Genomic DNA, 288,358 nt, shown 5'->3' on the forward strand with positions numbered 1-288,358 from the left:
GCAAATCTGTCAATAAAATGGCCCAGCACTTCGTTATTAGAATTATATGGATATCTGAACTCACTGAAATTGAAAGCACCAATATAGCTGATCCTTTGTGAAAACGAAATGGTAGTTATACCTATGGCCCCTATGACTCGATTCGCAGAAGCTGATACAGTAAGGGTTATTTACTGTTTAGGTCATTACAATGAGCCCATTGGTCGCCTAAGTGTTGGGATGGAATGAAACTTCTCGCCCCAGCCTATTAAACCTAACCTAACTCTACTATTAACCAGATAGGGAAACCCGTCTTGAAGAATTCAGTATGCCAACAAATGAAATCAGATGCTCTCCGTTACGCGGAAAACGGTTGAACTGGGGGGTATTTAAAATTGTACTTGAACAAATCTCAGCAAAAGTGGAAGAGCACCACGGGTTGTGCAACTTCAAGAGCTACTACATGGCCAGACTACAACGAAAGGAGGACAAAGAGCCTACTAAATAGATCTCAAGTCGACACTTATATGTTTATAGTGGCTTCCACCGTCCATTGGGTGCAATAGGTAGTTAGTTTGCATAATGGCCTGTGCAGAAGTGGTAGAAACGTAACTACAAACGAGGCTGTTGAGCATTTTTTTGTACCCATAATTGAAAAGACACTGTCATTGTTCATGCTTCTGCAACATATGTATATGAGGACGGATATGATAAGTGACTGATAGATCATGGTTTTAGTTTGCCGAGAGAGGACTTTACCTTTCAGTGTCCTACTTAGCACAAAGTAGCACTAATTGGCAAGAGTTAATCTTCACTAAATTTGGGATATTTATCACACTATAATTATGCAAAAAATTTTGTTTCTGATAAATATATACATATTTTGCCTTTAGTTTAGGACGAAACTGTAAAAATTTGATTGAGCCATGTCCGTCCGTCCGTCCGTCCGTCTGTCCGTCCCACAGTCTACCCGTTAACGCTATAACTTGAGTAAATATTGAGATATCTTCACCAAATTTGGTACACGAGCTTATCTGGGCCCAGAATAGATTGGCATCGAAAATGAGCGAAATCGCCCACTTTTTATATATATAACATTTTGGAAAACATAAAAAATTTGATTATTTAGTAAATAATACACCTAGAATGTTGAGATTTGAGGTGTGGATTGATATTGAGAGCTGCACATTTCTGCCATGGTACTGCAGGCACGACAGTAATTTTGAGTTCATTACTAAGTTCCTTCTTGTCGGGTCTTATTAAACCCCACCCACTAATTCTAATATTTGTGCCCGGTGTTAATTTAGCAGCGCAAAAAGCTATTTTTTTTTACTTTAGGACACGAGTTAAAAGGTGCAAGCACTTAAATTGCACCCACACCCATATTGAATTGCATGGAATTGACTTTTTGGAAGAACATGGATAAAATACACGCTGTGCATTGCGACGTTGTTCTCTTTCATTGAAATTGGTTACACCAGCTAACAGATGCCCTTTACATCAAATTTTGACATGCATTGCACAAATGTAACCACGATTTGCATAGTGACCAATGGACCAACGCAATTATAGCCGCCTTTAACATATATTACTACCTTGGAGGTTAGGTTAGATTGAATTGGTCGGTCATTAAAGACCTCACATAGACTGAATGTGTCCATAGTGTTACCAGAATTGGTTTGATGACCAAACCGAAGAACCCCAATCAGGTCCTAGGACATGTGTTATAGAATAACTCCGTCGTCTTGGAAAATACTAGCAGTTTTCCAGGACCCAGTTAAATTGCTGCCTCAATATATGGCAACTCTGCCGCCCCTAATAGCTGGAGCCTTGACCTGGCGAGTGCAGGATATGAACACAGAACGCGCTCAACCGTTACTTCCTGCAGCTCACACTTCCTGCACTTGCCGTTACTGACAAAGCCTAACTTGTAAGCATGTGACGCCAGAAGGCAGTGTCCAGTCAGTATGCCCATTGTGAGCCTTAAGTATTCTCTCTTCAGAGATATGAGCCACTTTGTGAGTCTAATACCGTAGGCTTTGCACATGATCTTAGAAATTTTGCAGCCCCTCGCTTTTGTCCACGCCTGTCCTGCTTGATGGTTCATATGCAACTCCTCTCTCCTTTTGATTTCTCCTAAACGGATTGCACAAAATATGGGCTATCCTCTAAATTATTTTTAATTTAAAACTTTTTGACGCTTCTTGTGCATAAAATAAAGCAAAATAAATTTTGTGGGCGCCATTCATATGTACATAGTAGGTTCGTGTAAATAAAAAACAAAATTTCAAATATAATGAAAATAAAACAAATAGCTTTCGCTTTATCAAAATAACAAATTTAAGGTATTTATGCATATTCCAACGAAATGAAACGAGCCCTACTTTGGCAAAACAATTGGCAACTAATTTTCAAAAGGAAATTTCCATATAATTGTTTGTTTATATGTGCATACATTTGCACGGTTGTATTGTGTTATTAAGTTGAGAAAGACTATGTGATATGTGTACACATGTGCCGTATATTTTATGCTTAAATACGGAAAAGTACACAGAGTTCGCTTGTTTAGTTTTTTTGCCAACTGATAATATATTCTAACGTATACTGTCGCAAAGATGACGCTCCGGCCAAGAAAGTGTTTCTATCGGAACCCGTCTATGGACGGAAGTATAGGCCGCCCCCACTCCGTTGGAAGAACCAGGTGGAAAACAACTCCCTTGGTGTGACATGGCGCCGGTTGGCAGAGAAGGAGCGACGGGTGCGCTTTGTTGGACGGCCATAACTGTTTAACCGGTTAAGCACCAATTAAGTAAGTAAGTATACTGCCGCAAAACCAGAGTTGGGGGCAGTGCACTCAATTTTGAACGAAATTGCTTTAAGTTGAGTATGTTGATGGGATCTTAATTTGTCCCTTATTTTTTTTTATTTATATATCTTTCTCGTATTCGTAAAATTGAATGGAATTCAGGCGGCTTCTATAGCTGAGATGGGGTAGTGCATTAATGCACCAGCCTGCACTCACATTTGAATGGTAATGCAAAATATATCAGTCTCACTCATTTACTACCAGCTTTTAAATTTAAGTGAAATAATAGTTGTATTTTTTCTTTTTACATATATATACATATGCACTTAAACTTTATATGGACTGCTAAGTGTAAAACTTTATCTACACTCTTGAAATTGGTGCTCTGAAAATTAGTGCTGCTAAATTTCAGTAAGTATTATACTCAATTTCTACTGAAATGTGTCTCTACATTTTGTCTGGACACTATTCTACACTTCTATGACCGAAAAAATTGTGTGTCCACTATTCATCGCAACCGATGCAGCTGTAGGTTGTATATTATGATCAACACGCACTATTCAATACAACCCTTTTTGTTAGTGCCGTGAGTCTTCATTAATTGCCGCTAGATGGGTCTCCTAAACAAGATCTAAGTGATGATGTATTCACATGCAAATGTAAGTGTATTCACATGTAAAAAACACGACTAATTTTCAGCTTCAGCTTAGTGCACAAAAGTTTTCTTCACTCATTTGAGTTTGTATTCACTGCGAAATTTAGAAGCAAATTATGAATATTGCAACTCCTGTGAACCGCAATTCCTAACATATAAGGGAATTCTATCACTTCATTGAAGGACAGTAAACCTGAACGCTTTTATGAAATGTTTGGTATTTTAACGAATTTACTGCAAATCCTCTTATTTGCAACCTTCTCCTAAGTTCGAATCACTAAACTGTTGCATAAATAACTCCAATATTTAATAATGCAAAATGGCCTTTATTAAAGTACTTCACAATAAATACCTCTACTATTGCTCGACAGATAGCGTGTTTAGTCAAAACTGATTCTCGCCCCTCTACTGTTGTCGCCTTTTATACTGTTTAGTTTACCCGTTGATATTTCTAGGCGGTTCTGTTCTAGAAAATACTAGTTGGTTATCTGCTATAAGTTTCTTAGCTATAACTACAGATGCACAATTTTTATAGCTTCTCTCACAGCTCATGCACGCGTGTTTGTGAGCGACACTTCCACAATTATAATTGCATATCTCAGATAAGGTATCTGCATGTGTTTGTGCGTTGCTTCTCCGCTGCGTGTACGTACTTATGTGTAGACATAATGATTGAATCGTTTATGTAGATACATAATGATTGATTTATGGATGTGCATACAATTAGAGATGATAGTATCCCTTAGCGTTGCTAATATTCGTCACAGTATTATATAGAGGTGACTGTGAATATGAGTGACTTCGCGGCAAAATCTCACGGCGTCATACATAATCTAGCCCTTAATTAAATAACGATAAATAATTACCATTGCTGCAATTATGGACTAAGTTATGAAAATGATTATGCGCGAGGTGGACTCACTCGATGCCATGCTTAATAAAAAGTGCACAATAGTCCCCCTAGGGGGGACTAAAAAAAAACTGTGTTAGAAGCGCATCCGCCGCCATTAACTCTTGCACGAAAATTTTTCTGAAAATAGTCTAAGCCTGTAACTAGAATAAATGTATGTGAATGTAAGTAAACTGGAGTAAATTTCCATGAATAAACATTGCTTTGTATAACCACTGCATCAATTTTTCTATATAAAACATAAGACGCGATAAACCTCCGTAGAGATTTTCGGTTGAGCTTCTGTTCCGATTTCCGTTATGCTCCTTTTAGTTTTTCCTACGAATTGGAGGGACTGGTCCTTCATGTCTTACGCCGACTCCCAACGAAATTTGCAAGAGACACTTTCCATGGCAGAAATACTCCATATCACTGCTGAGATCAATTATTACGTGAAAAAACTCATAGAATTAGATTAAGAAGAAAAAAATATAAATAAGTAGATTGAGTCTGAGATTTCGCAAATTTTTCGACTTTCAAAAAAAAAAAAGCCGTTTTCGTACTACTGAAAAAATATAAGGAACTGCGAAAACGGTTTCCACCTTTTAAAGATCTTCTTTCGCCCTAACATTACTCTATATAATGTTTTTCGATCAGATTAACAATTTATGAGCTTTTGCTAGACTTATGCGAGAAATAGAGAACAATTAAGAATCGCATGCTAATATCTAGCAAAATACATCAATAAAGAACATATTCTCATCAAAGTGATGTGAGCCAGAAAAAGAAAAGTTAAAGCAAATATAGAGAATATCGGCACTGTATAATACACGAAAGCGGAAAATTGATTTCTTAAACAGTCCACAGCAAACATTTAGAGTCATGAAAGAATCAAAACAGTGTCCTAAATCAGAGCGTTTTTGCCTGTTAAGAGTTCATTTAAGAACCAGATATTAAAGAAACTCCTTTCTTGTGATGGTCGCTCGATATGAGCCTAATTTCGTGTATCATATGAGCCTGGATATAATGCATATAAGATACACATTGCCCTCATAAACGGCTCATTTTCGGCATATATTGAACTCTGAACGGACTCCGTTTGAAATTTTTTGGAGCTATTTATGCGTCTTAAAGATCTTGTACATATATTGTAGGATTTTTTTAATTACATCTTTTTGGATAAGGATATTAAAGGATTCTAAAATAGGGAAGCTTATTCCAAACATTTTTTTGGAAATGATCGAAGCATATAGTTTGGATAAAATTTTTGAAATAAAAAGGGGAAAATGGCAATATGAACTGCAAACCGAGGAGATAATAATGTTGTGAAAATACAACAGAAAATGTATTGAGTACCATGGTGAAGCCACCAGGGAAGTAAACAGAAAAGACAGAAAATTTACACTATTTCAAATAGTACGGGTGTATTTTCAACGGTTAAAAGAGGGTACAATTTTTGACTGCTTTGAAAAAATAGGACTAGAGAAATAAAGAAAATTTCTACGGAAGCCATTACAGTAACTTTTTTTCAGCTTAACAGTGCCTAGCGACAATGCAAAAAGAGATAGTAAGGCATTGAACAAAAGTAAAATAAAACAAGTAAGAAAGGCTAAGTTCGGGTGTAACCGAACATTACATACTCAGCTGCCGAATTACAGCTTGCAAAACTTTTAAATTACATTCTTTTAAAAGTGGGCGGTGCCACGCCAATTGTCCAAAATTTTACTAATTTCCTATTTTGCCTTATAAGGTCAACGCACCTACCAAGTTTCATCGCTTTATCCGTCTTTGGTAATGAATTATCGCACTTTTTCGGTTTCTCGAAATTTTAGATATCAAAAAAGTGGGCGTGGTTATAGTCCGATTTCGTTCATTTTAAATATCGATCTGAGATAAGTGCTCAAGAACTTACATACCAAGTTTCATTAAGCTACCTCAAAATTTACTGAAGTCATCGTGTTCACGGACAGTCGGACGGACGAACGGACATGGCTAAATAAATTTTTTTTTCGCCCAGATTATTTTGATATATAGAAGTCTATGTATATCTCGAATATTTTTGCCATTATGGGGCACCTTTATGCGAACGAAATTAATATACTCTGTGAGCTCTGCCCAGCTGACTATAAAAAATATTTGGCTCAACTTCAACTGCCGTTGAATATTTCATTTCATATAGTACGCATGAATTTCAGTTATTTAGTTGAACCTTCTGCCTTTAAGCTGGGAGGATCTAGAAAACTTCTAGTATTTGCCAAGGTGACTAAGTTATTCAATAACATAAGCCCAGGTAGTTAAGTGGAGGTTTCCTGCCTGGCTGTCAAAGAAATTCTGGTAACATTATGGACACATTCAAACTAGTTGAGGTCTTCGTTATGTATAGGTGCTTATGCTATGGAAATATAGCTCAGAAGTTCAAAGTTACTACAGATAGGTCAAAACGTTGCAGGAAATGCGGTCAGACTGTGAACTGCTCAAACGTACCGAAATCTGCGTTATGTGGGGAACAATATTTGGCAGGCAGTTTTAGATGCCCACAACTGGAAGCAAGCAACCAGATTGCCCTATAAGTTTGTTGCTATTCGATTTAAAACACTCACGATTTAAACCACAACAATGTTTGAAGGAGGTTTTGAAAGCGAACTCTATTGAAGTGGTTCTCTCCTCCGCCTCTGCACCTCCGATCATGGCTAGCACAGGGTTTGAGAACTTTGATTATTGATATGACCATAGAAGCGCAGGGTAAACACCCGCTTATAAAATTTGGAGACATCAATGCATGGTCAGCCGTATGGGGTAGTAGTAGAACTAACGATAGAGCTAGAGTTCTTCTCAAAAGCCGTACACCCCTGAGGCTAGAACTTCGGTCAGTGACCTTATTTTCCTTTATACGAGCTGCACATTTCTGCCATGGTACTATAGGCACGACAGTAATTTTGAGTTCATTACAGAGTTCCTTCTTGTCGGGCCTTATTAAACCCCATCCACTAATCCTAATTTTTGTGCCCGGTGTTAATTTAGCAGCGCAAAAAGCTATTTTTTTTTACTTTAGGACCCGAGGTAAAGGGTGCAAGCACTTAAATTGCTCCTACACCCATATTGAATTGCATTGAATTGAATTTTTTGGAAGTTGAAGCACATGGATAAAATACAAGCTGTGCATTGCGACTTTGTTCTCTTTCGTTGAAATTGGTTACACCAGCTAACACACTGATGCCCTTTACATTAAATTTTCAAATGCATTGCACAAATGTAACCACGATTTGGATAGTGACCAATGAACCAATGCAATTATAGCCGCCTTTAACTTATATTGCTACCTTGGAGGTTAGGTTAGATTGAACTTGTCGGTCAATAAAGACCTCACATAGACTGAATGTCTCCATAGTGTTACCAGAATTGGTTTTACGACCAAACCGAAGAACCCCAATCAGATCCCATGACATATGTTATAGAATAACTGTGTCCTCTTTTAAAATACTAGCAGTTTTCCAGGACCCAGCTTAATTGCTTCCTCAAGATCTAGCAACTCTGCCGCCCCTAGTAGCTGGACTCTTGGCCTGGCGAGCGCAGGTCATGAACACAGAACGTGCTCAGCCGTTTCTTCCTGCAGCTCACACTTCCTATACTTGCTGTTACTGACAAGGCCTAACTTGTAAGCATGTGACTCCAGAAGGCAGTGTCCAGTCAGTATGCCCATCGTGAACCTTAAGTCTTCTCTCTTCAGAGATATGAGCCATTTTGTAAGTCTAATACCGTAGGCTTTGCACATGATCTTAGAAATTTTGCAGCCCCTCGATTTTGTCCACGCCTGTCCTGATTGATGGATCATATGCAACTACTGTCTCCTTCTGATTTCTCCCAAACGGATTGCTACCAAATACGGGATATCCTCTATTTTCGAAAATGTCCCATTTATAATGCGAAACTGCGCATTCGTATAAGTCAAACGACAGTTGAGCACGACAAACGGGATAGTGAAATTATTGCGTAAATTAATTTTAGTTTAAAACTTTTTCGACGCTTGTTGTGTATAAAATAAAGCAAAATAAATTTTGTGGGCGCCATTCATATGTACATAGTAGGTTCGTGTAAATAAAAAACAAAATTTCAAATATAATGAAAATTAAAGAAATAGCCTTCGCTTTATCAAAATAACTAATTTAAGGTATTTATGCATATTCCACCGAAATGAAATGAGCCCTTGGTACGTAGGTAGGTGAAATGGCTGCGACCCTAAGCGCCCAAGTAGCTATTTAAAGCCGTCTTGATGCCATGTAACTCGTCTAAAACCTACGGAATGTTACGGTCAATGTACTACAACCAGCCAGAGTTGTTGATAAAATTAAGAATTTTCGGGACTGCTATCACAGATAACCCTCTAAGGTCTTTTAGAAACGCGGCTCTAGCTAGAGCCGGGCATTTACACATAAAGTGTTCTACTGTCTCCTTGGCACTTGGAACTTTGCACCTTCTGCATTAGTCGTTATACGGAATGCCCATCTTTTCCGCATGCGTACCTACTGCCCAATGACCGGTGCAGGTGCTATCAGTTTGCGTTTGTTAGCCCTGGATTTGTTCAGAAGACTTCTCGTCCTCTTTCCATCTTAGTTTGGCCAAATGGATTTTGATATTGCACAGGTGGTGATGTTATTTCACTTTGTTTGTGCTTTCTTCAAGTAGAAGCTTTGGATATTCCCCTTGGCTACTGCTAAGGGTATGCCTACTTTGACACTGGTTATTTCCTCGTTAATCTCCGATGAGCCCCTGCGTGCTAGCTAGTCGGCCTTCTCGTTACCTTCAATCCCCCTATGACCCGGGACCCAGATAACGCGTATTTCTAGATTGGTGGATAACTGGGATATGAGTCGCTTACAAGCCCACACTAATTTTGAGTTAATGTGTGGCGAGGAAAGCGCTTTTATCGCTGCTTGGCTATCCGACAGGTTGCAAACTTTACCAGCTACATTCAAGCCCTCCAGTGATTTGCAGGCTTGCCAAATCGCGAGGATTTCTGCTTGAAACACGCTGCAGTGCGATGGGAGTCTGAATGCTGCAGACAAATCTAGGGACTCAGAGAAGACTCAGGCCCCACTCCCGATTCCATCTTGGAGTCGTCAGTGTAGATTTGGATGTCGTCGACCCTTATGTCCGGGTTTCTCTTCCACTCGTTCGATCGTGGAATGGCGGTATTACAACCGTACTCAAACTTCAGTTTGCGAGGGTAGTAATCTGTATCGGTACTACATATGCCATCCGGAAGTTTCTTTAGGAGACTACTATGCCCTTGCTGAGTATCCTTCCAACGCCCAGACTCCCTGAGTCTCAGTGCAGTTTGTGACTATGTATAAAGTATATGCAAGTCGATCGGAAGCAGGTGCAAAATGGGGTCTAAAGCAGCTGTGGGGCAAGTGCCTCCGGCCCCTATGGCACCAACGCACGCAGTACGGTGGACTTTTTGCAGGCTGGTGAGATTTTAGCTCTTACTTAGAGCTTCCCACCAGACTATGGAACCATAGGTAAGCACCGGTCGCACCACCGCCTCGTAAATCCGAAGTACCACGCTTGGCTTGACTCCCATTTCTTACCAAACATGGATTTGTAGGCATTGACGGCGATGCAGGCCTTCCGTACCCGCTCTTCGATGCACGCTTTCAAATTCAACTGTAGCCAATTGTTAGTCCCAGATAGAGGTTTAGTTGCTGGCCGTTTAGGAATGGTAGTCTGAAGGCAGGTCGCTTGTACTTCCCCGTGAAGAGAAGCAGGTCCGTCTTGTCGGAATTTAACCTAAGGCCACATCCCTTAGCCCACCTGCTGAGTTTAGCCAAGGCCCTTTCCATGATTTTGCTAATTACGGAGGGGAAAGGACCAGAGACCAAGATCGCCACGTCGTCGGCATACGCCACGATCTTAACCCTCCCTGCGTTAAGTTTTCCTAGGATTTCATTTATGGTGATAAACCAAAGCAGAGGTGAAAGCACACCTCCCCCCCACCCCCTCTGTTGTGCCTCTGCATACCTGCTTCTCTGCTGTTATTTCGCGGTTGCTAAGCAGGGTTAAAATCCAAAGACGTAGTGGTTCTTCAACCCCTGCCCTACCGAGGGCAGCCTCAATTGCTTCAGATATTACATTGTTAAACTCGCCTTCCACATCAAAAACGCAGCCAGAGTGAACTGCTTGTTATGAGGGGACTTTTCCACCGTTCGAACTACCTCATGTAGCGTGGTTTCTGTGGATTTTCGTCTCAGGTACGCGAGTTACGTACCCTTCGAGCCGTACCTGTAATCATTATCAGTCGTAGCACAGAAACAGCCATATGTAAACATCTATGTATAATAAGAGACTCTCAAAACTGGTTCGTCTTGGTACATATATACATTAGAAAATGCTCGTTACATATACCTTTTATAAATGACCTAACGGTGCCTAGACAAAAATCATACCTTTAGCAAGTAAGAAATTGAATTGTAAAATTATTATTAAACTGGTCATTGACAAATAAAGTAATAAATTCACTCTTAAAAGGTGTGTTTTTTCAATGATCTAACTGGCGCAGTCTACATCGAACCAAGCACGGCTTACTGTAAACTGAAGTTTAACTGCAGAAGTACTAAAGTACAGTAATTATAGACATTTGCTGAAGAAAGTGAATAATTTATAGTGATAAATTTTATAAAAATTTCTGTGCTATATGCCAAACACAACACATCGATTTGACAAAAACCGAGAACATCATATAACAAAAATTCTAATGGAAGATTTGCAACAAAGGATCGCCGAGTTGGAGCAGGTTATTGAAGCTCAAAATCAGCAAATATTACACAATGGTGCAGTGGTGCAGAATTTGCAACAACAGGCTGCACAGCGACAGGAACAAATCCCAGTTCAACAAAACCAAAACGACAGAATAGACATGAGCATAAGTAAAATATTGGATCAGTTTCGACATCTGCGATCATTTTCGGACAATGAGTCGTTCAGTCTTATATCTTTCATTAAGGCAGTTGAATGTACAATGGCGCTTTGCAATGGAAATCAAGCAGCACTAAACTTTGGACTGCAAATCATAGTGAATGAGAAGATAACAGGTAAAGCTGCTGGAAGTATTAGAGCTATCGAAGACAATCCAACATGGATCCGAATTAAAGGCACACTTATGGAAAACTTCCGTCCAATTACAACATATGGTGAGGTATTTAATAAAGCTAGAATGATTAAAGTTAGCTGTTTAAAAGAACTTTTCACTAAATTTATTGATTTCAAACACTAAATAAATGAAATATATCTCTTTGATGATAACAAACCTAATATGTACCGCCCAGAAAATGTTGACAGGGACCTTGTAGAAATAATTTTAGAAAAAATAAATGGTCAAGTGAGAATACATATGGAAGAAAACGAAACCCTAGAGTCATTGTATAGGAAATATGGTAGGCTTAAGCTCCTTTATGATCAAAAGTGCATTGAGTTTAATCATAAAAGAAACAAAAATGCAACTGATATTGTAAGAAAATGTAATTCAGATGAGCAAATACAAATGAGTGATAAAAATGTTGTAGATTCAAATACTAACATAAATAGTTTTCGAAACAATAACCGATTCTCTAATTCGAGGAATAGCAGTAACAACGTGAGTACTTCACGCCAAAATATTTCAAAAACAAATCAATCAGGGCAGACTAGGTTGTCTAGAATGAGTGTAGATACTCAACAAGTTAGCAATCATCCAATGGTATTGAAAATATAGAAGAAAAAGAGGAAAGTGAAGACGAGGAAATAAATTTTTTAATGCTGCCTCGTACTGTAAACTACCAATAATAATAATTACTATCGGATGCCAGAACATCAGGTGCCTCGTAAATCGAGCGTTCTTTTAGAAGATTATCAAAAGCAAATAATTGGAAAACCTTTATGGTATCGAACTATCTTAGGTACTGACCGCATTAGATATAAAATCACAACACCAAACCCTAAGCAATTTTTAGCAAAAGGAGCTCTGACTTGGAAGGTAGTTGAGTTTAAAAACAAGAACTACGACGCAATCATAGGCCACAATTTCCTCATAGGCCTTAAGGCAAAAATTAATAATGAAGAACGGTTTATAAATATTTTTGGAAATAATATATTCTTCGAACGCCAAGCCTGTCCATATATCTTTGACGACATTACTAATATAGAATGTAGTACAAAACAGACTATTATTGACAACATTGACCTCTCTCATTTAAATGAGGAGGAAAGAATTAAAATAACCAACGTTTTAAGCGAGTTTAAGGATCTTTTTTACAAAGAAGGAGACGAGCTCTCGGTCACAACAAATGTTTGTCATGAAATCGTGACAACAACAGACAAACCCTTGTACTCGAAAACCTACAGATATCCCTTAATTCACGAAGAAGAAATTCGAACCCAAATAACCCAAATGCTTTCCCAGGGTATAATTAGAGAAAGTAACTCACCATTCAACAGTCCACTTTGGATTGTACCAAAGAAACTCGACAACTCTGGTGAAAAAAAATGGCGCTTAGTCGTGGACTACAGAAAGCTCAACGAATACACTGTTGACGACAAATTTCCACTACCCAATCTATCGGGAATTCTCGACAAACTAGGGAATGCCCATTATTTTACTACGATAGACTTGGCTAAAGGATTTCACCAAATCCTACTTAAAGAAGAGGATAAGAAAAAAACAGCCTTTTCGCCTCCACAGGGCCATTACGAGTTCAATCGTATGCCTTTTGGGCTAAAGAATGCCCCATCCACTTTTTATTATTATTAGATTATGCAAAAATTGCACTAAATATTTAAAAAAAGACCAGGTCGTAAATCCAAACGACCCTAGTTTCATATTGGCTTTCCAGCAACTTAAAAACATAGTCACAAATCCACCGATATTAAGATATCCTAATTTCCAAAAAAAGTTTAAAATAACAACAGACGCTAGTAATATTGCTATTGGCGCCGTCTTATCACAAGACGACCACCCAATCGCATTTGCATCTCGAACACTAAATAAACACGAAGTTAACTATGCAACAATGGAAAAAGAATTGTTGGCAATAGTTTGGGGCGTTAAATATTTTAGGCCATACATATTTGGTAGGGAATTCGAGCTAGAAAGTGATCATCAACCACTTAAATGGCTGATGGTAAAGTACACCGGCAAGGACATTAGCCCCCGTCTCCAAAGGTGGTTAATTGAACTAGGTGAATACAATTTTAAAATACAGCATACAAAAGGAAAATGCAATCACATAGCAGATTTTCTCAGCAGAATAAATGCAGAGACTAGCCAAATAAATGCTGCCGAATCGGTTGATTTAGAAAATGATTAGACGCCGAACGATGATATCGATTCTTTAGGAGCACAGACTTGCCATTCTCAGGAAGAAGATCAAAATGATCACTTCGGAATCCTGGAGACGGTGGTTAATCGCTTCAAAACCCAAATAGTCCTTGTACACGATAAAAGTCTTGAAAACCAGTCTGCATTTGGAAACAAAAGGATATTTATAGACCAAAATGATATAAACCAGGGACTCGTAGCAGACATTGTTCGCAAACACATCAAAACAGGAAAAGTCGGTATTTATTCAGAAATATCCGATCAAGAATATAACAAATTGCAACAGCTCCTGATAGGTTTATTCGAATCAAGTTCAACTGTAAAGTTCGTAAAGTGTTCCTATTTTGCTCGCGACATCGAAGACGAAGACGAGCTGAAAACCCAGATTTCACACTTTCATAAATTCGAAACGGGACACTCTGGTATTTCAACAACATACGAGGGACTGAAATATAAAATTTACAACCCAAAAATAAAAATATTCATTCACAAAATCATTAATAATTGCCATATCTGCTCGTCAGCAAAATATGATAGAAATCCTATCAAAGCTAAATTCAATAATACCGAAACACCGTCAAATATTAACGAAATCGTACATGTCGATACATATACCAATAGCAAAAATTATTTCATTATTTTTATTGACAAGTTGTCTAAGCACGCCATATGTTTTCATTTACCTGACAAAAATAGCCAGACAATCAAACTCAAAATTCAAGAATTCATTTCTATTAAGGGAAAAGCAAAAAAATTCGTTTTCGATAATGAGTTCAAATCAAGTAATATTATAAATTTTTTGAACCAGGAAGGAATCGAGTTTCACACTACAAAGCCAAATAGTCATACAGGTAACTCTGACATTGAAAGGTTAAACAATACATTAACTGAAAAAATTAGAGTTCTGAACTTGGACGAAAAAGCACCTATTACTGAGCAGATGGTAAAAGTAATAACATTTTATAATAATAGTTTCCATACTACTATAAAGTGCACACCTTTTGAAGCCCAATATGGCAAAGTAGATCTTCACCAAATTAAGCAGAGAATTGAAAAACTAAAACAAAGAGTTTTGCTAAAACGAAACAAAAATAGGGAGGGATACAATGAAAGCCGAGCTATAGGATACATAAAAAATTACAAAAGGCTTCGGCACAAGGAACAGCCAAAGTTTAGGAAAGAAAAGCTGAAAAATGTCCACCCCGCTAATATAAAAAGACCATCAAAACCAACCGAAAATTATCAAGTTTCAACATTTATTACATAGTTTTTCGCAAAAATACATATACACATATTTACACAATTATAAAAAAAAAAGAAAATGTTTTGTAAAATTTTTTGAATTATTGTATTATAAATTTTTTTTTTTGTATAAAGTAAAATAATAATAACAAAGAAGACGTCAGGAGAGTTCTTCATCTAGGGCGGAGGAGTTACGTACCCTTCGAGCCGTACCTGTAATCATTATCAGTCGTAGCACAGAAACAGCCATATGTAAACATCTATATATAATAAGAGACTCTCAAAACTGGTTCGTCTTGGTACATATGTACATTAGAAAATGCTCGTTACATATACCTTTTATAAATGACCTAACGGTGCCTAGACAAAAATTATACCTTTAGCAAGTAAGAAATTGAATTGTAAAATTATTATTAAACTGGTCATTGACAAATAAAGTAATAAATTCACTATTAAAAGGTGTGTTTTTTCAATGATCTAACTCGCGTGCTTGGCCGTGGAAAGTGGGGCCTCCCCTAGAAGCTCCCGTATATGTATATCTAGTAGCCTTTCGAACGTTTTCAGAACAAAGGACGTGAGATTTATGGGCGAAGGTCTTTGGCTACTTCATGCTCCCTTCTGCCGGCCTTATGGAAGAAAACCACCCTTGTTTTCGTCCACGAGACCGGATTGAAACGAATGCATGCCCCGAAGATCTCCTTTAGTTCCTTAACCAAAGATTTCTGAGTCTTCTGTAGCATAATAGGTAGATATCATCCACGCCCGGTGATTTATATGGAGAGAAGCTCTCTATTGCCTATGCAATTTTCTTCTCCGCTAAAAGGTGGTCTATGAGGCCAACAGGTACTTCCTGTGTGCCGTCTCTGTATCGCGTACTCCCTCCCCGATCCATCCGGGAAGTGAGTATGTACAAGGATGTTTAGAGTCCCAGCCGCCGATCCTGCCTATATTACTAAAGGTGGAAGAGCTGCCCTTGTTACATACCTAAAGGTTGTGCTACCATTTGTGCTACCTCCTCTGGAGGAGCGGGCCGATCGTGGGCCATATAAGCCGAGGCGACCGTCATGCTTCGGCCACTTCTTGACTCGACCTTGACCACGGCAACGTCGTAACTACGGAAATTAGGTAAAAAGAAAGCATTAATAGTATTCCTAACGAGGATACAAGCCCTCGGTTTACCTTCTCCATGTGTGTGTAAAAAAGGTTATAGTTCGTGTCTTTAGGCACATAACCTGTGACCGCAAGACCCATGGTTCCTGCACTAGGCAGACATCAATGTCTTTCTGAGGAGGACCAGCAGGTTATCCGAGGCGACTTTTGAGTGCTGCACGCTAATTTGAGCCACCCTGATCATTGGGTTAAGACTCGCCTGCTCGCCTTCCGGGGATTGACGACCCATCCTCACCCAACTCCGCCAGGTTGAGCTCCCCAGGAGCTTGTTTGCGTCGCCAGAAGATCGTCTTGAGAGAGCGTTCCCAGAACGCTCCCTTTCTCCACCTCCTTTTTATTATTTTTATTTGCCCGGGCATCGGAGGGGACCGTTCGCTGTAGGATATATGGGGCTTTCCTCTTAGTTCGGCTCATGTTGGGACCCCTCCGCAGAGGAGATTCCAACATGATACTTAAGCCCTTTCTCCACGACAAGGTAGCCAACATTGAAGGGGGAAATGAGCCCTACTTAGTTGCCCTACTTTGGCAAAACAATTTTAAAATACACGCTGTGCATTGCGACATTGTCCTTCTTCGTTGAAATTGGTTACACCAGCTAACACAGTGATGCCCTTTACATTAAATTTCGACACGCATTGCACAAATGTAACCACGATTTGCATATTGACCAATGAACCAATGCAACTATAGCCACCTTTAACATATATTTCGACCTTGGAGGTTAGGTTAGATTGAACTTGTCGGTCAATAAAGACCTCACATAGACTGAATGTGTCCATAGTGTTGCCAGAATTGGTTTTACGACCAAACAGAAGAACCCCAATCAGGTCCCAAGACATATGTTATAGAATAACTCCGTCCTCTTGGAAAATACTAGCAATTTTCCAGGACCCAGCTTAATTGCTTCCTCAATATCTAGCAACTCTGCTGCCCCTAATAGCTGGAGTCTTGACATGGCGAGCGCAGGACATGTACACAGAACGTGCTCAGCCGTTTCTTTCTGCAGCTCACACTTCCTACACTTGCCGTTACTGACAAGGCCTAACTTGTAATCATGAGACGCCAGAAGGCAGTGTTCAGTCAGTATGCCCATCGTCAGCCTTAAGTCTTCTCTCTTCAGAGATATGAGCCACTTTGTGAGTCTAATAATGTAGGCTTTGCACATGATCTTAGAAATTTTGCAGCCCCTCGCTTTTGTCCACGCCTGTCCTGATTGATGGATCATATGCAACTCCTTTCTCCTTTTGATTTCTCCCAAACGGATTGCTACCAAATATGGGCTATCCTCTATTTTCGAAAATGTGCCATTTATAATGCGAAATTGCGCATTCGTGTAAGTCAAACGAGAGCTTAGCACGACGAACGGGATCGTGAAATTATTGCGTAAATTAATTTTAGTTTAAAACTTTTTCGACGCTTGTTGTGTATAAAATAAAGCAAGATAAATTTTGTAGGCGCCATTCATATGTACATAGTAGGTTCGTGTAAATAAAAAACAAAATTTCAAATATAATGAAAATAAAACAAATAGCTTTCGCTTTATCAAAATAACAAATTTAAGGTATTTATGCATATTCCAACGAAATGAAATGAGCCCTACTTTAGCCAAACAATTGGCAACTAATTTTCAAAATGAAATTTCCATATAATTGTTTGTTTATATGCGCATATATTTGCTCGGTTGTATTGTGTTATTAAGTTGAGAAAGACTATGTGATATGTGTACACATGTGCCGTATATTTTATGCTTAAATACGGAAAAGTACACAGAGTTCGCTTGTTAATTTTTTTTGCCAACTGATAATATATTCTAACGTATACTGTCGCTAAGATGACACTCCGGCCAAGAAAGTGTTTCTATCGGAACCCGTCTATGGACGGAAGTACAGGGCGGCCCCCACTCCGTTGGAAGGACCAGGTGGAAAACAACTCCCTTGGTGTGACATGGCGCCGGTTGGCAGAGAAGGAGCGACTAGTGCGCTTTGTTGGACCGCCATAACCGATTGAACGGTTAAGCGCCAATTAAGTTTTTTTTTAGCATCCAATATATTTTGCCAACTGTATACATAAAAAAAAACCTCTAACACTTTTATTAAGAATATCAGCACTGACCGATTTTGGCTACTAACCAATTTTCATGTCTTAAAAAAGGTACGAAAAATACTTCAAATTTGCTTTAGCTTGTAAAATGGGCATCTCTAGCTTGATAATTACAAAATTGAAGAAGATGGTGTAGATGTGAGGTATTTTTCGTACCTTTTTTATGATATGAAAATTGGTTCGTAGCCAAAATCGATCAGTACAATATGGCTGTATGTTCAAGCTTTAAACAAATACAGCATAAAGACACACATTTTTCCCATAATTATTTCCCAACAATCGCCCAGGTTTTTTGAAAAACTCTTCTAGTACTTCGTTTACAGAAAGTGGTGTATCAACATGGATATTCAATATGGATTTCAAGGAACATTTCACAACAATTTCATAAAATTCATGCAGTTTATTGCATTTTTCAGCGTTGTATTCATTTTTGGGCAACAAAACACCGAAATTTTGGAAAATTACTTGGTGTTTCATATAACTGCTCTTGATATGAGTTATGAATACATCAAGGAATGGAATATAGAATGCAATGCTATAATAATCTTCGACGCTCTCAGTACCAACGTTGCATCTATTTAATTGATGTTTACTGATGCGTAGTTTCTTGTGTAGCGCAACTCTCTCAAGGGGTGGCCAGCGCATTATATAGCTTATCCAACCCAATTGTCAACCTTACCTACCCGTGGCGAATCCTGTTTCATTAACAGCCGAGGCTCTAGCGGCCCGAACTTCTGATAGATCAAGGGGGTGGGAGGGCGGTATGGTCTAGAAGGTTTCATTTGGTCATAACAAATCGTTTCCCGAGATGGTCGGGCTATTACTTTTATTGTGCTTGTTACCGGAACGTACGGGATCTGCATCCGGCAAAGGACGAACAACATCGATAACACTCCCAAGGCCTTCGGGGCTATTATCGCTATTATCGCTACAACAACAACAGCAACGTTTGGAATTGCACGCTAGAAAAAGCAGCTTGAAACTGAGAAGCTTGCGCTGAAGTTTTGTCGTTTGTGCCTTCTGCTATCTCTTCAAAGGCTTCGAATATTACTGGCTGAAGTTCAATGTAAGTGGATACCGCTTCATGACATTGGCCCATCTTGTTGGGTAGACGCTTTGCAATGTTTGTCTTCGACTTTCTTTTTATACCCAGCTGTACTTGTACACAGGGTATTATATCTTTGATTGGAAAACGGTTGGTTGTACAGGTATAAAGGAATCGAGGTAGATATAGACTTCCATATATCAAAATCATCAGTATTGAAAAAAAATTTGATTGAGCCATGTCCTCCCGTCTGTCCTTCCGTCCTTCTGTCCGTCTGTCCGTTAACACGATAACTTGAGTAAATATTGAGATATCTTCACCAAATTTGGTACACGAGCTTATCTGGTCCCAGAATAGATTGGTATTGAAAATGACCGAAAATGGATGATAACCACGCCCACTTTTTATATATATAACATTTTGGAAAACATAGAGACCTGCACCACCCACTTGTGATAAAATCAATTTTACAAATATTATTAATTCGCAGAGAGGTTGCCTTTACTATAGGGCATGCTTTGAACAAAAATTAACGAAATCGGTTAAGGACCACGCCCACTTTTATATAAAACATAAAAGGGTCGTGGACGAATGAAATAAGCTATATCTTTGCAAAAATTAGCTTTATATCAATGGTATATCATTTCCCAAGTGGATTTATAACATTAAATAGGAAAAATTTCAAATTAGAAAAATGGCCGTGGCACCGCCCCGTTTATGACTAAGCAATTGTTTATGTTTCGGTAGCCATAACTCGAAGAAAAATTAACGGATTGTAATAAAATTGGGTACACAATTTTTCCCTATAGTAGAAAATAAATAAAAATGGACCGGATCAGTTAAAGACCACGACAACTTAGATATAAAACAAGTTTAAAAGAGTCGTAGAGTAGAATAATAAGCTATAACTTAGCAAAAAATAGTTTTGGATCAATGATATTTCACTTATCAAGTTTTGTTGAAAGAGGAAAGACATTTTTTTTAAACGGGCGGTGCCACGTGTTATGTAGAAAAGAAATTTATCTGAAATGGAATGTGCAATTGAAGCTCACGCTGCGTATATAATGTTCGGTTACACCCGAACTTAGACACCTTGTTTGAAAATATTATTAATCGTAGACGCATTTCTAGTTGAGTTTATATACACACTGCGTACTCGCAGAAGGAATTGCACGAAGGTATGTGGAAGTATGGAGCGTAAATAAAGGCACCCTGAAAGCAAGTTTTCTCTCTCCTCTACTTTGGATGGTGATAGTTAACCGACTACTATAGCTCATGGAAGTGGAGGCAATAAGGTGATTGCCTAAGCGGACGATATTTTTGTTATTTTGCGGGCAAAATTCACTCAATCTCTCTGCAATCTTATGGATACTGCGTTATTACCAATACGTACGTAGGTAAGAAGCTCGGGATCAGGGTCAGTCCGAAAAAAACGGATGTGGTCCTTTTTACAAGAAGGTACAAAACGCCGGATCTTATACCAGCCAGGATTGGCGGCGAAGGCCTGATTTACAGAGATAAATGCAAGTATCTGGGAGTGTAGGAAATAGGATACCGCTCAGGATTGAGAAGATAACGGATCGGTTAAAGACAGCAACAACTGCGTCATTATCATGTAACAGAGCAACTGGTGTCTCGCGGGGTTTACACCATAAGTAGTTGATTTGATTTATGGTGTTCTGGTTTGTTGGCTGACGCTTACAAAGACCACGAACCTTATATGCTTCTTTAAGTCCCTCCAACTTGGGAGCTCTGTATGAGCGGGGTTCTTTTTTCGACTCCGACAGAGCCACTTAAAACTATCCTGCACCTACCCCCAATTGATTTGGTAGCCAAGGAAATAGCCACTACCGGAGCTCAACAAATAAGAGTAATGGCAGTTTAGGGAAGAATAGGGGAAGTGGCCATTCCATTATCTTGAGGACTAAAACCCTTGTTTCAGTACCAGTATTTACTAATTATTGCACTCTTTGCAACATTTTTTACTAAGAATTGCACAGTGTGCATTCCCACACCACAATAATGGGGTGTGGCTCCAAGGTTGACGGGAAGGCGGAAAGGAAAATTTTAAAGGACCTGTGAATAGAGATCTCCTTCGGGCTTCCCGACTATTATGGCGTTTATCAAGTGGAAATATTACCACCAGTAGTGCTGTAAATCAATTGGCACCTGTGTCTAAAAATGGGAAAAGGGTTATATTTTTCTCGGACAGCCAGGCCGCGCTTAATAGCTTGGACTAACGTGTCAACTACACAAAGTGGATCACTGAATGCCTGCAAATCTGTCAATAAAATGGCCCAGCACTTCGTTATTAGAATTATATGGATATCTGAACTCACTGAAATTGAAAGCACCAATATAGCTGATCCTTTGTGAAAACGAAATGGTAGTTATACCTATGGCCCCTATGACTCGATTCGCAGAAGCTGATACAGTAAGGATTATTTACTGTTTAGGTCATTACAATGAGCCCATTGGTCGCCTAAGTGTTGGGTTGGAATGAAACTTCTCGCCCCAGCCTTTTAAACCTAACCTAACTCTACTATTAACCAGATAGGGAAACCCGTCTTGAAGAATTCAGTATGCCAACAAATGAAATCAGATGCTCTCCGTTACGCGGAAAACGGCTGAACTGGGGGGTATTTAAAATTGTACTTGAACAAAGCTCAGCAAAAGTGGAAGAGCACCACGGGTTGTGCAACTTCAAGAGCTACTACATGGCCAGACTACAACGAAAGGAGGACAAAGAGCCTACTAAATAGATCTCAAGTCGACACTTATATGCTTATAGTGGCTTCCACCGTCCATTGGGTGCAATAGGTAGTTAGTTTGCATAATGGCCTGTGCAGAAGTGGTAGAAACGTAACTACAAACGAGGCTGTTGAGCATTTTTTGTACCCATAATTGAAAAGACACTGTCATTGTTCATGCTTCTGCAACATATGTATATGAGGACGGATATGATAAGTGACTGATAGATCATGGTTTTAGTTTGCCGAGAGAGGACTTTACCTTTCAGTGTCCTACTTAGCACAAAGTAGCACTAATTGGCAAGAGTTAATCTTCACTAAATTTGGGATATTTATCACACTATAATTATGCAAAAAATTTTGTTTCTGATAAATATATACATATTTTGCCTTTAGTTTAGGACGAAACTGTAAAAATTTGATTGAGCCATGTCCGTCCGTCCGTCCGTCCGTCTGTCCGTCCCACAGTCTACCCGTTAACGCTATAACTTGAGTAAATATTGAGATATCTTCACCAAATTTGGTACACGAGCTTATCTGGGCCCAGAATAGATTGGCATCGAAAATGAGCGAAATCGCCCACTTTTTATATATATAACATTTTGGAAAACATAAAAAATTTGATTATTTAGTAAATAATACACCTAGAATGTTGAGATTTGAGGTGTGGATTGATATTGAGAGCTGCACATTTCTGCCATGGTTCTATAGGCACGACAGTAATTTTGAGTTCATTACTAAGTTCCTTCTTGTCGGGTCTTATTAAACCCCACCCACTAATTCTAATATTTGTGCCCGGTGTTAATTTAGCAGCGCAAAAAGCTATTTTTTTTTACTTTAGGACACGAGTTAAAAGGTGCAAGCACTTAAATTGCTCCCACACCCATATTGAATTGCATGGAATTGACTTTTTGGAAGAACATGGATAAAATACACGCTGTGCATTGCGACGTTGTTCTCTTTCATTGAAATTGGTTACACCAGCTAACAGATGCCCTTTACATCAAATTTTGACATGCATTGCACAAATGTAACCACGATTTGCATAGTGACCAATGGACCAACGCAATTATAGCCGCCTTTAACATATATTACTACCTTGGAGGTTAGGTTAGATTGAATTGGTCGGTCATTAAAGACCTCACATAGACTGAATGTGTCCATAGTGTTACCAGAATTGGTTTGATGACCAAACCGAAGAACCCCAATCAGGTCCTAGGACATGTGTTATAGAATAACTCCGTCGTCTTGGAAAATACTAGCAGTTTTCCAGGACCCAGTTAAATTGCTGCCTCAATATATGGCAACTCTGCCGCCCCTAATAGCTGGAGCCTTGACCTGGCGAGTGCAGGATATGAACACAGAACGCGCTCAACCGTTACTTCCTGCAGCTCACACTTCCTGCACTTGCCGTTACTGACAAAGCCTAACTTGTAAGCATGTGACGCCAGAAGGCAGTGTCCAGTCAGTATGCCCATTGTGAGCCTTAAGTATTCTCTCTTCAGAGATATGAGCCACTTTGTGAGTCTAATACCGTAGGCTTTGCACATGATCTTAGAAATTTTGCAGCCCCTCGCTTTTGTCCACGCCTGTCCTGCTTGATGGTTCATATGCAACTCCTCTCTCCTTTTGATTTCTCCTAAACGGATTGCTACAAAATATGGGCTATCCTCTAAATTATTTTTAATTTAAAACTTTTTGACGCTTGTTGTGTATAAAATAAAGCAAAATAAATTTTGTGGGCGCCACTCATATGTACATAGTAGGTTCGTGTAAATAAAAAACAAAATTTCAAATATAATGAAAATAAAACAAATAGCTTTCGCTTTATCAAAATAACAAATTTAAGGTATTTATGCATATTCCAACGAAATGAAATGAGCCCTACTTTAGCCAAACAATTGGCAACTAATTTTCAAAAGGAAATTTCCATATAATTGTTTGTTTATATGTGCATACATTTGCACGGTTGTATTGTGTTATTAAGTTGAGAAAGACTATGTGATATGTGTACACATGTGCCGTATATTTTATGCTTAAATACGGAAAAGTACACAGAGTTCGCTTGTTTAGTTTTTTTGCCAACTGATAATATATTCTAACGTATACTGTCGCAAAGATGACGCTCCGGCCAAGAAAGTGTTTCTATCGGAACCCGTCTATGGACGGAAGTACAGGCCGCCCCCACTCCGTTGGAAGAACCAGGTGGAAAACAACTCCCTTGGTGTGACATGGCGCCGGTTGGCAGAGAAGGAGCGACGGGTGCGCTTTGTTGGACGGCCATAACTGTTTAACCGGTTAAGCACCAATTAAGTAAGTAAGTATACTGCCGCAAAACCAGAGTTGGGGGCAGTGCACTCAATTTTGAACGAAATTGCTTTAAGTTGAGTAGGTTGATGGGATCTTAATTTGTCCCTTATTTAAACGTCTATATATCTTTCTCGTATTCGTAAAATTGAATGGAATTCAGGCGGCTTCTATAGCTGAGATGGGGTAGTGCATTAATGCACCAGCCTGCACTCACATTTGAATGGTAATGCAAAATATATCAGTCTCACCCATTTACTACCAGCTTTTAAATTTAAGTGAAATAATAGTTGTATTTTTTCTTTTTACATATATATACATATGCACTTAAACTTTATATGGACTGCTAAGTGTAAAACTTTATCTACACTCTTGAAATTGGTGCTCTGAAAATTAGTGCTGCTAAATTTCAGTAAGTATTATACTCAATTTCTACTGAAATGTGTCTCTACATTTTGTCTGGACACTATTCTACACTTCTATGACCGAAAAAGGTGTGTGTCCACTATTCATCGCAACCGATGCAGCTGTAGGTTGTATATTATTATCAACACGCACTATTCAATACAACCCTTTTTGTTAGTGCCGTGAGTCTTCATTAATTGCCGCTAGACGGGTCTCCTAAACAAGATCTAAGTGATGATGTATTCACATGCAAATGTAAGTGTATTCACATGTAAAAAACATGACTAATTTTCAGCTTCAGCTTAGTGCAGAAAAGTTTTCTTCACTCATTTGAGTTTGTATTCACTGCGAAATTTAGAAGCAAATTATGAATATTGCAACTCCTGTGAACCGCAATTCCTAACATATAAGGGAATTCTATCACTTCATTGAAGGACAGTAAACCTGAACGCTTTTATGAAATGTTTGGTATTTTAACGAATTTACTGCAAATCCTCTTATTTGCAACCTTCTCCTAAGTTCGAATCACTAAACTGTTGCATAAATAACTCCAATATTTAATAATGCAAAATGGCCTTTATTAAAGTACTTCACAATAAATACTTCTACTATTGCTCGACAGATAGCGTGTTTAGTCAAAACTGATTCTCGCCCCTCTACTGTTGTCGCCTTTTATACTGTTTAGTTTACCCGTTGATATTTCTAGGCGGTTCTGTTCTAGAAAATACTAGTTGGTTATCTGCTATAAGTTTCTTAGCTATAACTACAGATGCACAATTTTTATAGCTTCTCTCACAGCTCATGCACGCGTGTTTGTGAGCGACACTTCCACAATTATAATTGCATATCTCAGATAAGGTATCTGCATGTGTTTATGCGTTGCTTCTCCGCTGCGTGTACATACTTATGTGTAGACATAACGATTGATTCCCTTATGTAGATACATAATGATTGATTTATGGATGTGCATACAATTAGAGATGATAGTATCCCTTAGCGTTGATAATATTCGTCACAGTATTATATAGAGGTGACTGTGAATATGAGTGACTTCGCGGCAAAATCTCACGGCGTCATACATAATCTAGCCCTTAATTAAATAACGATAAATAATTACCATTGCTGCAATTATGGACTAAGTTATGAAAATGATTATGCGCGAGGTGGACTCACTCGATGCCATGCTTAATAAAAAGTGCACAATAGTCCCCCTAGGGGGGACTAAAAAAAAAACTGTGTTAGAAGCGCATCCGCCGCCATTAACTCTTGCACGAAAATTTTTCTGAAAATAGTCTAAGCCTGTAACTAGAATAAATGTATGTGAATGTAAGTAAACTGGAGTAAATTTCCATGAATAAACATTGCTTTGTATAACCACTGCATCAATTTTTCTATATAAAACATAAGACGCGATAAACCTCCGTAGAGATTTTCGGTTGAGCTTCTGTTCCGATTTCCGTTATGCTCCTTTTAGTTTTTCCTACGAATTGGAGGGACTGGTCCTTCATGTCTTACGCCGACTCCCAACGACATTTGCAAGAGACACTTTCCATGGCAGAAGTACTCCATATCACTGCTGAGATCAGTTATTACGTGAAAAAACTCATAGAATTAGATTAAGAAGAAAAAAATATAAATAAGTAGATTGAGTCTGAGATTTCGCAAATTTTTCGACTTTCAAAAAAAAAAGCCGTTTTCGTACTACTGAAAAAATATAAGGAACTGCGAAAACGGTTTCCACCTTTTAAAGATCTTCTTTCGCCCTAACATTACGCTACATAATGTTTTTCGATCAGATTAACAATTTATGAGCTTTTGCTAGACTTATGCGAGAAATAGAGAACAATTAAGAATCGCATGATAATATCTAGCAAAATACATCAATAAAGAACATATTCTCATCAAAGTGATGTGAGCCAGAAAAAGAAAAGTTAAAGCAAATATAGAGAATATCGGCACTGTATAATACACGAAAGCGGAAAATTGATTTCTTGAACAGTCCACAGCAAACATTTAGAGTCATGAAAGAATCAAAACAGTGTCCTAAATCAGACCGTTTATGCCTATTAAGAGTTCATTTAAGAGTCAGATATCAAAGAAACTCCTTTCTTGTGATGGTCGCCCGATATGAGCCTAATTTCGTGTATCATATGAGCCTGGATATAATGCATATAAGATACACATTGCCCTCATAAACGGCTCATTTTCGGCATATATTGAACTCTGAACGGACTCCGTTTGAAATTTTTTGGAGCTATTTATGCGTCTTAAAGATCTTGTACATATATTGTAGGATTTTTTTAATTACATCTTTTTGGATAAGGATATTAAAGGATTCTAAAATAGGGAAGCTTATTCCAAACATTTTTTTGGAAATGATCGAAGCATATAGTTTGTATAAAATTTTTGAAATAAAAAGGGGAAAATGGCAATATGAACTGCAAACCGAGGAGATAATAATGTTGTGAAAATACAACAGAAAATGTATTGAGTACCATGGTGAAGCCACCAGGGAAGTAAACAGAAAAGACAGAAAATTTACACTATTTCAAATAGTACGGGTGTATTTTCAACGGTTAAAAGAGGGTACAATTTTTGACTGCTTTGAAAAAATAGGACTAGAGAAATAAAGAAAATTTCTACGGAAGCCATTACAGTAACTTTTTTTCAGCTTAACAGTGCCTAGCGACAATGCAAAAAGAGATAGTAAGGCATTGAACAAAAGTAAAATAAAACAAGTAAGAAAGGCTAAGTTCGGGTGTAACCGAACATTACATACTCAGCTGCCGAATTACAGCTTGCAAAACTTTTAAATTACATTCTTTTAAAAGTGGGTGGCGCCACGCCAATTGTCCAAAATTTTACTAATTTCCTATTTTGCCTTATAAGGGCAACGCACCTACCAAGTTTCATCGCTTTATCCGTCTTTGGTAATGAATTATCGCACTTTTTCGGTTTCTCGAAATTTTAGATATCAAAAAAGTGGGCGTGGTTATAGTCCGATTTCGTTCATTTTAAATATCGATCTGAGATAAGTGCTCAAGAACTTACATACCAAGTTTCATTAAGCTACCTCAAAATTTACTGAAGTCATCGTGTTCACGGACAGTCGGACGGACGAACGGACATGGCTAAATTAATTTTTTTTTCGCCCAGATTATTTTGATATATAGAAGTCTATATATATCTCGAATATTTTTGCCATTATGGGGCACCTTTATGCGAACGAAATTAATATACTCTGTGAGCTCGGCCCAGCTGACTATACAAAATATTTGGCTCAACTTCAACTGCCGTTGAATGTTTCATTTCATATAGTACGCATGAATTTCAGTTATTTAGTTGAACCTTCTGCCTTTAAGCTGGGAGGATCTAGAAAACTTCTAGTATTTGCCAAGGTGACTAAGTTATTCAATAACATAAGCCCAGGTAGTTAAGTGGAGGTTTCCTGCCTGGCTGTCAAACAAATTCTGGTAACATTATGGACACATTCAAACTAGTTGATGTCTTCGTTATGTATAGGTGCTTATGCTATGGAAATATAGCTCAGAAGTTCAAAGTTACTACAGATAGGTCAAAACGTTGCAGGAAATGCGGTCAGACTGTGAACTGCTCAAACGTACCGAAATCTGCGTTATGTGGGGAACAATATTTGGCAGGCAGTTTTAGATGCCCACAACTGGAAGCAAGCAACCAGATTGCCCTATAAGTTTGTTGCTATTCGATTTAAAACACTCACGATTTAAACCACAACAATGTTTGAAGGAGGTTTTGAAAGCGAACTCTATTGAAGTGGTTCTCTCCTCCGCCTCTGCACCTCCGATCATGGCTAGCACAGGGTTTGAGAACTTTGATTATTGATATGACCATAGAAGCGCAGGGTAAACACCCGCTTATAAAATTTGGAGACATCAATGCATGGTCAGCCGTATGGGGTAGTAGTAGAACTAACGATAGAGCTAGAGTTCTTCTCAAAAGCCGTACACCCCTGAGGCTAGAACTTCGGTCAGTGACCTTATTTTCCTTTATACGAGCTGCACATTTCTGCCATGGTACTATAGGCACGACAGTAATTTTGAGTTCATTACAGAGTTCCTTCTTGTCGGGCCTTATTAAACCCCATCCACTAATCCTAATTTTTGTGCCCGGTGTTAATTTAGCAGCGCAAAAAGCTATTTTTTTTTACTTTAGGACCCGAGGTAAAGGGTGCAAGCACTTAAATTGCTCCTACACCCATATTGAATTGCATTGAATTGAATTTTTTGGAAGTTGAAGCACATGGATAAAATACAAGCTGTGCATTGCGACTTTGTTCTCTTTCGTTGAAATTGGTTACACCAGCTAACACACTGATGCCCTTTACATTAAATTTTCAAATGCATTGCACAAATGTAACCACGATTTGGATAGTGACCAATGAACCAATGCAATTATAGCCGCCTTTAACTTATATTGCTACCTTGGAGGTTAGGTTAGATTGAACTTGTCGGTCAATAAAGACCTCACATAGACTGAATGTCTCCATAGTGTTACCAGAATTGGTTTTACGACCAAACCGAAGAACCCCAATCAGATCCCATGACATATGTTATAGAATAACTGTGTCCTCTTTTAAAATACTAGCAGTTTTCCAGGACCCAGCTTAATTGCTTCCTCAAGATCTAGCCACTCTGCCGCCCCTAGTAGCTGGACTCTTGGCCTGGCGAGCGCAGGTCATGAACACAGAACGTGCTCAGCCGTTTCTTCCTGCAGCTCACACTTCCTATACTTGCTGTTACTGACAAGGCCTAACTTGTAAGCATGTGACTCCAGAAGGCAGTGTCCAGTCAGTATGCCCATCGTGAACCTTAAGTCTTCTCTCTTCAGAGATATGAGCCATTTTGTAAGTCTAATACCGTAGGCTTTGCACATGATCTTAGAAATTTTGCAGCCCCTCGATTTTGTCCACGCCTGTCCTGATTGATGGATCATATGCAACTACTGTCTCCTTCTGATTTCTCCCAAACGGATTGCTACCAAATTCGGGATATCCTCTATTTTCGAAAATGTCCCATTTATAATGCGAAACTGCGCATTCGTATAAGTCAAACGACAGTTGAGCACGACAAACGGGATAGTGAAATTATTGCGTAAATTAATTTTAGTTTAAAACTTTTTCGACGCTTGTTGTGTATAAAATAAAGCAAAATAAATTTTGTGGGCGCCATTCATATGTACATAGTAGGTTCGTGTAAATAAAAAACAAAATTTCAAATATAATGAAAATTAAAGAAATAGCCTTCGCTTTATCAAAATAACTAATTTAAGGTATTTATGCATATTCCACCGAAATGAAATGAGCCCTTGGTACGTAGGTAGGTGAAATGGCTGCGACCCTAAGCGCCCAAGTAGCTATTTAAAGCCGTCTTGATGCCATGTAACTCGTCTAAAACCTACGGAATGTTACGGTCAATGTACTACAACCAGCCAGAGTTGTTGATAAAATTAAGAATTTTCGGGACTGCTATCACAGATAACCCTCTAAGGTCTTTTAGAAACGCGGCTCTAGCTAGAGCCGGGCATTTACACATAAAGTGTTCTACTGTCTCCTTGGCACTTGGAACTTTGCACCTTCTGCATTAGTCGTTATACGGAATGCCCATCTTTTCCGCATGCGTACCTACTGCCCAATGACCGGTGCAGGTGCTATCAGTTTGCGTTTGTTAGCCCTGGATTTGTTCAGAAGACTTCTCGTCCTCTTTCCATCTTAGTTTGGCCAAATGGATTTTGATATTGCACAGGTGGTGATGTTATTTCACTTTGTTTGTGCTTTCTTCAAGTAGAAGCTTTGGATATTCCCCTTGGCTACTGCTAAGGGTATGCCTACTTTGACACTGGTTATTTCCTCGTTAATCTCCGATGAGCCCCTGCGTGCTAGCTAGTCGGCCTTCTCGTTACCTTCAATCCCCCTATGACCCGGGACCCAGATAACGCGTATTTCTAGATTGGTGGATAACTGGGATATGAGTCGCTTACAAGCCCACACTAATTTTGAGTTAATGTGTGGAGAGGAAAGCGCTTTTATCGCTGCTTGGCTATCCGACAGGTTGCAAACTTTACCAGCTACATTCAAGCCCTCCAGTGATTTGCAGGCTTGCCAAATCGCGAGGATTTCTGCTTGAAACACGCTGCAGTGCGATGGGAGTCTGAATGCTGCAGACAAATCTAGGGACTCAGAGAAGACTCAGGCCCCACTCCCGATTCCATCTTGGAGCCGTCAGTGTAGATTTGGATGTCGTCGACCCTTATGTCCGGGTTTCTCTTCCACTCGTTCGATCGTGGAATGGCGGTATTACAACCGTACTCAAACTTCAGTTTGCGAGGGTAGTAATCTGTATCGGTACTACATATGCCATCCGGAAGTTTCTTTAGGAGACTACTATGCCCTTGCTGAGTATCCTTCCAACGCCCAGACTCCCTGAGTCTCAGTGCAGTTTGTGACTATGTATAAAGTATATGCAAGTCGATCGGAAGCAGGTGCAAAATGGGGTCTAAAGCAGCTGTGGGGCAAGTGCCTCCGGCCCCTATGGCACCAACGCACGCAGTACGGTGGACTTTTTGCAGGCTGGTGAGATTTTAGCTCTTACTTAGAGCTTCCCACCAGACTATGGAACCATAGGTAAGCACCGGTCGCACCACCGCCTCGTAAATCCGAAGTACCACGCTTGGCTTGACTCCCATTTCTTACCAAACATGGATTTGTAGGCATTGAAGGCGATGCAGGCCTTCCGTACCCGCTCTTCGATGCACGCTTTCAAATTCAACTGTAGCCAATTGTTAGTCCCAGATAGAGGTTTAGTTGCTGGCCGTTTAGGAATGGTAGTCTGAAGGCAGGTCGCTTGTACTTCCCCGTGAAGAGAAGCAGGTCCGTCTTGTCGGAATTTAACCTAAGGCCACATCCCTTAGCCCACCTGCTGAGTTTAGCCAAGGCCCTTTCCATGATTTTGCTAATTACGGAGGGGAAAGGACCAGAGACCAAGATCGCCACGTCGTCGGCATACGCCACGATCTTAACCCTCCCTGCGTTAAGTTTTCCTAGGATTTCATTTATGGTGATAAACCAAAGCAGAGGTGAAAGCACACCTCCCCCCCCCCCTCTGTTGTGCCTCTGCATACCTGCTTCTCTGCTGTTATTTCGCGGTTGCTAAGCAGGGTTAAAATCCAAAGACGTAGTGGTTCTTCAACCCCTGCCCTACCGAGGGCAGCCTCAATTGCTTCAGATATTACATTCTTAAACTCGCCTTCCACATCAAAAAACGCAGCCAGAGTGAACTGCTTGTTATGAGGGGACTTTTCCACCGTTCGAACTACCTCATGTAGCGTGGTTTCTGTGGATTTTCGTCTCAGGTACGCGAGTTACGTACCCTTCGAGCCGTACCTGTAATCATTATCAGTCGTAGCACAGAAACAGCCATATGTAAACATCTATGTATAATAAGAGACTCTCAAAACTGGTTCGTCTTGGTACATATATACATTAGAAAATGCTCGTTACATATACCTTTTATAAATGACCTAACGGTGCCTAGACAAAAATCATACCTTTAGCAAGTAAGAAATTGAATTGTAAAATTATTATTAAACTGGTCATTGACAAATAAAGTAATAAATTCACTCTTAAAAGGTACGTTTTTTCAATGATCTAACTGGCGCAGTCTACATCGAACCAAGCACGGCTTACTGTAAACTGAAGTTTAACTGCAGAAGTACTAAAGTACAGTAATTATAGACATTTTCTGAAGAAAGTGAATAATTTATAGTGATAAATTTTATAAAAATTTCTGTGCTATATGCCAAACACAACACATCGATTTGACAAAAACCGAGAACATCATATAACAAAAATTCTAATGGAAGATTTGCAACAAAGGATCGCCGAGTTGGAGCAGGTTATTGAAGCTCAAAATCAGCAAATATTACACAATGGTGCAGTGGTGCAGAATTTGCAACAACAGGCTGCACAGCGACAGGAACAAATCCCAGTTCAACAAAACCAAAACGACAGAATAGACATGAGCATAAGTAAAATATTGGATCAGTTTCGACATCTGCGATCATTTTCGGACAATGAGTCGTTCAGTCTTATATCTTTCATTAAGGCAGTTGAATGTACAATGGCGCTTTGCAATGGAAATCAAGCAGCACTAAACTTTGGACTGCAAATCATAGTGAATGAGAAGATAACAGGTAAAGCTGCTGGAAGTATTAGAGCTATCGAAGACAATCCAACATGGATCCGAATTAAAGGCACACTTATGGAAAACTTCCGTCCAATTACAACATATGGTGAGGTATTTAATAAAGCTAGAATGATTAAAGTTAGCTGTTTAAAAGAACTTTTCACTAAATTTATTGATTTCAAACACTAAATAAATGAAATATATCTCTTTGATGATAACAAACCTAATATGTACCGCCCAGAAAATGTTGACAGGGACCTTGTAGAAATAATTTTAGAAAAAATAAATGGTCAAGTGAGAATACATATGGAAGAAAACGAAACCCTAGAGTCATTGTATAGGAAATATGGTAGGCTTAAGCTCCTTTATGATCAAAAGTGCATTGAGTTTAATCACAAAAGAAACAAAAATGCAACTGATATTGTAAGAAAATGTAATTCAGATGAGCAAATACAAATGAGTGATAAAAATGTTGTAGATTCAAATACTAACATAAATAGTTTTCGAAACAATAACCGATTCTCTAATTCGAGGAATAGCAGTAACAACGTGAGTACTTCACGCCAAAATATTTCAAAAACAAATCAATCAGGGCAGACTAGGTTGTCTAGAATGAGTGTAGATACTCAACAAGTTAGCAATCATCCAATGGTATTGAAAATATAGAAGAAAAAGAGGAAAGTGAAGACGAGGAAATACATTTTTTAATGCTGCCTCGTACTGTAAATTACCAATAATAATAATTACTATCGGATGCCAGAACATCAGGTGCCTCGTAAATCGAGCGTTCTTTTAGAAGATTATCAAAAGCAAATAATTGGAAAACCTTTATGGTATCGAACTATCTTAGGTACTGACCGCATTAGATATAAAATCACAACACCAATCCCTAAGCAATTTTTAGCAAAAGGAACTCTGACTTGGAAGGTAGTTGAGTTTAAAAACAAGAACTACGACGCAATCACAGGCCAAAATTTCCTCATAGCCCTTAAGGCAAAAATTAATAATGAAGAACGGTTTATAAATATTTTTGGAAATAATATATTCTTCGAACGCCAAGCCTGTCCATATATCTTTGACGACATTACTAATATAGAATGTAGTACAAAACAGACTATTATTGACAACATTGACCTCTCTCATTTAAATGAGGAGGAAAGAATTAAAATAACCAACGTTTTACGCGAGTTTAAGGATCTTTTTTACAAAGAAGGAGACGAGCTCTCGGTCACAACAAATGTTTGTCATGAAATCGTGACACCAACAGACAAACCCTTGTACTCGAAAACCTACAGATATCCTTTAATTCACGAAGAAGAAATTCGAACCCAAATAACCCAAATGCTTTCCCAGGGTATAATTAGAGAAAGTAACTCACCATTCAACAGTCCACTTTGGATTGTACCAAAGAAACTCGACAACTCCGGTGAAAAAAAATGGCGCTTAGTCGTGGACTACAGAAAGCTCAACGAATACACTGTTGACGACAAATTTCCACTACCCAATCTATCGAGAATTCTCGACAAACTAAGGAATGCCCATTATTTTACTACGATAGACTTGGCTAAAGGATTTCACCAAATCCTACTTAAAGAAGAGGATAAGAAAAAAACAGCCTTTTCGACTCCACAGGGCCATTACGAGTTCAATCGTATGCCTTTTGGGCTAAAGAATGCCCCATCCACTTTTCGAAGGCTGATGAACTCTGTCCATCGCGACTTTATAAATAAAATATGCGTGGTCTACATGGACGACATACTCGTGTTTAGTACATCCCTGGTAGAGCATATTAATAGCTTAGTTTCTATATTTAAAACCTTGCGAAAGGCCAAGTTAAAAATCCAGATAAATAAATGCAATTTTATGCAAAAAGAAACGCAGTTCTTGGGGCACGTACTCACAATGAGCGGAGTTAAGCCAAACCCTTCAAAGGTTGCGATTATCCAAAATCTCAAACTACCAAATACTCAGACAAAAATTAAAGCTTTTTTAGGTATGACGGGATTTTACCGAAAATTTATAAAAGATTATGCAAAAATTGCACTAAATATTTAAAAAAAGACCAGGTCGTAAATCCAAACGACCCTAGTTTCATATTGGCTTTCCAGCAACTTAAAAACATAGTCACAAATCCACCGATATTAAGATATCCTAATTTCCAAAAAAAGTTTAAAATAACAACAGACGCTAGTAATATTGCTATTGGCGCCGTCTTATCACAAGACGACCACCCAATCGCATTTGCATCTCGAACACTAAATAAACACGAAGTTAACTATGCAACAATGGAAAAAGAATTGTTGGCAATAGTTTGGGGCGTTAAATATTTTAGGCCATACATATTTGGTAGGGAATTCGAGCTAGAAAGTGATCATCAACCACTTAAATGGCTGATGGTAAAGTACACCGGCAAGGACATTAGCCCCCGTCTCCAAAGGTGGTTAATTGAACTAGGTGAATACAATTTTAAAATACAGCATACAAAAGGAAAATGCAATCACACAGCAGATTTTCTCAGCAGAATAAATGCAGAGACTAGCCAAATAAATGCTGCCGAATCGGTTGATTTAGAAAATGATTAGACGCCGAACGATGATATCGATTCTTTAGGAGCACAGACTTGCCATTCTCAGGAAGAAGATCAAAATGATCACTTCGGAATCCTGGAGACGGTGGTTAATCGCTTCAAAACCCAAATAGTCCTTGTACACGATAAAAGTCTTGAAAACCAGTCTGCATTTGGAAACAAAAGGATATTTATAGACCAAAATGATATAAACCAGGGACTCGTAGCAGACATTGTTCGCAAACACATCAAAACAGGAAAAGTCGGTATTTATTCAGAAATATCCGATCAAGAATATAACAAATTGCAACAGCTCCTGATAGGTTTATTCGAATCAAGTTCAACTGTAAAGTTCGTAAAGTGTTCCTATTTTGCTCGCGACATCGAAGACGAAGACGAGCTGAAAACCCAGATTTCACACTTTCATAAATTCGAAACGGGACACTCTGGTATTTCAGCAACATACGAGGGACTGAAATATAAAATTTATAACCCAAAAATAAAAATATTCATTCACAAAATCATTAATAATTGCCATATCTGCTCGTCAGCAAAATATGATAGAAATCCTATCAAAGCTAAATTCAATAATACCGAAACACCGTCAAATATTAACGAAATCGTACATGTCGATACATATACCAATAGCAAAAATTATTTCATTATTTTTATTGACAAGTTGTCTAAGCACGCCATATGTTTTCATTTACCTGACAAAAATAGCCAGACAATCAAACTCAAAATTCAAGAATTCATTTCTATTAAGGGAAAAGCAAAAAAATTCGTTTTCGATAATGAGTTCAAATCAAGTAATATTATAAATTTTTTGAACCAGGAAGGAATCGAGTTTCACAATACAAAGCCAAATAGTCATACAGGTAACTCTGACATTGAAAGGTTAAACAATACATTAACTGAAAAAATTAGAGTTCTGAACTTGGACGAAAAAGCACTTATTACTGAGCGGATGGTAAAAGCAATAACATTTTATAATAATAGTTTCCATACTACTATAAAGTGCACACCTTTTGAAGCCCAATATGGCAAAGTAGATCTTCACCAAATTAAGCAGAGAATTGAAAAACTAAAACAAAGAGAAGAATTGCACGCTAGAAAAAGCAGCTTGAAACTGAGAAGCCTGTGCTGAAGTTTTGTCGTTTGTGCCTTCTGCTATCTCTTCAAAGGCTTCGAATATTACTGGCTGAAGTTCAATGTAAGTGGATACCGCTTCATGACATTGGCCCATCTTGTTGGGCAGACGCTTTGCAATTTTTGTCTTCGACTTTCTTTTGATACCCAGCTGTACTTGTACACAGGGTATTATATCTTTGATTGGAAAACGGTTAGTTGTACAGGTATAAAGGAATCGAGGTAGATATAGACTTCCATATATCAAAATCATCAGTATTGAAAAAAAATTTGATTGAGCCATGTCCTTCCGTCTGTCCTTCCGTCCTTCTGTCCGTCTGTCCGTTAACACGATAACTTGAGTAAATATTGAGATATCTTCACCAAATTTGGTACACGAGCTTATCTGGTCCCAGAATAGATTGGTATTGAAAATGACCGAAAATGGATGATAACCACGCCCACTTTTTATATATATAACATTTTCGAAAACATAGAGACCTGCACCACCCACTTGTGATAAAATCAATTTTACAAATATTATTAATTCGCAGAGAGGTTGCCTTTACTATAGGGCATGCTTTGAACAAAAATTAACGAAATCGGTTAAGGACCACGCCCACTTTTATATAAAACATAAAAGGGTCGTGGACGAATGAAATAAGCTATATCTTTGCAAAAATGAGCTTTATATCAATGGTATATCATTTCCCAAGTGGATTTATAACATTAAATAGGAAAAATTTCAAATTAGAAAAATGGGCGTGGCACCGCCCCGTTTATGACTAAGCAATTGTTTATGTTTCGGTAGCCATAACTCGAAGAAAAATTAACGGATTGTAATAAAATTGGGTACACAATTTTTCCCTATAGTAGAAAATAAATAAAAATGGACGGGATCAGTTAAAGACCACGGCAGCTTAGATATAAAACAAGTTTAAAAGAGTCGTAGACTAGAATAATAAGCTATAACTTAGCAAAAAATAGTTTTGGATCAATGATATTTCACTTATCAAGTTTTGTTGAAAGAGGAAAGACATTTTTTTTAAACGGGCGGTGCCACGTGTTATGTAGAAAAGAAATTTATCTGAAATGGAATGTGCAATTGAAGCTCACGCTGCGTATATAATGTTCGGTTACACCCGAACTTAGACACCTTGTTTGAAAATATTATTAATCGTAGACGCATTTCTAGTTGAGTTTATATACACACTGCGTACTCGCAGAAGGAATTGCACGAAGGTATGTGGAAGTATGGAGCGTAAATAAAGGCACCCTGAAAGCAAGTTTTCTCTCTCCTCTACTTTGGATGGTGATAGTAAACCGACTACTATAGCTCATGGAAGTGGAGGCAATAAGGTGATTGCCTAAGCGGACGATATTTTTGTTATTTTGCGGGCAAAATTCACTCAATCTCTCTGCAATCTTATGGATACTGCGTTATTACCAATACGTACGTAGGTAAGAAGCTCGGGATCAGGGTCAGTCCGAAAAAAACGGACGTGGTCCTTTTTACAAGAAGGTACAAAACGCCGGATCTTATACCAGCCAGGATTGGCGGCGAAGGCCTGATTTACAGAGATAAATGCAAGTATCTGGGAGTGTAGGAAATAGGATACCGCTCAGGATTGAGAAGATAACGGATCGGTTAAAGACAGCAAACCCTGCGTCATTATCATGTAACAGAGCAACTGGTGTCTCGCGGGGTTTACACCATAAGTAGTTGATTTGATTTATGGTGTTCTGGTTTGTTGGCTGACGCTTAAAAAGACCACGAACCTTATATGCTTCTTTAAGTCCCTCCGACTTGGGAGCTCTGTATGAGCGGCGCTCTTTTCTCGACTCCGACAGAGCCACTTAAAAATATCCTGCACCCACCCCCAACTGATTTGGTAGTCAAGAAAATAGCCACTATCGGAGTTCAACAAATAAGAGTAATGGCAGTTTGGGGAAGAATAGGAGAAGTGGCCATTCCATTATCTTTAGGACCAAAACCCCTGTTTCTATACCAGTATTCACTAATTATTGCGCTCCTTGCAACATGGGGGTGGCTCCAAAGTTGACGGGAAGGAGGAAAGGAAAATTTTAACGGACCTATGAATAGAGATCTCCTTCGGGCTTCCCGACTATTATGGCGTTTATCAAGTGGAAATGGTAGTACTAGTAGTGCTGTAAATCAATTGGCACCTGTGTCTAAAGATGGGAAAAGGGTTATAATTTTCTCGGACAGCCAGGCCGCGCTTAATAGCTTGGACTAACGTGTCAACTACACAAAGTGGATCACTGAATGCCTGCAAATCTGTCAATAAAATGGCCCAGCACTTCGTTATTAGAATTATATGGATATCTGAACTCACTGATATTGAAAGCACCAATATAGCTGATCCTTTGTGAAAACGAAATGGTAGTTATACCAATGGCCCCTATGACTCGATTCGCAGAAGCTGATACAGTAAGGGTAAGTGTTGGGTTGGAATGAAACTTCTCGCCCCAGCCTTTTAAACCTAACCTAACTCTACTATTAACCAGATAGGGAAACCCGTCTTGAAGAATTCAGTATGCCAACAAAGGAAATCAGATGCTCTCCATCAGCGGAAAACGGTTGAACTGGGGGGTATTTAAAATTGTACTTGAACAAAGCTCAGCAAAAGTGGAAGAGCACAACGGGTTGTGCAACTTCAAGAGCTACTACATGGCCAGACTAAAACGAAAGGAGGACAAAGATCCTACTAAATAGATCTCAAGTCGACGCTTATATGCTTATAGTGGCTTCCACCGTCCATTGGGTGCAATAGGTAGTTAGTTTGCATAATGGCCTGTGCAGAAGTGGTAGGAACGTAACTACAAACGAGGCTGTTGAGCATTTTTTTGTACCCATAATTGAAAAGACGCTGTCATTGTTCATGCTACTGTAACATATGTATATGAGGACGGATATGATAAGTGACTGACAGATCATGGTTTTAGTTTGCCGAGAGAGGACTTAGCCTTTCAGTGTCCTACTTAGCACTAATTGGCAAGAGTTAATCTTCACTAAATTTGGGATATTTATCACACAATAATTATGCCCAAAGAAAATTTGATTGAGGCATGTCCGTCCGTCTGTCCGACCGTCTGCCCGTTAACACGATAACTTGAGTAAATATTGAGATATCTTCACCAAATTTGGGACACTAGCTTATCTGGGCCCAGAATAGATTGGTTTTGAAAATGAGCGAAATCGGATGATAACCACACCCACTTTTTATATATATAACATTTTGGAAAACATAAAAAATTTGATTATTTAGTAAATAATACACCTAGAATGTTGAAATTTGAGGTGTGGACTGATATTGAGACTTTTGATAAAAATTTGAGGCTAGAACTTCTGACAGTGATTTTTTCTCCTTTACACGAGCTGCACATTTCTGCCATGGTACTATAGGCACGACAGTAATTTTGAGTTCATTACTAAGTTCCTTCTTGTCGGGCCTTATTAAACCCCATCCACTAATCCTAATTTTTGTGCCCGGTGTTAATTTAGCAGTGCAAAAAGCTATTTTTTTTACTTTAGGACCCGAGGTAAAGGGTGCAAGCACTTAAATTGCTCTTACACCCATATTGAATTGCATTGAATTGAATTTTTTGGAAGTTGAAGCACATGGATAAAATACAAGCTGTGCATTGCGACGTTGTTCTCTTTCGTTGAAATTGGTTACACCAACTAACACCCTTTACATCAAATTTTGACATGCGTTTCACAAATGTAACCACGATTTGGATAGTGACCAATGAACCAATGCAATTATAGCCGCCTTTAACATATATTGCTACCTTGGAGGTTAGGTGGATTGAACTGGTCGGTCATTAAAGACCTCACATAGACTGAATATGTCCATAGTGTTACCAGAATTTGTTTGACGACCAAACCGAGGAACCCTAATCAGGCCCTAGGACATATAATATATAAAACATATACATATAAAACATATATATATAAAACTCCGCCCTCTTGGCAAATACTAGCAGTTTTCCAGGACCCAGCTTAATTGCTGCCTCAAGATCTGGCTACTCTTCTACCCCTAATAGCTGGAGCCTTGACCTGGCGAGCGCAGGACATGAACACAGAACGCGCTCAACCGTTACTTCCTGCAGCTCACACTTCCTGCACTTGCCGTTACTGACAAAGCCTAAGTTGTAAGCATGTGACGCCAGAAGGCAGTGTTCAGTCAGTATGCCCATCGTGAGCCTTAAGTCTTTTCTCTTCAGAGATATGAGCCACTTTGTGAGTCTAATACCGTAGGCTTTGCACATGACCTTAGAAATTTTGCAGCACCTCGCTTTTGTCCACGCCTGTCCTGCTTGATGGTTCATATGCAACTCCTCACTCCTTTTGATTTCTCCCAAACGGATTGCTACCAAATATGGGCTATCCTTTATTTTCAAAAATGTGCCATTTATAATGTGAAATTGCGCATTCGTATAAGTCAAACGACAGTTTAGCACGACAAACGGGATCATGAAATTATTGCGTAAATTAATTTTAGTTTAAAACTTTTTCGACGCTTGTTATGTATAAAATAAAGCAAAATAAATTTTGTGGGCGCCATTCATATGTACATAGTAGGTTCGTGTAAATAAAAAACAAAATTTCAAATATAATGAAAATAAAACAAATAGCTTTCGCTTTATCAAAATAACAAATTTAAGGTATTTATGCATATTCCAACTAAATGAAATGAGCCCTACTTTGGCAAAACAATTGACAATTGTGTTATTAAGTTGAGAAAGACTATGTGATATGTGTACACATGTGCCGTATATTTTATGCTTAAATACGGAAAAGTACACAGAGTTCGCTTGTTTAGTTTTTTTGCCAACTGATAATATATTCTAACGTATACTGTCGCAAAGATGACGCTCCGGCCAAAAAAGTGTTTCTATCGGAACCCGTCTATGGACGGAAGTACAGGCCGCCCCACTCCGTTGGAAGGACCAGGTGGGAAACAACTCCCTTGGTGTGACATGGCGCCGGTTGGCAGAGAAGGAGCGACTGGTGCGCTTTGTTGGACGGCCATAACTGTTTAACGGTTAAGCACCAATTAAGTAAGTAAGTAAGTATACTGCCGCAAAACCAGAGTTGGGGGTAGTGCACTCTATTTTGAACGAAATTGCTTTAAGTTGAGTAGGTTGATGGGATCTTAATTTGTCCCTTATTTAAACGTCTATATATCTTTCTCGTATTCGTAAAATTGAATGGAATTTAGCCGGCTTCTATAGCTGAGATGGGGTAGTGCATTAATGCACCAGCCTGCACTCACATTTGAATGGTAATGCAAAATATATCAGTCTCACTCATTTACTACCAGCTTTAAAATTTAAGTGAAATTATAGTTGTATTTTCTCTTTTTACATGTATATACATATGCACTTAAACTTTATATGGACTGCTAAGTGTGAAACTTTATCTACACTCATGAAATTGGTGCTCTGAAAATTAGTGCTGCTAAATTTCAATAAGTATTTTACTCAATTGCTACTGAAATTTGGCTCTACGTTTTGTTTATACACTATTCTACACTTCTATGACCGAAAAAGGTGTGTGTCCACTATTCATCGCAACCGATGCAGCTGTAGGTTGTATATTATTATCAACACGCACTATTCAATACAACCCTTTTTGTTAGTGCCGTGAGTTTTCATTAATTGCCGCTAGATGGGTCTCCTAAACAAGATCTAAGTGATGATGTATTCACATGCAAATGTAGGTGTATTCACATATAAAAAACACGACTAATTTTCAGTTTCAGCTTAGTGGACGAAAGTTTTCTTCACTCATTTGAGTTTGTATTCACTGCGAAATTTAGAAGCAAATTATGTATATTGCAACTCCTGTGAACCGCAATTCCTAACATATAAGGGCATTATCTCGCTTCATTGAATGACAGTAAACATGAATGCTTTTATGAAATGTTTGGTATTTTAACGAATTTACTGCAAATCCTCTTATTTGCAACCTTCTGCTAAGTTCGAATCACTAAACTGTTGACTAAATAACTCCAATATTTAAAAATGCAAAATGGCCTTTATTAAAGTACTTCACAATAAATAACTCTACTATTGCTCGACAGATAGCGTGGTTAATCAAAACTGATTCTCGCGCTTCTACTGTTGTCGGTTTTTATACTGTTCGGTTTACTCGTTGCATTTCTAGGCGGTTCTGTTCTAGAACCTACTAGTTGGTAAGCTGCTATAAGTTTCTCAGCTATAACTGCAGATGCACAATTTTTATTGCTTCTCTCACAGCTCATGCGCATGTGTTTGTGAGCGACACTTCCACAATTATAATTGCATATCTCAGATAAGATATCTGCATGTGTTTGTGCGTTGCTTCTCCGCTGCGTGTACATACTTATGTGTAGACATAATGATTGAATCGTTTATGTAGATACATAATGATTGATTTATGTATGTGCATACAAATCACTCTTAGCATTGGCTTAGAGAATATAGTATCCCTTAGTGTTGCTAATATTCGTCACACTGCCCTCCATCTAAGTCTGATCTTCCCGATCAGACAAATTCTCGATCTAAACGCGGCCAGCCTCTCAAATGAACCACTTCCATTTTGTTCGTGGTTTGACAGTGGTTTGTATGCGGTACACTACATCGTTGATCCGTTTTACAACTTTGTATGGGCCTTGCCAATTACACTGCAATTTCGGGGCAAACCTTTTTTTCGTTGTGGGTTGTATAATAGTACCAAATCTCCTTCCAAGAAACCTTCCGAATTATTGTTCTCATTGTACCTGCGTTTCATCTTACTACTCATTATCCTTGACCGTTCCCTCGCACTCTGTTGTTTGGCCAATGAACTACTTTGTAGAGCTTTCTCTTGACGGATTGGCTTCACATACTCAGTATCGTTCCGACGGTTCCCAACAGAAGTGCCCTCTGGCTTGAAGCCCCCTTGCATTCTTTCTGGAAAATTCTTTCAGTCGTTTTAGTGCGTCCATTAGGTTTTGTCAATGCCAGTGTTTTTCTCGCAGGTACTTTTGATTTCGCTTTATTTGGCCCATTCGATCCATCAATCTGTACCTTCGACTTTCGTGGTCTTTGTCAAGTTTTCTCCACCAGTACTTGATAACTGCTGAACCCTTTCTCCAAACTGAAGTTAATTGGTATATCCTGGTTCTCATAACGCACCACCCTTCTCTTCATATCAATCTTGATGTCATGGTAAACCAAAATATCCACTGCCAAATTAACTTCGTCAACAATCTCCGCCACAACGAATTTGTGTAAAACCATGACCTTCCCAATCAAGACTTCACATGCCACTTCTCCCTGGACTTGGTTATACTCGCCAGTGACCGTACGCAACCTTGCTCCAGGTAATGACTCCTGTAGACCAAATCAGATCGAATCAGGGAATGAGATGCGCCCGTATCAACAGTCAGTACACATTCTCTCTGAAGGTAAGACTGCTCGATTTTCTACCAATTTGCGACACAGATATCACAGGGCATTCAATAGCTGGATCTAGCTCTCGATCTCTACATCTTACTCGCTCTTGCTCATCTCCTCCAGCTTTGTTATTAAGACCACTCCTGCTGTTGCAACCACTAGGATCAATATCGCAATGACGTGCAATGTGACCGGGCTTCCCGCATTTGAAGCATTTGATAACTCCCTCACTCCGCTTTTGCGATCCTTTCAGCGCCTCCAATATTGCGTCTACCCACTCTACTTCCATACGGCGAGCTTTGAAAACAGGCTTTCACAGAAGCGCCGCTGTTTCCTGAATCAGAGCTTGTGAAACCGTTTCTGCGAATGTTGGTTTTGGGTTTGCGTATTTAGCTCACTTTGTTTCGACGTCCCGTATGCCATTTATAAAGCTCTGAATCTTTACCCTTTCAGTGTATTCCACGGGTGCGTCCGCATTCGCTAAATATGCCAGCCTTTCAACATCCGACCCAAACTCTTACAATGTTTCACCAGGCCTATGGACGCGGTTCAGTAAATCCGTTTGGTATATCTGTCTCCTATGCCCAGTTCCATATCGTCTCTCTAGAGCACCTATTAATGCTTCATAACTGTTACGTTCGTACTCTGGTATGGTCTGTAATATCTCAGCAGCTGGTCCTTTTAAAGCAACGAACAATGCAGCAACTTTTTTTTTTTTTGATTTGGTTCCAACTCCTGTATACGATCTTTCAAAGCATCAATCTCGGCCTCAATTTTATCTTGTCGTTCATTAAAAGCCTCCAGACTTTTGTTTCCTGTGCCTCAAGCTTCGTTGAGATACGCTCTTCCTGTGCTTCGAGTTGTAATGTTATGCGTGCCTCTTGCTCTTTTAATTGTTCTGCAATTTGTGACGCCATGTATGTTTTCTGTTCATTCAATTGTGCTTCAATATTCGATGTGATGCGTGTCTCCTGCACATTTGTGACGATATTTCTGAAATTTGCGACGACATTGATGTTACTGTCGATGTTTGCGCAGATATTGCAGCCAAAATCATGTTCAAGTCTGTGCTCAACTGGCTGCGATGATTCGCTTTTCTCTTCAATTTTTGTTGTTGTCTCGTTCCCATCAGGATAAAAGACATACTCGTTCACATCAATTCCTTGCGACTCCATTACCTCTCGTAGCCGTGCTTGAAGTGCGATTTTATTGCCGGTTGTATTCACTCCACGGTTCTCCAATTCCTTTTTCAGTTGCTGGATCCTCAATTCACTCAACTTTGCCATGTCCAAGTTAGCGTTTCTAATATTCGTCACAGTATTATATAGAAGTGACTGTGAATATGAGTGACCTCGCGGCAAAATCTCACGGCGTCATACATAATCTAGCCCTTAATTAAATAACGATAAATAATTACCATTGTTGCAATTATGGACTAAGTTATGAAAATGTTTATGCGCGAGGTGGACTCAGTCGATGCCATGCTTAATAAAAAGTACACAATAGTCCCCCTAGGGGGGACTAAAAAAAAACTGTGTTAGAAGCGAATCCGCCGCCATTAACTCTTGCACGAACTTTTCTGTGGACATTATAGCTAGAGCAGTTCTGCAAAGCAGATTTTGCAGTGAGATTAGTCCCTTGGATAAGCGGATATTGTGCAGGCTTTATATAATGGCAATGGATAATGACATTCTACCCCTTAATTGTCCCTATCGACATCCACATTTAGCAGCATCTTTATGAAAGTATATTTGAAAAAATGTTCTCTCCCTTTTGTAGAAAACTTATTCCCATAGGATGCCACAAAATTTTAACTCGCTTCTATTTGTAGATTATTTAAAAATTGCTTTTGAATATGCAAAAGGTACCCGGGTACCCATCTATGCACAGGACGGTTAATGAAATAATTTTTTAAAATTCCTTTGCAACCATTTTTTTATAGTAATTAGCTGAATTCCTTAATAGTAATTAGCTGAAAAAATGCCGAATGTCATTTTCTGAAAATAGTCTAAGCCTGTAACTAGAATAAATGTATGTGAATGTAAGTAAACTGGAGTAAATTTCCATGAATAAACATTGCTTTGTATAACCACTGCATCAATTTTTCTATATAAAACATAAGACGCGATAAACCTCCGTAGAGATTTTCGGTTGAGCTTCTGTTCCGATTTCCGTCATGCTCCTTTTAGTTTTTCCTACGAATTGGAGGGACTGGTCCTTCATGTCTTACGCCGACTCCCAACGAAATTTGCAAGAGACACTTTCCATGGCAGAAATACTCCATATCACTGCTGAGATCAATTATTACGTGAAAAAACTCATAGAATTAGATTAAGAAGAAAAAAATATAAATAAGTAGATTGAGTCTGAGATTTCGCAAATTTTTCGACTTTCAAAAAAAAAAAAGCCGTTTTCGTACTACTGAAAAAATATAAGGAACTGCGAAAACGGTTTCCACCTTTTAAAGATCTTCTTTCGCCCTAACATTACTCTATATAATGTTTTTCGATCAGATTAACAATTTATGAGCTTTTGCTAGACTTATGCGAGAAATAGAGAACAATTAAGAATCGCATGCTAATATCTAGCAAAATACATCAATAAAGAACATATTCTCATCAAAGTGATGTGAGCCAGAAAAAGAAAAGTTAAAGCAAATATAGAGAATATCGGCACTGTATAATACACGAAAGCGGAAAATTGATTTCTTAAACAGTCCACAGCAAACATTTAGAGTCATGAAAGAATCAAAACAGTGTCCTAAATCAGAGCGTTTTTGCCTGTTAAGAGTTCATTTAAGAACCAGATATTAAAGAAACTCCTTTCTTGTGATGGTCGCTCGATATGAGCCTAATTTCGTATATCAAATGAGCCTGGATATAATTCAAATAAGATACACATTGCCCTAATAAACGGCTCATTTTCGGCATATATGAACTCCGAACGGGCTCCGTTTGAAATTTTTTGGAGCTATTTATGCGTCTTAAAGATCTTGTACCTACATATATTGTAGGATTTTTTTAATTACATCTTTTTGGATAAGGATATTAAAGGATTCTAAAATAGGGAAGCTTATTCCAAACATTTTTTGGGAAATTATCTAAGCATATAGTTTGGATAAAATTTTTGAAATAAAAATGGGGAAAGTGCCAATATGAACTGCAAACCGAGGAGATAATAATGTTGTGAAGATACAACAGAAAATGTATAGAGTACCATGGTGAAGCCACCAGGGAAGTAAACAGAAAAGACAGAAAATTTACACTATTTCAAATAGTACGGGTGTATTTTCAACGGTTAAAAGAGGGTACAATTTTTGGCTGCTTTGAAAAAATAGGACTAGAGAAATAAAGAAAATTTCTACGGAAGCCATTACAGTAACTTTTTTTCAGCTTAACAGTGCCTAGCGACAATGCAAAAAGAGATAGTAAGGCCTTGAACAAAAGTAAAATAAAACAAGTAAGAAAGGCTAAGTTCGGGTGTAACCGAACATTACATACTCAGCTGCCGAATTACAGCTTGCAAAACTTTTAAATTACATTCTTTTAAAAGTGGGCGGTGCCACGCCAATTGTCCAAAATTTTACTAATTTCCTATTTTGCCTTATAAGGTCAACGCACCTACCAAGTTTCATCGCTTTATCCGTCTTTGGTAATGAATTATCGCACTTTTTCGGTTTCTCGAAATTTTAGATATCAAAAAAGTGGGCGTGGTTATAGTCCGATTTCGTTCATTTTAAATATCGATCTGAGATAAGTGCTCAAGAACTTACATACCAAGTTTCATTAAGCTACCTCAAAATTTACTGAAGTCATCGTGTTCACGGACAGTGGGACGGACGAACGGATATGGCTAAATTAATTTTTTTTTCGCCCAGATTATTTTGATATATAGAAGTCTATATATATCTCGAATATTTTTGCCATTATGGGATACCTTTGTGCGAACAAAATTAATATACTGTGTGAGCTCGGCCCAGCTGACTATAAAAAATATTTGGCTCAACTTCAACTGCCGTTAAATATTTCATTTCATATAGTACGCATGAATTTCAGTTATTTAGTTGAACCTTCTGCCTTTAAGCTGGGAGGATCTAGAAAACTTCTAGTATTTGCCAAGGTGACTAAGTTATTCAATAACATAAGCCCAGGTAGTTAAGTGGAGGTTTCCTGCCTGGCTGTCAAACAAATTCTGGTAACATTATGGACACATTCAAACTAGTTGAGGTCTTCGTTATGTATAGGTGCTTCGGCTAAGGAAATATAGCTCAGAAGTTCAAAGTTACTACAGATAGGTCAAAACGTTGCAGGAAATGCGGTCAGACTGCGAACTGCTCAAACGTACCGAAATGTGCGTTATGTGGAGAACAATATTTGGCAGGCAGTTTTAGATGCCCACAACTGGAAGCAAGCAACCAGATTGCCCTATAAGTTTGTTGATATTCGATTTAAAACACTCACGATTTAAACCACAACAATGTTTGAAGGAGGTTTTGAAAGCGAACTCTCTTGAAGTGGTTCTCTCCTCCGCCTCTGCACCTCCGAACATGGCTAGCACAGGGTTTGAGAACTTTGATTATTGATATGACCATAGAAGCGCAGGGTAAACACCCGCTTATAAAATTTGGAGACCTCAATGCATGGTCAGCCGTATGGGGTAGTAGTAGAACTAACGATAGAGCTAGAGTTCTTCTCAAAAGCCGTACACCCCTGAGGCTAGAACTTCGGACAGTGACCTTATTTTCCTTTAGACGAGCTGCACATTTCTGCCATGGTACTATAGGCATGACAGTAATTTTGAGTTCATTACAGAGTTCCTTCTTGTCGGCCCTTATTAAACCCCATCCACTAATCCTAATTTTTGTGCCCGGTGTTAATTTAGCAGTGCAAAAAGCTATTTTTTTTTTTACTTTAGGACCCGAGGTAAAGGGTGCAAGCACTTAAATTGCTCCTACACCCATATTGAATTGCATTGAATTGAATTTTTTGGAAGTTGAAGCACATGGATAAAATACAAGCTGTGCATTGCGACTTTGTTCTCTTTCGTTGAAATTGGTTACACCAACTAACACCCTTTACATTAAATTTTCAAATGCATTGCACAAATGTAACCACGATTTGGATAGTGACCAATGAACCAATGCAATTATAGCCGCCTTTAACATATATTGCTACCTTGGAGGTTAGGTTAGATTGAACTTGTCGGTCAATAAAGACCTCACATAGACTGAATGTCTCCATAGTGTTACCAGAATTGGTTTTACGACCAAACCGAAGAACCCCAATCAGATCCCATGACATATGTTATAGAATAACTGTGTCCTCTTTTAAAATGCTAGCAGTTTTCCAGGACCCAGCTTAATTGCTTCCTTAAGATCTAGCAACTCTGCCGCCCCTAGTAGCTGGACTCTTGGCCTGGCGAGCGCAGGTCATGAACACAGAACGTGCTCAGCCGTTTCTTCCTGCAGCTCACACTTCCTGTACTTTCTGTTACTGACAAGGCCTAACTTGTAAGCATGTGACTCCAGAAGGCAGTGTCCAGTCAGTATGCCCATCGTGAACCTTAAGTCTTCTCTCTTCAGAGATATGAGCCATTTTGTAAGTCTAATACCGTAGGCTTTGCACATGATCTTAGAAATTTTGCAGCCCCTCGATTTTGTCCACGCCTGTCCTGATTGATGGATCATATGCAACTACTGTCTCCTTCTGATTTCTCCCAAACGGATTGCTACCAAATACGGGATATCCTCTATTTTCGAAAATGTCCCATTTATAATGCGAAACTGCGCATTCGTATAAGTCAAACGACAGTTGAGCACGACAAACGGGATAGTGAAATTATTGCGTAAATTAATTTTAGTTTAAAACTTTTTCGACGCTTGTTGTGTATAAAATAAAGCAAGATAAATTTTGTGGGCGCCATTCATATGTACATAGTAGGTTCGTGTAAATAAAAAACAAAATTTCAAATATAATGAAAATTAAAGAAATAGCCTTCGCTTTATCAAAATAACTAATTTAAGGTATTTATGCATATTCCAGCGAAATGAAATGAGCCCTTGGTACGTAGGTAGGTGAAACGGCTGCGACACTAAGCGCCCAAGTAGCTATTTAAAGCCGTCTTGATACCATGTAACTCATCTAAAACCTACGGAATGTTACGGTCAATGTACTACAACCAGCCAGAGTTGTTGATAAAATTAAGAATATTCGGGACTGCTATCACAGTATGAGGTGGGTTTTGTCTAAGGCTGGGGTAACACTCAGTCAATCCAGAGTCGAGTAAAGGTCCCACAAACCCCTACTGAATAAATACACGATATTTATGTGTTACGAACGCACGCACACACGGCTGGGGATATTAGGCGGACAGCAGCTTTCCGTGCAAAGATGGAGGCGGTGGCTAATAGGCGTAGTAGTAGCGGAGGGGTCGGTACGGTGGTTTAGCGGCGGTGCAGTAGCGGGCGGGATGGTACGGTTGTCCGGGAGCAGCAGCGGGATCAGCGCGGCGGCCGGACGGCGGACAGTATTAGCGGACGGATTGGTACAGTAGTATGAGCGCAGTGGCTGGACGGCGGACAGTATTAGCGGACGGATGGGTGTAGCGGTATAGACGAAGTGACGGCACCAGCGAACTGGATGGACGGTGATGCAGCGGCTTAACGGCGGTAGGATGGCGAGCGGCCAACGGTCGTTGTAGCAGCGACGTGACGGGTGCAGCGGCTTAACGGCGGTAGGATGGCGTGCGGCCAGCGGTCGTCGTAGCAGCGGCGTGACGGATGCAGCGGTTCAACGGCGGTAGGATGGCGAACGGCCAACGGTCGTCGTAGCAGCGGCGGGACGGATACAGCGGCTCAACGGCGGTAGGATGGCGAACGGCCAACGATCGTCGTAGCAGCGGCGGGACGGATACAGCGGCTCATCGGCGGTAGGATGGCGAACGGCCAACGGTCGTCGTAGCAGCGGCGGGACGGATACAGCGGCTCAACGGCGGTAGGATGGCGAACGGCCAACGGTCGTCGTAGCAGCGGCGGGACGGATACAGCGGCTCAACGGCGGTAGGATAGCGAACGGCCAACGGTCGTCGTAGCAGCGGCGGGACGGATACAGCGGCTCAACGGCGGTAGGATGGCGAACAGCCAACGGTCGTCGTAGCAGCGGCGTGACGGATGCAGCGGCTTAACGGCGGTAGGATAGCGAACGGCCAACGGTCGTCGTAGCAGCGGCGGGACGGATACAGCGGCTTAACGGCGGTAGGATGGCGAACGGCCAACGGTCGTCGTAGCAGCGGTGGCACCAGAGGGGCGACGGTGCGACGGCAGCGGCGGTGGGCTACGGAGCGCGTACCAGGGCAGAGAGAGAGAGAGAAAATAGGCCGGCGACGGGGTTTACCTGGACAGCGGCTGCGTGTTCCGGGCGGGGTCGGATAGGCGTACCAACGGGCTGGTATTGGTCGGTCGGCTGCAACGGGATCTCTAGTCGCTCTTCTTCGGCAGCTGTGGTAGTCGCGGGGTCAGTCACCTGCGGAAGAGACTGCGAGGACTCGTTAGTGCTGGTTTCACCGCTGGACACCCCCGCCTCCCTACTTGCACACTAGTAGAAGGTGCGTAAGGGGGGCGGGGTTGTATCAGCCGATACACCGTGGGTCGACCCGTGGGTGGAGGGGAAGTGCACCTTACGGCACAGCGGTAGCCCCTGTGCGCACGCATCGGCTCACGGCCGAAACCAGAGCTGAGGGGAAGGGGTGAAATGTCATGAAGGCATCGGGCCGCTCAACACCTAGGAGGGCGCGGGGGGCAAAGTAGCACAAGGCATCCTCCCCGTCGTCCTTACCTAAGTGAAGGGTGACCCGCGCCATGACGGCGCCCCTACCACTCAGCCAGCCAAAGCTAGGACTGAGGGGGAGGGGTTGTATGGTCATTAAGGCATCGGGCCACACAATACCTAGGAGGGCGCGGGGGGCAAAGTAGCACAAGGCATCCTCCCCGTCGTCCTTGCCTAAGTGAAGGGTGACCCGCGCCATGACAGCGCCCCTTCCACTCAGCCAGCCTAAGCTAGAACTGAGGGGGAGGGGTTAAATGGCCATGAGGGCGTCGGGCCACTCAACACCTAGGAGGGCGCGGGGGGCAAAGTAGCACAAGGCATCCTCCCCGTCGTCCTTACCTAAGTGAAGGGTGACTCGCGCCATGACGGCGCCCCTTCCACTCAGCCAGCTAGCAGGAGGGAAAAATATGTCTTTAAAAAGACATCCACTCCCGCTGGCTCACCTGCGAGGACTGAATTGCGAAAATGCAAATTCAGTGTTTATATGGGTGGTGACGCAAACTGGTTGAGAATTCAACGCACCATTATTGTGATTTTCATTGGTTCGCAATTTAGTTGGTTGTTGAATATGCTATAAAAGAAGTGGTTGTTGGCTATGCTATAGCAAAATAAGTACAGGGAGGTTCAGGTTTAGGTGAATAAGGAAATACAGGGGGAGTTACGTTATTGTAACGTTACGTTACAGTCCCCCTCCCACTTCGGTTGACGGAAAGCTGCGGTGGGGGAAAGGTGGATCTCCAGGCATGGCCTAGGTATTATGCCGGTGTGCGTGTGGGCGAAGCACTTTATTTAAAAAAAAATATTTTTTCCAAAAATATACAGAGTCATTCTACTTAAGTCTAACAGAGTTAATGTTACTATTTCAGGTTCAGTTGCAAAAAACATCATTCTAATTAATTAAAAAAAAATTTTTTTTTTTTTTTTTTTTTTTATGTAATTTGAAAAATAATTCACATTTCATTTTCTCTTAAAATTAACAGAGGGTGCATATATATATAAAAATAGAAAATTTTGATTGGTCTCGTCTTCCTTCTTCAGTGCCTTATTTGATTGGTACGATTCGTTTCGTTCCCATGAGTGACACCTTTGCGTGTTTGTCATTTATCACTTCTACCCTCACCCGCTGTGCTTTCCACCGGAATGTCCAGGTTTTCTTGGATTGGTTGGCCGGGCGTTTTAGCCTTAGTTCTCTAAAAAATTCCTCGGGATCCGGTAATTTTTTTTGCGCTGTTTTTGTTGTTTCGTTGGTTTCGGGGGCGCGCCGTTCTTGCGGCTCTGTCGCCGACTCCTTCTCCCGGATGGCCATTAGGTGGTTTATTGGCGGCCCATGAAAAATTTGTATGCGTTGTATCCTTGGTTTGTTTGCCGGCCATAATGTTGCCTCAAACGGTGTGTGCCACGGCCGTATTGGTTTTGGTGAGTCCGGTGGTATGGGTTGCCGGTGTTTTTGACTCATGTTGGATGGTCTGGTTCCTGGAATGGAGAGATAAACGGGTTGTTTATGATTCGTACGGCTTTAAGTCTTGCAAGTGTGCGTGTGCGTGTTGCCGCTTTGGTTGCTCCGGGTGGCCTAATTTTACCGTGTTCGTCGAAACGTATTCCATCACCAAGTACGGGCCGGAAAATTTTTGTGCTAACTTCTGGGCGAATTTGTATGCCGCGGATGAGAGTGGGTGGTCCCTTTTCATCACCTGCTCACCAATACGTGGCTTCCATTGCCGTCTGCGTAAGTCGTAGTGTTTTTTCTGTTGCTTTGAAGCTTTGGCTAGATGCCCTTTTATCTCGTCCCACAACTTGGTGATGGACGGTGGTACGGTTGGTGGCTCTGCTGGTACTGCTCCCTCCGTGCGCACTTGCTGCGGTGCTGTAAGGTCTCTACCGAAGTTGATTTCTGCTGCTGATGCTGTTGTAGATTCGTGGCTGGCCGTGTTTATCGCGAATGCTATTTGCGGTATCTCCTGGTCCCAGGTGCGGTGGTCGTCCTTGCATCGCTGAGCCATCATGGTTTTCACGACTCGGTTGGTTCGCTCGGTGGGGTTTTCGTGCGGGGCGTAGGCTGCCGTAAACTTGTGATCGATGCGGTGGTCGTTCAAAAACGTTGCTAATGCCTTCCCGACGAATTGTTTGCCATTGTCTGTGAGGAGGGTTTTCGGGCAGCCAAATCTGTATATGACTCTTTCTTGGAGTGCTTTGATTACGCTTGCCGTTGTCGCTTGGCGCACTGGGATCAACTCCACCCACTTGGAGAATTTGTCCACCATTACGAGGAGGCAAGTATTTCCTTGCTTGGAACGGGGTAGTGGCCCTACGAAGTCAGCGGTTACTATTTCCCACGGTCGTGATGATTGCATGGTTGCCATCAATCCTGCTGGGCGTCTTTGCTCGACTTTGTATTCTGCGCATCTGATACACTTCCGTACGTGTTTGAGGACATCGCGGAACATCCCGGGCCAGTAATAGTTCTGTTGTGCTCTCTTAAGCGTCTTCTTCACCCCGAGATGTCCGGCGGCGGCGGCGTCTTGGACTTCCTGTAGTACGTCCTTTCGTCGGTCGGCTGGGATGCACAGCTTCCATTGCGGTGACCGCGAAAGTTGATTTCTCGGGGAAATGTGGCGGAAGAGTCGGTTATCGACGATCTGGTAATCTGGATGTGCTTGGGGTTTTTCCCGCACCTGTCTTGCTTTCCTCTCGTGCCAGTCGTTTGTTCCGTTGGTTATGGTGTACAAAATGTCGTCATCGGCGTGTCGTAGCGGGCAGCGGGAGAGTGCGTCGGCTACCACGTTCTGTGCTCCTTTTCGGTATTCTATCTCGAAATTATATTGTTGCAATTCCAGTGCCCATCTTGCCAGACGTCCAGAGGGGTTTTGGAGTGAGTGCAGCCATTTTAGTGAGTGGTGGTCGGTGATGACGGTGAAGTGATACCCCTCCAGGTACGGTCTCATCTTACGGATACCCCATAGCACGGCGAGGCATTCTTGTTCGGTGGCCGAGTATCGCTTTTCCAGCTGGGTTAGGCTTCGGCTGGCGTAGGCTACTACATTCTCGTGGTTGGAATGGCGTTGATAGAGCACGACGCCCAGGCCCTCTCCGCTCGCGTCGGTCTGGAGAAAAAACGGTCGAGAGAAGTCCGGACAACAAAGTATTGGCGCGCTGGAGAGCTTATCCTTGAGTGCTTTGAAAGCGTGATTTTGTTGCGCCTCCCATTTCCAGACTTGTCCCTTTTTCAGCAGTTGGTTAAGCGGCGCGGCGAGCGTAGAGAAGTCTGCCCCGAAGCGGCGGTACCATGACGCGAGTCCAAGAAAACGGCGGAGCTCTTTGAGCGTTTTCGGTGCGGGCATCTCCTGTACAGCGGATACTTTTGCTGGATCGGTGTGAATTCCTTTCGAACTGACGATATGTCCTAGGTAATGGAGTTGTTGCTGGACGAAGCTGCATTTTTCGAAGTTTACTTGCATCCTGTGTCTTTGTAGGCGCTCAAACACTTCCCCCAAGATCGCCAAGTGTTCTGCGAAGGTATCTCCCAATACGATGATATCGTCCAGGTAGGCGAAAACTTTTGGTTGGAGTTCGGGTCCAAGTATCGAATCCAGAGCGCGTTGAAAGGTAGCCGGAGCAGAGTGTAGGCCAAATGGCATGACTTTCCACTGGAACAACCCTCTGCCAGGAACTGTAAATGCGGTGTATGGTCGGGATGCTCTGGCGAGCGGGATTTGCCAGTAGCCGTTCTTCAAGTCAATGGTCGAGATGAATTTCGCCTCTTTCAGCTGGTCGAGAATGGCTCCAATTTGCGGCAACGGGTAAGCGTCTGGTTCGCTGGCGGCGTTGAGTTGACGGTAATCGATGCATATCCTCCACGTGCCCTGTTTTTTGCGGACTAGCACGATTGGCGAGCTGTACGCGCTTCGCGATGGTTCTATCCTTCCTCCTGCTAATAGCTCGTCTACCTCTTCGTTGATGACTTGTTGCATGGCCGGGTTGCGGGGGTAGTATCGTTGCTTCAGCGGTCGGTTGTGTTTGAGACGAATCGTATGCTCGGCTGCAGTGCTTGGTCCGATGATTTCTCCAAACCGCTTTTGGTGATGCGCCAGGAAGTTTCCCAGTTCTGTGTTTTGTTCGTCGCTCAGGTGTTCTCGGCTCGTCAATGCACATAGCGTATCCAGTTCGGGTGCTCTCTTGGTCACGGTGGCCTCTAGCGGCTGACCATCCAGCGTGAGGATGATTCCCCTCTGTCTTAGGAAGTCCATTCCGAGGATTACCTGTTCGGCCAAGTTTGGGATAACGGATAGCATCGCGTCTGTGGTTCGTCCTTGATACACAATCCTTGCCGGGTAGGAGTTCGAGGTAAAGACACACGTTTGGTCTGCCAGCTGGATGCTTCGCTTGTTGGGGCGCGCCTTGATGTTGTTCTTTTCTAGGTGTTTCCGTACGGTGTCATCTACATAGGATATGGTGGCGCCGGTGTCCACTAGTGCGCGCACGCTCATGTCCTCGATGAGCACTGGTATATAGAATCGGCCATCTACTTGTGTTTTTGCGGTCGATTTGCTGGCGGGTGGTTCCTTCGGCTTCTCTGGTCGGACGTACGGTGCTTGGCGGCTTCCTTTAATAGCGTTGGACGGCGTTCGGGGTGCGTTCTCGGTAGTTGGGCTAGTCGGAGGGCATGGGCAGTCCCTGGAGGGGATGTTGTCTTGGCCACACCGGGAGCAGAACTTCCTCCAGGGGCCCTTACATTGGAAGCGGTGGTGTCCGCGTTCCTTGCAGCGCCAACAGCACTCTTTGCTGTCGTATTCCATGGGTAGGTGGTATAGGCTGTGGGCCACCATTTTTCCCTGTTTCGCTTCCTCGCCTCTTAACAGCTCATACTCTTCCGTTAGCTCCAGGAGCTCCTCGATCGTCCTAAACTCGCTGCGTTTGACAAAAAGGCGGTATTCCACGCGTAGACCATCATAGATCCGTTCGAAGTGATTCTCTTCGCACATCGTCGGGTGTTGGCGGATCAGCGTTTCCAGTGCGAGGATGTAGTCCTTGGCCTTCTCTCGGCCTTGCTGTTTGCGTTGTCGGATGGCCTCTTCCAAATGTCGTATGTGTCGCTTAGGTAGAAAAAAATTTTGCACCTCCATCCGCAGATCGCTCCAGCGGTGTATGTGTTGCTTACGGACGCGGTACCATTGCAGTGCTTTCCCACGTAGAAGCTCCGGCAGTGTTGGGAGGAGTCGGTCGACGGGGATGCGGTAGCATTCGGCAAGCTCCTCTATCCTCTCAAGAAATTCGTGCAGTGACTCCTCCCCCGAAAAGTGCAAGTCCCAGCGGCGAACGGTATTCATAAGTTCACCGTCGCTCATTTCGTCTCGTTTTGGTAATGCGTTCTCTCCCTTTCCTCCGTGCGGCTGTGGGCTGTGGATCTGGATTGAAGGGATCGGCTTTGTTGTTGGCTGGGGTAGCGTAGCGAACTTCCCCTCTTCCTCGTTCACTTCTCGTTCCAGCTCTTTCAACAGGTCTTCACTGGATTTCCTGGCGCGTTTCGCTCACACGTAAGTACTCAGTGCGCGGCGCAGCTCGGCTACGGTTTGGCCTTCCACGTCGATTCGGTGTTCCTTGCACTCCTCGATCAGCTTCTCCTTCCTAAGTAGGTAGATCCAATTGAGCGAGTCGGTGTTCAGCAGCGTGCCTTCCGGAGCCTGTGTGTGTGTTGTTTCTAGCGGTGCGTTCGTCGAACCCGCCCCGGCAGTGTTGGTGGTGGTTGTAGTTGTTTTCCCACGGTCATCTGCGGAGGAGGGTCCCTGCTCGGGCGCCATTTATGAGGTGGGTTTTGTCTAAGGCTGGGGTAACACTCAGTCAATCCAGAGTCGAGTAAAGGTCCCACAAACCCCTACTGAATTAATACACGATATTTATGTGTTACGAACGCACGCACACACGGCTGGGGATATTAGGCGTACAGCAGCTTTCCGTGCAAAGATGGAGGCGGTGGCTAATAGGCGTAGTAGTAGCGGAGGGGTCGGTACGGTGGTTTAGCGGCGGTGCAGTAGCGGGCGGGATGGTACGGTTGTCCGGGAGCAGCGGCGGGATCAGCGCGGCGGCCGGACGGCGGACAGTATTAGCGGACGGATTGGTACAGTAGTATGAGCGCAGTGGCTGGACGGCGGACAGTATTATCGGACGGATGGGTGTAGCGGTATAGACGAAGTGACGGCACCAGCGAACTGGATGGACGGTGATGCAGCGGCTTAACGGCGGTAGGATGGCGAGCGGCCAACGGTCGTTGTAGCAGCGACGTGACGGGTGCAGCGGCTTAACGGCGGTAGGATGGCGTGCGGCCAGCGGTCTTCGTAGCAGCGGCGTGACGGATGCAGCGGCTCAACGGCGGTAGGATGGCGAACGGCCAACGGTCGTCGTAGCAGCGGCGGGACGGATACAGCGGCTCAACGGCGGTAGGATGGCGAACGGCCAACGGTCGTCGTAGCAGCGGCGGGACGGATACAGCGGCTCAACGGCGGTAGGATGGCGAACGGCCAACGGTCGTCGTAGCAGCGGCGGGACGGATACAGCGGCTCAACGGCGGTAGGATGGCGAACGGCCAACGGTCGTCGTAGCAGCGGCGGGACGGATACAGCGGCTCAACGGCGGTAGGATGGCGAACGGCCAACGGTCGTCGTAGCAGCGGCGGGACGGATACAGCGGCTTAACGGCGGTAGGATGGCGAACGGCCAACGGTCGTCGTAGCAGCGGTGGCACCAGAGGGGCGACGGTGTGACGGCAGCGGCGGTGGGCTACGGAGCGCGTACCAGGGCAGAGAGAGAGAGAGAAAATAGGCCGGCGACGGGGTTTACCTGGACAGCGGCTGCGTGTTCCGGGCGGGGTCGGATAGGCGTACCAACGGGCTGGTATTGGTCGGTCGGCTGCAACGGGATCTCTAGTCGCTCTTCTTCGGCAGCTGTGGTAGTCGCGGGGTCAGTCACCTGCGGAAGAGACTGCGTGGACTCGTTAGTGCTGGTTTCACCGCTGGACACCCCCGCCTCCCTACTTGCACACTAGTAGAAGGTGCGTAAGGGGGGCGGGGTTGTACCAGCCGATACACCGTGGGTCGACCCGTGGGCGGAGGGGAAGTGCACCTTACGGCACAGCGGTAGCCCCTGTGCGCACGCATCGGCTCACGGCCGAAACCAGAGCTGAGGGGAAGGGGTGAAATGTCATGACGGCATCGGGCCGCTCAACACCTAGGAGGGCGCGGGGGGCAAAGTAGCACAAGGCATCCTCCCCGTCGTCCTTACCTAAGTGAAGGGTGACCCGCGCCATGACAGCGCCCCTTCCACTCAGCCAGCCTAAGCTAGAACTGAGGGGGAGGGGTTAAATGGCCATGAGGGCGTCGGGCCACTCAACACCTAGGAGGGCGCGGGGGGCAAAGTAGCACAAGGCATCCTCCCCGTCGTCCTTACCTAAGTGAAGGGTGACTCGCGCCATGACGGCGCCCCTTCCACTCAGCCAGCTAGCAGGAGGGAAAAATATGTCTTTAAAAAGACATCCACTCCCGCTGGCTCACCTGCGAGGACTGAATTGCGAAAATGCAAATTCAGTGTTTATATGGGTGGTGACGCAAACTGGTTGAGAATTCAACGCACCATTATTGTGATTTTCATTGGTTCGCAATTTAGTTGGTTGTTGAATATGCTATAAAAGAAGTGGTTGTTGGCTATGCTATAGCAAAATAAGTACAGGGAGGTTCAGGTTTAGGTGAATAAGGAAATACAGGGGGAGTTACGTTATTGTAACGTTACGTTACAACAGATAACCCTCTAAGGTCTTCTAGAAACGGGGCTCCAAGGAACCTTAGCCGGGCTCTAGCTAGAGCCGGGCATTTACACATAAAGTGTTCTACTGTCTCCTTGGCACTTGGAACTTTGCAGCTTCTACAGTAGTCGTTATACGGAATGCCCATCTTTTCCGCATGCGTACCTACTGCCCAATGACCGGTGCAGGTGCTATCAGTTTGCGTTTGTTAGCCCTGGATTTGTTCAGAAGACTTCTCGTCCTCTTTCCATCATAGTTTGGCCAAATGTATTTTGATATTGCACAGGTGGTGATGTTATTTCACTTTGTTTGTGCTTTCTTCAAGTAGAAGCTTTGGATATTCCCCTTGGCTACTGCTAAGGGTATGCCTACTTCGACACTGGTTATTTCCTCGTTAATCTCCGATGAGCCCCTGCGTGCTAGCTAGTCGGCCTTCTCGTTACCTTCAATCCCCCTATGACCCGGGACCCAGATAACGCGTATTTCTAGATTGGTGGATAACTGGGATATGAGTCGCTTACAAGCCCACACTAATTTTGAGTTAATGTGTGGCGAGGAAAGCGCTTTTATCGCTGCTTGGCTATCCGACAGGCTGCAAACTTTACCAGCTACATTCAAGCCCTCCAGTGATATGCAGGCTTGCCAAATCGCGAGGATTTCTGCTTGAAACATGCTGCAGTGCGATGGGAGTCTGAATGCTGCAGACAAATCTAGGGACTCAGAGAAGGCTCAGGCCCCCACTCCCGATTCCATCTTGGAGCCGTCAGTGTAGATTTGGATGTCGTAGACCCTTATGTCCGGGTTTCTCTTCCACTCGTTCGATCGTGGAATGGCGGTATTATAACCGTACTCAAACTTCAGTTTGCGAGGGTAGTAATCTGTATCGGTACTACATATGCCATCCGGAAGTTTCTTTAGGAGACTACTATGCCCTTGCTGAGTATCCTTCCAACGCCCAGACTCCCTGAGTCTCAGTGCAGTTTGTGACTATGTATAAAGTATATGCAAGTCGATCGGAAGCAGGTGCAAAATGGGGTCTAAAGCAGCTGTGGGGCAAGTGCCTCGGGCCCCTATGGCACCAACGCACGCAGTACGGTGGACTTTTTGCAGGCTGGTGAGATTGTAGCTCTTAATTAGAGCTTCCCAACAGACTATGGAACCATAGGTAAGCACCGGTCGCACCACCGCCTCGTAAATCCGAAGTACCATGCTTGGCTTGACTCCCATTTCTTACCAAAAATGGATTTGTAGGCATTGAAGGCGATGCAGGCCTTCCGTACCCGCTCTTCGATGCACGCTTTCAAATTCAACTGTAGCCAATTGTTAGTCCCAGATACAGGTTTAGTTGCTGGCCGTTTAGGAACGCTAGTCTGAAGGCAGGTGGCTTGTACTTCCTCGTGAAGAGAAGCATGTCCGTCTTGTCGGAATTTAACCTAAGGCCACATCCCTGTGCCCACCCACTGAGTTTAGCCAAGGCCCTTTCCATGATTTTGCTAATTACGGAGGGGAAAGGACCAGAGACCAAGATCGCCACGGCGTCGGCATACGACGCGATCTTAACCCTCACTGCGTTAAGTTTTCCTAGGATTTCATTTATGGTGATAAACCAAAGCAGAGGTGAAAGCACCCCCCCCTCTGTTGTGCCTCTGCATACCTGCTTCTCTGCTGTTATTTCGCGGTTGCTAAGCAGGGTTAAAATCCAAAGTCGTAGTGGTTCTCCAACCCCTGCCCTACCGAGGGCAGCCTCAATTGCTTCAGATATTACATTGTTAAACTCGCCTTCCACATCAAAAAACGCAGCCAGAGTGAACTGCTTGTTATGAGGGGACTTTTCCACCGTTCGAACTACCTCATGTAGCGTGGTTTCTGTGGATTTCCGTCTCAGGTACGCGTGCTGTGCCGTGGAAAGTGGAGCCTCCCCTAGAAGCTCCCGTATATGTATATCTAGTAGCCTTTCGAACGTTTTCAGAACAAAGGACGTGAAACTTATTGGCCGAAGGTCTTTGGCTACTTCATGCCTCCTTCTGCCGGCCTTATGGAAGAAAACCACCCTTGTTTTCGTCCACGAGACCGAATGCATGCCTCGAAGATCTCCTTTGGTTCCTTAACCAAAGATTTCTGAGTCTTCTGCAGCATAATAGGTAGATATCATCCACGCCCGGTGATTTATATGGAGAGAAGCTCTCTATTGCCTATGCAATTTTCTTCTCCGCTAAAAGGTGGTCTATGAGGCCAAGAGGTACTTCCTGTGTGCCGTCTCTGTATCGCGTACTCCCTCCCCGATCCATCCGGGAAGTTAGTATGCACAAGGATGTTTAGAGTCCCAGCCGCCGATCCTGCCTATATTACTAAAGGTGGAAGAGCTGCCCTTGTTACATACCTAAAGGTTGTGCTACCATTTGTGCTCCCTCCTCTGGAGAGCGGGCCGATCGTGGGCCATATAAGCCGAGGCGACCGTCATGCTTCGGCCACTTCTTGACTCGACCTTGACCACGGCAAGGTCGTAACTATGGAAATTAGGTAAAAAGAAAGCATTAATAGTATTCCTAACGAGGATACAAGCCCTCGGTTTACCTTCTCCATGTGTGTGTAAAAAAGGTTATAGTTCGTGTCTTTAGGCACATAACCTGTGACCGCAAGACCCATGGTTCCTGCACTAGGCAGACATCAATGTCTTTCTACCTGAGGAGGACCAGCAGGTTATCCGAGGCGACTTTTGAGTGCTGCAGGCTAATTTGAGCCACCCTGATCATTGGGTTAAGACTCGCCTGCTCGCCTTCCGGGGATTGACGACCCATCCTCACCCAACTCCGCCAGGTTGAGCTCCCCAGGAGCTTGTTTGCGTCGCCAGAAGATCGTCTTCAGAGAGCGTTCCCAGAACGCTCCCTTTCTCCACCTCCTTTTTATTATTTTTATTTGCCCGGGCATCGGAGGGGACCGCTCGCGATCAGCCTTTCAATATACACCCGCTGACCACACAGCACGGGTACCGCAACACCTTGGCTTGGGTGTTGTTAGTGCGCCAATCCTCACATCGCCTGCAGCGAAAAGCTATGCGTTCTTCTGAACACGACATCGACGCTGTAGGATATATGGGGCTTTCCTCTTAGTTCGGCTCATGTTGGGACCCCTCCGCAGAGGAGATTCCAACATGATACTTAAGCCCTTTCTCCACGACAAGGTAACCAACATTGAAGGGGGAAATGAGCCCTACTTTGGCAAAACAGTTGCCCTACTTTGGCAAAACAATTTTAAAATACACGCTGTGCATTGCGACATTGTTCTTCTTCGTTGAAATTGGTTACACCAGCTAACACAGTGATGCCCTTTACATTAAATTTCGACACGCATTGCACAAATGTAACCACGATTTGCATATTGACCAATGAACCAATGCAACTATAGCCACCTTTAACATATATTTCGACCTTGGAGGTTAGGTTAGATTGAACTTGTCGGTCAATAAAGACCTCACATAGACTGAATGTGTCCATAGTGTTGCCAGAATTGGTTTTACGACCAAACAGAAGAACCCCAATCAGGTCCCAGGACATATGTTATAGAATAACTCCGTCCTCTTGGAAAATACTAGCAATTTTCCAGGACCCAGCTTAATTGCTTCCTCAATATCTAGCAACTCTGCTGCCCCTAATAGCTGGAGCCTTGTCATGGCGAGCGCAGGACATGAACACAGAACGTGCTCAGCCGTTTCTTTCTGCAGCTCACACTTCCTACACTTGCCGTTACTGACAAGGCCTAACTTGTAAGCATGAGACGCCAGAAGGCAGTGTTCAGTTAGTATGCCCATCGTCAGCCTTAAGTCTTCTCTCTTCAGAGATATGAGCCACTTTGTGGGTCTAATACTGTGGGCTTTGCACATGATCTTAGAAATTTTGCAGCCCCTCGCTTTTGTCCACGCCTGTCCTGATTGATGGATCATATGCAACTCCTTTCTCCTCTTGATTTCTCCCAAACGGATTGCTACCAAATATGGGCTATCCTCTATTTTCGAAAATGTGCCATTTATAATGCGAAATTGCGCATTCGTATAAGCCAAACGACAGCTTAGCACGACAAACGGGATCGTGAAATTAGTGCGTAAATTAATTTTAGGTTAAAACTTTTTCGACGCTTGTTGTGTATAAAATAAAGCAAAATAAATGTTGTGTGCGCCATTCATATGTACATAGTAGGTTCGTGTAAATAAAAAACAAAATTACAAATATAATGTAAATTAAACAAATAGATTTCGCTTTATCAAAATAACAAATTTAAGGTATTTATGCATATTCCAACGAAATTAAATGAGCCCTACTTTGGCCAAACAATTTTCAACTAATTTTCAAAATGAAATTTCCATATAATTGTTTGTTTATATGTGCATATATTTGCACGGTTGTATTGTGTTATTAAGTTGAGAAAGACTATGTGATATGTGTACACATGTGCCGTATAAAATAAAAAAATAAATGTAAGGCGCGATAACCTCCGAAGAGATCTAAGGCCGAGCTTCTCTTCCAATTTGCGTCGTGCTCCTCTTGATTTTTCCCTACAAATTGGCCGGACGGGACCTACATGTTTTATGCCGACTTCGAACGGCATCTGCAAGGCAGATGAGTTTTCACTGAGAGCTTTTCATGGCAGAAATACAATCGGAGCGCTTGCCAGACACTGCCGAGGGGCGACCCCGCTTAGAAAAATTTTCTTCTAATTGAAAAATCTTATTTCTAAAATTTTGATGTTGCTTTGCCCGGGAGTTGAACCCAGGGCATATGGTGTGATAGGCGGAGCACGCTACCATCACACCACGGTGGCCGTATTTTTTATGCTTAAATACGGAAAAGTACACAGAGTTCGCTTGTTAATTTTTTTTGCCAACTGATAATATATTCTAACGTATACTGTCGCTAAGATGACACTCCGGCCAAGAAAGTGTATCTATCGGAACCCGTCTATGGACGGAAGTACAGGCCGGCACCCACTCCGTTGGAAGGACCAGGTGGAAAACAACTCCCTTGGTGTGACATGGCGCCGGTTGGCAGAGAAGGAGCGACTAGTGCGCCTTGTTGGACCGCCATAACCGATTGAACGGTTAAGCGCCAATTAAGTTTTTTTTTAGCATCCAATATATTTTGCCAACTGTATACATAAAAAACAAGTAAGGAAGGCTAAGTTCGGGTGTAACCGAACATTACATACTCAGTTGAGAGCTATGGAGACAAAATAAGGAAAATCACCATGTAGGAAAATGAACCTAGGGTAACCTTGGAATGTGGTTGTATGACATGTGTATCAAATGGAAGGTATTAAAGAGTATTTTAAGAGAGAGTAGGCCATAGTTCTATGGATGGACGCCATTTAGGAATATCGCCATAAAGGTGGACCAGGGCTGACTCTAGAATTTGTTTGTACGATATGGGTATCAAATGAAAGGTGTTACTGAGCATTTTAAGAGGGAGTGGGCCTTAGGTCTATCGGTGGACGCCCTTTCGAGATATCGCCATTAAGGTGGACCAGGGGTGACTCTAGAATGTGTTTGTAGGATATGGGTATCAAATGAAAGGTGGTAATGAGTATTTTAAAAGGGAATGGGCTTTAGTTCTATAGGTGAACGCCTTTTCGAGAAATCGCCATAAAGGTGGACCAGGGGTGACTCTAGAATATGTTTGTACGATATGGGTATCAAAGGAAAGCTGTTAATGAGTATTTTGAAAAGGAGTGATCCTTAGTCCATAGGTGGCCGCCGTTTCGAGATATCGCCATAAAGGTGGACCAGGGGTGTCTCTAGAATGTGTTTGTACGATATGGGAATCAAATGAAAGGTGTTACTGAGCATTTTAAGAGGGAGTGGGCATTAGGTCTATAGGTGGACGCCTTTTCGAGATATTGCCATTAGGGTGGGCCAGGGGTGACTCTAGAATGTTTGTACGATATGGGTATAAAACGAAAAGTGTTACTGAGCATTTTAAGAGGGAGTGGGCAATAGGTCTATAGGTGGACGCCTTTTCGAAATGTCGCCATTAGGGTGGGCCAGGGGTGACTCTAGAATGTGTTTGTATGATATGGGTATCAAATGAAAGATGGTAATGAGTATCTTAAAAGGGAGTAATCCTTAGTTCTATAGGTGGACGCCTTTTCGATATATCGCCATAAAGGTGGACCAAGGATGACTCTAGAATGTTTGTACGATATGGGTATCAAACGAAAGGTGTTACTGAGCATTTTAAGAGGGAGTGGGCATTAGGTCTATAAGTGGACGCCTTTTCGAGATATCGTCATTAGGGTGGGCCAGGGGTGACTCTAGAATGTGTTTGTACGATATGGGTATCAAACGAAAGGTGTTACTGAGCATTTTAAGAGGGAGTGGGCATTAGGTCTATAGGTGGACGTCTTTTCGAGATATCGCCATTAGTGTGGGCCAGGGGTGACTCTATAATGTTTGTGCGATATGGGTATCAAACGAAAGGTGTTACTGAGCATTTTAAGAGGGAGTGGGCATTAGGTCTATAGGTGGACGCCTTTTCGAGATATCGCCATTAGGGTGGGCCAGGGGTGACTCTAGAATGTGTTTGTACGATATGGGTATCAAATGAAAGGTGGTAATGAGTATTTTAAAAGGGAGTAATCCTTAGTTCTATATGTGGACGCCTTTTCGAGATATCGCCATAAAGGTGGACCAAGGGTGACTCTAGAATGTTTGTACGATATGGGTATCAAACGAAAGGTGTTACTGAGCATTTTAAGAGGGAGTGGGCATTAGGTCTATAGGTGGACGCCTTTTCGAGATATCGCCATAAAGGTGGACCAAGGGTGACTCTATAATGTTTGTACGATATGGGTATCAAACGAAAGGTGTGACTGAGCATTTTAAGAGGGAGTGGGCATTAGGTCTATAGGTGGACGCCTTTTCGAGATATCGCCATTAGGGTGGGCCAGGGGGACTCTAGAATGTTTGTACGATATGGGTATCAAACGAAATGTGTTACTGAGCATTTTAAGAGGGAGTGGGCATTAGGTCTATAGGTGGCCTTTTCGAGACATCGCCAATAGGGTGGGCCAGGGGTGACTCTAGAATGTTTGTACGATATGGGTATCAAACGAAAGGTGTTACTGAGCATTTTAAGAGGGAGTGGACATTAGGTCTATAGGTGGACGCCTTTTCGAGATATCGCCATTAGGGTGGGCCAGAGGTGACTCTAGAATGTTTGTACGATATGGGTATCAAACGAAAGGTGTTACTGAGCATTTTAAGAGGGAGTGGGCATTAGGTCTATAGGTGGACGCCTTTTTGAGATATCGCCATTAGGGTGGGCCAGGGGTGACTCTAGAATGTGTTTGTACGATATGGATATCAAATTAAAGGTATTAATGAGGGTTTTAAAAGCGAGTGGCCCTTAGATGTATATGTGAAGGTGTTCTCGCGATATCGACCAAAATGTGGACCAGCTGATCCAGAAAATCATCTGTCGGGTACTGCTAATTTATTTATATATGCAATACCACTAACAGTATTCCTGCCAAGATTCCAAGGGCTGTTGATTTTGCCTTGTAGAACTTTTTCATTTTCTTCTACTTAATATGGTAGGTGTCACACCCATTTTACAAAATTTTTTCCAAAGTTATATTTTGCGTCAATAAACCAATCCAGTTACCATGTTTCATCCCTTTTTTCGTATTTGGTATAGAATTATGGCATTTTTTTCATTTTTCGTAATTTTCGATATCGATAAAGTGGGCGTGGTTATGGTCGGATTTCGGCTATTTTTTATACCGAGATAAAGTGAGTTCAGATAAGTAGGTGGGCTAAGTTTAGTAAAGATATATCGGTTTTTGCTCAAGTTATTGTGTTAACAGCCGAGCGGAAGGACAGACGGTGGACTGTGTATAAAAACTGGGCGTGGCTTCCACCGATTTCGGCCATTTTCACAGAGAACAGTTACCGTCATAGAATCTATGTACCTACCAAATTTGAGAAGGATTGGTAAATTTTTGTTCGACTTATGGCATTAAAAGTATTCTAGACATACTAAATGAAAATGGGCGGAGCCACGCCCATTTTGAAATTTTCTTTTATTTTTGTATTTTGTTGCATCATATCATTACAGGAGTTGAATTTTGACTTAATTTACTTATATACAGTAAAGATATTAAATTTTTTGTTAAAACTTGAATTAAAAAAATTTTTTTTTTAAAAAGTGGGCGTGTTCTTCATCCAATTTTGCTAATTTTTATTTAGCACATATATAGTAATAGTAGCAGCGTTCCTGCCAAATTTCATCATGATATCTTCAACGACTGCCAAATTACAGCTTGCAAAACTTTTAAATTACCTTCTTGTAAAAGTGGGCGGTGCCACGCCCATTGTCCAAAATCTTACTAATTTTCTATTCTGCGTCATAACGTCAACCCATCTGCCAAGTTTCATCGCTTTAATTGCCTTTGGCAATGAATTATCGCATTTTTTCGGTTTTTCGAAATTTTCGATATCGAAAAAGTGGGCGTGGTTATAGTCCGATATCGTTCATTTTAAATAGCGATCTGAGATGAGTGCCCAGGAATCTACATACCAAATTTCATCAAGATAGCTCAAAATTTACTCAAGTTATCGTGTTAACGGACGGACGGACGGACGGACGGACGGACGGACGGACGGACGGACGGACGGACGGACATGGCTCAATCAAATTTTTTTTCGATCCTGATTATTTTGATATATGGAAGTCTATATCTATCTCGATTCCTTTATATATGTACAACCAACCGTTATCCAATCAAACTTAATATACTCTGTGAGCTCTGCTCAACTGAGTATAAAAAAACCTCTAACACTTTTATTAAGAATATCAGCACTGATCGATTTTGGCTACTAACCAATTTTCATGTCTTAAAAAAGGTACGAAAAATACTTCAAATTTGCTTTAGCTTGTAAAATGGGCATCTCTAGCTTGATAATTACAAAATTGAAGAAGATGGTGTAGATGTGAGGTATTTTTCGTACCTTTTTTATGATATGAAAATTGGTTCGTAGCCAAAATCGATCAGTACAATATGGCTGTATGTTCAAGCTTTAAACAAATACAGCATAAAGACACACATTTTTCCCATAATTATTTCCCAACAATCGCCCAGGTTTTTTGAAAAATTTTTCTAGTACTTCGTTTACAAAAAGTGGTGTATCAATATGGATATTCAATATGGATTTCAAGGAACAATTCACAACAATTTCATAAAATGCATGCAGTTTATTACATTTTTCAGCGTTGTATTCATTTTTGGGCAACAAAACACCGAAATTTTGGAAAATTACTTGGTGTTTCATATAACGGCTCTTGATATGAGTTATGAATGCATCAAGGAATGGAATATAGAATGCAATTCTATAATAATCTTCGACGCTCTCAGTATGAACGTTGCATCCATTTAATTGATGTTTACTGATGCGTGGTTTCTTGTGAAGCGCACCTCTCTCAACGGGTTGCCGGAGCATTATATAGCTTATCCAACCCAATTTTCAACCTTACCTACCCCTTCAGAAACCCTGTTTCATTAACAGCCGGGCTCTAGCGACCCCGAACTTCTGATAGATCAAGGGGGTGGGAGGGCGGTATGGTCTAGAAGGTTTCATTTGGTCATAACAAATCGTTTCACGAGATGGTCGAGCTATTACTTTTATTGTGCTTGTTACCGGAACGTACGGGATCTGCATCCGGCAAAGGACCATCAACATCGATAACACTCCCAAGGCCTTCGGGGCTATTATAGCTACAACAACAACAGCCACGTTTGGAATTGCACACTAGAAAAAGCAGCTTGAAACTGAGAAGCTTGTGCTGAAGTTTTGTCGTTTGTGCCTTCTGCTATCTCTTCAAAGGCTTCGAATATTACTGGCTTAAGTTCAATGTAAGTGGATACTGCTTCATGACATTGGCCCATCTTGTTGGGTAGACGCTTTGCAATTTTTGTCTTCGACTTTCTTTTTATACCCAGCTGTACTTGTACACAGGGTATTATAACTTTGATTGGATAACGGTTGGTTGTACAGCTATAAACGAATCGAGATAGATATAGACTTCCATATTTCAAAATCATCAATATAGAAAAAAAAAATTGATTGAGCCATGTCCGTCCGTCCATCTGTCTGTCCGTTAACACGTAACTTGAGTAAATATTGAGATATCTTCACCAAATGTGATACACGAGCTTATCTGGACCCAGAATAGATTGGTAATGAAAATGAGCCCACTTTTTAGATATATAACATTTTGCAAAACACAAAAAACCTGATTAATTAGTAAATAATACACCTAGAATGCGGAAATTTGGGGTGTGGACTGATATTGAGACTTTTGATAAAAATTAAAAAAATTAAAATAAAAATGAAAATGGGCGTGGCACCGCCCACTTGTGATAAAATCAATTTTACAAATATTATTAATCATAAATCCAAAATCGTTAAACCTATCGTAACAAAATTCGGCAGGGAGGTTGCCTTTACTATAGGGCATGCTTTGAACAAAAATTAACGAAATCGGTTAAGGACCACGCCCACTTTTATATAAAACATAAAAGGGTCGTGGACGAATGAATGAATGAATGCAAAAATGAGCTTTATATCAATGGTATTTCATTTCCCAAGTGGATTTATAACAGTAAATAGGAAAAACTTCAAATTTAAAAAATGGGCGTGGCACGGCCCCTTTTATGACTAAGAAATTGTCTATGTTTCGGGAGCCATAACTCGAAGAAAAATTAACGGATCGTAATAAAATTGGGTACACAATTTTTCCCTATAGTAGAAAATAAATAAAAATGGACGGGATCGGTTAAAGACCACGGCAACGTAGATATAAAACAAGTTTAAAAGGGTCATAGACTAGAATAATAAGCTATAACTTAGCAAAAAATTGTTTCGAATCAATGATACTTCACTTATCAAGTTTTATTGTAAGAGGAAAAGGGGAGACATTTTTTTTAAACGGGCGGTTCCACGTGTTATGTAGAAAAAAAATTTATCTGAAATGGAATGTGCAATTGAAGCTCACGCTGCGTATATAATGTTCGGTTACACCCGAACTTAGACACCTTCTTTGAAAATATTATTAATCGTAGACGCATTTCTAGTTGAGTTTATATACACACTGCATACTCGCAGAAGGAATTGCACGGAGGTATGTGGAAGTATGGAGCGTAAATAAAGGCACCCTGAAAGCAAGTTTTATCTCTCCTCTACTTTGGATGGTGATAGTTAACCGACTACTATAGCTCATGGCAGTGGAGGCAATAAGGTGATTGCCTAAGCGGACGATATTTTTGTTATTTTGCGGGCAAAATTCACTCAATCTCTCTGCAATCTTATGGATACTGCGTTATTACCAATATGTACGTAGGTAAGAAGCTCGGGATCAGGGTCAGTCCGAAAAAAACGGATTTGGTCCTTTTTGCAAGAAGGTACAAAACGCCGGATCTTATACCAGCCAGGATTGGCGGCGAAAGCCTGATTTACAGAGATAAATGCAAGTACCTGGGAGTGTAGGAAATAGGATACCGCTCAGGATTGAGAAAAAACGGATCGGGTAAAGACAGCAACAACTGCGTCATTCTCATGTAACAGAGCAACTGGTGTCTCGCGGGGTTTACTTCATAAAGACTTGATTTGATTTATGGTGTTCTGGTTTGTTGGCTGACGCTTACAAAGACCACGAACCTTATACGCCTCTTTAAGTCCCTCCGACTTGGGAGCTCTGTATGAGCGGGATTCTTTTCTCGACTCCGACAGAGCCACTTAAACTATCCTGCAACTACCCTCAATTGATTTGGTAGCCAAGGAAATAGCCACTACCGGAGCTCAACAAATAAGAGTAATGGCAGTTTGGGGAAGAATAGGGGAAGTGGCCATGCCATTATCTTGAGGACCAAAACGCCTGTTTCAATACCAGTATTCACTAATTATTGCACTCCTTGCAACATTTTTTACTAAGAATTGCACAGAGTACATTCCCACACCACAAGAATGGGGGGGTGGCTCCAAGGTTGACGGGAAGGCGGAAAGGAAAATTTTAAAGGACCTGTGAATAGAGATCTCCTTCGGGCTTCCCGACTATTATGGCGTTTATCAAGTGGAAATATTACCACCAGTAGTGCTGTAAATCAATTGGCACCTGTGTCTAAAGATGGGAAAAGGGTTATAATTTTCTCGGACAGCCAGGCCGCGCTTAATAGCTTGGACTAACGTGTCAACTACACAAAGTGGATCACGGAATGCCTGCAAATCTGTCAATAAAATGGCCCAGCACCTCATTATTAGAATTATATGGATATCTGAACTCACTGATATTGAAAGCACCAGTATAGCTGATCCTTCGTGAAAACGAAACGGAAGTTATACCTATGGCTCCTGCGCTACTCAAGGCAGTCGGTTCTATGTACCGGAGCGACTCGGGATTTTTCCCGACCAAGGACTGTCATTTCAGTGTGACCCCATTTAATTTGTTGCGTCCCTACCACAATTTGTCATCCTCCCAGCAGCTCCTTGCAGCAGGACTGCTCCATACTCTCTTACTCCGGGAAGGCATCGAATCCAATCCGGGACCGTCTCCTGACCCCGGTCCTGAGAAATGGTTTTGCTGAATCTGCCGGAAAAGAATCTTTTTAGGGCGGTCATACTCTGTTCAGTATGTCTCGTGCAAGGGATGGTTGCATCGGACAGGTTGTTCTGGGATTGATCCCAAAAACCCGACGTCCACGTAACTTTTATAAATCTTTTGTGACTCCTTGCTGTTCACGCCCAAGGGCGTCCCGTAGTCTACGCCTAAGCGCCTCCCCACTACCTTCCAGCAGCCCCGCTGCTCAGCAAGCCACAACAAGTACCCGCTGTTGCTCGCGCCCCACGGCGCCAACAACTCAAACAGCTGATATCACTCATAACTACTACCTTCGTAGTAGAGTTGGTAGCAATGCTGAGCATCACCCCTGCCCCCGTCTTCTCCCCCCCCACCCCCCCCCCCCCCCCATCTTTTCCGGCAGCAGTCGTGCAGGTCAGGGAAACAGACTCTTAATCCCTACCTCCGTTTGCACCGTCTGCCAGCACAGAATATATAGGTTTGCGACATCCGCCCAATGCAGCTCCTGCCTTGGGTGGTGCCACTTTCCTAGATGTTCTGGTCTCCGTGACGGCAACCCTCCGACGGGTTTCATCGCGCCATGTTGCCAGGTCGCAAACCCAAATCATCCGGGTATCCCAATGCTTGCCCAAGGACGCCCAGTACCAGGGACACAACAGCAATTGCGTCCTGGCCTTCCACAACCCAGGCGTAGTCACCCGTCACTTACCCCCAGAGTGGCGGCGTCTCCCCTTATGCATTTTAGAATTCTGCAGTTAAACTGTAATGGACTAACTGGGAAGATTACGGAGATAGTCGATTTCATGAAGCGGCACAACATCCGCATTGCTGCGATTCAAGAGACTAAACTCACAGCAAGATCTGCTTTGCAGACCTGTTCTGGGTATAATGTCCATGGAGGCAGCTTCGCGTTTATCATACATCACACTGTGCAATACCATATATTTGATCCCGACATCGACCGCAGGGACAGTGTCTTAGAACGTCAAGGCCTACCTGTCCGGTCAGGCGATGCAAACCTAGAAATCATTAACATCTACATCCCCCCTGCCACCTGTTGCTCCAGTGGATACCGCCCTAATATCAGGGCCCTACTCACTGGCAACAATCGCATTATCTTATCCCATCATGATCTATGGCATTCAAACTTGCGGGCGGACAGTAGGGGTGAGATGTTGGCACAACGACGTTCTGCACAATAAACGGAGACGCCCCCGCACGTATGGTAGGAAGCTGTCACAGCTCGTCAGATATCGCAATCGTGAGCGCAGAACTCGTAAACTGCGTCAACTGGCAGCCGATGGTAACATTGGCATCAGACCACCTGCCCATACTTATTTCGCTCGAGCGTACCGCCGAAAGTGGGAAGAATATAAATCCTTTACAGACAACCGTTTTGCTGCCCTCCCTATCCCGACTGATGCCCGCCAAGGGGAGCGTGCCTTCCGTAAGGTCATTGATTCCGCCTCGGCACGTTTCATTCCCGCCGGGAGAATTCCCGAAATCCGGCCCCACTTCCCGGCGGAGGCCGCAAACTTAGCGAGAGAACGTGACCTTATAAGACAGCCTGATCCAGGCAACCCCCAAATAAGGGATATAAACCAACGCATCAGATTGCTTGTGGATGAACACAAGCGGGCGAAATGGGAGGAGCACCTAAGAGGTTGTAACCTCTCTACCGGTGTGGGTATTCTTTGGTCCACCGTAAAGTCCCTATCGAATCCGACTAAGCAAAAAGACAAAGTTTCCATCGCCTTTGGCGACAAAGTGCTGTCGGATGCGAAACAATGCGCGAGCGCTTTCTGCCGACAATATATAATTAATCCTACGGTCGACAAAGATAGACGGAGAGCCAATAGACACGCACATAAACACAAATTCAGCGCGTCACAATCACCATCACCGCTAAAGAGGTTGAGGACGCCATTCGTCGCGCTAAACCATCCAAAGCAGTGGGCCCAGACGGCATAGCCATGCTGATGCTTAAATCCCTAGGGAAAGAGGGTTTCAAATATTTGGCGCATGTCTTCAACCTGTCTCTTTCCACCTTTGTCATACCCGAGAAATGGAAAATGGCCAAGGAGGTCACGCTACTAAAGCCTGGGAAACCAGCTAACATAGGAGAGTCGTATCGTCCGATATCTCTCCTACTGCCAGTGGAAAAGACGCTTGAAGCCATTTTGCTCCCTTATTTCCAAGCAAATTTGCAGCTAGCCCCTCATCAGCATGGCCTCAGAAAACTCCAAAGCACTACCACCGCGCTAAATGCTATTAGCACCCAGATAAATTGCGGTTTAAATCAATACCCCACCAGAGAACAGTACTCGTAGCGCTAGACATATCAAAAGCTTTTGATATGGTCAATCATGGCTTGTTACTGCAAGACCTGGAAGGGTCTACCCTTCCCCATGTCTTAAAAGGTGGACCGCAAATTATCTGGGTGGTCGGCAGGAATCGGTGCAATTTAGAAACGAAACATCAAAACCAAGGAAAATTAAACAAAGGGTGCCACAGGGTGGTGTCCTATCCCCACTTTTGTTTAATTTCTACATATCTAAGCTACCTTCACCACCGGAAGGAGTCACAATCGTTTCCTACGCCGATGACTACACAATAATGGCCACAGGCCCAGGCCCAAAGATAGATGCGCTATGCAATAAAATAAACGGCTACTTCCCTGATCTCTCCAGTTGTTTCGCCTCGCGAAACCTGGCGTTATCACCGACTAAATCTTCCGCTACCTTATTTACAACATGGACGTCCCAAATGTCGGCCATTTTGAACATCCACGTCGATGGCACTACGCTACCGACTGTCCTACACCCCAAAATCTTGGGTGTGACGTTTGATCAGGATCTACATTTTGGTGAGCACGCAGCCGCAATTGTTCCGAGAAATCAGAGCCATAACAAAATCCTCAAATCCCTCGCTGGCAGTACCTGGAGAAAAGATAAAGAAACGCTCATGACTACATACAAAGCAATTAGCCAGCCGATTACGTGCTACGCGTCACCCATATGGTCGCCAAGCCTAAAAATTACCTACTGGAAGAAACTACAGGCCTGCCAAAATACTGCTCTCAGAATCGCCACGGGCTGTCTTCTTATGTCCCCAGAACACCGTCTGCATAATGAGGCGAGAATACTCCCCATCAGGGAGAGAAATGAGATGCTGACCAAACAGTTCCTGTTGAATACCCAGAAACCTGGGCATCCCAACAGACATCTGATTGATGAACCAGCACCGCCTAGGGGCTTAAGGAGTCATCTCCGTAAGCATTTTGAGGAAACACGGCACCTGAGAACCCAGCCGTATGAAGCGAAAAAACACAAGCAGGTCCTTGGTGAACTCCATAAACAGGCGTCGGACCTTTTTGCCGGGAATTGCCCGGTGAACCCAGTTCTTAAAGAAAAGTATCCAAAACTCGCGGAAGAGAAACGCATACTCGCCAGGGAAACGCGTGTACTGTAACAGGTTAAACTCTTACCTATCCAGAATCAACCCCGACATACAAAATGTATGCCCCGCTTGCAATGTGTCCCCACATGACACCAACCATCTCTTTAATTGTAATGTGGAACCAACGCCTCTAACACCCCTTTCCTTATGGTCCACCCCTGTTGAAACGGCAAGTTGTGATCGGTCGCGGCTATTAGGTGGGGCGAGTATTGCTACAACAACAACAACATGGCTCCTATGACTCGATTCGCAGAAGCTGGTAGAATAAGGATTATTTACTGTTTAGGTCATTACAATGAGCCCATTGGTGGCCGAAGTGTTGGGTTGGAATGCAAATTCTCACCCCAGCCCTTTAAACCTAACCTAACTCTACAATTAACCAGATAGGGAAACCCGTCTTGAAGAATTCAGTATGCCAACAAAGGTAATCAGATCCTCCCCATCAGCGGAAAACAGTTGAACTGGGGGTGGGGGGTATTTAAAATTGTACTTGAACAAAGCTCAGCAAAAGTGGAAGAGCACCACGGGTTGTGCAACTTCAAGAGCTACTACATGGCCAGACTACAACGAAAGGAGGACAAAGAGCCTACTAAATAGATCTCAAGTCGACACTTATATGCTTATAGTGGCTTCCACCGTCCATTGGGTGCAATAGGTAGTTAGTTTGCATAATGGCCTGTGCAGGAGTTGTAGAAACGTAACTACAAACGAGGCTGTTGAGCATTTTTTTGATTGAAAAGACGCTGTCATTGTTCATGCTTCTGCAACATATGTATATGAGGACGGATATGATAAGTGACTGATAGATCATGGTTTTAGTTTGCCGAGAGAGGACTTTACCTTTCAGTTGCCTACTTAGGACAAAGTATCACTAATTGGCAAGAGTGAATCTTCACTAAATTTGGGATATTTATCACACAATAATTATGCAAAAAGATTTTTTTCTGATAAATATATACATATTTTGCCTTTAATTTAGGACGAAACTGTAAATATTTGATTTAGCCATGTCCGTCCGTCTGTCCGTCCTACAGTCTGCCCGGTAACACTATAACTTGAGTAAATATTGAGATATCTTCACCAAATTTGGTACACTAGCTTATCTGGTCCCAGAATAGATTGGTATTGAAAATGAGCGAAATCGGATGATAACCACGCCCACTTTTTATATATATAACATTTTGGAAAACATAAAAAATTTGATTATTTAGTAAATAATACACCTAGAATGTTGAAATTTGAGGTGTGGGTTGATATTGAGACTTTTGATAAAAATTTGAGGCTAGAAGTTCGGACAGTGATTTTTATTCCTTTACACGAGCTGTACATTTCTGCCATGGTACTATAGGCACGACAGTAATTTTGAGTTCGTTACTAAGTTCCTTCTTGTCGGGTCTTATTAAACCCCACCCACTAATTCTAATATTTGTGCCCGGTGTTAATTTAGCAGCGCAAAAAGCTATTTTTTTTTACTTTAGGACCCGAGGTAAAAGGTGCAAGCACTTAAATTGCTCCCACACCCATATTGAATTGCATTGAATTGAATTTTTTGGAAGTTGAAGCACATGGATAAAATACACGCTGTGCATTGCGACGTTGTTCTCTTTCGTTGAAATTGGTTACACCAGCTAACACAGTGATGCCCTTTACATTAAATTTTGACATGCATTGCACAAATGTGACCACGATTTGCATAGTGACCAATGAACCAATGCAATTATAGCCGCCTTTAACATATATTTCGACCTTGGAGGTTAGGTCAGATTGAATTGGTCGGTCAATAAAGACCTCACATAGACTGTATATGTCCATAGTGTTACCAGAATTTGTTTGACGACCAAACCGAGGAACCCCAATCAGGTCCTAGGACATATAATATATAATAACTCCGCCCTCTTGGCAAATACTAGCAGTTTTCCAGGACCCAGCTTAATTGCTGTCTCAAGATCTGGCAACTCTTCTGCCCCTAATAGCTGGAGCCTTGACCTGGCGAGCGCAGGACATGAACACAGAACGCGCTCAACCGTTATTTCCTGCAGCTCACTCATCCTGCACTTGCCGTTACTGACAAAGCCTAACTTGTAAGCATGTGACGCCAGAAGGCAGTGTTCAGTCAGTATGCCCATCGTGGGCCTTAAGTCTTCTCTCTTCAGAGATATGAGCCACTTTGTGAGCCTAATATCGTAGGCTTTGTTCATGATGCAAACAGCTCGCCTTCATTAATTCATTGTTTTAAATTAATAAAGAAAGATGCTGACTCGAGTTTGCTATCAAGATGTAGTTTTAAACTTGGAGTCTCGCCTTCTATATATAATAAGCTTCTTGAGTCTTCGCTATGGCCATCGGACGTCAAAATTAAACCATCCCGTTTTTTTCAAAAAGCACAGGGCTCAACTGCAAAACCTTAGCTATATGCGGTAATATTAAAAAAAGTATAAATATCTATTATCAGAATATATCTGGGTTGAGAACGAAATCTAAAGATATATTTTTAGCCATTTCACGGTGCGACTATGATGTCTACGTCATTGTTGAGACTTGGCTCAATAACGACTTCTCTGACTCAGAATTTTTTGATCAAAGTCTGTTTCAAACTTATCGAAAGGATAGAGACCCTATCAAAACAGGGCGTCTCAGAGGCGGTGGGGTGTTAATTGCTGTAAGGCGTTCTCTTCTCTCTTCTTTTGTGCCGCTTTCTAACGATGACTCTCTCTTGGACCAGCTTTGTGTCTGTATTACTGGGCCTTCTGGCAATTTATTTATCTGCGTTTCTTACATTCCGCCTTGCAGCACAGATTTGCTGTACTTTGCTCATGTTAATAATATATTTGACCTATATGAATATAATGTTGATAGTAATTTTTGCGTCCTGGGAGTTTTTAATCTCAGCAAGGTTGTTTGGTCGAAATTACTAGAAGATGATATCTTAACACCTACTAATGTTCATCATCCCCATGAGGTTAATTTCTTAGACACACTTTTTAGTGCCAATTTAATTCAGATTAACAGTTTCGTGAACCAGTTAAACAATATCTTGGACCTAATTTTTGTCGATGAGAACCTCATAACTCACTTGACTGAATGTGTGTTTCCTATATATAAATCAGATATGCATCATGTAGCCCTATATTTATCTATTGAATTCTTCGACCTAGTGCCGAAAAACAATATAAATAATAATGAGCGCGCCTATAACTTTAAGGATGCAAATTACGAATCCTTAAACTCTCTCATATCTGAAATAGACTGGACATCTATTTTCTTTGCTAAAAATGCAACTGAATGTTTCGACATTTTTCTGCTAAAGATGGCTGACATATTCAGTAGGAATCTTTCTCTCCTACCAGTTAAAGTTCACAAACTACCCTGGTACAATACAAGGTTGAAAAAGTTGAAAAATAAAAGAAATAAGTACTTTAAATTATACAAGGATACCAGCGATACTATTTTTAAAGATCAGTATACTTCCTACATGACGCAGTTCAATGTTCTTGATAAGTTTTTGTACAACAAATACGTTTCTAGAGTTGAAGATGAGTTGAAAGTTAATCCTAAATCTTTTTGGAACTATGTTCGTTTAAAGAACGGTTGTTCTAATATACCTACCTGTGTCAAATTTAATGACATTTGCTCCAACAGTTTGGTCGATTCGGCAAATCTTTTTGCTGATTTTTTCAAATCTACGTTTGTTGTTGAGGCCGATAACCTTGATAACAGGTATCTTACTGATAGCCCCAAACCTTTAGACTTTGGGTCTCTGTCCTTGTCTGAGACCGATATTATCTTGGGTATATCCTCCTTACAGACCTCAATCAAAAATGATATTGATGGATTGTCCTCTTTTTTATTTAAGAAGTGTAGTATTTCTCTTTGTGTGCCACTGTGCCACATTTTCAATATTTCGCTACCGTCTGGAGTTTTTGTTGATCGCTGGAAGCTGGTGTCTATCACTCCTATCTTCAAGTCAGGCAATAAAAATGAAGTAAAGAATTATAGGCCAATATCCAAACTGTCAACATGTTCAAAACTTTTTGAAAAGGTAGTTAAAAACACTGTATCATTCGCTTTAAATAAAATAGTCGATCCATGTCAGCATGGTTTCATTGCGGGACGTTCGACTGCTACAAATCTGGCTGTTTTCTCCAAGTTTTGTGTCTTTGCGTTTAAGGATGGATATCAAGTTGACACCATATATACGGATTTTTCCAAGGCTTTTGACACAGTTTCGCACAAATTACTTCTGTGGAAACTTGAAAACATGGGCGTTCACTCAAGCTTTCTGTCGTGGCTGAAGTCCTATTTGGAAAATAGAATATCTCTTGTTGAAATCGAGAGACCTAAGTCTTATGAATTCTCAGCAACTTCGGGTGTACCACAAGGTAGCATCCTTGGTCCTATTTTGTTCTTAATGTTTATTAATGATTTTGGCTCATGCATAAACTATTCGAATTATTTGCTTTATGGTGACGACTTAAAACTCTTTCGGAGAATTTCCTGTACTTCTGATGCATTGCGTCTGCAAGAAGATCTGAATGCTATAAATAATTGGGCCTGTTAAAATAATCTGCGAGTCAATATTAGTAAATGCTGCCACATGACGTATACTAAGTCTACGAATGTGGTTTCATTCGCGTACTCGATTTCAAATGTAACTCTTGCGTCAATTAATGAGTTTCGCGATCTTGGCGTAATTTTTGACTCATCTTTTACTTTTTGTAATCATGTAAAATTTCTCATACCAAAGGCTTATACCAACTTAGCTTTCTTGCGACGATATGCCAAGGATTTCAAGGACCCATATACCAGGAAAATCTTATACAATGCCTTAGTGCGTTCCAAGTTAGAGTATGCATCAGTCATCTGGAATCCCATATACTCCTCACACTCTTTAAGAATTGAAAGAATTCAGCGCAAGTTCATACGATTTGCTCTTCAACCTCTGCACTTTGTTAATCCCCTGCCACCCTACAATGCAAGATGCATGCTTATCAATGTCTTGCCACTTGAAGTTAGACGTCTTGTTCAAAACGTAATGTTTATTTTTGACATAATATCCGGTGCCATTGACTGCTCAGAACTACTTGGGCAGTTGAATTTCAATGTCCCTAACAGAGCTCTCCGCTTTCACAGTACATTCCACGTTGAAGTGCTGCGTTCGAATTACTTCAGTTTCGCACCTCCTATAAGAGGTCTTGTAGAATTTAATCGCCTATCCAGAAGCCTTGACCTGGACTTTGCCATGCCAAGGTCTCTGTTTAAGGCATGCATTGAGTCCTATTACTTATCTCAGTAAATCTTACTTTAAAATTGTTAAACTAGTACTAAGTTAACCTGTAATCTAGTCAGTAAGGTGTTACCATTTGACTTAATAAAGATATGAAATGAAATGATCTTAGAAATTTTGCAGCCCCTCGCTTTTGTCCACGCCTGTCCTGATTGATGGTTCATATGCAACTCCTCTCTCCTTTTGATTTCTCCCAAACGGATTGCTACCAAATATGGGCTATCCTCTATTTTCAAAAATGTGCCATTTATAAAGTGAAATTGCGCATTCGTATAAGTCAAACGACAGTTTAGCACGACAAACGGGATCATGAAATTATTGCGTAAATTAATTTTAGTTTAAAACTTTTTCGGAGCTTGTTGTGTATAAAATAAAGCAAAATAAATTTTGTGGGCGCCATTCATATGTACATAGTAGGTTCGTGTAAATAAAAAACAAAATTTCAAATATAATGAAAATTAAACAAATAGCCTTCGCTTTATCAAAATAACTAATTCCAGGTATTTATGCATATTCCAACGAAATTAAATAAGCCCTACTTTGGCAAGACAATTTGCAACTAATTTTCAAAAGAAAATTTCCATATAATTGTTTGTTTATATGTGCATATATTTGCACGGTTGTATTGTGTTATTAAGTTGAGAAAGACTATGTGATATGTGTACACATGTGCCGTATATTTTATGCCTAAATACGGAAAAGTACACAGAGTTCGCTTGTTTAGTTTTTTTGCCAACTGATAATATATTCTAACGTATACTGTCGCTAAGATGACGCTCCGGCCAAGAAAGTGTTTCTATCGGAACCCGTCTATGGACGGAAGTACAGGCCGACCCACTCCGTTCGAAGGACCAGGTAGGGAAACAACTCCCTTGGTGTGACATGGCGCCGGTTGGCAGAGAAGGAGCGACTGGTGCGCTTTGTTGGACGGCCATAACTGTTTAACGGTTAAGCACCAATTAAGTAAGTAAGTAAGTATACTGCCGCAAAACCAGAGTTGGGGGCAGTGCACTGAACTTTGAGCGAAATTGCTTTAAGTTGAGTAGGTTGATGGGATCTTAATTTGTCCCTTATTTAAACGTCTATATATCTTTCTCGTATTCGTAAAATTGAATGGAATTCAGGCGGCTTCTATAGCTGAGATGGGGTAGTTCATTAATGCACCAGCCTGCACTCACATTTGAATGGTAATGCAAAATATATCAGTCTCAATCATTTACTACCAGCTTTTTAAATTTAAGTGAAATAATAGTTGTGTTTTTTCTTTTTACATGTATATACATATGCACTTAAACTTTATATGGACTGCTAAGTGTGAAACTTTATCTACGCTCATGAAATTGGTGCTTTGAAAATTAGTGTTAATGTGTCTCTACATTCTACCTGTACACTATTCTACACTTCTATGACCGAAAAAGGTATGTGTCCACTATTCATCGCAACCGATGCAGCTGTAGGTTGCATATTATGATCAACACGCATTATTCAATACAACCCTTTTTGTAGCGAGTTACTAACTAGTGCCGTGAGTCTTCATTAATTGCCACTAGATGGGCTAATGTAGATGTATTCACATGTAAAAAACACGACTAATTTTCAGCTTCAGCCTTAGTGCACAAAAGTTTTCTTCACTCATTTGAGTTTGTATTCACTGCGAAATTTAGAAGCAAATTATGCAACTCCTGTGAACCGCAATTCCTAACATATAAGGGAATTCTCTCACTTCATTGAAGGACAGTAAACCTGAATGCTTTTATGAAATTTTTAGTATTATATAGTGGTGACTGTGAATATGAGTGACTTGGAGGCACAATGTCACGGCGTCATACATAATCTGGCCCTTAATTAAATAACGACAAATAATTACCAATGGTGCAATTATGGACTAACAACTAATGACAATGTTTAAGCGCGAGGTGGGCTCACTCGATGCCATGCTTAATAAAAAGTGCAAAATAGTCCCCCGAAGCTCAGTATATGATGATAGGGACTAAAACAAAAAATTGTGTTAGATAGAAGCGAGTCTACCGCCATTAACTCTTGCACGAACTTTTCTGTGGCCATTATAGCTAGAGCAGTTCTGCAAAGCAGATTTGACAGTGAGATTAGTCCCCTGGATAAGCGGATATTGTGCAGGCTCGATATAATGGCAATGGAAAATGACATTCTGCCCCGTAATTGTCGCTGTCGACATCCACATTTAGCATCATCTTTATGAAAGTATATTTGAAAAAATTTTCTCTCCTTTTGTAGAAAACTTATTCCCATAAGATGCCACAAAATTTTAACTCGCTTCTATTTGTAGATTATTTAAAAATGGCTTTTGAATATGCAAAAGGTGCCCGGGTACCCATCTATGCACAGGACGGTTAATGAAATAATTTTTTTAAAATTCGTTTGCAACCATTTTTTATAGTAATTAGCTGAATTCCTTAATAGTAATTAGCTGAAAAAATGAAGAATGGCATTTTCTGAAAATAGTCGAAGCCTGTACCTAGAATAAATGTATGTGAATGTAAGTAAACTGGAGTAAATTTCCATGAATAAACATTGCTTTGTATAACCACTGCATCAGTTTTTCTATATAAAACATAAGACGCGATAAACCTCCGTAGAGATTTTCGGTTGAGCTTCTGTTCCGATTTCCGTCATGCTCCTTTTAGTTTTTCCTACGAATTGGAGGGACTGGTCCTTCATGTCTTACGCCGACTCCCAACGAAATTTGCAAGAGACACTTTCCATGGCAGAAATACTCCATATCACTGCTGAGATCAGTTATTACGTGAAAAAAATCATAGAATTAGATTAAGAAGAAAAACTATAAATAAGTATATTGAGTCTGAGATTTGGCAAATTTGTCGATTTTCAAACAAAAAAAAAAAAAAAAAAAATGCCCGTTTTCGTACTACTAAAAAAATCCTCAGTTTTTTTATATGGAACTGCGAAAACGGTTTCCACCTTTTAAAGATCTTCTTTCGCCCTAAAATTACGCTATATAATGTTTTTCGATCAGATTAACAATTTATGACCTTTTGCTAGACTTATGCGAGAAATAGAGAACAATTAAGAATCGCATGCTAATATCTAGCAAAATCTATCTAATATCTAATATATATTATAAATGGGAAAGTTTGGATGTTAAGATGTTTGGATGTTTAGATGTTTGGATGTTTGGATGTTTGGATGTTTGGATGTTTGGATGTTTGTCCAGACGTTTGTCTTTGTGACTCAATAACGCAAGAACGGCTGGACCGATTTGGATGAAATTTTGCACACATATAGCCAATAGTCTAGAAGGATCTACTAGCTATATATTTTTCAAAAGGGGCGTGGTCCCCGCCCCCTAGGAACAGTTGTAATGTAATTATTATATTTTTTCGTCTTTGCGACTGAATCACGCCAGAATGGCTACACGGATTTTGATGAAATTTGGGACACAGACAGTAGTCTACTAGCGAAATTTTTTTCGAACATGGAAAGAGGGGTGGGGGTCCCACGACCCTTCGAGAAATTATTTTCCATAATTTTTACACATTATAACTTTACGTATACTGGCCTTCACCAATATCACAGACTCAAGGGGTCAAATAAGTCGAGGGCTTACAAAGTAAGCAGTGACACCCTCCGCCCGCCCCCCTTTATCTCCCCCTCTGGTGTAAAATCCATAAATTGTTATAACTCAATCTAAATTTTCTCCTAAATCAATAGTTTTTGGTATCTGGTACATACAGAACGAGATCTAGACAATTTTGGAGGAACGATGAGTGGTCCTCTCCTCTACTCTCGCCATCCGCCCTCCATCAATTGTTTTTATTAGCACGCTTTTATTAGCTTTACCTGTATGTTTCTATCTAACTTTTTATTCGCTCCAATGCGCCTGCTGCCTTATTAACATGGTTTTATAATTAGCTTCACTTTATTTGTAATCCCGTAAGGGTCATATCGAGACCCTTCCGGGATCATTTCTGGATGGTTTTCGGGATCGGTCCGGGATTACGCCGGGGTAATTTCGGGACTATTTCGGGATCATTTTGGGACCCTTCCGGGATCATTTCTGTATAGTTTACGGGATCCGTCCGGGATCCCGTCGGGGTTATTTTGGAACATTTTCGGGACTATTCCGGAATCATTTCGGGACTATTTCGCGATCATTTGGGGACCCTTCCGGCATCATTTCTGGATGGTTTTCGGGATCCGTGCGGAATCTCGTCGGTGTCATATGGGGACTTTTTCGGGATCATTTGAGGGCTCTTCCGGCATCATTTCTGGATGGTTTTCGGGATCCCTCCGGGATATCGTCGGGGTCATTTGGGGACTTTTTCGGGATCATTTGGGGGCTCTTCCGGCATCATTTCTGGATGGTTTTCGGGATCCGTCCGGGATCTCGTAGGGGTCATTTGGGGACTTTTTCGGGATCATTTTGGGGCTCATCCGGCATCATTTCTGGATGGTTTTCGGGATCCGTCCGGGATCCCGTCGGGGTCATTTCGGGACTTTTTCGCGACTAATACGGGATCATTTGGGAACCCTTTCGGCATCATTTCTGGATGGTTTTCGGGATCTGTCCGGGATCCCATTAGGGTAATTTCGGGACTATTAGGGGATCATTTGGGAATCTTTCCGGCATCATTTCTGGATAATTTTCGGGATCCGTCCGGGATGCCGACGAGGTCATTTCGGGACTATTTCGGGATCATTTGGGATACCTACCGGCATCATTTCTGGATGGTTTTTGGGATTCGTCCGGGATCCCGTCGTGGTCCTTTCGGGACTTTTTTTCGACTAATACGGGATCATTTGCGGACCCTTTCGGCATCATTTCTGGATAGTTGTCGGGATCCCGTCACGGTCATTTCGGGACTATTAGGGGATCATTTGAGGACCTTTCCGGCATCATTTCTGTATTGTTTTCGGAATCCTTTCGGGATCCCGTCAGGGTCATTTTGGGACTTTTTTGGGGCTAATACGGGATCATTTGGGGATCCTCTAGGGGTCGTTTCGTGACTTTTTCTGTTTTATTTCGGGATCATTTGGGGACCCTTCCGGCATAATTTCTTGATGGTTTGCCGGATCCATCAGGGTCATTTCGGGACCATTTTGGGATCATTTGGGGACCCTTCCGAGATCATTTCTGGATCCGTCCGGGATGCCGTAGGAGCCATTTCGGGATTTTTTGTTACTTTTCCGGGATAGTTTTTGGACCCTTCCGGGATCATTTCTGGATCTGTGCGGGATCCTATCTGGGTCATTTCCGGACTATTTCGGGATCATTTTGGGATCCTTCCGGAATCATTTCTGTATGGTTTTCGCGATCCGTCTTTGATTCCCTCGGAGCCATTTCGGAACCTTTTCTGGAGTATGTCGGGGTAATTTGGGGACTTTTTCGGGATCATTTGGGGCTCTTCCGGCATCATTTCTGGATGGTTTTCGGGATCCGTGCGGGATCTCGTCGGGGTCATTTGGGGACTTTTTCGGGATCATTTGGGGGCTCTTCCGGCATCATTTCTGGATGGTTTTCGGGATCCGTCCGGGATATCGTCGGGGTCATTTGGGGACTTTTTCGGGATCATTTGGGGGCTCTTCCGGCATCATTTCTGGATGGTTTTCGGGATCAGTCCGGGATCCCATCAGGGTAATTTCGGGACTATTAGGGGATCATTTGTGGACTTTTCCGGCATCATTACTGGATAATTTTCGGTATCCGTCCGGGATGCCGACGAGGTCATTTCGGGATTATTTCGGGATCATTTGGGATACCTACCGGCATCATTTCTGGATGGTTTTTGGGATTCGTCCGGGATCCCGTCGGGGTCATTTCGGGACTTTTGCTCGACTAATACGGGATCATTTGCGGACCCTTTCGGCATAATTTCTGGATAGTTGTCGGGATCCGTTCGGGATCCCCTCACGGTCATTTCGGAACTATTAGGGGATCATTTGAGGACCTTTCCGGCATCATTTCTGGATAGTTTTTGGAATCCTTTCGGGATCCCGTCAGGGTCATTTCGGGGCTTTTTCGGGATCATTTAAGGATGGCTTTCAGGATTCGTCCGGGAACCCGTCAGGGTAATTTCTGGACTTTTCCGAGACTATTTCGGTATCATTTTGGGACCTTCCCAAGATCATTTCTGGATGGATTTCGGGATTTGTCCGGGATGCCCTCAGGGTCATTTTGGGACTATTAGGTGAGCATTTGAGGACCGTTCCGGCATCACTTCTGGATGGTTTTCGGTATCCGTTCAGATTCCCGTCGGAATAATTGCGGGACTTTTTCGGGATCATTGGGGTCCCTTCCAAAATCATTTCTGGATGGTTTTTGGGATTCGTCCGGCATCCCGTCGGGGTCATTTCGGGACTTTTTCTCGACTAATACGGTATCATTTGCGGGCCCTTTCGGTATCATTTCTGGATAGTTGTCGGGATCCGTTCGGGATCCCGTCAGGGTCTTTTCGGAACTATTGGGAGATCATTTGAGGACCTTTCCGGCATCATTTCTGGTTAGTTTTCGGGATCCTTTCCGGGTCCCATCAGGGTCATTTCGGGACTATTTCGGGATAATTTGGGGTACCTGCCGGCATCATTTCTGGATGGTTTTCGGTATCCGTCCGGGATCCCGTCGGTGTCATTTCGGGACCATTTGGGGTCAATTCCAGCATCATTTCTGGATGGTTTTCGGGATCCGTCCGGGATCCTGTCGGGGTCATTTTGGGACTTTTGCGGGATCATTTGGGGTCTCTTCCGGCATCATTTCTGGATGGTTTTCGTGATCCGTCCGGGATCCTGTCGGGGTCATTTTGGGACTTTTGCGGGATCATTTGGGGTCTCTTCCGGCATCATTTCTGGATGGTTTACAGGATCCGTCCGGGATCCTGTCGGGGTCATTTTGAGACTTTTGCGGGATCATTTGGGGTCTCTTCCGGCATCATTTCTGTATGGTTTTCGGGATCCTTCCGGGATCCTGTCGGGGTCATTTTGGGACATTTGCGGGATCATTTGGGGTCTCTTCCGGCATCATTTCTGGATGGTTTACGGGATCCGTCCGGGATCCTGTCGGGGTCATTTTGGGCCTTTTACGGGATCATTTGGGTTCTCTTCCGGCATCATTTCTGGATGGTTTACGGGATCCGTCCGGGATCCTGTCGGGGTCATTTTGGGACTTTTGCGGGATCATTTGGGGTCTCTCCCGGCATCATTTCTGGATGGTTTTCAGGATCCGTCCGGGATCCTGTCGGGGTCATTTTGGGACTTTTGCGGGATCATTTGGGGTCTCTTCCGGCATCATTTCTGGATGGTTTACGAGATCCGTCCGGGATCCTGTCGGGGTCATTTTGGGACTTTTGCGAGATCATTTGGGGTCTCTTCCGGCATCATTTCTAGATGGTTTACGGGATCCGTCCGGGATCCTGTCGGGGTCATTTTGGGACCTTTGCGGGATCATTTGGGGTCTCTTCCGGCATCATTTCTGGATGGTTTACGGGATCCGTCCGGGACCCTGTCGGGGTCATTTTGGGACTTTAGCGGGATCATTTGGGGTCTCCTCCGGCATCATTTCTTGATGGTTTACGGGATCCGCCCGGGATCCTGTCGGAGTCATTTTGGGACTTTTGCGGGATCATTTGGGGTCTCTTCCAGCATCATTTCTGGATGGTTTTCGGGATCCGTCCGGGATCCTGTCGGGGTCATTTTGAGACTTTTGCGGGATCATTTGGGGTCTCTTCCGGCATCATTTCTGGATGGTTTACGGGATCCGTCCGGGATCCTGTCGGGGTCATTTTGGGACTTTTGCGGGATCATTTGGGGTCTCTTCCGGCATCATTTCTGGATGGTTTACGGGATCCGTCCGGGACCCTGTCGGGTCATTTTGGGACTTTAGCGGGATCATTTGGGGTCTCCTCCGGCATCATTTATGGATGGTTTACGGGATCCGTCCGGGATCCTGTCGGGGTCATTTTGGGACTTTTGCGGGATCATTTGGGGTCTCTTTCGGCATCATTTCTGGATGCTTTACGGGATCCGTCCGGGATCCTGTCAGAGTCATTTTGGGACTTTTGCGGGATCATTTGGGGTCTCTCCCGGCATCATTTCTGGATGGTTTTCGGGATCCGTTCGGGATCCTGTCGGGGTCATTTTGGGAATTTTGCGGGATCATTTGGGGTCTCTTCCGACATCATTTCTGGATGGTTTACGGGATCCGTCCGGGATCCTGTTGGGGTCATTTTGGGACTTTTGCGGGATCATTTGGGGTCTCTTCCGGCATCATTTCTGGATGGTTTACGGGATCCGTCCGGGACCCTGTCGGGGTCATTTTGGGTCTTTAGCGGGATCATTTGGGGTCTCCTCCGGCATCATTTCTGGATGGTTTTCGGGATCCGTCCGGGATCCCGTCGATGTCATTTCGGGACTATTTCGGCATCATTTGGGGTACCTTCCGGTATCAATTCTAGATGGTTTTCGGGATCCGTCCGGGATCCCGTCGGAGTCATTTCGGAATTTTTTCTCGACTAATACAGGATCATTTGGGGACCTTATCGGCATCATTTCTGGATGGTTTTCGGAATCCGTCCGCGGTCCCGTCAGGGTCATTTCGGGACTATTTCGGGATAATTTGGGGTACCTGCCGGCATCATTTCTGGATGGTTTTCGGTATCCGTCCGGGATCCCGTCGGTGTCATTTCGGGACAATTTGGGGTCAATTCCGGCATCATTTCTGGATGGTTTTCGGGATCCGTCCGGGATCCTGTCGGGGTCATTTTGGGACTTTTGCGGGATCATTTGGGGTCTCTTCCGGCATCATTTCTGGATGGTTTTCGGGATCCGTCCGGGATCCTGTCGGGGTCATTTTGGGACTTTTGCGGGATCATTTGGGGTCTCTTCCGGCATCATTTCTGGATGGTTTACAGGATCCGTCCGGGATCCTGTCGGAGTCATTTTGAGACTTTTGCGGGATCATTTGGGGTCTCTTCCGGCATAATTTCTGTATGGTTTTCGGGATCCGTCCGGGATCCTGTCGGGGTCATTTTAGGACATTTGCGGGATCATTTGGGGTCTCTTCCGGCATCATTTCTGTATGGTTTACGGGATCCGTCCGGGATCCTGTCGGGGTCATTTTGGGCCTTTTGCGGGATCATTTGGGTTCTCTTCCGGCATCATTTCTGGATGGTTTACGGGATCCGTCCGGGATCCTGTCGGGGTCATTTTGGGACTTTTGCGGGATCATTTGGGGTCTCTCCCGGCATCATTTCTGGATGGTTTTCAGGATCCGTCCGGGATCCTGTCGGGGTCATTTTGGGACTTTTGCGGGATCATTTGGGGTCTCTTCCGGCATCATTTCTGGGTGGTTCACGAGATCCGTCCGGGATCCTGTCGGGGTCATTTTGGGACTTTTGCGAGATCATTTGGGGTCTCTTCCGGCATCATTTCTGGATGGTTTACGGGATCCGTCCGGGACCCTGTCGGGGTCATTTTGGGACTTTAGCGGGATCATTTGGGGTCTCTCCCGGCATCATTTCTGGATGGTTTTCAGGATCCGTCCGGGATCCTGTCGGGGTCATTTTGGGACTTTTGCGGGATCATTTGGGGTCTCTTCCGGCATCATTTCTGGATGGTTCACGAGATCCGTCCGGGATCCTGTCGGGGTCATTTTGGGACTTTTGCGAGATCATTTGGGGTCTCTTCCGGCATCATTTCTGGATGGTTTTCGGGATCCGTCCGGGATCCTGTCGGGGTCATTTTGGGACCTTTGCGGGATCATTTGGGGTCTCTTCCGGCATCATTTCTAGATGGTTTTCGGGATCCATCCGGGATCCCGTCGGAGTCATTTCGGAACTTTTTCTCGACTAATACAGGATCATTTGGGGACCCTTTCGGCATCCTTTCTGGATAGTTTTAGGGATCCGTTCGGGATCCCGACGGGGTCATATCGGGACCATTTGGGGTACCTACCGGCATCATTTCTGGATGGTTTACGGGATCCGTCCGGGATCCTGTCGGGGTCATTTTGGGCCTTTTGCGGGATCATTTGGGTTCTCTTCCGGCATCATTTCTGGATGGTTTACGGGATCCGTCCGGGATCCTGTCGGGGGTCATTTTGGGACTTTTGCGGGATCATTTGGGGTCTCTCCCGGCATCATTTCTGGATGGTTTTCGGGATCCGTCCGGGATCCTGTCGGGGTCATTTTGGGACTTTTTCGGGATCATTTGGGGTCTCTTCCGGCATCATTTCTGGATGGTTTACGAGATCCGTCCGGGATCCTGTCGGGGTCATTTTGGGACTTTTGCGAGATCATTTGGGGCCTCTTCCGGCATCATTTCTGGATGGTTTACGCGATCCGTCCGGGACCCTGTCGGGGTCATTTTGGGACTTTAGCGGGATCATTTGGGGTCTCCTCCGGCATCATTTCTGGATGCTTTTCGGGATCCGTCCGGGATCCTGTCGGGGTCATTTTGGGACCTTTGCGGGATCATTTGGGGTCTCTTCCGGCATCATTTCTAGATGGTTTTCGGGATCCATCCGGGATCCCGTCGGAGTCATTTCGGAACTTTTTCTCGACTAATACAGGATCATTTGGGGACCCTTTCGGCATCATTTCTGGATAGTTTTAGGGACCCGTTCGGGATCCCGACGGGGTCATATCGGGACGATTTGGGGTACCTACCGGCATCATTTCTGGATGGTTTACGGGATCCGTCCGGGACCCTGTCGGGGTCATTTTGGGACTTTAGCGGGATCATTTGGGGTCTCCTCCGGCATCATTTCTGGATGGTTTCCGGATCCGTCCGGGATTCCGTCGGCGTAATTTCGGGACTATTATGGGGGTTAGTTGGGGACCTTTCCGGCATCATTTCTGGATAGTTTTAGGGATCCGTGCGGGATCCCGACGGGGTCATATCGGGACCATTTGGGGTACCTACCGGCATCATTTCTGGTTGGTTTTCGGGATCCGTCCGGGATCCCGTCGGGATCATTTCGGGACTATTTCGGGATCATTTGGGTACCTACCTTCATCATTTCTGGATGATTTTCGGGATCCGTACGGGATCCCGTCGGGGTCATTTCAGGACTTTTTCGGGATCCGCCCGTGATCCCGGCGGGGTCATTTCGGGACTATTTCGGGATCATTTGGGTTACCTAGATGGATAGTTTTCGGGATTCGTCCGGGATCCCGTCTGGATCATTTCAGGACTTTTTCGGGATCATTTGGGGTATCTTCCGGCCACTTTTCTAGATGGTTTTCGGTATCCGTCCGGGATACCGTCAGGGTAATTTCGGACCTATTTGGGGATAACTTGGGAACCTTTCCGGCATCATTTCTGGATAGTTTCCGGGATCCTTCGGGGATCCCGTCAGGGTCATTTCGGAACCCGCGACTAATGCGGGATCATTTGGGGACCCTTTCGCCATCACTTCCGGATGGTTTTCGTGATCCGTCCGGGATACCGCCAGGGTAATTTCGGGACTATTTGGGGATAACTTGGGAACCTTTCCGGCATCATTTCTGGATAGTTTCCGGGATCCGTCGGGAATCCCGTCAGGATCATTTCGGAACTATAAGGGGATCATTTCATTTTTCATCTTTTGAGGACCTTTCCGGCATCATTTCTGGTTAGTTTTCGGGATCCTTTCCGGGTCCCATCAGGGTCATTTCGGGACTTTTTCGGCATCATTTAAGATTGGTTTTCAGGATTCGTCCGGTATCCGTCAGGGTAATTTCTGGACTTTTCCCAGACTATTTCGGGATAATTTTGGGACCCTCCCAAGATCATTTCTGGATAGATTTCGGGATCTGTCCGGGATGCCGTCAGGGTCATTTTGGGACTATTAGGTTATCATTTGAGGACCTTTTCGGCATCACTTCTGGATGGTTTTCGGTATCCGCTCAGGATCCCGTCGGAATTATTGCGGGACTTTTTCGGGATCATTTGGTGTCCCTTCCGGCATCATTTCTGGCTGGTTTTTGGGATTCGTCCGGCATCCCGTCGGGGTCATTTCGGGACTTTTTCTCGACTAATACGGTATCATTTGCGGGCCCTTTCGGTATCATTTCTGGATAGTTGTCGGGATCCGTTCGGGATCCCGTCAGGGTCTTTTCGGAACTATTGGGAGATCATTTGAGGACCTTTCCGGCATCATTTCTGGTTAGTTTTCGGGATCCTTTCCGGGTCCCATCAGGGTCATTTCGGGACTTTTTCGGCATCATTTAAGATTGGTTTTAAGGATTCGTCCGGTATCCGTCAGGGTAATTTCTGAACTTTTCCGAGACTATTTCGGGATAATTTTGGGACCTTCCCAAGATCATTTCTGGATGGATTTTGGGATCAGTCCGGGATGCCGTCAGGGTCATTTTGGTATTAGGTGATCATTGGAAGACCTTTCCGGCATCACTTCTGGATGGTTATCGGTATCCGATCAGGATCCCCTCGGAATCATTGCGGGACTTTTTCGGGATCATTTGGGGTCCCTCCCAAGATCATTTCTGGATGGATTTCGGGATCTGTCCGGGATCCCGTCAGGGTCATTTAGGGGTGCGTTTGAGATCCCGTCAGGGTCATTTCGGGACTTCTTCGGGAATATATCGGGATCATTTCTGGATGGTTTATGGGATCCGTCCATTACCCCTTAAGGGTCATTTCGGGACTATTAGGTGATCATTTGAGGACCTTTCCGGCATCACTTCTGGATGATTTTCGGTATCCGTTCGGGATCCCGTCGGAATCAATGCGGGACTTTTACGGAATCATTTGGGATTCCTTCCGGCATCATTTCTGGATGGTTTTCGGGATTTGTCCGGGATCCCGTCGGGGTTATTTCGGGACCTTTTCGGGGCTAATACGGGATCATTTGGGGATCCTCTAGGGGTCGTTTCTTGACTTTTTCTGTATTATTTCGGGATCATTTTGGGACCCTTTCGGCATAATTTCTTGATGGTTTGCCGGATCCATCAGGGTCATTTCGGGACCATTTTGGGATCATTTGGGGACCCTTCCGAGATCATTTCTGGATCCGTCCGGGATGCCGTAGGAGCCATTTCGGGATTTTTTGTTACTTTTCCGGGATAGTTTTTGCACCCTTCCGGGATCATTTCTGGATCTGTGCGGGATCCCATCTGGGTCAATTCCGGACTATTTTGGGATCATTTTGGAATCCTTCCGGAATCATTTCTGTATGGTTTTCGCGATCCATCGTGGATCCCCTCGGAGCCATTTCGGAACTTTTTCTGGAGTTAGTCGGGATAATTTAGGGACCCTTCCTGGATATTTTCTGGATGGTTTTTGAGATCCGCCCGGTAGCCCGTCAGGGTCATTTCGGAACCTTTTCGGGATCATTTTGGAATACCTTCAGGGATCATTTCTGTGTGGTTCTCTACATACGTCTAGGATCGTGTCGCTCTCATTTCGGGTTTTTTTGGGACTATTCGGGAGAGACCCTTTGGAGACCCTTTCGGGGCATTTCTGGATGGTTTTCGGGATCCGTCCGCGATAGCGTTGGGGTCATTTCGTAGCTTTTTCTGGATAATTTCGGGATCATTTGGGATCCTATCAGGTTATCAGCTCATTTAGTTCTTTTTTTTTACTCAATTACAAAAATAAAATGCATTAGACAGAAAACAAAATTTTAAACAGATAATAAGCAGGCTAACGCGAATAGCCCATATATTTAAAATTTTCCTTGCGGACGGGGCCGCGGGTAAAGGCTAGTCTAATATATATTATAAATGGGAAAGTTTGGACGTTAAGATGTTTGGATGTTTGGATGTTTAGATGTTTGCATGTTTGGATGTTTGGATGTTTGGATGTTTGGATGTTTGGATGTTTGTCCAGACGTTTGTCTTTGTGACTCAATAACGCAAGAACGGCTGGACCGATTTGGATGAAATTTTGCACACATATAGCCAATAGTCTAGAAGGATCTACTAGCTATATATTTTTCAAAAGGGGCGTGGTCCCCGCCCCCTAGGAACAGTTGTAATGTAATTATTATATTTTTTCGTCTTTGCGACTGAATCACGCCAGAATGGCTACACGGATTTTGATGAAATTTGGGACACAGACAGTAGTCTACTAGCGAAATTTTTTTCGAACATGGAAAGAGGGGTGGGGGTCCCACGACCCTTCGAGAAATTATTTTTCATAATTTTTACACATTATAACTTTACGTATACTGGCCTTCACCAATATCACAGACTCAAGGGGTCAAATAAGTCAAGGGCTTACAAAGTAAGCAGTGACACCCTCCGCCCGCCCCCTTTATCTCCCCCTCTGGTGTAAAATCCATAAATTGTTATAACTCAATCTAAATTTTCTCCTAAATCAATAGTTTTTGGTATCTGGTACATACAGAACGAGATCTAGACAATTTTGGAGGAACGATCAGTGGTCCTCTCCTCTACTCCCGCCATCCGCCCTCCATCAATTGTTTTTATTAGCACGCTTTTATTAGCTTTACCTGTATGTTTCTATCTAACTTTTTATTCGCTCCAATGCGCCTGCTGCCTTATTAACATGGTTTTATAATTAGCTTCACATTATTTGTAATCCCGTAAGGGTCATATCGAGACCCTCCGGGATCATTTCTGGATGGTTTTCGGGATCGGTCCGGGATTACGCCGGGGTAATTTCGGGACTTTTTCGGGACTATTTCGGGATCATTTTGGGACCCTTCCAAAATCATTTCTGTGTAGTTTTCGGGATCCGTCCGGGATCCCGTCGGGGTTATTTTGGGACATTTTCGGGACTATTCCGGAATCATTTCGGGACTATTTCGCGATCATTTGGGGACCCTTCCGGCATCATTTCTGGACGGTTTTCGGGATCCGTCCGGGATCCCGTCGGGGTACTTTCGGGATCATTTGCGTACCTTCGAGAGATAAATTCTTGATGGTTTCCGGGATCATTACGGGACTTTTTCGGGGTCAGTTTGGGTCCTTTCCGTAATCATTCCTGGATGGTTTTAGGGATCCGTCCGGGATCCCGTCGGCGTCATTTTGGGACTTTTGCGGGATCATTTGGGGTCTCTTCCGGCATCATTTCTGGATGGTTTACGGGATCCGTCCGGGACCCTGTCGGGTCATTTTGGGACTTTAGCGGGATCATTTGGGGTCTCCTCCGGCTGGTTTACGGGATCCGTCCGGGATCCTGTCGGGGTCATTTTGGGACTTTTGCGGGATCATTTGGGGGCTCTTCCGGCATCATTTCTGGATGCTTTAGGGGATCCGTCCGGGATCCTGTCAGAGTCATTTTGGGACTTTTGCGGGATCATTTGGGGTCTCTCCCGGCATCATTTCTGGATGGTTTTCGGGATCCGTCCGGGATCCTGTCGGGGTCATTTTGGGACTTTTGCGGGATCATTTGGGGTCTCTTCCGACATCATTTCTGGATGGTTTACGGGATCCGTCCGGGATCCTGTCGGGGTCATTTTGGACTTTTGCGGGATCATTTGGGGTCTCTTCCGGCATCATTTCTGGATGGTTTACGGGATCCGTCCGGGACCCTGTCGGGGTCATTTTGGGTCTTTAGCGGGATCATTTGGGGTCTCCTCCGGCATCATTTCTGGATGGTTTTCGGGATCCGTCCGGGATCCCGTCGATGTCATTTCGGGACTATTTCGGCATCATTTGGGGTACCTTCCGGTATCAATTCTAGATGGTTTTCGGGATCCGTCCGGGATCCCGTCGGAGTCATTTCGGAATTTTTTCTCGACTATTACAGGATCATTTGGGGACCTTATCGGCATCATTTCTGGATGGTTTTCGGAATCCGTCCGCGATCCCGTCAGGGTCATTTCGGGACTATTTCGGGATAATTTGGGGTACCTGCCGGCATCATTTCTGGATGGTTTTCGGTATCCGTCCGGGATCCCGTCGGTGTCATTTCGGGACCATTTGGGGTCAATTCCAGCATCATTTCTGGATGGTTTTCGGGATCCGTCCGGGATCCTGTCGGGGTCATTTTGGGACTTTTGCGGGATCATTTGGGGTCTCTTCCGGCATCATTTCTGGATGGTTTTCGTGATCCGTCCGGGATCCTGTCGGGGTCATTTTGGGACTTTTGCGGGATCATTTGGGGTCTCTTCCGGCATCATTTCTGGATGGTTTACAGGATCCGTCCGGGATCCTGTCGGGGTCATTTTGAGACTTTTGCGGGATCATTTGGGGTCTCTTCCGGCATCATTTCTGTATGGTTTTCGGGATCCGTCCGGGATCCTGTCGGGGTCATTTTGGGACATTTGCGGGATCATTTGGGGTCTCTTCCGGCATCATTTCTGGATGGTTTACGGGATCCGTCCGGGATCCTGTCGGGGTCATTTTGGGCCTTTTACGGGATCATTTGGGTTCTCTTCCGGCATCATTTCTGGATGGTTTACGGGATCCGTCCGGGATCCTGTCGGGGTCATTTTGGGACTTTTGCGGGATCATTTGGGGTCTCTCCCGGCATCATTTCTGGATGGTTTTCAGGATCCGTCCGGGATCCTGTCGGGGTCATTTTGGGACTTTTGCGGGATCATTTGGGGTCTCTTCCGGCATCATTTCTGGATGGTTTACGAGATCCGTCCGGGATCCTGTCGGGGTCATTTTGGGACTTTTGCGAGATCATTTGGGGTCTCTTCCGGCATCATTTCTAGATGGTTTACGGGATCCGTCCGGGATCCTGTCGGGGTCATTTTGGGACCTTTGCGGGATCATTTGGGGTCTCTTCCGGCATCATTTCTGGATGGTTTACGGGATCCGTCCGGGACCCTGTCGGGGTCATTTTGGGACTTTAGCGGGATCATTTGGGGTCTCCTCCGGCATCATTTCTGGATGGTTTACGGGATCCGCCCGGGATCCTGTCGGGGTCATTTTGGGACTTTTGCGGGATCATTTGGGGTCTCTTCCAGCATCATTTCTGGATGGTTTTCGGGATCCGTCCGGGATCCTGTCGGGGTCATTTTGAGACTTTTGCGGGATCATTTGGGGTCTCTTCCGGCATCATTTCTGGATGGTTTACGGGATCCGTCCGGGATCCTGTCGGGGTCATTTTGGGACTTTTGCGGGATCATTTGGGGTCTCTTCCGGCATCATTTCTGGATGGTTTACGGGATCCGTCCGGGACCCTGTCGGGTCATTTTGGGACTTTAGCGGGATCATTTGGGGTCTCCTCCGGCATCATTTATGGATGGTTTACGGGATCCGTCCGGGATCCTGTCGGGGTCATTTTGGGACTTTTGCGGGATCATTTGGGGTCTCTTTCGGCATCATTTCTGGATGCTTTACGGGATCCGTCCGGGATCCTGTCAGAGTCATTTTGGGACTTTTGCGGGATCATTTGGGGTCTCTCCCGGCATCATTTCTGGATGGTTTTCGGGATCCGTTCGGGATCCTGTCGGGGTCATTTTGGGAATTTTGCGGGATCATTTGGGGTCTCTTCCGACATCATTTCTGGATGGTTTACGGGATCCGTCCGGGATCCTGTTGGGGTCATTTTGGGACTTTTGCGGGATCATTTGGGGTCTCTTCCGGCATCATTTCTGGATGGTTTACGGGATCCGTCCGGGACCCTGTCGGGGTCATTTTGGGTCTTTAGCGGGATCATTTGGGGTCTCCTCCGGCATCATTTCTGGATGGTTTTCGGGATCCGTCCGGGATCCCGTCGATGTCATTTCGGGACTATTTCGGCATCATTTGGGGTACCTTCCGGTATCAATTCTAGATGGTTTTCGGGATCCGTCCGGGATCCCGTCGGAGTCATTTCGGAATTTTTTCTCGACTAATACAGGATCATTTGGGGACCTTATCGGCATCATTTCTGGATGGTTTTCGGAATCCGTCCGCGGTCCCGTCAGGGTCATTTCGGGACTATTTCGGGATAATTTGGGGTACCTGCCGGCATCATTTCTGGATGGTTTTCGGTATCCGTCCGGGATCCCGTCGGTGTCATTTCGGGACAATTTGGGGTCAATTCCGGCATCATTTCTGGATGGTTTTCGGGATCCGTCCGGGATCCTGTCGGGGTCATTTTGGGACTTTTGCGGGATCATTTGGGGTCTCTTCCGGCATCATTTCTGGATGGTTTTCGGGATCCGTCCGGGATCCTGTCGGGGTCATTTTGGGACTTTTGCGGGATCATTTGGGGTCTCTTCCGGCATCATTTCTGGATGGTTTACAGGATCCGTCCGGGATCCTGTCGGAGTCATTTTGAGACTTTTGCGGGATCATTTGGGGTCTCTTCCGGCATAATTTCTGTATGGTTTTCGGGATCCGTCCGGGATCCTGTCGGGGTCATTTTAGGACATTTGCGGGATCATTTGGGGTCTCTTCCGGCATCATTTCTGGATGGTTTACGGGATCCGTCCGGGATCCTGTCGGGGTCATTTTGGGCCTTTTGCGGGATCATTTGGGTTCTCTTCCGGCATCATTTCTGGATGGTTTACGGGATCCGTCCGGGATCCTGTCGGGGTCATTTTGGGACTTTTGCGGGATCATTTGGGGTCTCTCCCGGCATCATTTCTGGATGGTTTTCAGGATCCGTCCGGGATCCTGTCGGGGTCATTTTGGGACTTTTGCGGGATCATTTGGGGTCTCTTCCGGCATCATTTCTGGATGGTTCACGAGATCCGTCCGGGATGCTGTCGGGGTCATTTTGGGACTTTTGCGAGATCATTTGGGGTCTCTTCCGGCATCATTTCTGGATGGTTTACGGGATCCGTCCGGGACCCTGTCGGGGTCATTTTGGGACTTTAGCGGGATCATTTGGGGTCTCTCCCGGCATCATTTCTGGATGGTTTTCAGGATCCGTCCGGGATCCTGTCGGGGTCATTTTGGGACTTTTGCGGGATCATTTGGGGTCTCTTCCGGCATCATTTCTGGATGGTTCACGAGATCCGTCCGGGATCCCGTCGGGGTCATTTTGGGACTTTTGCGAGATCATTTGGGGTCTCTTCCGGCATCATTTCTGGATGGTTTTCGGGATCCGTCCGGGATCCTGTCGGGGTCATTTTGGGACCTTTGCGGGATCATTTGGGGTCTCTTCCGGCATCATTTCTAGATGGTTTTCGGGATCCATCCGGGATCCCGTCGGAGTCATTTCGGAACTTTTTCTCGACTAATACAGGATCATTTGGGGACCCTTTCGGCATCATTTCTGGATAGTTTTAGGGATCCGTTCGGGATCCCGACGGGGTCATATCGGGACCATTTGGGGTACCTACCGGCATCATTTCTGGATGGTTTACGGGATCCGTCCGGGATCCTGTCGGGGTCATTTTGGGCCTTTTGCGGGATCATTTGGGTTCTCTTCCGGCATCATTTCTGGATGGTTTACGGGATCCGTCCGGGGTCATTTTGGGACTTTTGCGGGATCATTTGGGGTCTCTCCCGGCATCATTTCTGGATGGTTTTCGGGATCCGTCCGGGATCCTGTGGGGGTCATTTTGGGACTTTTTCGGGATCATTTGGGGTCTCTTCCGGCATCATTTCTGGATGGTTTACGAGATCCGTCCGGGATCCTGTCGGGGTCATTTTGGGACTTTTGCGAGATCATTTGGGGCCTCTTCCGGCATCATTTCTGGATGGTTTACGCGATCCGTCCGGGACCCTGTCGGGGTCATTTTGGGACTTTAGCGGGATCATTTGGGGTCTCCTCCGGCATCATTTCTGGATGCTTTTCGGGATCCGTCCGGGATCCTGTCGGGGTCATTTTGGGACCTTTGCGGGATCATTTGGGGTCTCTTCCGGCATCATTTCTAGATGGTTTTCGGGATCCATCCGGGATCCCGTCGGAGTCATTTCGGAACTTTTTCTCGACTAATACAGGATCATTTGGGGACCCTTTCGGCATCATTTCTGGATAGTTTTAGGGACCCGTTCGGGATCCCGACGGGGTCATATCGGGACGATTTGGGGTACCTACCGGCATCATTTCTGGATGGTTTACGGGATCCGTCCGGGACCCTGTCGGGGTCATTTTGGGACTTTAGCGGGATCATTTGGGGTCTCCTCCGGCATCATTTCTGGATGGTTTCCGGATCCGTCCGGGATTCCGTCGGCGTAATTTCGGGACTATTATGGGGGTTAGTTGGGGACCTTTCCGGCATCATTTCTGGATAGTTTTAGGGATCCGTGCGGGATCCCGACGGGGTCATATCGGGACCATTTGGGGTACCTACCGGCATCATTTCTGGTTGGTTTTCGGGATCCGTCCGGGATCCCGTCGGGATCATTTCGGGACTATTTCGGGATCATTTGGGTACCTACCTTCATCATTTCTGGATGATTTTCGGGATCCGTACGGGATCCCGTCGGGGTCATTTCAGGACTTTTTCGGGATCCGCCCGTGATCCCGGCGGGGTCATTTCGGGACTATTTCGGGATCATTTGGGTTACCTAGATGGATAGTTTTCGGGATTCGTCCGGGATCCCGTCTGGATCATTTCAGGACTTTTTCGGGATCATTTGGGGTATCTTCCGGCCACTTTTCTAGATGGTTTTCGGTATCCGTCCGGGATACCGTCAGGGTAATTTCGGGACTATTTGGGGATAACTTGGGAACCTTTCCGGCATCATTTCTGGATAGTTTCCGGGATCCTTCGGGGATCCCGTCAGGGTCATTTCGGAACCCGCGACTAATGCGGGATCATTTGGGGACCCTTTCGCCATCACTTCCGGATGGTTTTCGTGATCCGTCCGGGATACCGTCAGGGTAATTTCGGGACTATTTGGGGATAACTTGGGAACCTTTCCGGCATCATTTCTGGATAGTTTCCGGGATCCGTCGGGAATCCCGTCAGGATCATTTCGGAACTATAAGGGGATCATTTCATTTTTCATCTTTCTTTAAGGGGATCATTTCACCTTCCAGCATCATTTCTGTATACTTTTGGGGATCCGTCCGGGATCCCGACGGGGTCATTTCTGGCCTATTTCGGGATCATTTTGGGGTACCAACCGGCATCATTTCTGGATGGTCCGGGATCCGTCCGGGATCCCATCGGGGGAATTTCGGGAATTTTTCGGGATCATTTGGGGTCCCTTCCGGCATCATTTCTGGATCGTTTTCGGGATCCGTCCGAGATCCCGTCGGGTTTATTTTTTTACTTTTTCGGGAAAATGTCAGGGAATTTCGAGACTGTTCTTGGATCATTTGGGGATCCTTCAGGTATAATTTCTGGATAGTTTTCGGGATCCCGTCGGGGTAATTTCGGGACTTTTTCACGACTATTTCGGGGTCAGTTGCCCTTAAATATCATTTCTGGGTGGTTTTCGGGATCCGTCCGGGATCCCGTCAGGGTTATTTCGCGCCTTTTCGGGACTATTTCGGGATCATTTTGGGACCCTTCCGGGATAATTTCTCTATGATTTTCGGGATCTGTTCGGGAGCCCTTCGTAGTTTTTTCGCGACTTTATCTGGGATAAATTGCGGACCCTTTAGAGATCAATTCTGGATGGTTTTCGGTATCGGTCTGGGATCCCCTCAAGGTCATTTCGGGACTTTTTCGGGACTATTTCGGAATCATTTTGGGACCCCTCCGGCATAATTTCTGGGTGATTTTCGGGATCTGTCCGGGATCCCGACGGAGTTTTTTCGGGACTTTTTCCGGACTATTTCTGGATTATTTGCGGACGTTTCAGAGCTCAGTTCTGGATGATTTTCGGGATTTGTCCGGGATCCCGTCGGAGTTATTTCGGGGTAATTTTGGGACCCTTCCAGGATAATTTCTTCATGATTTTCGGGATGGGTCTGAGTTTTTCGTGACTTTCGGGACTATTTCGGGATCATTTGCGGAACCTTCAGAGATCAATTCTGGATGGTTTGTGGACTTTTCCGGGATCATTTGGGGATCCCTCCAGAGTCATTTCTGGATGGTTTTCGGGATCCCGTCAGGGTCATTTCGGGCCTTTTTCGTGACTACTATTTCGGAATCATTTTGGGACTCCTCCGGGATAATTTCTGGGCGATTTTCGGGATTTGTCCGGGATCCCGTCAGAGTTTTTTCGGACTATATCGGGATCATTTGCGGACCGTTCAGGAATCAAATCTGGATGGTTTTCGGGATCCGTCCGGGATCCCGTCAGGGTCATTTCGGGACTTTTCGTGACTACTTCGGGATTATTTTGGGACCCTTCCGGCATCATTTCTGGATAGTTTTCGAGATTTGTCCAGGATCCCGTCGGCATCATTTCGTGACTATTTGGTGTCATTTAGGGACACTTCCGGGATCATTTTAGGTCTCTTCGAAACCGGTAATTCAGCACACATGGCCGTGGATTTACGGCAAATTATTCGTAATTAAAATTCGGTATGTTTTATCTTTAATATATCACAGCTTTTTCGTTCTATTTTTAAATGAATCCTGTAACGAACTATTACAACTATAATTAAAATTTTTGTAATATTTTAACCAACTAAATACCCGAAAAAGCAACACCACTTTCATTTAAAAACTTCTTTTTGGTTTTAGCTAATTGTAGTTTCACTCCTTTGTTCTATGAGTAGTAATTCTTTCACCCCTGTCATATCAATTAATTTAACTTAGAAACAAAATGTATTTTTTTTAATTCGAAAAAAGTGTATTGTACTATTCATGTAAGCGTGCCCATCAGCTCAGTTAGTTCTTTTTTTTTACTGTATTAAAAAAAAAATACATTGACAGAAAAAATTTTTAAACAGACAACTTGATAAACAGGCTAACGTGAATAGCACATATATTTTATTTTCTCCTTGCGGACGGGGCCGCGGGTAAAGGCTAGTATATTATAAATGGGAAAGTTTGGATGTGAAGATGTTTGGATGTTTGGATGTTTGGATGTTTGGATGTTTGTCCAGACGTTTGTCTTTGTGACTCAATCACGCAAGAACGGCTGGACCGATTTGGATGAAATTTTGCACACATATAGCCAATAGTCTAGAAGGATCTACTAACTATATATTTGTGAAAAGGGGCGTGGTCCCCGCCACCTAGGAACAGTTATAATTTAATTATTATATTTTTTCGTCTTTGCGACTGAATCACGCCAGAATGGCTACACGGATTTTGATGAAATTTGGGACACAGACAGTAGTCTACTAGCGAAATTTTTTTCGAACATGGAAAGAGGGGTGGGGGTCCCACGACCCCTTCGAGAAATTATTTTTCAATAATTTTTACACATTATAACTTTACGTATACTGGCCTTCACCAATATCACAGACTCAAGGGGTCAAATAAGTCGAGGGCTTACAAAGTAAGCAGTGACACCCTCCGCCCGCCCACCCCCCTTTATCTCCCCCTCTGGTGTAAAATCTATAAATTGTTATAACTCAATATAAATTTTCTCCTAAATCAATAGTTTTTGGTATCTGGTACATACAGAACGAGATCTAGACAATTTTGGAGGAACGATCAGTGGTCCTCTCCTCTACTCCCGCCATCCGCCCTCCATCAATTGTTTTTATTAGCACGCTTTTATTAGCTTTACCTGTATGTTTCTATGTAACTTTTTATTCGCTCCAATGCGCCTGCTGCCTTATTAACATGGTTTTATAATTAGCTTCACCTTATTTGTAATCCCGTAAGGGTCATATCGAGACCCTCCGGGATCATTTCTGGATGGTTTTCGGGATCGGTCCGGGATTACGCCGGGGTAATTTCGGGACTTTTTCGGGACTATTTCGGGATCATTTTGGGACCCTTCCGGGATCATTTCTGTATAGTTTTCGGGATCCGTCCGGGATCCCGTCGGGGTTATTTTGGGACATTTTCGGGACTATTCCGGAATCATTTCGGGACTATTTCGCGATCATTTGGGGACCCTTCCGGCATCATTTCTGGATGGTTTTCGGGATCCGTCCGGGATCCCGTCGGGGTACTTTCGGGATCATTTGCGTACCTTCGAGAGATAAATTCTTGATGGTTTCCGGGATCATTACGGGACTTTTTCGGGGTCAGTTTGGGTCCTTTTCGTAATCATTCCTGGATGGTTTTAGGGATCCGTCCGGGATCCCGTCGGCGTCATTTTGGGACTTTTGCGGGATCATTTGGGGTCTCTTCCGGCATCATTTCTGGATGGTTTACGGGATCCGTCCGGGATCCCGTCGGCGTCATTTTGGGACTTTTGCGGGATCATTTGGGGTCTCTTCCGGCATCATTTCTGGATGGTTTACGGGATCCGTCCGGGATCCTGTCGGGGTCATTTTGGGACTTTTTCGGGATCATTTGGGGTCTCTTCCGGCATCATTTCTGGATGGTTTACGGGATCCGTCCGGGATCCTGTCGGGGTCATTTTGGGACTTTTGCGGGATCATTTGGGGTCTCTTCCGGCATCATTTCTGGATGGTTTACGGGATCCGTCCGGGATCCCGTCGGCGTCATTTTGGGACTTTTGCGGGATCATTTGGGGTCTCTTCCGGCATAATTTCTGGATGGTTTACGGGATCCGTCCGGGATCCTGTCGGGGTCATTTTGGGACTTTTGCGGGATCATTTGGGGTCTCCTCCGGCATCATTTCTGGATGGTTTACGGGATCCGTCCGGGATCCCGTCGGCGTCATTTTGGGACTTTTGCGGGATCATTTGGGGTCTCTTCCGGCATAATTTCTGGATGGTTTACGGGATCCGTCCGGGATCCTGTCGGGGTCATTTTGGGACTTTTGCGGGATCATTTGGGGTCTCCTCCGGCATCATTTCTGGATGGTTTACGGGATCCGTCCGGGATCCTGTCGGGGTCATTTTGAGACTTTTGCGGGATCATTTGGGGTCTCTTCCGGCATCATTTCTGGATGTTTTACGGGATCCGTCCGGGATCCTGTCGCGGTCATTTTGGGACTTTTGCGGGATCATTTGGGGTCTCTTCCGGCATCATTTCTGGATGGTTTACGGGATCCGTCCGGGATCCTGTCGGGGTCATTTTGGGACTTTTGCGGGATCATTTGGGGTCTCTTCCGGCATCATTTCTGGATGGTTTACGGGATCCGTCCGGGATCCTGTCGGGGTCATTTTGGGACTTTTGCGGGATCATTTGGGGTCTCTTCCGGCATCATTTCTGGATGGTTTACGGGATCCGTCCGGGACCCTGTCGGGGTCATTTTGGGACTTTTGCGGGATCATTTGGGGTCTCTTCCGGCATCTTTTCTGGATGCTTTACGGGATCCGACCGGGATCCTGTCGGGGTCATTTTGGGACTTTTGCGGGATCATTTGGGGTCTCTCCCGGCATCATTTCTGGATGGTTTTCGGGATCCGTCCGGGATCCTGTCGGGGTCATTTTGGGACTTTTGCGGGATCATTTGGGGTCTCTTCCGACATCATTTCTGGATGGTTTACGGGATCCGTCCGGGATCCTGTCGGGGTCATTTTGGGACTTTTGCGAGATCATTTGGGGTCTCTTCCGGCATCATTTCTGGATGGTTTACGGGATCCGTCCGGGACCATGTCGGGGTCATTTTAGGTCTTTAGCGGGATCATTTGGGGTCTCCTCCGACATCATTTCTGGATGGTTTTCGGGATCCGTCCGGGATCCCGTCGATGTCATTTCGGGACTATTTCGGCATCATTTGGGGTACCTTCCGGTATCAATTCTAGATGGTTTTCGGGATCCGTCCGGGATCCCGTCGGAGTCATTTCGGAATTTTTTCTCGACTAATACAGGATCGTTTGGGGACCTTATCGGCATCATTTCTGGATGGTTTTCGGAATCCGTCCGCGATCCCGTCAGGGTCATTTCGGGACTATTTCGGGATAATTTGGGGTACCTGCCGGCATCATTTCTGGATGGTTTTCGGTATCCGTCCGGGATCCCGTCGGTGTCATTTCGGGACCATTTGGGGTCCATTCCGGCATCATTTCTGGATGGTTTTCGGGATCCGTCCGGGATCCTGTCGGGGTCATTTTGGGACTTTTGCGGGATCATTTGGGGTCTCTTCCGGCATCATTTCTGGATGGTTTTCGGGATCCGTCCGGGATCCTGTCGTGGTCATTTTGGGACTTTTGCGGGATCATTGGGGTCTCTTCCGGCATCATTTCTGGATGGTTTACAGGATCCGTCCGGGATCCTGTCGGGGTCATTTTGAGACTTTTGCGGGATCATTTGGGGTCTCTTCCGGCATCATTTCTGTATGGTTTTCGGGATCCGTTCGGGATCCTGTCGGGGTCATTTTGGGACTTTTGCGGGATCATTTGGGGTCTCTTCCGGCATCATTTCTGGATGGTTTACGGGATCCGTCCGGGATCCTGTCGGGGTCATTTTGGGCCTTTTGCGGGATCATTTGGGTTCTCTTCCGGCATCATTTCTGGATGGTTTACGGGATCCGTCCGGGATCCTGTCGGGGTCATTTTGGGACTTTTGCGGGATCATTTGGGGTCTCTCCCGGCATCATTTCTGGATGGTTTTCGGGATCCGTCCGGGATCCTGTCGGGGTCATTTTGGGACTTTTTCGGGATCATTTGGGGTCTCTTCCGGCATCATTTCTGGATGGTTTACGAGATCCGTCCGGGATCCTGTCGGGATCATTTTGGGACTTTTGCGAGATCATTTGGGGCCTCTTCCGGCATCATTTCTGGATGGTTTACGCGATCCGTCCGGGACCCTGTCGGGGTCATTTTGGGACTTTAGCGGGATCATTTGGGGTCTCCTCCGGCATCATTTCTGGATGCTTTTCGGGATCCGTCCGGGATCCTGTCGGGGTCATTTTGGGAGCTTTGCGGGATCATTTGGGGTCTCTTCCGGCATCATTTCTAGATGGTTTTCGGGATCCATCCGGGATCCCGTCGGAGTCATTTCGGAACTTTTTCTCGACTAATACAGGATCATTTGGGGACCCTTTCGGCATCATTTCTGGATAGTTTTAGGGACCCGTTCGGGATCCCGACGGGGTCATATCGGGACGATTTGGGGTACCTACCGGCATCATTTCTGGATGGTTTACGGGATCCGTCCGGGACCCTGTCGGGGTCATTTTGGGACTTTAGCGGGATCATTTGGGGTCTCCTCCGGCATCATTTCTGGATGGTTTCCGGATCCGTCCGGGATTCCGTCGGCGTAATTTCGGGACTATTATGGGGGTTAGTTGGGGACCTTTCCGGCATCATTTCTGGATAGTTTTAGGGATCCGTGCGGGATCCCGACGGGGTCATATCGGGACCATTTGGGGTACCTACCGGCATCATTTCTGGTTGGTTTTCGGGATCCGTCCGGGATCCCGTCGGGATCATTTCGGGACTATTTCGGGATCATTTGGGTACCTACCTTCATCATTTCTGGATGATTTTCGGGATCCGTACGGGATCCCGTCGGGGTCATTTCAGGACTTTTTCGGGATCCGCCCGTGATCCCGGCGGGGTCATTTCGGGACTATTTCGGGATCATTTGGGTTACCTAGATGGATAGTTTTCGGGATTCGTCCGGGATCCCGTCTGGATCATTTCAGGACTTTTTCGGGATCATTTGGGGTATCTTCCGGCCACTTTTCTAGATGGTTTTCGGTATCCGTCCGGGATACCGTCAGGGTAATTTCGGGACTATTTGGGGATAACTTGGGAACCTTTCCGGCATAATTTCTGGATAGTTTCCGGGATCCTTCGGGGATCCCGTCAGGGTCATTTCGGAACCCGCGACTAATGCGGGATCATTTGGGGACCCTTTCGCCATCATTTCCGGATGGTTTTCGTGATCCGTCCGGGATACCGTCAGGGTAATTTCGGGACTATTTGGGGATAACTTGGGAACCTTTCCGGCATCATTTCTGGATAGTTTCCGGGATCCGTCGGGAATCCCGTCAGGATCATTTCGGAACTATAAGGGGATCATTTCATTTTTCATCTTTCTTTAAGGGGATCATTTCACCTTCCAGCATCATTTCTGTATACTTTTTGGATCCGCCCGGGATCCCGACGGGGTCATTTCTGGCCTATTTCGGGATCAATTTGGGGTACCAACCGGCATCATTTCTGGATGGTCCGGCATCCGTCCGGGATCCCATCGGGGGAATTTCGGGAATTTTTCGGGATCATTTGGGGTCCCTTCCGGCATCATTTCTGGATCGTTTTCGGGATCCGTCCGAGATCCCGTCGGGTTTATTTTTTTACTTTTTCGGGAAAATGTCAGGGAATTTCGAGACTGTTCTTGGATCATTTGGGGATCCTTCAGGGATAATTTCTGGATGGTTTTCAGGATCCCGTCGGGGTAATTTCGGGACTTTTTCACGACTATTTCGGGGTCAGTTGCCCTTAAAGATCATTTCTGGGTGGTTTTCGGGATCCGTCCGGGATCCCATCAGGGTTATTTCGCGCCTTTTCGGGACTATTTTGGGACCCTTCCGGGATAATTTCTCTATGATTTTCGGGATCTGTTCGGGATCCCTTCGTAGTTTTTTCGCGACTTTATCTGGGATAAATTGCGGACCCTTTAGAGATCAATTCTGGATGGTTTTCGGTATCGGTCTGGGATCCCCTCAAGGTCATTTCGGGACTTTTTCGGGACTATTTCGGAATCATTTTGGGACCCCTCCGGCATAATTTCTGGGTGATTTTCGGGATCTGTCCGGGATCCCGACGGAGTTTTTTCGGGACTTTTTCCGGACTATTTCTGGATTATTTGCGGACGTTTCAGAGCTCAGTTCTGGATGATTTTCGGGATCTGTCCGGGATCCCGTCGGAGTTATTTCGGGGTAATTTTGGGACCCTTCCAGGATAATTTCTTCATGATTTTCGGGATGGGTCTGAGTTTTTCGTGACTTTCGGGACTATTTCGGGATCATTTGCGGAACCTTCAGAGATCAATTCTGGATGGTTTGTGGACTTTTCCGGGATCATTTGGGGATCCCTCCAGAGTCATTTCTGGATGGTTTTCGGGATCCCGTCAGGGTTATTTCGGGCCTTTTTCGTGACTACTATTTCGGAATCATTTTGGGACTCCTCCGGGATAATTTCTGGGCGATTTTCGGGATTTGTCCGGGATCCCGTCAGAGTTTTTTCGGACTATATCGGGATCATTTGCGGACCGTTCAGGAATCAAATCTGTATGGTTTTCGGGATCCGTCCGGGATCCCGTCAGGGTCATTTCGGGACTTTTCGTGACTACTTCGGGATTATTTTGGGACCCTTCCGGCATCATTTCTGGATAGTTTTCGAGATTTGTCCAGGATCCCGTCGGCATCATTTCGTGACTATTTGGTGTCATTTAGGGACACTTCCGGGATCATTTTAGGTCTCTTCGAAACCGGTAATTCAGCACACATGGCCGTGGATTTACGGCAAATTATTCGTAATTAAAATTCGGTATGTTTTATCTTTAATATATCACAGCTTTTTCGTTCTATTTTTAAATGAATCCTGTAACGAACTATTACAACTATAATTAAAATTTTTGTAATATTTTAACCAACTAAATACCCGAAAAAGCAACACTGCTTTCATTTAAAAACTTCTTTTTGGTTTTAGCTAATTGTAGTTTCACTCCTTTGTTCTATGAGTAGTAATTCTTTCACCCCTGTCATATCAATTAATTTAACTTAGAAACAAAATGTATTTTTTTTAATTCGAAAAAAGTGTATTGTACTATTCATGTAAGCGTGCCCATCAGCTCAGTTAGTTCTTTTTTTTTTACTGTATTAAAAAATAAAATACATTGACAGAAAAAATTTTTAAACAGACAACTTGATAAGCAGGCTAACGTGAATAGCACATATATTTTATTTTCTCCTTGCGGACGGGGCCGCGGGTAAAGGCTAGTATATATATAAAATTCAAATTATGTATGTATGTAGGTAAAAATGGAGTTGCGTCCTAAACGGGTCGACCGATCACAACCAAATTTGCACAACCCACTAAAAACTTCCAAGGATTGTCATAGGCTAAAAATAATATCGATATATAAAAGGGGCGTGGCACCTCCCATGCAAAATGAATATTTGATACTACATAACTCTGAAGGTGCTCATGCTAGAATATTAAAATTCTGTGAGGAGTTATATGAGATCAATCCCTAATACCCCCAAGAAAATGTGGGGTGGGGGAGAAGGGGCCGTGGCACCTCCCATATAACTGGAATTTATCATACTGCATGTCTCTGGATGTAGTAATGGTAGGATAATGAAAATTGGTAGGGAGCTATATGAGGTTAAGTCGTAACACCTCCAGCAAAATGTGGAATTGGGGGAAAGGGGGTGTGGCAACTTCCCCACAAATGAGATTTTTCAGAACTATGGCTGCCGTACAAACTTAAGTTATTTTAACACCTAAAGTTTGACTGCATTGTTGAGTCTGGCCGTTATGCTTTTTGGACGTTTAGTAATCTGCCGCAGTTAAAAAATTTTTTTGTTTCAGTCTATCTACATCTTCTATAAAAATCAAATTCTGTGTGTGCGTTCCCTATGAAAACGTGTTTCCCATACTTCAATCATCACCAAATTTTGGCTGTAGGTTCCTTCGATCAAGACGAAACTTTTTCATATTACATATTTCAGAATTAAGAATTTTAAATTGAAATGTTTTTGTTTTTTGGCTATGCGAACGAACTATCTTAGCTCCTAAAAATGATCATGTTAACAAAATCAATGATCACATTCAAAACCAATTTCCTGGTGAAGTGACGAAATATAAATCTATCGACACAGTTACAGATGAAGATAGAGTTGTGAATTATCCAATTAAATTTCCAAACTCCTTAGAACCAAAAGGAATGCCTGCGCATACATATATTAACTTCGAAAATTCCAATCATGCTTCTGCGGAATTTAAACCCACCAACATTGTGCAATGGAACAAGACCTTGCGTTTAGAAATTAATTTCGAATGTAATCGAAGCAACAATCATCAGCGGTAAAAGCAAAGGTGAAGATTTGCTCATAGCACGGATTCCAATGATTCCTACAGATTTGCCATTCAATTTTAAGCGCTTACGGTTTCCTGTACGCCTTGCCTTTGCAATTATAAACAACAAAGCACAAGGACAATCGTTTACTGTTGCAGGCTTAAATTTAGATAGTCCGTGCTTTTCCCATGGCCAACTATATGTTGCTTGCTCTAAAGTTGGAACACCAAAAAATTTGTTTACCTTTGCACCGAACGAATAAACCAAAACTATTGTATACCCTCATGCATTACAATAAGATACAAGAATAAAATCTTTTAACAGAAAATTTCAACAAATATGCGTACAAAATTCAATTCAATTTACAGAACAATAAATTAAATTATTAACAAACAAAACAGAAAAAATAACGCAACATTCATTCGATTTCGGGCGTTACAACGTACGCCGGGTAAACCTAGTACATCAATAAAGAACATATTCTCATCAAAGTGATTTGAGCCAGAAATGGAAAAGTTAAAGCAAATATAGAGTACTAGCAGACCAGGCAGACGTTGTGCTGCCCTAAATTTCGTCTATCTGCATACACTTTAATAAGCTTTTTCCGTCTAACTCTGTCCTTCCCCCTCTATCCTTTTTCCTAATCCTTTTATTCACTCCGCCCTCCGTTTTTTGCGCTTCATTCATCTCCATCTTCGTCTCAATCTATCTCTTTCTCTGTCTCTTCTCCTCCTCTCTTTTCTCTTCTGTAAAGTTCTTCTCATTCTTCTTCATCCCTTATTGCTAGTCCCAGAGGGTGGTATGTATTTTGTTCCAGTCCCATGGCGAGTCTCAGTCCGTCTCTGGTCTACTTCTCGGAAAAAAGGATCTTAAATACTAATATAGGCAAATTTATATACCAAATGGAGTGACAATGAAAATGTACACTTCTTTTTATTTTTTTTCAAACTTGAATTTTTTCCAAAAAAAAAATCATAACTCAAGAATTGCTAAACCGATTTGGGATTTCAAAATCAACTAACCCTCACCTCTCCTTCCTGTATCTTTCCTAAAAATTTCATGGCAATCTTTCTATCCGTTCTAGAGTTAAGGAGTGACAATCAAAATGTACACTTCTTTTTATATATATAGATATAATAATAGGAGTTACGTTCCTGCCCAATTTCATCATGATATCTTCAACAACTGCCAAATTACAGCTGCCAACACTTTTAAATTACCTTCTTTTAAAAGTGGGCGGTGCCACGCCCATTGTCCAAAATTTTACTAATTTTCTATTCTGCGTCATAAGGTCAACCCACCTACCAAGTTTCTTCGCTTTATCCGTCTTTGGTAATGAATTATCGGTTTTTCGAAATTTTCGATATCGAAAAAGTGGACGTGGTTATGGTCCGATTTCGTTCATTTTAAACAACAATCTGACATAAGTGCTCAAGAACTTACATACCTAATTTCATTAATCTACCTCAAAATTTACTCAAGTCATCGTGTTCACGGACAGTCGGGTGGACGGACGGACATGGCTAAATTAATTTTTTTTTCGCCAAGATTATTTTGATATTTAGAAGTCTATATATATTTCGAATAATTTATGCCGTTACGGGATACCTTTGTGCGAACAAAACTAATATACCCTGTGAGTTCGGCACAGCTGACTATAAAAAATATTAGGCTCGACCTCAACTGCCGTTGAAAATTTCACTTCATATAATAGGCATGAACCTCAGTTATTTAGTTGAGCCTTTTGCCTTTAAGCTAGTAGGATCTAGAAAATTTCTAATATTTGCCAAGATGACTAAGTTACTCAATAACATAAGTCCAGGTAGTTAAGTGGAGGTTTCCTGTTTGTCTATGAAACAAATTCTGGTAACACTATGAACACATTCAAGCTAGTTGAGGTCTTCGTTATGTATAGGTGCTTCGGCTAAGGAAATATAGCTCAGAAGTTCAAAGATACTAGAGATAGGTCAAAACGTTGCAGGAAATGCGGTCAGACAGCGAACTGCTCAAACGTACCGAAATATGCGTTATGTGGGGAACAATATTTGGCAGGCAGGTTTAGATGCCCACAACTGGAAGGAAGCAACCAGATTGCCCTATAAGATTGTTGCAACTCAATTTAAACCACTGTGAAGCGGCTCAAGACCTGTTATCCTAAACAATGTTTGAAGGAGGATTTGAAACCATACTCTCTTGAAGCGGTACTCTCTGTGCCGTACAGAAATAAGCAGGAGCAAGGCTGGATCACGGACTCGGCTGGGAAATCCTCAATTTGGATACCAGAAATATAAATTTTTAGTTGTTATGCACCACCGAGCATGGATAGCACAGAGTTTGATATGACCATAGAAGCGCAGGATAAATACCCGATTATAAAATGTGGAGACTTCAGTTCATGGTCAACTGTATGGGGTAGTAGTAGAACTAACGATGGAGGTTGAGTTCTTCTCAAAAGCCGTACACCCCTGAAGCTAGAACTTCGGACAATGATCTTTTTCTCCTTTACACGAGCTTGGTACTATAGGCACGACAGTAATTTTGAGTTCATTACTAAGTTCCTTCTTGTCGGGCCTTATTAAACTCCATCCACTAATCCTAATTTTTGTGTCCGGTGTTAATTTAGCAGTGTAAAAAGCAATTTTTTTTTACTATAGGACACGAGGTAAAGGGTGCAAGCACTTAAATTGCTCCCACACCCATGTTGAATTGCATGGAATTGAATTTTTTGGAAGTTGAAGCACATGGATAAAATATAAGCTGTGCATTGCGACGTTGTTCTCTTTCGTTCAAATTGGTTACACCAGCTAACACAGTGATGCCCTTTACATTAAATTTTGACATGCATTGCACAAATGTAACCACGATTTGGATAGTGACCAATGAGCCAATGCAATTATAGCCGCCTTTAACATATATTTCGACCTTGGAGGTTAGGTTAGATTGAACTGGTCGGTCAATAAAGACCTCACATAGACTGAATGTGTCCATAGTGTTACCAGAATTTGTTTCATAGACAAACAGGAAACCTCCACTTAACTATATGGGCTTATGTTATTGAATAACTGGGTCATCTTGGCAAATACTAGCAGTTTCCCAGGACCCAGCTTAATTGCTGCCTCAAGATCTAGCAACTCCGCTGCCCCTAATAGCTGGAGCCTTGACCTGGCGAGCGCAGGACATGAACATAGAACGTGCTCAACCGTATCTTCCTGCAGCTCACACTTCCTACACTTGCCGTTACTGACAAGGCATAACTTGTAACCATGTGACGCCAGAAGGCAGTGCCCAGTCAGCATGCCCATCGTGAGCTTTAAGTCTTCTCTCTTCAGAGATATGAGCCACTTTGTGAGTCTAATAACGTAGGCTTTGCACATGATCTTAGAAATTTTGCAGCCACTCGCTTTTGTCCACACCTGTCCTGATTGATGGATCATATGCAACTACTGTCTCCTTCTGATTTCTCCCAAACGGATTTCTACCAAATATGTGCCATTTATAATGTGAAATTGTGCATTCGTATAAGTCAAACGACAGCTTAGCACGACAAACGGGATCGTGAAATTAGTGCGTAAATTAATTTTAGTTTAAAACTTTTTCGACGCTTGTTGTGTATAAAATAAAACAAAATAAATTTTGTGTGCGCCATTCATATGAACATAGTAGGTTCGTGTAAATAAAAAACAAAATTTCAAATATAATGAAAATTAAACAAATAGCCTTCGCTTTATTAAAATAACTAATTTAAGGTATTTATGCATATTCCAACGAAATGAAATGAGCCCTACATTGGCCAAACAATTGTCAACTAATTTTCAAAAGGAAATTTCCATATAATTGTTTGTTTATACGTGCATATATTTGCACGGTTGCATTGTGTTATTAAGTTGAGAAAGACTATGTGATATGTGTACACATGTGCCGTATATTTTATGCCTAAATACGGAAAAGTACACAGAGTTCGCTTGTTTAGTTTTTTTGCCAACTGATAATATATTCTAACGTATACTGTCGCAAGGCTGACGCTCCGGCCAAGAAAGTGTTTCTATGATTAATTAGGTTATGTGCATACAAGTCACAGTTGAGTATCGGTTTAGAGATGATAGTATCCCATAGTGTTGCTAATATTCGTCACACTGCCCTCCACCTAAGTCTGATCGTCCCGATAAATTTCATGATCTAAACGCCGCTGGCATCTCCAAATGAATCAATCTTCTATTTCGTGATTTCTCCATTGTTTGTATGCGGTAGATGGCATCACTTGTCCTCTTCACAACTCTGCATGGGCCTTCCCAACTGCACCAAAATTTGGATGGAACACCTTTCCGCCTGTGAGGGTTCGTTCCCACGTTTCACAACAATAGTGCGCGCTTGCTTGAAACCACCCTTGCATTCTTTCTGGAAAATCCTTTCAGCCGTTTTAGTGCGTCCATTAGGGTTTGTCAATGCCAGTGTTTTTCTCGCAGATACCTTCGGTTTTGATTTGTTTGGCCCATTCATTCCATCAACCTTTGCCCGCTTTACTTTCTTCGACTTTTGTGGTATCTGTTGAATCTCCTCCACCAGCACTCGCTTACTGCTGAACCCTTGCTCAAAACTGAAGTTAAGTGGCAAGTCCTTGTTCTTATACTGAATAATCCTTCTCTGCATATCGATCTTGATGTCATAGTCAACTAAGAAATCCACTGCCAATATGACTTCATCAACGATCTCTGCCAGAACGGACTTGAGTAGGACCATGACCTCCCCAATTATGACTTCGCATAACGATTCTCCATGGACTTGGTTATACTCGTCAGTAATGGTACGCAATCTTGCTCCAGGTAATGGATTTACTGTCCTGTTGACCAAATCAGATCGAATTAAAGAATGAGATGCGCCCGTATCTACAGTCAGTACACGCTCCTTGCCATCCACATTTCCTTTGACGGTAAGACTGCTCGATTTCCTTCCAGTTTGCGAGATAGGTATCACGACATTCAAAAGCTGAGACAAGTTCTCGATCTTTACATCTGGATCGGTCTTGTTTATCTCCTCCAGCTTTGTGTTTACGACCAGCCAAGTTGGAACTACCATGACCGGTGCTGCAATGACGTGCAACGTGACTTGGGTTACCGCACTTGAAACACTTCATAACTCCGACATTTTTCTGTTGTAATCCCTTCAGTGCTTCCAAAATTGTGTCTACCTAATCAGGCCTTTCCACTTCCACGCGATGAGCTTTGTGTGCGGGCTTACTCAAAAGTGACGCTGTTTCCTGGGTCAGTGCATGGGATACCGTTTCAGCAAATGTTGGCTTTGGGTTCGCATATGTAGCTCGTTTCGTTTCGACATCCCGTATTCCATTTATAAGGCTCTCAATTTTAACCCTCTCGGTGTATTCCACGGGTGCGTCTGCATTAGCGGGATGAGCCAATCTCTCAACATCCGACGCAAACTCCTGCAAAGTCTCCTTCGCTTTTTGGTAACGGTTTTGGAATTCAATTGGTATATCTATTTTTTTTGCTCGCTTCGATAACATCTCTCGATAGCGGCCATCAATGCTTCATAACTGTTTCGTTCGTACTCTGGAATAGTCTGTAAGATTTCAGCTACAGGACCTTTCAATGCCACGAACAGTGCAGCAACCTTATCTTCCGGGATTTATTGCCAGTAGTAGCCAATCCACGGACTTCCAACTCCTCCTTCAGTTGCTGGATCGTCAATTCACTCAACTTTGCCATGTCCAAGTTGTATTCCCAATCTTCGGAATGTATTCAACAATTCCTCTTCTGATACCAATTGTATCGAATTTAGTGAAACTCCTCTTATTTGCAACCTTTTACTAACGTTCGAATCACTAAGCTGTTGAATAAATAACTCCACTATTCAATAATGCAAAATGGCCTTTATTAAAGTACTTCACAAATAACACTTATACTTCGCAACTGATAGTTTGCTTAAATCAAACTGACTGTCGTGCTATTCTATTTTTAGAATCTACTACTTATTTATCAGATATAAACTTATCAGCTATAACTACAGGTGCACGATTTTATAGCTTCTCGCATGGCCGATGCGCGTGTATATGTGGGTGATACTTGCACAAATGATTGCATACTTTCAGGAGTATCTCAGATATATGCATGTGTTTGTGCGTCTCTCTCCTCTGCGTGTACGTACGTATGTGAAGACATAATGATTGATTCGTTTATGTAGATACAAGTGACTGCCTGCTTTATTGTTGTTGTGGTTTCATTTACTTAGCATTAGACTAGTGATGTGAGTATCACGTAGTGTCACTAATATTCGTCACAATATTTTGCCTTTAGTTTAGGACGAAACTGTAAAAATTTTATTGAGCAATGTCCATCCGTATCTCCGTCCGACCGTCTGTTCGTCCGACCTTCTGCCCATTAACACGATAACTTGAGTAAATATTGAGATATCTTCACCAAATTTGGTACACTAGCTTACCTCGGCCCAGAATATATTGGTATTGAAAATGAGCGAAATCGGATGATAACCAAAAAAAATTTGATTATTTAGTAAATAATATACCTAGAATGTTGAAATTTGAGGTGTGCACTGATTGAAATTGAGACTTTTGATAAAAATTTGAAAAAAAAATAAAATAAAAATGAAAATGGGCGTGGCAACACCCACTTGTGATAAAATCAATTTTACAAATACTATTAATCATAAATCAAAAATCATTTTTGTTTTACTATTCCAAAAACAAAATACAATTTTTCAAATTTAGAAAAATTAAAAAATAACAATAATTATCATTAGAAAAAAATTATTGTTCTGGCCTTGAGCTCGATTCGAACCTTGAATGATAAATCAAAAATCGTTAAACATATCGTAACAAAATTCGGCAGAGAGGTTGCCTTTACTATAAGGAATGCTTTGAAGAAAAATTAACGAAATCTGTTAAGGACCACGCCCACTTTTATATAAAAGATTTTTGAAAGGGTCGTGGACGAATATAATAAGCTAAATCTTTGCAAAAAAGAGCTTTATATCAATGGTATTTCATTTCCCAAGTGGATTTATAACAATAAATAGGAAAAATTTCAAATTTTAAAAAATGGGGTTGGCACAGTCCCTATAATGACTAAGCAATTTTCGATGTTTCGGGAGCCATAACTCGAAGAAAAATTTGTTCAGAATAGAACCGTATGTATGTGTATTATTGTGCAGCCTTGTAACACTATTAAGCACACAAAACAAACAACAACAGCATTTCAAGTGTACAGCTGGGTATGTAATGTTCGGTTACACCAGAACTTAGAATTCCTTACCTGTTGCATAATCGACATTTTTTTCTGGAGAACGTTTTGCCCTTTTGGTCATCGGTAAAAATTAAAATAAATGCACCCTGCCTACATCATGTTACAATCAAATATACGACATAAAATAATTGATTCATAAGCCAATACAGATTTCTTAGTTTGATACCAAGGGCTTTTCTTTTGTTGAATATGTGGGTCCTCCAGGTTAATTTTCTGTCGAGGTGCATGCCAAGGTACTTTGTTTCGTCGCTTTGTGGCATATTAATATTGTTGAGTTTAACGGGCGGGCAAGTGTTACGTCTGGTAGTAAACGTCACTTGAACGGATTTTGATTCATTGTGTTTGATCCTCCATTCTTTCAGCCAACGGGTAATTTTATTTAAACTTCCTTGGAGCTTGAATTAAGCCACGCTAGGGTTAGGGTCAACGGCCAGCACCGCAGTATCATCGGCAAACGTGCCTATAGTGACGCCTTCTGCTATTGGGAGGTCATACGTGTAAAGTAGATAGAGTATTGGGCCCATTTCACTGCTTTGCGGGACGCCTGCTAAGAACTCATAAAGGGCAGTCTGCTCCACACCTTGTTTTATGAAGAAATAACGATCTTTTAGATATGATTGTATAAATAAAAGTAGTTTATAGGGAGGGTGTATTTTAATTTATAGAGTAGTCCGTCATGCCGTACGCGATCAAAAGCTTGTGAAATATCTAGAAAAGCAGCTGTGCAGTATGTTTTCTTCTCAAAAGCATCGTATATTTGCTCGGTGAGTCTGTGGACCTGCTCAATTGTTCCGTGCCGGGTATGATTTTACGCTCTTCTACTATGGGCAAGAGTCGTTTAAGAAAGAGAACTTCCATGACTTTTGAGACGATAGGCAGCAGACTAATAGCTCTGTAAGATGCAACTTTATCACCTGGCTTTCCGGGTTTCAGAATCACTTTCATCTGCGAAACTTTCCACTGTGGGGTATGGAATGAGTTTTTAGTACTGCATTAAACAATTGTGTCAAGAATTGCATGCCTTCGTGGGGTCAATTTTTTAGAATAGTGCCATTGATAAGGTCGTGGCCCGGAGCTTTTTTGGCTTGAGTTTTGCAATTACGGTTTTTACTTCCGATATTGAGAATATTTTATGGGTGTTTCCATTTGATATGGATGACTTAAGGTAGCTTCCACTTACTTAGTTATTCTTATTGGGGGTTCAATATCATGCGGAGTGAATAATAGTTTTAGGTGGAGTGCGAAAGTATATACTTTTTCAATATCACTTTTTGCCCATTCGTTGTTCTCCATTTGAATAGGTGCATTTTAGATAATTGACGTCTTTAGGTTGCTAGTCGCTTTCCAAAAGGAGTAATCAGTTGCAGTTGTTGCATAAATATTACTGAGGTATTGTTGAATTTCTCTGTTGCGCTCCATATTAAGGATAGATTTATGTTCGTTAGTTAATGCATTCAAGCGTGTTTTGTCATCGGGATGCCCGGTGGGTCTCAGATATGAGAATTATGTCTATATTGTGGATCTGGATTAATGTCCTTACTTCAAGTAAATGCTTGGAATGGCCATTGGCATTCCAGATAATGATCTTTATGGGGTCGGGGGTGAATAGTTTTAGTAGTGAGGCTGACAAGGAGTGTCATCATTGTTGTGATTTGCTGCATAACTTGTTTCAATAGTCATTTCTCGCATTTCGCTACCAATTTGGGTTGGGTTAGATGCGTCTGTGTTATTTGGGTTAGCATTGCTATGGTTTTAGTTGGGTTGGGCCCTTCTAAGGCTTGAGTATACGAAATAGTATTGCTAGTTGGGTTGACTTGGCATGAGGATGCACCTTGTTGATTGGATTTCTCTTTTCCATGTAAGACAACAGTACTTGGGTGAGTTTTTTCCTCAGTGATGGGTATTTTACGTTTTGTAAGTTTTTATAAACCGCGCATCCTTTGTAATTGACTGGGTGATTACCTTCGCATAAAGCGCATTTGACATCATTAGATTTGGATTTTCGACTTCCAGCACGCTACCGTTTTCAACGGCAGTAAGATTTCGTATGACCATATTGCTGGCAGTTAGCACACTGGGGTATTTCCCGCTTGGCGTGTGGGGGCTCAAATACAATTTTTGAATGTAACAGACTTTTAATTTTGTAAATCTCTTTATTGTTGAAATCGGGTTTGAGCTCAATTATGAACATGGGTAGCGGCTTTTTAGTGATTCTGTGCTTCCTGTTCCATACGTTAGTAACAGAGTGGCCAAAATTTTTGAGTGCGTCTACGATTTCTTTGGTATCTATCGAGAAGTGCATATTTTTAAGGACTACTTTAATTGAACGTTCTTATTTTGATTTATATATAAAGAACTATGTGTTCTTTAGTAATAATTGGGTCATGATAGTTTTGTAGACATCGAGAGAAGATGCTTGGACTTTGACTTGTTCATTACCTACTAGCTTTAGGTGAAACGAGTTTGGGGCAATTTCTTGTAATAAACTCATCAGTGGAGATATATTACTGACTTTGTCGACGAAAATTGGGGGAGGCTTCAATTCTTTCTCCTTGGGTTGGCTTGCTTCTTCGACTTCAAGGATGGAAAATCTATTTTCAATATCTGGGGCATTTACTTGGCGCCTACCAAGCCAATATTTTTCGAGCTTAGCCTATTTTTTTGACTCTGTACTCTTACCTGGTCTTTCGCGTTGGCGTTTAGAGGGTGGTACGTGCTTCCATTCGTTGGCAGCTGGAGTTGGGCTAGTGACTTTTTGGGTGGGTGGGACTTGGTGCTGACTATAGAGTAGTTGCAATTGTTGCTGGAGGAACTCTATCTGCTGCTCAACACTTCCGGCGCTCCCAGCAGGGTTTGTGGGAGTTTTTTGTAGCTCCGAGTTTTGTTGCTGTTGTGTTATTGAGGTGAGCGGTTGGGATTGGGTCGGTTGGGTCAGCGGTAGCTTTTGTTGCTGTTGGCTGATTTGATCGGTTGGGATTTACTAAGATAGCAGGGGTCCTCCTCCCTTAGGAGAAGTGCGGTTAAGTGGCATTTTACCCGCTATTCACTTATTTTATATTGGCTTATTTTTATATTATTATTATTATTATGTTACTATTATTATTATTTATCTATTTATTATTTTGTATTATAACCGTGGTGTTGTTGCCGAGTACGAACGTGTTTGCTTGTGCTGTGTGGGGTGCGCGCTGAGTTTTCATGTTTAATAATTAACCTTGTTTGCGATCGTAAAAACAAAGGATATCGATAAAATGCTCAGTGAGCTCAATAACTACAACAAGTCCATTAAGTTCACAATAGAGGTGGAAAAAAGAAGGACAAATACCGTACTTGGATACGTTAGTAAATAGAAAAAACAATAAAATATCCATAGATTGGTACAGAAAGCCCACATCTTCCGGTATACTGGTGAACTTCAACTCGAAACATCAAAGAAAAACAATAATAAACACGGCTAAAAACTTTATATATAGAGTCCTAACAATTAGCGATAAAATATATCACAAAAAAAACATTAAGATTATTCAAAAAACTTTAGGGCAGAATGAGTTCCCTCATAAATTAATTAATAAACTGGTCCGGGATTTCTATGCAAAACCATCAAATGATAAAATATACAAAACAATCACATATTACAGGAAATAGCGGAGAGGATTAAGAGCTCGAATTTATATGACAATGAGAAGTACCAAATAGCTTTTACATATCAAAATAAATTGAGGCAGATTTATAGCAACGCGAAGGATAGAATCTTAAAGTACGGGAAATCTGACGTGGTTTACCGAATACCATGCAACGGCGACGGATCCAACGTATGCGAGAAGGTATATGTAGGGACAACTAAATTAAAATTAAAGACAAGGATTTCCGCTCATAAATCAAATATTAAACTTAGAAACAGTAATTCTGAAAATAAGACGGCCTTAACAGCCCATTGTAAGTATACAGGGCACTGACCAGATTTTGAAAATGTCGTTATACTGGACAAAGAAAAAAATTACCATAAAAGATATTTTTTGGAAATGTGACATATTACGAACACCCCTAATGACAAGAAAATGAATTTCAAAAATGATACAGATTTATGTGCTCATGTTTATAGGAATTTGGTTCTCAAACAACAACAAGAACGCTCATCGAAATCAGCAGCACCCAACAATGTTCCCGCTAATAGCTAATAAGCAATGAATATACATACACACTTACATATGTATACAAATATTTCTGTTCTTATTGTCAGTTGTTCCTTACATTGTTGTTAGTACATATTTTTGCTTACAATTGCGGTATTTTAAATTGTTTACTTTTACTTGTTTAAGCTCACTTATTATTTTGTTTTCGAACATATGATCAGTCGATCAAACATAGTCATATGTGTAAGTTGTGTTTAGTGTTAAATTTATATACCTATATGTAAGAAATATTTTGATAACCAATTGTACCTGTTTTTCTGTTTTCTTCTGTTTTGTGTTTCCTAGTCCTGTCGATGGTTTTAGAATATAACCGAAATATCGACGAATATATGTAAAATACAATAGAAAAACATTGTGTTTTATTTTTTCAATAGGCCTTGAGCTCATTAAAGACTTCAAGAATAGTAACGAATTTACTGCAAATCCTCTTATTTGCAATCCTCTACCAAGTTTCGAATCGCTAAACTGTTGAATGAATAACTCCAATATTGAATAATGGAAAAATGGCCTTTATTAAAGTACTTCACAATAACAACTAGCCTGCTTAATAACCAAACTGATTGATAGCTCAAATGAAACTGACTTTCAAAATAATACTGCTATTGCTCGCTAGATAGCGTCTTAATCGAAACTGCTTGTAGCGCCTCTACCGCTGGTGCTTTTATACTCTGTGATTTCCTCGTGGTATCTTCTAGGCGCTTCCAGAATTTACTTAGTCACCGCCATATAATTATAACTACAGATGCACGTATATAGTTTTTCATATGCTTTTATTTGTGAGCGACACTTCCCCAATTACAATTGCATACTTTTGGGAGCATCTCAGATATATGCATGTGTTTGTGCATCTCTTCTCTGCTGCGTGTACGTACATATGTGTAGACATAATGATTTATTCGTTTATGTTGATACAAGTGACTGTCTGCTTTAGTGTTGTTGTGACTTCATTTACTTAGCATCAGACTAGGGATGTGAGTATCACTTAGTGTCACTCATATTCGTCACACTGCCCTCCACCTAAGTCTGATCGTCCCGATCAGACAAATCTCTCGATCTAAAAGCTGCTAGCATCACCAAATGTACCACTCTTCTATTTCGTGGTTTCCCAATTGCTTGTATGCGGAAAATGACATCACTGATCGTCTTCACAACTCTGTAAGGGCCTTCCCAACTGCACCGATATTTGGATGGAACACCTTTCCGCCGGTGAGGTTTGCATAGCAGTACCAAGTCTCCCTGCCGTAAACCTTCCGAATAATTTTCCTTGTCGTACCTGTGTTTCATCTTACTACTGATTATCCTGGATCGTTCCCTCGCACTCTGTTGTTTGGGCAATGAAGTACTTCGTGGAGCTTGCGCTTGGCGGATTGGCTTCGCATAATCAGTATCGTTTCCACATTTCACAATAGTAGTGCGCCCCGACTTGAAACTACCCTCGCATTCTTTCTGCGAAATTCGTTCCTTCGTTTTTTGTGTCTTTTAGGGTTTGTCAATGCCAGTGTTTCTCTCGCAGGTACTTTTGATTTCGGTTTATTTGGCCCATTCGATCCATCAACCTTTACCTTTGACTTTCGTGGTCTATGTCGAGTCTACTCCACCAGTACCCGATTACTGCTGAACCCTTTCTCCAAACTAAAGTTAAGTGGTATATCTTGGTTCTTATAGCGCATAATCTTTCTCCGTATATCGATCCTGATGTCATGGTCAACTAAGAAGTTCACTCCCAATATGACTTAATCAACAATCTCCGCCACAATGAATTTGTGTAGAACCATGACCTTTCCAATTAATACCTCACATACCACTTCTCCTTGGACTTGGTTATACTCGCCAGTGACCGTACGCAACCTTGCTCCAGGTAACGGTTTTACTTTCCTATTGACCAAGTCAGATCGGATTAAGGAATGAGATGCGCCCCTATCTACAGTCAGTACACGCTCCTTGCCATCCAGCTTTCCTTCGACGGCAAGACTGCTCGATTTTCTTCCAATTTGCGACACAGATATCACAGGACATTCAGTAGCTGGGGCAAGTTTTCATTCTTTACATCTCACACGCTCTTGCTCATCTCCTCCAACTTTGCGTTGACGGCCACCCACATTGTTGGAACTATTACGATCAAGATCGCAATGACGTGCAATGTGACCGGGCTTCCCGCATTTGAAGCATTTGATAACTTCTTCACTCCGCTTTTGCGATCCTTTCAGCGCCTCCAATATTGCGTATACCCACTCTGGCCTTTCTACTTCCACACGGCGTGCTTTGAAAACTGGCTTACACAGAACCGACGCTGTTTCCTGAATCAGAGCTTGTGACACCGTTTCTGCGAATGTTGTCTTTGGATTCGCATATGTAGCCCGCTTCGTTTCCACATCTCATATGCCATTTATGAAGCTCTGGATTTTTACCCTTTCAGTGTATTCCACGGGTGCGTCCGCATTTGCAAGATGAGACAATCTTTCAATATCTGAAGCAAACCCCTGCAATGTCTCTTTTTGCTTTTTGGTAGCGGTTTTGTAACTCAATTTGGAATATCTGTTTTCTATGCTCGCTTCCATAACTTCGTTCTACAGCAGCCATCAATGCTTCATAATTGTTCCGCTCTCCTTCGGGAATCGTCTGTAGGATTTCGGTTGCTGGCCCCTTCAATGCCACGAACAGTGCAGCAACTTTATCTTCCGCATTCCAGTTGTTCAATCCTGCGGTCTTCTCAAACTGTAGCTTGAAGACCTGGAAAGAAACAGAACCGTCAAAGGATGGTGTTTTTACCTTCGAATTGCTTGCTGAAATAACTGGGCGATTTAGTTGCTTTTAAAGCATCTACCTCAGCCTCGATTTTGTTCTCAAACTGCATTGTTTTTTCGTCCATACGGGCTTCTAGTTGTCCCGACATTTCGGATATACGTGCTTCCTGTGCTTCAATCCTGCATGCTATTTGTGACGACATTTCGGATATACGTACCTTCTGTGTTTCAATCCTGGATGTTATTTGTGACGACATTTCGGATATACGTGTCTCCTGTGATTCCATTTGGGATACCATATATGTCTTCTGTTCTGCCAGTTGAGATGTTATATTTGTCTTTTGTTCTTCCAGTTGATTTTCCATCTTTGATGTAATACGTGTCTCCGGTGATTCCAGTTGGGATGCCATATATGTTTTCTGTTCTTCCAGTTGAGATGACACTGTCGATATTTGAGCAGATATTGCAGCCAAATTCATGTTCAAGTCTGTGCTCGTAACTGTCTGCGATGTTACTTCCATTTTTGTTGTTTCCTCGCCATCAAGATGAAAGTCATACTCTTCCACGTCAATTCCTTCTAATTCCATTGCCTGTGGTAGTCGTTCCTGAAGTTCTTATTTAATGCCGCTTGTATTCAATCTACGGCCCCCCAACTGCTTCTTCAGTTGCTGGATCTTCATTTCACTTAACTTTGGCTTGCCCAAGTTGTATTCGAAGTCTTCGGAATTTATTTATTAAATTACTTCACAATAACAACTAGCTTGCTTAATAACCAAACTGATTGATAGCTCAAATGAAACTGACTTTCAAAAAAAATTGCTCGCTAGATAGCGTCTTAATCGAAACTGCTTATAGCGCCTCTACCGCTGGTGCTTTTATACTCTGTGATTTCCTCGTGCCATCTTCTAGGCGCTTCCAGAATTTACTTAGTCACCGCCATATAATTATAACTACAGATGCACGTATATTGGAGCACTCTAAATGGGTCAAAGTAGGATTTTTCAAAATTTGCCCCTACCCAAAAGTTCGACCCAAATTGGGGGACACCAGAATTCGTTTTAGAGGTATGGTTCCTTCGTCAAAGTTTCTTATTTTGATCCCTAGAATACGATTTTCACAGAGCGGTGAGCGATTTTTAAATCGACCCGCCCTAATATACAACCTATAGTTATCCGACATATAGCATAACTCCTAAAAATTTTACGCTCACGCTTAGGCTTACTCTTACATCTTGCATTCAGGATTTCTCTATACCATGAGCAAAGTATTTTACACATCAAACAATTTATAAGTTCATATTGAGTAACTCAAATCACCCAAACGTATACATATTAACAACTTTAGGAGCAAATTATTTATAAAGCAATGCGTCACATTTTCTTGTTTAAACCAAATTTCCAATCATAACAAGTAAAGAAGGCTAAGTTCGGGTGTAGCCGAACATTACATACTCAGCTGCCAAATTACAGCTTACAAAACTTTTAAATTTTAGCGGGCGGCGCCATGCCCATTGTCCAAAATTTTACTAATTTTCTATTCTGCGTCATAAAGTCAACCCACTTACCAAGTTTCATCGCTCTATCCGTCTTTGGTAATTAATTATCGCACTTTTACGGATTTTTGAAATTTTCGATATCGAAAAAGTGGGCGTGGTTTTAGCCTGATTTCGTTCATTTTAAATAGCGATCTGAGATGACTGCCCAGCAACTTACATACCAAATTTCATTAAGATACCTCAAAATTTACTCAAGTTATCGTGTTTACGGACGGACGGGATGACATGGCAAAATGAATTTCCCTTTTCGCAGAAATCATTTTGATACTGTAACGAATTTAGTGCAATTCCTCTTATTTGCAACCTTCTACTAACGTTGGTATCGATAAACTGTTGAATAAATAACTCCAATATTCAATGATGCAAAATGGTCTTTATTAGAGTACTTCACAATAACAACTTCACAATAACACCTCTACTTCTGGACAGATAGCGTGCTTAAATCAAACTGATTCGTCGTGCCTCAGCTGGTGCTGCTTTTATACTTTTTTGTTGCCTCGTTGACATATTTCTAGGCATTTCTATATCTAGAATTTCCTAGTTGTTTACCAGCTATATAATTACCACCTTAACTACAGATGCACATTATACTTCTCATATGCGCGTGTTTATGTGAGTTATATTTCCACCAATGATTGGGAGTATCTTAGATATATGTATGTGTTTGTGCTCTCCGCTGTATGGGCATATGTATAGACATAATGATTGACTTGTTGATGTGCATACAAGTCACTGCTTAGTATTGGCTTAAAGATGATAGTATCCCATAGCGTTGCTAATATTCGTCACAATATATAGAAGTCTATATTTATCTCGATTAGTTTATGCCCTTATGTGAGCTCTGCTCAGCTGATTATAAAAAGGCTTTCATTCACTTCAGTGATTGACATTAAACCTGAATACCTTTATGAAATAGTTGGTATTAGTTACGTATATAGTATCATGGCGTCATTTCCTTTGCTGTCTCAATATATCTCACAAACGTCCTTTATTTTCTATTTTGCAGAGAACGATTTACACGTCCTACATATGGTTAAGCAAATAAAGATAAACGCATGATTGTGGTTGTGTCAGAGTGTCATTCAAAGTGAAAAAGAAAAAAAATTAATCAAGTGGGTATAAATTATAGAATTGAAAATGCATTAGAGTATAGATTTACAATTGGAATGATATGAATAACTCACACATACGACAAGTTCATATGCACTCAAAGTAATAAATCACTTTCGAGCATAAAAAAATTTCAACAAATTAAAATATGAGTGACATTTATATGTGGCACATAGAAAGGGGCCAAAGAGTGAAAGCGAGGAGAAGAAAACAGCACTATTTAAATGGTTTATAATAGCACTAAATAACAATCAAAACAAAAGCAACAAGGATACAAACATCCATCTCAACATCGAAAGTAAGAGTTGAACTGATTGCAATGAAAAATTTACTTTTTTGCTGTATGCGTATGATTAAATTTTAAAACAAACTATGTATACCAACAAAAAAAAACTTTATAATTAATTTTAAGTGTAGTAGTAAGAGAATAGAAGAGACAGATGTCAAAAAGACGAAAAGAACGTTCTGACCAATTATAGTAGACAGCCATATTTGAAAGGCTATTACTATGGAGGACTTAAAGATTGAAGAGGAGAATGGTGTACGAAGCAAAGTGCTGCCACAAGATGGTACGAAATTAGGGAGCAATCAAGAAGGTCGGGAACAGCAATTTACTGAAATGGATGATAATGTAGTAATTGCGCTACAAACAGTCGGAACCAAAGAAGAAAAACCACCTGACGAATATAGCGTAGTGGGTACCACAGAGATGCACGGCGGATTCACAGAGTACATAGTAGAAGAGAAGTTGGATATGATGCGTGACGCTAAAGACATCACCGCACCGCGCGCGTTAGTGAAAGTTGACAAATCAGTGGGCACCAATGATACGTTGGAAGATTTACAGCGTGCGCTCACCTATGAGATCATCTTCAGTACACTGCTCGAAAAGAAAGTACTTGCCATTAAGAGAGAATGCGAAGAGCGTAAACGTGCCAAACGAATGGAACGTAAGTCCATTGGACGTATACTTTTTAGTCGTAAACTCTTTGGTGGCTCACATAAATCACGTGGTGATAGCGAACCAGATGTGTTCATGCGTGGCGAACTTGGCGCTGTATTAACTTCTCCACCAGCGCCGCTGCGTACCACAAAAGCAGCAAAGAAAGCGACAAGCAGTCGCGACGAACGACATATTGGCGACGAAATCGAAATTGTATCGTGTTCCGCCTCAAATGGTAGTCAGCGCTCCCAAATAAAGCAAGCAACGCGAGCGCAGAAAGTACATGATGGCGCGGCTGCTGGCTCAGCTGCAGATGACAGCATAACTAGTACGCTAAGCAATTCTTCGGATAAAAATGGCATAGGCGCTGTTGTAGCAGAGAGTGGCGGTGCGTTGCCTTTGAGAAAGCATAGTTTATTGGTGCGCGCACAAACACACACACCCGCTGAAGTGATGACATCAAGCTCGGGTTCGGGTGATTCACGTGCGCACGCGCATAGACGCTCAATGTCGGGGACCAACGGTAATGGCAATGGTGCCATGGGTGGTTTACCCATCTCGCTGCTAGAACGCACCTACGACACTACTTCATTGGCTAGTGGTTACGATAATGGCACTTGCGCGCGCTTGCATACCTCAACAATGGCCGATGATAGTCTCACTTCGTTGCGTGATAGTATTGAAGGTTTATCATTTGCTAGCTCACATTGTGCTGTGAGTTTTGGTGGTGCTGAAATTATACCCGAAGAGGCCGCATCTTTATTGTATGAGCGTGCACGCATAGCAAAACGTTTACGTATTTTAGAAGCGAAATCGATTAGCGCGCAATGTAGTCCCATACTGCCAAGGCATTTAATCAATGCAATAGCAGCACCACCTCCGGAGCTTGTCTCACCTTTAGCAAAATTGGCACCCAGTAACGAAACCTCACTGGCAGCTACTGCATCTGCTGCTAGGCATATAAACACACCCACCACTGCTGTTCCTTATAGTGTATCCGCGTCCAAAGTTGCTACCGCCATTTCCACGACCAGCGGTAGCGTTATACAACAAACAGTCCCTGTGACCACCAGTAATAAAATCACACAAACAAAGCAGCATATCTTTCGTCATCAAGTGTCTTATACGGATAGCACTTATGGTGGTGCTGGCGACTTTGGTGATGCATCCGCTTATTCGCGTTATATTTCACGTCAGAATACTTCAGAGGATAGCGCAAATTTGACTGTTAGCACATTTTTGAATCAAAGCGATTCGTTGTCGTTACACGCACCCATCTACTCACCAACTGGTTCAGCCACTGGCGGCGATAGTGGTGGTGTTGCAATTGGCGCCTTTATGTTGGGCGCTCGTTTCAAATCGAAGAGCACAAGTCTGTTAGTGGTTAGAGGTAATGGACGTAGTTGTGCATCACCGCAAACACAAATACTGCGCGCACCTTTAGCAGAACCAATGCGTTTGACTGATGGCACAACTACGATCGGCACCTGTGTTAGCGGGATAATGCCAAGCAATATTATACATAATGAGCAATTAGTAGATAGTTTAAATACAAAAACATTCGCTTCTGCTGGCAATGCACCGCCAAATCGTATAATATCGCAATCCAAGACTACAACTACAGCTGCAGGAAACGTAATTTTTACTCAGCCATATCCCTCATCTACTCACGCTGCAATATATGAGAGCATTCCCAGTGATAGTCAAACTACTACAGCTGTTATCGCATTGAACGGCTCAGGATTTCGTAATGGTAATGTGAGTGGTGTTATTGTGAGCAGTTCTGCGGTGCCAGGTGATACATCTAAATTGAATCGCATGACTTCTACATCGACTGGTTCCAGTGTAGCACCGACGGGTTGTTGCACCACAACGAAGTCTTCATCGCGCGATCGTGGAGAAGAGAAGCAGCGTTTTATACCCAATTGGCCGTCACGGCAGAGCGGCAGTGATGATGAGTATAGAAAGCGTAAACGAAAATATAGTAAGAAGCTCAAAATAATGCTTTACATATTTAAAAAAAAATACTAAGCTTCTTTGTTCTCTTTTATATTTTTTGTTATTTAGAACGTCACCATAGATGTTCAGATCCTGTTTTGGTATATCCAACACCGAACGGACTACAACACTGCATACTTAGTATGCCATCCAATGAGCCTCTGTAAGTGGAACTGATGAGATGATATTTGGTTTTAATTTGACTTTAGGTAAGACCTTCGCGGAAATTCATTGTCCAAGTCGCCAACTAATCCAATTTTTGAAGCTCATAGATTAAACTTACCTTGTTGAAACCTTGAACTTGCCGAGTACCGGGCAACGTTACTTTATGCTACTCAGTGAAAGCTTATAGCTTCTTGGTATCCTACAGTTTTCTTGGTAATGGTGTCCGCCTGTTCATTCCATGCGTTCCAGTAAACCATCCAAAATAAATCTTGGACTTGGTACCGAAAGACTGTAATGCATGTATCAACTAACTTCGTGGTAATAGTTGCGTAGGACTGCAATGCACGTAAGGCTATCTGAACAAATTGCGATCGATTTTTTTAAGTTGGGTTCATACTAGTTCCCGGTTCACCATCATTAAACTTTGTTAATATTAGGTCGAGGGGGTGTGCTCGCTCTCGTTCGGTTATGATTTTACTTAACAGTGGCCATCCCAATGGTGATCGTAGAGAGTTTTCCGCCTCGTCTGTTTGTTTCGAAACTTTTCCTGGCCATCTTTTTCTACAATGACTCTCTCAAAGCTCTCTGAGATTCTGACCGTAGGAGCTATGAATTATTTATGAATTTTTTTAAATCTTTTTATGTGCTGGTGAGTGGTTGTCGTTATTTGAGTACTCCTAGGAAACCGGGATAATGAAGAGTAGGCGATTAGCTGCATCGAAAATATGTTAAACTATAATGGAATATAGCTCTATTATTTAGGGTTCCTACTCGGATACCATCATAAAAAGTTTTAGTACAGACCACTTTCTCGTGCACCAGTTCGGTCTTATAAGGTTACCACAAGCTAAGAGATTGCTCTTCTTGGCGTAGAGTAAAGAGACCAGGATAAGAAAGCATAGGCGAGAATTTTATTCCCACCTGTATTCAATGACCAGGAACTCAGTTTGGAAGACATCTCCATTAGTTAGCCGTATGGTAGCTTTAAGATGAGCATTCCATGTAAAAGTTCTATCCAGTGTCCCTACTCGGAAGCCACAAAAACTTATTATAACATGGATAGGGCGAAAATATTTCTAGTTCAGTATTTTCGAGTATTGTCATCTCATTCTGATCTGCAGATTAATAAGTCAGCATAAACTTGTGTGTAAAGCTTATAAATTTTCAATTGATAACGGAGACTAGTATGCATATAGTCAAGAAGAAATATAAGATACACCGACAATCTATCTCCTGTGCATGGGGCATATGTGTACGCGAAGATCAACTTTTGTTGTAGCTGTGGTCGTAGCCATGCTATGCGCACTCTAATAGGTCCGACCACTCACAAATTGTCATCAATATCCTATAGCAGGAGTCCGACGTCTGGGTTGATGCTGGACAAGAAAGATTTTAACTTATTATAGTATCAATATCCAAGTTAATCTAGAGGAACGCACGTCTCCCTGGGGAAGCTGCTTTCCGCAACTTTGAGCTAAGTGCATTTGTCTTAAAGAACGGGGTTCGCTGGGAAATCTCTTGCATACAAAAACTTTTTGTGTGTCTCTACTTTCATCTTCCTTGTCTTCATACGACTCGGTTTTTAAGTACCGGATTTCCTTATAGTGCTCACGGTGATGATTTCTTAAGTCTCTGTGAGGCTGAGCCTCTTCTATCAGATGTCTGTTGGGATACTCAGGTTTTCGGGTATTCAGCAGAATGTATTTGTTCAGCCATTTGTGTCTCTCACTTTATGGGGAGTATTCTCGTCTTGCTGTTGATGATGTCCCAGAGACATATGGCAGTTCTGAACACGGTGCATTTACAGACCTGCAGTTTCCTCCAGTGTGCTTTATTTAAGACTCGGCAGCCAATTGTTATAAGCTCTTCTTTGTTTTTGCTCCAAGTGCTGCCGGCAAGGGACCTGAGAATTCTGGTACGGCTATGGAGTTTAGGTAGAATTACGGATGCATCCTAGCGAAAATGTAGGTCCTGATCGGACGTCACACCCAGTATTTTGGATAGAAGACAGTCCGTGGCGTAATGCCATCGACGTGGATGTCTAATATGGTGGACGCTTGCTTTGTGTACGTAGTAAATAAGATCGCAGAGGATTTGGGAGCTGACAGCATCAGATTCGCGAAGTGAAAAAACTGTGTAAAAATGAGAGATATGCGTTGATTTTATAGCATCAATGGATGGGCAGCGACCTGCTGCCATTATCGTGCAGTCTTCAGCATAGGACGTGGTGAGCAAGGGAGCTTCAATATGTAAAATTTAAACAAAAATGGGGATAGGACACCACTCAGTGGATTGTGATGTTAGGTTCGTGTAATGCACCGATGGATGCCGACCACACAGATAATTTGCAGTACACCTATACCCAGAGGTATGGCGAACCATTCCAAGTCTTACAGTAACATGCTGTGATTAACTGTTCACAGATTAGCTATTCTGCTTTTATTGTAGATTAGTAATTTGTACAAAATGATTTTAGCGTTCCAAAAAATACTCCACGGCTTACTTTATGTTAGAAACTGACTCGGGCGCTACACAAAATTGGCTTTGTCCGGAATAGTTAGCTTGCGCTCCAAAACAGGTTTTTGGAATGAACAAATTATTGTTTTTCAGCAGCGGCAGAAGGTCTGGTATGACTGGGGTACGGTAGAAAGATATAATACACATCCTTGATGACATCGAAATTGATCTTCCTTCTGTACAGTTCTGAAAAGCACCATTTAAGGCTCTTAACAATAGCGATTCGTTTATAGATGAAGCTTCTTAAGGGAATATTGGTTCAAATGTACATCAGTTACCGTTTTGTCAAGAAGAAATATAAGATCTTTAGAACAGAAAATGCCACTGGAGATTTCACAACGCCAAAATGGGTTTGAATTTAGTTAAAGGAAAAAACTTTCCACGAGTCCCGTTTGAGTGGCTTCCCTAAAGTGAGTAAACCCTTATCCCTTTATTGATACCAGTTTATTTTTTAATTCTTAGTTTTAAAATAATTTGAATAAAGCTCAAGAATTTCAATTTATTTTCACAGTCAACTTCAGTACAATGATGATTTTGCTTACGATTTGCAAATTGAGATGGATTCTGATAAAACCGACGACCTTGAAGAAATAGTTCCAAGCAACCATCATCGGCATCGAAGACACCGGTAAGTGGGACATGAATATATACAAATAAAATAGGAGGATTAATATCTATAGATATTAAGACTACAATGGAGGTTGAATGTGATAAATGGTTTCTATGACTGAGGTAGAAAGGCCGGCTGAGCTGGGGAAGCTAGTAAAGTCGATTGAGAGCTCAGCATAAATGGAAAAAAAGAAAAAAATGTATTAATTGAATGTGAAGCATTTTGCAACAGACAGATTAAGGAAAAAATACAAGAAATAAAATATTTAACAAAATGATAGGAAGAGGCCGTATGCATAGCTAAGGGATAAAGTGCACTACAGGGGGAAATACCTCCGCACTCCTGGGATAGTCAGTAAATGCGGACAGGCACTGAATGAAATAGCTACGGACAGTATGTCAAAACGCAGTAGTAAAAGTATTGGGATCCACCAAGTATTCTTTGAAAATCTGCAGCGGAATATTAAGCTGATATAAAAAGAAACCTACCAGAGATCAGTTAACAGACTTTAGGCATAGACTCTGATTTGTTGATACACAAAAATTTAATTAAAGAGCTTAGAATATTCGTAAGAGGTGGCTAAAACCCAAAACCCGGCACTCGGCCCACTACCAGAAGGTGTAAGCACTGGAGGGTATAGAAGTCAAATCCGGCAAAATACTGCCCACATCCGCAACACTCTCCTAACTTTCGGGAGTGGTTTGTGCCTAAAACATTAGAAACAGCATGATCACAACACGACAAACCCTTCCTAAACTAAAGTTTCATCCGTGAAATTCGATGACATACTACCCTATACCAAATACCCAGCAAACACAGTTTCTAACGTTAGAGAAATATTGTAGTTTTACATTAGAAATTTAATGTAGTCCTCAAATGCATTTCGAATCGAAAACTAGGTCAGAGAACTATGTTAGAATTCGACGTTGAATGATTATTGTCACAGTTATCGGTTATTTGCACGACCTGATCAGTCATCATTAGTGTTATACAAACAAAATTAAAATAGTGAAAAGTTGTGTGGAAATATTATAAGCTGCGAAAGAAGTTTATTTTATTTATAATAATAAATACTAGTAAGTGAAAATGGATCAAAAAAAGTTAAAAAGGGAAAGGGAGCAGATTATTGAAGTGCTATTTGAATGGCATGAAGAAAACGTTTCCTCATCCGTATCTCAAACGGCGAGCTCAATCCTGAGGAAATAAGTGGAAGCGAACATTTTAACACAATAACTAGTACTGAGAACTGAAAAACACACGATGGGATTTTGAATTATTTTTATTTTATTATAATTTATAAGCTTATAACCAAATAAAAGTATTTGATATAATGAAACAATGATTTTATATAACTGAATTTAATTGCGCATCACTTCAAAATTCTCATTAGAAACCCATTAGCAATTGGCGTTAGAATTCGATTAGAATTCTAACCCTTTTCTCGATATCGAGAACGAGGTTCCCTTTTTTGTCGAGAATGCTATAATTCGCGACAGTTTCGCAAATCGTCCTCTAGCCTTCTACCTTAGAGAAATACATTAGAACTCGATCCGTCTTCCAATCGTTTTCTAACCTAAATGTTTGCTGGGTAAAGATATTTTTATACTCAGCTTGCTTTGCACACAGAGTATATTAACTTTGATTGGATAAAGATTGGTTGTACAGGTATAAAGGAATCGAGATAGATATAGACTTCCATATATCAAAATCATCAGTGTCGAAAAAAATTTGATTGAGCCATGTCCGTCCGTCCGTCCCCCCGTTAACACGATAACTTGAGTAAACATTGAGATATCTTCACCAAATTTGGTACACGAGCTTATCTGGACCTAGAATAGATTTGTATTGAAAATGAGAGACATCGGATGATAACCACGCCCACGTTTTATATATATAACATTTTGGAAAACACAACATACCTGATTGTTTAGTAAACAATACACCTAGAATGTTGAAATTTGACATTTGGACTGATATTGGGCGTGGCACCGCCCACTTGTGATAAAACCTATTTTACACATATTATTAATCATAAATCAAAAAATCGTTAAACGTATAGTAACAAAATTCGGCAGAGAGATTGCCTTCACTATAAGGAATGCTTTAAAGAAAAATTAACGAAATCGGTTAAGGACCACGACCACTTTTATATAACAGATTTTTAAAAGGGTCGTCAACGAATAAAATAACCTATATCTTTGCAAAAAAGAGCTTTATATCAATGGTATTTCATTTCCCAAGTGGATTTATAACAATAAATAGGAAAACTTCAAATTTAAAAAAATGGGCGTGGCACCGCCCCTTTTATGAATTAACAATTTTCTATATTTCGGGAGCCATAACTCTAAGAAAAAGTTATGTATCGTAATAAAATTGGGTCCTAAATTTTCCCTATAGGAAGAAATATTTCTAGAAAAAATGGACGAGATCGGTTAAAGGCCACGCCCACTTCTATATAAACGATAACGGCAACTTAGATATGAAACAAGTTTAAAAGGGTCGTAGACTAGAGTAATAAGCTACAACTTAGCAAAAAATAGTTTTGAATCAATGATATTTCACTTATCAAGTTTTATTGTAAGAGGAAATGGGGAGACATTTTTCTTTTAAACGGGCGGTGCCACGTGTTATATAGAAAAGTAATTTATCTGAAATGAAATGTACAATTAAAGTTCACGCAGAATATATAATGTTCGGTTACACCCGAACGTAGACACCTTTACTTGTTATACTCAGCTGAGCAGAGCTCACAGAGTATATTAGCTTTGTTCGCATAACGGTAATCCGTAACGGCATAAACTAATCGAGATGGATATAGACTTCTGTATATCAAAATGATCTGGGTTAAACAATAAATTCATTTAGCTATGTCCGTCCGTCCGTCTGTAAACACGATAACTTGAGTAAGTTTTGAAGTATCTTGATGAAATTTGGTATGTATGTTCCTGGGCGCTCATCTCAGATCGCTATTTAAAATGAACGAATTTGGACTACAACCACGCCCACTTTTTCGATATCGAAAATTTCGAAAAACCGAAAAAGTGCGATAATTCATTACCAAAGACGAATAAAGCGATGAAACTTGGTAGGTGCGTTGACCTTATGACGCAAAATAGAAAATTAGTAAATACTTGGACAATGGGAGTGGCGCCGGCCACTTTTAAAAGAAGGTAATTTAAAAGCTTTGTAAGCTGTAATTTGCCAGTCGTTGAAGATATGATGAAAAATTTGACACGCAAGTTACTCCTATTACTGTAAGTGTGCTAAATAAAAATTAGCAAAATCGGATGACGTACACGCCCACTTTTAAAAAAAATTTTTTTTAATCAAATTTTAACAAAAAATTAAAAATCTTCACAGTATATAAGTAAATGATGCCAACATTCAACTCCAGTAATGGTATGGTGCAACAAAATACAAAAATAAAAAAAATTTCAAAATGGGGGTGGCTCCGCCCTTTTTAATTTAATTGTTCTAGAATACTTTTGATGCCATAAGTCTCCAAAGCTCTCAGCTGAGTATGTAACGTTCGGTTACACCCGAACTTAGCCTTCCTTACTTGTTTCTAATTTATTATTTAAATTTGTTGTTAAAATTTTTTAATTTTATTTAAGTTTCAAAAAGTTTTAAAAGTGCGATATTTTGTTAGAAAAGACCGATAGTGATAATACTTGATAGTTCAAAGTCAACATACAGAAGATATACATTAGGAAAACTTTTCAAAGATGGGCATGGCACCGCCTACAGTAAACCAGAGACCATTAGTACCACTTTGTAAATTTGCAGAATTATGGTTCTTAGAATTATACCTTAGGAAAATTCATTAACAGTCACGTACACTTTTTTTTTAAAGTTGCCTATAGTTTTGGTGATGGTTAAAAATAACCAATATATTTATGGCACGTAACTACATAAACGTTATAGATATGTTTGTGAAAAGTACAAAGTCTCAATATTCTTATTACCAAAGTCGAACAAAAGGATACCAACTTTTCCAAAATTTGGTAAGAACATTATTTCTTCGGCAGTAATTGTTCTTCTTTCCGAATGGGATTTTGCATATGTATGGGTAATATGTGTTAATGTGCGTAATATTTTCTCTAAAAATATATCCTTTTTAAACACACAGCTTGGTATATAGTGTTCGGTATCGTCCGATCTTAGACTCGCTTACTTACAGTCCTCCTCATCTTGTGGGGCGGCCCATTCCACTGAGCTATATAAACATACGAACTAAATTTTTTTGCTTACGGCCATGTAATACCTTATCACAACTGGGTATATTATATACATACTAGCAGACCCGGCAGACGTTGTTCTGCCCTAAACTTGGCCTATCTGCATATATTTTAATACGCTTTTTCGTCTAACTCTGCCCTACCTCTCTACACTTTTTCCTAATCTTTTTATTCACTCCTGCCTCCATCATCTCCATTTTCGTCTCATTCTATCTATTTTTCAGTCTCCTTCTCTCTTTTCTTTTCTCTCAAATTTTTCTCCTTCTTCTTCATCTCTTATTGCCAGTCCCAGAGGGTGGTATGTATTTTGTTCCAGTCCCACCCCGAGTCTCAGTCCCAATCCGTCTCTGGTCCACTTCCCGGAAAAAAGCATCGTAAATACTAATATAGGCAAATTTATAAACGAAATTTCAGGCAAATCGAATAGAACGAATGTAAATATGTATGTGGGTATTATTAATTCTTGTCTTTATTTCGACTTCGCATGCATATTTATTAGTTTTGCCTCGTTGATGCGACTAAATTGAATATCACGATGAACTTTAGAGCTCTCAGCAACAGCTATCATTTGATATTCATAATACATACACATTCTAGGGGTATTTGATATCCATATTGTTTTGGTCTATATCTCGAGACCCTAGTCACTCAGCGGCGTAAAACTTACTCTGTATTATAACACACATCAACAGCTTCAATTTGATACCCATAATATAAAAACACATTCTAGGTGTATCCGGGTCCATGTTTTAGCCTATATCTCGAGACCGTAGTCACCCAGCGGTGTAAAACTTACTGTGTACTAAAGCATACATCAACAGCTTCAATTTGATACCCATAATATAAAAACACATTCTAGGTGTATCCGTGTCCACGTTTTGGGCTATATCTCGAGACCCTAGCCTCCCAGTTGTATAAAAATTATCCTGTACTATAGCACTCATCAACAGCTTTCATTTGATATCCATATTGTATAAACACATTCTAGGGGTACCCGGGTCCACCTTTTGGGCTATATCTCGAGACCCTAGCCTCCCAGTTGTATGAAAATTATCCTGTACTATAGCACTCATCAACAGCTTTCATTTGATATCCATACTGTATAAACACATTCTAGGGGTACCCGGGTCCACGTTTTGGGCTATATCTGTAGACCCTAGCCTCCCAGTTGTATGGAAATTATCGTGTACAATAGCACTCATCAACAGCTTTCCTTTGATATCCATATTGTATAAACACATTCTAGGGGTACCCGGGTCCACTTTGTGGCCTATATCTCGAGACCCTAGTCACCCAGGGGTATGAAAATTATCTTGTACTATAGCACTCATCAACAGCTTTAATTTGATATCCATATTGTATAAACATATTCTAGGGGTACCCGGGTCCACGTTTTGATCTCAAGACACTAGGCACGCAGCGAAAAAAAAGGTAGACGTTGGCCGATTCTCAGACGTAACCAATATGTTCACAAAATTTCATGAGAATCGGTTCAGCCGTTTCGGAGGAGTTCAGCCTCTAAAACCGTGACAGAAGAATTGTATATATTAGAAGATATAGTTTCAAATGCACTTACTCTCTTTCATATCGTTTTACTTTCGACTCATCTTAAGGGCCAATTATACTTGCATAGCATATCAGGGCACAGCAACATGGCTCTCACAAACAATATCTGTTCATTGTCATTTACGTGTACTTGATTGTCTAACTCTTGGTGCTGTTAACATTGTTATTGCAAAGAGTGGAAAAATGACCATCACTCTCAGAGTAGCACAGATTGCTTGCTTGTGTTTCTGTATATTTTACATACAAACTTTATTTGTGTGTACGTTTGCCCTTGTTAGCGGTAGTCTATGTACGCTACGTAAAGTATAATCAGCTCTATTTTTCAAATGCTATGTACTGCTTTTTCATGCAATGCACTGTAAATATAAATAGACTTTGAAGTTTCGCCATGCTACAAATAAACAACAAATAACTTTTCGTTACCATTCAACAGCTGGCTACCGGCCTACGAATGTTCACTCACTTAACCCTCCGATGAGTGACAGTTCTGAACTTCACGGCCGTTTGAAAAGGTCCCTACGGACCTTTTTTTGTAAGTCATGTTTTTTTCATATACAAAATTTTTTTTTGATTATTTTTTTCTTTTTATTGTTTATAACTAAATTCTACATACAAAAATAGTTTTTCAATTTTTTAATGTTTTTTTTTTTTTTGCTTGAATTTTCTTAAGACTATTATAAAAAAGTTTAAAAATTATGGTCGTTGAGCGTGTACTTCTTGTCCCCCGCCCTGTGCGCAAGTGTTCCAGCGATGTAAAAGTGTGATATGTTCTCCGCAAACAGCGTTGCCGAAGCCGAAGCAGTATGCCCGCGTTTTCCGCTGCCGTCCGTACTCAGAACGGCAAAGGCGACATGACGGTCTACTTGACCTAGCCGCAAACGACGGTGCATTGCTTTCCATCGGTCTTGGTAATACCTGAAATGAAAAGAAAAATAAAAAACAAATAAATATATATTACATTCTTGAATTTGAAGATGTTTTTCTTACCCTGACATCGAATGCTTCCATCCCATTGCGTATCCTTGGATATGAGGTTATATGGTTCTTCAGGGCACGTTCTTCTATATTTGGTGTGGCCAATTGTTTCGTTAGCAGTAATAAGAACGACCGCCTTCTGTCACTCCTTTTTATAGGCTTCATTTCGTTGTAAATCGTAAAAGCAGCCAATACAGCGACGCACAGTGGCGCCTCTGCCGTTAAAACATGGCAAAAATCAAAGAAATGATGAGAGCGTTCGCTAAATCTAATACATGTTTCTAATAGAGAATTTTCCAGGGATCAAGAATATACAACTTTTTTTTCACAACAAATTATAGTTTACCAGGTAGAGCCGCTCAAAGTTGACCAATCTTCAACATTGGGAAAAATTAGAAATTTTTCTTCTTATATTTAAAATGGTTTTGTGAGTAAATAAGGCTGTCGGTTGTTGTTTTCTTATATAGCAATTAAAGACAGTTTAATTTAGGATTGAAACAAAAAAAAAAATGTTTTTTTTTTTGTTAAAAGTTGGCGGATATACCTGTTTTTCGAAATGCCTATTTTTAGGCCCTTTTTAAAACTTTGATGAAAAAAAAAATGTTAAAATATGTGCTCCGTCAAATTAACAGTAGTTATTTGTGAAATATTCAGTTACCTAAATTCATAAAGTCTACCTGCGTCCAGCTGCAACTTCACTTTTTACATCAAATAAAGTTAAACAGCCTTGGGCATAAATACGCGCCTGAGCAGGTATATATAATTCAGTACGGCCGTGAGGTCGTTTTTATTATTGGAACTTGTTAACAACATACATTTTTTTTAGTTACGAATTGTATACCTGAAAATCATTTTAATAATTTGAGTAGGTATATAAAGCTATCCATCATACAATGCACATTATCAATCGTATTTTGGAGATTAAGGAACTAATTACTCTGGTTTCTTAAATAAAGTGAATAGTATTTTTAAATATAGTTCACAGTTAAATATTTAGTCAGATACACTCGAAGCTAATTCTAATATGGATCTAGAAAACTCGAAACTATTTGCGGTGTTTAAATCTACAAAGTCAAGACGAGACTTCGTTGAGGCTATTGTGAGAGAATTAGCGAGTGAAACAAGCATTAAAGAAAAGGAAGGCCTGGAAGAAAAAATTGATTTACAATACATTATGATAGAAAGAAAATGGAAGGACGTCTATCGTAACAATTCAAAATTTCTAAGTAAGCATGAAAAGTTGCTAGCTGACAAAACTTTTTTGGACGAAGAAACGCCTAGCACGTCAACCAATGCAACTAGAGGGAGACCAACAAAACCCATAGAAGAGTGTTCTACCTACACAAGGAAAAAGAAGCTGTCTGATACCACAAAGGCTATAGCCACGACTTCTCTTTCAGAAGCACTGGCTATTAAATATAAAAAAGACGAAGAAAACGTGAAGTCTCATATAACAGAAGCAGTTGCGGTAGCAAGTCCAGAGCGACTGATGAGGATCAAAAACAGCATTCCCACACCACCAAATGCGCTACCTAGGAAATACGCTCCCGAATAAGCTTTGGCGCTGTTTATAGATCTCGGTTTAACGAAGAGAAAATATATTATATTGCGTAAGTCATTATTGCAATGTAATGCCGCTATTTTACCTGGATACAAAAAAATTACTCAAGCCAAGAAAGAAGCAGTTCCTCTAGGTCCCAAAATAACCGAAGTATCAGCTGGAATTGAGCTACAAAACCTAATGGATCATACGTCTACACGACTCCTTCAAAGTTTTACTGAAGAAAAGTTGAAAACACTGCCAAAGGAGTTAGCATTGATAACTAAGTGGGGCTGTGATGGATCATCAGGACAAAGCGCATATAAACAATGAATAAATGTAGACGATGAAACAATTACAGATGGCTTCTATTGTTCCATTACGACTAAAAGATGAAGCTTCAGAATATTGGAAAAATCCACGTCCGTCATCAACTATATTGTGCCGCCCGATATTATTTAAATACGAGAAGGAGTCTTCGGAACTCATAAAAGTTACAGTGAGTGATATAAAAAATTAAATTGCCAAATTGGAACCAACAATAAAAAAGCATGATTTTCTTCTAACAATGGTCGATGGAAAAGTTTTGAACTTAATAACAAATACGACATCTACAATGAAATGTCCAATTTGTAAGAAGAGCCAAAAGGACTTTGAAAATCTTGATGATTCAATAACTGACGAACTAAATTATGAGTATGGAATATCTCCATTGCATGCTAGGATAAGATATATTGAATTTGTTTTGAAGCTGGCTTATACACTACCACAACAAGGAGAAGTTTTCGACGACAATACAACATGTAAGGAGAAACAAAACAGGAGACAAAAAATATTTCAGGATGCATTCTATAAAGAGATTGGCCTTAGAGTTGACTGTCCAAAGTATGGATACGGAAATACAAATGATGGTAACTCCATAAGAAAATTTTTTGAAAACGATGAAGTGACTGCTCGCATAACAGGAGTTGATAGAGATATTGTGAAAAGATTGGGAGTAATTTTAAATATTTTAGTGGCCTAAGTAGGAGTAATTTCCGTTTGAAAAGGCAAAAAGGTCCCTAGGGACCTTCTCACTCATCGGAGGGTTAAGCAGCCTTTCCATGCTCCTCTTCACGTACACTTTATAAACTTTAAGCGCTCTTTTCATTTGCATTGCCGTTAATTGCTGTTGAAGCTGCCAGCCAGCATGTTTTGTGCTTTAATTATGCTTCATCTGAAATTTAGGTCACGGTGCCACAAGAAGTTCACTGTAGTGAATGGAATGAAGCGGCTACAGCTGGCACTGTGTAATTTGGAAAATAGGGGTGCGAAAGAAGACAAAAGCAAAAAAGTTGCCGATTAACAGTGGTCGGTGGGTAATGAATTGTTGGTTGCTCGCGTTTCGTCGCTTGCTGCTTCTGCATCAAAATCGAATTCAACTTTTGCTGTTTTGTTTGTTGGCAATGGGCGCTTCCAGCTAACACAACTTTTTTGCTTCATTGCAAACATTTTTCCGTAAGTTGAATGATAGAAATTTTGTTTTATGAACGGCAAGTTGAGTCAACTGTCAAATGAAATAGTTATACTTAAATATTAAGAAAAATAGCTTCTTAAATTATTTTTCACACTTTACCATAGTATTAAGAAAAATTCTAATTATAATAAAGACTTCGAAATGTCAAAGAAGTGCCAGGCAGCTGAATAAACACGTTGATTGCATGTATCAAAAAAATATCTACTCAATAATTTGACGTAAAATTCCAACGGTTCAGTGGATCAAAAATACTCAACGGATCGGTCAGAAAACTATGACCCGACGACTGATCAACAGTTGTATTTGTTGAAAGCGCCCAATGTATTGGCACTGATTTTCAATTGTTTTATCTTCTTACTATTTTTCGCTTGCACATGCTGAGCTCTACAAAAAACTATCACAGTTACTTATCGCAGGAATCGGGGTTTTGTATGCTAAAACAGTTTTACTAAACTGTTATAGGATATTGGGTGTGCAGGGCTTAATTTTAGATATGGATATAAGGGCGAAATCTGATAAACAATTTTATTCATTCTCAATCACATCTAAATTTCTATTGCGTGAGGGGACGGTTCAGAGGCTGAAAATTTCCCGTTTTCCAGGAAGAAGTCATCTCCGTTAGCATCATGAAGAAATCGACAATTAAGAATTCAGCCGTATTGAAAAAAATGAGCTCGAAAAACATTCAGCGACATCCACCAAAAAGGTGTTGGACTACTATGAAAGGGATTTCCCGATGAGCCCCGTTCTCCAAGACAAATATCGTAAACTTGCAGTTGAGGAAAGCAACCACCCCAGGGAGACACATGTCTCTCTAGCTTAACTTTGATCCGTATACTGTAAAAGGTTAAACTTTTACATATCCAGAATAAACCACGGCAAACGAATGTATGTATGTCTCGCCTATAATGTGTCCCCAACGCCTCTAACACCCTCGTATCTCTGGTCCAACCCTGCTGAAACTGCAAGTTTCCTCGAAATTCCTTTAGAGGTTATTGATGACAACTGGTGAAAGGCCGCATATATTGGATGGGGCGAAGCAGTGCTACAAAAACAAGAACAACAACGACTCCGAGGTGTTCCCAGTGGTCAAAGCTGTAATGACTATATAGAGGCCCAGTAAATAAGTTAAAATCTAAAGTTAAGCCACTATGCAGCACCCCTTAACCATTTCATATGCGGACTAAAACTGGTATGTGAAATTATTAATAAGGAAAATTGCATATTGCTTTAATGAATGGGTAATTTGTTGGATGCTGCTCTTAAACTGATCAGTATTTCTGGGGCACAGTTAAAAGAGCTCACTTTGACAATTTATTGGTGACTGGATAAATCCGCGTTAATATTCATATGGCAAACACAACTAGAGCTTCCACAATACAAAGCAGCATCACAAGGAATTCGCGCTTTGCCAATGTCCCAAAAAACTCCGACTACAATTGATACATTAACTGTTATAAACCTTTATAGCTCCGCCGATCGCTTGGTCTCAACAACTGGTCAGTAAGATCTCTATACTTGGAAAGGGGGGGGGGGGGGGGGTGTTAGCTCAGCGCTTGTTTACGCGTGTATCATTCCCCCTACCTCTCCTTAAATAGAGTTTTCCTAGCCCAATTTTTTTGGATGCATGGGTCATATAGATCGACATCTAAGAAATTTTGAAAAAAAAAACAGCTTCAACCGTCTTCCACCGAAACAACGTTAGTTGTTTTTGTTTGGGCTTGGGCAGTACAGAAGTTATTGGATCACTCACGTCCTGTTGGGGTTCACTTTCTGACTGTTTTAAGATCGTTTGGAGGGCACATTGGGATAATCTCGGGATTCACTTTGGACTACTTCAATATTATCTTCGAAAAATTTCAGGATTGTTTACATGATATTTTTGCGATTATTTCTGGAAAATTTCGGAACCATTTCGGAATAATTTATAAATTATCTTCAGATCGGTTCGAAATAAATTTGCAGATAGTTTTGTGATCGATTCAATACTAGGTTAGGTTAGGTGAGGTTGCTGTCCGGTTAAGGAACACTTTAGCACTTTTTTTGCCATGTTGTGATACCAGATACTCTAATTTCGCAAGCGGGTTCCGGTTATTTAGGGAATCGCTTCATGGCAATGATGTTGCTGCGAATATGGCACACATCGATCTTTATAATTTCCTCCGGAGAACCAAATACGCACCGCTATATACGACAAGAGGTGGTGTCGGCACAGCATTTGCTTAGCTGACTCCAGGCCCAGCTGTTCACAATCAGAGAGCTAGTTAACAGCGGAATCTCAAAGTTTACACTGGGAGATACGTTCAGTTCATCAGTGTCTGCTCTGGCAGTTCCCAATAATATTCCTATGCCCTGGAACCTAGATGCTAGATAATTACAAATCAAAAAGTAATAATATGCAACCGTAGGTGAGGTGAAGCAGCCTCTACAAACCCTCAATTCCACGGTGACACAGCTTAGCGCTTTGATAGCCACCTGGCTGTCTGAGAATATGTCAATCCCCCTAACAGTAATATTTGAGAAAAGAATTCCATAACCCAAGCCTAGGCAGTCGATTCATTTGCATTTGTAATTGCAATGATTTTACGTCATCCTTTGTGACATATAGTTTGGAGACAAAATTTTGTCGACGTTGCATAATTTTTGGTGCCATTTTTATTTTTGGCAGGCTGCGTAAATGATAATTGAAAGATCTCAAAAGTTGTGCAGGATTTATGCCAATAGACCCTGACACTTTTAGAACACGTCATAGTTAATGATCCATATAAGTGGGATTTGCTCAGGGGAAATGGATGGCACCCCACCTAAGTCGGAAAACGCCGGCAGCGAAGGCCATTGTTGTGATATAGAGGAAGTTAGTCTCCATTACAAACCGAAGGATCTAGCAGGACCAAAAAAATAAACTCATCTGGACAGAAAATATCTACACTTTACTCCATAAAAGATACTCAAATTATTAAAAAAAAAGAGAAAATAACCTCGAAAAAAAAAACAATAAATAGTATTACACATAAAATAATTTGCGTTTATGTACTACTGTTACAAATCTTACTTACTTACTTAATTGGAGCTTAACCGTCTAAAAGGTTATGGCCGCCAACAAGGCGCGCCAGTCGCTCGTTCGCTCCGCCAACCGGCGCCAATTGGTCACACCAAGGGAGTTTAAATCGTTTTCCACCTGGTCCTTCCAACGGAGTGGGGGCCGCCCTCTACCTCTGCTTCCATAGGCGGGTTCCGATAGAAACACTTTCTTGGCCGGACCATCATCTTCCATTCGCATAACATGGCCTAGCCAGCGCAGCCGCTGCATTTTAATTCGCTAGACTAAGTTGATGTCTGCGTATAGCTCGTACAGCTCATCATTAAATCTTCTTCGGTACTTGCCATCACCAACGCGTAGAGGTCCATAAATCTTTCGAAGAACTTTTCTCACTCCCAAAGCCGCTTAATCTGCTGTTGTCATGGTACGATAAGTGACTTGTAGAGTATGAGAGTGATAGTATCTTAAACTCCAGCAACCAACCCCACTTTAGTGAAGTGAACAGTTCGCTACCCACCAAAAATGAAATTATAACTGCGATCAAGTCTCTGAAGAAAGGTGCGGACGAGGACGTTACATCCCGCATAAATAAAGCAAGAGCGGCTTTCGGCCAACTGACAGAAGTATGGAGGTCCAGTCATATATCACTGAAAACTAAGCTGCGACTATTTAATTCAAATGTTAAATCAGTGCTCTTTTATGCTTGTGAGACGTGGAAAAGTTCAAGCGTAATTGAGAAGCGCCTGCAAGTTTTTATTAATAAATGCCTACGCCGAATCTTGAAAATTCGATGTCCCGAAACAATAACAAACGACGAATTGTGGTGAAGGACAAGCCAAACAAAGGCAGCCACAGAAATTGCAAAACGCAAGTGGTCGTGCATTGGACACTCGATTAGGAGGCCTTCAGACAATATAGCAAGGCAAGCACTGCGGTGGAACCCGCAGGGAAGCAGAAGACCCGGGGTGCCAGCGAAAACCTGGCGTAGAACTGTCGATAAGGAATTGGAAGATGCAGGTTACACGTGGAATGATGTCACGAGGATAGCACCAAATAGAATAAGATTCAAAGCGGTTGTCGAGGACCCATGCTCCATTAGGAGTTAAGGAAGGAAAGAAGAAGAGTATGATTTTCGTTCGCCGAGAGAAGACTTTACTTTTCCTTTGCCTACCTAGTCCAAAGTAGCATTTATTGGCAAGATTGATTCTTCGCTGGATTTCAGTGCTGATGTTGTTGCTAGTGTTGATGCTGGTTCCCAAATAAACGAAGTCTTTTACTATTTCGAAATTATGGCTGCCAACAGTAGCGTGGTTGCCAAGGCGCGTATGCGCTGACTCTTTGCTCGATGACAGCAGGTACTTCGCTTTGTCCTCATTCACCATCAAACCCATCTTTACCGCTCCTTTTTCCAGTTTGGAGTAAGCAGAACTAACAGCGCGGGTGTTTAGGCCGATGATATCAATGTCATCAGTATATGCCAGTAATTGCACGCTTTTATAGTATATTGTTCCACTGCGGTTAAGTTCTGCAGCTAGTATAATTTTCTCCAGCATCAAATTAAAGAAATCGCACGATAGGGGGTACCCTGTTTGAAACCTCGTTTAGTTTCGAACGGCTCGGAGAGGTCCTTCCCAATTCTGACTGAGCTGATGGTGTTGCTCAAGTCATTTTGCACAGCCGTTAAAGTTTTGCGGGGAAACCAAATTCAGACAAAGCGGCATATAGGCAGCTCCTTTTCGTGCTGTCGAAGGCGGCTTTAAAGTCGACGAAGAGGTGATATGTGTCGATTCTCTTTTCACGGTTTTTTCCAAGATTTGGCGCATTGTGAAAATCTGGTCGATGGTAGATTTACCAGGTCTGAAGCCGCACTGATAAGGTCCAATCAGCCGGTTCACGGTGGGCTTCAATCTTTCGCACAATACACTTGCAAGGACCTTATATCCGATATTAAGAAGGCTGATTCCACGATAGTTGGTGCATTTCGCAGTACCCCCTTCTTGTGGACTGTGCAAAGAACACTTAGATTCCAACCGTCGGGGATGCACTCGTCCGCCCATATTTTGCTAAGAAGTTGCTGCATGCGCCTTACCAACTCCTCGCCGCCGTACTTGAATAGCTCCGCAGGCAATCCATCAGCGCCCACGGCCTTGTTGTTTTTCAATCCTAAAGGATAAAACAACAACGAAATTATTTAACTTATAAAATTGCTGTGCGTAGTACATATACATATACAGTACAGTCGGAAAGTATTAGAACAAGATGAAAAAAGTTGTTTTTGTCAGTTTATCGTATCATTTATTAAAATTTTATTCACATATTCTCAGCATTTTTCTACATTCAACATAGTTCAATGATCCGCAGACATTTTTAATGAATTTTACTGAAAGTTCCATTAAAATTTATAAGAAAACAGTGAGGCCACCTTTTGCTTTGATGACTGCAGCGCACAATTTCGACATTCTTGCGATGAGTTTTTGAAGTGTTTGATGTGGAATATAATTCCAAGCATCGTTCAAACAATCCCAGAGGTCAGGAAAGCTTGTTGGCTTTAGATCTCTCACATGTCGATCCAATTCTACCCACCATAGCTCGACGGGATTTAAATCGGGGTATTTTGGTGGCCACTCCAATGTATCAATGTCACCTGAGACTTTTTTTTGTTCTAAATAAGAAGTATACAGTTTTTGTGTATGTTTCGGATCGGTCTCTTATTGACCAACGCCAGCGTAGCTGGAACAGCCGAAAACCATCACTGAGCCACACCCCCATGTTTCACAGTTGGCACAATGCAATCTACTTTGAATTGTTCATTGCGGTTTCTGCGAACATATTGATGCCTATGGCTCCCGCAAAGTTCGAATTTTGTTTCGTCTGACCATAAAAATGGTTTCCACTGATCAAACGTTCAGTCAACATGTTCTTGAGCGAACTTTTTCTGTTTATTTACGGGCCGTAGAATTGACTATCGTTAGCGATATTGGTGAACCCAAGTCCTCATTGATTTTGATTGGCCTTACTTATTGCATATATTTTGCTGTCGATACTTTGATTTTTCTTTCTGGTTTTCTGTTAGGTTTTTGCAAAGCAATGATTTAGGCTCGTATTTCGACGAATGTTCCCTTTCGCTTGACCATATCTGGAAAAATACAATTCTGAGGCTATTTAAATATCAACATCTTTTTCATCTTGTTCTAATACTTTCCGACTGTAATGTACATATACACTTAAACTTTATATGTAGGTCCTACTCAATCCATTATACTCAGAGAAAAACGCTATTCTAAAATCTAGCACCATCGGGCTCAATTCAAACTTTTCATGTTCTTACTTTTTTGTTCTTGAAAAACGAACGACCTGTTCTTAAAACAACAACCTTGTTCTTGAACTGACACCATTTTCTTAAAAAGAGAACGGCTGGTCTTAAAATATGAACAAATGTTCTATTAATGAGAACGATGTTTTTAAATTAAGCCCAAGAAAAAAGAAACGGTACAATTCGTGCGCACTACAATGTTAAATACAACATTTGGCACGAGCTACCAAGCAGTTATAGTGGCCCAGCGTCTATGATTTTGCGCTTGCGATCGTGTGGCGCGAGTTCGATCAGCGTCAAACTCTAAATTTTTTTAAAACAATTTTTTATGTTCAATTTTTTTTACTCCTATTTTTCATTCAGTGCCTTTCACATATGCAAAGCTAATTCTCAAACTTGTTATGAAATGTTTTAAGTGTATATGCAGATTACATTTTCAATAAGAATAATTTCTAAATAAGAGAAATGTATGAGAAAATACTTATTATGTATTTTTCTTAAACTTTTGAATTTTAATAACAATTTTTTTGTTATAAATATTTTTTATTTATAACAAAAAAATAATTTTTAATAAAAAATAAATATATATATTTAAAAAGATACTTTCCCCTCCCACCAAAGATCAAGCACGAACTGTTCTTGAATTGAGACCGAAAAATGTTAAATCGACCCCAAATCGTTCTCGAAGCGTGAGAACGAAAAATCTTAAATCAAGCCTAAGTAGTGCTTGAAATGAACACAGAAGGTTCACACATCAATACAAACTGGTCATAAAATACGAACGGTATGCTTGGAAAAACTGTTCTTTAAACAAGCCCATCGGTCACAAGTTAAGAAAAAACATACTTAACAGACTTTTGTCAACAAATGTTCTAAATTTTGAACTTGTTTCGTTCGTTTTAGAACGATTTTTTCTCTGAGTGTACTTTATCCACACTTATGAAAGTTTTTGCGCAAAAAATTGCAGCTACTAAATTTCAGTATGCATTATACTTAGTTGCAACTGAAACGTGCCTCTTCATTTTATCTCTACACCATTCTCTGACCGAAAAGTGTATGCGTCCACTATTCATCGCAACCGAATCAGCTATAGTTATATACTATGACCATAGAGATGCGCGTCTCCGCTATCAAGGACAACCTGTTTTGTAGCGAGTTATTTAACCACTGCCACCAGTCTTCAATTATTGCTGCTAGAAGGGTCTCAATTACCTAAGTGATGATAAACGTTTTTTTTTACCTGCAAATATAGTTGTATATATACTTTCAAAAAACAAACACGGATAATATTAACACCCAACTTATTTTGTTTTCTTTTCTTTCCTTCATTCAGTCACAATCGTCACAAAAAGCGACATCGTCACAAAAACCCAAAGATTCTTGTGCAGGATTTGGAAACGCGCGTAGTTAAGGTATTTATTAGTTTATTAGGATGTTTTAAGAAACCAAATCTAAATTTTTCCATTGTTTTCTTTACATCTTCTACCGCAAAACAACTGGAATAAATTTGATTCTTCATACAAAAGGTTGTTGACCCCGATGACCTATCGCAGCGGGCGCGCTGGACAATTATTGTTACGGCTTGCCTGCTGCTTATTATGTGCCTCATGTTAGTGGGCATTACATTACGCATGGCACCACTAATCGATGATATGGGTAAGTGATAAGTTTTAGTATAAACATTTTGAAATTGTCTAAAAAAAATCTTTGTTTACGATAAAGATTCTTTGACTATTTTGTATATTTTATAGGTGTATACGTAAGCCTTCTTTTCGATTGCTACCCCTGTGTTGGCTTTTGTTGTACTTTCTCAAATTAGAAATATGATATTCATTTATTAATAAAAATTATATTGATTTAAACATAATTAATCTTACGCATTCGAGCCTTAGCAAGTACTTAAAAATCATGATACTTGGAAAATAATAATCAATTAGTTAAAAATTGATATATATACCTATCGAACATGTGTTTTTTCGAGGAACGTATATTTTATAAGTATAGTTTATAAACTTAGCTTTTGGTGAAGCTCTGCGATCACCTTAGCTTTGATTCCGACCATTGAGTGTTACCATGTATGTAAATATACCTAACCTGTTTGCCAATTGCTTACATGAGTGTAAGATTTTGTGATGTACACTTTCGTTCGGGAACTTCATTAGGCTCTTTTACTAAATATCTATTAACAATTTTTTGCAACAACATCATAAAACAAAATAGCTATAGTTATTGATGTTAGAGAAAAATTACAATGTTTGCAAACGGCGATGGTTACTAGGACATGTTTTTGAATTTCACTTCTTTATCAGCTCGCTTTTCGTGAGCTGAGTACTGAACTCGAAATGTCAAAAATTCATACTTTATACTAGCGTAAAGACACATGCCTTTATCCACTCAGTCATCTGAAAATCCCCGTGGCTCGCTTTGCAACTGAGCTCTAAGTATTACCTTTTTGTTGATATTCCTTTAAGCACGTTTAGGTACATACTAATTCTAGATGTTTGTAATCCCAATTGTGTGGAATACTTATAGGCGCGTTATTGAACGCTTAGTAACATTGTTATGCATTGCATCTCCGCCGCGTGTACGTACATATGTGTAGACATAGTGATTAATTTGGTTATGTGCATACAAGTCACTGCTTATCATCGGCTTAGAGATGACAGTACCCCTTAGTGTTGCTAATATTCGTAACAATACTAATATTTGTATTTAATTAGCGATTAATTCGAGTTCAATACTCAGCTCCCGAAAAGCTAGCTGATAAAGAAGTGAAAGTCAGAAAAATGTCCTAGTAAAAAATGCCGTTTGTAAACTTTGTAATTTTTTGCCTAACATCTATAACAACAAGTAAGGAAGGTTAAGTTCGGGTGTAACCGAACATTACATACTCAGTTGAGAGCTATGGTGACAACATAAGGGAAAATAACCATGTAGGAAAATGAACCGAGGGAAACCCTGGAATGTGTTTGCATGACATGTGTATCAAATGAAAAGCATTAAAGAGTATTTTATGAGGGAGTGGGCCGTAGTTCTATAGGTGGACGCCATTTAGGGATATAGCCATAAAGGTGGATCAGGGTTGACTCTAGAATTTGTTTGTACGATATGGGTATCAAATTAAAGGTATTAATGAAGGTTTTAAAAGGGAGTGGCGGTAATTGTATATGTGAAGGCGTTTTCCAGATATCGACCAAAATATGGTGACCCAGAACATCATCTGTTGGATATCGATAATTTATTTATATATGTAATACCTGCCAAGATTTCAAGGGTTTTTTATTTCGCCCTGCAGAACTTTTTCATTTTCTTTTACTTAATATGGTAGGTGTCACAACCATTTTACAAAGTTTTTTTCTAAAGTTATATTTCGCGTCAATAAACCAATCCAATTACCATGTTTCATCCCTTTTTTCATATTTGGTATATAATTATGGCATTTTTTTAATTTTTCGTAATTTTCGATATCGAAAAAGTGGACGTGGTCATAGTCGGATTTCGTTCATTTTTTATACCAAGATAAAGTGCGTTCAGGAAGTACGTGAACTAAGTTCAGTAAAGATATGTCGATTTTTGCTCTAGTTATCGTGTTAACGGCCATGCGGAAGGACAGACGGAAGACTGTGTATAAAAACTGGGCGTGGCTTCAACCGATTTCGCCCTTTTTCACAGAAATAAGTTATCGTCCCAGAATCTAAGCCCCTACCAAATTTCACAAGGATTGGTAAATGTTTGTTCGATTTATAGCATTTAAAGTATCCTAGACAAATTAAATGAAAAAGGGCGAAGCCACGCCCATTTTGAAATTTTCTTCCATTTTTGTATTTTGTTGCACCATATCATTACTGGAGTTGAATGTTGACATAATTTACTTATATACTGTAAAGATATTAAATTTTTTGTTAAAATTTTACTTTAAAAAAAATTTTTTTTTTAAAAGTGGGCGTGGTCCTTCTCCGATTTTGCAAATTTTTATTAAGCGTACATATAGTAATAGGAGTAACGTTCCTGCCAAATTTCATCATGATATCTTCAACGACTGCCAAATTACAGCTTGCAAAAGTTTTAAACTACCTTCTTTTAAAAGTGGGCCGTGCCACGCCCATTGTCCAAAATTTTACTAATTTTCTATTCTGCGTCATAAGCCCAACTCACCTACCAAGTTTTATTGCTTTATCTGCCTTTGGTAATGAATTATTGCACTTTTTCGAAAGTTTCGATATCGAGAAAGTGGGCGTGGTTATAGTCCGATATCGTTCATTTTAAATAGGGATCTGAGATGAGTGCTCAGGAACCCACATACCAAACTTCATCAAGATACCTCAAAATTTACTCAAGTTATCGTGTTAACGGACGGACGGACATGGCTCAATCAAATTTTTTTTTCGATCCTGATAATTTTGATATATGGAAGTCTATATCTATCTCGATTCCTTTATACCTGTACAACCAACCGTTATCCAGTCAAAGTTAATATACTCTTTGAGCTCTGCTCAACTGAGTATAAAAACAATTGTATAAAGCAATACGAGTATGTCTCGCTAATTAAACATAATATAGTTTTATTCTGACAAAAAAAGAAAAAAGAACAATGTGCCAAAATTACACGTTAAGTTTTTGAGTTTTAGTTGCAAGAGTTCTTTATTTAATTTTTTTAATTGTATGTGTTTCAAAATATCTCGTCCTATATCTGTGTGCTTCTTACCATCATTTGCGTGCTCCCATTGTAGTTAAAGTGTATTCTTTAAGTTTGAAAATTACTTTCGTTCTTGCATTTTACTACTTTTGCAATTCAGTATCACAAAACTTGTAAAACAACCATACTCCAAAATATCGAGCCTTAAATGTAATTTTATTGTAACCAACAGCATTATTATAATTTTACTAGCAAACCCGGCAGACGTTGTTCTGCCCTAAATTTGGCCTATCTGCATAAATTTTAATAAGCTTTTTCCGTCTAAGTCTGCCCTACTCCTATACACTTTTTCCTAATCTTTTTATCACTCCTCCCTGCGTCTTTTTCGCTTCATCTCCATCTTCGTCTCATTCTATCTCTTTCTCAGTCTCCTTCTCTATTTTCTCTTCTCTCCAGTTTTTCTCCTTCTTCTGCATCTCTTATTGCCAGTCCCAGAGGTTGGTATGTATTTTGTTCCAGTCCCACTCCGAGTCTCAGTCCCAGTCCCAGTCCCAGTCCTAATCCCAGTCACTGTCCGTCTCTGGTATACTTCCCGGAAAAAAGCATCGTAAATACTAATATAGGCAAATTTATATATGAAATTTCAGGCAAATCGAATAGGACGTATGTAAATAGGTATGTGGGTATTATTAATTATTGTCTTTATTTCGGCTTCGCATTCATATTTATCAGTTTTGCCAGGTTGATGCGACTAAATCGAATATCACAATGAACTTTAGAGCTCTCAGCAATAGCTTTCATTTGATATCCATAATACACACACATTTTAGAGGTATCCGGGTCCATATTTTGGCCTATATCTCGAGACCCTAGTCAACCAGGAGTATAAAAATTATCCTGTACTATAGCACTCATCAACAGCTTTCATTTGATATCCATATTGTATAAACACATTCTAGGGGTACCCGGGTCCACGTTTTTATCTCAAGACCCTAGACACGTAGCGAAAAAAAAGGTAGACGTTGGCCGATTCTCAGACCTACCCAATATGCTCACAAAATTTCATGAGAATCGGTTCAGCCGTTTCGGAGGATTTCAGCCTCTAAAACCGTGACAGAATAATTTTATATATTAGATTTTAAATATTCTACTTGACTCTCACAACTATTCGCTGAGAGTAATCAAAGACCTAACGTTGGACGCCAGGTATCACCAAAATTAAAAATATGGCTTTGTTGATAGGCGTGTTATCATCGTAATGGTATTGATTTAGTAGTTGATTAACGAGCAACGATTTAAGACACATGTTCGCATGTTTATTAGCACTTAAATAATAATCCGTAAATAAAGAGCTCCAAACCAAAACGCAGTAAGTGACTCGTTGCAAGTTCCTAGATAAATGAGAAAAAATGCGCATTGGATATTCTAGCAGTTATGACAGAACACACAAATAGGCCAAAAATCATATTTATAGAACAACCATAAATATTTACTTAGTTGATAAGAATAATGCCGAACAATAAAACAAAAAATACAAGGCGCGATATATCTCCAAGGAGAGTTAGACCAAGCTTCTATTCCAATTCTTGCCATACTACTTTGTAATTTTACTACAAATTGGTGGAACAGTGCCTTAATAATTTATGCCAAATCTGAACGGCAACTGCAAAGCAGTGGAATTTTAAATGAGAATCTTTTCATGGCAAAATACATTCCGGGTATTTTTCTGATGGTCTGATAGGTGGCAGAAGCGTTCTGGAGCAGCCAGATATTTGCACGAGTAATAATATCGACAGAGTACATCAAGCACAGCTGTGGTTAAGTCATTGCAATATAGCGAATGAGATGACAATATAGAAATATTCCTGCCACTTCCCGAATGTTACGAAATGCGATTGGCGAAATATCAGCTAAAATATAAGAAAGCACCAGGTACTGACAAATTACCCTTCGAGTTATTCACACACGGAAGCGAAGAGTTGATAAGGAGCATGCTTCATTTGCAATCCAAATAGTGCATTCAGAGGCTTTTCTTTATATCTGCCTTCATGGCCAGCAGCATCCTCTTTCATTCCCATGTCATGACCAAGCCGGCGTATCCGTTAAGCCTTAGTTTGCAGGACTACGTCTCGTACAGATTACTTGCCTTCGCAAACGCGCCAATGTCCCCAATTCTTCCATAAAACGTTTCCATCGAGCACTCACAGAGCCGCATCAGCTAATGTGCTAGACCATATGTTTCTCCACCATGTAGCGGAAAGGGAATGAAATGTGATTTGTTAAGTCAGATATTTGTTAGCGGGGACGTGGCTTTATTTCTGAGTTGCCCACTTTGTATAAAGTAACATCTGGGACGTGAGTAATTCTCGGCTAGATTTCTAATATTTTTTTTTTGTTTTAATTTTTCTACCCATACAAAGGAAATCGTATATCATTTATGGTCACCCTGTCTGAAACCTTTATTTCCGCGGCTTAGAGAGATCCTCCAAAATACCGACTAAAGAAGTGATTGGTTCAGGTAATTTTATTTTATGTAGCTGTTCATCTGCATAATAGCCTCCGAAATACGATCAGTAGTTGGTGTTACAGCTGGATTTCGATTCGATTCTTAATCGATTTAATTGATCTTTTTTTTAGAAATGTAGAATCGATTTTTTTTTTAAATCGTTCGGTTCTTTAGGCATCGAAGTTTTCATCCCTATATAAATTACGGGTGCTTGAGGAAATACATATTCTGTAATTTTTGTTTTTATAAATTTAGCTTTGTTGTGTTGGTGTCTTCGAGAGAAAAGAGAAAGATGAAGAAATTTCTTCGCTCTTCTAGTAAGCAATATATTGAACATGTGTTTATAATTTTCGTGGTATGATTTTGTGTTCAGTACGAAATTAATACCACAGTTTTAGATTCTAGTAAGCCAACTGAAATTGACCCTGAAGGGGAATTCAATCTTAAGAGCAATCCTAAGATTCGCAGATCTTTTGTCTGGAAGTAATTTAGTCAAGTGCAGGGCAGTTCTGCGAAATGCAAATCGTACGGAAAAAATGCAAAGCAGGTGGAAATACAACCAATTTGTAAATCACTTGAACCGGTCACATTCAACGTTGATGGAAATGTCTTCATCAACAGCTATTATAAAATCCTTTTTTGAACCTAATAAAACAACATAAGGAAGTCTCAGTCTGTAGATCAGCGAAAAAAACAACATACGGAAGTCTCAGTCTGTAGATGAGCGAAAAAAACAACTGGATTGTGCTTTGATTAGAATGATTGTCACAGATATGCAACCCTTTAGGATTGTCGAAGATAACTGATTTAGATCTTTTACACAATGCTTGGTACGTTTTGCCTTAACGAGTAACATTAAGAAACACACTTTTAACAAATATGTTAAATCAAACTTTTTATGACATTGACAGCAGCAAACACGAAAACAGGAGTGGCAATTTTTATGAAATTTCGTCAATTAAATTCCTTATTCCGTTTTATTTTCAATAAGCTAAGAAAATACTTCCATAAAGTTTTTAACTTAAACTACGCAAACCATGACACAAATTTCCGTATGTTGTCAATTGAAAGTTCCGCATACCTCATTGGTTAAAAAGCTGCAAACGTATACTGAGAACATGTTACCTTACGTATGTAATAAATACTTCCTTTTTATACGACGCTGAACATAGATGGATTCAAATGCCGTAAACGAAGCGAGACCATTATAGATATTGTAACGAATTTACTTGCAAATCCTCTTACTTGCAACCTTCTGCTAAGTTCGAATCACTAAACTGTTGAATAAATAACTCCAATATTTAATAATGCAAAATGGTCTTTATTAAAGTACTTCCCAATAAATAACTCTACTATGGCCCGACAGATTGCGTGCTTAATCAAAACTGATTGTAGCGCCTCTACCTTTGGTGCTTTTATACTCTGTGATTTCCTCGTTGAATCTTCTAGGCGCTTCCAGAATTTACTTAGTTACTGCCATATAATTATAACTACAGATGCACGTGTATAGCTTCTCATATGCGCGCGTATTTGTGAGCGACACTTCCACAATTACAGTTGCATTCTTTCGGGAGCATCTCAGAAAAGATACCTGCATGTGTTTGTGCATCTCTTCTCCGCTGCGTGTACGTACATATGTGTAGACATAATGATTGATTCGTTTATGTAGATACATAATGATTGATTTATGAATGTGCATACAAGGCGCTGCTTAGCATCGGCTTAGAGATGGCAGTACCCCTTAGTGTTGCTAATATTCGTAACAATATTGTAATAAAAAGTATTAAAGAAGAAAGTGTATTGGTTAATGTTCCCAAGGTTGGTTTGCCTATATTTTGAAATAAAATATTCAAAAAAGCGCAAAAAGTATGACATTTCGGTAAACACTATACTAATTATCTCACTCTGATGAAAGGATCAAGTGAAGACCCATGTGACACTCTTTGATGCTTCCAATTTTATCGTCTGGCAACGAGAGAGAAACTGTCCAGCTTTATTTGTCGGAAAAAATCGTGTAAAATGGTTAACTACGTAAGCAAGTACATTGTTACAAAGAATACTCATAATTTAAATAAACTTTGTTTGGTCCGATTTAGTCGATTAAATCGATTTTTTTCTAGAATCGAATCGAAAAAATCGATTCTTAAAAAAATTGAATTCAGCTCTAGTTGGTGTATATTTATGTGCTTGTTCTCTGATCTTGGTTCGACGATAATGCTCTTTCTTCTTAAAATAGTAACGTCACATATAAGGATGTGCTGCATAGCATCCAATATACCTCTTTATTTGAAAAAAAAAAACGCATTTAAAAATTTTCAATGTTAATTAAAGTGACTGCAAAACCCGTGTAACTGCAGGAAGTTATATTTACGAACGAAAAGCCAATTCTATGTACTAGAGCAACCCGACGCTCCACGTAGCCAGTCTGGTCCTCTGGTCTTGAAAACGTCCACACAGCCTGTACTCACAACTGCCTCGGCAAGTCTATTTATGACCCCTGATCATTATCTACATAGTGAGGCAAAAGAACTGAACATAAAAGAGTATAACTAACAGATTTTTCAAATTGTCACCACAGCAAGAAACTGTAACACATTTCCTAGTTTTATAACCGCCATTTGGCTGGTTACAATAAAGTTGCTTTGTGGCGCGATTTAACTCTTTCCGGCACACTACAAGAAATCCCTAAAAATTAATTTTATTTTATTTCCTTTATTTGAATTATTTATTTAAGAAAATATAAAAAGAAAAATTTTATTTTTGCAGGATTCTGTACAAGGACGTGGAACAATTTGTTTACCACCGCGCATGGTGTGTACGTTTTATTTATGGAATTCATTGAAGCAGGTTTTTGTTTTGCGAAGACAAAGCAGCACATTGCAAGTAGAACACATCCATTTAGTTCTTCTTTGGTGCACTGTTTTGCTGCAGTATGCACATCTACGTAAAGTGGTCTTGACTGGTTGGTGGGATGATGAGCATCTTGTGCTTAGATCTACGAATGGCTTATTTTTTTTAATGCGAACTTCGCTTTGCTTTTTAGTTGTCTTTGAGACTTTGAATGAACAAAGGCTTGAAACTAAATCAAGTTTGAAGTCCTTAGTTGGTGATTGGTATCCTGTGTTTTTCGCGATGATAAACGCATTCACTATTGCGACATCAAGAAAGTGAAAAAATACTCGGTGCCACCATTTGCGGCTCTTTCTATTTAGTTCGTAATAATTTTTTAGTTGATCCAACTTGTCAACGTTGTTCATGTGCATATTATAATCGTTTATAATGCCTGGCTTATCGATCTCTTTGAGAGAACCATCGCTTTTGCGTTGGATCACCTTGACAAATTTACTAGAATCATGCAAGGTAGATAAAGCTGTAACCGCCCTTTTGTCAATACACTACATGAACAATAAGCCTGAATCGCTGATTTTCCAGTCCTATTCCCCTCTTTTTATTGTTCATCAGACTTGATGTTGCTAGGGAGAAATTTTCGAGTATGTCGCACAGTTCCACAGCTGTTTATCATCCGCTTTTTAGATCTAGAACCAGGGTGTATGGGATAAAAAAATTATCGAAAAAAACTGTATGGTGTTTTATTTAACATATATTTAACATATTTATTAACATATATATTCATCCTGACACAACAATTTTGAAAAAATTATTTAACAGTGCCAGTCACGTGTGATACAATAAGGTATTCTGATAATTAAAAATACTTAACATAAAAAAGGGGAGAAGTAAGAAAATGAGAAATAGGGATACATTATAAAATGAAACACAAAGGGAGAAAAAAAATGAGGTTTAAATATTTTGAAAAAATGAAATATAATATGTAAAAGTTCACATTCAATAATATAGAAGGTATTAAAATAGAGTTGTAGTGGTTAACAAACATTGTAAAAACTGAACACTTTATTTGTAAATTGCAGTGTATTAGTAATAATCCTTAAACTAACTGGAAGTGAGACCCAAACACGTACCGCGTTGATAAAAATTGACGTTCAGATGTCAGAGTTTTTTGTCTAGTGTAAATAAGCAGTGCCGACCTTGACGATTGAAGAAACTGAAGCCACTGGTATAAATAGTTTGGTTCCTGCGTATGAATAACCTTATGTATGAACAACACTGTTCTGAATTTTAACAAATTTTCAAAAGAAATATTTAACAACTTTACGGCATACGCAGACACATGGTCAAGTCGTTTTAGCCTAAATACGTATCTGGCAATGTTGTTATAAACAACATTAAGCTTAGTTTTACATACAGAGTCGCAATTAGCATACAGTAGCGTAGGTATTAAGTACGCTTTTGCAAGAAGAAGTCTAATGTGTAAAGGAGTGAAATACTGTGTTAGCCATAGTGTACGAAGCATGCCATACACTTTACCTACTCTACTAATGATATGATTATTCCATGTCAGAGTTTGATTAAATACCAAACCAAGGTTTTTCGCTGAGTCAACATATTCAATAACTGCACCGTCTAGCATTACCTTGTCTAACTTTCGTGTATCGAAGGCTTTTCTGCGAATGACAATACATTTAGATTTGGCAGGATTAATTGACAAACCATTCGCAGATGCCCATGCACTTACATTCGTCAATTCAGAGTTAATATCATTAATACACATGCCAACACGATCAAGAGGACAGACACCACACATATAGTTGAACATCATCAGCATAAATATGAACATTATAATATCTTAGCGCATTGGGTAAGTCATTAACATACAACACAAACAACAAAGGGCCCAGGATTGAACCTTGCGGAACACCCCTGAGCACAGGTACAAAATTAGACCTATTGCCACCAACATACACAGCCTGAGATCTCTGCACGAGGTAGGACCTAATCAAAGCAGTGGCACGAGAAGAGAAATTAAAAAGATTTTGTAGCTTGCGACATAGAAGCTCATGATCAACTGAGTCAAACGCCTTGGAATGATCGAGTAGAGTTAGAAAAGCAAGATTATTGCCATCAATTTCCATCCTAATGCTTTCTATAACATCCACAGAGCCGAAATTCTACTTCGCTTCGGTCTGAAACCGGACTGGGGGTCTGTTAGAAGTCTGTTATCATGCACATATGACATTATTTGCTTATGAAGGATACGCTCAACAACTTTAGACAAAAATGGTAGGATAGCAATGGGCCTGTATTCGTTATTTTTCTTATGTACAGGAATGATTTTAGCAACTTTACAGCACTTGGGGAATACACAGGTTATTAGTATGGAGTTAACTAGATGGGTCACATGTGACAGAATCTTTGGCAATATAATTTTGAGAAACTTCGCACTGGTTCCATCAAAGCCAGTAGCGTTTGACTTCACGGAGAGTATGGCTTGCATAGTATCACAGTCATCAACACACATAAATTCAAGAGGACTGGCACCAACATTTACACGTTAACAGTAGTTGTCAAGACTAACACGAGGGTTTGATACAGGCAAACTAGCAAAATTAACGTTAATTTCATCTAAGTCAGAGTGAACAGGTAGGCTTTCTTTAGGTTTTCCCACGCCAATCGCCCTTATGGTAGTCCAGGTTTGCCGCGAGTTCATTGCCAAGCTAAACTTGTCATCATAAAACAAACCTTTCGCTCCTTTAATTGCTTTGGCAGTAGTAATTCGAGCCGATTTAAATTGGTTATACGTATCTGCAGTACGGTACCTTTTCCACCGCGAGTATGCTTTATTACGCACATTGATTAAATGTTTAATGTTAGCATTAAACCAAGTCCTACTGCACCGATTGACTACCTTAGTTTTTATAGGGACATAATTGTCGAAAAGCCAGTTGATTTTGTCCTGCAGAAAGTTTGTTTTATCTTCAACAGATGTAAAACTCCGGATGAGACTCCACTCCACCCACTCCACTGCATCAGTAAGCGACTCATAATCAATTCGATTAAAATCACGATAAGTCACGGACACAGGTCTTTTGGTTGACTGGAAGTCGTAAATCATGAAAATTAAATCATGCTTTGAGAAACTTGAAGCAGACAATTGGTTATAGTGGAGGGTTTTTTGGAGATCACTGACAAAGAATAAATCAAGGAGAGTGCTATTAGTACGAGTGAAGTGAGTAGGAGAAGAGGTGTTTGTCGGATATAGTCCAAGAGATTCCATACTTAGTTTTAAACTGTTATCCTCCAGCAAATTGCTGTTGAAATCACCGGCAATTATGATATTACTGTAGTTGCCTAGTAGTGATTGAACGAATTCCGTGAAATCCATAAAATTCACCTGCCGATTGGGTCGGTATACACATCCAATAAGAAGCTTATCATGATTAGAAACTATTTCAACAAACACATATTCAACAGGATCACCTTCACTAGAAACACAACTTAATCTACAGGACAAGCTTTCCTTTACATAAATCGCAACACCACCACCATGACCATAGCGATCAGCTCTGTAAAGTTTGTAACCATTTACTTTCACCAAACTGTTACTATGGCGTGAGGTAAACCACGTCTCAGAAACACAAAGAACGTCGATTGACGAATCTTCAAAAAGGTATCTAAATTCGTCAATCTTTTTAAATAAACTTTGAGCATTTATATGAATTATATTAAGCCCGCTTGCTTGCTTGCTAAGGACACGCAACATAGTATAAGTAGAGTCTTTGGAACTCATAACATTAGAAGAGGACATAGTCATTTAAAGGACTTAAAAAAAGAAACATTAAATTTACACTGCTATGCAACTCAAACAAAATGTAGTATTTACTTATCGAATAAAATATGGGGGTAAAGTATGAACAAAAAGAAGAAATGAATACGGCTAGATAGAAAATATTTAAAAAATATTTATTGATGAGATTTGTCAAGCTCCTGGTGATCGTCGCAAGTGTTCGGCTCAACACGAAAGGAACGGTCCCTGTCCGGATTATTGTTTTCTAGCTCCTTAAGCATATCAGCAAAGTGTATTAGACGTGGACCGGTATTATTAGAACATTTTATATAAACGAGACCCCTTCTTGTAAAAACGGAAACAACTTTTTTCCGTTTTTAAGGGTCAGTGCTGATTTGAATATTTCATGGTTGCTTTTACTCAGTGACTCGTTGACGTAGATGCGCGCATCGGAATTTATTCCCACATGCGTCAGGCGAAGGCCACCGTTCTTGTTTTGTCGCCTGAAATCAGCGACAGCTTTTAGTAGCCGATTTCTCTCTGTAGGGGATTGAAATTTAATTATAACAGCAGGGTCAACTTGGCTGCCAGGAATAGTTCGAGCTCGAAATATGCTTTTGAGTGGAGGCGGCTGAAGATTTAGAGCAAAACAAAGATGGTTATGTATGTTTTGCAGGTTTTCAGAGTCTACACGAGGAATCCCGTGTACTCGGACTTCACAAGCAGCTGCGTGATTTTCGAACTTTGATAAACTTGATTTTAAAACGGATATTTCTGCTTCAATAGCCCCGATTTTTTCTGAAAAAGTCTCTAAGCGGATCACTCTTTCCCTTAAATCGGATAAATCACGTTTTAAAATGTCAAAATTCTCCTCAAATTTGCGTTGAAAAACCTCCATAATTCTGTTTTCAGAGTCAGTAATTTGCTTCACAACTAACTCCATAATCCTGCTTTCGGATAAAATTTGTTTCGCAAACAACTCATTGTTTTTGACTAATCTTAGGTCAATAGTGCGTATTATGTTGGACGAGGCTTCACTTAAACGCGGGGTTTCCGGTTCTGCATCACTATTTATAGCCTCACCACGACGCTTTCCAGCAGCAGATGGCATACTAACAAACATTTTTGGATATTATTAAGCTGATTTAAAGCCTATACAAATGCAAACAGGTGGCAACACCTTTTTTGATGAATTAAAAGCTTAAAAAGGACGTGTACGGGAGTCGCTGCGGCTGTTATCCAGGACTCAAACCAGGAACAGTATGTGATGATGACAAATAGATGGCGCTAGTCGCAGACACTGACGAAAACTGTTGGTTGTTGCAGTTATGTCAAGCCGGCTGATTTGCACACAAAAACAAATAGTATGAGCACCTTCTTTCTTCACTTACTTTTATTTTGATTTCAGCCAAAAAACTCTTGCCGAAACAGATCTTCTTCGCTGGAACTAATTTAAAGCACTTTTGTTTTAATAAGTTTACTTTAATTCAATTTAATTTAATAATAGCATATATTTAATTTAAATATAGTATGAGGAGCAATAAAAATTTGCTTGTAACCCGCCAAAATCTGAAGTTAGGCCAAGAAGAACCTGCTCTCCAAGTTTTTTTTTCGACAAGTACTCCCTTTTTGCTGGTATAAATCTCAAAACAATGAACATAACCGATGCTATCACACAACACCCATGTTTTGAATCCCCTTTTTATGGATTTCGTTGGCATATACTGGATAAGAGTTGAGCGATCTATAAAAATTGAAAATCCTATAGAAAACAAATTTGCAAATATATATCATTGTATTCTGGTAAGTACCTTTGAATCTTATCATTGAATCGTCCACTGCAAGATACTCGACCGCATTGAACCAAAGTTTGAACCTTTCTTGCAACATATCGAAAAATGGTTGAACTTTGTAGAGTTTATTGAGCTCTTGTGAACCTCGTTTTTGCATAATGGAACAATCATACAAATGTAAATTGCTTAAAATCCAGTAAAATCTTTTTACAGGCATTAGTTTAGATATATAACTGTCGTTCAATTCTGAATGCGACGACCAGTGGTCTCGGTAACTGCTTTGGGGGTTTATTCCCATCAAATGTTAATTCCACAGAAGACACGAATTGCGGACGCATTTGTCGGTTTGAAGAACTTACAAGATTGCTGAGCATACAAATTCGTTTAGAAAACTATATGTCCAATAATTTCTGACGTTATTATCGATCGAAAATTGCGAAATTGTTTCGCGCCAGCAAATACGTGCATCGACTCCATAGGATTCTGCTTACTCCACTTTGGAGGGACAAATTGTTTTTCGATATTTATTAGAGCAACTAAAGGTATCTCGCCGTCGCTGTTATAAACTTCTTGAGAATTATGCGTTCTGTTCGATAATACTTCTTCTTAGTTCGATAATACTTTATTTATTGAAAACTATAGCAGACCGATGTTACAATTACCGTTTTTGACGAAATATTATAAATTACGCGAAACACTCTAGGCACATCATATTTTCGCACTCTTTATGCGTAAGGGTGCGTGCATGTCAGAGATGCGATAAGCAATAAGAGCGTCGATAAGAGCAGCGACAAGAGCATAGCCTCGATCTTTAGTTTTGTGTGGTGTATATAACAGAGCTGCGATTAGAGCGTTAGTTGCAATTGCAATTTAAGTTTTGAAAAGTGAACAGCTATAATATTTATAATAATGAGTGATTCAGAGGAAGAAAATATGTTGTTGTTGACGCCTACTGCTGCATGTTATCATATACATAATACTGTAAGGGAAAAACGTCAGTTTTCGGCGCATCCTATAAACCAAGCAAGACTAGAACTCGGAGAATTTCACCAACTCTATAGTAGTTTGAGACAGGATCCAAAAAAGTATTTCGAATATATGAGAATGAGAAGCGATACATTCGATTATATTCTGTTTCAAATTTCGGATCGACTGCAGCATAATTGGCATTTTTGATCCCAAATTGCAGATTTTAAAAATACTGCACTTATAAAATCTTCGGTGTCCATCATCGATAATAGCGAAGAAATTACTGACCTACAATTTCTACGCTCTTATCGGTGATAATGAGCGATGAGTGAGTTAAGCGCCAAATACACGACACGAACATTTCCGCGAACATTCCCGTTGTCATGTTTCTGCGACCTTTTCTGTCGTGTATGGTGGTGTTTGCCAGTTCGCGCAAATGTTCGCCAAAAATCAAAATATTTTAATTTTTGACGAACATTTGCGCGAACTGTTCGTGCGTGTATGGCGAAATAGCTCATAATCGTAGTAATTTCTGAACGGAACAGACGTGCGAGGAAAAGTAAAATGGAAAATAAAAAATAAAATATGTTCGGCCAAAAGTTCGTATGGTGTATGGCCAAAGCTGCGAACAAGATTGCGGAATGTTCGCGGAAATGTTCGTGTCGTGTATTTGCCGCTTTAGCGCGTTGCCCCGACATGCACACTTCTGTTAAAACAGCCGTGCTTTTTTCACGCGCGTTTACGTTTACGTTTGCGCGTGAAAAAAAAACGCCTATTATCGCCTAAGCTATCATCTGGTGGTAAGATCTTGAGCCAGATAAATAGTTTTGCATGTAAAAGCAACAACAACGATTTGAGCCAAATAAATCCAGATAGAACTCTGGTTCAATTTGTGAGACAGATAATTTGTTAATTACTTTTTTTTAGATTGGCAACGCGCCTTTAATATACCTACTTTTTCAAAAATAGATGTCACTGCTTAGCCTTTCGCCGTATGAGTTAAATGAAAAACAGCGGCGACATTTGCCTATCACATTTCGCGTGTGCGAAAATTTAACGACATCTGCTTCTCAAGTCTCCCAATGATCCAGAGCATTCCCGTGAGAATTGGGCGTGAGCCGGAGTTGTAAAACTCACTGAAATACGGCATTAGATAATGCTTAGGAGACCCATCTAGCGGCAATGGTTAAATAACTACAGCTACAGCACAGGGTGTACCGAAAAGCAGAGACACAACCCTCTGATGGCCATAGGGTATAACATATAGCTGAATCAGTTGCGATGAATTGTGGACACACATAGAATACATAGAATTAGTGTAGAGGGTGAAACAAAGACACATATTTCAGTTACATCTGAGTATAATGCGTATTGAAATTTAGTAGGACAAATTTTATTCGCAGCAATTTCAGAGGTGTATTTAAAGTTTGTCGCTTAGCAGTCCATATAGAGTTTAAGCGTAAACGTATATAAAAGTGAAAAAAACACAGCTAATACATGCATTAATTTTCTACGCTTCGCTCTTATCACCGATCTTATCGCTTATCGCATCTCTGACATGCACGCATCCTAAGAAAAATATATATTCATTTCTTTTTCGCACTTGATGTAATTTTTTTTTTGGAAAATATACCTTCATAATTGCCTATAAAATTGCTATCAGGGCAATACCATCGCTCACAAAATGTAGGTAAATTATTTAAATAAGTGTTCTGTTTTACCAGCGTCCCGGAAAGAGTTAAAAAATTGTGATACTCTGTAGTATTTATCTCTTTCTCTCTCTTTGTATCTCTCTCTTATGAACAAAATTTGTTAAATTTATTTTATTTATGAAACAAAAAAACCACATAAATAAACAAGTAAGGAAGGTTAAGTTCGGGTGTAACCGAACATTACATACTCAGTTGAGAGCTATGGTGACAACATAAGGGAAAATAACCATGTAGGAAAATGAACCGAGGGAAACCCTGGAATGTGTATCAAATGAAAGGCATTAAAGAGTATTTTATAAGGGAGTGGGCCATAGTTCTATAGGTGAACGCCATTTAGGAATATAGCCATAAAGGTGGATCAGGGTTGACTCTAGAATGCGTTTGTACGATATGGGTATCAAACTAAAGGTATTAATGAGGGTTTTAAAAGGGAGTGGTGTGAAGGCGTTTTCCAGATATCGACCAAAATGTGGACCAGGGTGACTCAGAACATCATCTGTTGGATACCGCTAATTTATTTATATATGTAATACCTACCAAGATTTTAAGGGTTTTTTAATTCGCCCTGCAGAACTTTTCATTTTCTTCTACTTAATATGGTAGGTGTCACAACCATTTTATAAAGTTTTCTCTAAAGTTATAATTCGCGTCAATAAAACAATCCAATTACCTTACCATGTTTCATCCCTTTTTTCGTATTTGGTATAGAATTATGGCATTTTTTCATTTTTCGTAATTTTCGATATCGAAAAAGTGGGCGTGGTCATAGTCGGATTTCGTTCATTTTTCATACCAAGATAAAGTGAGTTCAAGTAAGCACGTGAACTAAGGTCATTAAAGATATGTCGATTTTTGCTCAAGTTATTGTGTTAACGGCCATGCGGAAGGACAGATGGACGACTGTGTATAAAAACTGGGCGTGGCATCAACCGATTTCGCCCATTTTCACAGAAAACAGTTAACGTCATAAAATCTATGCCCCTACCAAATTTCAAAAGGATTGGTTAATTTTTGTTCGACTTATGGCGTTAAAAGTATCCTAGACAAATTAAATGAAAAAGGGCGGAGCCACGCCCATTTTGAAATTTTCTTTTATTTTTGTATTTTGTTGCACCATATCATTACTGGAGTTGAATGTTGACATAATTTACTTATATACTGTAAAGATATTAAATTTTTTGTTAAAATTTTACTTTAAAAAAAATTTTTTTTTTAAAGTGGGCGTGGTCCTTCTCCCATTTTGCTAATTTTTATTAAGCGTAAATATAGTAATAGAAGTAACGTTCCTGCCAAATTTCATCATGATATCTTCAACGACTGCCAAATTACAGCTTGCAAAAGTTTTAAATTACCTTCTTTTAAAAGTAGGCGGTGCCACGCCCATTGTCCAAAATTTTACTAATTTTCTATTCTGCGTCATAAGTTCAACTCATCTACCAAGTTTCGTCGCTTTAGCTGTCTTTTGTAATGAATTATCGCACTTTTTCGGTTTTTCGAAATTTTCGATATCGAAAAAGTGGGCGTGGTTATAGTCCGATATCGTTCATTTTAAATAGCGATCTGAGATGAGTGCTCAGGAACCTACATACCAAATTTCATCAAGATACCTCAAAATTTACTCAAGTTATCGTGTTAACGGACGGACGGACGGACGGACGGACGGACGGACATGGCTCAATCAAATTTTTTTTCGATCCTGATTATTTTGATATATGGAAGTCTATATCTATCTCGATTCCTTTATATATGTACAACCAACCGTTATCCAATCAAACTTAATATACTCTGTGAGCTCTGCTCAACTGAGTATAAAAATCGTATTAAAGTGATTTTAAGAATCTAATTTCATGTTTATTGTTTTGATTTGTTTTGTGTATATTCTCGAAATTAGACCTAACGAACAAAAAAAACAAACTACCAAATCAGACAAAACATGCAAAATAAATGTAAGTACACAAAACTAGATATTAAGCTTTTTGAAAATTCACTTATACAAACATACTTTTATTCTTACGAAAAAGCTCCATTTAACATAATAGTTATGTTACAAAGCGTTGGGATGAACACTTTAAAAAAATATATATCAGCTCGAAAAAATTTGGAAGCTTACATTTAGTTCAAAACCTTTATGCAATGCACCGTTATAAAGTACAAGCATATCCCGATATCTTGAAAAAAAAAACGCTAAATTTTTCAAAACCCGCTGTTAGTGATAATCAAACTTAAAGCTTTTGAAATACAATTTGGGTAGCTTTTTTACACAGCAGCCAACATTTACGGAAATGAGATTAAGATGCCTGCAACAACATGCCATGCCTCAGAAGAAATAAACGGTTACCCCTAGGGCCAATCACTGGGGCTCTGGGGTATATTTTTTAAGTTTTTTGTTTTAAATAATTATGGCAGCTGTGCAAAGACTTCGGATTTGTAGCCCACGAAAATCAAAGAAGGCTTGCAAGCGTATCGCTCCTTTACTATCTAGTCCAGTTGTTTATCATCTTACCTAACATGCGCCAATTGGTAACACCCCGGTGCACCGGTCTTGGGACCCGACACGTAAAACCACACTGCTATGAGAAGAAATAAACAGGCCAACTTATGATCATAATCATTAAGGGCCAGATTATGTATGACGCCGTGATACCTTGCGACGCAGTCACTCACTTTGCATTGTTTAGAATACCTAAAGAGGCTTATCAGAATTTGGCGACAAAGTCTCCAAGAGCGAATTTTATTACCACCTTTCTAAAGAAGATCCCGCATTACTCCGAAGAGAATACTTTGTTGTCTACTAGTCTACTATGAGAGCTTTGTTGTTAACTTCAGCAGGGCAAACACTGATGACGAGAAGTCGATAGCACTATTTAGTCTACTAAATGAGCTAAGACTTAACAGTGGGTAGTAAAAACCTGAAATGTATATTTTTAAATGTTAATTCCTTAATATCTCGAGATAAAAGACATTACTTTAATTTATTTCTAAAAAATCACAACCCTGACATAGTACTGATAGCAGAACACCGACTTAGTCAACGACATGTGGTTAATTTTCGTGGCTATAACCTCATCAGGCAAGTTAACAAGGCGAAGGGTGTGAGTGGCAACAATTGCACTAGTAGTACGGCAACAGCTATATGTTTACGAGAAAACTACAAGTACAAAGTTATAAATCTAGGAGATACTATTCATTTAGAGAATATTGCACTTAAAATTTTCAAAACAAATGGTGAGGAAATTACGTTTGTAGCTTTATATAACCGCCCAACAGACTTACTAAAAACTAGTGACCTTAATATGGTGTTAAACTCTCTCAGTACAAGTAAAGTAGTCATGGGTGGAGACCTAAATGCTCGACATCCGGACTGGGGGGACTCATATACCAACCCCAATGGCAAAATTCTGAGTAATTGGCTTCAGCAATGTCCTACGATAAGGTTAATCCCAACAAAATTTCCTACTAGGATATCTAAAAACTCAGCATCCTTTTTAGATATATTTTTAGTTACCACATTTGCTGGAATTGATTTCGATGTGCCAAATGGGTATCGTGACTGTTTGAGAACACTTCCATTTGAATCGGATCACAGCGCAATTGAATTAAATATAATGTCAGATCATAACGTACTCAATTGTCAATTAGCTGAGAGGTTTAATTATGACAAAATTGATGTAAAAAGATTCAATGATGTGCTTTCAAAAAAACTTATCGAATATAATTTACCAATTAATCGTAATGCCACAGAAAAAGAAATCGATTTTAGTATCACAAATTTAAATTCTGCAATGGATGCGTCCATAAACTCTGGAGGTGAAAGTTCGCAACCGTGGTCTCATAAACCTGTCACAGAATATTATCGATCTTCTTGCGGAAAAAAAGCGTTTGCGCCGTGCTATTCATAGATGCGTTGATCCGCAACGTAAAACCACACTCGCAGCTATAGTTCGAAACCTAACTAAAATTATTAAAGAACAAATACAACTGAACGAAAACAAATACTGGTCTAACTATTTTGCGAAAATACGGATGAATAGCCAAACTTACAGAAAAATAAAAGGTCTGTGTGGTTTAAATGCCAAACAGCAAATTCCAGATCTAACAATAAGTTGTGACAGTGATGTCGATTTTGATATACCTAATTTTGGAAACAGTGACACCATCCTCGTACATGAAAATTTTCATAAAGTCAATATTTTTGCCCACTTCTTTGAAAAAGTTCATAAACAAAATGAACACATAGGTGGGGCTGAGTTTGCATCACATATTAAAACCTCTATAAGTGAACTATGTGGGTGTAATAGCCCAATTGTTACGTTCGACAACAATTTAACTGCCGATGGTGAAATCCCCCATCATGATAATATACAAGTGTCCAACATAGACCTCAATATGTTCATAAAAGCGGATGACATTGGCTGTTGCCTGCGTTTTAAAAATAATAAAAAAAGCTCCGGCGAGGATGGCGTGTCAAATTTTCTCCTAAAGACAACGCCTCCTTTTTTCTGGAAATATGTTGCCTTGGTAATCAACCAATCTTACAATATAGGGTATTTTCCTAAAGAATGGAAAACAGCTAAGATTATATGTGCGCCAAAGCCGAACTCCGACCCTAAATCTATAACTAACTATCGCCAAATATCACTTTTATCCAATATTAGCAAACTAATGGAGGAATACTTACTAGACAAAATCAAATCTCATGTTGAAGAACAAAAGATATTAAAGGACTATCAGTTTGGCTTTCGTCCCTCGCATTCCACATGTCATGCTTTGACAATACTATCTGATTTTGTATGTACCAATCTGAATAGGCGTCAAGCAAACATTGTCGTTAGTTTGGATCTTGAAAAAGCTTTTGATACCGCTTGGATAGAAGGTATAATTTATAAGATGTACAAAAAATTCAATTTTGATAAAAATTTATGTAGAATGATATATACCTATCTTAGAGAACGATCATTCTACGTTGCCATTGACGACAACAACTCAATCATACGAGATGTAAGTGCAGGTGTGCCACAAGGCTCTTTGCTCGGGCCAATGTTGTACAACATCTTTCTTGCAGACTTTCCAGACCCACCAACAAAAGCTCACCCCGATTCCTGTGATATAAAAGTCCTTATATACGCAGATGACATTTTAGTTTTGGGATCTCAGAGGCACATAGCTAAAGCTAATGATGAAATGAACTTATACCTTAACAAACTAAATGAATACTTCTTGAAATGGAAAATAAAGATCAACACACGCAAGAGTGAATGCACGATTATTAAGGGATTGCGAAAAAATTTGTACCCAAATGCACGAAAATATGTTCCTCAAGTCAAAATAGGTGAAGAAAATGTTAGAGTAAAAACTCAAATTAAATATTTAGGAGTGGTAATAGATGATAGATTTACCTTTAAAAAACATCTAGACTACATCCTTGCAAAAGCAAAAAAAATGTTTTTTAGCTATGCAAACTTGCTAAGACGTCCAGCTGGCTTAAAAAACAATATTAAACTTAACATTTATAAACAAATAATTAGGCCTATATTATCGTACGCTCATCCCATTTGGTTTAATATTTCTTCCAACCAAATGGAAAGGCTACGCGTATTTGAAAGGTATATGCTAAGAATATGTAGTGGAATCAATCGACACCCGTACTCGGGGGGTACATTCAGGAAAAGATTCTCAAATAAATATTTGTATAAAGCTTGCAAAATAGCGCGAATTGATAGCTTCTTGATAAAAACATCTGAACGCTTTGTTAACAACTTGTCATATGTAGATAATGAACTAATACAAAACTATGTACTGAAACAAAATGATATAGTATTACCACTAAGAGAAAAATACCTATCACCTTTGTATATAAAAATATTAAAACAAAACAACATTACATATCATAACAGCAAAGTTGTTTACTACCATAGGAGATACAATACGTATAATGTTAACCAGCAAAACCTTGTATATAATGTTGCACAATTTGTGGCAACAACACAATAACATAAATAAAATAGTCAATCACTAACAATTTTTACATTTATCAGCAGATAATGATATTTCTTTTTAGCCCTTTTTTGGAAAACATTAATTTTAAATTTACATAAGCTATGCTTTTATTGTACAAAATTAAGTCATTGTAATATACACAAAATAGTATGTAAAATTTTAAACTCCTAGATAAATACTAAGGTATGTTAGGATAACACTAAACTATAAGCCTAAGAAATCTGTAAATATTATATTAGTTTGGGCAAATAAATAAACTTAAACTTAAACTTAAACACTGCACAGCTCTATTGGATATGCTTTATTGTCAACTTACCCAAAAATGAGCTCTCTCGCATGCGAGGTAAAACCACAGATCCCGCTAATCGCCCACAACGGGGCGAACCCAAGACCAGGAGATGAAAAATGTATACAAGTATCTACGATACAGTGCTTTTCCTGCTCTCGCGAGTACAGTTATAATAACGGCGGTAATAAATCATATGGTCACCATTCACGACCGGTATAAACATACCGCGTACATATTCTAATCCTTAACTCACAGGGGGAATGCGAGAATGAAGACTTACAAAAGACGGCTCCGAAATTTGAAACTCATGTTGAGTGGGTCTAGGGAAATAATATAAAATTTTGATCTTTGTGAATACCCCGAAATTTTTTTCTTATTGAAACTTGGTTATCTTCAATCCCATTTCTAAAGTTGATATGACTTTATTTTGGGTTGAGTAGCTCTTTAGTTCTTTTCCATGTCCTTTTGAGATTCCGATTCCCTCTTAAAATAAGCTCCGCACTTATCATTTTCATTTTTGATGTGTAAATATTTTTGATGCATAGTAAGAGCGTAAGCATAGTATTAGGCAGTGGTATGCTATATAGTGGGGAAAAATGTAAGCGTAGTATGCAGTGTAGACGTAGTCTGTAGTGAAGGCGTAGCGTGTGGTATTGGAATGCTGTATGGGGGAATACAGAATGTGAGCGTTAGTGTAGTCACTACATAGTAGCGTAGTGTAGTAGAGTTGATATGAGTGAAATCTGAAAGCAAAAAGGAAAAAAGAAGGAAGGAACAGCAATGGAAACATGTGAAGTCAAAACCGAAACCGAAATGAAACCGGAGCCAAAAAAGAACAGCTCATTATCAATTTACTGTGAAAGTGCTAACCGTTTGTTATCGATGAGCTAACGGTTTGCTAATGATGAGTTTTCGATGTAGACAAGTTATCTATATGGCATTGGAACATTTTAAATGTACTAACGGTAAAAAAAGTTATCAATAGGTACCTGATTTTTTATCGACGAGTAATAATTTGTTTATCTAGGGATTAATGATTTATTATCGAAAAGTTACCGATTTGCTTTCGTTAATGTTATGGATTTATTATCAAGTATTTTTCAATGAGTTAGCTAGCAAGGAGTTATAAATTTGTTATCGGAGTGCTAGCAAATTGTTATAAAAAAATATAAACTTTGTCATCAAAAATTATTGATAAGTTAACAAAAGTTATTGATTTGATAACGAGAATGTATCCATATTTTTACGGAATGTTATCCATTTGTTATCTGCGTGTTATCGATTTACTATCGAGGACTTATCGGTTTGTTATGAAACAATTAAAGCGCCAAATACACGACACGAACATTTCCGCGAACATTCCGCAATCTTGTTCGCAGCTTTGGCCATACACCATACGAACTTTTGGCCGAACATTAGTTCTCTTTCAGACAGCGATGAATACGGACAACAATTGTGCTCCAGCAATATTGCTCGCTGTGGCAATTAAGCGTAAAAAAATACAATTATCACGTCTGTTCCGTTCAGAAATTACTACGATTATGAGCTATTTCGCCATACACGCACGAACAGTTCGCGCAAATGTTCGCCTAAAATTAAAATATTTTGATTTTTGGCGAACATTTGAGCGAACTAGCAAACACCACCATACACGACAGAAAAGGTCGCAGAAACATGACATAACGGGAATGTTCGCGAAAATGTTCGTGTCGTGTATTTGGCGCTTAACTATAAAACTGCACTATGAATTCGATAAAAAGTCTGTAACGCGGCCATAACAAGCCGATAGGAAACCAATAAAGGTAAAGCTGTAGTCGTTATACTTCAACGCCTGGAAGACGTTAAGCTGTATGCTTTAAAGCTTTCTGAGTATATTTAATAAGTGCAGTCAAGTAACTGTATCGTTTCTGAAGTTAGATTCGCATTTGGTGCCGCAAACTTTGAAAGTTTAACTAAAGCAAAAGTCTGAGCTACAACCATCTCTGTAAAAAACTTTTAAGCTTTTCAAGCCGTTTTCGTTCAGCTCTCTCTCAAGTTAAATGTTCATTCTTAAAATAAACTCGATGTAATGTCCCTAATGTGGATGTACGTTTGTATTGCAGTAGTAGTGGTAGTAATTAAAAACTTTCTCTTAGTTTGAGTGAAAGCTCACTGTGCTAAAGCTCACTCAAACTTATTTAAAACATAACGCTCGTTTTATTGTAAATAAAATTGCATTGAGTAACATCCGGCATTAAAACTAGGACAACAAGTCACATGTTGCGCGCCTCTGTTTATGCTTTATTGTTTTTTTTTCGATTTAATTCTTATCGATGTAAATGATATCAGTTTATATACATATTTAGATGTATTACAAAATACATGCATAACTGCGTTCATATACATAAATGCGTATTTATTGAAGAGAATTGCGTGCGCCTGACAAATGAGACTGAGTCCTGCTTGTACATATATATATAAGGTGTTGTTGTAGTTGGACATGTTACAAAGTGCTCCTTGCGTCACTTTGGTGTCAATTAGGCGCTTTTGAGGTTTTTTCAAATGTAGGTGTAATGTTGGTAAAGGGGCAGCAATTTTAATTTATACTTTTGTCAATAATGAATCAAATTACTCTACGAGTGAGTTCGAGTATTTAGCGCGTAGCTATTTGTTGAATGTTTTATTTTGTTTGTATGTTTTAGACCCTTATTCTAAGTTGGTAACTATATTAATTTTACTGGTTACGGAAATAACAAACAATTTTTCGTAAACTGATTGCGGATAATATAACGATACCTGCAAAATAAGTGGTAAAGTCTCGATACCACGAAAAACTGCACGTGTTTAATTGGGCGTTGTGGCAGCGCACTGCCCTCAAGTGGCCCAATGTCAGCAGGCTAATCCTGTTCATTATTATTTTTTTTTGTACCTTTATATTAAGTCGCTTTCATGTTTTTCCCCTCATTTCCATACGAATTTTTGACCCACGGAAAATACTTTTTCGGTAAATTCTCATTGAGCTAGACACTTGATACTTAGAACATAGTTGAGATCTGAGAGACATTACAATGTAAGTGAAAAAAAAACCCCTAGGTGACGCACGGATCGAGATATACGGAAAATTAATTTTAAAATGGAAATTTTGTGATCGACTTCTAACTAACTTCTCGGTGATCCAGAGACTTGAAACTTATCACATAGTTTGCGAGTCGATGGCAGTACAATTCGTGGAAAACAAAATGCCGCCAGGTGGCAGACGAATCGACATAAACGAAAATCCCTGAAAACCCTGAAAAAACGCAGGAAATCTTGCAATCGATTTTTGAGTAACTTCCGGTGAGCTGGAGATATGAAGCTTGAGCCGTAAGTCAAAACCCGGTGACAATGTAATATTTTATCTAAAAAATGCCGCTAGGTGGGGCATGGATCGAGATATTAGGAAAATTAATTTGAATTTGGAAAAAAAATATTTCAATTCATTTTTAACTAACTTCCCGGTTACCTAGAGACTTGTTACTTAGCACATAGTTCGCGACCTGGTGACAATACAATTTAAAAAAAATAAAATTCCGCCAGGTGGCGCGCTAAGGGAGTCACTACAAATTCTTTAAAAACGGGGGGAATCTTGCGATTGATTTTCGAGTAACTTCCCGATGAGCTAGAGACATGAAACTTGGCCGTAAGTCAGAACCCGGTGGCAATGCAAAATTTTATCAAAAAAATTCCGCAACGTGGCGCATAGATTGAGATATTGAGAAAACTAGTTTTAAATTGGGAATCTTGCAATCGATGTTTAACTAACTTCCTGGATATCTAGAGCTTTGAAGCCTGAAATATAGTTTAAAACTCGGTGACAGTGCAATGTTTGATCAAAGAATGTGAGCTACGTAATGCACAAGTCGAACTGTTTAGAAGACTAGGCCATACCTTCATGGCTAGACTCCTGAGTGTTGCAGGCGTTGTAGAATTCCACCTCGTTGAAGGCGCAACTCAATGCACGTCCTTGCATACTTTTAGGCGTACGCGACTTTCATTACAATTCTTTTAGACTTTCAGGCGTATGCGAATTTCACCACGATTTTCAGCTATGCAAATTAAGTAGCTGACAAATGAGGGGGAATTTTCTTGTTATGATGCGAAGTGTAATTCTCTTGTTTTCGCCAGTGTTGTCAGCGAAAATTTCACTAATTCTAAATAAAAAATGATAAAAAAATTTTAAAGACTACCTTGATATAAATGAACCAAAAAATATAAAGAAATTTTTCCTTTCAATAGCTCTTGTAAAAGAATTTTGATATTTAAAATTATAAAGGTAGAGTGCGTGTTTAAATTTTAAATAATCAATTATTTAATCCCAAGTACATGGTTTGCCTTAAATTGAAAGATTGCGCTCCTCCTTTATAGTTTTAAATCCCAAAATTCCTTTACAAGAGCTATTGTTAAAGTTTTTTAGTCAAAATTCAACAAAACTATGTATGTATTAAAGGAAAAATTGCTTTCTATTTTTTGGTTCATTTATATAAAGGTAGGGGGGAGAGGGGGGGGGGTGTTTACGATGTATAGGGTGTATACGATCATTTTTTAAAAATACGTCTAAGAGACGTATCGTTATCTTTTACGTGACTACAAATTTTATAGGTAACTTTTGCCTAAAATGGTAATTTTAGCTAATATTTTTTTAAGTATAGTTTAAAACATTTAATTGAAGTACAAAAAATGGATTTTATTAAAATTTTTTTTTTCTATAAACTGAGGTCCTTCGAAAAACACTGATTTTTGTAAGGACAAGTCCAAGACAAGTGAAACTTAATTTTTAATATATTAAAAAAACAATAATTTTCTTAAAAAACATTTAAAACAAGTGAATGTATATCAAATAAGTGATAAAAAAAACAAAAAAAAAAATGCAAGTTTTTTTTATATCTTTAGGGTCTTTAAACTTGAACATGTCTCTCAGGCGTACGTTATCTCTCTAGGGTAAAAAAATAACGTTATCTTTCTATGGTTAACCCTTTCGAATCTGAAAGCAACCAGCAGGAAAATTCCTGATTTATTGATTATTTTAGCTTTAGTATAGGAGTCTCTACCCCCTCCATGGAGGTCTAGGGGTGGGACATATGTGTCCCATTCGGTGTTTTGAGCGGGACGTATAGGTCCCGTTGGGTCTCTATATAACAAAAAAAAAGTTAGAGAATGTCGGTAAGCTCTAAACGGGACATATTTATATCAATGAATAAACCTAACGGGACACATATCCCATAAATAAAAAATCTGTTTACAATTTTAGCACAAAAAAAATACAGAACCGTTACCTGAACTTCAACAGTTCTTAATGAGTTTAAATGGAAAATTGAGAGTATAGTTATAAGAAAACTTTTTCTGGGATGTATGTGTCACAACAGGGTTAAGACAAATAGTAAAAACTCTTTTTTTGTATTGATCCTAGCCTGCCAGTATGTACTTAAAAACGTGGATTCCAGACTATTAAGCCATACTCTAATATCGGTCTAACCATTTTTGTAGAGCGTTTTCGTAACATAGGGGTCGCTAAACTCTTTTGACCACCTTTTCACAAATGCAAAAACACACTTAGCTCTATTGATATGAGAGTTGAAGGTAAGTTTGAAGTTCATTGTAACATCAAAGTCTACAAAAACATTAACACTTTCAAGGTTTTGGTTCTTAATTGTGTAAGAAGCTGATTGAAAGTTCCCACGCGAAAAACACATAAATTCACATTTTTGAAAATTAAGCGGCGTGTGGTTCACATTGCACCAAGTAGCTAAGCAGTTTAAATCCGTCTGAAGTAAAGAACTTTCTTCAATCGACGCGCACGTCTTAAAAGTTTTACATCATCAGCATATATCAAGATTTTAGAATATTTTGTAGTTGCAGAGATATCGTTTATAAATAGCAAAAACAGAATTGGGCCAAGATGGCTGCCCTGAGGTACACCAGAGGTGACACTAATGATACTCGAAAACATATTTTTAAATATTTACACAGGAGGAAATCCAACGGGTGAGACTAGGTTGAAAGCCAAGCATGTCGAGTTTATAGGCAAGAAAAGATTGGCATATTTTATCGAATGTTTTACTAAAATGGTTAGAACTTGAAATTAATGTTGAAAAGATTTCTTTGAAAAAATTAAACAAACAAATTTTTTTGTTAATGCACAGGAATTTCTAAGTAATATTGATATTTTTAACAGAAAATTTAGTTCATATATTCATTTTATTCTCAATTGCGCATCTTTGTTTTTTGACAATAAACAGTCCAGGTCAGAATCGCGGTTACATAAACTGGTAACGATTATCGGTTACATAATATCCCAATAACAAATTTAATTGTAACGTTCGGAATAAGGCAGCTTGAGATGGCATATTAAGATGGTACAATTTTGTACTGTTATTTTCCAGAGCATATTCGGCAAAACCTGAAGTGCTCAGCTACTGACTAGGCCTAATTTTAAAGTATGTGACGCGAAAGGGCAGTATACAGTCAAAATAGACGCCATGAGCCTACAGTCCTTTCTTTTTAATTATAAGAGCAACTGTGTGTAAGGTTTTAAGACATACACATGATCTTCGTTATTTAACAACCCCGTGCTTCGGTTCATGCCTTTCCCGTTTGTTCAATAATGTGCAACTGTCGTCTTCCTCTGATTGGGACGTCTACTGAGCAAGTTTCCAGCGTTACGCCTTTTAGATAGCTCATCCGCTTTCACATATATATCTATTCTGATAAGCCCTAGGATCCACTATAGATGTATGCTTCTCCCTATCGTAATTCTTTCCAGGGGTTGCTTGCACTTCAACAAGTTTTTCGGTGTTATCCTATGCGAGATTATTGCCTTATTAGCAGCTTGGCTGTCAATGTAAAAGTTGAATAGGTTGCAGTTAAAGCCTTTTTTCTACTGCTTTGGTTACGGCTACTACCTCCGCCTGAAAGACGTTACAGTGATATTGGAGCTTGTAGCATCTCTTTGTTTACTCGTCAGCATAGAATTCCACAGACCCTGCTTTTTCCGTTCCTGTGCCAACCATCCACCTCTATTGTGACTCTTAGAACCCATTCGAAGCGCTAAAGAATGCAAGAATATAAGCACACACATATAAACTAATTTACCTGTACGTGCTATGGTAATTTAAAATTCACTTATAAATGCATTATGCATAATTTTCAAGGTTTTCATAATAAGCCCTCAGCGAGTGATGTGAAAATGGTAAATGAACAAAGTGACAATGACAACTCTACTCAACAGCACGATGTATATGTATGTATATATATGTGTGTGTGCAAATGTGTTGCCATTGCTAAGGGTGAAGTAAGTATACCAAAATTTTATAATAGGAGCCAGAGAGCTGCACGAGTGCAGGCTTTTGATTGTTCAGGCAGATTTGGGTGCTGTTTAATGAATGATATTGATCAACACTGTATTTTCTTGTTTCGTTATTCCGCGATTTGTGTTGCTCAATGCATTTCTTTGTTAGGGAATTACTTTTCGGGTATACCGCTATGCTAAATTTATATTTTCACTATGCGACACCTGATTGCGTCAAATGATATTGCTTATGCATATAATTTTTGGGCGAATATTAGCAACTCCGACAGTATTCCGTTTGGTAAGAAATGCTGCACAACCACAACAGCAGTGTCAGCAACTGAGACAACAAAGAGCAACGCACACATGTACACAGCAGCTAAGAGCGTAGGCGAAATAACTCACACACATACATAGAAGTCAACAGCAAATTTGAGATTCAGATTGGTATGTGAGAGTAGCAAATAATCAACTTATTGAGAAGGCTGTTCGCGAAAAGTCTAAACCCTGAAGGTATTAAGGCGGCGCAGTCTGGTAAACAATGAATCAGTTTGATTTTAAGAAACTATGAGTGAAGTATGAGAATACAATAATTTTTGAAGTTCTACTATTATAGTAGTTCTGTTTATTAAAAGCATACAGCATATTTGAGTTTATTTATTCTACAATTCCGTGATTCGAAAAAAGGCAGAAGGCTATGAATAAAGCGAAAATTTCTTAATATTCGTTACAATATGATACATATGCAATTGTAATTAAATTTTGCAGCTCTCTGCTACTGAAATATCATTAACGTGAGGAGTTGTTGACACCATCGCAATATTTGAAGGGAACGGCGCGTAGGTTTCGAGTTAATTCTCATTGTGCAAGCAAGAATTTCTTATGCAGATTAAACAATGCAAAAGGAAGGGAACGAAATATTCTAGATGGTTATATGTGAAATATATAAATATGTTAAATGTAATAATGAAAAGCGGTAACCTTCCCATTAAACATTTGAGCTTGAGCCACATTAGGGCCGAAGTTGATAACTAGCATATTTCTCAAAATTTAAGCATACCTAGCTTCTCTAAGCAGTGGCTAAATTGAGTTTCGTAGCGTACTCAGGAAAAAAGGTAATTTTTTATGCCGACAAAAATGCTGTTTCTCGAGTTATGAATAAGATAATTCTTACTTATACCCAAATGTGATCGTCTTAATGGACTCAAATGTAAGATTGACGTTCTATCAGGATTATTTACATAAACAAACCTACAATCATATATGAAATCGATAACTTTTAACTAACAATTGATAACTTTTGACGCAAATGTATGTCCATTCGGTAACTTTCCGAAAACCAATCGATATTTTTTTGACACCAGCGATCCATTTTGCATAAAAAAATATTCGATAACATTACGATGGTAAATCGATAACAAAGCAATATTTTCGGTAAAATATCTGTTACCTTTCGATAGCAAATCGATAACTTTTCGATAAATAATTGATAAGTTTTACAAAATAAATTGGGTTAAAAAATGAATAACACGCTAATAGCAAATTGGTAAAACTCCAACAACAAATCGATAAATTTTATTTAACAAATCGTTTACGTTGGAAATAAATTGTTAAAGTATGATGATGACTTCAGATTGAAGTCGAAATATCGACCAAAATTATAATTTATGAATATAAAACAAATCAAAAGGAAGTTTTATTCAATACCGCGGCCTTTCAGCTGAACAAATCTAATTAATTGCAACATTTAAGGCTATTAAATTTTATCAAAATTGATAAAGTGCTTTAAAAAAAAAACAAGAAAATGTCGACGGAAATCGATAACTTCGATGAAAAATCGAAAAGTTGTCCATTACTCGGCAATAAGGCTTAGATTATATATAACGAGATTATCTTAATTTTCATACTTAACTAATCGTTGATTATATAACTTTATAAAAAAGTTCTAGAGATGCGGATTTTTTTCATAGAAAAGGTTTCACCTATAGAGTGTTATCTCTACTTCAAAGCACAAAATAAAAGAGAAATATGAATATTTTATAGAACATAATATTGTAACGAATTTACTGAAATTCCTCTTATTTGCAACCTTCTGCTAACTTTCGAATCACTAAACTGTTGAATAAATAACTCCAATATTCGATAATGCAAAATGGTATATATTAGACTACTTTCAAAATAACACTTCTACTTCTCAACAGATAGCGTGCTTAAATCAAATTGATTCGTCGTGCCTCAGCTGCTGCTTTTATACTCTTTGGTTTCCTCGTTTACATATTTCTAGGCGTTTCTATTTCTAGAATTTGCTATTATTTTATAAATTTCTCAGCTATAACTACAGATGCACGATATGTGAGTGATACTTCCACAAACAATTGCCTACTTTTGGGAGTATCTCAGATAAGGTATATGAATGTGTTTGTGCGTCTTAATCGAAACTGCTTGTAGCGCCTCTACCGCTTGTGCTTTTATACTCTGTGATTTCCTCGTGGCATCTTCTAGGCGCTTCAAGAATTTACTTAGTCACCGCCATATAATTATAACTACAGATGCACGTATATAGCTTCTCATATGCTTGTATTTGTGAGCAACACTTCCACAATTACAATTGCATACTTTTGGGAGCATCTCAGATATCTGCATGTGTTTGTGCATCTCTTCTCTGCTGCGTGTACGTACATATGTGTAGACATAATGATTGATTCGTTTATGTAGATACAAGTGACTGCCTGATTTATTGTTGTTGTTGCTTCATTTACTTAGAATCAGACTCTTAATGTGAGTATCATTTAGTGTCACTAATATTGTCACAATATGGTTTACAGGGATGGAAAAATGTAAATACGTAGATTATATATTCACGGTTTATTGTAGATTAAGGCATGTGTAAACGTGGTCTAACACACCTTTTACAAATATTTTCTAACAATATGTAGTAGAGTTTCTTTAGAAATGTTTCTGTTGAAATATGGACAAAATATATCTTTCGCTTTTAGAACCCATTTTGTCATATTTCGGTCATTTTTTTACATTTAAAATAAATGGCAACCTTAAAAAATACCATAAGTTGGCACAATTAAGTGGGTGAGCTTTTAAAGTAGCGCGTTTCCTACAAAAAAATTACATCCAAATGGGTCAACCTGTCATTAAAACAGTGCGGGAAATATGAAGATATAACTATAAGATTAGGTGATAACCACACGTGGCAATCCCCCTTCAGAGTACTTTTCTTCGAATATAAAGTAAAAAATCTTTCATACATAGCTTTGTATAAGCAAATATAAAAACTATGTTATGTAAAAAAGTATAAAAATTTGCAGCCAAAAATTGTTGGGAAAAGTTGTGCAACAACAAGACGTTGCTTGGTCGAGTGTGTTTGTTAATAGTTCCAAAAACTTTCCCGGGGAAGAGACTTTGACGAGATTTACCATCCAGGGCCCGAATTACGTGTTACGATCAGTGACTGAAACCCATTTTCGGTCAAGCGATAACTATGCAACTGTCAAACTATTTCTAAAAATTATAATAATTTATGGATCTACCGAGTACTCTTTGTCGCTAGTTCGCATATGCCATTAATCCGATCCACCGTTTCAGAGCTATTGTAATTTAAGAAATGAGTTTCGATCACGGATCGTAACATGTAATACGGTCCCAGATTTCATGCCGTTTAAAATTCTCTGAAATATTTACTGAAAAAAACAAATTGCGTACCAGTTCACTCCCAATCATGTCGTGGCCTATTCGAAATTAAAAAAAATGCATGAGATATGCCGATATGGTTATCAAACGAAAGGTATTTGAATCCGCATTGCAATAGGGACATTTTTGAGCAGGGATGCATTTAGGGTTGCCACCTATTCGAAACTTAAAAAATTGCATGAGATATGCCGATATGGTTATCAAACGAAAGGTATTTGACTCCGCATTACAAAAGGGACATTTTTGAGTAGGGTTGCCATTTAGGGTTGGAGTAGTTAGACGAAATAGCACTCTACTTACTCACATTCAATTAAAGCCTTAAAGGAGAACATTAAACTTAAAAATCTTTGTAAAAGATCTTACACATGATTCGACTTAATTTTAAATAATTTTATTTTAAATGAATAATTGCAGTTTTTCATAGATTACTATTAGAAAGATTTCTCAGCACAAAGAAACGTTGCCGAGCAAAGCTCGGTCGCCCAGGTGCTAATCATATGAACAAGGCAATTTGCTAATTACGTAACGATTTCTTTCGGGTTTCATATATGTGTAGATTATATGTATGTATATCAAAACGAATTTTCTACAACCGCTCATATTTTGATTCTCTTTTCTCTTCAGATTTCCTAAAGGGTAATATAGGAATGAGCCAAATGAATCCCCTCAAGATATAGCTTAGGAGAATAACATTATTATGCAACAATTAAAATGATGATGAAAATTAATTTCTATGTTTGTTTTTCATATGAGATATGTATATATATATATATACAGATAATACATGCAATGCTCTGAAATCACAATTTTATTTGAGTTTCAACGTTGGGTGTGAGCATTATGTAGATTTCGTGTCTGTAGATTATTTACCTTGTGAAATATGTGCATATGTATGTACGTGTACGTATGTAAGTAAGTAGAATCATTTACCCAAGTATAATATAAGAAAAAGTCTTATTGTGATACTCAGAGAATTTTTATTTTTCTTGGACGTTAGGGCAGTGTACCTCCCTCAAGGGGCACAATGCAACCAGGCTAATCCTGTTCATGAGTGCACCGCCGTTATGCATAACGTCACGGGGGAGAAGTGTGATTTAATCGTCACTGTTTCGCATGCGCATTTCTCTGCGCTCATTTTCAGCATGCATCAATCCTATCATTACTAGAAAGGCCATTTTGCCTACAGCAGTTCAACAACCTCTTTGCCTGCACATTAGGGGAACTTTATTCCTTATGGTTCCTCTTCACAAAACGAGGATAATGACACATTACATGTTCTCAGTTCTCCTTCTCTACCCTACTTCTGATGCTTTCTTGGCATCTTCCGATGGTCGCCCAATTCCAATGTCACAAGGATCGAGCATTTCTCTTGACAGTAGGTATTCTGGGATTATCCGAAATCAAATAGATAAAACAATGATCGCGTATTCGGGCACCGTCCATTAAGCATTTGCTATTCTTGTAGCTGAGGGCTACACCTGAGCCACCGATTTTGGGCATAATTGAGGCTCCACTGGCTTAAGAAAATTTCTCTCCCATCGCCCTGAAGTACTTCATTAAAACATTAACGCTTTGAATTTATTTGATAATCTCCCATGGTAAGGAATAACTCATCCATATACCGTTTTGAGCTCACCAAACTACTTCTCTTTTATTGCTAGCTATCTCCAGCACCATGTTCGTCCGTCATTCCTTTATTCTTTTTACGGCGTCATTGAATAATGCTTGGAGCAGATTCTGTTTCTTGGCCACTGCTACTTAGACAATATCATCTGCAATGCCCACAATTTGCATACCTCCGGGTAGGTAAATTTGTAGCATTCGGTCATAAATCGCTCCTATAGGAACGAAAACGGCGACCTTGTAACTGATGTCCAGAGAATGCCTAGATTATGGAGGGAATACTTCTCTGCTCCCCTAAATGGAGGGAGCAATTCACCGCGCATAGATAAAGAACCCGATCCCGCAATCGATGATGATGGAATATATGTCCCCCCGCCCGATTATGACGAAGTTAGAATAGCAATAACCAGATTGAAACACAACAAGGCCGTGTGCGCTGATGGATTGCCTGCGGAGCTATTCAGGTACGGCGGCGAGGAGTTGGTAAGGCGCATGCAGCAACTTCTTAGCAAAATATGGGCGGACGAGTGCATGCCCGACGATTGGAATCTAAGTGTTCTTTGCCCAGTCCACAAGAAGAGGGTGCTGCAAAATGCACCAACTATCGTGGAATAAGCCTTCTTAATATCGCATATAAGGCCCTTTTAAGTGTATTGTGCGAAAGATTGAAGCCCATCGTGAACCGGCTGATTGGACCTTATCAGTGCGGCTTCAGACCTGGTAAATCTACCATCGACCAGATTTTCACAATGCGCCAAATCTTGGAAAAAACCCGTGAAAAGAGAATCGACACACATCACCTCTTCGTCGACTTTAAAGCCGCCTTCGACAGCACGAAAAGGAGCTGCCTATATGCCGCTTTGTCTGAATTTGGTTTCCCCGCAAAACTTTAACGGCTGTGTAAAATGACGTTGAGCAACACCATCAGCTCAGTCATAATTGGGAAGGGCCTGTCCGAGGCGACGAGGTTTCAGACAGGTTGACCCCCTATCGTGCAATTTCTTTAATTTGATGCTAGAGAAAATTATACTAGCTGCAGAACTTAACCGCACTGGAACAATATACTATAAAAGCGTGCAATTACTGGCATATGCTGATGACATTGATATCATCGGCCTAAACACCCGCGCTGTGAGTTCTGCTTACTCCAAACTGGAAAAAGAAGCGGTAAAGATGGGTTTGATGGTCAACGAGGACAAAACGAGGTACCTGCTGTCATCGAGCAAAGAGTCAGCGCATACGCGCCTTGGCAACCACGCTACTGTTGGCAGCCATAATTTTGAAATAGTAAAATACTTCGTTTATTTGGGAACCAGCATCAACACTAGCAACAACATCAGCTCTGAAATCCAGCGAAGAATCAATCTTGCCAATAAATGCCACTTTGGACTAGGTAGGCAATTGAAAAGTAAAGTCCTCTCTCGGCGAAAGAAAATCACACTCTACAAGTCACTTATCGTACCCGTCCTGCTATATGGGGCAGAAGCATGGACCATGACAACAGCAGATGAAGTGGCTTTGGGAGTGTTCGAGAGAAAAGTTCTTCGAAAGATTTATGGACCTCTACGCGTTGGCGATGGCGAGTACCGAAGAAGATTTAAGATGAGCTGTACGAGCTATACGCAGACATCAACATAGTCCAGCGAATTAAAACGCAGCGGCTGCGCTGGCTAGGCCATGTTATGCGATTGAATGATGATGCTCCGGCCAAGAAAGTGTTTCTATCGGAACACGCGTATGGAAGCAGAGGTAGAGGGCGGCCCCCACTCTGTTGGAAGGACCAGGTGGAAAACGATTTAAACTCCCTTGGTGTGACCAATTGGCGCCGGTTGCCGGAGCGAAGAAGCGACTGGCGCGCCTTGTTGGACGGCCATAACCGTTTAGACGGTTAAGCGCCAATTAAGTTAAAGTAAAGGCCATAAGTCGCATTCCAGAGCGTTGGCTCTGTAAAAGATTCTTGAGAGTCGCCGGCTATGACGGTGCGATTTCTTGGTCCCTCGTCTGTACCAAAGAGGAGTACTTTGTCGCCTAAATAGGTACAAATTATTCCATGAAGGTAAGCCGGTGTGCCAAAGTTTCAAAGTGCTGTCATCAACTGCATCCACTTAGCAGTATTAAGAGCGTTTCTAATATCCAAAGTAATCAGTGCACATAGTTTCGTTTTGTTTTGGCTTCCAGTTATGGCTTCACGGGTTATATTGATAACTGTTTGTATTACATCTATCGTGGGTCTTGATTTACGAAATCCAAACTTAGTATTCGAAGAACCACCTGAGTTTTCCAGTGTCTGCTGCAGACACTCACTAATAAATCGCCCGAGAACCTTTCCTATCCGAGAACCTTCATATCGAGTGGCCTGACTGGAAATGGCTGCTTAGGTATTTTATGTTTCCATGAGCGGGGGAATATGCCCTCTTGGATACACGCGTTAAGGAGATCGGCGAATACTGATGTTTTTTGGAATAATATACAACAGAAGTCAACTGCTAATATGAGGGATTCAAGGGGTTCATATGTGCAAATCACAGCTTCCCCATATAAATTGTTATCCTCACCTACGCGAGGCGAGTCCATTATAAATATGAATGTTTCATACATATATGTAGCAGGCGACCCCAAGTTCCTCGGGGAACTAGGAGTGGGGCCGGATGGACTAGAAGGTTCATTGTGATCATATTAAACTGTGCTTGTTACCGGGACGTACCCTATCTATATCCGGCAAAGGACCATCAACATCGATAACACTTTTCAAAACATTCGGCGAGTGTCTTCGTTACTACAGCAACCGTAAAACTGCTAATGCGCTTCAGTATAGGTAATCTAAAGGCAGAAACAAAAAATTTTAACTCAGTGAGGAAATTTTTAACAATTTTCATGTGGTTGTTGTAATTTTATTGCATATAGAGTAAAAAAAAACTGTGCACAAAAGGATTTTTCACGAATTTAATTTTGATCCCACAGCATTGTGGACCGGCCAGAGTAATTTTTTATAAGCAGAAAACTTTTCTGCGCAAAAATCCTATGGTTAGGATGGAGTCCGGGATCGACCCCTGTTGTTAATTATATCCGCTCTTTTTCATAGCATTTTTAAGCACCGGTCTTTGTGCCATATAGATACTGTGTAGCTCATCATATCGTGGCGACGAGCGTGTCCGCTTTGTCGTTCACCGGGCTTTGTGGGAGTTCGATTTACTTTTGCGCGACTTCTGGCATGACACACACATACTTAATGACTCAGATATTTGAACCGGCAGGGTATCAAAAGACAGCAAAAAAGTGTATCACCGGTCTCTAAGGCAAGTTATCTCGGATACCTCTTTATCGTCAGACTACTCTTACAATTACTTGAAATTTTCAAACAGGTAAAAAAGTATACATTTCACTCTATTTAAAATTTGCTTAATTTGTTAGCCAATCAAAAGTTCTTCTGCAAATATTTTACACACATTGTTCGATTTTATATTATTTTCTACGTTAATGATATTTGCACTGCTTTTGTGTTTGGGCGTGCTCTTATTTGCTCTTATATGAATTTATAATCATAAAAAAAAATAAATTTTGTCCAAATTTAGCAAAGCCTACAAAACGTTTCTCTATTTACTTTGCCAGCTTCACTCAGCAGTGATAACGGCGTTCAAACTTTTTAATGGTTGGCTGACAGCTGTTGTGTGGTTTTTCGAGTGTAATTCCAATTTCAGTAGTTTTGTTTGGCTAACAGTTTTTGTGGCAGTTTTGCGGCTTTTGCCTTTTTCTGTACTTTATAGTTTGCAATTTGTTAATTTACAGCAATACATTGTCAATCAATTTGAATTTTTTGTTGTTGTTAAATAATGACAGTGGGAATTATTTTTGAATTACCAAATAGTCTGCGGATAATGTTGGGTTCAAAACGGCAGCTCGTTTACTTTTTACATTTGTAGATGTAATTTAGTTTATAGATAAGGGGACGACGAGGACATCTAAAAAATTTCGTTAAATTCCAAATTTAGGGCTTCATTTTGTATTGCAAACGGTAGCTCAGACGAACGATTCGCCTCCAAACTATTTTGTCTAGCAATGCATTTTTTATCATTTTCGTTTGGCCTTTACGCTTCTTACTTTATGTCAAACAGGAAGGCGAAAGCAAATATCAAATAATATTGTTACGAACTCTGGGCAATACCGATTATTTTGCACCTTCTACTAATGTTCGTCGAATAAATAACTTCAATATTCAGTATTGCAATTGGTCTTTATTTAGTCTACTTTAAGAGTCACGTATTTCACAAAAGACGGTTTAAATCAAACAGATTTGTCATTTCTCAGCTTTCATTCCTCTGTTGCCTCGTCTGCATATTTTTCCTAAGGTCTAGACGTTTCACCTTCTAGAACTGTTGTACCTAAAAAAAAAAAAAAATAAATGTAAGGCGCGATGACCTCCGAAGAGATCTAAGGCCGAGCTTCTCTTCCAATTTGCGTCGTGCTCCTCCTGATTTTCCCTACAAATTGGCCGGACGGGACCTACATGTTTTCAGCCGACTCCGAACGGCATCTGCAAGGCAGATGGGTTTTCACTGAGAGCTTTTTCATGGCAGAAATACACCCGGAGCGCTTGCCAAACACTGCAGAGGGGCGACCCCGCTTAGAAAAATTTTCTTCTAATTTAAAAACCTTATTTCTAAAATTTTGATGTTGCTTTGCCCGGGGTGCGAACCCTGGGCATACGGTGTGGTAGGCGGAGCACGCTACCATCACACCACGGTGGCTTGGTAATTGAGCTATATGCTATATATGGGTGAGTAACAACTTCGGCTGATGACTAAATGTGTGGGTGTGAGATATCTCTTCACTTCGAGCTGCTGGTTATGTGTGTGCATGTACAAAAGTTTGGCTACTTACTGTATTTGTCGTTGTGATTATTTACTAACAGCATAGTGATGCTAATATGCATCACAATATGTTGTCATCGTTTAATATAGTGCTAATACATTTGTAAATTTTTATTCGGAAATTATTCTAAAAAGATCCAGAAAGCATCAGCGTAATTTTCTCTAAATGATCCCGTAGGGGCGTAGTAAGATTTTCTTGCGACCGGGGAAAAATATTCAAATTTCACATTCTGCGGAAAGACCAAAATCTCTAGCCGATTCTCCGAGCATTTTGCGGTGCCTTACACCTTTACTATATCAATATCCCCTTTTGCTTATTCACAGAGAGTGTCTCGAATGTCGGATAGTTCAGTCGCTAATGATTTAAGATCATAATACGCTTCTCTAAAATTCATACCCTAATCTTGTAATTTAAGCTGCAACGATCAATCCTCCTTAAGTTTCATACCAGAAATGAACTAATGTTATGAAACTAAACTTTAGTATATTTAGCAACAGAATTGCATGTTGCTTCACTTCTGATGTCACTAGTAGTGTTAGTGTCCTCTGCTAATTGTTCTGGGTGTTCTACTACATTTTCTAGCCCATCGACGACAAAGCTAACAGCTTGTATTCTGGCGCTCCATCGTGTTTCAAATTCACGTTAGAAAGTTTTTGTTAAAGCATTTTTTTAATAATCTCCATCGTAACGTTGAACGTGAGAATAAAAAATATATGCTTTCAATAATTCCACAGCCTGCCTCAAGTGTTACGGATATAAGCATTCATTTTTTAGTTAAGAAAATTTTTTCCAGAAATCAATATTTTTGAGAAATCAGTTGAAATAAAAATACAAATTATCCAGGAAGTTATGCTTTGCGGACCATTTCGCGCCCCTTTTTAGAAGTAGGGCCCGGTGAAAGAGGCCCCCCGCCCCTCACTACGCTACTGTGATCCCGATATAAACCACAAACTATCCCGAAATGGATCGCAATATAACGAAATATGTAGCCTCACCATTTTCCAAAAAATGAAAATAGTACACATTATCTTGATAAGAATTCCACAATTTTCTGACAAAAGTCCTCAAATGAATTCAAAAAGATCTCAAATTTATCCCAAAAGATTTCGAGAAACAATACCGAAACTGTTCTGAACTATCCCGAAATGATGAAGGTCTACTCAAAAAAGAGCGTACCTCAAAAATTTAGAAGGGATACATAGTCAACCACCCCGACCGGAGTAGGGACTGCGGTGGACTGCGAAAATTCCATAATAAATTAATCCTACAAGCTGCCAGATCACAGAAGTGCTTTTAAGACGGATTTAGTTGCCGTGACTAAAGCAGTAGAAACATTGGAGGAAAATAGTTTAAGCTGCAGCCGCATTAATTTTTACATTGAAAACTTCTAAAAGTGTGTTCGAGTGTAAGAAATCCCTGGTAAGAATCGGGATAGGTAGAAATATACATCTTTACTGGGACTTTTGTATAAAGAATATATGAAAATGAAAAGGCGGATGAGCTGGCAATACATGGCGCAACGCTCGCAGCTTGTATCGTAGACGTTCCAGTCAGATTTGGGGAGACTAAAAGAATGACGGCAGCCGTAGTGTGGCGGTAGCGTGCTCCTCCTATCACACCGAAGATCAGCATCGAACAAAGCAACATCGAATGTTTACAAAAAAAAGGTTTTCAACTAAAAAAAAGTTTTTCTAATCAGATTCGCCCCTCGCCAGTAATTTGGCAAACACTCTGAGTGTATTTCTGCTATTAAAACCTTCACGCTGAAAACTCATTTGCCTTGCAGATGCCGTTCGGAGTCGGCATAAAACATGTAGGTCCCATCCCGCCGATTGTGGGAAGAATGAATAGGAGCACAATGCGAATTGGAAGAATGCAAGAGCTGCACACGATTGACCAAACAAGAAATGCACGGAAGCCAGAGCGGGGCTGCAAAGTGTACACATGAAGGTCTTACAACCTTAGACTAACAAAGTTACTTTTATTATTTTGGTGAGTGTTCTGAGAAGCCTCAATTATTTTTAAGTTAGGCCTTGACATTGATATTAGATGTTGGTGATGCGAGCTGGAGAAAAAACCATCCAGCACTTCTTATGCTTCTGCCCTTCGCTCGCAAGCCTCAAAACACTAGATATTAGGAGTGCCACAGCATTTAGATCTGGAAGCAGCAAACAGCATGGGTCTTAGAAAGTGTGTAGTATTTGCCAACAGAATGGATATATTATATAACATAGGTCCTGGTTTCTGATATAGTTTTTCAGTTTGGTCAATGAGTAAACTCCGTGTAGGACTATGGACTCATTCAGTCTATTTGAGGTCCTCACGGACACGTCCGCTCAATCATACCTCACCTTAGAAAGGATTTCTATGACGAAATATAATTAGTATATCATTTTTCCTTATTTTAATAGCTATTTTCCTCGGTTTAAGGTAATTTTTTTGACTGCATATGAGTTGGCCCAGCAAATTTTGTTAATGTGCTTAAATCGGGGCATATTCTTATAAACTTGTTAAAATAACCTTAATTGCATTACTTGACAAAGAAGTGGTGAACTATTGTAAGATGCAGGCTTAACAATCCGAAATAATTGCATGCAAAAACTAAGAAAAGGCAGAGTGCAAAATGCAGCTACACCAAAAAGGCTAAAGTATGTAATTACGTCAAGAATCATCAAGAAATATGCATACAACAAGAAAGTTCAAGAAAATGCAGTCTAAGATAAGCAAATTAAGATTATATTATTATAATAACAATTAAAATTCCCATTGTACAGGAAAGGACTTTACACAACAAAGTTTCAGGCAAAACAAGGAAGAATATAAAACTAAAGGACATAAAAAATGAGGAAATAACGATAAAAATAGACCTGTGGTGCACTCCAGAGCTTCGTAATGCTTCGGAAAACTATTCGACATTCACCTTCATTTCGTGTGAGCACAGCAACAATGATTGAGTAAAGCAAGCACGGTTGCCACTTTGGGTCCATTTGGACCAAATTTGGTCCGCTTCAACCCCGTTTGGTCCGCTGGTCCTTTTTTCAATTTTGGTCCTTTTTGGGCGAGCCGTCACGATTTTGGTACTTTGATTTGAATTTTTGATTTTTTTACTTTCATAACAATATGCAACACTGATAAAAAATTTGCTTGTTTGAACACCCTGTGAATGGCAATCGATTTTCAGTAACTCTCACCAGCAAAGCCGATAGCTATTAGGGCTGATTACATTCACGACGGCGATTTAGCCGCCACATCTAAGCTACGGATTCTGAACAACTTTTTTTCGTTTTAAATTTTTTTTTATAGAAATGGTATTATAGTTCGGCGGTCGCAGAGCGAAAATTTTTTGAATTGTCTTATTAAAAACAAATTACCCAATAAATTGGAGTTTATTTCAATCAACCACATAATGTAAGCCAAAAAATTTTGTACGCAAACCCTCATTACGTTTGGTCGGTGAAAGACTTAGGCTGGTCCTAGAAAAGTTATACAATGAACGACACGCAACTGTTTTTATTATACGTTTTTTCGATGTAGCTCAGAATATATTATAAACATAAATGCTTTAAATTTTTAAATATATACATATTAGATTTGGTTGATTTATTAACCTATATCGCGCCATCGATTTTTCGATAGGATTTGGGATCAGGAAAAAAAGTTCCACAACGCAAACCCAAAAAAATAGTTTTTGAGCATGCAAAATTTCAACGATTTGTTATGCGTTTTTTCATTTTCAAGGCTCCAAATCATTTTTTATGTATTTTTTTCGTGTCAATTGGCAAATGCAAAATTGGTAAATGCAGTTTTTTGAAAAAAAAAAATTCTTTTATGGAGATTTAGAAGAATTTTGGTCGAAAAATCGATTTTTTTGCAGGCTCAAAAATTATTTTTTTGGGTATGCGTAGTGGAACTTTTTTTTTCCTGAGCCCAAATCCTATCGAAAAATCGATGGCGCGATATAGGTTAACTTTCGTCCATACAAATTGACCCAGGTTAATACACATACATATGTGTATATAAGACTGAAAAATATGCCCATATGTGATAAAATGTATGTAATTATCATCACCAATAATTATCATCAATTTTTTGTTATTGATATTAGAGAAAAATTGTAAAGGTTACAAACGGCGATGGTTACTAGGAAATGTTTCTGAATTTCACTTCTTCATCAGCTAGCTTTTCGGGAGCTGAGCATTGAACTCGAATCTCCAACATTCATATCAATGCAAAGACAGATGCCTTTAGCTAACCAGCCAAAAGAATGTCCCGTTGCTCGCTGTACAATTGGTCTCTAAGAATTGCCTTTTTGTTTCTATTCCTTTTAATCACCATGTAGGCGTTTGCAACCTTTACAATTTTTCTCTAATATCAATAACAAAAACATTGTATAAAGCAATATGAGCAAAGCTAGATAATTAAATACATATCATCAATTTTAATTGAAGCACTTTTTGTTTTTTTGTAACGTTGTGTTGTTTTGTACCTTTTAAATTGTCGATTATTACATTGTTTTTATACCAATAAATGAAAAAAAATTTTGATGTTCTTTTTTGAAATTTGGTCCTTTTTTTCGACAAACTTTGGTCCCAAGTGAAAACATGCTGTGGCGACCGTGAAAGCAAGCATTGAATCAGTTCTAGCTTGTACCCAAGCAGCAAATATCTCATGTGTGAATTCTATGCTCAAACATTTTCAATGTTAACACATACTAATTCAAAAAAATTTCGTTTGTATTCGAAGCTCTGCCGGCGTTGTGCACCACTGAAATGGACCAAGAACAAGTAATATGAGCGTTACAAAAGGGTAAACGCAGAGATCAGAGATATAGGCTGTTGTAAAGCAGTTAAGCGAATTGTTAACTAATTAACTGAAACAATAAAAATGTTTGTTGTTTTCTTTATAAAAAATACAAACAAATAATGCCTAACTTATGCTAGCAAGATATGAATAGCGTTGGTATCCCAATTCTATGTAATACAATAGGAGAGTGGTCTGCAATTCCAAGCGATAAAACATCAATGGCTTTATGCTCCTTTCGTGCCAACCCTGATTTTTGATGTTTCTTTTAAAGAGTTCTGACTGTGACTGGAAAAATAGACTCTTTCAGCAATGTTTTTAAAGAGGCGAGCATGGAGAGTCTTAAGTACATTGAAGTACACCAGCTGCATGTTTAGTTACAAGAAAGATTTCTTCGTAGTGGGGACTGCATCAGGACACAAAGTCGATGGAAAGGGGCACACCGCATGGTGGGGTTGTCACCTCTGCTGTGGACGCTGGTCATTAGCCAATTGCAAGAGGCGGTTAGATGTGGATACCGTCAAACTTACGTCATAAGTCTTCCAACAGTTAGCTATTTGATGGGTCGGCTGCTTCGGTTTATATATACCTGGATGCATGCCGTCCGTCTATCCCAACGTGGTCGATTTGAATGCATATATTTCGATCGGGGCCAGCCATTTAGCTTCATGCATATTTTTATTAATGTACTTCCTGCATGGTCATACCGCAATATTTCGAGCATCGGCCAATTCAGTCAGCCTTAGCTCATTAGGAGAGCTTTCATTGTGTAAGCTTTCCGAATGTGGGGCCAAAAACACCTTCTTTGCCCACCGTAGCGTTAACGGCGCCAAGCACGACTTTTACGTCATGGCAGGGGCAGCGCTCTTATGTGAGTTGTAAGCGTTCATAGAAAGCGACTTTCACCTCAACGTCTTTCTCCTCTCTCGGTAAAAGGGCGAAAATTACTGATATTTAAAAAAAATTGGTGGTATTTGGTGACATAGTCTCCATCCAACTATGATTCCGACCCTGAAACTGCGCTTATTTTTATGCATGCTGCAGTAAATTCCACATTTTATAATTTTTTTACTTCCTTGCTTCGTTCGTCGCATTTCTTAGATGGCGGTGATGTCAGCTTTTACTTTCACGATGACATCAACCAGCCCGACATCTGAACCAATCCCATTAAGGGAATGTACATTCCAGGTGTACACCCTCAAATCATAGTCCTTTAAACGTTTGCAGGGGCCATCGTCAGTAGAGGGTTGTCTTCTTATCCAAGGCCTTAACTGTGTTTTCATTGGAGTGTGGTTTATGTGGTATGACCCGATCAGCAGTGATGGATAGACGCATTAAACGGATTAGGTCACAGTGCCGTTGCAAGATTGTTAACTTCTCACATAAGCTCACCACTGCACGGATGTTGAGTGGCTACCTAGAGGATACTTTGGCGCAAGCGGCTGGCAATATGTACTTGTTTGAATCGCATGCAGAAGCTATTCCCCACATTCATGGGCTTCTACACACGGATCCACCTTTCACTTCGGGGTTGATTTGGTGTCGTTTCTGGATGACTTTGAAGAATATTTCGTGGCTCTTCCGAGAGTATACTGGTATCACTTTGTTATCAATTTGCGGTCATTTAGTGATGATATTTGAAACTTTTTCGAGGTCCTTACGGCACCATTTATTTATTTTGAAGTATAATAAGACAATCAAAGAAAATGAATTTTTTGCTTAGAAAACTGAAGTAATTTAAAGTAAGCAACACATTTAAAACTACTTTTTTTCTTTCAACGCGAAGTTTTTCTTAGAAGGACTTGGACCACTAAGTGATGCAAGGTTATGTCCGGTTGACCTGACCGGTCAATAAAGATCGCACATAAACTGAATGTATCCATGGTGTTACCAAAATTTGTTTGATGACGAAACGCGAAAGCCCCAGTTACGTACCAGGACTTATATTATAAAATCACTCCGTCCACTTCGCAAATACTAGAAATTGTCTAGGATTTAGCGAGCGCATAAAATGAACTCAACACCGCATAACCGTTTCTTCTTGCATCCCAAATTTCCTACATATTCTGTTACTGATGAGACTAGCCGTTATTGTTTTTGTTGTGGCATTAAAGATACCCTCGGAAGGTTTTAGACCCGGTACGTTCCTATAACAAGCATCATTAAGGTACTGGCCCGACCAACTCGTAAAGGGTTGAATAAGACCACATCGAACTTTCTAGGCCATCTCGCCTCCTCACACCCTAATTTACTGAGGAACTTGGTATCTCCAGAGCTTTGCGTGCTAAATATATATATGACATATTCATACTTGTAACAGGATTCGGCTCATTTAGGTGAGATTGTCCATTTGGTTTGCGTAAGCTATGAGTTGCGCTTATCAACCCCTTGATTGCTAGAAGGCGGTATCCAGTTGGTATGCTCATCATGAGTCTTAAGTCCTCTCTCGTTAGAGGGGTTCAAGTCTGATATTGTATGATTTGCATATAATACCGCAAAATTGGTCACAAAATAATCCCCGAAATATTCCTCAAAATCATCTCTAACTGGGCTCGGAAAATCCTCCAAATAAGCCAAAAATTATCCAGAAATTAGCCCGAGATATTCACCAATGAGATCATCTGGCTTATTCCCAGCAAAGGTATTCTATAATATTTGCGAAAATTGTTGGAAAAAAACATCAGTAAACGAGTCGAGAGTAATAAATTTTCAGAGTTTCAGTAATACATCTTAGTTCGTTTGGAGATCCATAATTTTTCCCGTTTTTATAATTAGCTATGAGAACGGCGTAGTTACCTTATCTTCTTTTAATATTTATCAAACTTGAGTGTTGTTGGATAAAGTCGCCCTGCATAACTGCTTCAAGAAAATTCTGTGTTTCTAACATCTTTTCACTAGTCAAATGCAAGCTATTTTGAGAACTTTAGCCTTTGGGAAATTTCCTTCAACTTTCAATACAAGCTTTCGGAATTAAAGTGAACCAAAGAGCTGTGATGTAAAACGAAGAAGCTACCGTTACAACGAAAATATGCGCTTTAGCGTTAAGCAAGGTATTGTCTAATTTCTCTGAATATTGTCAAAGAAACAAAAGAAAAGTTGTACACCAAAAACAGCCGACAGTGTATGTGTACTTTAGCAATTTGATATGTCTGTATGCGCTTTTGAGGATCTCCAATTCTTAAGCACACACACGCAGATGCTGCACAAAGTCCTTTTTGTAAAATAATCAGTGGCTTTGCAAAAATGGCAGTGTTCGTGTGTTTATCCTTTCTTCCTTTAGCTTGAGTGTTCATATCGCCTGTGTAAAAAATGCAGGTTGCGTATACGCCGTGTGATAGTCCCTATGGCTGTTTTTAAACTGTTTTATTTAGCTTGACTTGACAGGCTGGCTGGCTGGCACGAATTTTGTAATTGAAATTTAAGTAACTTCCCGATAAGCTACAAGCTTTAAACTTGGAATATAGTTCAGAAACCGATGACAATGCAATAATAAGAAAAAAATCGCCGCTAGGTGGCGCGAGGATCGAGATATTCACAAAAACCGTATTTGTGGTGCGATTTGGCTCATATTTGGAACACATAATACATACAAGAATAGAAAGCGACCTATGAAAAAAATCGCCGCTAGGTGGCGCAAAGATCGAGATATTCAAAAAAATCGTATTTGTGGTCCGATTTGGTTCATATTTGGAACACATAACACCTACATGAATAGAAAGCGGCCTATGACGTCCGATTTAGCTCATATTTGTAACAAATATTACATACAGTCCGGTACAAGTGACATCAAAACCATATTATTATACGGGAATACTTCAGCACTTTTTAGGGACAGTTAGGCAATTGCGTTCTGGGCTTTTTGAGACGTTTCGTGATTTTGTTGGATATTCAGATTACTTTGGACTTCTTCGTGTATATTAGGAGATCGTTTCTGGATCATTTCATAATATCGTAGGATCATTTTGAGATTACTTTTTGGAGCATGCCAATACTATTTCGAAATTATTTCGGCATTACTTCTGCACTATTTAAAGGCTTTTTGGGGATAGTTGCCGAACGTTTCTTGGGAGCATTTCGGGACCATTATGCTTTCAGAATATGTTGATACTACTTTGGGACTGTTTTAAGGTCCATTTTTGACCCTTTATAAAAATATTTCGTGCTTTGATCAAATATCACTTACAAAAAATTTCTATTCGATAACGTATCGATGAATTTTTGATATTATATCGGTTACTTTTTGCTCATATCAACTCTACCACGCACATTGTTCCCATACGGCGCAACGTTGTAGTAACTACACTTATGCTTACATTCGGTATTGACCCATACCTGAGCAAAGAGTTTAATACTTTGTCAAAAAACATAATCATTTTCGGAAATACTTCTTGCTAAACACAACAATATGAAGTATTTTGCTAAGTCTATAATAAAAACCATCCAAAAAAGGACCACAAAATTACCCGCGCAGTTACATGCTAATAAAAAAGAAAGAACTCACAAAAAACACGAATAATCAAAAATTATGAAAAAAGACACTCTAACAAAGATATATAAAAAATAATTAAAAAAAAAATTTTAAATTAAACGGTTTTATTGAAAACAATATTTACATGAAGAAATAATAATACTAAAAGCTAGAAAATAATTAGGTAGGTCCTAGGTATTAGTCATCACACTCCTCATCAATATAGGGCATTGATCCGACAATTAAAATTGATTTAATTAAATTTTTTAAATTATATTTTAAATTAAATCAACTAAAAGCGTTGGGCGCGTGAAATTTCTAAAAATGTGAGGCGTAGCATAAACTGATTAAAGTTCAATTGGTCTTATATATGACAATCAATAGAAATTTGACACGTCATATCAACATATTCCGAAAGCATAATGGTCCCGAAATGCTCCCAGGAAACGTTCGGCAACTATCCCCAAAAAGCCTCTAAATAGTGCAGAAGTAATCCCGAAATATTTTCGAAATAGTATTAGAATGCTCCCAAAATAATCTTAAAATGTTCCGACGATATTATGAAATGATCCAGAAACGATCTCCTAATATACCCGAAGAAGTCCGAAGTGGTCCGAATATCCAACAGACTCACGAAACGTCTCAAAAAGCCCGGAACACAATCGCCGAACTGTCCCTAAAAAGTGCTGAAGTATTCCTGTATAATAATATGGTTTCGATATAACGCCAAAAAAGGTTAGAAAAACTCTCAACATGGCCAAGAAACCCATTCTGAAACTATTCCCAATTAGCTTTGAAATAGTACCGACAACAATCCCTAAATGATCGGAAGGTAGTCTAAAACGATCCCGAAATGCTGCAGAAGTGATCCTCAACTAGGTGTTAAATGATCCGGAGATGCAAACTTAAAAAAAAAAACAAAAATCGCGAAGCGTCGCAAAAAGAACCCGAATCCAATCCGAAAACGGTACCAAATTTTCGGAAAAATGATAACCAAATGGTTCTGAAACTAAATAAATAAATACAAGGCGCGATATAGCTCCGAAGAGATTTTAGGCTGGGCTTCTCTTTCAATTTGTATCGTGGTCCTTTTAATTTTTTCGACATATAGGTGAGACAGGACCCACATGTTTTACGCCGACTCTGAACGGCATCTGCAAGGCCGATGAGTTTTAACTGAGAGGCTTTTTATGGCAGAAATACACTCGCAATGTTTGCCAAATCGCAGCCGAGGGGCAACCCCGCTTAGAAAAACTTTTTTTATTTTAAATTAGAAACTTTCTTTTCATCTTGCTTTGGCCGGGAATTGAAACCAGGATCTTCGGTGTGGTAGGCGGAGCACGCTACGACCACATCACAGTGGCCGCCAATACTATTTAGAAACATTCAGCAGTGATCTGGCCATAAAACTCAAATTTTCCAGAAGTGGTCCGAAATATTTTGCCACTACATGGCCCCGCGCATAAGCAGAGCTGCAGAGCTGCCGTTTTTCCCCGCATAATGATCCGCAAGAAGCTGCTTCTTCTACCCACCCTCGACTTCTTGCTTATTGTAGGCCAATGCCAATTCTTCGCATACAAGGTCGGTTACGTTGAGTATGGCTTCTAACTGCTAGACTGCTTTAAATGCTATCTGGTATTGTGTGTGTGATCTCTTTATTCTCTTTTTTGTTCTCTTCTCAATAGTTTACTTTTTTTTACTCGCGGACAGTCCACGATTCCTCACCGAGCCCGCGTTTTTAGTTCGAAACAATCACTTTTTGTGATTTTTCTTCAATTTCCTTTATTGACTACAAAATAAGTTTGTCAAATAAAAAACACACTGATACACTAACAACATATATTTTTTATTTAGCACAACAAATGCATTTCGGACAGACCTGCTGTCCATCATCAGCGACGCGCTACTAAAACAAAGGAGTCAAGAATATAAACAACAAATACGACAGCATAAAATTCACAGTTGAAGTGGAAGATGAACAAAACTCCATAAATTTCTTAGACTTGAAATGCACAAGAGTAAACAGTAAAATTGACTATGCGGTATATCGAAAACCCACCTCAACTGACCGTTTAATCACAAGTGATTCTTTCTGCCCCTATCAAACCAAAATAGCTGCATTTCATTCATTGGTTTATCGCCTTGTGAATTTACCACTCTCCGTAACTAATTATAAAAACGAGTATACAAAAATTATTGATCTCGCAACTACCAATGGCTTTGACAAGAAACTCATCGATAAACTAATAAAAAAACATTCCAACTTACACTACAAAAACAATTTAACTACTCTCTTCGCTCAAAATAAAGAAATTAAAACAAACAAATTAGCACGCATACCATTTAGTTATTTTCCTGCTATCACCAATAATTTAACGAACATATTTGAAAAGAGCGAAATGAAAATCGTATACACAAACAACAACAAATTGAAAAACATTTTGGGCTCCACAAAAGATACTGTCCCAATGCTTGACCGTAGCGGCATTTACCAAATTAGCTGCCTGGGTTGCGATGCAAAATATGTTGGAAAAACTAGAAGGCAAATCTCTGTTCGTTTCAAAGAACACGAAAAGCACGCCAACAATAAACAAATTCATCGGTCCGCAGTAGCAGCGCACATTCACACCACAAATGACGACAGCTCAACAAAGCACAGCATCGGCACTGTAGAAGAGAGTCTTCATCTAACAAAAGCGGTGCACAACAACAGAAAGTTAGACGCTTACGAATATCTCTACATCACAAAAACCAAGATTGCCATGAATGTTGACAACGGAAATATAAATTCCCCTCTTTTTTTTTTTAATTTAATACATACATATGTACGTTGTTTTGTAATTGCTATAATATTGCTAATATTTTCTATTTTGTTTATATTCTTGACTCCTTTGTTTTAGTAGCGCGTCGCTGATGATGGACAGCAGGTCTGTCCGAAATGCATTTGTTGTGCCAAATAAAAAATATATGTTGTTAGTGTATCAGTGTGTTTTTTATTTGACAAACTTATTTTGTAGTCAATAAAGGAAATTGAAGAAAACTCATTTTAAATGTTGGCAGACTACAAACCTTAGGTTCGGCTATTTTAATAAATAAATAGTTCTCACACAGTTTATGTAATCACTTTTTGTCTTGTCTTGTGATGCCCGTTTCCCTCTCCCTTCATTCTTATCGTGGTTGAACGGTTTTGCAATAATCGTTTTGAGCATAAAATCACCTACCCAACAAGATAGGCTCAGTGGCCTTATTCTTAATATGGGAAAGTAAGCGTTCATCTTTTCTGTACATGTTCTACAGCTCTAGTTCCCGAGGCGGCTTGGTACCCGGAAACCTCCATTCACATCATTCATAGCCACAGTTCGTATCAAATCAGCTGTCCGCAGTCCTTCGTATGACGGAAGGCTCACGAACGGCTCAGCCACTGATTCGGGCGCTATGTACTTCGACTAAGCCCCACACTGTCGTTAAGGTGACTGAAATCGTGAGGTATCCAATCAATAAAAAGGTGAAACATAACTTAGCATCGCCGTGAAAAATTATTTCGAGCGAAATCTTTGTGTCCGCCAATATTGGTTGACCTAATCCGGGCTGTGGTAATGCTTTATACAGGACTACTCAAAATACATCATATAGTTCTTTAACCTGACGCTGAAGCAGACAGCTCGGGCATCGAAATTTGTACTCTATATTTCCCTAGTCTTTACAAGTATTTCACCGCGCGAAATCCAAGTCTGACGCCGGCCAAATCCTCAGGGACCTTATTTACCACGTGTCCACCAAATTGGACGTCCATGTCGATGGCGTTACGCTACCGATTTACTTCCATAAATACTGGATGCGACGTTCGATAAGGATCCACATTTGCGCGAGCATGCAGCCGAAATTGCAGCCTAAAGTCCAGCAGCACTTGGTGTTAGGACAAAAAAGCCCCAATAACCAATAATAGTAAAGCAATTGATCGGTCGCTGGTATGCGACGCGTCCTCAATATGTTTACCGAGCCTACAGAGATGCACTGGAGGAGTTTACAGGACTGTAAAAATACTGCAATCAGAACTGCTAGGGGATGGCTTCTTATGTTGCCAAAACATCACCTACAGAGTGTGAGACGAGAGTTCTCCCCATAAAGGAGAGAAATAAAATGCTGAATACATAGAAACTTGGGCCTGCCAGCAGACATCCTTTTCCTTAAGTACCATGAAGAAATGTGGCACTTAAAAACTCAGCCGTATGAAAAAGAGGAGCATGAACAGGCCCTTACAAACATCCATAAAAAGGTGTCGGACCACTATGACAGGAATTTCCGGAGCACCCCGTTCTTAAAGACACATACCCTAACCTCGCTAGAGAGACGCGCGTCACTCTAACATAACTTCTATCAAGATTCTGTAATGGGTTTAGTTTTTACTTATCTAGAATGAACCCCCTAATTTCCAAGATATGTCCCGTTTGTTATACCGTCAACCATATTTTCAATTGCAATGTGGAATCAACGCCTCTAACACACTTATCTCTCTGGTCCAACACTGTTGAAACTGTAAGTTTCCACGAACTTCCTTTAGAAAATACTGATGACAATTAGTAAGTAGTCGCACCTATTGCTTGGGGTAAAGCACCGCAGCAACAACAACAACAGCACCAAAATTTAAACGAGTTTACGTTAAAAAAATTCAAATCTCTCCCCGAAAATTTCAGAGAGAGGTGTGGAAGTGCCAATTTTTGCGCATATTAAATTTGAATCTGGTATGCTCGGGTGTAGCATTCGACTGGTACCCGATTATCCGCCCATAATGGGAGGCTATTCACGGCCACCGTAGTGTGATGGTAGCGTGCTCCTCCTACCACACCGTATGCCTTGGGTTCACACCCCGGGCCAAGCAACATCAAAATTTTAGAAATAAGGTTTTTCAATTAGAAGAAAATTTTCCTAAGCGGGGTCGCCCCTCGGCAGTGTTTGGCAAAGCGCTCCGGGTGTATTTCTGCCATGAAAAGCTCTCTGTGAAAACCCATCTGCCTTGCAGATGCCGTTCGGAGTCGGCATAAAACATGCAGGTCCCGTCCGGCCAATTTGTAGGGAAAATCAAGAGGAGCATGACGCAAATTGGAAGAGAAGCTCGGCCTTAGATCTCTTCGGAGGTTATCGCGCCTTACATTTTTTTTTTTTTTAATTATTCAAAGAAAATTGTTCTGCACAATGTTAATTTTCTGAGAAAAAAAGCAGAGCGATTTAAGTTTCTATATTGTCTAATTTTCTCATCTAGTCCTAACGAAACTGTTTTTTTCTAACCGAAAAATGAAAAAGAAAAACAAGTAAGGAAGGCTGAGTTCGGGTCCAACCGAACATTACATTCTCAGCTCCCAAATTACAGCTTGCGAAACTTTTAAATTACCTTCTTTTAAAAGTGGGCGGTGCCACGCCCATTGTCCAAAATTTTACTAATTTTCTATTCTGCGTGATAGGGTCAAACCACCTACCAAATTTAATCGGTTTATCGCACTTTTTCGGTTTTTTGAAATTTTCGATATCGAAAAAGTGGTTATCGTGTTTACAGATGGGCGGATGGACGGACGGAATTTCTTTTTTCGCCCAGATCATTTTGATATATTGAAGTCTATATCTATCTCGATTAGTTTATGCCGTTACGGGGCACCGTTATGTGAACAAAATTACTATACTCTGTGAGCTCTGCTCAGCTGAGTATAAAAGTTCACAATAATTGTATTTTAAATATAAAATCGATTTTGCTTTGCGTTCACTCAACTTTGTTTAAGATTAATCTCCTGAAATGGTGGGGCTGCTTTGAGTTTCCTCCATTATTTTTACTGTAAATTAATTTTATTTTAGCTGGCATTTCTTTTCGCTCTCAAGCCCTACACAAAGCGATAAGGAAGGTCGAGTTTCGCTCACAGCAAATTGTGGAATGGCATAAATACAACAAAAGCATACAAAATAACAAAAAATTTTAGTTATGTATAAAGTTGGTGAAACTAAGTGGAAGAGGAGGAGCGCATATAAGTAAATTCAAAGGAAAGTGACAAAAAGCAATAGGAAATGTAAACGTAAAGAGTAAAAAAAAAACAAAAAAAAAAATTGCGAAGCAGTAAACTAAAAGCCACAAGTGGCGCTGCAGCATTCATAAGTCGATGAAAGCACGCGCGACTATGACATTTTAATCTCCCTTGCGGCAACTGACAGTTGAGAGCTGATAGCTGCGAGCTTTTGGCAGCCAAATTAACAAATGTAGGGTAAGCTGATACTGGAATATAAACTGGATCGGAGCTACATATAGTATTGTTCCTGCTGGCTGACTGGCTGCTTTAAAGAAATTAATATTTGTTATCAAATTGGTATAAACATATTGACATAATGGCCGCATCACAATCAACTCTTTGATATAGATGAATTCGACGTAATCGTATGCATGATAGTAACATCGCCACAATCACTCACAATGTTATGTTTGTGAATATAAAGGAACTTCGGACTAATCAATTGAAACTAGTTTCTCTTTGCCCATTCTCATAAAAAATTTCTCGAACACTGCTACAAACATTCTCACTATACAAATAAATTACTTGTTAACATATTTTGTCTCCTATTCTTTTGTTAAAATCCAGTTTTTAATTGTGAAAAGCGTTGGAAAAGTACCAAAGAGTGGGAAAAATAAAACTCACTTGCAAAGTGTGAAAGCACCCTTAGCCAAAGCAAAAATCGTATTCTTCTTCTTATGCTATGCTTGCAACAAAATTTGAAGTTTGCTACTTTTTCACGCTAGTGTCGCTCGATCTGCCGTTCTCCATGAAAATACGTGCAATCTACTCATTGTGCATAAGATTGCGTAGAATAGATCTATGTGAAAAACTTCATTCTAGCGCAGCTATAAGCAATGAATTATGCTTGCAATACAATTTGCACGATGAACTTACTTCAATAAATTAACTTAAATCACACACGCAAGCCACAACACGGCTTTGTTAGTTATAAAGAACTTAAAAATCCAGATATATTATTCCAAAAGAACAAAATTGAAAAATTTTATTAGGATACTAATCTTATGATATTACACACATCGTGAATTCCCTTATAGTAGAAATTTTCAACTCAGAGCAAATTCAAAATTTTTTGGAATATGGAGTTGAACTCCTCATGGTAAGGATCGATTTTCCGAACCCCAGTCAAATTTGGTTAGGAGACAAACCGGTTTCACAGTTGCGCTATCATCAGTCAAATTTTTCATTCAGTAGACGGAAAATCATTGTTCCAATATACATCAGTTATCCACCCTGCCAAAATCAACAAAAAAAAACGCGTCACCTCATCATAAGCTAACTCTGAGTAACGTTCTGTAAGTAGTGCTGCAGTTCAAAATGTATAAATTCTTACTATTTTCTCAAAGTTGTAAGCATTAGGCAAGCTACACATCCTTTTCAATAGAGGAACTGTGTATTGATAGTGGGAAGCTGCAGAAATCCTCGAGGTCTACTCCTTGTCTCGTGAAATGTCAGCCTTTAAGCGCTTGAAAAGAGTACCGCCGTTCTGCTGATCGCAGGGGCTACAAAACCGAAGGGATGGAGTCACTGAAGGAGGCTTCGATTGAAGGATAATAAAAACAAATTCTTTTTTTGTAGAATATGATAAACGATGGACACGCATCTTCGTACAAACTGTGGATATGCTAGTAAAAAACATTTTCAGAGTGAATCTACTATAGTATATCGAAAAATTACGCTACCTTGGCTAGTAATTTAATTATTAAAAGCAAATAGGATTGAATAGGAAATGTGAAGTTTTTCGCCCTACAATTATCAAGGGTCGATGGCTTTTATATATATATATATATATATATATATATATATATATATGTCTGTAAAGCCTATATTACATTACATCATGCTTACGAAAATGGTTGGGATTCCAAGGTGCTCTTCATACCAAATGTTAACCAAACGTGTAATGAAAAGTACATGATTAATAAGATTCCTTAATTCATCGTCGCCATTTCCGAAAACTTTAAAAACACTATTACACGTCTACACTCATCTGTCTCAGGGGCCACTTAGCAAAGATTACGCCAAAAGAGCTGAAGTCATCCTTTGAGCCCATACAGTTTATACGGGTTGCATTCTTGGACACAGAGGAAACTTTGAACCTAGGCTCGGTTCTGTGGTTCTGAATTATTCCCGCTCAGCTGAGATCTGGTGATGTAAGTTTAAGTTCAACAATCTGTACGTAGGCCGATCACACACTCGCTCGGCGACCCCTACTCAATGTTGCTGGCTCCTTCACAACATTTTAAACGGAGTCATGGCAGTCTTTTACAATGATGGAGATGTTAGAGATTTGTTAGCTCTGTTTATGTGAACAAATTTAGAATTTAATATGGAGTGAGAGTCTCCTGCTCCCAAAAATTCCAACATTCGCCATCTAAAACAGTATCAAGTGGACAGAAAAGTATGCAATATCCAGGACTGTATGGCCACCATGACTGACAACCAAACTACTATACTTTTACACAGGACTTACGCGGTTATTCCTTATCATACTATAGGTTGCGCACTTGATACTGTTTTAGATATTTTTGGCGATAGAGCTTTCTTTTAGGTATGTTATCGGTTACTTTTAGGTATATTATCGTCGAGGTAAATATGAGTTATCGATTTGTTATCCAAGTGTTATTAGCCTGCTATCGATTTTTCATAGACGAGTTATCGGTTTGTTATGAATTTACTGGCTGCAGCCGAGGTTGGCAGCGTTCACGCCACAGGCAAAGCCAAATCAAAGTTTTAGAAACATGTTTTTTCAATTAGAGGAAAGCTTTTCTAAGCGGGGTTGACCACCCCGTATTTTGGCAAGTAATCCGAGTGTATTTTTGCCATGAAAAGCTTCTCAGTGAAAACGCATATGCCATTCGGAGTCAGTGTAAAGCATGTAGTTCTCGTCCTGCCAATGTGTAGGAGAAACTAAAAAGGAGCACGATGCAAATTGACGGCATTTTCAATTCGTTATGTGCAAACGGTTTTGTTATCGTCGAAATAGAAACGAGTTATCGATTTTTTAAGAAAGTGTTAATATCTTGATATCTATAAAAAAAAGTAATCGACTTTTTTGGACGAGTTATCGAAAAGTTGCAGACTATTTATCTGAACCTTATCGAGTTGTTTTCGATAAATTATTGATATGTTATCGATTTCCATGCGAAAAACTATCCAAAAGCTATCACCTGCTCTAATTTATATCTTTATTACGAAGAATTTGAGCTGCATTTTTGTAAGTTATGTTTCAATTATAAAATTTTTTTTTTGCTTTAGAGCCAATGTTATTTTTCAGTTTGACTGCAATATGGTAACTGATGCATTTTTATAACAATTTAAAACAAAAAATATTTTCAACAACATATGTATGCAAATTGAAAATAAAATGGAACGCCAAATGTTGCTGCTGCTTTGCTGATTTCAATTATCTTTTCGCTTTCACTGACCACGCTGACCATGATTTTGGAAATCCTTTCTAGAAAACGTAAATAGTCGAATAATACCCTCAGTTTTTATTGCATTAGTTTGCATATAACAAAAAACACAAAATATATACAAAAACTCTACAAGCAGCGGTTAAAGCTCGATAGGTTGCCTGCAATTGAGAAGATATGCCATTGCATATGAGACAGTTGGCAAACTTACTCACCACAAAAAGCGCACTAGCAGGCACACATTTGCTTGAGTGAGCGTACAACACTTAGTTTTCTGTAATCAGTGACGGATCAAGGGCGGCAAAGTGGGGCGTGTGAGTGTGTGGAACTTGGGGAGATTTTTTGTTGTCAATTAATTTTTTTTTTTTCTGAGGAAATTTGTTTTAGTGTTTGTTTCATAATTTGGCTACTGTCAGCCAAAAAGTACAATAACAAAGCCTATAGTAGCATTTGTTATGAAGAGTGGGTGGAATACTATCATCTTCACTGGGTGCTCCACTACTGCATCCGTTCAAGAGGCCTGCACTCTCTGAGTATCGTTTACCAGGTCGCGATTTTCGTTGTCGCAATAATTTTACCGGAATTGAAACCATGCGTTTTTGAGCGAATTTCGGGTAACATTTTAAATTTTACAATTCACAAATAAAGTCGGCGTTGTAGTTTTATGAATCTCTTAGTGCTTAAACTTTGGGTTGTTTATGACAATATTTCGGGCAAGTTGATCGCCCTTAAAACTAATATGTGAAATTGCTGTTTGATGAATTTTTATGAACAATAAAAATTTTTTCATAACCAGATATGTGAAAAAAAGCGGCCGACCTACAGATCGCACATTTTTATATATGAATTTTTTATTTGTCTATTAAAGTAGGTGTGGTAATCAATCGTTTTTCTAATGCTGGTATAGAGAAATTCTTTGTTGAAAAGAAAAGATGCATAACAAATTTCATCACTGTATCTTCAGCGTTATCGAAGTCAATGCAAAGCTTTTTCAAAAGGATCGATTTAGTAGCGTTTTGATAGCCTTACGTTTTTGCTACATTCTGCCGTGTACAGCTTCTTCCTCCTTATATTGGTTGCTTTACCGATGGGTTGCCGCGTCAAAACTATTGAACCGCATTCGGCCTACTTTTACCGCCTTTCGAACCCATGCCAAGCGCTCATTCTCTAGCTTTGTTGCGTCGAGCACTGCTCCTAAGCACTAGACAATTTTTAAAGCAGCACGATAGAGGCTACTGAAGTAACCGAATTTCATTTTGGTGGAATTTCCCCCAAAATGTCTCTCTGGATCCGCCCCTGCATGTTATATACATGTACGCATTTTATTATAAAGTAGCATTTAAATATTTTCTATGCCTTGTAAACAAAACAGCTAAAGAAATATTTCAACTATTTTGTTTTGGCAATGGAACTCGCTTGAGTGGAAAAGTTTGCATTGTCTCGCAACTTGAATCGATTGCTTTGCTTGCATTTGTTTGCCTCCATTTTTTCTGTTTTCATGTTTTGTGTTGTTAATGAGTCAACTAAACGACCGCATAGGCTACCTCAAATGCTATTTAGGCCTGGTTTTTCAGTACAAGTTAAACTCAGTTTGTCAGTTAAACTACGCTTAAACTTATTTTGCAGGTTTTTAGTGTACTTTAACTGAAGTTTATGCTGAGCTTAAGCGGCCGATCTGGCAGGGTCAAACTCTAGTTAACCTATCGGTGATTTGCGTTCGTTCGAAATAGCGTCGAATATACCCAACAAGCATTTGGGCTTGAGTACCATTAGAGCTCATGTTGATAACTAGCATACCTCTGAAATGTCAAGAGTTGTTACGAAACATTGGGTCAACTTGAGAATCATAGTGTACTCAGCAAAAGAGAGAATTTTTTATAAAACGAACACTGTTATTACTTAAGTTGACAAATGATAGTTCCCAACTTGTATTTCTTTGACTGGGCTCAAGTGTAAGATTCCAATACTACAGTATTTTCACAAAAAAAAAAAAATTAAATATATATAATTTATTTTTGATAAATAGCGATTCATTACTGCTATCAATCAGGTGTTTTTCTCACAATAAATAGCTCTTTGCTTTGGTGGTACCACCTTGGAGATATTTTTTTGAACTTCACCTCAACTCGATATCCAATGTAGGATATCAACTGGAGAAACGTTTTGAATATTCATTTGAGAACTGTAGATTTCTTGAAATCTCCCAAAGGTTGGATAATAATCTCAAAATACTAACGAAGGTTGGATAGTGATTGGAGAATGAAGTTGGATATCAACCTGAGAACTATCTGGTTTGAGAATAACTAAATAATGATGTTGGATATCGCCGCCGGAACTAGATGTACGTATATTTCGCTGCAGAAATAGCTTTTAAATGTTTGTTGGGTAAGCAAAATCCAGTTGTTGTCGTATCTAAAAATTATCTAGAAAATAAAAAACCAATGTTGCCGTACAAAAAATCCTAACCGAAAGGCGGCCTTAAACTGTGACTCAAAAACTGCTCAGTAGTTTAACTGGAGTTTAAATTAGACTAGAGTATAAGCAAACTTAGTTTAGGCTTAGCTTAACCAACTACTGAAAACCGGTTCTTAATAGCGAAAGTTACAGAAGAATGTTGCGTTGTTTTGTATCTTCTGCTTTTATTCATTCATTTCCGTTCCGCTATTTCCAAGCTGTTGATTTTTTTATTATTGTTACATAAGATAGGTACGGGTGCCTCTCGGTGACTTTACTAAGGTCGCTTTATTTGTTGGGCTTATTTTTCTTTTTTTATTTATTTATTTATATTTCTGCAACATTTATTTGCAGTTTTAGAGCTCGAAGAATTTTTAAACAACGCTGTGCAAGGCATGTAAGAATATTTAATATATTATATACAAAAGATAATATATTACATATACTCATAAGATGCTATAAATTACTGCCAGTACATATCCACCCATTGGTTTTATGATGATATTTTCATAGGATACGCAAAGAGAGCACAATTGTGCTATAGAATGCATACTAGACTGGGTTCATCCCCATACAAAAAAAAAGTTGCTAATGTCCGCCCCTAAATTTAAAGATTATGTTGAGAGGGTTTCGGAAAATTTTTTTAAAATTTGTTTATTCTTCGAAATACAGCCGAAAAGGTTTTCCGATGTTTAAAATTCATATGTCATTATTTTGGCCTTGAGAAGCTTCACGTTTCCGTTTAATGTCCTTTTAAGCTATGAAGTTGTTTGCACATGATTAGGTCAGCTAACAAAGTTGTACCACCCATATAAATACGAAACAACGGTTTCAAAGCAACATTTTCTTGAATTTTTAAGTACTTTCGTTTGGTAAGGAAAAAAGGATACATTAGGGGGTACAACTTTGTTAGCTGACCTAATCATGTGAAAACCACTTCATAGCTTAAAAGGACATTGAACGGAAATGTGGAGCTTCTCAAGGCCAAAATAATGACATATAAATTTTAAAAATCGGACGTCAAATAACCAAGTTACAACGAAAAAACAAATTTTCCGAAACCCTATCAACATAATTTTTAAATTTAGGGGCGGACATTAGCAACTTTTTTTTTCGACCCAGTCTAATGCATATCCCTAATTTAATACGACTACATTGAACTTAATAGGCCTTGGCTGCTAAAGAAACAGGATTCGTAGCGGATAGATGAGGCTGAAAAATGGGTTGGATAAGCTATAAATTGCGCTGGTTGGGCTATACAACTCTTTGAATCATTTGGGTATTTAAGTCGCTTCTTACGACAGCCGGCACGGTCTTAGCCCCTAACCCGCTATGGGTAGAGGCAAGAGGTCGCGAGCCGCTCTGAAACCAGTTTGCTTTTCTGAGGGACTTGTCTGTGGAAATATGATTTTGTTGAGACTGCATTCGGTTTCACCGCCAGTGGGCAAGGTAAGCCATCTGAAAAATCTTACTAAACATTGCCTTTATGGTGGTGGGAAGAAGTTGCCAGCTTCACATGAAATATGTTGTTCTTTAGCAAGTAGTAAAATAAGTAAGCAAAAAAAGCCAGGCCATATAAAGTCGACACCTATATGGCCAATTTTTTTATAAATCAGTATAGTAATATAGCCCTCGTTCTCATTCGCACATACGCAAACAGCTTCAGATCGACCTCTTTAAACCTCGTTATAGGAGTTCAGAGCTGCAATTATCTTTCGTGTTTTTCGTGTGCTAAAAATCACTCCTTTTGGAGCCGTCATCTGCACCGGAACCGCTTTCGTATTATAGGGTAGCATTCCACAATTTTCATTTTTTAAGAGCCTTCTGTTGTTCTTGCCTCTTGGTTCCGCTTTTTTTGTTCAGGCTTTGTATTGTACGAAGTTGCTGATTTGTTGCCATTTTTTAGGCCACTCTAAACTTTTGTTGTAACGTTATCAGTTATTTGGAAAACTCTTTGAAAGTGAGATCAGCATTATGCTCATCTGCACCGCCGTAAACGCACATAGGATTTTACTCTGTAAAGGTATTTTTTTAAGTATCCATATCCAGAGAGCTTTTTGGTAGAAATCAATATCGGAAAAGCTTCACGTGCATCATGCTTCAACGTCTGCAATTAGTTTCTGAGTTTATCAGCATCGCTGTTAGTTAGCCCAAGACACTTATCCCACATTCTAAATGTTTCTTTCCTGGTCTCTTCTGTAATAACATTCATGAGCTCTTCGTCCATCTGCGTTTCTGCTTCCCATAAGATTTCGCCTTTTAATGCTTTTAGGTTGATGGGAGTTGTTTCAAAATTGTCTTGTACGCCTGCTCCTGATACGGTGCGCTAAGCGGAGACTAAGAGCTGCTGTTTGCTGAACAGATGTTAAAATCTTGCCACGATTTTTCTTCTGAAGTGTATTTCCCCACATATCGGAGTTGTACAGCTGTGTGGATGGCGTGATGTCCATAAGCAGCTTACTTTTGCTTTCCATTTGTGCTTCGATGTTTGCCATTTACCTGCTTAGCACCGATAAATGTTTTTTCCTTCTCGGTCGCATGTTAAACTTGGGCTCAGTATATTTTCCGTGGATCTTACTCTACTCCTAAATAGTTGACTATATTCTTTGAAGTTTTATTCTCGAAGAAATTTTCATAGCTCTCTTATATGCTCTTCTTTTAGGACTATTAACTTTGTTTTATCTGCTATCAATTGGGATCCGCGCTATTCTAGCCACGTCTTTGTACGCATCATGTCCCGATTAAGCTTTATGCGAGCTTCTTCTGTTTTTTAGGATGTAATAACTGCGACAAGGTCATCTGAGTTGCTCACTAGTAATTGGGCATTTTAATATAGAAAATTTCATCATAGCTGCATATTTGATGGTTAATTAGAGAGGTCCGTACGGAGAATCGATTTCTTTGCTGCTTCGCATGTGACTTTGATGGTACTCGGGCTCCCTTAATATTTATATATAAGAATACGATAGCTGATATAGCTTTTGATAACACGCAGCAGATAGCATGGGATTTGGCTTCGATGCTCTAATACTGCCAGCATGTCTGCCCGTCTTGCATTTTTCAAAGTGTTTTTTACGTATAAGGTTACAAGGAGGACAACTCGCTTGGTATTGGTGTTATCCTCTTGTGCTAATTTTACGCTAGTAGAGATATCTTCGATTGCGTTTAAAGTGCATTTTCCAGGCCTAACGCCATTTTGCCTAGGTAACATATTGTGTTGCTTGGATTTGAAAATCAGCCTTCAAAGCGGTGACCATTCCACAAAGTGTAGCTATTTTTTATCGAGAGCAATGACGGTCGACATATATGTATGAGCTTTTCCGGCAATGCTTGTATGATGGATTGCGACCGAACCATTTAGCCAAGTTATTTTGTTATATACTCAACTCCAATTTTGAATATTTCAAAACAAATTTCAAATTCGTCACCAGCAACATTCCTATATTTACGCTCTGCACAAATATTAATATATAGACCAGACGTAGATATTGATTCGTTTTCGCTCGTCAGTACAACCTAAAACCACTGTGCGAAAAAGTGCTACCATATTCAGCATATACTAAAGAGTTAGCACCATCAAGCTATTCCCCGATTCAGAGCATGAAGAAATGTATGGGAGGTAAGAGATACGGTTGAAATAAAGAGCAGACAAAAGCGCCTATTTTGAGTTCTTTGGTTTGATTCCATTCATGACAGGTATAGAATCTTCGGTACATCTGAAAACAGTCCCTTCCTTACTTGTTTTTCTTTTCATAATAGGAGCAAATTTCGCTAAGAAATATCTTCTTTCAATTCGTTTTTCATTTGTAAAAAATACTTTGACCTTGACCTCAAAGAAATGTAGACAGATGTATGTATGATGGTAAAGTCAGCAATAAATTGGGTCAGTGTCGACTGTCAAATACATTAATCAATTCAATTTCTCACGTCAAGAGCACACTAATTTTTGGAAATATAAGCAGTTACTTCAGTAAAAATAACTTGATAACGTACGAAAATAATTTTTTAGTCACTATACTTCAAAAGATTCAACCAGTCTTATCCATGCCTATGGCTGGCAGTTAGATCGACTCTAACAAAATACCCAATCAGTTAATTGTAAAGAGGAATAAAAATATGTTTGAATTCTTTAAGGATATCTGTTTCGAACTAAAATTCCAAAAGAATGTGTTTGCACTGGGAAAAAACGTTTATGTAAACGTGAGGAAAGGTTCTATTGATTGAGTACCAAATTTCTTATTTATGTAGACAAGTTTTCACTAATTCAAGAAAAAATATTTACTCAAATATCTTAATGGTTTTTTTTTAGTTCGAGTAGATTTTTGAGTAGTCTCCGATTACTTCCTTGCGAGTAAGAGAGTATATCGCTTTACTCTAACCACTCAGATCGCATGCAAGAGGCCCTTTGTATCATAGAGAGGTGGTGCGATACCAAAGGTTCAATCCTAAAAAAAACTGTTATAGTGCCCTTCATCCGGAGAAGGAAAGCATCCTTCAGAACCATCCCTGGGTTGTACAAAAATACAATTCTCAATGGAGGCTAAATACTTAGGGGTCACACTGGATGGAACCCTCACGTGGATTCTCATTTGGATGCTATCCTAAACAAAGCAACAAGAGATTTCTTCGCCTGTACTTGTATCTACGGCAAAACATGGAGGAAATCTCCAAAAATGGTATACTGGAGATTTAGTACTATTGTAAGGCTAATAGTCACCTATGTTACCCTAGTTTGGTTGCAGAGAAAGAGGCAACATCAAGCGCACTAAGGCTTTCAAATATTTCTGAGTTGAAGCAAGGAAATATGATAGGGCATATGAAAGTAATAAGAAAATGCATAGGAAATCCCACATTATATCTGCGTGACGTAATGTCCTGACGACCCTGACTATGAGGTCTGGTTCACGGATGGATCGAAATTCGATGACGGAAGGACGGGAGCTGGCATCTATGGGTCAAACTTCAAGAAATCGATACCAATGGGATTTCACCCCACCATATTTCAAGCAGAAATCCATGCAATAGAAGTCTGTGTTAGAGAGTCTACGGAGAGGCTCAACAGCGAAGAGCATCTACATTACGTCGGACAGCCAGTTACACCTAAGCTAGTGGATGAATGCACTGAAATCCTTAATGACTTGGAAGCCAAAAACAAGGGTTTCCTAAGATGGGTTCCCGGACATCAGGGACATGAAGGTAATGAACATGCAGATTACACAGCAAAGAAGGGTGCTATAGCAGCATTCTATGGTCCAGAGCCCTTTTGTGGACTTACAAAAGCACACACCAGGAAAACTATAAGCGACTGGGAAACTAAACAATTCAGACGTCATTGGATTGATTGCCCAGAGCAAAGACAGGCCAAAGTTTTTATACTTGCGCAACGAAAATATCAGCCAAACTCATTAATCTAGGCAGGGAGGATCTAGGTACTCTCACTGGGAACTATACGGGACACTGCGGTCTACGATATCACCTAAGTAAGATAAATCTATTCGATACCCAAATTTGTCGTTTCTGTGAGCTGGATGATGAAACGCCGCTTCACATTCTCTGCGAATGCGTCGCTCTGGCTAGGAAGAGACTATCCCATATTATATAGATGTTGGGACTCTTAATCCCTATGTGATATGGAGTAAAATGCCTGAAGAGGTAGATACAAAATTAGGCTGAAAGTTCTTGCACAATAGATCTACACAAAGGTCGCAGTGCTTCCAGACCTAGTAATAATATTAATAATAATCCAACCACGTCTGAGTATCGTAGGTAAAACTATGTTCTAGGCAGGAGAGTAACGTCTAAACATCTTTGTTCACGGTATGGGGATAACTCCGAATGTAAGATGTAAGTTGAATTGAATAACAATTATTATTTACCGGTGTTAAGCTCATTAATTCTAATTGCTCCTTGAAAGTACGGTTACATTTTTTCAACCAATTTTTCTGACTGCGGGTGCTAAGGTGTTGTTCGCGTTTTCTGTGGACTCAAAGTTTCTTCTTGCGTCGAAATGTAAACAGGATTCCCCTTGCGTAGGTGAGGTTGACAATTGGGTTGCGGAAGCTTGGTCTCTTAGTTCGGTAAAGCGAAAACTTCCGGCCATTTACGAAAGTATTACATATCGACTAACACATTTTTGTTGCCAGAGTTACTGACTGGAAATGGATCTGCAACATTCATTGCCACTCGCTCAAACGGTGACCTTGCTTTGTATTATTATTATTTAATCCGTTCACAGTATCGATTCCATTCCTCAACTGATTTTTTGCAGTTCAGTAAATAAAATCGCTGCTTCATTTTCTCCAGCGTTTTAGTCTTACCCAAATGTTCTCCGCTTGGCCCGTTATGGAATTCTTCTTATAGATACTTCACTCTGGATTTTGAAACTATGATGAGATTACGAGTATGTTTTCCGTCTTCACTTTTCCATACGCGATGCAGAAATTCATCAATTACTTTGAGGCTATTCAAATAAACCCACAATGCCTTGGTCGCAGAACGTTGTGGTTCCATTTCAGTTTTAGATGGTCTGTATCTTGCTTCTTTTACTTTTATGATTTTTCCTTTGCCCACATCACCCAATTGACTACTTCTTTTGCGTTGAACATCTACTGGTCATCGGTTGTTGCTCCTCATTGCGATGTTCAATATCAAAGGCATGATTTTGCAGTCTTTCAATCCAACGTGCGTTTTGTTCCTCTGGTTGCTTAAACTGGAATAGCCATATCAATGCTGCGTGGTTGGTTCTAAAGTGAAATATTTGCCTATACAAATATTTGTGGAAATGTTTTACACATTTCAGTAGTTACAGCTAGCAGTCCTCGTCTGGTCACGCATTAAATAATTTCTGGCCTTCATAGGACTCGACTGTACCATGATATGATTTTTTTGCGACCATTTATTATCTTGGATAACACTCCTCTTATCCCATATCTGCTAGTGTCTGTATCTAAAACGAACTTTTCTCCCTGTTCCGGATAAGCTAACATAAAAGTGTGATGCAAAGTAGTTCTTTCAGTCGCTGGAATGCTTCCTCTTGTTTCTTGTGTCAGAAAAAGGTGCTACTTCTTTTTGTGAGATTATGTAGAAGTGAGAAGTGTATAAAGTTACAAGTGGTAGCGCTGAGAGCTCACGTTGCGTATATAATGGTCGGTTTCGCCCGAACTTAGACTTTCTTATTTGTTTTAATATCGTTTTAGGATGCACTCAAATGTCACCTTATAATAACCAAAGTGCCAAAAAGAATCTATAAATATACAAAATTATGAAACAGAGAAAAGTTGAAATCAAATTCTGTCTAATACGTCCCACGCTCGTCCCACGGTACCCATCAAAAAATGTGCAGCATTTTATGTAATATTATTTCATTTCATTAAAAGGCTATAGCTTGACCTCTGATTGTAGAAAATGTAACAACGGGTAGCGTGAAATCTGCCGCGATGGTAAGATTTAAAACACTGTATTATAAACATAATACAATTTAGTTTCGAAAGGGGTCCAAAAATAATCAAGAAGCGGTTCTGCAATAGTCCCGAATTGATCCCGAAATTAGTCCCAAATTGAATGCGAAACCGTCCAGAAATAATGCCAAATTTATCTTGCAAACAACTGCGAATTAGTTACGAAAAAATTCTCAAATAAATAAACTTTATACTTTTATTTGGCGGCCACCATGGTGTGATGGTAGCGTGCTCCGCCTACCACACCGGATGCCCTGGGTTCAAACCCCGGGCAAAGCAACATCAAAAATTTTAGAAATAAGGTTTTTCAATTAGAAGAAAATTTTTCTAAGCGGGGTCGCCCCTCGGCAGTGTTTGGAAAGCGCTCCGGGTGTATTTCTGCCATGAAAAGCTCTCAGTGAAAATTCATCTGCCTTGCAGATGCCGTTCGGAGTCGGCATAAAATCATGTAGGTCCCGTCCGGCCAATTTGTAGGGAAAATCAAGAGGAGCACGACGAAAATTGGAAGAGAAGCTCGGCCTTAAATCTCTTCGGAGGTTATCGGCCCTTATATATATATTTTTTTTTTTTATTTTTTATACTTTTATTTTTGACTTTTATAGTAAAAGTCAACTTTGAACTATTATATTGACTTTTATAATAAAAGTCAAATTCTTAATTTTATTTTTGACTTAAATAATCAAGGTCAACTTTCAACTTTTATTTTTGATATTTAAAGTAAAAGTCAAGCGGGGATTACCCTTATTGCTTTAAATTATTAAATAAATTATAAATTAAAAATTGCTTAAAATAAATAATTTCATACATTTAAAGCAATAAGGGTAATCCCCGCTTAAAAATTCATACAAATAGACAACATTGGTTTCGTTGTAGCTCTATAAATAAGAACAAAAACAACACCAAGTTTCTTTGAAAACCGCCTTACCAACGCATAACTTTACCATAAGATGCCATACGAAGTATGGAATATGAATAAAGAAAAATATGCAAAGAAGGCAACTAAGACATGACGTGGCTGAATGCGTTTGTAACACTTCAACCGTCGTAGGAGTGCGGGTTCAAATCCTACTCCCGGGAGAAAAAGGCTTTGAAGAGATTTACAAAGTATAATCGAAACAGCTGTCGCCTTGTCCGTCCTGAAGTCGCGTTGTTTAAATTTTTCCCAAATTATTAAATATGTTATAATAAAAGTCAAAAATAATAGTTAAAATTGATAATCATAACCATTACGATCCCTGCTGAAAATTGTAAGGTTTATCAAGTGCATGCCATATTAGAAAGTACATTAACCATCATCGCAACAGCAATAATTTTTAACTCATATTGATGCCTACACGATTTTTTATTGGCCATGTAAAACTGTATGATATCAGTGTGATTTTTTGTAGAATTTGTGTTGCTGCTTTTGCTCTTACCTCTGCCGTTACTGTCAGACATGAGTTTTGTCACATTATCTGCTTGTAGAGCTTTGCTGCTTTATTAGAAAACATTTGTTTACGGATAAATTCTCTTTGTTGTTATTTAATCAGTCTTTGAATTTTGATATTTGCGCTGAATTTAATTCGTTTCTATTTTATTCAAGAATTTTCCATTATTCAAGGACAGTGCTTTAGACAATTTTATTGATTTTTGTATGAGTGGCAGTAGTGAAGAGCAAACCGCTGTTAAGACTCAGTTAGTTCACAAATTCAGGGACTAATGAAACCGAAGGAAAGATTAAACAATTTGATTAATCTAAAAACAGTGGTGAATTTTGAAAAAAAAAAGGCGTGAGTACCAGGTAAACGTAAATTTTTAAACTCACATGGCCGGAATGGAATGAGAAGAGATCGCGAGAGCTTCTCATCCTCCGTAAGAGGGATCTTTCCTTAGTTATAGGCCTTCTCACTGGTCACGTTTGTATTGATTATTGTAGCAGCTGCGGCAACGAAGAAGAGCTTGAAGCTGTTAGGAATCTACCCTGCGAATGTCCAGCGCTCTGTAGAAGAAGGCAACGTTTTATGGGCAGGATGTTTCTCGTAGGTCTGACTGATGTAGCTGAGATTAATACACGACGCTTAGTTAGCTTCACAAACTAAACGAAGTGCTTTGATTAGGAGAGTAGGAACAAATCCGTGTGGATTCACAATGGGCCTATACAGACCTAGGTCTCTATTTCGGCTTCGGATGCATATTTATCAGTTTTGCCAGGTTGATGGGGCTAAATCGAATATCACAATGAAAATTACTTCAGAGATCTCAGCAACAGCTTTCATTTCATATCCATATTACCCACACATTCTAGGGGTATCCGGGTCCACGTTTTGGCCTATATCTTGATACCCTAGTCACCAAGCGGTATAATAAATTACTCTGTACTAAAGCACTCATAAACAGCTTTCATTTGATATCCATATTATATAAACACATTCTAGGGATACCCGGGTCCACGTTTGAAAAAAATTGACCGACGCATCTCTTCAAACACCGGCGACCAACTAACACACATTTTAGCCTTTCCTTTTATATATATAGATTTTTATTTTTCACAATTCACTATAATATTAAAGCGAAATGCAGATATTCGTTGCTTTTGAAATGCGGCTTAAAAATTGCACATGGAACAACTAAAGACTCTCCTGAATTAAAAAAAATTTCTTAGTACATCTATATCGCGGGCCCCCTCAGAAACCCCGGGTCCGGGGGTAATCCCCCCACTCCCCCCTCTCGACGGGCCTGGTTATGTGCTATACTTGATATCATTCGCTATAATATTTTTTATTGATAAGCACGTTGTTTAATTAAACACCAACCAATTACACGGAAGTATATCCCCACCACCTGAAAATATGAGTGCCGGTGCGTATATGTAACATTTTATTATTTCGTATAAACATATAAAAAAATTTACAATAAAATAATATCGCGACTATAAACTGAGATATAACTTATCCTATATTTCAAGCCAGATCAAACTACATACGAGGTGCAAAACGAATTCAAAATCGGTTCAGTAGTTTAGGAGTACATCGCGGACAAACAATGTGACACGTGATTTTTATATATAAAGATATATATAATATACGATCGGGCGGTCGTGCGATAGAACAGCTCCACTCAGATCACACTTTCTTTTTCTTAGAATTGTTAGTAGATTGAATAGATTGAATGCTCAGAATGCTCTTCACTTACACAAAACTTATTCCGTTTATTATTATTTTTTAAATTCTTAATTATTTTACTATTTATTATCTCATGTCTCGCTTTTACGCTATTCTCGACTAACATTGTTCTTCTTGACAACTTCCAACATTAATTTCATTTGTTGGATTGTCTTTTGTCTTTGTCATAGAAAAGTTATAAAGTTTGTTTGTTGAAATTCTCATCCTTTTGTTGTTTAACCGTTCCATGAAATTTGATTTTTTGTCGTTTGTTTTATATTTGTTTTTTATTTCTTTTACATAGTTTTTATTTACGCGTTGTTTTGTTGTTGCTGCAACAACTTTTGTCATTAACGAATTCTATGCGGAAGTACAGCAACTACAAGACCAACAACAACTATGTATATAAAATATTGACAATTGCACTGACAGCTTTTGTGCAGTTATTTGACCTTTTTAGTTGCCCTTGCTCAGTAGCATTTATATTTATTGCTGTAGCAAATCCCACCACAACAACATCAAACATATGTGTGTGTAATATATATCTATATTTATAAAAATAACAATTTCAAACTCTTTGGCGTAGCTTCGCAGAACTTGTAGTTAGTAAATTCAGTTACTTTGCGCGTTAGTGACTTTTCACTTTTGTTATGCAATGAAGAAACCACGCCCACATACTTGCCTCACACTTTCCTCTAATTGGCTGCAATCGCATTGCATTGCCTTCGAAAATATCGTGTTCTTATTAACTTAAATTTTTGCTGAATACTTCTGTGAAGTTTAAATTTGATCTCATGGCCTTGCTTTGTTTACTTGTTGATTGTTAATATTGCTTTGCAAACTTTATTTCATTTAAATCGAGTTGAAATTTGAGTTGTTGTATTTCAACCAATTAATTTTATTTTTCGTTGTGATCGAAGTCCTGTTTTCTTACTCGTTTGCAAAGTTCTATAATTTTGTAAGCTGTAATAATTTTATCATATGTATTTAATTAGCGAGACTTGCTAATATTGCTTTATACAATGGTTTTTGTTATTGATATTAGAGAAAAATTGCAAAGTTTACAAAAGGTGATGGTTACTAGGACATGTTTCTGAATTTCACTTCTTCATCAGCTAGCTTCTCGGGAGCTGAGTACTGAACTCGAATTTCCAACATTCATACTTCATACTAGTGTAATGGCAGATGCCTCGCAGCTCGCTTTGCAACTTGTCTCTAAGGATTGCCTTTTTGTTGCTATTCCTTTTTTATTCACCATTTTGGATACATACACCTATGTTTTTTAATCCTAATATGGATAACGGCACCACTTGTACGGCAACTCCACCATTAGTGCAAATACTATTCTAAGCGTTAACAAAAAAATAAGAAAAATAAATATAAAACATTCATGCACAGCCTAGAATAGGTAAGGGCTTTCGAATTTGGCAACAGAGTCTCCAAGATCGAGCTTTATTGCCAAATTCCTAACAAAAAGACCGAGACTTTATGGAGAATACCCTATTGTCAACTTCGAAAGCTGAAGAGATCGCATTATTCTGTAAATAATACTCTATTGTCGACTTGGCGGCCACCGTGGTGTGATAGTAGCGTGCTCCGCCTACCACACCGTATGCCCTGAGTTCACACCCCGGGCAGCAACATCAAAATTTTAGAAATGAGCTTTTCAATTAGAAGAAAATTTTTCTAAGCGGGGTCGCTCCTCGGCAGTGTTTGGCAAGCACTCGGAGTGTATTTTTGCCATGAAAAGCTCTCAGTGAAAACTCATCTGCCTTTGCAGATGTCGTTTGGAGTCGACATAAAACATGTAGGTCCCGTCCGTCCAATTTGTAGGGAAAATCAAGAGGAGCACGACGCAAATTGGAAAAGAAGCTCGGCCTAAAATCTCTTCGGAGGTTATCGCGCCTTACATTTATTTATTATTTTATTATTGTCGACTTTAGCAGAGAAAATACTGCCAGCTCCATAGAATACGCTTTTTGTCAACATCCCCAAAAGTGAATTCCACTGCATGCGAGGAGAAAGCACAGTCCTCGAGTTTTGCCCACCATGAGCGCTTACGCCAAGGTAGGAGCTATGATACAGCACCTACATATCAGAACCGCTTTCCCTACACACCGCGTGTACAGTTTTCAACAACCAATGTGATAGGGTCGCGCAAGTGATACACGTGTCCATATTGCTTCCACTCATGGATTGGATGAGCCATAGTCTTATAGCCACATTTTACAACAGCTAAAACCCCCCTTACCCGCAGGGTATGATTTGGGATAGGTAAGAGTTAAACTATTTGCAGTATCTAGATCGAAATTGTGCCAGAGTGGCACGCGTCTCCCAGTGAAGTATGCTTTCCTTTCACTGCTAGTTTTGGGTATTAGATTAGGATTAGAGAACGGAATTCATCGGGCATAATTTGGTTCAAATGGGCTACCTTCCTGTGCTTCGAATTTCTTCATTGTGCTTCCAGATATGACTCCTTAGGTACCTGGGCAGCAAGTCCTCTTCAATGAGCTTACGCTTTGGTTCATCTTCTATGTACTCAGTGGATTGAGGTGTTGGATCGGTGACCGTGGTGAGTCGCTGTTCATAATAAACCTCCCATTGCTCAGAAATTCCATCATTGAGATTATCCTCTCATCTAAGCTTGAAAGTTCTGAAACCAATAAGCTAAATAAATACGAGCTCGATATGCACATTTAGTTGGCAAATAGGATTTGCGGTGTGAGCGTAAGTGGATCGGTCGAGGATTGTTCCTTTCGTCCGATGCAGGCAGATCATGGTTTGTAGTGTCAGGATATAATCCTTGGCAGTCTCCTGAGTCTTCTACTTCCATTGCAGGATGATTTCTTCATGATAGTTTATTTTCCGCGAGGGCTAGAAAAATATCGATACTTCTTTTTGGACAGCAGGCTCACGTAAAAGTCCGAGCTACGGTTGGATTCGGAGAAAATGTGATGAATAATTAATGGAAATACGGATATCCAAGAGTTTTGCATTTAAATAGGGAATGATGACTCAGAGATGGTTACAGGTGCTCATTGGGTCAGAGGGATTGGTGTACGGGGGACGCCAGTTAAGACGCGTTCTTAGAAACTGTCAGTAAATCCATTGAATTGGAGAGTATTGCTCCCAAGTCAAGATGTCCAAAAAGTGTCCTAGAAATCCGGCAGGAATCACGCTTGCCAATAAATGCTAGATGGACTGAGTAGTCAATTGAAAATAAAGTCCTGCTCGACAAATTAAGGTCCTCAATCATACCCGTCTTGTTATATGGTGAACAAGCATAGGCCATGGCAACATCAGATGCAGCGGCTTGCACACGATATAAAAGTTTTTAAAAGATCTACGGTCTCCACGCGTCGATGACGGCGAGGACATATTATGTGAATTAAAAATGATTAAAGGGTATCCTTGTCCAAACACGCCTATGGAAGAAGTGGAAGATGCCTCCTACTCCATTGAAAAGCTCAAGGGGAAGAGGATTTAATGTTGTTGGTGTTAACAATTAGGGCCAGTCAGCAAAGAAGCGACTGGCTCGCCATTTAAGGGGTTAAGCGCCAATTCAATAAATAAGTGTACAGATTTTTGCTAGATTGGTAGCTTATGAGTTGATGTCCAAAAGGTCATATGGACCAAGGAATGGTGCAGCGATGCTATTTGGAATTGAAGGTGGTGTAAACCGTACAGTACATTCACTTCCTTTGTAGCCGTTTTCGACAATTCATGGCTCAAAGTCTCCTACCCACCATCTTCAAAGTGCTGTTGTAGATGCTGCCAGCTCTCTGTAGTCCTCCTGCCTTGACCTATCCTTCGTTTCTGAGTACAAAATAGTATTCAATATATACATAAATATGTGTCCCCATAAACACTTTGTGTGGAACGTCCTTCCCTGCTGTCGACTGTGATATTTTTGCAAAAGAATGTGCACTGCAGCATAAATATTTACTTCCATGTCGAAGCACACAGCTTTTCTTCAATGGTTTGTCTCGATCCCGCATTCTCACAGCCAGCCAACTCAGCAAGTATTTACTTTGTTTGTAGTATAAAATTATTATAAATTATAATTTATTTTTTTTTGTTTATTTTTTTATACACATTTTTTGTTGTAATACAATGACATTTATTTAACATATTCCATATATTGTTTTGTTGCTTTTGTTTTTAAAGTACGTAAATATTTTTGTTGCCTCATCTTTCCGATGAATGTGGCTTTGATGGCATAAGCTTTGCTTTGGATGAAGTGTAATTTTGTGTGAGATGATGGAGTCAACAAGCTCTAATACTAACTTTGTGTTGAAGAAACCACCAAAAAAATTTAACCTAATTTTTCATATGACCAAAAGGTTTCTATAAGAAATAATAATTGCATCGCATATTCCTTACAAAACTCTTTAGTTTATTATAAGCTTTTATTTAGTTTCACTTGGCTCTTGTTTTTAATAAAATTTTGCAAGTTAAATTTGATACACTTCCCGGTGTCCGATTGAGCTGAAATTTTGCAATCATGTATAACTCCGACGACAATGAAATATTACTTTGCGAGAATTCGATAAATTAATCGTTAACAGAGTTATCGGTAAAGATTTGTGCTCACCTTGGCATAAAAGCCTAAGTCCTCAAGAACGCAGGTCACTTCGCTTTGTTTGTGTATACAACGAACGTAGAAGTTATGCTGTTATCGCTAAATGTTGCATACTTTTCTCCGCACTTGATTTTGTTTTACATTTTTGGCGATGGAATTTTAGCTAAGCGAAAGTTGGAATTTTATTTTAAAACAGAGCAGAGATCTGCAATGAGTAGTTGTAAACTGAACGCGACATAGGCAAAGACACAATAAAATATGATTTTAAGTTAGTTAACACTGTTTGACACAATTTAATATGTGCTCTCTGTCAAATATGCTTCAACTAACTTAGTCCAATTTTATTTCGATTATGAATATGCCCCAATATATACGGATCATGATATTAAAAATCGTGTACTCACGTAGCGGTTCGTACCAGTAATTTGGTTGAAACGCAGCGGTTCGTACCAGTAATTTGGTTGAAAGTCTTTTTCATCCTGACACCGCGTTAGCGTTGAACGCGAAAGATCTGAAACCCGAAGATGCTGATATCCGAAGTGAAGCCACTTTTGGCAAACATATACGATATGTTTTCTCGAAAATCTGTATATTCATATGTATGTATGTATATATATTTAACGTTTTGTTGTTGCAAGAACACGTGAACATGTGTATGCACATATATACAAATTCATTTGAATGAGTTGAACAAAGCATGGGGCGCATTCCAAAACCACAACTGCTGACGAAGTTGATTAGTGATAACTTCTAACTGGAACGCACAATTGCAACTTTACGACAAATTAGTGAGCATAACAATTTTCCGCTCCATTCACTCAACGTTTTTATCGATTGTTTGTTGGCAGTTGGCTGAACGTATTGTTTCAAAAGCACAATTGCTTTCACTAAGCTGATAACTGATTAGCTGAGCTAGAAGTTGCGCTTTGCAATTCACCCATCGAAGCAAACTTTTGCCTCGTATTTCAATTAAAATTTCATACGAAAGCAGACCAAACACGAGAATAGTTCGTGGGAGACCGTTGTCGCTGTTTGGCAAGCGCTCCGGGTGTATTTCTGCCATGAAAAGCTCTCAGTGAAAACTCATCTGCCTTGCAGATGCCGTTCGGAGTCGGCATAAAACATGTAGGTCCCGTCCGTCCAATTTGTAGGGAAAATAAAGAGGAGCACGACGCAAATTGGAAGAGAAGTTCGGCCTTAGATCTCTTCGGAGGGTATCGCGCCTTACATTTATTTTTATTTATTCATACAGTTCATAATTACACCTCCTTCGATACTCGCCGTCGGCATCACGGACTGGACAATAAATGTTCCAGAGAAATTTTCTCTCGAACACTCCAAGATGAGATGGCTATTTTCTCTCGACACTGTCCATTACTCCGATCCATACGTTAAGAAAGATATGATTGACGATATGACCAGTAGAGCGTGATTTTTTTTTTTTTTGCCGAGAGAAGACTTTACTTATCAATTGCCTACTCTGTCCAAAGTACCACTTTTTGGCAAGACTTATTCTCTGTTTGATTTCTAGGCTGGCATTGTTTTTGCTGTTAACACTGTTTCCCAAGTAGATGAAATCCTTCACACTATCGAATTTATATCCGTCAACAGTGACGTGGCTGCCAAGGCGGTACTTTGCCGATTCTTTCTTGAACGGCAGCAGCAAGTAATTTGTATTGCCCTTGTAGAATAAGGAATAGGTTGCAATATTTCAACGTAATTATTATAAGTCTTATTGCATATATATAATCAGGTTTTGCATACAAAGGACTTATAATCAGTGCGGATTTGAATATTCGCCGCCCCTAGGCAATACATAATTTGCCGCCCTTACTTTCATAATAATAATATTTAACACAATGATTGAGATTTTCCATGCTTTATTACAGTGTGGTTTGTTATCAATGAAATACATAACGAAATCAAGAAAATCGGCATTTGCATAAACCTTAACTTTTTTCCAAACATTCCTCATTTACATTTCTTTGCGTCTTGATTTTTCAGCTGCGAACTCGCAAATGATATCATTACAATGGATAGACACAAACAATTCTGATTCTATCGTCAACAACGCAAGAGCATTCAGTTTGTCTTCGCCCAACGAAGATCTGATGTAGTTTTTCGTGCGTTTTAAAACTGAAAACGATCTCTCTGCGCTACAATTTGCAATAGAAATTGAAACAAATATTCGCAACGCAATGTCAACATTAGGGTAAGAAATCTGCAAATTATCCTGTCTCAGCATTTTCAACAGTTCCAGCGGAGATAATTTGAAATGTTCTTTTCGATGCAGTATGCCTTGACAAAGACCGTTTCATTTTCCCAACTTTTCTTCAAGAATTTGGGTGTAGTAGTTGCTCAATATAGTGGATGTCTTTCTCAGTGTTTTGTATTCCTGAATCGTTGAAATAGAGAGAGCTTTCTCTTCATATAGAAAGAATTCTTCACGAATATCAGAAACAAATTTGATGAGTCCGTTTAACAAAATGATTAATTCGGAAATAGTCGTATTCGCATTTTGTTATTTCTTGCTCACCGCATTGAATGACGTTAATAAGATGCTCCATAAACCTTGCATGAATGCCGTCTCCAAAAGTTCCAGTTGAAGTGAATTAGGTTAGGTTAGGCTTAACTGATCGGTCCAAGAGAACCTCACATAGACTGAATGAGTCCGTTACCAGAAGCTTTTTTAACGACCAAACTGAAAAACCAGTACTCAGCAAATACTAGAACCTTTCTAGGACTTAAGCCAATTGCTGCTTCTTTATCTGGCAGCTGTGTCACTCCTAATAGCTGGAGTCTTAGCCTCTCAAGCGCAGGTCACGAGCACAAAACGTGCACGATCGTTTCCTCCTCCAACCCCTACTTCCTCCATCTAGTATCACTGACCAAGCCTACTTTAAAGGCATGTGACGCCAGAAGGCAGTGTCCAGTCAGAATACCCGTCATGAGTCTACAGTCCTCTCTTTTTATTGATAGAAGCAAATTTGTTAGTCTCAGGTGGTAAGATCTATGCATAATCTTCGATACTTTACAGCCCCGCGCTTGAACCCACGCCTTTCCCGCTTGGTCGATTATGTGCACCTCTCGCCTTCTTTTAATCTCGCCCAGTCTAATTGGAACGTCTACGGAGTAAGCTTCAAGGGATGCGCCCTTTTTATACTCAGTTGAGCAGAGCTCACAGAGTATATTAAGTTTGATTGGCTAACGGTTGATTGTACATATATAAAGGAATCGAGATAGATGTATACTTCCATATATCAAAATAATCAGGATCGAAAAAAAATTTGATTGAGCCATGTCCGTCCGTCCGACCGTCCGTTAACAGGATAACTTGAGTAAATTTTGAGGTATCTTGATGAAATTTGGTATGTAGGTTCCTAAGCACTCAGCTCAGATCGCTAATAAAAATGAACGATATCGGACTATAACCACGCCCACTTTTTCGATATCGAAAATTTCGAAAAACTGAAAAAGTGCGATAATTCATTACAAAAGACAGATAAAGCGACGAAACTTGGTAAGTGAGTTGAACTTATGACGCAGAATAGAAAATTAGTAAAATTTTGGACAACGGGCGTGGTACCGCCCACTTTTAAAAGAAGGTAATTTAAAATTGTGCAAGATGTAATGTGGCAGTCGTTGAAGATATCGTGATGAAATTTGGCAAGAACGTTACTCCTATTACTATATGTGCGCTTAATAAAAATTAGCAAAATCGGAGAAGGACCACGCTCACTTTTAAAAAAAAAATTTTTAAAGTAAAATTTTAACAAAAAATTTAATATCGTTACAGTATGTAAGTAAATTATGTCAACATTCAACTCCAGTAATGATATGGTGCAACAAAATACAAAAATTAAAGAAAATTTCAAAATGGGTGTGGGTCCGCCCTTTTTCATTTAATTTGTCTAGGATACTTTTAACGCCATAAGTCGAACAAAAATTAACCAATCCTTTTGAAATTTGGTAGTGGCATAGATTTTTGATGCTAACTGTTTTCTGTGAAAATGGGCGAAATCGGTTGATGCCACGCCCAGTTTTTATACACAGTCTTCCGTCTGTCCTTCCGCATGGCCGTTAACACGATAACTTGAGCAAAAATCGACATATCTTTAATGAACTTCGTTCACGTGCTTACTTGAACTCACTTTATCTTGGTATGAAAAATTAACGAAATCCGACTATGACCACGCCCACTTTTTCGATATCGAAAATTACGAAAAACGAAAAAAATTCCATAATTCTACACCAAATACGAAAAAAGGGATGAAACATGGTAAGGCAATTGGATTGTTTTATTGACGCGAAATATAACTTTAGAAAAAACTTTATAAAATGGTTGTGACACTTACCATATTAAGTAGAGTTAAATTTTAAATAATCAATTATTTAATCCCAAGTACATGGTTTGCCTTAAATAGAAAGGTTGCGCTCCACCTTTATAGCTTTAAATCCCAAAATCCTTTTACAAGAGCTATTGTTAAAGTTTTTTAGTCAAAATTCAACAAGATTATGTCTGTATTAAAGGAAAAAGTGCCTTCTATTTTTTGGTTCATTTATATAAAGGTAGTTTTTAAAATTTATTTATCATCTTTTTATTATCTAGTTCATCTGCTTTTTTATTCCCATCTATTCCCATATGCCTTGGGACCCAATATAGATATATACTTCTCCCTGTCCCGATTCTCTCCGGAGACTGTTTACACTCTAACACGTATTTAGATGCTATGTTATGCGAAATTATTGTCTTAATTGCTGCTTCACTGTCAATATAAACGTTAATACGGTTGCAGTTTAAGCTATTCTCTTCCAGTGTTTTCACTGCTATGGTTACGGCTAACATTTCCGCTTGGAAAACGCTACAGTAATCTGGCAGCTTGTGGGATCTGTTTATTTCCGGATCAGCACAGTATACCACAGACCCTACTGCTTTCACTACATTGGAAGCATCTGTGTACACATGTATCTATTGCCTCGTCCGCCATTTGAGCACCCTTGCGTCCACCTCTATTGTGGCCTTAAGATCGCTCTCGAAGCGCAGATAGGGAATCAGGTAGTCTGTTCTTCTTGTGATTGATACTACTATGGCCGTGTGGTCGGCGCTCAAGCTGCCCCGAGGCACTGAGCCTGGTTGCAGTTGTTAACGCTATGTTCTTTGCTACCAGGTCTACAGGTAGTGAATTATTTTTACGACTGCTATGCGGAATAATAATTTTCAGCTTCATTCTAATTTCCAAATGCATAAAAAAGAATGAATTACTTAGTATAATATACATACAAAAATACTATTTTAAGTGCAGCAAAATCCGAATGCATTTTTTTTTGTTTGTTTTTTCAAAAATTAATTGACTCACCCGCCCTAGTCTCTAGCCTATGTTGCCTATATGGTAAATCCGCCACTGCTTATAATAAGTCGCTATCTGACTTTACATTCCTTTATTCAATTCGTTCAAATGGGATCACTCCTCGGCAGTGGTTCGACCAGAGGTGGTGCGGAGTCGGCGTTAAACACATGGCTCCCGCCAGAGTGTAAAAAGGATAAAAAAGCTCTTCCGATAGCGAGATTTTTAAAAATTACATATTTTATGGGTCCCTTGAGCTAGTTTCATCGGCATTCTAAATTTTCATGTAAAAGGAAAATACAATTTCCTTTAAAATATTGCCCAAATTCATCAACTTTAGTTTGGTTTTATTTATCATGTATCACGGCAACGTCAATTTTTTTTTTATTTTTTTTTCACCTGAAGGATAAGGCTTGTTTAAAGCGTTAATAAGCCTAAAATAAGGCGTTATTACAAGGCGTACGGTGTACTGTATTTACCTTATTCAGGAGTGATAGCAACCCGGCAAAAAATCGTGCGATTAATCCCTAAGGATAGCGATCTGCGATTGATCTCTTTTGTCCACGTTGGGGTATAATTGATCCCCTCTAGTCCCTTTTGGATATATTTGGCAATCGGTTTGAAATTTACGTAGCTAATTGAAAAAAAAAACAGCAGCGAAATTAAAAAATAAAAAGATTAAATGTAATTGAATAGCATTATTTAAGAAAAACGCCGAGGCCTATATCGAACCTAAAATACTAGGACCATATATTCCATTATCGTAATATGTGTTTTGTTTTCATTATTCTACAACGTCAATACAAAAAAAAAATTAAGAATATTGTATTAGAGTTTAAAAAAGTTTTAAATCCGTAAGAAATTCCGTACAGGTAGAAAGAGGACTTGACTGCCAGTACACAGAGACTTTTGTGACTGTGGCTGTAGAGGTGCGAAGGGAATATGTCCGAAAGTACCCGTGTGGATACAAAAAGGGCCTGTCGGGCACTTCCCATAGGGGTAAAAAGAGGAAGTGTTGAACAGTACAGAAAAGATCTGTCCGACAGTACCCGTAGGAGTACAAAGACGGCGTGTCGAACAGTACCCAAAGGGGTACAAAGGGGAAGTGTCGAACATTACAAAAAGGATCTGTCCGACAGTACCTGTAGGGGTATATAGAGGATCAGTCCGACACTACCCGTTCAGGTATAAACAGATACAATTGGTCTCTCCATAGGAAATGCTCAAACAAAACGGATCACTGCAAGAGATCAAAACTGGATATAGTGGCATACATACATTTGCCACTCAACCCGGATTCAACCTAGACTAGTCGCATTTTTTGCAGGGAATATTTCTTATAGCTTATAACAACTGCTTATGCCAATTTTTGCTGGGCTTGGTTGTGCGTGTGTGTGCCTGTAAGAGTATGTGTAAGTGGTGATGATGAATATAGTACGACATGAGACAACTACGCTGTGCTCGGAAAATATTGGTGTTGTTGTCTGTTCTGTCTTTAGTTATGTACTTACTTCAATAAACTTATTCAGCAACATTTGCTTGTTATTTTGTTTATGTGGGCAGGTATGAATTCCTTGCTTGTGTAAATTTTTCAGATTTTTACTTTGACTTTCTCTGCTCTTTGCCCTGCCAAAAACTCACACATATTTTACTTACTTGAAACATTTTGTTTGCTGTTTAACCAACGCATAGAGCATTCGAATTTTAGCTTTGTGCCACATTTTCTGACATAAACAAATTTTTGTTTTCTTCTTCTGCTTCTTTCAAATATAATTTACATTCTATTAAGAAGGGCAGAAGGTTGTTTAAAAAGTATTTAGATGCACTAAATAATTACTGACCACATTTCAAGGTTAACAATTCTGCTTCTTATAAACCGACCCTTGTTTTATTTCCATTGATATTCCAGTTAATTCTACTGAAATTTTAGTTTGTTTTACTTGGTAAAATTTTCTAAATAAATGAAGTTGTAAAAAGTTTCTAAAAGTATGTCCTTAGATGCGGATGAAAGGAAACCCCTTTGTGATAATCAAACTAACAAATTAATGTAACACATTCCACTCGGAAGGATCGAAGAAAGCACCTTAGGTCTTTTCTCTGGTACAAATAGCAGTGTTACGAGAACATTAGAGAAGCACCTCACCGCGACTGCATAAAATATTGTGGTTCGTCAATTAATATTTTATCTGCATTCATTCCCCTATAGAAGAGCAGCACATAAAAACTTCATCCATGAAGATAGTGGGTTAAGGAGCTTAGGATATGTCGGCAATAAGTCATTTCTGTCGTAGGATTGAACCTAAATCCAAAGTGTAAAGAAATGGAAGGTGTGTTATCGAAGAGGTATAGACGAGCTATTGATTTGTTATGGAAATTCTATAAATTCGCTATCAATAACAAAAAATAACATTATGGATTTTTTATCTGCTAGCTATCGATTTTTTATCAAAAAATTATCGATTTATTATCGCAAAATTATCGGCTATTTATCGAAATTTCATTGATACGTTATCAAAAAAATATCAATTTGCTGTCGAGATTTGTCGTTTTTCTATCGAAAAGCTGTGGACTTCTTGTCGATTAAATACGGAAAAATTATGTATATGATACATCGTAAAGTTTTCGACTTTATCGAAAATCTATCGATTAGCTATCAAAGTTATGGATTCGCAATCAAAAATTTATCGCTGTGTTTTCGGTTAAGTTATCGATTTGCTAACGAGCACTCATCGGTTTTTCTGTTGCGATTTACCTTTAACCCCTTGGCGAGCACTTGTTAATTTAAAAATATTAGTTTTCTCGACGATATGAAATCAATGATGACTAACACCGGCTTGTGATATGTTGTTGTTGTTGTTGTAACAATAAGGACACTCTGCGAAAGCCTTGGGGAGTGTTATCGATGTTGACGGTCCTTTGCCGGATGCAGATCCGGTACGTTCCGGTACCAAGCCCGGCAATCTCGGGAACGATTTGTTATGACCACATGTGACCTTCTAGGCCCTACCGACCCCCTAGATCCGTGAGGAGCTCGTGGTCGCCAGATCCTCGCCTGTTCATGAAACATGATTCGCCACGGATAGGTGAGGTTGACAATCGGGTTTTGAGAAGCTATAAATTGTGCTGGCAACCTGAAAGGGTTGCGCTACACAACCCCTTGAATGTATTTGGTATTTTAGTCGCCTCTTACGATAGGCATAACTACCGCGGGTATGTTCTAACGCCCTAACCCGCTGGTGTGGGGGCTTGTAATATAGTCATATGCAGTACTATTGGGTCTCAGCATAAAAATATATTCAAAGCGTTTTGACTATCATGAGATCACAGGTCGTAAAACTATATACGTAACGTCGTGTTTGAAGCCAATAACAGCAGCAGTGTCCGGGATGTGCGCAAGCCACGAGGACCAAATATTGACTCAGATCACTACGCACATGCAGCGAAGAAGAGGCACGCTGTGATACAAGTGAAATTTCGTCAAGAAAATGCTCACATTCTATACTCGAATCTCACATCTGAGAAAAATCTACGTCCCCAACGACATGGTCGATTAGTGGTAGCACATTTCTTGCTAAACTCGTTTTGCCGTAGCGGCTATCAACAATTGGAACTATGGGAAAGATCACGATGCCTCGTAAAAAAAGACGCTATCTACAGGGCCACGCTTAGCTTGGGCGTAGCATACCGCCCGATATGGGGACTATTGTAACGTTCCAATGATGCGTGAACCGAATACGGATAGAATTTTTACATGCAAATACAACAACAATGTTGTTATCGGGATATTTATCTGGTTCAATTTCTGATACCTATAGCCGTTCTGTTCGTTTCGTTTTCTGTAGTTAAGTTTTGAGTTGGTAGCACTCATGGCTCAACTATATGGTTGGCTCATCTCTACAGCAACAACATACCTTTGTTCACATTGTCAAAATCAGCGTGTTGGTGTTAGACGAATGGAATGGGATGAAAACATAAAACTTAGCAGCTTTTGTGTGTAGTAAGAAAGTGTTGTCAATTTTTTGGATTCATTTTGAGTTTGCCATCTCCTTCTGACAATTCTTACTCCAGTGAAATGAAAAAAATTAAATCAGCTGATGAGATGAGCCAACCATATAGTTGAGCCATGATAGTACCGAAAAAAATATGTGTACATATATGTATACATAAAAAGATTTCGCCATATTTAAAAGCAAAAACACGGAAAGAGTAAACAACTTGATGACAATGTAAGGAAAATAAATAGTTTGTTTACGTGCGAAACTATTTAAATGTTAATACTTCTATTAGTATCTTCAATTTAAGTGTACTTTTCTTCTTCTTATTTTCAACAAAACTGATGTTTTATATTAGTGCTGCCAGCTCTCATAAAGTTGATGCAGATCGTTTCAATGCGATTTGATCGTGAGCCAGAGCTCGATAACTCAATGGAACGCTCCTTATGGCAAAATGGGATTGGAAAATTATGACTACAAAAAATGATGCTCAGCTGCACTACGAGCTTTGTGAGAATTGGCCAGAACCTCTCCGAGCCCTTCGAAACTAAACTTAGCCACAGACCAGGCCATTCTTTATCAACCTTAACTCAGATAAACCCAGCGTGACCATATGGTCACGTAAGAAGTAGTAGTTGGTTTAAAAAAAAATCAGAGCGGATTGCATTTAAAATTTTTCATAAAGTGTCTTTGTTTCGAAGTGAGCAGGTGTGGAAAAGTTGTAAGAAAAAAAGATGGCAAAAAATGCGAATTTTGATAGCAACAAAAGGTAAGTACGCTAATATTTTTTGAAGTGTGTTGTTTTTAAAAGAATTTCAGTCTCAATTTGAATAATAATAAAGTGAAAATATACGACAATTATATTTTGTAAAAAAATTAAATGTTCTTGTTGACGATTAACGGTATTTATTCCTGGTGTGACCATATGGTCACGCTAGGATAGATTAAAGGCTCATTTTATGTAACGTAATTTTTGTTTAAATGATTTGAAAACTTTGTAATTCTTGGTGAATTCTTTCCAAATTTACAGACGTTTAAATACACAAGAGGTTAACTATCTAAATGACTTTTGTGATAGCGATGAAGAAGATTCGCCCGAAGCTCTATATATCTTACCTCCGGACACGAAAATGGTGCAATCAGTGAAGAAGATGATAGTGATGAAGACGACGTAGGCAAGCCAGAGGATATATGTGTTGGTCAATTGAAAGCACCTTTTGAGTTAGTGAAGAGACTTGGTAGAAGGGTTTTAACGATTGATAATAATGATTAGTAGGATGACTTGGAAGTTACTAATTCTGTGTTCATCTACATATTAGGAGATTCTACGAAGAACTTACAAACGAATTTGTTAGAGGAAGTTTCAATAGAACCGTCCTCATCACGACCTGAAACCTATGTGAGTTTTTTGACGGTGAACTCATAGGGATTTGCGTAAAATGTTTTAAGAAATATCACATGTCACCTTTATTATTAAAAACGATACGGTATAAAATGTTTTTATGAAAAATAGTTTTGAATATACATATATTTAAATAACTGTTTAAAATCATTTTTCTTCAATTCACACTTGTTTAGTTGAAATATGTAGCATAAATATTTGTTTTACTTCAAATAAAAACATGGGAAAAATTATCTCATATCATGCCCAGTGTGACCATATAGTCACAATTCATAAGTCGGTTTAGGAATGATGCCTTAAAATATCGATATTACCGAAGTCATCATTGGACCTATAAAAGTCATCCCTTAAAATATTTTAGAAATCCCAGAAGAAAAGTTCCAGGAGGATTCGAGTTAATAGTCTTATCACTGAGTACGCAATTTAGAAGTTAGGTCACTTTTCGAAGAAAAATTAGTGCCAGTTTAAGATTGGATGGCCCTTGAAGTATTGGAGAAAAAAATTTCCGGGAAATTTATGGTCCTTTTCGTGATGCCATTCGCGGATTGTACGAAGGAAATGTAATGTTGAGATTTGACCCAGAAAATATTTCTATCGAGAAAGACATTTTTCGAGCAGCTAACCTAACCTTCACATAGTTAGTAGAAGTGGCGAAAGGCTTAATCTTCCTGTTGCTTCCCTTTGGCGTACTGAAGCGAAGAAGGCATGCATGCGGTACTTTGCTATAAGAAGAAATTAATTAAATGTGCAGTTAAGCTTCAGTTAATCATAATGAGTGATGATATTATGATTTGAATTTCTTAGGAAATTAAAATAATAATATACGGGGATCAGCTTTCAATGGATTAATCGAGTATGTTTAATAATCAGTTTGCTGGATTGGTCCATTATTATATCAGCTGAGCAGAGCTCACAGAGTATATTAACTTTGTTCGCATAACGGCAATCCGTAACGGCATAAACTAATCGAGATAGATATAGACTTCTATATATCAAAATGATCTGGGCGAAAAAAGAAATTGATTTAGCCATGTCCGTCCGTCCGTCCGCCCGTAAACACGATAACTTGAGTAAATTTTAAGGTATCTTCATGAAATTTGGTATATAGGTTCCTGGGCACTCATCTCAGATCGCTATTTAAATTGAACGAACTATAACCACGCCCACTTTTTCGATATCGAAAATTTCGAAAAACCCAAAAAGTGCGATAATTCATTACCAAAGACGGGAAAGGCGATGAAACTTGGTGGGTGGGTTGACTTTATGACGCAAAATAGAAAATTAGTAAAATTTCGGGCAATGTGCGTGGCAACGCCCACTTTTGAAAGAAGGTAATTTGAAAGTTTTGCAAGCTGTAATTTCGCAGTCGTTGAAGATATCATGATGAAATTTGACAAGAGCGTTACTCCTATTCCTATATGTGTGCTAAATAAAAATTAACAAAATCGGATTACGCACACGCCCACTTTTTAAAAAAAATTTTTTTTAAAGTCAAATTTTAACAAAAAATTTAATATCTTTACAGTATATAAGTAAATTATGTCAACATTCAGCTCCAGTAATTACATTAAAAATACAAAAATAAAAGAAAATTGCAAAATGGGCGTGGCTCCGCCCTTTTTCATTTAATTTGTCTAGAGTACGTCTAATGGCATAAGTCGAACAAAAATTAACCAATCCTTGTGAAATTTGGCAGGAGCATAGATTCTATGGCGATAATTATTTGCTGTGAAAATGGGCGAAATCGGTGGAAGCGAAGCCCAGTTTTTATACACAGTCTACCGTCTGTCCTTCCGCTCGGTCTTTAACACGATAACTTGAGCAAAAATCGATATATCTTTACTAAACTCAGTTCACGTACTTATCTGAACTCACTTTGTATTGGTGTAGAAAATGGCCGAAATCCGACTATGAGAAGGCCCACTTTTTCGATATCGAAAATTACGAAAAATGAAAACGATTCCATAATTCTATACCAAATATGAAAAAAGAGATGAAACATGGTAATAGGATTGGTTTATTGACGCAAAATATAACTTTAGAAAAAAACTTTGCAAAATGGGTGTGACACCTACCATATTAAGTGGAAGAAAATGAAAAAGTTCTGCAGGGCGAAATCAAAAGCCCTTGGAACCTTGGCAGGAATACTGTTAGTGGTGTTACATATATAAATAAATTAGCGGTGCCCGACAGATGATGTTCTGGGTCACCCTGGTCCACATTTTGGTCAATATCTCGAAAACGGCTTCACATATACAACTACCACCACTCCCTTTTAAAATATTCATTAACACCTTTCGTTTGATACCCATATCTACAAACAAATTCTAGAGTCACCCCTGTTCCACCTTTATGGCGATTTCCCGAAATGGCGTTCACCTATAGAACTTTGGCCCACTACCTTTTAAAATACTCTTTAATACCTTCCATTTGATACCCATGTCATACAAACACATTCTAGGGTTACCCTTGGTTCATTTTCCTACATGCTGATTTTCCCTTATTTTGTCTCCAAAGCTCTCAGCTGAGTATGTAATGTTCGGTTACATCCGAACTTAGCCTTCTTTACTTGTTTTTTCATTAAAAATGTTGGTTAATCTAAGTTATTAGTATTCGAGCAAACTAAGAGCTAACTATTAGATTATTTAAATTTTATAATCAGTAAGTAAAAATCCTACTAATCAAATGACAATCCTTTTGCGCTTTCCAGAAATGAATACAAAAGTTAATTTACTCACTGTCTATTTAGTTTAATTCAATTTTTGAATCACGTATGCACTTGAAAATTTACTTCACTTGGAAATACGATTCTCCGAAATTCTCATTGCATGCCACTTCATTATTTCCACTTTGTCTCACTTTTCATTTTGGCTGCACTTAATTTCAGCAAGCAACAATTTTGGATTCAGCACTTCCACTGCGTACAGAATTTGTTGTACCCACTGCCCTTTTGCTCTTGTACTCTTTTTGAACAAAATGTTGGTTCCCCCTTTTCCGTTATTATTGGCCGTCCAAATTTGTTTGCTACATTTTTGACAAATATGTTTGTATGTACGTATATACAACAACAAGTTTATATCTATATCATACGCAACTCAACAAATTGCAATACAATAGGAATATGGAATGTAATGTGCAGTTGTGGCAAAGGATAATGGGGGCGGAGGGTTGTGATAAAGCTTTGTTGAAGTGGAATTTTCAATAACTCGACGTGAAATTCCTAACACTCCGAAATTTAGTGTTGCTTTGCAAGATGTGTGAGTATCCAGTTGAGGTGGATGTGTTGAGCTAAGCTAGAAGCTTGAACGAGTAAGCAGTTTTGCAAACGGATGTTACACTGTCACTTCATTGGTTTACACTTTCCTTGCGTAGCTCACTGAAGTACAAGAAGTAATTTCGCTTTATCTAAGTTGTATCTCGGTACTTAATTGGAAAAAAGTTGTTTTAGAAAGTTAGTATTGGAAATAGGTGTAGAAAGGAGAGACATGGATTCATAACGGTTTGTTTTCAATTTGTTGTAGGTGTGTTATTGGTAAAAAAGTTTATCGATGAGTTATCGACGAGATATCGGTTTTTTACCGGTTTGTTATCTATTTAACATCGGCATACTATTCAAAGTGTATCGAGCAGTTCTGTAGACAAAAAGCTGTGGAGTTGTTATCGTAAAGTTATCGATTAATTACCAAAAAGTGGTCGATATTTTTCGAAGAGTTATCGAACTTTATCGAAATGCTTTCGGTATTTATCGAGAAGTTTTCGGTATGCTATCGAATATTATTATTATTTTTTTTTTTCACTATCCGATCTGATGATTTTAAAAATCAAGAAAGTTGATAGTAAGTTTTTGCAGAACTTCGAAACGTAAGAAACGGCGATTTTTACATTTTTTCAAGCGATACTCTTGATTTTTTTTTGAATTTCTTCCATAAAATTTTGAGGCATCGCTGAAACGCTATGGAATTTAAACCGAATGTTGTTTTTGAGACTGAGATTCTAAAAGTATGAGCAAAATTAATGTGCCCCTCCAATACTCAAAACTATCATCAATCAAAGTAGCGATACCTTCTTTTTCTCATTTTCAATATTAACAGTTTTTTGCTTATAGCTTTTTTAGGCAACTGAGTATTGAAATTTGGATTATGCACGATAGTAGCCTATCAGGGACTAAAAATACCTGGGGCTTCTAATTCGATGTGCCCCTTACGGGTTTGAAGGTAGAGGCAGAAAAGTGGAAGCACTTGGTTGCGTAAATTTTTTTTCAGGAGCATGTTTTTTTGTGGGCACAGCTACAATTTTACTTTTATCACCTCATACCCGTTTGTTAATTTTTTCTCTACACCACAGTGGTATACCATCAATTGCCTCATCTTGGAATATTCACTCAAGGAAAGTTATTGATGTTTGTAGATGGGGCAAAGATACGAAATTTCCGACAAAAATTGGCAATCGTCAAAAAGTGTAGACAAAATTTTTTAATTTTTTTTAAACCAGGTTTTATTTAAAAGCAAATGAAAAGAAACACAAATTGGTACACAAATTTAACAAAAAAAAATTGTTTTTCTACACTTTTTGACGATTGCTAATTTTTGGCGAAAATTTCGTATATTTGCCCCATCTACAAACATCAATAACTTTCCTTGCGTGAATATTCCAAGATGAGGCAATTAATGGTGTACTACTGTGGTGTAGAGAAAAAATTAACAAACGGGTATGAAATATTTGACGGTTACCCGGTTTCATATTTTTGCCGATATCTCTAAAACTGGGTTTAGGGTATCAACAAAATTTTACCTAAATATAACCCAAATAGGTATGTACATCCTGAGAAAATTTCAACACAATCGGTTAAGAAGTGTTTAAATAAGTAAAAAAAATTAAAGTTCTCCGGGTTTATATTTTTATCAATATCGCCAAAACCGGATCTCGGGTATTAAAACTTGTTTACCTAAACATACTTCGTTCACATATCTATATGTTTTTAAAGTTTCAAATGAATAGGTTGAAAGGTGTTAAAATAAATGTGTTGCAAAGTTTACAGTAAAAAATATTTGGCGGTTATTCGGTTTTATATTTTTACCGATATCTACAAAACCGGGTCTCGTGTATCAAAAAAATTCTGCATAGCTAACAGCTGCATATATCTCCATAATTTGTTTAAATTTCGATATAATCGGTACAGAAGTGTTGAAATAAATGTATATTTAACATTGCGACCTCAATTTATATTTATTTTGCTCGATCTTTTGACTATATCTTTTTGAGGCATTATGTAAGACGAGTAACGGCGATGCACTATAACTACAATTTACCCCTCAATGTTCCTAATAAAAAGATTTTTGCGTGATGCCATGTTTCAAAAAAAATTTTTTTTCTCCAAAAAAACCAAAGTTTGGCGGATTTCCCCATATGTCATCGAAAAGTTATTGATTTGTTATAAAACTACTATCATTTTGATATCGCAAAGTCATCGACCTTTTTCGAAGCGTTGTCATTTTTTAACGGCGTGTCATCGTTTTTTTATCGACGACTTTTTGGTTTGATACGAAACAAATATCGATAAAATTACATCATAAAATTGTTGATACATCTGTAACTTGTCAACAATAAGCCAATAAAAAACTAATAAGAGCCGATAACACACCGATAACTCAATGGTATTACTTTGCTATCGATAATAAGTCGATAATAAAATAATTCCTTGTCGGTATCGGTTGCTACCCATAAGAAGCCGACGAAACTCTTCTCAAGAACGCTAAATTATTTATAATGTGTTAAACACACGGAACTTCACGAGTACTTCGTATTCACGCTTTTTTGTTATTTTCGTCCAGCCACCTGCGGAAATGGTTGCGTCTCGGGTGCGCCATTCACTCTCACTTCTTCAACGGTTTGCAGGTAGTAAGACTGTAAAAAGGAACACTAACAGTTGTGTGGTAAAAGAAATCTGTAATACTAATATATATTATTGTTATCACACTGACACTTGCGAAAACGCGTGCCTGCTCGGACGCCGAACACTTCTACCTCAATAGTATGTTGATGGTTGGGCTGACGAAAGCAACACACATACAGTAAACTCATTTACTACAGACGAAGTCGAGGTTACAACGAATGTTGGTCTGTCAATCTATAGCCCGTATTTGAGATCATACGAAATTGCGCATCAAACTGTAGCGCAAACGTCTGCAATGAATATGGGAGAACTGCTTAAAACGAATATCTATAAAGCAGATTGCTTTTTTTGGAGCCAGTGAGACTCTTATGAAAAACTCATACTTGACATTGAATATTCTGGACACGCAATAGTTACAGATTGTAGGCATCCAACGACTTGGCTTCTTATCAGCTTCGACTATAGCACGGTTATAAAGATAACGCTGAGCGAGTAGTTGCCCTTTTCCTTGCTATAAAACCTTCATTCCATCGCAAGGCAAATAGGGTGCAGAACCAGTCTGAAGCAAAGGATCACTTAGTGTGAGTGTTTGCATTAATTTTTATGGCCAGTGCAAATAACGCTAATGAGCCATTTTAATATCGAAGTTCGTCAATATAAAATATTTTGCAGGATGACTGAAGTATGATTGAAAACTTGATGAGAATGTCGTCACAATTTATTCATTCCGTTGAGTATATATATTTCAGAAGCTCCCTCCGCATTGTTAAGTTCCGAGATGTTGTCGACACCGTCATTCTATTTCAACAGTGATCTGTATAATATAAGCTCCACCGCTTCTTGTGACCCTGAAAGGTTACATATATTCGTTAATGGTTTCCAATCTCATCCCTGTGGTATGAATCCGAGTTGCTCAGTACTCAGTAAGTACCGCAGTTACATAGTTCATATAAGTATTGGCTATAATATTCCCAGAAGTTAGTTTTTCGTGGTATGCTATATAGTGCTGCAACAGTTACAACCGTCTGCCAGCCCTGTTAACTCGGTGCTAATAGACCATTGATGAGTGTATGGATTTCAAGGATATCTAAAGCACATCTCGGCTCTTAGTACCTTATGGTGACTCGGCACCCAAATCTGCAGATTTTTTGTCTAATTCCTACATTATCGAAACAGATTTGATGTTATTTTCGCTGACGCGCGATCCCGAAGAGGTGCGTGGAGGAGAAAGTGGATACCCTATTAACGGTACAACGACCAGCGAGAGGCATAGCTAAATACGCAGGCTGAATCATCATCAATAATGCCACTGAATCGCCTAAGCAGTTTTGATCGTTTCGCAGCAAGTCACGTTGTCAAGTCTTCCTTCACACTCTTTCCCAATTCAAGTCTCCCCTTCCTCAGCTTGCATATGGTAGTCGACTTTCTTAGCCGGAGCGTCTTCGTTCATTTGCATAATATGACTAACACAGCGAAGTACTTATTCGCTGCGCTATCTTCGTATCTGCATAAGGCTGAGAAAGCTTATCATTATGCCTCTTTCGATTCTCATCACCGGCGTTACAAATGGGACCGTAAGTCGGCCGAAGAAGTTTTATCTCGAACACTCCAAGAGCCATCTTATCTCTCTACACCGTCCATGACTCCGAGCGATACAGCAGGACAGATATCATGAGCGACTTGAAGATCATCAATTTAATTCATCGAAGCAGGATTCTACTTTTAAATTATTTATTCAAGCCTCGGGCAAGCAAGATCGAAAATTTAGAGAAAAAGTTTTTTCAATCATTTGAATATATTTGATCTGGCCTAGAGCTTGACTATTATTTAAACATCAGAAAAAACTTTTTCTTATTCGGGTCGCCCCTCGGTAGTTATTTCGCAAGCAGTCCGAGTGTATTTATGCCAAAATAAGCTTTTCAGTGAAAATTCATCTGCCTACCAGATGCTGTTCAGAGCACGACGCAAATTAGAAGAAAAGCTCGGCCTAAAATCTCTTCGTAGGTTATCGCGCCTTGCATTTATTTTTTTTATTTACTCAGTCCAAAGTAGCAATTGTTGACAACAGCTTTCCTCTCCTTGATATCTGTGCTGACTTAGTTTTCGTTGTTAACGCTGTTTTCCAGATAGACGAAGTTTTTCACAGTCTTGAACTTTTATTAGTAAATACATCGGTAACGTGACTGCCAAGGAAAGAATGCGCCTATTCTTTCTTGGATGAGAGAATATACTTCGTCTTGTCGTCATCACCCACTAGACCTTCCAGAGAAAGCAGAGCTTAGGACGTTTGTTAAGGATAATGATATCAGTATCACTATCTTTTAATCAATATATTATAAAAGATTATACCATCATGGTAATATTCTGCTGCTAGAATTATATTCTCCAGCATTGTGTTAAGGAAATCGCATGAAAGAGAGTAACTTAATATGAAACCTCGTTTGGTTTCGAATGGAGGTGCTTTTTAATTTTTATGGGTATGGCTGTGGTGCTCAACGTGATTTGGCAAAGACTTATTAACTTAGCTTTCGCTTCCATTCTACATGTCATTTTAGATCCCTTCTGAAGTAGGAGACTTCCGTTTACTTTATTTCATAGTTGGGTGTTGCAAGGAATTTTTCATTCACCAAAAGCGACAAATGCCCACCAGGAATTAGCACTTTGTTATAGCAGGGAGCTTCAAAACATTAACCGTTTAAACGGTTGTGGCCGTCTCTGCCAACTGGCGCCTATTGGTTACACCAAGGGAGTTTAAATCGGTTTTAACCTGGTCCTTCCAGCGGAGTGGGGGCCGCCCTCTTCCTCTGCTCCAACGGTCCATTAATCTTTCCAAGAACTTTTATCTCGAACACTCCCGGACCCGCTTCATCCAGACATATATGTCAGAGAAAAAATCGTTCCAAAACGAACGAAACAAGTTCAAAATTTAGAACATTCGTTGAAAAAAATTTGTTAAGTACGTTTTTTCTTAACTCGTGACCGATGGCCTTGTTTTAAGAACAGTTTTTCCAAGAACACCGTTCGTATTATATGACCAGTTTGGTATTGATGTGTGAACCTTCTGTGCTCATTTCAAGCACTACTTGGGCTTGATTTAAGATTTTTCGTTTTCATGCTTCGAGAACGATTTGGGGTCGATTTAACATTTTTCGGTCTCAATTCAAGAACGGTTCATGCTTGATCTTTGGTGGTAGGGGAAAGTATTTTTTTCAATAGGTACCCATTTATTTTTCATAAATAGTAATTTTTTTGTCATAAATAAAAAATATTTTTAACAAAAAAAATTTTATTAAAATTCAAAAGTTTAAGAAAACATGCCTAGTATGCATTTTTCATACATTGCTCTTATTGAGAAATTATTCTTATTTGAAGACGTGATCTGCATATATACTTAGAACATTTCGTAACAAGTTTGAGAATTACCTGTGCATATGTGAATGGAACTGAACGAAAAATAAGAGTTAAAAAAATATAACATAAAAAATTGTTTTAAAAAAACTCAGAATTTGACGGTGATCGAACTCGCGCCATACGATCGCAACCGCAACATTATAGCCGATGGGCCACTACGAATGTTTGGTGGCTTGTGCCAAATGTTGTATTTAACATTGTAGTGCACACGAATTGTACCGTTTCTTTTTTCTTGAACTTAATTTAGGAACAGTGTACTTAATTTAAGAACATTCGTTCTCATTGATAGAACATTTGTTCATATTTTAAGACCAGCCGTTCTCTTTTTAAGAAAATGGCGTCAGTTCAAGAACAAGGTTGTTGTTTTAAGAACAGGTCTTTCATTTTTCAAGAACAAAAAATTGTAAGTACATGAAGAGCTTGAATTGAGTCCAGTGGTGCTGGATTTTAGAACGGCGTTTTTCTCTGAGTGTATACATGCCTGAAAATCTTGTGTCCATTGGGTTAAATTTGGACCTAAATTGTTTTCAAATTTTGCAACTAAGCCAACTACTTGCCCTTCAAACTCGCTTCTCGTCGTTAGCATAAAAATCAATCGGAAAATTTTCTTTAAGATACTCGGAAGTTCATGCCATCAGGTGGTGACATTAAGAGGCTGCTTTAGTTTATTTTAAAATAATTTAAAAAGCGAGCCTTGCTTCCCCAATTAACTCTATGTCCTACTGTTTTTTGTTTTATTCTTGAGTCCTCCATCTTACTATTGTCCATCCCTTACTCCATTTATCTCCCTCAAAATCCCACTTTCAAACCCATTACCAATCTCACTCCCAAAGGTCTCACTACCAATCCAACTTTCGTTCGCACTAACGCTCTCACTTCTACTCTCACCACCACTATCACACCTAATCCTACTTCCATTCTTACTTCAAATCTCCTTCACCGCAAAAAGATCCTGTAAAAATTTGGTGAAGATCGGTAGAGTATTTCCGACGCGCATATGACACACACACACACACATCCATTTTTATTTACAAAACCCTCCCCACCAGGTATTGCACTTAGTTTCATGTGGGTATTTTTTACTTATTTATGCTTGCAACACCGTACTACTACAATCGGTAACAGTTGCTTCCACCAGCTCTTGGACGAGTACGTAGATCCGACATCCTTTCGAAATCGCTTCTCTATCATTATCAAAATAGCTTTCCAATTATGAAAATTCAATATTTGCTTTGTGTGTGAATTTTCTCACAGATTTAATAAAGTTGCATTAATCTTATTTGAATAAGTTATTCATACGTTATTTGAGTACTTGAAGCTAAATTTGGCGACACAGCCTTGGCTATTACACCAAATGTCATTTTCGAAAATAGCGCGCTATTTTAGTTATTGTCATATTGTTGTAAAATTCCTTAACTTGTTTAAACACCGTTAAAATTTACATATTTTCTGTTTAACAACAACACTAACATCTTTTGTCTGAAGACCGAATGAGGAATATTTAGTGAAGGCACGAATCTCAAAGGTGATGTAAGTGTGCACAACTACATGCATACATACATACATACATGCATAACACAATTTATTGGCATATTTCAGCTATGCACTCTTGACTCGTATGACAGTGGTGAACAAAGCAGACTACTATGTGTGAGTTTTGAGCAACACCACCAGCTCCATAAGGATGGCGAAGGACCTTTCCGACTCTGAGCCATTCAAAACTAAACGGGCACCTCCCTTAATCTAACTAGACGATAACTCTAGCAGTAAAGCTAAACCGTTGATGATATTGACATTATTGGCCTGAACAAATGCGCCGTCAGTTTAGGCTTCGTTGGAGTAGAAAAAGAGGCAAAACAAGTGTGTCTTGCAGTAAATGAGGACTGGATGAAGTACTTGATGTAATCCAAGAAAGAGTCGGCGCATTTGCGCCTTGGCAGGTACGTCACTGTTGACGGATATAACTTCGAGACTGTGAAAAGAATTTCAGCTTAGAGTTCAAACGCAGACTAATTCTTGCTAGCAAGTGTTATCTCTACGAACAAAATTCATGCTCTACAAGCCGCTCGTGATACTTACCCTGCTGTGTGGCTCGGAATAATGGACGGTGTCGGGAGAAGATGAGATGGCGCTTTGAGACACGTTCTCCGGAAGATTTATGGTCCTGTCCGAGATTTTTGCAGATATGAAGGAAGTGCAAGAAATAAATGGCCCAAAGGCTTCGTTGGCTACGTCATGTTAAGCGAATGGACGATCTCGCTCCGGCTAAGAAAGTATTTCAGTCCACACCGCAGTATGGAAGCAGATGGAGTGGTAGACCTCCTTTGAGTGGGGAGAGGGAGGCGTAGCAAGAGTTGACCTCCTTTGGTGCTCCCAGTGGGTGTCAGTTCTCGCGAAACATATGCATATTCGTCTACAAACATAAATTGTATTAATTTGCCCACCACTGCTACGGAAGCAAAGACATTCTGACATTACGATACGTGCGTACAACAACGATGCAAACTTGAAAGTTGTAGCAGGTATTATTTCTGCGATTTTTTCCGCGGTTTTACATAATATTTTCTTCTGTAGAAGAGCAAACTACCTAAGGCGATGAATGAAAGTCAAGTAAACAATCAAAGATGTAAGCACCAAACAAAAAGCCAAAGAACAAGAATAAGGATATGAAAAGGTAGATATATAATGAGTGAATACACAAATGATGAGGAACGTTGAAATGGGCCTACATGAAAGTATGCAAAAAAACCGAGTTCGAAAAACCGAGTTCGAACCAAAGCCCTTCATTCGCTGGTGCGATTTTAAATCACCAATGGTTTTCAACAATAAATTTATTAGTTCGAATGATTACGGATTCGAACACAATGAATATCGAAACTTTTTTCTTCAGAAAACTTCTAATTCGAACTTTTTTCGGCAATTACCTTTTCAATGCTATACGGACTGACTGTTAAGCAGAAAAGCATTTCTTTCCAACAGTTGGAAGTGGACTGTGCCTGAGTAGGTCTATCAAACCTGCATGTCAAAAGTAATTTCTTAGTTCCTTTGATATATTTTTGCTATACAAATCAATGTTACGCTAAACCTGACATCGCATCGACTACTAAGTGGAATATCGCCCTATCTCAGTAAACTTTTGATTAAGAGAATAGCCTGAAGACAGCCCTGTTCTACAAGTCACATTTCATACACATCCTAATATATAGCGCAGAAGCATGCCGAATTAAAATGCAGAGACTGCGCTGACTAGGTCATGTTAATACGAATGAAAGATGATGCTCCGTCCAAGGAAGTATTCTTATCGGAGCCCGCCTACGGAAGCAGTGGAAGAGAGCGGCTCCCGCTCCGCTGGAAGGACTAGGAGGAAAACTGTTTAAATTCCCTTGGTGTGTCCAATCAAGTAAGCAAGTAAATTTCTACTCTAATTTAGTACATATATATTCCTTTCATGTGGCGCACTGAGCCATCATTCCATCATTTAGAAATTGTCATTTGTCTGTGTAACAGTAATAGTTTTATAGCATTTTTAAAATTCTTTCTAATGAATGGCTTGTGAATTTGCTACTCGCTGGCATTGCTTTGTTAATTCTATGGTGACATTAATTTTTAAATTCCGCAAGAAATATGGTTTAATCTTGATTTGGCTACTGAAGTGCAATTTTGTTGCTGGTGTGAATGGGTAGAAAATTTTCCTAAGAAAGCAGGGTCTAGGGAGCCGGCAGAAAGAGCTATCTAATGCGGTAGCAATTTTTTAACTGCAAATTTCCTCTCGATTCTTGCACAAGGGCGTCGCGGTATTTGAGCTGCCACAATTTGGTTGTCCTTACTGGGTCTTTGAAACAAAATATTATTACATAGAGCCGGGAGAAAGTGAACTAAGAACAATGTCAGCTCATTGAGAATCTATTCTATACCGCGTAAGTGTAGGGGGCGTATGAGTTTTCTAAGTTCATAAGAAAGTAAGCTTTTGTACCTAAGCCAATACTATTTTAGCTAAAAAAAGTGTTCTGTTAAGGGATCTTTACTGATTGTGGAATAGATAAGGTTGAACTTTGTAGTCAATGAGAACCTCATATATACTGAATGGGTCCATAGTAAAATCAGAAGGTTGCTGAACGACCAAACTGAAAAACCAGAATCTGTTTTATAAAATATCTGTTTCTCTTGGCAAAGCTGTGCTACTTCTTATAGCTAGATTCTTAGCCTTGCGAGCGCAGCGCACGAGCGCCAAACGTTCTCAATCGGTTCCTCCTCCAAACCCGCATTTCCTACTTCTACTGTCACTTACAATACCTCTTTCAAAAGCATATGACGGCCGAAAGTAGTGTCCAGTCAAAATACCCATCATTCGCCTACAGTCAATGATAAAAATAACTTTGTTAATTTAAAGGTGTAAGACTTGTACATGTTCTCCGACACTTTGTAGCTGCGCGTTTCCAGCTTGGTGGATCATTTGCAGCGTCCTGTTAAGTTAGCTCATCCGCATTTTTATGTACATCTATTCCCATATGGTTTATGAACAGCGTCCACAGAAAAGGTGGAAATACTCCGCTCGGTGGCGTGCAGTATGCAGCCGATCCATCTGGTTGGGGCTGGATGAACTTCAATGTATCAATAACCCTCCATGTTTGCCTATCTAGAGACATTGGTGAAAGCCCTGGAAATATATTTGTATTTACAAGGCTTTCTCTATATTAATAAGCACCCTATGCAGTGCCGTGCTCATCGACTTGCCTTTGATGTACGCATGTTGTGTTTCGGAGAAACGTTTTTCATCCATATTGAACGTTGTATACTTTAGGCTGATAGATGGCCTCTCAAATGTTTTTGTTTTTTTTTGCAGAAATGATGTTAGGCTGTCTGTAGCCGTTTGGATACCTATGACTGACCGCCTTTGGCAGACAACGACACGAGCAGTTCTCCAAGAGTTGGGTTCATGATTCTAACACCTCTTCAAAGGGTTTTGAGCATATAACACTGTCGTTTGATTTAGCTGGAAAACCCCTGGTTTCAATTGTTATGCGGAACTAACACCCCACAGTGTCGCGATCCCATATAAGCGCGGCCAAAAGTACTTGTTGTGCTGAAATTTCGCTGTACTTTATCAGTGATCCTACAAAACTCACAGCAAGATCTGCATTGCAGACCTGCTCTGGGTATAACGTCCACAGGAAAGACCGCGAGAGCGGAAATGGAGGCGGTCTCGCGTTTATCATACACCACTCTGTGCAATATTGTATATTTGATCCTGGCATCGACCGCAGGGACAATGTCTTAGAACGTCAAAGCCTATCTGTCCGGTCAGGCGACGCAAACCTAGAAATCATCAACATCTACATCCCTCCTGCCACCTGTTGCCCCAGTGGATACCGCCCTAATATCAGGGCCTTACTCACTGGCAACAATCGCATTATCTTAGGCGATTTCAATGCCCATCATGATCTATGGCATTCAAACTTGCGGGCGGACAGTAGGGGTGAGATGTTGGCGGATCAAATAGAAGAAACGACGTTCTGCACAATAAACGGAGACCCACACGTATGGTAGGAAGCTGTCACAGCTCGCCAGATATCTCAATCGTGAGCGCAGAACTCGTAAACTGCGTCAACTGGCAGCCGATGGTAACATTGGCATCCGACCACCTGCCCATACTTATTTCGCTTGAGCGTAACGCCGACTTCATCGTCACAGAAAAACGCACTTTCATAAACTTCAAAAAAGGAAAGTGGGAAGAATATAAATCCTTTAAAGACAGCCGCCTAGCTGCCCTCCCTATCCCGACTGATGCCCGCCAAGGGGAGCGTGCCTTCCGTAAGGTCATTAAATCCGCCTCGGCACATTTCATTCCCGCCGGGAGAATTCCCGAAATCCGGCCCCACTTCCCGGCGGAGGCCGCAAACTTAGCCAGAGAACGTGACCTTATAAGACAGCTTGACCCAGGCGACCCCCAAATAAGGGATATAAACCAACGCATCAGATTGCTTGTAGATGAACACAAGCGGGCGAAATGGGAGGAGCACCTAAGAGGTTGTAACCTCTATACCGGTGTGGGTAAACTTTGGTCCACCGTAAAGTCCCTATCGAATCCGACTAAGCACAAAGACAAAGTTTCCATCGCCTTTGGCGACAAAGTGCTGTCGGACGCGAAAAAATGCGCGAGCGCTTTCTGCCGACAATATTAGTGCATCCTACGGTCGACAAAGATAGACGGAGAGCCAATAGACGCGCACATAAACACAAATTCAGCACGTCACCAATCACCATCACCGCTAAAGAGGTTGAGGACGCCTTTGGTCGTGCTAAACCATCCAAAGCAGTGGGCCCAGACGGCATAGCCATGCCGATGCTTAAAAACCTAGGGAAAGAGGGGTTCAAATATTTAGCACATGTCTTCAACCTGTCTTTTTCCACCTTTGTCATACCCGAAAAATGGAAAATGGCTAAGGTGGTCCCGCTACTAAAGCCTGGGAATCCAGCTAACATAGGAGAGTCATATCGCCCGATATCTCTCCTATCGCTAGTAGCCAAGACGCTTGAAGCCATTTTGCTTCCCCACTTCAAAGCAAATTTGCAGCTAGCCTGTCATCAGCATGGCTTCAGAAAACTCCATAGCACCACCACCACGCTAAATGCCATTAGCACCCAGATAAATTGTGGTTTAAATCAGAAGCCCCACCATAGAACAGTACTCGTAGCGCTAGACCTATCAAAAGCTTTTGATACGGTCAACCATGGCTCGTTACTGCAGGACCTGGAAGGGTATACCCTTTCCCCATGTCTTAAAAGGTGGACCGCAAATTATCTGGGTGGTCGGCAGGCATCGGTGCAATTTAGAAACGAAACATCAAAACCAAGGAGAATTAAACAGGAGATGACACAGGGTGGTGTCCTATCCCCACTTTTGTTTAATTTCTACATATCTAAGCTACCTTCACCACCGGAAGGAGTCACAATCGTTTCCTATGCCGATGACTGCACAATAATGGCCACAGGCCCAGGCCCAAAGATCGATGCGCTATGCAATAAAATAAACGGCTACCTCCCTGATCTCGCCAGTTTTTTCGCCTCGCGAAACCTGGCATTATCACCGACTAAATCTTCCGCGACCTTATTTACAACATGGACGCCCCAAATGTCGACCATTTTGAACATCCACGTCGATGGCACTACGCTACCGACTGTCCGACACCCCAAAATCTTGGGTGTGACGTTTGATCAGGATCTATATTTTGGTGAGCACGCAGCCGCAATTGTTCCGAGAATTCAGAGCCGTAACAAAATCCTCAAATCCCTCGCTGGCAGTACTTGGGGAAAAGATAAAGAAACGCTCATGACTACATACAAAGCAATTAGCCAGCCGATTACGTGCTACGCGTCACCCACATGGTCGCCAAGCCTAAAAGACACCCACTGGAAGAAACTACAGGCCTGCCAAAATACTGCTCTCAGAATCGCCACGGGCTGTCTTCTTATCCAGAACACCATCTGCATAATGAGGCGAATATACTCCCCATCAGGGAGAGAAATGAGATGCTGACCAAACAGTTCCTGTTGAATACCCAGAGACCTCGGCATCCCAACAGACATCTGATTGATGAACCAGCACCGCCTAGGGGCTTAAGGAGTCATCTCCGCAAGCATTTTGAGGAAATACGGCACCTGAGAACCCAGCCGTATGAAGAGAAAAAACACAAGCAGGTCCTTGGTGAACTCCATAAACAGGCGTCGGACCTTTATGCCGGGAATTGCCCGGTGAATCCAGTACTTAACGAAAATTATCCAAAACTTGCGGAAGAGGAACGCATACTCCCCAGGGAAACGCGTGTCACTCTTGCTCAACTTCGTTCTGGATACTGTAACAGGTTAAACTCTTACCTATCCAGAATCAACACCGACATACAAAATGTATGCCCCACTTGCAATGTGTCCCCACATGACACCAACCATCTCTTCAATTGTAATGTAGAAACAACGCCTCTAACACCCCTTTCCTTATGGTTCACCCCTGTTGAAACGGCAAGTTTCCTTGGACTCCCGTTAGAGGATATTGATGACAATTTGTGATCGGTCGCGGCTATTAGGTGGGGCGAGCATTGCTACAACAACAACAACATTGATCCTACAATTACTGTGGATAAAAAATTGTTTAATATATCCAAAATTGGACGACTACCACGCCCCCTGCACTCATCGTTTGTTAAAGTATAAAAATACAGTAGAATCGCAAAAAAGTAAATTTTCGAGAAAGTTAAATGCTCGGCTAAGTTGACTTAGCTTGAGCGTCCACGTAGCGCTGAGCTTTTTTCAAATTCAACCGTTTGGCAAAAAAACAAGTGCGGGTATTCAGCTGCATCACGCTGGAACCCGCTTTGAAAAAATCCAAATTTTTTTTGTGATTTCTATAACTACAAACGATGCAATTGATTGTAGTGAAGTTCATTTTTTTGTAGTTCTTATAGTTACTCCGAAAATATAATACATTTTGCGGAAACCAAGCAATTTAAGTAAATTTGGTTTTTTTGTTTTTGAAATACGTTTTAAATCGTTTGTAGTTTTTCATACGAAAAAAAATTTTTTTTTTGGTCCACAGGTTTCGGAGATATCGCTAACGCATCTCAAAAAAACCAAGAACGCAGCAATTTGGAAGCACTAAAAGTACTTTTCCTATAACTACAAACGATGAAATTGATTGTAGTGAAATCATTTTTTTGTAGTTCTTATAGTTACTCCGAAAATATAATACATTGTGCGGAAACCAAGCAATTTAAGTAAATTTGTTTTTTTTGTTTTTGAAATACGTTTTAAATCGTTTGTAGTTTTTCATAGGAAAAAAAATTTTTTTTTTGGTCCACAGGTTTCGGAGATATCGCTAACGCATCTCAAAAAAACCAAGAACGCAGCAATTTGGAAGCACTAAAAGTACTTTTCCTATAACTACAAACGATGAAATTGATTGTAGTAAAATTCATTTTTTTGTAGTTCTTATAGTTACTCCGAAAATATAATACATTGTGCGGAAACCAAGCAATTTAAGTAAATTTGGGTTTTTTCTTTTTGAAATACGTTTTAAATCGTTTGTAGTTTTTCATACGAAAAAAAATTTTTTTTTTGGTCCACAGGTTTCGGAGATATCGCTAACGCATCTCAAAAAAACCAAGAACGCAGCAATTTGGAAGCACTAAAAGTACTTTTCCTATAACTAAAAACGATGAAATTGATTGTAGTGAAATTCATTTTTTTGTAGTTTTTATAGTTACTCCGAAAATATAATACATTGTGCGGAAACCAAGCAATTTAAGGAAATTTGGGTTTTTTCTTTTTGAAATACATTTTAAATCGTTTGTAGTTTTTCATACGAAAAAAAATTTTTTTTTTGGTCGACAGGTTTCGGAGATATCGCTAACGCATCTCAAAAAAACCAAGAACGCAGCAATTTGGAAGCACTAAAAGTACTTTTCCTATAACTACAAACGATGAAATAGATTGTAGTGAAAGTCATTTTTTTGTAGTTCTTATAGTTACTCCGAAAATATAATACATTGTGCGGAAACCAAGCAATTTAAGCAAATTTGGGTTTTTTCTTTCTGAAATACGTTTTAAATCGTTTGTAGTTTTTTATACGAAAAAAAAATTTTTTTTCGGTCCACAGGTTTCGGAGATATCGCTAACGCATCTCAAAAAAACCAAGAACGCAGCAATTTGGAAGCACTAAAAGTACTTTTCCTATAACTACAAACGATGAAATTGATTGTAGTGAAATTCATTTTTTTGTAGTTCTTATAGTTACTCCGAAAATATAATACATTGTGCGGAAACCAAGCAATTTAAGTAAATTTGGTTTTTTTGTTTTTGAAATACGTTTTAAATCGTTTGTAGTTTTTCATAGGAAAAAAAATTTTTTTTTGGTCCACAGGTTTCGGAGATATCGCTAACGCATCTCAAAAAAACCAAGAACGCAGCAATTTGGAAGCACTAAAAGTACTTTTCCTATAACTACAAACGATGAAATTGATTGTAGTAAAATTCATTTTTTTGTAGTTCTTATAGTTACTCCGAAAATATAATACATTGTGCGGAAACCAAGCAATTTAAGTAAATTTGGGTTTTTTCTTTTTGAAATACGTTTTAGATCGTTTGTAGTTTTTCATACGAAAAATAAATTTTTCTTTTGGTCCACAGGTTTCGGAGATATCGCTAACGCATCTCAAAAAAACCAAGAACGCAGCAATTTGGAAGCACTAAAAGTACTTTTCCTATAACTACAAACGATGAAATTGATTGTAGTGAAATTCATTTTTTTGTAGTTCTTATAGTTACTCCGAAAATATAATACATTGTGCGGAAACCAAGCAATTTAAGTAAATTTGGTTTTTTTGTTTTTGAAATACGTTTTAAATCGTTTGTAGTTTTTCATACGAAAAAAAATTTTTTTTTTGGTCCACAGGTTTCGGAGATATCGCTAACGCATCTCAAAAAAACCAAGAACGCAGCAATTTGGAAGCACTAAAAGTACTTTTCCTATAACTACAAACGATGAAATTGATTGTAGTGAAATTCATTTTTTTGTAGTTCTTATAGTTACTACGAAAATATAATACATTGCAAAATTGGGAAATTCGAATACACCCGGTTGGGTATTCCAAACAATGATTTTTGCACAGCAAATGGGTTCTTTGTATAATTCTCTCGATTTAAATTACAAGCATATTAAAGTTTTTGAATGTGCAAGTAAATATTGTTGCTTACAATTCATATGTTCAAAAATAAAACAAACTTCATTTCAGCATACCCCTTCTAACAAAAATTATTCTTACGCTCAAGCAAATGTACGTACATACATATGTATGTATGCTCATATGTAAGCTAAGAAATGTATGAACATGGTAATGTATCTGCTATGACGATCGTAGCGTATAAACAAACTTAGATGTATATACAAACACATACATATGTATATTCTTAAACTAAAGATCAACCAACACCCCACTTCACTCCACTTCACACCCACCTCATTGATACCAATATATCCAAGCATAAGCTAACATATGTATGTTTGTACATTCACATGTTCAAAAAAAAAAAAAACTTCTATTCAACCAACCACTTCCAACAATAATTATTCTTACGCACAAGCATGTGTACATACATACATATGTATGTTCAAATGTAAATCACAAAATCCTGAAAACTAGCTTCCTCTTTTCATTCATAATGCTTCTTCTTAAGTTGTCCAAATTGGTGATGCAATTTGGCAATATGGCATTTGATAAAATCGTCAAAAGAAAAATGTTTGTGATTTTATAAATACCAACTTCGATGCATATTGAGGGCTTTCATTATAACGCGCATAACTACTTCCATAACTAGGCACTTTTCCTATGAAATAATACCAAACTATTTATATGCCCTAATCGAAGTAATAATATGGTAGTAAAAAATGCAAATAAAGATGCGAGTATATTGCCCAATAAATGCCCAGTAACGTATTAGCAATATAATCTAAATATTTTCATGCATTGTTCATATACATTTTTGCAAATCATTTTCCAATATGCCGAATTGCCGAGTTGGCAGAGCTTATGGAAATTTTAATTTGCTATTTGAAAAACCTGATCTTATTCTGTCGAAAAATTGTTCGCGCAGTCGAACAACCAAGTTTTCAGCAGCTGTGTTGCAGTTAATACATAAAAGTCGAGTTTTACCCGTTTCTGGCCCGAATTCGCACTGTGACGTCAAATTGTATATGCTGACTTGTTTATCACATGTCAGTACAAAGTAAGAATTTTACACTATTTTCATAGATAAATATAGGAATAAATGGGAGGGGCGAAATGAATTAAAGTAATTTTGCCAAGAAAAATAACATTATGTCGCAAAAGAGCAATAAATTCCTTTATTTTAGTATTAATAATAAATTCCCCTTTTTGCTGTCAGTTGATTAAACAGCAACACTTTTAACCACCGACGACACATAATTTGGCTCGTGCCTATTGTATTTCGTTGGCTAATTGCTACGAGCATTCATATGTATATATATATATCTGTATACGCGGATTTACATAAAGTCTTTGGTCGCTTTAGAACGTAGCAAGCGGCAAGTTTTTTTTATATCTGCCTTTACTTTGGAGTATTATTGAATATGTATGTATGTACATTTCTAATTTGGTTCATATTTTCATACATATATATTCAATGATACAATGCTCAAAAGCTGATCGACAGGCACAGGCTTCTGTGTACATATGCACATACGTATTTAAGGGTGGAATTGATGCTAGTCAAGTGCTCTTTGACTTGGCTTATCAAACTACAAATGATGAAATTAATTGTAGTGAAATTCATTTTTTTGTAGTTTTTATAGTTACTCCGAAAATATAATACATTCTGCGAAAACCAAGCAATTTAAGTAAATTTGTTTTTTTTCTTTTTGAAATACGTTTTAAATCGTTTGTAGTTTTTCATACGAAAAAAAATTTTTTTTTTGGTCCACAGGTTTCGGAGATATCGCTAACGCATCTCAAAAAAACCAAGAACGCAGCAATTTGGAAGCACTAAAAGTACTTTTCCTATAACTACAAACGATGAAATTGATTGTAGTGAAATTCATTTTTTTGTAGTTCTTATAGTTACTCCGAAAATATAATACATTGTGCGGAAACCAAGCAATTTAAGTAAATTTGGTTTTTTTGTTTTTGAAATACGTTTTAAATCGTTTGTAGTTTTTCATAGGAAAAAAAATTTTTTTTTGGTCCACAGGTTTCGGAGATATCGCTAACGCATCTCAAAAAAACCAAGAACGCAGCAATTTGGAAGCACTAAAAGTACTTTTCCTATAACTACAAACGATGAAATTGATTGTAGTAAAATTCATTTTTTTGTAGTTCTTATAGTTACTCCGAAAATATAATACATTGTGCGGAAACCAAGCAATTTAAGTAAATTTGGGTTTTTTCTTTTTGAAATACGTTTTAGATCGTTTGTAGTTTTTTATACGAAAAAAAAATTTTTTTTTGGTCCACAGGTTTCGGAGATATCGCTAACGCATCTCAAAAAAACCAAGAACGCAGCAATTTGGAAGCACTAAAAGTACTTTTCCTATAACTACAAACGATGAAATTGATTGTAGTGAAATTCATTTTTTTTGTAGTTTTTATAGTTACTCCGAAAATATAATACATTGTGCGGAAACCAAGCAATTTAAGGAAATTTGGGTTTTTTCTTTTTGAAATACGTTTTAAATCGTTTGTAGTTTTTCATACGAAAAAAAAATTTTTTTTTTGGTCCACAGGTTTCGGAGATATCGCTAACGCATCAAAAAACCAAGAACGCAGCAATTTGGAAGCACTAAAAGTACTTTTCCTATAACTACAAACGGTGAAATTGATTGTAGTGAAATTCATTTTTTTGTAGTTTTTATAGTTACTCCGAAAATATAATACATTGTGCGGAAACCAAGCAATTTAAGCAAATTTGGGTTTTTTCTTTCTGAAATACGTTTGAAATCGTTTGTAGTTTTTCATACGAAAAATAAATTTTTTTTTGGTCCACAGGTTTCGGAGATATCGCTAACGCATCTCAAAAAAACCAAGAACGCAGCAATTTGGAAGCACTAAAAGTACTTTTCCTATAACTACAAACGATGAAATTGATTGTAGTGAAATTCATTTTTTTGTAGTTCTTATAGTTACTCCGAAAATATAATACATTGTGCGGAAACAAAGCAATTTAAGCAAATTTGGGTTTTTTCTTTCTGAAATACGTTTTAAATAGTTTGTAGTTTTTCATACGAAAAATAAATTTTTTTTTGGTCCACAGGTTTCGGAGATATCGCTAACGCATCTCAAAAAAACCAAGAACGCAGCAATTTGGAAGCACTAAAAGTACTTTTCCTATAACTACAAACGATGAAATTGATTGTAGTGAAATTCATTTTTTTGTAGTTCTTATAGTTACTCCGAAAATATAATACATTGTGCGGAAACCAAGCAATTTAAGTAAATTTGGTTTTTTTTGTTTTTGGAATACGTTTTAAATCGTTTGTAGTTTTTCATAGGAAAAAAAAATATTTTTTTTGGTCCACAGGTTTCGGAGATATCGCTAACGCATCTCAAAAAAACCAAGAACGCAGCAATTTGGAAGCACTAAAAGTACTTTTCCTATAACTACAAACGATGAAATTGATTGTAGTGAAATTCATTTTTTTGTAGTTTTTATAGTTACTCCGAAAATATAATACATTCTGCGGAAACCAAGCAATTTAAGTAAATTTGGTTTTTTTCTTTTTGAAATACGTTTTAAATCGTTTTTAGTTTTTCATACGAAAAAAAATTTTTCTTTTGGTCCACAGGTTTCGGAGATATCGCTAACGCATCTCAAAAAAACCAAGAACGCAGCAATTTGGAAGCACTAAAAGTACTTTTCCTATAACTACAAACGATGAAATTGATTGTAGTGAAATTCATTTTTTTGTAGTTTTTATAGTTACTCCGAAAATATAATACATTGTGCGGAAACCAAGCAATTTAAGGAAATTTGGGTTTTTTTTCTTTTTGAAATACGTTTTAAATCGTTTGTAGTTTTTCATACGAAAAAAAATTTTTTTTTTGGTCGACAGGTTTCGGAGATATCGCTAACGCATCTCAAAAAAACCAAGAACGCAGCAATTTGGAAGCACTAAAAGTACTTTTCCTATAACTACAAACGATGAAATTGATTGTAGTGAAATTCATTTTTTTGTAGTTTTTATAGTTACTCCGAAAATATAATACATTGTGCGGAAACCAAGCAATTTAAGTAAATTTGGTTTTTTTGTTTTTGAAATACATTTTAAATCGTTTGTAGTTTTTCATACGAAAAAAAATTTTTTTTTTGGTCCACAGGTTTCGGAGATATCGCTAACGCATCTCAAAGAAACCAAGAACGCAGCAATTTGGAAGCACTAAAAGTACTTTTCCTATAACTACAAGCGATGAAATTGATTGTAGTGAAATTCATTTTTTTGTAGTTCTTATAGTTACTCCGAAAATATAATACATTGTGCGGAAACCAAGCAATTTAAGTAAATTTGGGTTTTTTGTTTTTGAAATACGTTTTAAATCGTTTGTAATTCATTTTTTTGTAGTTCTTATAGTTACTACGAAAATATAATACATTGCAAAATTGGGAAATTCGAATACACCCGGTTGGGTATTCCAAACAATGATTTTTGCACAGCAAATGGGTTCTTTGTATAATTCTCTCGATTTAAATTACAAGCATATCCAAGTTTTTGAATGTGCAAGTAAATATTGTTGCTTACAATTCATATGTTCAAAAATAAAACAAACTTCATTTCAGCATACCCCTTCTAACAAAAATTATTCTTACGCTCAAGCAAATGTACGTACATACATATGTATGTATGCTCATATGTAAGCTAAGAAATGTATGAACATGGTAATGTATCTGCTATGACGATCGTAGCGTATAAACAAACTTAGATGTATATGCAAACACATACATATGTATATTCTTAAACTAAAGATCAACCAACACCCCACTTCACTCCACTTCACACCCACCTCATTGATACCAATATATCCAAGCATAAGCTAACATATGTATGTTTGTACATTCACATGTTCAAAAAAAAAAAAAAAAACTTCTATTCAACCAACCACTTCCAACAATAATTATTCTTACGCACAAGCATGTGTACATACATACATATGTATGTTCAAATGTAAATCACAAAATCCTGAAAACTAGCTTCCTCTTTTTCATTCATAATGCTTCTTCTTAAGTTGTCCAAATTGGTGATGCAATTTGGCAATATGGCATTTGATAAAATCGTCAAAAGAAAAATGTTTGTGATTTTATAAATACCAACTTCGATGCATATTGAGGGCTTTCATTATAACGCGCATAACTACTTCCATAACTAGGCACTTTTCCTATGAAATAATACCAAACTATTTATATGCCCTAATCGAAGTAATAATATGGTAGTAAAAAATGCAAATAAAGATGCGAGTATATTGCCCAATAAATGCCCAGTAACGTATTAGCAATATAATCTAAATATTTTCATGCATTGTTCATATACATTTTTGCAAATCATTTTCCAATATGCCGAATTGCCGAGTTGGCAGAGCTTATGGAAATTTTAATTTGCTATTTGAAAAACCTGATCTTATTCTGTCGAAAAATTGTTCGCGCAGTCGAACAACCAAGTTTTCAGCAGCTGTGTTGCAGTTAATACATAAAAGTCGAGTTTTACCCGTTTCTGGCCCGAATTCGCACTGTGACGTCAAATTGTATATGCTGACTTGTTTATCACATGTCAGTACAAAGTAAGAATTTTACACTATTTTCATAGATAAATATAGTAATAAATGGGAGGGGCGAAATGAATTAAAGTAATTTTGCCAAGAAAAATAACATTATGTCGCAAAAGAGCAATAAATTCCTTTATTTTAGTATTAATAATAAATTCCCCTTTTAGCTGTCAGTTGATTAAAGCTGCAAACGGCAACACTTTTAACCACCGACGACACATAATTTGGCTCGTGCCTATTGTATTTCGTTGGCTAATTGCTACGAGCATTCATATGTATATATATATATCTGTATACGCGGATTTACATAGTCTTTGGTCGCTTTAGAACGTAGCAAGCGGCAAGTTTTTTTTATATCTGCCTTTACTTTGGAGTATTATTGAATATGTATGTATGTACATTTCTAATTTGGTTCATATTTTCATACATATATATTCAATGATAATAATCGATAATCAATTTAAGTAAATTTGGGTTTTTTCTTTTTGAAATACGTTTTAAATCGTTTGTAGTTTTTCATTCGAAAAAAAATTTTTTTTTGGTCCACAGGTTTCGGAGATATCGCTAACGCATCTCAAAAAAACCAAGAACGCAGCAATTTGGAAGCACTAAAAGTACTTTTCCTATAACTACAAACGATGAAATTGATTGTAGTGAAATTCATTTTTTTGTAGTTTTTATAGTTACTCCGAAAATATAATACATTGTGCGGAAACCAAGCAATTTAAGGAAATTTGGGTTTTTTCTTTTTGAAATACGTTTTAAATCGTTTGTAGTTTTTCATACGAAAAAAATTTTTTTTTTGGTCGACAGGTTTCGGAGATATCGCTAACGCATCTCAAAAAAACCAAGAACGCAGCAATTTGGAAGCACTAAAAGTACTTTTCCTATAACTACAAACGATGAAATTGATTGTAGTGAAATTCATTTTTTTGTAGTTCTTATAGTTACTCCGAAAATATAATACATTGTGCGGAAACCAAGCAATTTAAGGAAATTTGGGTTTTTTCTTTCTGAAATACGTTTTAAATAGTTTGTAGTTTTTCATACGAAAAATAAATTTTTTTTTGGTCCACAGGTTTCGGAGATATCGCTAACGCATCTCAAAAAAACCAAGAACGCAGCAATTTGGAAGCACTAAAAGTACTTTTCCTATAACTTCAAACGATGAAATTGATTGTAGTGAAATTCATTTTTTTGTAGTTTTTATAGTTACTCCGAAAATATAATACATTGTGCGGAAACCAAGCAATTTAAGGAAATTTGGGTTTTTCTTTTTGAAATATGTTTTAAATCGTTTGTAGTTTTTCATACGAAAAATAAATTTTTTTTTGGTCCACAGGTTTCGGAGATATCGCTAACGCATCTCAAAAAACCAAGAACGCAGCAATTTGGAAGCACTAAAAGTACTTTTCCTATAACTACAAACGATGAAATTGATTGTAGTGAAATTCATTTTTTTGTAGTTTTTATAGTTACTACGAGATATCGCTAACGCATCAAAAAACCAAGAACGCAGCAATTTGGAAGCACTAAAAGTACTTTTCCTATAACTACAAACGGTGAAATTGATTGTAGTGAAATTCATTTTTTTGTAGTTTTTATAGTTACTCCGAAAATATAATACATTGTGCGGAAACCAAGCAATTTAAGCAAATTTGGGTTTTTTCTTTCTGAAATACGTTTGAAATCGTTTGTAGTTTTTCATACGAAAAATAAATTTTTTTTGGTCCACAGGTTTCGGAGATATCGCTAACGCATCTCAAAAAAACCAAGAACGCAGCAATTTGGAAGCACTAAAAGTACTTTTCCTATAACTACAAACGATGAAATTGATTGTAGTGAAATTCATTTTTTTGTAGTTCTTATAGTTACTCCGAAAATATAATAAGTTGTGCGGAAACCAAGCAATTTAAGCAAATTTGGGTTTTTTCTTTCTGAAATACGTTTTAAATCGTTTGTAGTTTTTCATACGAAAAATAAATTTTTTTTTGGTCCACAGGTTTCGGAGATATCGCTAACGCATCTCAAAAAAACCAAGAACGCAGCAATTTGGAAGCACTAAAAGTACTTTTCCTATAACTACAAACGATGAAATTGATTGTAGTGAAATTCATTTTTTTGTAGTTCTTATAGTTACTCCGAAAATATAATACATTGTGCGGAAACCAAGCAATTTAAGTAAATTTGGTTTTTTTTGTTTTTGGAATACGTTTTAAATCGTTTGTAGTTTTTCATAGGAAAAAAAAATATTTTTTTTGGTCCACAGGTTTCGGAGATATCGCTAACGCATCTCAAAAAAACCAAGAACGCAGCAATTTGGAAGCACTAAAAGTACTTTTCCTATAACTACAAACGATGAAATTGATTGTAGTGAAATTCATTTTTTTGTAGTTTTTATAGTTACTCCGAAAATATAATACATTCTGCGGAAACCAAGCAATTTAAGTAAATTTGGTTTTTTTCTTTTTGAAATACGTTTTAAATCGTTTTTAGTTTTTCATACGAAAAAAAATTTTTCTTTTGGTCCACAGGTTTCGGAGATATCGCTAACGCATCTCAAAAAAACCAAGAACGCAGCAATTTGGAAGCACTAAAAGTACTTTTCCTATAACTACAAACGATGAAATTGATTGTAGTGAAATTCATTTTTTTGTAGTTTTTATAGTTACTCCGAAAATATAATACATTGTGCGGAAACCAAGCAATTTAAGGAAATTTGGGTTTTTTTCTTTATGAAATACGTTTTAAATCGTTTGTAGTTTTTCATACGAAAAAAAATTTTTTTTTTGGTCGACAGGTTTCGGAGATATCGCTAACGCATCTCAAAAAAACCAAGAACGCAGCAATTTGGAAGCACTAAAAGTACTTTTCCTATAACTACAAACGATGAAATTGATTGTAGTGAAATTCATTTTTTTGTAGTTTTTATAGTTACTCCGAAAATATAATACATTGTGCGGAAACCAAGCAATTTAAGTAAATTTGGTTTTTTTGTTTTTGAAATACATTTTAAATCGTTTGTAGTTTTTCATACGAAAAAAAATTTTTTTTTTGGTCCACAGGTTTCGGAGATATCGCTAACGCATCTCAAAGAAACCAAGAACGCAGCAATTTGGAAGCACTAAAAGTACTTTTCCTATAACTACAAGCGATGAAATTGATTGTAGTGAAATTCATTTTTTTGTAGTTCTTATAGTTACTCCGAAAATATAATACATTGTGCGGAAACCAAGCAATTTAAGTAAATTTGGGTTTTTTGTTTTTGAAATACGTTTTAAATCGTTTGTAATTCATTTTTTTGTAGTTCTTATAGTTACTACGAAAATATAATACATTGCAAAATTGGGAAATTCGAATACACCCGGTTGGGTATTCCAAACAATGATTTTTGCACAGCAAATGGGTTCTTTGTATAATTCTCTCGATTTAAATTACAAGCATATCCAAGTTTTTGAATGTGCAAGTAAATATTGTTGCTTACAATTCATATGTTCAAAAATAAAACAAACTTCATTTCAGCATACCCCTTCTAACAAAAATTATTCTTACGCTCAAGCAAATGTACGTACATACATATGTATGTATGCTCATATGTAAGCTAAGAAATGTATGAACATGGTAATGTATCTGCTATGACGATCGTAGCGTATAAACAAACTTAGATGTATATGCAAACACATACATATGTATATTCTTAAACTAAAGATCAACCAACACCCCACTTCACTCCACTTCACACCCACCTCATTGATACCAATATATCCAAGCATAAGCTAACATATGTATGTTTGTACATTCACATGTTCAAAAAAAAAAAAAAAAACTTCTATTCAACCAACCACTTCCAACAATAATTATTCTTACGCACAAGCATGTGTACATACATACATATGTATGTTCAAATGTAAATCACAAAATCCTGAAAACTAGCTTCCTCTTTTTCATTCATAATGCTTCTTCTTAAGTTGTCCAAATTGGTGATGCAATTTGGCAATATGGCATTTGATAAAATCGTCAAAAGAAAAATGTTTGTGATTTTATAAATACCAACTTCGATGCATATTGAGGGCTTTCATTATAACGCGCATAACTACTTCCATAACTAGGCACTTTTCCTATGAAATAATACCAAACTATTTATATGCCCTAATCGAAGTAATAATATGGTAGTAAAAAATGCAAATAAAGATGCGAGTATATTGCCCAATAAATGCCCAGTAACGTATTAGCAATATAATCTAAATATTTTCATGCATTGTTCATATACATTTTTGCAAATCATTTTCCAATATGCCGAATTGCCGAGTTGGCAGAGCTTATGGAAATTTTAATTTGCTATTTGAAAAACCTGATCTTATTCTGTCGAAAAATTGTTCGCGCAGTCGAACAACCAAGTTTTCAGCAGCTGTGTTGCAGTTAATACATAAAAGTCGAGTTTTACCCGTTTCTGGCCCGAATTCGCACTGTGACGTCAAATTGTATATGCTGACTTGTTTATCACATGTCAGTACAAAGTAAGAATTTTACACTATTTTCATAGATAAATATAGTAATAAATGGGAGGGGCGAAATGAATTAAAGTAATTTTGCCAAGAAAAATAACATTATGTCGCAAAAGAGCAATAAATTCCTTTATTTTAGTATTAATAATAAATTCCCCTTTTAGCTGTCAGTTGATTAAAGCTGCAAACGGCAACACTTTTAACCACCGACGACACATAATTTGGCTCGTGCCTATTGTATTTCGTTGGCTAATTGCTACGAGCATTCATATGTATATATATATATCTGTATACGCGGATTTACATAGTCTTTGGTCGCTTTAGAACGTAGCAAGCGGCAAGTTTTTTTTATATCTGCCTTTACTTTGGAGTATTATTGAATATGTATGTATGTACATTTCTAATTTGGTTCATATTTTCATACATATATATTCAATGATAATAATCGATAATCAATTTAAGTAAATTTGGGTTTTTTCTTTTTGAAATACGTTTTAAATCGTTTGTAGTTTTTCATTCGAAAAAAAATTTTTTTTTGGTCCACAGGTTTCGGAGATATCGCTAACGCATCTCAAAAAAACCAAGAACGCAGCAATTTGGAAGCACTAAAAGTACTTTTCCTATAACTACAAACGATGAAATTGATTGTAGTGAAATTCATTTTTTTGTAGTTTTTATAGTTACTCCGAAAATATAATACATTGTGCGGAAACCAAGCAATTTAAGGAAATTTGGGTTTTTTCTTTTTGAAATACGTTTTAAATCGTTTGTAGTTTTTCATACGAAAAAAATTTTTTTTTTGGTCGACAGGTTTCGGAGATATCGCTAACGCATCTCAAAAAAACCAAGAACGCAGCAATTTGGAAGCACTAAAAGTACTTTTCCTATAACTACAAACGATGAAATTGATTGTAGTGAAATTCATTTTTTTGTAGTTCTTATAGTTACTCCGAAAATATAATACATTGTGCGGAAACAAAGCAATTTAAGCAAATTTGGGTTTTTTCTTTCTGAAATACGTTTTAAATAGTTTGTAGTTTTTCATACGAAAAATAAATTTTTTTTTGGTCCACAGGTTTCGGAGATATCGCTAACGCATCTCAAAAAAACCAAGAACGCAGCAATTTGGAAGCACTAAAAGTACTTTTCCTATAACTTCAAACGATGAAATTGATTGTAGTGAAATTCATTTTTTTGTAGTTTTTATAGTTACTCCGAAAATATAATACATTGTGCGGAAACCAAGCAATTTAAGGAAATTTGGGTTTTTCTTTTTGAAATATGTTTTAAATCGTTTGTAGTTTTTCATACGAAAAATAAATTTTTTTTTGGTCCACAGGTTTCGGAGATATCGCTAACGCATCTCAAAAAAACCAAGAACGCAGCAATTTGGAAGCACTAAAAGTACTTTTCCTATAACTACAAACGATGAAATTGATTGTAGTGAAATTCATTTTTTTGTAGTTTTTATAGTTACTCCGAAAATATAATACATTGTGCGGAAACCAAGCAATTTAAGGAAATTTGGGTTTTTTCTTTTTGAAATACGTTTTAAATCGTTTGTAGTTTTTCATACGAAAAAAAATTTTTTTTTTGGTCGACAGGTTTCGGAGATATCGCTAACGCATCTCAAAAAAAACAAGAACGCAGCAATTTGGAAGCACTAAAAGTACTTTTCCTATAACTACAAACGATGAAATTGATTGTAGTAAAATTCATTTTTTTGTAGTTCTTATAGTGTTTGGAATACCCAACCGGGTGTATTCGAATTTCCCAATTTTGCAATGTATTATATTTTCGTAGTAACTATAAGAACTACAAAAAAATGAATTTCACTACAATCAATTTCATCGTTTGTAGTTATAGGAAAAGTACTTTTAGTGCTTCCAAATAGCTGCGTTCTTGGTTTTTTGAGATGCGTTAGCGATATCTCCGAAACCTGTCGACCAAAAAAAAAATTTTTTTTCCTATGAAAACTACAAACGATTTAAAACGTATTTCAAAAAGAAAAAACCCAAATTTCCTTAAATTGCTTGGTTTCCGCACAATGTATTATATTTTCGGAGTAACTATAAAAACTACAAAAAAATGAATTTCACTACAATCAATTTCATCGTTTGTAGTTATAGGAAAAGTACTTTTAGTGCTTCCAAATTGCTGCGTTCTTGGTTTTTTTGAGATGCGTTAGCGATATCTCCGAAACCTGTGGACCAAAAAAAAAAATTTTTTTCCTATGAAAAACTACAAACGATTTAAAACGTATTTCAGAAAGAAAAAACCCAAATTTGCTTAAATTCCTTGGTTTCCGCACAATGTATTATATCTTCGGAGTAACTATAAGAACTACAAAAAAATGAATTTCACTACAATCAATTTCATCATTTGTAGTTATAGGAAAAGTACTTCTAGTGCTTCCAAATTGCTGCGTTCTTGGTTTTTTTGAGATGCGTTAGCGATATCTCCGAAACCTGTGGACCAAAAAAAAATTTTTTTCCTATGAAAAACTACAAACGATTTAAAACGTATTTCAAAAACAAAAAAACCAAATTTACTTAAATTGCTTGGTTTCCGCAAAATGTATTATATTTTCGGAGTAACTGTAAAAACTACAAAAAAATGAATTTCACTACAATCAATTTCATCGTTTGTAGTTATAGGAAAAGTACTTTTAGTGCTTCCAAATTGCTGCGTTCTTGGTTTTTTTGAGATGCGTTAGCGATATCTCCGAAACCTGTCGACCAAAAAAAAAATTTTTTTTCGTATGAAAAACTACAAACGATTTAAAACGTATTTCGAAAAGAAAAAACCCAAAGTTCCTTAAATTGCTTGGTTTCCGCACAATGTATTATATTTTCGGAGTAACTATAAAAACTACAAAAAAATGAATTTCACTACAATCAATTTCATCGTTTGTAGTTATAGGAAAAGTACTTTTAGTGCTTCCAAATTGCTGCGTTCTTGGTTTTTTTGAGATGCGTTAGCGATATCTCCGAAACCTGTGGACCAAAAAAAAATTTATTTTTCGTATGAAAACTACAAACGATTTAAAACGTATTTCAGAAAGAAAAAACCCAAATTTGCTTAAATTGCTTGGTTTCCGCACAATGTATTATATTTTCGGAGTAACTATAAAAACTACAAAAAAATGAATTTCACTACAATCAGTTTCATCGTTTGTAGTTATAGGAAAAGTACTTTTAGTGCTTCCAAATTGCTGCGTTCTTGGTTTTTTTGAGATGCGTTAGCGATATCTCCGAAACCTGTGGACCAAAAAAAAATTTTTTTTCGTATGAAAAACTACAAACCATTTAAAACGTATTTCAAAAAGAAAAAAAACAAATTTACTTAAATTGCTTGGTTTCCGCAGAATGTATTATATTTTCGGGGTAACTATAAAAACTACAAAAAAATGAATTTCACTACAATTAATTTCATCATTTGTAGTTTGATAAGCCAAGTCAAAGAGCACTTGACTAGCATCAATTCCACCCTTAAATACGTATGTGCATATGTACACAGAAGCCTGTGCCTGTCGATCAGCTTTTGAGCATTGTATCATTGAATATATATGTATGAAAATATGAACCAAATTAGAAATGTACATACATACATATTCAATAATACTCCAAAGTAAAGGCAGATATAAAAAAAACTTGCCGCTTGCTACGTTCTAAAGCGACCAAAGACTTTTTGTAAATCCGCGTATACAGATATATATATATACATATGAATGCTCGTAGCAATTAGCCAACGAAATACAATAGGCACGAGCCAAATTATGTGTCGTCGGTGGTTAAAAGTGTTGCCTTTTGCAGCTTTAATCAACTGACAGCTAAAAGGGGAATTTATTATTAATACTAAAATAAAGGAATTTATTGCTCTTTTGCGACATAATGTTATTTTTCTTGGCAAAATTACTTTAATTCATTTCGCCCCTCCCATTTATTACTATATTTATCTATGAAAATAGTGTAAAATTCTTACTTTGTACTGACATGTGATAAACAAGTCAGCATATACAATATGACGTCACAGTGCGAATTCGGGCCAGAAACGGGTAAAACTCGACTTTTATGTATTAACTGCAACACAGCTGCTGAAAACTTGGTTGTTCGACTGCGCGAACAATTTTTCGACAGAATAAGATCAGGTTTTTCAAATAGCAAATTAAAATTTCCATAAGCTCTGCCAACTCGGCAATTCGGCATATTGGAAAATTATTTGCAAAAATGTATATGAACAATGCATGAAAATATTTAGATTATATTGCTAATACGTTACTGGGCATTTATTGGGCAATATACTCGCATCTTTATTTGCATTTTTTACTACCATATTATTACTTCGATTAGGGCATATAAATAGTTTGGTATTATTTCATAGGAAAAGTGCCTAGTTATGGAAGTAGTTATGCGCGTTATAATGAAAGCCCTCAATATGCATCGAAGTTGGTATTTATAAAATCACAAACATTTTTCTTTTGACGATTTTATCAAATGCCATATTGCCAAATTGCATCACCAATTTGGACAACTTAAGAAGAAGCATTATGAATGAAAAAGAGGAAGCTAGTTTTCAGGATTTTGTGATTTACATTTGAACATACATATGTATGTATGTACACATGCTTGTGCGTAAGAATAATTATTGTTGGAAGTGGTTGGTGGAATAGAAGTTTTTTTTTTTTGAACATGTGAATGTACAAACATACATATGTTAGCTTATGCTTAGATATATTGGTATCAATGAGGTGGGTGTGAAGTGGAGTGAAGTGGGGTGTTGGTTGATCTTTAGTTTAAGAATATACATATGTATGTGTTTGCATATACATCTAAGTTTGTTTATACGCTACGATCGTCATAGCAGATACATTACCATGTTCATACATTTCTTAGCTTACATATGAGCATACATACATATGTATGTACGTACATTTGCTTGAGCGTAAGAATAATTTTTGTTAGAAGGGGTATGCTGAAATGAAGTTTGTTTTATTTTTGAACATATGAATTGTAAGCAACAATATTTACTTGCACATTCAAAAACTTTAATATGCTTGTAATTTAAATCGAGAGAATTATACAAAGAACCCATTTGCTGTGCAAAAATCATTATTTGGAATACCCAACCGGGTGTATTCGAATTTCCCAATTTTGCAATGTATTATATTTTCGTAGTAACTATAAGAACTACAAAAAAATGAATTTCACTACAATCAATTTCATCGTTTGTAGTTATAGGAAAAGTACTTTTAGTGCTTCCAAATTGCTGCGTTCTTGGTTTTTTTGAGATGCGTTAGCGATATCTCCGGAACCTGTGGACCAAAAAAAAATTTTTTTTCGTATGAAAAACTACAAACGATTTAAAACGTATTTCAAAAACAAAAAACCCAAATTTACTTAAATTGCTTGGTTTCCGCACAATGTATTATATTTTCGGAGTAACTATAAGAACTACAAAAAAATGAATTTCACTACAATCAATTTCATCGTTTGTAGTTATAGGAAAAGTACTTTTAGTGCTTCCAAATTGCTGCGTTCTTGGTTTTTTTGAGATGCGTTAGCGATATCTCCGAAACCTGTGGGCCAAAAAAAAATTTATTTTTCGTATGAAAAACTACAAACGATTTAAAACGTATTTCAGAAAGAAAAAACCCAAATTTGCTTAAATTGCTTGGTTTCCGCGCAATGTATTATATTTTCGGAGTAACTATAAGATTTACAAAAAAAATGAATTTCACTACAATCAATTTCATCGTTTGTAGTTATAGGAAAAGTACTTTTAGTGCTTCCAAATTGCTGCGTTCTTGGTTTTTTTGAGATGCGTTAGCGATATCTCCGAAACCTGTCTACCAAAAAAAAAATTTTTTTTCGTATGAAAAACTACAAACGATTTAAAACGTATTTCAAAAAGAAAAAACCCAAATTTCCTTAAATTGCTTGGTTTCCGCACAATGTATTATATTTTCGGAGTAACTATAAAAACTACAAAAAAATGAATTTCACTACAATCAATTTCATCGTTTGTAGTTATAGGAAAAGTACTTTTAGTGCTTCCAAATTGCTGCGTTCTTGGTTTTTTTGAGATGCGTTAGCGATATCTCCGAAACCTGTCGACCAAAAAAAAAATTTTTTTTCGTATGAAAAACTACAAACGATTTAAAACGTATTTCAAAAAGAAAAAACCCAAATTTACTTAAATTGCTTGGTTTCCGCACAATGTATTATATTTTCGGAGTAACTATAAGAACTACAAAAAAAATGAATTTTACTACAATCAATTTCATCGTTTGTAGTTATAGGAAAAGTACTTTTAGTGCTTCCAAATTGCTGCGTTCTTGGTTTTTTTGAGATGCGTTAGCGATATCTCCGAAACCTGTCGACCAAAAAAAAAATTTTTTTTCCTATGAAAAACTACAAACGATTTAAAACGTATTTCAAAAACAAAAAAACCAAATTTACTTAAATTGCTTGGTTTCCGCACAATGTATTATATTTTCGGAGTAACTATAAGAACTACAAAAAAATGAATTTCACTACAATCAATTTCATCGTTTGTAGTTATAGGAAAAGTACTTTTAGTGCTTCCAAATTGCTGCGTTCTTGGTTTTTTTGAGATGCGTTAGCGATATCTCCGAAACCTGTGGACCAAAAAAAAAATTTTTTTTCCTATGAAAAACTAAAAACGATTTAAAACGTATTTCAAAAACAAAAAAACCAAATTTCCTTAAATTGCTTGGTTTCCGCACAATGTATTATATTTTCGGAGTAACTATAAAAACTACAAAAAAATGAATTTCACTACAATCAATTTCATCGTTTGTAGTTATAGGAAAAGTACTTTTAGTGCTTCCAAATTGCTGCGTTCTTGGTTTTTTTGAGATGCGTTAGCGATATCTCCGAAACCTGTGGACCAAAAAAAAATTTATTTTTCGTATGAAAAACTACAAACGATTTAAAACGTATTTCAGAAAGAAAAAACCCAAATTTGCTTAAATTGCTTGGTTTCCGCACAATGTATTATATTTTCGGAGTAACTATAAAAACTACAAAAAAATGAATTTCACTACAATCAATTTCATCTTTTGTAGTTATAGGAAAAGTACTTTTAGTGCTTCCAAATTGCTGCGTTCTTGGTTTTTTTGAGATGCGTTAGCGATATCTCCGAAACCTGTGGACCAAAAAAAAAAATTTTTTTTCGTATGAAAAACTACAAACGATTTAAAACGTATTTCAAAAACAAAAAAACCAAATTTACTTAAATTGCTTGGTTTCCGCACAATGTATTATATTTTCGTAGTAACTATAAAAACTACAAAAAAATGAATTTCACTACAATCAATTTCATCGTTTGTAGTTATAGGAAAAGTACTTTTAGTGCTTCCAAATTGCTGCGTTCTTGATTTTTTTGAGATGCGTTAGCGATATCTCCGAAACCTGTCGACCAAAAAAAAAAAATATTTTTTCGTATGAAAAACTACAAACGATTTAAAACGTATTTCAAAAAGAAAAAACCCAAATTTCCTTAAATTGCTTGGTTTCCGCACAATGTATTATATTTTCGGAGTAACTATAAAAACTACAAAAAAATGAATTTCACTACAATCAATTCCATCGTTTGTAGTTATAGGAAAAGTACTTTTAGTGCTTCTAAATTGCTGCGTTCTTGGTTTTTTTGAGATGCGTTAGCGATATCTCCGAAACCTGTGGACCAAAAAAAACTTTTTTTCGTATGAAAAACTACAAACGATTTAAAACGTATTTCAAAAAGAAAAAACCCAAATTTACTTAAATTGCTTGGTTTCCGCACAATGTATTATGTTTTCGGAGTAACTATAAGAACTACAAAAAAATGAATTTTACTACAATCAATTTCATCGTTTGTAGTTATAGGAAAAGTACTTTTAGTGCTTCCAAATTGCTGCGTTCTTGGTTTTTTTGAGATGCGTTAGCGATATCTCCGAAACCTGTGGACCAAAAAATAAATTTTTTTTCCTATGAAAAACTACAAACGATTTAAAACGTATTTCAAAAACAAAAAAACCAAATTTACTTAAATTGCTTGGTTTCCGCACAATGTATTATATTTTCGGAGTAACTATAAGAACTACAAAAAAATGAATTTCACTACAATCAATTTCATCGTTTGTAGTTATAGGAAAAGTACTTTTAGTGCTTCCAAATTGCTGCGTTCTTGGTTTTTTTGAGATGCGTTAGCGATATCTCCGAAACCTGTGGACCAACAAAAATTTTTTTTCGTATGAAAAACTACAAATGATTTAAAACGTATTTCAAAAACAAAAAAACCAAATTTACTTAAATTGCTTGGTTTCCGCACAATGTATTATATTTTCGGAGTAACATAATTAATTTGTTTATTGGCCGTTAATGAATAAATATATATATTATTCTGTTTTATGAGCTCTAGGCCTGTTTTAAATAAAACAACTCCGTTTGTTGCTTATATGTATTTAATTTCGATATTTCGATCTCAATCTGAGATCATCATCAGGACTGTAATAAAAAACAATAAAAACACACATTCAGTTACACATAAAAAACATATCCATCTCTTAAACATATTATATTTCACATAAAAACATGCTAATCTACTTAAACATAATGCATAAGCGCGACTTACATCTTCCGCTGTGATGCAAAGACTAAAAATTATGAAGAAAAGTGATTATCGGAACCAACGAAAAAATAAACAGAGAGTGTAAACATGTAGATAATCAAATGAAATACCGTAATTGTAAACAAAAATTGAGAAAAATTTACAACAATAATATGGCAAGCGGCGAAAATAATAATACTGTAGGTATGCATACAAGTAATCAGGTGTATAGTTATTGTACCAAGGCACAGAAACTACATGAGTGTGCATGTGCAGAGAATGGAGCAAATTGTTATTATTTTTGTTTTATTTTATCAAGAGTATTGATTGTGCTTTAAAATCAGGTTGCGGTAGGCGTAAGCACAATGATCCGTGTCAGCCTTAAAATTCATCCTTCTATCATTAGGGGTGTTCACTATGTGAAGCATTTCTAAAGTAAAACGCTTATGATAATTTTTCTCCTCTTCCAAAATTTTTATATTTTCGAAATCCGGGTAATGTCTCAGATTGAGATCGAAATATCGAAATTAAATACATATAAGCAACAAACGGAGTTGTTTTATTTAAAACAGGCCTAGAGCTCATAAAACAGAATAATATATATATTTATTCATTAACGGCCAATAAACAAATTAATTATGTCAAAACGGAGAGCACACCGAGAGGTAAACGGCAACACAAACGTTTACAAAAACATCAAAAATGGTTACAACAACAAAACCAAGAGATATATTAAACAATACCAACGAAACACACAGCAAATCGCGAGAATATCAGAATCAACAAAGTTCTTGGAGAGATGTAGGAGAAATAGAGTTACACCGAGTTTCATAACCAATGCAACCAAAACCATTCTTTACACTATTAACAACAACATCAATAGCCACAAAATACCAACAAAACTATCGAACACCGTAAATACATACATGGAGAGGATCGGGTACAAACTTTTAAACTTACTAATCACAATAAAACATGAAATTCTACGGCGAAAAGGAAAAGAGGTAAATAGGTTAAAAACACTAATAACACAATCCCTTACAACACACGATGCCACGACATTCTTTAAAAGCGAAGAGCTTTTGACGAATACTCTCAAGACCAACATGAAAAATACACAAGTTAGCAAGTACGAACATCTAAAACAAAAACAGGAACAAAGCTTTAACATTAGGGTGATACCTGAATATATTTGTAACACGACGGATATACAAATACCGACAAATATCATGTGGCTTCTTTCCCTTGGTCCCAAACATGCTCTGCCCACGTTGGTTAGAGAATTCCCGTTATTCAAATTGATAGCAGATGGGGAAAATCACATTCAAACTATTAAAGAAAAAGATAAACAGGAAATCGAAAGGAACAACTTGACGGCACTTCTACAGAACCACATTAACAAAACAAAAATTTCAGCTAGAGACAAATTCACGGTAGACACACTGCGAGCCACAAAACAATTTTTGAAAAAGAATGAACAAATCTTAGTTCTCAATGCAGATAAGGGAAATGTCACAGTGTTAATGGACAGAACTGAATACGACATAAAAATGCAGAAAATTGTTAATGATATTTCTATGTATAAAGTATTAAAACGCGACCCTACAAATCAGCTTCAAAGGAAAAACAACGATATAGTGGATAAATTATACAACAACAATGTCATTGATTTAAAAGAAAAAGTTAGTCTTAATTGTAAAACTTCCTATCCCCCCCGAATCTATGGCCTGCCCAAAATCCATAAAGCAGGAATTCCACTTAGACCTATCTGTTCGTCCGTCAAGTCTCCGTCCTATAATCTGTGCAAATTTGTCATACGAATTCTGAAAAATCTGACCTCTTCATCCAAATACAACATCAAAGATGCAGCTGAGTTCAAAAATAAGATACACAATACGTAAGTGCATGACGACGAGAGTTTGGTGTCGTTCGACGTCGTGTCTTTATTTCCCAGCATACCAGTTGATTTAGCACTAGACATAATAGGTGCAAAGTGGGAAATGATAAAGGAGCACACGTCCATGACGAAAGAACTTTTCTTGACGGTAGTCAAGTTTTGCATTAAGGAAAATCGGTATTTCAAATATAAGGATAAGATATACGAGCAACGATCGGGAATGCCCATGGGATCCCCAGCGTCACCGGTTATTGCGGATATTGTGATGGAGGAACTTTTATCCCGGTTTGAAATGCAGGCGCCGAACAAACCACGAATGCTTACGAAATATGTAGATGATTTGTTCGCGATAATAAAAACGGAGGACACAAATATTTTGCTTAACCTACTTAACGGATACCACCGATCGATTAAATTCACTATTGAAGTAGAGAGGGACGGAAAAATACCTTTTCTGGACACCCTAGTGATTAGGAGGAACAACCAATTAGCATTAGACTGGTACAAAAAACCTACTGCATCCGGCAGACTGATTAACTTCAACTCACAGCATGATAGAGGAGTAATAGTGAACACGGCCAATAATTTCGTGAGACGAGTTCTCTCAATTAGTGATAGAATTTACCATACCAAAAATATTAAACTTATAAAGGATACCCTCGAAAAGAATGATTTTCCAATTAAATTAGTGAACAAACTTATATATAATTATTACTCGCGTCTAGGTAAAGATAATAAGGAGAAAAATCAAAATGCCAAAATCTTTAAATCCGTCACATATATCCCTGGGCTTTCAGAAAGGATCAAACATTCAAAAATGTATGATATGGATAATGTTCAGCTAGCATTTACCTACAGCAATTCTTTAAAAAAGGTGTTCAGCAGATTAAAAGACCCAATACCAATACAAGAAAAATCGGATGTTGTTTATAGGATTCCTTGCAACGGCGACGGGTCCCACGTAAGCGAGAAAGTATATGTGGGTACTACAAAATCAAAACTGAAGACAAGGATATCCGCTCACAAATCCAATATAAAATTAAGGAACAATTTTTCTGACAACAAAACGGCTCTATCATCTCATTGTAAGGATACCGGACATTACCCGGATTTCGAAAATATAAAAATTTTGGAAGAGGAGAAAAATTATCATAAGCGTTTTACTTTAGAAATGCTTCACATAGTGAACACCCCTAATGATAGAAGGATGAATTTTAAGGCTGACACGGATCATTGTGCTTACGCCTACCGCAACCTGATTTTAAAGCACAATCAATACTCTTGATAAAATAAAACAAAAATAATAACAATTTGCTCCATTCTCTGCACATGCACACTCATGTAGTTTCTGTGCCTTGGTACAATAACTATACACCTGATTACTTGTATGCATACCTACAGTATTATTATTTTCGCCGCTTGCCATATTATTGTTGTAAATTTTTCTCAATTTTTGTTTACAATTACGGTATTTCATTTGATTATCTACATGTTTACACTCTCTGTTTATTTTTTCGTTGGTTCCGATAATCACTTTTCTTCATAATTTTTAGTCTTTGCATCACAGCGGAAGATGTAAGTCGCGCTTATGCATTATGTTTAAGTAGATTAGCATGTTTTTATGTGAAATATAATATGTTTAAGAGATGGATATGTTTTTTATGTGTAATTGAATGTGTGTTTTTATTGTTTTTTATTACAGTCCTGATGATGATCTCAGATTGAGATCGAAATATCGAAATTAAATACATATAAGCAACAAACGGAGTTGTTTTATTTAAAACAGGCCTAGAGCTCATAAAACAGAATAATATATATATTTTTTCGGAGTAACTATAAAAACTACAAAAAAATGAATTTCACTACAATCAATTTCATCGTTTGTAGTTATAGGAAAAGTACTCTTAGTGCTTCCAAATTGCTGCGTTCTTGGTTTTTTTGAGATGCGTTAGCGATATCTCCGAAACCTGTCGACCAAAAAAAAAATTTTTTTTCGCATGAAAAACTACAAACGATTTAAAACGTATTTCAAAAAGAAAAAACCCAAATTTCCTTAAATTGCTTGGTTTCCGCACAATGTATTATATTTTCGGAGTAACTATAAAAACTACAAAAAAATGAATTTCACTACAAGCAATTTCATCGTTTGTAGTTATAGGAAAAGTACTTTTAGTGCTTCCAAATTGCTGCGTTCTTGGTTTTTTTGAGATGCGTTAGCGATATCTCCGAAACCTGTGGACCAAAAAAAAATTTATTTTTCGTATGAAAAACTACAAACGATTTAAAACGTATTTCAAAAAGAAAAAAACCAAATCTGCTTAAATTGCTTGGTTTCCGCACAATGTATTATATTTTCGGAGTAACTATAAGAACTACAAAAAAATGAACTTCACTACAATCAATTGCTTCGTTTGTAGTTATAGAAATCACAAAAAAAATTTGGATTTTTTCAAAGCGGGTTCCAGCGTGATGCAGCTCGGGTATTCCCCTATTTCTGTGTTATTGTCGAAGGTAGGTGGTGTTGACGCAGCATTGACGAAGTTAAAAATTGGAACGACGTTCAAATTACGGAAGAAGACGAAGATTGCAAAGTGCCCGATATGGATAACGAAGAATCGGCTATCGAGCAAGATATGCAACAACAGAAAGTGAGTTTTTCGGAAGCAGTTGGGTGCGTCAATACCTTGTTAAAGTGGTATTTGAACAATAGTGATACAAATCAGATATCAGATCTTATTAATATGGGGGGCGAAAATTGTCAAAAGCTATTACATAAAAGAAAAAACAAACAATTCTCGACTGCTTCTTTAAAGCAGCTCTTACAAATTAATAAGTTCATATCGTCGTGCCCTACGAAAAGTAGCATACACATTTTTTTCATAGGATTTCGTTGTATAAAAAAATTTTAAAGTGTTACTTTTCATATGGCACGTCGATATTTACAATGTGAATAAATTAATATGTATGTTCTGTGAACTCGATCTGCTCTGATTAAAACTAAGTTATTTAAATAAATTCAATGTGTTATATCTCAAAAACTATGTTTATCACTGCATATTTTAAAATTTGAAAACCGCTTGGAAAAGTTAATATTTTGGAAAAGTAAACTACCTTTGGAACATTTTGGTTAACTTTTTCGCGATTCTACTATATCTGTCCATGAACTTTTTTGACTTTAGGCCACTTCGCGACAATTTGAGACGATCCTAAATTAGTTTGATAACAAATTTTTGAGTGAACGATCCAATTGATCGGGGCACATCATTGTTGCAACCATAAAAATATTTTTTAATTGATATAGCTGGCCGCTTGCTTCATGGCATGTCAAGCTTCAACTTTAGGCTAGAAACTACCACTCGTTTTGCAGTGATGCAGTACTTTCATATAGATTTGTTATTGCATCGTCCATCAATTGTTCTGGGCGAGCTCTCTGCCTCTGCCTCTGCATTTGCCTTCCTTTCTCACAATCTCTCTAGTGTCAACCCTTCATTAGACATTACCCTCATTTTCATTCAATATTTATACTCACTCTCATCCTTTTTCTCATTTTCATCTTCATATTCAACTTAATTGCTATCCTCATCCTCATGATCATCCTCATTCTCATCCCATCCTTATCTTCATCCTTACCATCATCTTACGCTCTTTGTTAACGTATAGTGTTCTGAAGTCTCTCCTTAGAATTAAATTAGGCTTAAAGAAAATGTTTTTTTTTGTTTGTTTTGAAATGTTGGTAATTTCGAGCTTATATGGTGTTTATGGCACCGTGCGATTAACTGCTCAAGGGTCGTTAATTTAAACATTCTCAATGGTCATTGTTTTACTCTTAAATTTCTATCACTAACTAACTTACTGTTTACTCTTATCGAGCTTCAATTTCACAAAGTAACAGAGCAGATTATATGGATTATAATATTTATAAACAACGAAGCGCTCCAACTGCCAATATTGCTTACGATTTTTTCGTACCTCGCACAATTATCGTACAAATAAACTTTACGAGCTACCGTAAAACTCCCAATACGACAGCTCACGTGGAGGGAGCTCTTGCAACGAAACTTCAACTTTAAAATATGCAAAATGCGAATTCGAGATTACAACGAGTATATGCAACAGCACATCTACTTACCACACCTTTAACAACAACAACAACAGCAAAAACAAAAATAAACCCTAAAACAATAACGTACCCTTGCAACGCCAACAACAATGAAAATAGATTACAACGCAAAGAATTGGCAGAGCGAAGCAGAAGCAGCAGCAGCAACATACGAAGGCCAACGCCACCGCCCCTATCAGTGTTATCAGCTTTGGAAAAAAGTGAAAATAAAAAAGCACAACAGAAATCATTTACGTAGAAAGAATGGAGGACACATTTGACGAAGCTTTCACTCACTTCAGGCATGCAACACGTGACTGCTCGACAAAAGTGAGCACATCAACGAATTCGAATGAGTGAGTGTTGCATTTGAGTGCAATTACAAATAGCGCATGGGATAGAAAGAGCTTAGAGCTTTTAGGCTCTCTGATGCTCTTATGCTTTTAATGTGTTGCATCTTTATGCAATGCCGACAACTTACGATCATTACACGACTCACATACGTGATGATAACAAACTGAAGGCCAGGGCGTGATGTGGTATGAAAGTCGTTCAGGCAGAGGGATGCTGAGTATGCTCTATGGCAGTAGGATGTGCATTGTAACAAATAACAGAACTATGGACATATATTAGTTAATGTGATGCTGTTGTTGTTCGGCGCTACTGCGAATTACAACATCAAACGAAGCAGCGCTATTGAGGCAGCAGAAGATTTGCTTAAGCAACGAGTATTCAGTTTGTAATTTCCCACGCAGCGGTGTAGTTGATAGCGCTAATGAAGTGCAAACACTAACTTAAACGTACACTAAAATGAGATAAAATCAAAAATAACAAAACATAAAAATTAAAAAAAAAAACGGTGAAATTTTTTCTAAGCAACCTGAAAGTTTATTCATAAAAATTTTGTATTTGTTGTGAAATAGTGGGTACAGAAAATAAAGTTTTAAATTGAAGTGAGAGCACGAAGGTGTTCAAAAAATTTCAGAATTAACCAATAAATAAAACACAGGAGAGTTAGTTATTCTTACTTGGCAGCACTGATGCAAATTAAAAATCATGATTTAAGCACAAAAAAGTTTTATACCGAAAACTTATATTCAATAGAAAATGTTTAATAAGTAAAAAGTTTTCGCTAACAGGTGTAACATATTTTAGTTTGGCAATTTGGCAGCACTGCAATTTTTGGAAAAACTAAAATCAAAAGTGTGCCATAAAATCGTTTTACAAAATTTTAGTGATACATAATAGCAAAGCAAAAATTTGAAACAAACAAAACAAATTCTTAAGAATTTAGCAGCAGTAATACTTTTCGTAAATAGCGAAAAAAATTTGTTCAAAAATACTAGTAAAAGTCAAGTCTTGCACAAAATACAAAAGCTATCGTGCGTAGAACTTTTTTTCAAATTGCCAGCAACTGTTCGAAAACTAAAAAGGAAAATACTTCAAATCTAATTCCCACTCAGATTAAAAAAATGTTCTTGTAAGCACGAGAGCTTTTGCACTTATTTTCAGCGTTAAAACTATTTGAAAATAGCAAGAATAAAATATCGTGAAAGTGTTTTGAATTTGGAAGCACTGATATTTCTCGAAAAAGCAAAACAAAAATTGCTAATATAATGGCTGAAAAAGTTGTTGAGGATTTTTTCCAGTTTGGCAGCACTAATATAGTTGGATAATACTTTGATAGTACTAAAGACAAAATTTGTTTTAAAATTATATAGCTACAATGTGAGTAAATGTAAATGTAAATGTAAATTTTTTGTAAACAGAAGTTTTTTTTTTCTAGAATATGGAAGCATTGATGCATTTTGAAACGTTGACTGCGGATAAAAAAAGTGTTGAGTGTTAAAAAAAACCCAAAAAACATTAAAAAAATGTTTTAGAAATTCTAATAAAACAAAAATTTTCTTTAAAATCGAAAACAAAACTTAAAAGAAATCGAAAAATGTTTGGATGAACTCAAAAAGCCATTGTGAGGAAAAAAAAAAGTGGAAGCCAATAAGAAGTTAAAAAAAATTAAAAACAACTTTTTAAAATATTTGCATTTCAGAAGTTAAAAAGTAATTGAATCTTCGAAAAAAATGTATTTAAAAAAAATTTTGGCTTTTTTCTACAAAACCTTTAAATAAATAAAAAAAAATTACTACTTGATTATATATCATTGATTGAGCATACGCGCTGTTTAATGTCATTCTAAAGTGGGCGCGGTATTCACACACTCATACACATATTGGTCTCTAACTCAAACATATTTCGTTGCAACTTATTCGGGCGCCGCCCATTCGTGTATGTATCACGACGGCACGACGACCTGTAAAGCAGTACAAACCAGCCCACAAATTACAAGCAGAAGCATATTGTTGTTTTAACAACAACATACACATGCATTAAACGAGAAACCGTCTCGAAGAGTTTTGCTTATCGGTAATGCCACCAATTGTCATCTCCAAAACACACGAGTACATTTCCGACGCCGCCAATTGAATATAATACTTGATTTTTCAAGTCGGAAGTGAAACAAGACGATGTAAAATGCTGCCGCAATGATCTTTCTTGTTGAACATGGGCGTAGCATTTGAGTGGGGGTTTTGTTTGTTAAGCACTAAAATAAGGAGTAAAATGTATGCAACATATATAAATAAGTGCGTGTGATTGTTGTCGGCTCACGGTGTGCCTTGTTGCAGGTCAGCAGCTGGCCAATGTGGATCAGAACGGTTTTTAATTCATTTGCAACAACACTGAAACGCTCACAGCGCGCACACATTTCTCTATCTCCTGGCATTCTAAACGCATTTAAAATTTTGCTTTACTAAATACACAAGTTTAATTTTTCTTTTAAAAATGCATAATTTTTTTATATTTTCTTTTTTACGGAATCTCAACTTGAAAGCCAAAATTATAAATATAAAATACGAATTAATTTGTTGGTGCAATTTTTAATTTAAACTTACGATGTGAAATAAAAAATTCAATAAACATTAAAAAGCAAAAGTATAATTTTAGATTAAAAAAATAATAATAATAATAAAAAATAGAAAATAAAATCAAGAAATTTAAAGGTTTCGTTTAAAAAATACCAACACAAAACTATTTTTATAAAAATCGAAAAAAACACAAAAATTTTAGGTATAATTTATAAGAGTACAACGCTGCAGTAATTAGTGTTATTGTGAAGCATTGATGTGTCAAAATGTAGGTAGCCAAATGTATATAATTGAATAAAAGCGGAAAATATTGCACTTTAGAATTAATAAACCAAATCATAAGTTTACTGTGGCACAAACTAATTCATCAATTAAAAACATAAAAGGTAAGATCAAGCAGTGATTAACCGGCTGGTCCTCAAAGATCACACGTCGACAAAGCATAAAAACTGTTAAAAAAATA

At 39.1% G+C, this 288,358-nt stretch overlaps 1 protein-coding gene and 1 long non-coding RNA gene across 9 annotated transcripts in view; both read left to right on the plus strand.

Moving 5' to 3' along the window:
- Window positions 1–32,347: 32,347 nt before the first annotated feature.
- LOC137244852 (uncharacterized) lies at window positions 32,348–164,783 on the plus strand. Of its 7 annotated transcripts, none has more exons than XM_067774486.1 (7): window positions 32,348–33,027; window positions 128,562–131,592; window positions 131,676–131,769; window positions 134,800–134,916; window positions 152,420–152,498; window positions 152,613–152,742; window positions 160,995–164,783. In XM_067774486.1, exons 2-7 carry the CDS (start codon window positions 129,174–129,176, stop codon window positions 161,174–161,176), a joined length of 3,021 nt encoding a protein of 1,006 aa, XP_067630587.1. In that variant the 5' UTR covers window positions 32,348–33,027; window positions 128,562–129,173; the 3' UTR covers window positions 161,177–164,783. The 7 variants fall into 7 exon arrangements, 6 of the variants coding, with proteins under 6 accessions (XP_067630587.1, XP_067630589.1, XP_067630592.1 ...); XM_067774488.1 differs by having other exon boundaries at window positions 32,348–33,022; XM_067774491.1 differs by lacking the exon at window positions 160,995–164,783 and adding an exon at window positions 152,838–153,363.
- A 120,935-nt stretch (window positions 164,784–285,718) lies between these two features.
- LOC137244849 (uncharacterized) overlaps window positions 285,719–288,358 on the plus strand; it is an 8,070-nt gene continuing 5,430 nt past the window's right edge. For both annotated transcript variants that reach the window (XR_010951212.1, XR_010951211.1), the window contains exons 1-2: window positions 285,719–286,699; window positions 286,758–288,281. This is a non-coding gene — a long non-coding RNA (uncharacterized lncRNA). The remainder of the gene's footprint in view (window positions 286,700–286,757; window positions 288,282–288,358) is intronic.

This window comes from Eurosta solidaginis, chromosome 3 (assembly GCF_040869045.1).
Source record: "Eurosta solidaginis isolate ZX-2024a chromosome 3, ASM4086904v1, whole genome shotgun sequence".
Lineage (NCBI taxonomy): Eukaryota > Metazoa > Arthropoda > Insecta > Diptera > Tephritidae > Eurosta > Eurosta solidaginis.

Excerpts from the sequence above, each read along its gene's own strand:
- LOC137244852 (XM_067774486.1), top strand. The coding sequence starts at position 129,174 with ATGGAGGACTTAAAGATTGAAGAGGAGAATGGTGTACGAAGCAAAGTG. Across the intron at positions 131,770-134,799 it reads ATGCCATCCAATGAGCCTCT|TCAACTTCAGTACAATGATG; the intron begins GTAAGTGGAACT and ends TTATTTTCACAG. Across the intron at positions 152,499-152,612 it reads TGGAAACGCGCGTAGTTAAG|GTTGTTGACCCCGATGACCT; the intron begins GTATTTATTAGT and ends TTCATACAAAAG.